This window comes from Stegostoma tigrinum, chromosome 3, assembly GCF_030684315.1.
Source record: "Stegostoma tigrinum isolate sSteTig4 chromosome 3, sSteTig4.hap1, whole genome shotgun sequence".
Taxonomy (NCBI): Eukaryota; Metazoa; Chordata; class Chondrichthyes; order Orectolobiformes; family Stegostomatidae; genus Stegostoma; species Stegostoma tigrinum.
The window spans coordinates 30,468,205-30,756,562 of record NC_081356.1 but is presented as its reverse complement, the minus strand read 5'-3'; the positions used below and the strand labels follow the sequence as shown (position 1 = coordinate 30,756,562).

Sequence of the window (288,358 nt, the reverse complement as noted above, 5' to 3'; positions counted from 1 at the left end):
AATTTGTAAATTCAGTAACTCAAGGTTGGGGCAGCTGGGGTTGCAGAAAATGCAAATGTAGCTATGCACCTGAATGTATAACTGTAAGTTTAGGTTAAAAAAATTGCTGGGAAATGTTGCATATGGCAATGTTTTTGAAACAGTTGATGTTGAAGCTGCATTAAACACCACCCAATCTAAGGAGGCATTGGATGGAGAAGAGGGAGTCAAACATGATATCCTGATGGAGCCAGACATGTCATCTCTGTCGCCTGATAGTCTTTGTAATTATGAGTAACTAGCTAATGTACTTGTTGGTATTGGACAATAAACTATAGCTTGTGTTAATACAAATGCATCTTCTTGTCAAGGCAACAGAAGTTTATTCTCTCCCACTGCTAATTAGAATCCCTACCGTGTGGAAGAAGGTCATTAGGCCCATCGAATCCACACTGACTCTCTGAAGAGCATCCCACTCAGACCAGCCCCCCGACCTAGCCCTGTATTTCCCACTGCTAATCCACTCAGCCTGCACATCCCTGGCACTGTGGGCAATTTAGCATGGCCAATCCATTTAACCTGCACATCTTTAGACTATAGGAGGAACTGGAGCACCCAGAGGAGACCCACACAGGGAGAATGTGAATGTGAATGTGAAGACTTCAGACAGACAGTCGTCCAAAGCCTAGGCTTGCTGGTGCTGTAAGGCAGCAGCGCTAACCATTGAGCCACCATGCCAGTGTAAGTTAGATAGGCCCTAGCTTCAGGAGATTGCCATGGTAGTTCAAAGCTCTCCTCCATACCCCACAGGTATGGGTCCATATCTCATTGCAGTTCAATGTTTCATTAGTTGGCTTTGGGAAGTGCTCAGCTGGGATGCATCATCACCCCGGTAACAATATTTTCATTACATTCTGATAAGCTTCCATTGCAAGTTTCTGACGTCTTGACCTTTTGTTACAACGTTCCACCATGGTCAGTCTACTCTCTTAGAAAGAAAATAGAAATGAGGAGCGGTGGAAACACTCTATCTAAACTACAAGGCCAGGAGTAGTTAGTACTGTAAAACATAATACATCTCAAATTCAAACTACTATTGAAGCTCAACTTAAACACAAGTTAGTGTAAGAAAAAAAGTTCCAATGTCAGTCTTCATGCACTCTGAAGCCATTTCTTTGCATCCTTTGTTATATGTGTTTATATGTATATATATATTCCTTAATTGTAGTTTCCAGTGAATTCTCCTCTTCATCCAGATTCCATCTTCATCATGTAATTTTCAGCTGTCTCATAAAGAAAACTGATACTTTTGGAGTACCATCGACATTTCAATCTATATTACGTAATTTATGTGTATATAAACAAATTTATGTATGTAAACAACGCTGCTCGGCCTGCTGTGTTCATCCAGCCCCATACTTTGTTATCTTGGATTCTCCAGCATCTGCAGTTCCCATTATCTCTTTCCATATCCACACTGATCCTTCTTTATTTGAAGCTGCGATTGTCTTGTGGCTTCAGACTTTATTCTCTTACTCCTCCAGAGCTGTAAGTATGAACACCATGTAAGTGTGTCATCTGTGTTTCCTACATTCTCCCCAGTTTCAGGATTTTAAGATTGAGGTGTCATAATGATAAATGACTATTCAGTGCCAACTGGAAACCTTCGCTATGGTTCTGCAATCAGAAATGTCAAATTGAGGTTAGCAGCACACACGCTTCATAATAATCTTCTGTTCTAATTGGCAGTAAAGCTAAATCAGCAGACGTATTAATGACACTAGTTCCAATAGTTTGTCACAAACTTGGTGCCTGAAGTGCTGGATCTTGCTTGTAGAGTGTAATCTCAGCACCATCTTGTGGCGACATCATAAAATGATACATCAAGCTTTGTTTTTGTGACAGGTTTAGCTGAGAAAGGAGACCCAAATTTGTTATAGGTCTGTCAAACCTCGGAAGTACTTGCAATGGAAACCTGCCAGAAGCATGGGAAATGGAGAGGAACCTTAAGGTCTTGACTCTGGGAGACTTCGGTAGCTTTATAGATCTACTTGCTTCTTCCAAGTTCCATGAAGGAGGTAGTTAGGACACAGAATCTTTGAGAGCTTTCACTAAAATGAGAATATATGAAAGATAGTCATTAAGATAGCAAATAATTAATATCAGGAAACAACTCAAAGATGGGTGAGAAAATGGGACTCACTTCCACAAGGAGTGAAGAAGATCATTACATTTAAGTGGAGGCTTAAATATGAAAAAGGAAGACCTAGAAATCCCCAGGATCTTACTAATCCAGGATTTTAAATGGAACAGACTATCCAACAGGAAGGGGGCAATAATGAGAGAGGGCACTGAGAAGAGGAGCTCCAGCAGTCAAGTGGACCCTTTCTGGGGGAAATAGTATCCGTGTAAAGGATTTCATGATCAGAAAGAGGCCTCATAGAGAGAAGTAGGGACAGATGAAGGACTTCCTCAATCACATTCGAACCAGTGGTTTAATTCCGCACAAAAACTCCATTTTCCTGGTTTAACTTAAATTTCTATTTGGAAATACCTGGATATCAGTGGATAAAGATTCCTTGTTTCATAATCTTCAGGCTGTTTGTATGTTTAAGATTTAGGTTTATTTGTTGGTCAGATGTACTAAGTGTAGGAATACGAAGGTACAACATGAAGTCCACAAAATCACCATTCACTGGAGCCCATGTGGTTACAAAAACCAGAATTAAAAGATTTTAACAGAACCAAAAGGACAGCGAGAGAAAAAGACAAGTCCAAATCTCAGAGTCCCAAGTTCGAACCCTACCATGGTGCAGGCACCGCTCCTGTGGCCAGGACAGGCAGGAGGCTGCTGCCGCTGCCATGTGAAAGGCCCATTCTCACTGTTGTTACCCCCTCACCGGCCCCACTCTCACCGCCAAGTGCCCCCCTCACCGGCCCCACTCTCACCGCCAAGTGCCCCTCTCACCGGCCCCACTCTCACCGCCAAGTGCCCCCCTCACCAGCCCCACTCTCACTGCCAAGTGCCCCCCTCACCGGCCCCACTCTCACCGCCAAGTGCCCCCCTCACCGGCCCCACTATCACCGCCAAGTGCCCCCCCTCACCGGCCCCACTCTCACTGCCAAGTGCCCCTCTCACCAGCCCCACTATCACCGCCAAGTGCCCCCCTCACCGGCCCCACTCTCACTGCCAAGTGCCCCTCTCACCGGCCCCACTCTCACCGCCAAGTGCCCCCCTCACCAGCCCCACTCTCACTGCCAAGTGCCCCCCTCACCGGCCCCACTCTCACCGCCAAGTGCCCCCCTCACTGGCCTCACTCTCACTGCCAAGTGCCCCCCTCACCAGCCTCACTCTCACCACCAAGTGCCCCTCTCACCGGCCCCTCTCTCACCGCCAAGTGCCCCTCTCACCGGCCTCACCCTCACTGCCAAGTGCCCCCCTCACCGGCCCCACTCTCACTGCCAAGTGCCCCCCTCACCGGCCCCACTCTCACTGCCAAGTGCCCCCCTCACCGGCCACACTCTCACTGCCAAGTGCCCCCCTCACCGGAACCACTCTCACCGCCAAGTGCCCCTCTCACCGCCAAGTGCCCCTCTCACCGGCCTCACTCTCACTGCCAAGTGCCCCCCTCACCGGCCACACTCTCACCGCCAAGTGCCCCTTTCACCGCCAAGTGCCCCTCTCACCGGCCCCACTCTCACTGCCATGTGCCCCCCTCACCGGCCTCACTCTCACTGCCAAGTGCCCCCCTCACCGGCCCCACTCTCACTGCCAAGTGCCCCCCTCACCGGCCCCACTCTCACCGCCAAGTGCCCCTCTCACCGCCAAGTGCCCCTCTCACCGGCCCCACTCTCACTGCCATGTGCCCCCCTCACCGGCCCCACTCTCACCGCCAAGTGCCCCCCACACCGGCCCCACTCTCACCGCCAAGTGCCCCTCTCACCGGCCCCACTCTCACCGCCAAGTGCCCCCCTCACCAGCCCCACTCTCACTGCCAAGTGCCCCCCTCACCGGCCCCACTCTCACCGCCAAGTGCCCCCCTCACCAGCCCCACTATCACCGCCAAGTGCCCCCCTCACCGGCCCCACTCTCACTGCCAAGTGCCCATCTCACCGGCCCCACTCTCACCGCCAAGTGCCCCCCTCACCAGCCCCACTCTCACTGCCAAGTGCCCCCCTCACCGGCCCCACTCTCACCGCCAAGTGCCCCCCTCACTGGCCTCACTCTCACTGCCAAGTGCCCCCCTCACCAGCCTCACTCTCACCACCAAGTGCCCCTCTCACCGGCCCCTCTCTCACCGCCAAGTGCCCCTCTCACCGGCCTCACCCTCACTGCCAAGTGCCCCCCTCACCGGCCCCACTCTCACTGCCAAGTGCCCCCCTCACCGGCCCCACTCTCACTGCCAAGTGCCCCCCTCACCGGCCCCACTCTCACTGCCAAGTGCCCCCCTCACCGGAACCACTCTCACCGCCAAGTGCCCCTCTCACCGCCAAGTGCCCCTCTCACCGGCCTCACTCTCACTGCCAAGTGCCCCCCTCACCGGCCACACTCTCACCGCCAAGTGCCCCTCTCACCGCCAAGTGCCCCTCTCACCGGCCCCACTCTCACTGCCATGTGCCCCCCTCACCGGCCTCACTCTCACTGCCAAGTGCCCCCCTCACCGGCCCCACTCTCACTGCCAAGTGCCCCCCTCACCGGCCCCACTCTCACCGCCAAGTGCCCCTCTCACCGCCAAGTGCCCCTCTCACCGGCCCCACTCTCACTGCCATGTGCCCCCCTCACCGGCCTCACTCTCACTGCCAAGTGCCCCCCTCAACGGCCCCACTCTCACCGCCAAGTGCCCCCCTCACCGGCCCCACTCTCACCGTCAAGTGCCCCCCTCACCGGCCCCACTCTCACCGCCAAGTGCCCCTCTCACCGCCAAGTGCCCCCCTCACCGGCCCCACTCTCACCGCCAAGTGCCCCCCTCACCGGCCTCACTCTCACTGCCAAGTGCCCCCCTCACCGGCCCCACTCTCACCGCCAAGTGCCCCTCTCACCGCCAAGTGCCCCCCTCACCGGCCGCACTCTCACCGCCAAGTGCCCCTCTCACCGGCCCCACTCTCACTGCCATGTGTCCCCCTCACCGGCCTCACTCTCACCGCCAAGTGCCCCTCTCACCGGCCCCACTCTCACCGCCAAGTGCCCGCCTCACCGGCCCCACTCTCACCGCCAAGTGCCCCCCTCACCGGCCCCACTCTCACCGCCAAGTGCCCCACTCACCGGCCCCACTCTCACCGCCAAGTGCCCCCCTCACCGGCCCCTCTCTCACTGTCAAGTGCCCCCCTCACTGGCTCCACTCTCACCGCCAAGTGCCCCCCTCACCGATCCCACTCTCACCGCTAAGTGCCCCCCTCATGTGCCCCACTCTCACTGCCAAGTGCCCCCCTCACCGGCCCCACTCTCACCGCCAAGTGCCCCCCTCACCGACCCCACTCTCACCGCTAAGTGCCCCCCTCACGTGCCCCACTCTCACCGCCAAGTGCCCCCCTCACCAGCCCCTCTCTCACCGCCAAGTGCCCCCCTCACCGACCCCACTCTCACCGCCAAGTGCCCCACTCACCGGCCCCACTCTCACCGCCAAGTGTCCCCCTCACGTGCCCCACTCTCACCGCCAAGTGCCCCACTCACCGGCCCCACTCTCACCGCTAAGTGCCCCACTCACCGGCCCCACTCTCACTGCCAAGTGCCCCACTCACCGGCCCCACTCTCACTGCCAAGTGCTCCTCTCGCCGGCCCCACTCTCACCGCCAAGTGCCCCTCTCACCGGCCCCACTCTCACCACCAAGTGCCCCCCTCACCGGCCCCACTCTCACTGCCAAGTGCCCCACTCACCGGCCCCACTCTCACTGCCAAGTGCCCCCTCACCGGCCCCACTCTCACCACTACTGTCCCCTCACTGCCCTGCTCTTGATCAGCGTCTGTAGCTCCGGCCCACGCTCGATCCCACGTCGCTGTAGGACACGGCCTGCACTTTCAGCTCCCACCGCTCGGTTTCCAGCCTGACTCCTTCCCAACTCCTTAGGTAGGTAGTTAAAAGGGCGGGAGTTGGTTGAGTGAGGGTGGGGTGTGACATGGAATTTGTGCAGCAAGAAAAGAGAAGAGGAAGACAAAAAGAAAGGAAAAGGAAAGGCAACTTCCGAGCAGACCGGACGCCATCTTGCTGAAGCCCTTCATTTATGAATTAGTCAGTAGAGTTCCACTGCGCAGGCCTCAGGTCACAGTGAATGAACTTAAAGGGGGCTTGTTGAGGTGGAGGGTTTTGTGGACGAACTGGCACCAATGTCCATGAGGGAAGCTAAAGCAGATCCGGTATCACTGGGTGCTCAGGTATCGGCAGAGGGCGGTCAGGCTTTTAGGCCAATGCCAGGCAGAGGCCCCTGTTGCTTTGGGGGAAGGGAGCAATACCTGTCGTGGGGTATTCTGCTTGGTGCTGGGGAGGAGCTGGACAGATTTGCAGGAAGATCAGAAACACCCAATGATCTGGAGGACTGGATTGAAGATGCAGAGCTGATTATGGCATGGAGTGACCTTAATGCTACTGAACAGGAGGCATTTGTGACAGAATGTCTGTGTGGGAAAGCCCTTCAGGAAATATTGGGAACAGCTCATGACAGTCAATGAAGTCCGCAGCAGATCCTTAAGGTACTGCTGAGCAGCAGAGGCTTTATGAGTGCAAGCAACATGAAGGGGAGAACCTGGTACTTGTATGAAATTGTTCAACTACATCATCCCACTGGTTCCTCCCTTAAAATCAACCAGGGGAAGGTAGTTGGTGATTGCCTCGTGGATGCAAAATAAGTTAAAAAGGCTTAATCACAACAAACATTAGCTATCTTTTGGTGATGCAAAGAATCACATCATCCACATCCTCGGGAAAGATCACCGACTCCTAAGCTGAGGAAAGAAGCTACCAGCGGGAAGGGGAATGTTGGCGCAGAGGGGAATACAGACCTCAGGCTGAAGAAGCAGTTCGAACAGGTTACTGCACAGCAAGTGCAAATCCGGTCCTTGCCGTTACAAATCCACAGTAAGCCTCAGGGATGATTCCACACAAAGGATGACCCAAAGAGGTATTGGAATTGTGACAGGGCTGGAAGTGTCAAACAAAACCGCCCTCAACAACCACAGCCACCATTATCATCAAGTCCAGGCACTCCATCCAGTGCATTCCCTTCACGCCAGACATTAAACTAGTTGGGCCTCCCACTGAGAGTGGTCGGAGTGGGGCAGGGAGGGCTCCTTCAGGAAGAGGTTCAGTCTTACATGCGGTGATAGGAGTTATCCTCCAATGCATGTTAAATTGGTAGAGGCATCATATCGAAATGACATAGGAGTGGGGGTGAGGCTGTTACCCGATTTTCTGAGGGGTGAGCACCTTTGAGTGGTGAGAGGTGATGGATGTCTCTTTCCTCATCCTGATCTCTGTTTTGCAGGGCTCAGACATCATCTGTTGTGGCTATATTGAGCTCTCCCCATCTATTCTCAATCACATTATTCATGTCCTAGGGTTTCTGGGTAGACTGTGACTCAATAGATAGCCCGAAGGAAAGAAAACATTGTGATTAAGCAAAATGCTCAGGTGTAAATTGTTAAGGCACATCTGGGTGTCCTTGGAAAGCATATGTGGTGATTAGTATGAGCATCATATTACAAGACTGGCTACTGGGGCTCAGGAGTCTTTGACTTTGTTCCATGCGCTCAAGATAAATCAGCCAGTAATGAAGTTTTGAACTGTTCCAGCAGGGAATTGCTTGTTCATTTCCCTGCTGCAACAACATGTTCTTGCTGGCTCATGTCATTCCATCTCCAACTAGTCAAGACCAGGCCTTGCTACAGTGACACATTACATGTAGCAGAGCTTCCATTTGGTGTCACTCTGGTAGTCACCTCACACTGTGGGAGAAACAGGGAGGGTACCATGCAGATTATCAATTTCAGCAACAAAGATGTTTCTCTCCAAACCAAGCACATTTATATCTGGTCCGTGAAACTGCCAGTGTTGTCGACAGTGGACTAACTGGAGGAGATCACTCTGACCTGATTTTAAAGATGGGCATTGGTGAGTTGAAGCTTCCGAGATGGGGGAGCTTGTTCTACTCTCAAGAAGTATAGGACAACTTTCAGCCAAGATGACAACAACATTAGGAATTGTGAATTGGTGAGTCTCAGGATTGTCGAGAGAAAGAGAGACAATGGAGAATGGGAGGGACAAAGAAAGGATTACCTCAACTCAGTATACATTGCAGGTTTAACACGTCCAAAGGATCTACTATCCTAGTTTAGCCTTAATATGATCATGTTTATAAAGTCTTCGTGCTAGTGAAACAAACAATCCCTGCTTCATGATTTTAAGGCTGTGTGCTTAAATTTCACAGTTCATATAGAAAAAAGGTGATGAAATAGCAGCTACTTTAACAGTGAATATGAAACACGTTCCTGAACTGCAAAATGTCCACTTGGATTCGAATAGTTTTTCCAGATGTAACTACATGATAAAAAAGGTGAGAAAGATTGAGCTTGAAATTATAATCCTCTTGGCCTAGTGTTTGTTGTGGGGAGTTATTCGAAACTATAACTAAGAACAGAGTGAGTGAACACTTAAAGATATCTGAGTGTGATTGAAAGAATCAATATGGGTTAATAAAGGGTCAGTAATATTTGACAAACAAATTAAATTTTACAGCAAAGGAAGAGTTTTATATTGAAACAAAAACATTCACAAGATGTATCAATGACTCGGCCAGAATTTATTGCACATCACTAATTACTTTTGAGAAGATGCTGGTGAATGGCCTTTTTGAATCATTGCGGTCCATGTGATTTTGGTAAGGGAGCGAGTTCCAGGATTTTAGATACAAATTAGGTTAATCTGTGGCATGGAGGGAAACTTACGGGTTCCCTTGTGTCAGTTTCCCCTACCTTTCATTTAGTAGAGGTTATGGATTTGGAAGCTGCTATTGTAGGAGCCTTGGTGAGTTGTTGCAGTACATCTTGTGGAAAGTACACACTGCTGCTCCTGTGCATTGGTGGAGAATGGAGTGATGTTCATAGTGTAAGATGTGGTGCCAAACCAGTGGGATGAGTTGTGCTGAATGGTGTCAAGGTTTGAGTGTTATTACAGCTGCACTCATCCAGGCGAGTGAAAAGTATTCCATCACACTCCTGGCTTAGGCCTTGTAGGTGGTCGACTGCTTGATGAGTCAGGAGTAAAATTACTTGCCACATAATTCCCAACATGTTCTTGCAGCTGCAATATTTATATGCTGTTCAGTTTTAGGCTAGTGGTAACCTCCTGGGTGTTGATAGTGGGAGATTCAATGATGGGAACACCATTGAATGTCATGGGGCGATAGTTAGAATCTACCTCATTGAAAATGGCTATTTTCTGGAACACGTGTGACATGAATGTTAATTCAGTCCAAGCTTAGATGTTGTCCAGGCCTTGCTGCATTTGGACATGGGCTATTTCAGAATCTGAGCAGTCATCAATGAGATTAGATATTGTGCAATCATCAGTGACATCCCAACTCTGACCTTCTGATGGAGGGAGGGTCACCAGTGAGGTAGCTGATGATAGTTGGGCCCATGACATGACCCAGGGGAACAACCACAGCCATTGTCTTTTCATCGAGATATGACTCCAACCACTAGAGATCTTTGTCTCGAACTCCTATTTAGTTCAGTTTTATTCAGGATCCCAGGAGACATAATCTGCATTGAAGTCGAGGGCAGTCCCTCTAAAATCACCTCTTGTGTTCAATATTTGTGTTCATGTTTGAACTCAAAGCTGTAATGAGGTGAGAAGCTCAGGGGAACTGACAGGACACAAACTGAGTGCTTTCACAATAAAAACAAGGAACTGCAGATGCGGAAATCTGAAACAAAAACAGAAAATGAGAATGAAGCTCAACAGATCTGGTGGTGTCAGAGATAATGGGAACTGCAGACGCTGGAGAATCCAAAATAACAAAATGTGAGGCTGGATGAACACAGCAGGCCCAGCAGCATCTCAGGAGCACAAAAGCTGACGTTTCAGGCCTAGACCCTTCATCAGAGAGGGGCATGGAGAGAGGGTTCTGGAATAAATAGGGAGAGAGGGGGAGGCGGACCGAAGATGGAGCGAAAAGAAGATAGGTGGAGAGAGTGTAGGTGGGGAGGTAGGGAGGGGATAGGTCAGTCCAGGGAAGACGGACAGGTCAAGGAGGTGGGATGAGGTTAGTAGGTAGGAAATGGAGGTGCGGCTTGAGGTGGGAGGAAGGGATGGGTGAGAGGAAGAACAGGTTAGGTCTGGTGGTGTCGGTAGGGAGAAAAGCAAAGTTTACATTTCAAGCGCAGTGCCACTTTGTCAGGACTGAAAACAGTTAGAGGAAAGTGTATTTATGTTGCAGTTGGGGGTGGCTTTGGAGGCTGGGGGAGAGAGAATAAAACACATGGAGATGGTGCCCACAGAGAGAGAGGGAAAGAGAGAGAGACAGAGAAAGAGAGAGAAAGGACAGGCAAATAAAGAGATTGCTGGTAATAAGTCAAGAGAGAGATATTTGCTTGGTACTGCATTAACAAGAATTGTAAAACGTTGAAAATAGATTGTGCGGGAAGGAGCCCATACAAGACAGGACCTCGGGGTGTGTGGGAAGGTAATGAACGACCTCATCACTGCAGGTGACTTCCCACCCCCAGCCTCCAACCTCATCATTCCCCAACCCTGCACCACCCGCTTCTATCTCCTTCCCAAAATCCACAAACCCAGCTGCCCTGGTCGGCCCATTGTGGGGGACAGTTGAAACAACAAGCCCCAAAGGAGTAACATGGCATTCTGGGCCTTAACTTCTGTGGAAAACCTTAATTGTGATGAGTGTTGACTGTAGCCTCTTTATACTCTTGGGGATATATATCTCAAAGTGCTTGAGAGTAATAAGCCGAGGGTCTCGTTCTCTTTTATGGAATACCGTGCCTGATGTTCGTTTTGTTTTTTTGGAGGAAGACCAGGTTGTTCTCTCTATTTCTGGAGGAGAAATCCATCTACCCAGTCACCCATATCCATGGCTATTTCAACGATTTGTGTAAAGTTTAGAGCTGCAAGCATAGGCCGAGATATAATGGCCTCAGCTTTTCAAAATCAATTTGGCCAGTCTCAGTGTATACTACCTTTGACTTTTTACCGTAGTAGGATTGTCAGCAGTGCAGCTGCTGTGCTGAAGTTAAAAGCAATGTCTGGTAGACTCCATATATTGCCAAGAGCTTCTGGGAAATTCTTGCTTTGTTGTGAGAATGGGGAACTGCTTGTACCGTAGCAGACCTGGGAAGTACTCGTCTGTGACCCACCACTGTGCTCTACACTAGGAGGTCAGTTAAATAAGCCTGTCACTAACTGGTTCGTCAGCCTTTCAAAGTACTGGGCCATTTTGGTGCCCAAATGGCATGATTCAACAGTAGCACAGTCTGGGGTTACGAAGGCAGAGCTATCTTTGGTGGTCAGAGAGGGAGCCTGCCATTATCTCTTGGGTAAATGGTAAAGTTGCTGCAGTCTTATAAGATCACAGGGCAGTTCCCTCACCGGAGAGACAACGGTGGTGGTTTAACCTAAGGGTCACCACGCCTCAGGCAAGAGTAGAGGGTGAGAAGGAAACTCCCGCATGGTAACTTCAGTCAGTGTGGGAAGTGAACCCAAGCTGTTGGCCTGAATCTGCGTGGCAAAGCAGGCATTCAATCAACTGAGTTAACCTCTACCCTGGCAACAGAAGCTGCTTTGCTTACGCTACCTTAGCAATCTTCTAGCTGGAGTATTGGGATGGTGTCAAACTTGGCCAGTTTTTCTAGGTCTAGTCAATAGGATGCTGCCTGATGGAACATCCAGGATGGTGCAGCCTGGCTTGCTCCTGGACAAGCCCATGGATGCAGTGAGCAGCCTTGTTCACTCTGTTCGCTGTTTTGCACTAGGTGGGTAGACGAAGAGTAATTCAGTATTGATGAGCTAAGTAGCATGGGGTCTCTTCCACATCACCTTCCAATTCACCCCCACTGCCACCCTCATAGTCTCAGTTGGTAGCAGGGGCAGACCATTACTGTCCCTTCTCACTGGTGGTATTGCTTTCACATGACATAGCCTTTGCTTTTTTGTTCTTGATCTCGATTCTCAATCGGATACCTGATTTCCCCAAGATCCAGTCCACTGAAATGGGTCTTTAAGCATTCATATGGAGGTGATTAGGGCACTTTCAGTCTCCCACCTGAAAAGTTTGGGCCCAGGCGTGTTTGTCTGCCTTTTGTTTCATCACCATCTGGGAGATTTTCAATATTCCCAGACCACTTCACAGGCTCACAAGTCACTCTGGTAACGCTTGTAGTGTAACAGTAGTAACGTCCTCCTTCTGTTCTAAAAAAAACCTGTCCTTGAGCAGGTTCAGAGACCCATACTAGGTATCCATAAACTATCACAAATAGAATAAAGTCAGTAGGACCCATTGGGCCAGTCCCCGATGGTAAACAGATGAAAATCTAACTTCTTATTCCAGTCATGGTAGTAATCATGGCAGAATGCCCTGATCATTATTTTTAAGGTCTGGTGGTACTGTTCTAGTGCCCAGTGTGACTCTGGGTGACACAATAAGGATGTACGCTAGGTCACACCCATAAAATCCAGAGCATGTCTGTGATGGTGAGGATCTATTGGGAACTGCCTTTTCGTTGAGACGGGGTCACAGTCCACTAACATCTCACTGAATGGTTCCCCAAAAGCCGGCACAGGAATCGTAAGTGTGTTTTATTGTGAGTTTTATTGGATACAATCTGGCAGGTGTGGCATGTTCTACAGAACCTCACTATATCCTTGTGGTGCTGCGGCCAGCACAAATATTGACTGTTGGGGGCTTGAGTTTTGTTCAGACCAACACGTCTAGTCGACAAGATGTTGTGAGCTACGTGGAATATTTCCTGACCGTGCCTCAGCCTTTCTGCTGCCAAAGTGGAGAACCTCATATTTATCTCCACTGTACTTTGTTGTGAAGCAATTTCTCACTCACTCAACTTGTCCAAGTCACATCCTCCTTACAGTTTGTCCTCCTGCTTTAACTCTGTGTCATAGAATGCATCGTGAAATTCCTATCTTCTGATGTAGCCATCATGTTTACAGGGCTGGTCCAGTCCATCTTCTGGTCAGTGGTAACCCCCAAGATATTGGTAGGACATAGAATGTCAATGAACGTCGTTTATTTGAAATTCCAAGTGTATTCAGGCTTGCTTGACAAATTGGGAGAATAGTCAACACTGTAGACCAGAGAACAAAATTAACAAAGAAAGATTGATAGATTATGGAAGTGAATAAAACTGCAGTAGATGGATTGACACTAAGATGAGTAAGTGCGAGATAATTGATTTTGAACCAAAAATGGATAGACCCTAGATTTATTGATGTGCTATTAAGTTAGGAGCAGTGAAGATCCTTCCCATGGATCATCATGCATGTTTGGCCGTGGGCTCACACTCACAATGACATATCACTGACCCACCCACAATTTCCAGTCATTTGATCAGACCACAAGATCCTTTGACTGAGAGCCCCTCTTTCCACCGCCCCCCCCCCCACAACCCAAGAAACTCATAAGAAAGCCTGACAGGATTTGCTTTCTGAGATCCCATCCCACTACATCCCTGCTTGCCACTGACAAAATATCAGCAGCATTGGAACCAGGTCTCTCAGTTGGCATTCATTTCCCACTTAATGGCTCCAACTGGGGTTGTTGGGAATGAAGGCCTTCCATAAGCAAACCCCCAATCCCTGGAATTAATTGGGGAGAAGGTAGGAAGGCAGCAAACTAACCAACCCACAACCCCCTCCCCTTCAAGTTCCATCCCAAGGAGAGAAAACAAGAGAAAAACAGGAATAAGATAGGAGATACAGTCAGAGAGATGGGGAGAGCGATAAAGTCAAAGATCAAGAGTGAGCCAGGCATTAAAGATGAGGAAGCGAGAGCAAGAGAGTCACGTTGAAAGTGAGCGCGAGTGAGGATAGAGACGTCAAGATACAGTCAGAGCAGGTGAGAGACAGAATAAGAGGAGGAGAGTAATCACAGAAATTTGGAAATTTGGTGCCACTGTTATGTGTTAAAATATTCCCAGGTTTTTAATATTTGGTTGCGGCAAACAAGCAAGCAATGAGCTCATTATGTTGTTACAGTATTGAACTGGTAATGTAGCACCACTAGATGGGGACATTTCACATAAGAACTTTCGGGGCATGCAGTGTAGGCTAAACTTTCTACGCATCCCGGCTAGAGACACAAATCAGGCGGTTTCAATACCAGCAGTCAGTCCCAAAGAACAGTTTCTTCTCCCGATGGTGATAATATCACCAACGTGCAGTTTGTTTGTTCTAGAACACATGCCTTCACAGTGGCCACATCACTACTCGTACTTTCTAATGTTCAGTGCTTTATTACTTGTTGCTCAATAGGTTGGACTTTTAGATTCCCTACAGTGTGGAAACAGGCCCTTCGGCCCAACAAGTCCACACCGCCCCTTGAAGCATCCCACCCAGACCCATCCCCATTCCCCTATAACCCACACACCCCAAACACTATGGGCAATTTAGCATGGCCAATTCACCTAACCTGCACATCTTTTGGATTGTGGGAGGAAACCGGAGCACCCGGAGGAAACCCACGCAGACACAGGGAGAATGTGCAAACTCCACACAGACAGTCACCCGAGGCTGGAATCGAACCCAGGTCCCTGGCACTGTGAGGCTGCAGTGCTAACCACTGAGCCACCACGTCACCCTAAGGGCATCCTTGGATTCTGAGGGTTATAGGTTCTAGTCCCACTCGAGGCCAGAGTGGAAAGGTTAGGATGACACTCGTGTTGTACTGATCAATGTAAATGCAAAAGATCCTATTTAGAACAATGTGATATTGGTGACATGGTCTGTGATATCGACTGAGGGATAAATTTTGGTCGCGACATTGGAGAGAGAACACCCTGCTCTTCTTCAATCTAATGAGAAGATATTTTGTGCATCTACATGAAGGAGATGTGACTTCAGTTTGAAACCTCACTGGGAAGGCTCTACAAGTTTTTCGTATCAAAAACTATTCCCTGGCTTGTGGAATTCTCAGCAGCAGCTGTGGTAACCACTCAACTCAGATAACTGCTCAACTCAGATGAGCAATAATTCGACAATGCATGAGGACGAGAGTGAAATTGGTGTCAATACTGCAGTTTGCACCCAAACAGGTCAGCCCAAGAATTTGTCTCTGAGTAAAATTGAGCCACGAATGCCCAACTTTGCGAGCCAGCAACTGAAGATACAGTCACCAATGACAGAGCAACGCAAATCAGTGCATTCAAGGAAAAGGAAGGAAAACAAGCATGTGTTTAACAGCTTTCCCAATCTCAGGTTATCCCATAGTGCTGGATGGCCAATGAAATATGTTAGAAGCGTAGTAACTGTTGAAATGTAGCAACTGACTTGTGCACAGTAAGCTCTCACAAACAGCAATGAGATATTATATAACAAAGTGTGGGGCTATAACAAAGTGTGGGGCTAGATGAACACAGCAGGCCAAGCAGCATCTCAGGAGCACAAAAACTGACATTTCGGGCCTAGACCCTTCATCAGAAAGTTTTTCTGATGAAGGGTCTAGGCCCGAAATGTCAGCTTTTGTGCTCCTGAGATGCTGCTTGGCCTGCTGTGTTCATCCAGCCCCACACTTTGTTATCTTGGATTCTCCAGCATCTGCAGTTCCCATTATCTCTGAGATAATATATTATGTAATGTTATGTTGTATTATTAGAGAACTTATATCAATGTTATTCATTTAGAGTTAACTAATTATTAAGATGCCAAGGATAACCGCACTTTTCTTCTTTGAAATAATGCCATGGGATCTATTGAATTCATCTGGTACTGGAGTCTTGGTTTAATCCCTTGAAAACATGGCACCACAACTGGCTTTTGGGGTGTAAGCTTAGATCTTCGTATTCAAGACTCTGGGGTGTGGGGTCCCTGACAGTTGCACGGAAGGAGGAGGAAGGCCCAAGGTTTCGAAGGGATCCATTCCACAAATAAGGTATCAAAAATAACCATTTCTGTATGAGGAGCGCAGGATAAAGAGAATGAAATAAATGGGCATTTGGCAGTTTCTGTGGCAACAGATGTTAAAAGGTTCCATACTTTTGATGTCAAGAAGGTGGGACTCAGAAAACAATGCCCTTGTTAACATATTTCAGAGTGTGGTTAACAATTAGTTCTCAGGAGCAACACTGATTTTGTATAAAAACGAATAAGAATTTCCACATGTAAGGAAAAATGTTTTCACCCAGAGGGTGATGGGAGTTAGGAACTCACTGCCTGTAAGAGTGATAGAGGCAGAAACCATCAGAACATTTAAGAACTAGAATTAGAATTAACTTTATTTCACATGTACTCAGATTAATACACTCAAAAGTTTACAAATCGCCACTTACAGAGCCAGCTCAGGTACAAAGGCAGAGATTCCTCAGAACAGATTCTTAGAGGGAAAAAAATAAGAAAAATAAAGAAATGATAAGTCATGCATTACAGATCATTGGAATAAATTAGAAAAATAAAGAAATAAAAAGTTCAGAATAACAGTCCTTCCAACCCAGTCCAAGCCTGTACCTCGCCTCTAGTCGACGCTGGGCCACCTAGACACAGCCACATTGGGCCAAGAGATTGCCATGTCAGGCCAAGAAATTGTCATGGTGGGCCACTGAGAGATCACCATGTCGGGCCAAGAGATCATCATGCCAGGCTGAGACGACATCATGCCAAGCCAAGAAATCACCATGCTGGGTGAGAAATTGCCACGCTAGGCCATGCTGGGGCCGAGAATCCGAGTCAGCACTGAGGTATTTAGATGTACTCTTGCAATGACAATGCATACAAGGCTATGGGCCAAATGCTGGGAAAAATGACTGAAATGGTTAGGTGGGTGTTTTTGACTGGCATTGATGCGATGGGGCCAAAGGGCCCTTTTCTGAGCTGGAGCTTTCTACGACTCCATGACCCATTGGAGATGTATTATGCTATAAAGAAAGACAAATGCAAAGAAATGTTTTTCAGGGAGTTGATGGGATTGGTTTCTATGTGACGGGTAAATCTTTCGGTGGACTAGAAGTTTCTGCCAATCATAAAGAAACAAGAGCAGGAATAGCTCATTTAGCATTTCAAGCTTTTACTGCCCTGTACGTACTGAATGACTGTGCGTTCACATTTCCATAGGGTAGAGAATTCCAAAATTCACAACTCCGCAAAGAAATTATTCCCCCTCAGCCTGAAATGGCTGCTTCCTTATTCTGAGACTATTTGACTGGGGGGAGGAGACAGGGCCAGCTGCATCGTCTATATTTGGCTGTTTTTGGCTTAGTGATTAAAAGCCCTGAGGTTGACAGTGTAGTGGGAAGTTGACGGTCTCTGACCTGTGACTTTAACTGCAGTGCATTGGGCATTGTGTGACCAAGCCTTCATGGGCAATACTAGCAATTTAAACCCATGAAGCAGTTCATTAAGAGCTGCTTTGACAAGGGGCTGGAGTAAATCACCTGTGGGTCACAGGTTTTCCACGGCATCCTGGGACTGACCGCTGAAAAGCAGACCTGAGGACAGTTGGAAACAAAAGGGTTAAAAAGGTGCCCCCCCTCCCCTGCCAAACATTTTAGAATTACTGAATTATCGCTGCTGATTCCATGCCTAACTCTGTCAAAGATGTTAGCTCAAAGTCCATGTTCTGAGAGTTTAATTCAGTGCTTTACACATTATTTCTATGACTTGGAAAGGCAAGTTCACTATTTAGACAGCTTAATCTCGATTTTACATTCTTGATATATCAGATCAGCACCATTGCTTCTTGGGCTGAGCTGTCCTGTGTAGAGTGTAAGGCAAGGATCTAGATGGTTTAAGATTGCTACATCAATTAGGATGTAGCTAATGTTGAATTCTTTTCTCCCATAAACCGAGAGAAATGTTTCCTTGCACATCTCTATCAAAACACAACCTTAAATCTGGGAAGGTGGGGTATCCTTGATCTGAGAGATTACCTGAAAAAAAATCTATAACTCTTATTCCCAAAGTCTAGAATCCTTTATCTTTGCAATGTCCCTTTAAATAAATCCACATTATACTGACCCTAAATTTGGAAGTTACTAGCAAATGCAGCGGCTAGGTTAAAAACAAAACAGAGGTAGACACTCTGCTGTTATCTCCTAGTTCCCTGTGTCCCAGCTCTCCCAGCCTATCATTAAACAATAACTAACTCCCTCTATGACCCTGACCTCTAGATTCCAAGCCAAGGGTTGGTTGGAGGCAGCTCAATGTCTAAATACTTCACAGCAGTTGATTATCTTATACACCAAACATTGTAGTATTAAACATGATTTTTTTAAAAAAAGCACCTTCTTTAATCCTTTGCCATGCAAATTAACAAACATGAAACCAACATAAACACTCCCAGGTAGTCCTGCATGCTGATTGGCCAGCGTAATTGTCACTGGCCTGAAAATATCTCTTACCAGGGTCAACTTGTGCAGAATGCTGCAACCTATCTATTTACAGAATCCAGTTCACATCTGGTAGGAATTAGGCATTTTCCAAGTGATTCCTTGCCAAAGTTAAAGGTCAGGATACACATCTGGCCGAGAGCTGAGACCTTTTGAAGGATTTTGTTTGAGCAATGATGAACTGATGTTAATACTGTCCTTTAGCAATAGAGAATATTAGGCAAATGAGGTGACCACCCTCCAAAGTGCACGTATATTTGCAATCATGCACATTTGAGCGTACATGCTTAATACGTGGATGATTGCACACACTTGTAGGCACATCCACACATATGCATGCATGTGCACAATCGAACCAGATAAACCTATCACACACAGTAATACTAGACTTGGTAGAGGAGCTCAAAGTTGTGAGGGAGCTTGATACAGCAAGCGAGGATAAACTGTTGCCAATAGTGGAAGGAATGATAACCAGAAGTTTAAAGCTAACTGGCAAAGAACTTGTGCATGGAATATTGTCTCTTACAAGCAAGTTATTCCAATCCAAAGCTCTGCCTGAAAGAGTGGTGGAAGCACAGACAATAATAATTATCCAGAAAATTTGAATAAGTTCATAACCTTCCAATCTTTACCTTTTATGGGTTCTAGTTTTTTACGATGTTTTATGGATAACTTTGAAAGAGCCATAGAGATGCCAAATGGCCTCCTCCAGTGCTTTGTAACTTTATGATGACAATAGATAAGAGAACGCATTGCGGTGCAGTGAGTAATATTCCGAATACTGAGGCCAGGGTTCGGGTTCGTCCCCAGGAGCTGGTGACCACAGCAGTGTGCTCATAATGGGGCCAAAATTTTGTCCGAGCCATTAGTACCTCCTGAAGTAGACGGGCTAAGATGGCAATTTGTGAATGCTTTCAAAAATACACAACGGCAGCTGGCAAAAGTGGGAGAGATTCCTGTTTGGTCACGATCTGGAATGAAAGTTGAAGCCTCGACCGTCATTAACTGTAGCTCTAGGTTACAACAATCATTTTCAAAAATACATTTCGCCCCAGCAGCTCAAACACCCTGAGTGAACACTCTAGCATCACATGGATAAGATCACAGCCACACACAGCACAGACATTCCACATCTGCAAACCCATAAATGCTATCAGATTAGCTAGAAGACCACAAGAAATTTCTGCAAGGACACTGATTCATTTTTCTAACATCCCTTTGTCTTTAGTTAGCAGTGCGAGGGTTAAGATCTGCACTAAAATAGGGGATAGAGGATTGTAAAATGCCTCTTTCATCCACAATGTAAAATGTAAAGGAAGAAATCCCTGTTCTTAACAATGCTAGCCTTGCCTGAGTGGCATAGAGGAACAAAGAGGCTGGATGCACAGAACCATCAATCATGAAAAGTAGCAACATGGGTAAACAAGCTGACAATAGGGAAAACAAATGAAGCATGTCGAGAGGGAGAGAATTAGAAAGCTGTGAAGTGATGTTAAACTTAACTGGAACCTTGGTTAGACCACACTTGCAGTGTTATAAACAATTTGGCTCTCCGTTTTATGGGGAAAGCATGGAAGCACTTGAAGAAAGTGTGAAGGAGATTTACAACAATGATATCAGAGCTGAGAGGTTATAACAACAGGGGAAGGTTGAACAGCCTGGGTCTCTTCTATTTATAATAGAAAAGTCTGAGAGATGACCAGATAAAAATATGAAAGGGTTTGATAGATTGTATATTGTGAAGATGTTTCCATTTGTGGGATAGTCCAAAAATAAAGGCCGTAAATTTAAGATGATCACCAATAAATCCAACAGAGAATTTAAGAGAAAATGTGTAACGCAAATACGAAACTCTCTACCACAGGGACTGGTTGAGGTTAACAGTAGACAGAACTAATGGATTAATATTAATTAATGGATTAATATGGTGATAAATCAGAGACCCAAATTTTTAACTTTTAATTCTGAAATGTGCTTCAAAAAAGAGCACTGCTACAGACAAAGAAAATTGAATGAGGATATAAATTCATTGCTGTCTGGCAAAAGTCCTATGTGGGACCCATGAAATGCCTTGCTTGCAGAAATGCCAAGGAAATTTCGAAGAAAGATGTGACAGAAGAACTGACTGCCTCTCTCTCTCAGCTGAAAGCCACTTACTTGAGAAATGTTCTATTTTGCCCTTCCAGGAATGTATCAAAAAGGGGCAAAAAGCTAAAATCCTGGGGCTGTGTGTCCTATTGAATGAGGGTATGATGGTGTGCTGAGGCACCCATGTGTACTAGTCTGGGTTCAAATGCTAGATTGTTGAGAAGGCCACAGTTGAAGAAGCACTCACGATTCATCCCTGCATTGTGGCAAAATGACTTTCTTGGACTGGGGGTTGCCAACCAACCACTATCAGGAGTAAACAGGACAAAAGAATGTCAACTAAATTGAAAAGCCAATAAAAGTGATCTAGGAATTATTCTGAAAATGTGTGTGTGTGTGTGTGTGTGTGTGTGTGTGTGTGTGTGTGTGTGTCTGTGTGTGTGTGTGTGTGTGTGTGTGTGTGTGTGAGTGTGTGTGAGTGTGTGTGTGTGTCTGTGTGTGTGTGTGTGTGAGTGTGTGTGTGTGAGTGTGTGTGTGTGTGTGTGTGTGTGTGTGTGTCTGTGTCTGTGTGTGTGTGTGTGTGTGTGTGTGTGTGTGTGTGTGTGTCTGTGTGTGTGTGTGTGAGTGTGTGTGTGTGTGTGTGTGAGTGTGTGTGTGTGTGTGTGAGTGTGTGTGTGTGAGTGTGTGAGTGTGTGTGTGTGTGTGTGTGTGTGTGTGTGTGTGTGTGTCTGTGTGTGTCTGTGTGTGTGTGTGTGTGTGTGTGTGTGTGTGTGTGTCTGTGTGTGTGTGTGTGTGTGTCTGTGTGTGTCTGTGTGTGTGTGTGTGTGTGTGTGTGTGTGTGTGTGTGTGTGTGTGTTTCCATGCAGGTCAGTAAGTACACCGGTGATAGGGGATTGAGAAATGATGCAAGTTAAGACTTGAACAGTAGGGTTTTGGATCACCTCAAGACCAGCCAGGAGCATGTTGGAAAACTCACGCCTAGAGTTAATAGCGTCAATGACATTGGTGACAGCAGCTGACGAGCTGAAAGTGGAGGAAGCCAGATAATGTCACAGAACTGGAAATAGGTTGTCGTGGTGATGCCACAAATGTGAGGCAAGTAGACGGAATGTCTCAGATGTAACAACAATTACTGCAGGACCAGTCAGGCTGCTCAGTAGTAATTATGAACTTAGTAGATCTCTAAGTGTTAGCCACAGCTCAGTTGGCACCAAGTGTACGTCTGAATCACAATGTTTCAGTTCAAGTCTCATTCCATGGGCTTGATAGCAAAATCCAAGGCTGTGCAGCACTGAGGAACTGTTGTACTGTCAGAGGTGTCAAAATCCCATCTGCCCATTTGGTGGGATGCAAAACACCCTATGGTAATAATTCAATCATCTTACTTTGCCTAAAAACAAAGCTTTCAATATTGTGGGAGAGGAATCCAGAGAAATAGAAATTCCCCTTCTCCATGCTCCACCCAAAAGTAACCCCCCACCCCCATTCCCTTCTCACTTGTGGTTCAGCTTTTATCTCAATCAATCTCTATCTCAACTGCCATTCTCCTGCTCTTCAGCCCTTGTGCCACAGAGTCAGGAGTGTGCTTTCCTCCAATTCACCTGATAAAGGAGCAGTGCACCATAAGCTTGTGATTTCAAATAAACCTGTTGGACTATAACCTGGCATCATACGACTTCTGACTTTGCACACCCTGGTCCAACATCAGCGGCTCCACATCTTGTGCCACAGAGTTCAACAAAGAAAGACCACTGACCTCCATCACCACTGCACATTGCTGAATGGTACACATCACCTTCAAATGAATGTGAACTGGCACCATCAGTTTGCTGTGCATTGCTGTCTGAATGTCTTAATGTCCAAATCCTTTAAGATAATGAGTATTCACAGCTTGCAAACAAATTACAAGTAAGAAACCCCCTGAGACAGGCTCAGATCCAACCTGCTGCTGCATCTGGCATGCCACTAAGTTTTTCACTTTGTACCCACTGTTATAACCTTGAAATTTCAGGTCCAGCATAATTAGCCCTGTTCCTTCTTCCTGGAATCCTCATTAAATTCCGTCATGCTGTCAGAATTTGGATAGAGTATAAAATGTCCTCCAATCCTCGCGCTCTCTGGGCTTAAATCCTAACTATCAGGGAAGAATTGCTGTTGATGTGCAGTCTTTTCTATCTGAAGTGGTGAAATGATTAAAATAAAGTAACCATTGATGTATGAGCTTTCCACCACCAGACATTGCTTGTTTATGTAACAAACACTAGTCTTTAGACATGCTCAAATTTCATTGTTGTTCCAGGTCTCTCTTTATGCCCAAATACTCTGGATGGATGGTTGTAGGATCACAGGAGATTGCTGAGAAAAGTGAATGCAAGGCCAGAGAGGGATCGACCCAAAGAAACAGAGGGTCAATCCAACTACACATCTAGCTCACTGCAATCCCACTCCCTCGACTGCTCCCTAAAATTAATTTGTTTAATTAGTACCATTTTGTGCGTGAGAATAATCAGGGGTTGCATTTTAGGCCAGATTATGTTTTAGAAAATAATGCAGTCATGAACTGTTTGTATGCAATAACCTTAGTTGGTTTTATCTTTGAATAAGCATATTGGCAACATATTGTTTTAACGGTTGCATATGGCTGCAATCACATAATATACAAATTTGTTTGTTACAGGGCACTTTGTTGAATACATTTATGCAAGCTTGTGCTAAGTGTTAAAATATTAATCATGAGAAAGTCTCAGTCAAATACTCTGTAATGCAACAGAGTCATACTGGAAAACAATAAACCTGGAGGAAGGATGTTAAAGTGCCAAATGAATTTCAATGTCAATATGCTGTGCAGTGTCTATTCTGAATAAGAAAACTACATACTGCATTGGATAATAAGAGCTGAAATGGGCAAAGGAAATGCAGGAACTGAGGATACAGGTAACCAAATCACAACCAATGATAATAAAGGTGACTAAGGCCAGAAGTTAGATAACCCAATCACCGAGGTTCACATTCAGATGGAAAGAACTGAAAAGCAGGGAGGCCATGTTAAGGTACTGAATCTGAATTGTACAACATTTGAAGTATGGCGTCCTCAACATCTGCATTGTCACTGAGTTGTCTATAAGTCTAAACCAGAATACCTATGATTACCAGTATATAATATTAATGTGTAATAAATGGTGTTACTCTGATGTCGAAGCCTGGAGACAATTCTTGACTTTGCCAGTCTGTAAAGAACCCAAGTTTGCATCAAACCGCATGGTAAAATATTCAAGCTTCTCCGTAACCATGACTGTCATATTAAGGTAATTTATATCTAGTCGCTATATTGCAATAAGTCACATCTTCTTTAAGGCAAGAGAGCCTCTTCTCATTAGACTACCAAATGGTTTTCCTCTATCAGACTGGAACAATAAAACCTTGTGTTTGCCTATCAGGAAAGGTGAAGGTGGCAGCAAATCTACCAAAGAGCTCACACAACATGAAGACCAGAGGAACTACCTTGCCATACTTATGTGTGGACCCAGAGCAAAGTAAACAAATACCAGAATAGCTAAGCTACAAGCATTTTGTGATGCATAGATACTTTAAAACGTGTAAATAACCTGTCGTACACTTTGAAACAAATCGCCTCTGTATCACTCTCGGATATATAAAATATACAAAAGCTACGATCTCGAGTCATTATCCAGTTTTTCATATTCAATACTTCCCCGAGTTCAGTATGTCAGACGATATTCAATGACACTAGGACTTAGGGAGTTAAGCTATGAGCACACATTGCACAGACCACATTCATATTCCTTCAGGTGTGGAAAATTAACAGATAACCTGATTGCAAATGTGAAAGTAAGATTAATTTATTCAAGACTTTTCATGACCTATCGATGTCCGAAAGCATCGCCATTTTAAGTCCATTTTGAAGAATAATTACCATTTAATGTGAGAAATGCAGCAGCCAAATTGTGCACAGCAAGCTCTAATAAACAACAATGATTGGGGGAGGAAGATGGTAACATCATAGTAATGTCACTGGACTAGTAATTCAGAGGCCCAGGCTAATTATCTGGGACAAGAGTTGCAACTGGTAGGATTTATATTCAACTCACAACAAAAAAAAAATCAGGAATATAAAACTAACCCCAGCAATGGTGCCATGAAACTATCGTTGATTGTTGCCAAGAGCTAGGGAAGACAATTTGCCATCTTTATTTATTTAGGTCATTGTTTGACCTGTACATGTCTTCACACCTGCAGCAATCTGGCAGAATTTTAATTGCCCCCTGAAAAGGGCCGAACCAGCCACTCAGATCAGGGGCAATTAGAGATTGGCATCAAGTGCTGACCATGTCAACAATGGCAACATCACCCCAATGAATGAAGAAAAGAATAGACACATGACTTGATAATCTGTTTCATCGTGATGTTCAGTGATGGATAATATATTGGTCGGGACACCAGTGATAACTCTCCTGCTGTTCTTCAAAATAGTGTCATGGGATTTTTTACCTCCACCCATGAGGGCAGATGGAGCCTCAGCTTAATGATTCATGCAAAAGATAGCATCTCTTTGTAACACTTCCTCACTACTTACCGCATTGGAGCGTCAGTCTTGATTGTTGTGCTCAAGTTCAAAGGATGGAGCTTTGAAAGTTTAAAAGGAGTTGATAGGATGGATGGATAGAAATTGCTTCCTCTGGTGGAGGGTGTTGATAGCATGTGGGCAGAACCAGAAAATTACAATTAACACAGTTCGGGGATGACGTTTTGTATACTCCTTCACCCAAAATTTTGTACAAATCTGGAACTCTCTTCTGTCAAGCCTGGTGGAGGCTGGTGTGCCAATCAATAATTTCCAAACCGAGATCGATATATTTTTCTTTGGAAATTATTATGGAACCAAAGCAAGCAAATGGGAATGGAAAGATCCACCATGATGACCAGCAGAAGAACATTAAAGGCCTGAATGGCCTCCATTTACTTCAATGTTCCTGTACTCTTTTGTTAAAGTCATCATTGTTGTTGGTTCCATTAGGGCTTTAATGTAGTTATGCATGGCTACAGTGATGTGATAAGGACAGACTGAACATTTGAGGATCATTATGAGAATACATGAAGCTGCATGGTGGCAAACAAGGTAGACATCTTATTGTCTCTCCCACACCATCTTCTGGGAGTGCCTACATCCTTATTTTGTTTATAACTGAGCTCCTTTCTAAATTGTGCCAACTCAACAACAGAGAAACAACAGCTGGAAAATATTCCAGTCAATCAGTCACCATCACTCTCCACAGACTCCAAGTGCTGAAACCAGTCAGCCCACTTATCTTTATTGTGTCTGACAGACAGAGATTACCAAAATGGAAACTAAATATTTTCTAGGCATGCTACAGCTAGCAAATTATTCATCCATGGCCAAAAACAAAAGAAAATTCTTTGTAAGGGGGGGGCGGTTTGGTCAAGAAATAAATAGGCATCAAACTGCAGAGCTCAAGAGCCATACAAGTTCACAGAACAGAGGGAGGCCCAATGTGCCTGTGGCAGCTCCTTACAAGAGCAATCCAAAATTAATCCTACTGACCTGGCCCGCCCCCGCCCCCTACCCCCCCAGACCTGACTTCCTTGCCCCTCTTTAAGTATTTATAAAATCGTCCGTTAAATGCTGCACACTCTACAACCTCACTACTCCCCATGGCAAAGCATTCCACATGGCGATAATTTCTCCTAATCACTCTCCCAACTCTGAATGACATTTTACACTGGTGACCCTCATCGGTGGAAATGCCCGTTACTTATTCACCCCGATGAATCCCTCATAACTTTTAAAACTTTTATAACCTCTGTCAACATTCTCTGGTTCATTGGAAACAGTCCCAACATTTCAAGACTCCCTTGTGACTGCAGTTCCATCCTGTCCTTTGCATCTAAAATGCTGAAAGATTTCCACTTCTTCGACAATAATGGCTTGTAAATTTCATTGTTAACACATAATATTTTACAATCTAATTTTGCAAAGATGAATTGGTCAGGATAAATGAGTTGACAAAGCACTAGGTCCTGCTGAGATGCTTCCAAGGATACGGAGGGAAGTGAGATTGCAAAGTATAGAAGCCTTCTGTGAAAGCACTTGGATAATTGCATATATCATATCCCTGTACTCTTGTTCAAATAAAGTGAAGCAAAGATTAGCCCAGCAGCTACAGGCATACAAGTGTAATGTCAAGGGGAGTTTCTAGAAATGATAATTTAGGATAACATATATTGTGGGTTAATTAAGGAAATCCAGCATGGATCTGTTAAGGGGATATTGGATTTAGTTTACTTACTGGTGTTGTTTTGAAGAGGTGATAAAGAGAGTGATCAAGGTGCTGTTGATCAATATACGTGGACTTCCAAAAGTTAGTACCTTTTTTTATTGTCCTGTATCACATGATAGACTTACGTATCAAATTGTAGCCCATTGAATAAAAGAATAGGATCAATATAGATATGAAATTGACTAAGTGATTGGTAACAGAGAGTAGAGGTTAATGGATAATTTTCAGACTGGAGAAAGTTTTATTGTGTATCATTAGGCCCCTTGTTCTTGCTAATGCATATATATATATATAATAATGATCTAGATCTTAGAGCTGCTGTTACAAATCCTGGTAGCATAGTAAGCTGAGAGGAGGATAGTGGGGAATTTTAAAAGGACATCAAAAGACAGTGACAAGAGATTAGACAAGTGACAGCTGAAATTTACTACAGAGACGTCATGAAGTGATTCATTTTGGTGGGTACAAGGGCAAGCAACAATATAAAATCATCACCACTGTGGGAATAGTGCACTGGAAATCGAAACTCACTATGCCACAAGTCATCATAACGGTGAAATATGCCCAATGTAGAAGATGACAATGGTCATTCCTAGCAAGAGAGAATCGAACCATCAGCCTTCGACATTTAACGGTATTACCATCACTCAATTCCCATACTATCAATATCCCAGGGATTATTATCGATCAGAAACTGAATCAGACAAGCCGGATAAATACAGCGAGTCAGAAGCTAGGAACTCTGTGTTGAGCAACACACTTCCTGTCTTCCATTACCTATCCATCATCGACAAGGCACATGCCAGGAGTGTGACAGACGATTCTCCATTTATCTCAATGAGCACAGCTCCAACAACATTCAAGAAGCTTGACATAATCCAGGCAAAAGCAGCCAAATTGACTGACACCCAGTCTACTACTTTCAGCATTCACTCTCTTCACCACTAACACCCAGTGGCTGTAATGTGTACCATCTTTTAGGTGTACTGCAGCCACACACAAAGGTCCCCTAACAGCACCTTTCAAAACCAGACCTTCACTACCAGGAAGGGGGAGGGAAGCAATCACATGACAGCACCCTACCTGTAAGATCACACCAGGCAAAACATCATCCTGACCATGACCTACATCACCGTCCTCCACTGTTCTGTCAAAATCCTGGAATTTTCTCCCTAACAGCAATGCAGATGTTCCAATTCCCCAAGGACTGAAGCAAATCAAGACAGCGCCTTACCACAACGTTCTCCATTGCAATTCAGGATGGGAATTGTACATTGACTTAGACAGTGACATCCATATCCTATGAATGAGTATTAACTAAATATAAATCACTTGTAGAATCATAGAGTCATACAGCACGGAAACAGAATCTTTGGTTCAACTTGTCCATGCCAACCAGATTTTGAAACTAAACTAGTCTCATTTGCCTGCACTTGGCCTATATCTCTCTAAATCTTTCCTAATCATGTACCAGACCAAACGTCTTTTAAATGTTGCAAACGTACTTGCATCGACCACTTCCTCTGGCAGTTCGTTTCACATACAAACCCTCCATCTGTGTGAAAAAGTTGCCCATCAAGACCCTTTCAAATCTTTCTCCTCTCACCTTAAACTTATGTCCTCCAGTTTTGAACTCCCCTACCCTACAGAAAATATCTTGGATCTTCACCCAATCCATGTCCCTTGTGATTGTATAAACCTCTATAAGGTCACCCCTCCTATGTTCCAAGGAATAAAATGTCCTATCCAGCCGTTCCTTATAACCCAAACCCTGCAGTCCCGTTGCATCCTTGTAAATCATTTCTGCACCCTTTCTAATTTAATAATATCCTTCCAATTGCAGGGTAACCAGAACTGTACACAGTATTCTGTAAGTGGTCTCACCAGTGTCCTGAACAGCCACAACATGACATCTGAACTCCTAAACTCAGTGCTCTGACCAATGAAGGCAAGTGGGCCAAATGCCTTCTTCATCACCCTGTCTACCTGTGACAACACTTTCAAGGGACTATGTACATGAATACTTAGGTCTGTCTGTTCGATAACACTCCCCAAGGACCTTACATTAACTGTGCAAGCCCTGCTCTGGTTTGTCTTACCAACTCGCAACACCTCTCATTCATCTACATTAACCTCCGTCTGCCACACTTCAGCCCGTTGGCCCAGCAGGTTTATAGTTATAGCTGATATTCATATATATAAATACAAACATTTATAACTGCATTTATACATAGGTTTGAGCATTTTTTGTTGGTTGGTGTTGATGAAGATTTGGAACAAATCCCAGTTGCACCTATTGGAAGGAGCATCATTTTTGAGGAATGTGTTGTGTAAGTGGATTAGGACCCCAGAGCAACCTCATGGTGATGTCACAATGTTATACATCACTGAGCATGAGACCGCATTGGGTGGCTCTGAAGTCTGGAAGAATCTCATTGGAAGACTCTGAAGGAAACAGTGATAGCACCTTAATACTCAAAGAAGATAGATTAGTTATTGCCCAATGTAATGAAAGGTATGAGCATGGCACACTATTCCCATGTACGATAAGATTTAAAATGGAAATACAACAAATAGCGTTACTTTAAAGCCAGCCCTTAATTTTGCCTTCTCCTCGGCCAGTCTACTAAGAACTCAAACTCATAATGTGACATCAAGCACATGACAAAGGTTCTCTCAGAGGTTCGATTCACACCTTGTAAAAGAGAATTAAAACTCATTTCTTGGACATTATGGACATCAGGTCACACCAGCTCAGATGGCTATGTCTGAACCACAAAGATACTTTGGTCTCCCTCAGCCTTGGCCTTCCCTCTTCCAACCATCAGACTCCACCCTCCAAAATGGATCCTACAGACCCCTTGTTCCACATGTTCCTTGCCCGGGACAGGGACATTTTCTGTGGGCACCTCATTGTAGAGTGATTGCCCCTGCTAATGTCCAGCCTGGGTTAAACCTGATCAAACAGGCTATTCCAGAGGGAATGCTTCACAGAGAACAGCATGTCTGAGTTCTAATCGGATGTGCTTCTTTGAAATATATCAGACTGAAGAGCCGGAGTTGGCCGTTCGGCATCCAATTAACACCTCAGCATTTGCCCCCACTCCATGTACTGTCAGTCTTGAAATACTCCTCATGAGAAATGCACATTGCTTTCCTTTGCAATCTATATTGTTACAAACAAAATGTCAAAGGCCAAGCAAAACTGAAATGAAGGTATAACTGCCATTCAAGACCATCTGTGACACCTTCCGTGGATTGACTGCCAACAATCCTCCTTGCGGTTTATTAGTTTACATTATTTGTACCAAGTGGGGAAGGTTGGCTACGTAAAATCTTTGGCAGAAGGTAGCCTCCATTTTTGAGAAACAGTAAAATTTTTATTATATTGTATTTAATAGACAGTTACATTACATCTGAAATACACAGCAGTCCCTTATGAGATATCAGGTTCAGTTTAAAAGCAAGTACACATTACTGTTAGCTGCATTAACACTGGCAAGTAGTACGACAAGAAATATACTGGTCAGCTCTGAGAACAATATCCTGATATCTGGAATAAAAACCGAAAGAACTGCTGGTGCCGGAAATCAGAAACAAAAGCAGAAATTGCCGGAACAGATCAGTGGGTCTGGCAGCATCTGTGGAGAGAAATCAGAGTTAACGTCTCAGGTCCAGAAGCGTCATGGGACCCCAAAACGTTAACTCTGATTTCTCTCCACAGATGCTGCCAGATCTGCTGAGCTTTTCCGGCAATTTCTGTTTGTGACCCTGATCTGTAGAGCTTATCTCGTGATGTCATTTAACACTTTGAGTTACCCACCGCTTTAACAAAAAAACCAACATTTAAGTTTTTCCCTGCAAATGCGAATTGACAATCTTGAAAAATGTTACATGCTCCAATCCTTTAATCGAAAATTAGAGTCCATGAAAAGGAGCAAGCCATGCAAGTTTAATTTATTAATTTGCTAGCGTCTAAAAGGAAGACATTTCAAAGTAAACTAGTCACAACACCAGTGAAGTAAAATGAGAAAAGAAAACAGCCAAAGCTGTTATAGATAATAAAATGTGAGGCTGGATGAACAAGCAGGTCCAGCAGCATCTCAGGAGCACAAAAGCTGACGTTTCAGGCCTAGACCCTTCATCAGAGAGGGGGATGAGTTGAGGATTCTGAAATAAATAGGGAGAGAGGGAGAGGCAGACCGAAGATGGAGAGAAAAGAAGATAGGTGGGGAGGAGAGTATAGGTGGGGAGGTAGGGAGGGGATAGGTCAGTCCAGGGAAGACTGACAGGTCAAGGAGGTGGGATGAGGTTAGTAGGTAGGAGATGGACGTGCGGCTTGGGGTGGGAGGAAGGGATGGGTGAGAGGAAGAACAGGTTAGGGAGGCAGAGACAAGTTGGACTGGTTTTGGGATGCAGTGGGTGGAGGGGAAGAGCTGGGCTGGTTGTGTGGTGCAGTGGGGGGAGGGGACAAACTGAGCTGGTTTTGGGATGCGGTGGGGGAAGGGGAGATTTTGAAGCTGGTGAAGTCCACATTGATACCATTGGGCTGCAGGGTTCCCAAGCGGAATATGAGTTGCTGTTCCTGCAACCTTCGGGTGGCATCATTGTGGCACTGCAGGAGGCCCATGATGGACATGTCATCTAGAGAATGGGAGAGGGAGTGGAAATGGTTTGCGACTGGAAGGTGCAGTTGTTTGCTGCGAACCGAGCGGAGGTGTTCTGCAAAGCGGTCCCCAAGCCTCCGCTTGGTTTCCCCAATGTAAAGGAAGCCACACTTTGTTGCGAACTCCCCCTCCCATTCTTTAGATCCACTCCCCCTCCATTCTTTAGAAACCATTTCCACTCCCCCTCCCATTCTTTAGATGACATGTCGATCATGGGCCTCCTGCAGTGCCACAATGATGCCACCCGAAGGTTGCAGGAACAGCAACTCATATACCGCTTAGGAACCCTGCAGCCCAATGGTATCAATGTGGACTTCACCAGCTTCAAAATTTCCCCTTTCCCCACTGCATCCCAAAACCAGCCCAGTTCATCCCCTCCCCCGACTGCACCACACAACCAGCCCAGCTCTTCCCCTCCACTCACTGCATCCCAAACCAGTCCAACCTGTCTCTGCCTCCCTAACCTGTTCTTCCTCTCACCCATCCCTTCCTCCCACCCCAAGCCGCACCTCCATCTCCTACCTACTAACCTCATCCACCTCTCTGACCTGTCAGTCTTCCCTGGACTGACCTATCCCCTCCCTACCTCCCCACCTATACTCTCCTCTCCACCTATCTTCTTTTCTCTCCATCTTTGGTCCGCCTCCCCCGCTCTCCCTATTTATTCCAGAACCCTCACCCCATCCCCCTCTCTGATGAAGGGTCTAGGCCCGAAACGTCAGCTTTTGTGCTCCTGAGATGCTGCTGGACCTGCTGTGTTCATCCAGCCTCACATTTTATTATCTTGGATTCTCCAGCGTCTGCAGTTCCCATTACCAAAGCTGTTATAGAGTCTTACAGTCATGCAGAATGGAAACAGACCCTTCGGTCCGATTCGGCCATGCTGGCCAGACATCCCCATCCGACCTAGTCCCATTTGTCGGCATTTAGCCCATATCTCTCTAAACCCTTCCTATTCATGTACCCATTCAGATTTTAAATGTTGTAAGGCTTTACCTTATAGCCTTTCTTAAACAATTGGCACCACATTAGCCAACCTCCATTCTTCCAACACCTCACCCGTGGATGTTGATGATCCAAATGTCACAGCGAGGTGCCCAAAATTCACTTGCCTGGCTCTCCACAGTGTTCTGGGAAACACCTGACCAGGTCCCCTGGATACGTCTACGTTCATTCCAAAAAAATTTCCAAAAAATTATTTTATTAAAAAAATTTATTGATGTATTCCAAAGATTTTAAATGTAATTTTCTTGGCTAAAAGAATTAAATTCTGCCTATCTCTCTTGCTTTTCTTTGTAAGGCAACAGGCTGTCTACATAAACCAGTTCAGACTTTTTAACTATCAAAATTATTTTAATATCTTCGCATCCAATTCAGTAAGGATTTCAAAAGATTTCTCACTACAAATGTCAAATGGTCAGTTTTTGAACCAGCATTTTAACATGGTTGAATACTGAATGACATTTGAAACTTGCATGCTTGTCAGCCAATATTGATATTTATTTGTAATCTATATTCTCTGCGATCTGTTAGTTTTCCTGTCTGTGAGTAATTGGTTTTCCTTGTCAATAAAGCTGGGCACTTGTTGTGATGATATGTGCAATCAATCAGCCTGAGATGAAACTTTTTAAGCTTGGACTCCAAGGAACTGTCATTCTATTCTGTCTTCCAAGCGACATGCTGCAGGTGACTGGGAATGGAAGTATCTTTAAGTATAAAGGGATTCTGCACATCAGCTAGTTCAGCTTAAGCAGATCTGACATTAAAAAGGTGAATAATATGGAGCTGCCAGCATTCCAGAAATGCTTAGCAGTCTCGTCAAGTGAAAAGTAAAGGGGTGGATTTTCACCTTCCAATGATGGAGTGAATCAGGTCGCAAATGCTGAAATTTCTTTTGCTGGGAGAAAAGAAGTTTCTGTTTTCCTAATCCCACACCATTTCCTGTTGACATTTTGTTGATTAGGAAGATCTTGGGTGCAATACATAATTCAAATCCTTTTGAGGCTGGGTCTGTGTGAAGATTTAATTTCTTTTTGCTATGCTTGGTTGTGTGCTGCTGGAGGTTTGGGAAACCCTATTTTAAAAACAACCCTACCCTTCTTGGAGAGTCTATGATCAGTTGGGGAAGTCTGCTGAGTTGTTGACAATGTCTTAAGAGGAAAGTGTAAAGTGTTTTGGCATGTTCATTAAACATCATTAGATGCTGCATTATAATGTAGATGTGTTTTTAAAGCAGTAAATCATTGTAGGCCTATTTACTACAAAGTGAAGTTGCCCATTCCATTGACCACCTTTGTGTAACACTAAAAACAGCTGTGGATGCTGGAAATCAGAAACAAAAACAAAAATTGATGGAGAAACCCAGCAGGTTAGGCTGTTTCTGCAGAGAGAAGCAAAGTTAACAATTCGAGTACTGTGAGGGATTAGAAAATTACTTTTTATGCTATTGCTAGAGGGGAGAAGGTGTGAGTGAAACAAATTGTTTGGAATCCTCTGAATAAAAGACCATAGGATTGCCAACAGTGGTAAAGGACAGATAGAGGTGTAAAATAGATGTAAATAATGGTATGAAAAAGAGAAAATAAGTCTGCAGTACTGAGAGTTCAGTCAATTAGTTTAGATAAATGTGAGTTGCTGCATTTTGGCAAAGCAAATCAAGCCAGGGTGTATTCACTTAATGGTAAGGGCCTGGGGAATGTTGCTGAACAAAGAGACCTTGGAGTGCAGGTTTGTAGTTCCTTGAATATGGAGTCACAAATAGACAGGATAGTGTAGAAGGCACTTGGTATGTGTGCCCTTATTGGTCAGTGCATTGAGTATACAAGTTGAGGGGAGGGGTGGGGTCATGTTGTGGCTGTACAGGACATTAGCTATGTCACTCTTGGAATTGTGCGTTCAATTATGGTCTCCCAGCTATGGGAAAGATGTTGTGAAACTTGAAAGAATTCAGGAAAGATTTACAAAGATGTTGCTAGGACTGGAGGGTTCGAGCTATAGGGAGAGGCTGAATAGGCTAGGGCTATTTTCCCTGGAGCATCAGAGGCTGAAAATTGATCTTATAGAAGTTTGTAAAGTCATGAGGGGCATAGATTGGGTGAACAGACAAGGTCTTTTCCCTCATGGTAGGGGAGTTCAGAACTAGAGTGCATAAGTTTAAATTGAGAAGGGAAAGATCTAAAAGGACCTGAATGGGTAACTTTTTCACGCAGAGCGTGGTGTGTGTATGGAACAAGCTGCCAGAGGAAGTGGTTGAGGCTGGTACAATTACATCATTTAAAAGGCATCTGAATGGGTACATGAATAGGAGGGGCTTAGAGCGATATGGGCCAAATGCAGGCAAACAGGACTAGATTTATTTGGGATATCTAGTTGGCATGGATGAGTTGGACCAAAGCATCTGCTCCCATGCTGTTCATCTCTTTGACTGTGAAACTATGTCTAACAAAACACAGCTGAGGGACATTGGGTAGAAAAGTAAGAAAAATAAAGAATAGAGACAATGTTCTGAAGCTGTAAAACTCAGTATTGAATCCTAGAGGCTGTGAAGTCATTGTAAATCAATTTCAAAATGAAAGAAAAAGTCCATTGATGGCTATAATTTCAGCCTTTGGAGTCAGGAAGCTTGAGGAGGGAAACAAGCAAAATAGTTAACAAGGAAACAGTGGATGTAATTTTTTTCTATTCATTCATGGGATTAGGGTGCTACTGTTGAGGCCAACATTTACTGCTCATCCCAGAGGGCAGTTAATAGTCAACCACATTGCTGTGGGTCTGGAGTGGCATGTAGTCCAGACCAGACAATAATAGCAGTTTCCTTCCCTAAAGGACATTAGTTAACCAGATGAGTTTTTCTGACAATAGTTTCCTTATCATCATTAGACTCTTAATTCCAGATTTTTATGGAGTTCACATTCCACTATCTGCTGTGGTGAGATTTGAACCCAGATACTCAAAACAATACCTAAATCTCTGGATTAACAGTCCATCAATAATTCTCCTACGACCCAGCATGTTGGACTTCCAGAAGGTACCAGACGTAAGGCTACTGCATAAGAATAGAAACCAGGGTGTTAGTATGTACAAGATAATAAAGTGTGAATCTGGGTGAACACAGCAGGCCAAGCAGCATCTCAGGAGCACGAAATCTGACATTTCCGGCCTAGACGAAGGGTCTAGGCCCAAAATGTCAACTTTTGTGCTCCTCAGATGCTGCTTGGCCTGCTGTGTTCATCCAGATTCACACTTTATTATCTTGGATTCTCCAGCATCTGCAGCTCCCATTATCTCTGTTAGTATGTACATATGATTGGCTAACTAACAGAACAGGGAGAATAGGGATAAGTGCGGCATTTTCAGAAGGACAATCTGTAACTAATGGAGTGCCACAGGGATCAGTGTTGAGGCCACATTATTTACAACATATTGTAATGATTTGCTTGAGGAAAATGAATGTACAATAGCAAAGTGTGTGGATGACAAAAATAAGCGGGAATGCAACTGCTAAGAATAACACAGAGAGCCCGCAGAGGGATATAGTCGAGTGAACAAAAACTTGGCAGATGGCATATAATGGGGGGAAAATGATGTTATGCACTTTGGCAGGAAGAATAGGTGAGCTGAATAAAAGGTGAATGACTGTAGAATGCTGTAATATAGTTGGATTGAAAGTTCTTATGCATAAATCATAGAAAGTTAGCATGTTCAGCAGGTAATAGGAAGGGCAAATTGAATGTTATCCCTTATTCACAAGGGATTACGGTATAAAAGTATGCAAATCTTGCTAAAACTATACAAGGCACTCGTCAGACCACAGCTGGAATACACTGAACAGTTTTGGTCACCCAATCTGGAGATATATTGGCATTGGAGACAGGCCAGAGAAGGTTCACTATTGTTGATCCATTGTATGGAGGGACTGTTTAACACAGAGTTTGAGTAGGTTATGCCTGTGCTCATTGGAGTTTAGAAGAATGAGAGGTGACCTTACTGAAACATATAAGATGCCATGATATGGTAGGTGTAAAAAGATTTTTTTCCCCATATGGGAGAGTCAAAGACGAGATGGCATAATGTTAGAGTAAGGTCGCCACTAGAAGGCATAGGTTTAAGGTGAGAGGGGAAAGATATAAAAGGGACCTGATGGGCACCTTTTTCACACAGAAGGTATTGTGTTTATGGAATGAGCTGCCAGAGGTGATGGAGGTAGGTACAATTACAAAATTTACCAGGCATCTGGATGGGTGCATGAATAGGAAGAGTTTAGAGGGATATGGGCAAATTGCGGGCAAATGGGACTAGATCAGTTTAGGATATCTGGTCAGCATGGATGAATTGGACCAGAGGGTCTGTTCCATGCTGTATAACTCTATGACTGGATATAGGACTACACTCACTGGAATTTAGAAGAACTGGAGTTTCTGTGGAGGGGATTTGGGTTGTAGGATATGGGGCCTGGGTTTTGGTGGTGGAAATGGTGTTCTCATATAAACCTATAATATTCTAACAGGCTTAGACAGGATATGTAGGAGGATGTTTCCAAGGACCAGGGATCACAGTCTAAGGATATGGTAGGTCATTTAGAACTGAAATGAGGAAAAACTTCTTCACCAGAGAATGGTGAACCTGTGATATTCAATGCCACAAAACCTTTTGAAACCAACGCATTGAATGTTTTTAAGAAGGAGATTAGTTCTTAGGGCTAAAGGGATCAGAGGGCATTCGGAGAAAGTAGGAACAGGGTACTGAGTTGAATGATCTGCCCTGATCATATTGAATAGCAGTGTGGGCTTGAAGGCTGAATGGCCTACTGCCGCTCCTATTTTCTATTTTTCTATAACCTGTCTGCAAGAGGCAGCCAGGGTCTCTATTTAATACCTCATCCAGAAGACAGTGCAGTACTTGCACTGTAAAGAGAGTCAGCCCAGGCTTGCATTTAACTATTAATTCACAAGCTTCCGATTCAAAGTGAAATCTGCGACAAACTGAGCCACTATTTAGGAGTTTGGAGGAGTAAACTGGGTACTGGAAACTCATCTGTGAGTTTCTGTCGTAAGACAATTAAGATAAAAAGCCACAGAGATCCAGACTTATATCCAATGTGAGTCTAATGGCCTTTCTCATTCTTCTGTGCCTTAACATTTTTAAAGCTGAGCAAATGGTAGTGGAGGTAGATGTGATGGGGCATTTAGGGGAATTTTGGAAAAGCACATGAATATGGAAGGAATAGAGAGATATCAACCAAGGGCAGTCAGGAGGAATTTGTTTAATTTAGCACCAGGTTCGGCACAACGTCGTGGGCTGAAGGGCCCGCCCCTGTATTGTGTGTTTCTGTGTTCTAAATGGTTTATTTATTTTCAAAGTTTCTGGTATGCAATCCAGAAATTGTTGGTAACAGCCCCACCCCCAAAATCCCTTTTCAGTAAACAAAACTGTGGTTGCTTTAGTGTACAAAACAACTTTCAAGTAATTCGAATAGCCATATTGTAATAAGTATAATTCTACTTTATGCTGTGCTTCATTTTAGCCTGTAATTGCTTCATGGATCATGTAAAAGAACCTGATTGTATGTAACAAAAGCACAAGCAAAGAACAACAAGTATTGTCTAAGTTTAACAAGATGAGGACAGTAATCCAAACAATCACTTGTGCCTGGAAAAGAATTACAGAAATGTCTGTTTAAAATACCATGGACATGCTTCAAGCACAACCCCCTCTTTCATACAGAACCTTCCCTTCAAGAAACAAAGGTGCCAATTAAAACCAGATTGAAAAATGTGCCAGATCTTATGGCTTTTTCCTTATATTGACCCTGCTTTTCAATAGGACTGAATCAGTAGTTTGTGTAGCGTGTCTAGCACTGGCTCTGTTCTATGCACAGTGCCATACAGGAGAATGTGTATTACAACTTCAGTAGCTTTGTGATGTATTTTGGTGCCTGGGTCCTTTTAGTTAAACAAGATAAGGGTCATTTAGAATTTTCCACCCAATTTTCTTTGCCAGTTTGATTCACTTTATCGACATTAAATCATTTTTGTCTCAGGTCTGCTGTCTTTCAGATGAGACATTAAACCATGCCCCCATCTGCTAACTCAAGCAGGCATAATGCTTCAGAATAATAAGATAATAAAATGTGAGGCTGGATGAACACAGCAGGCCAAGCAGCATCTCAGGAGCACAAAAGCTGACGTTTCGGGCCTAGACCCTTCATCAGAGAGGGGGATGGGGAGAGGGAACTGGAATAAATGGGGAGAGAGGGGGAGGCGGACCGAAGATGGAGAGTAAAGAAGATAGGTGGAGAGAGTGTAGGTGGGGAGGTAGGGAGGGGATAGGTCAGTCCAGGGAAGACGGACAGGTCTTCGGTCCGCCTCCCCCTCTCTCCCTATTTATTCCAGTTCCCTCTCCCCATCCCCCTCTCTGATGAAGGGTCTAGGCCCGAAACGCCAGCTTTTGTGCTCCTGAGATGCTGCTTGGCCTGCTGTGTTCATCCAGCCTCACATTTTATTATCTTGGAATTCTCCAGCATCAGCAGTTCCCATTATCTATAATGCTTCAGAATCTGTGATGATCCACAACTGAACTGAACTAGCCATGGAAATACTACAGCGACAAGTGCAGGTCAGAGGTGAGGAATCACGCAGACAGTAGCTGTCCTCCTGGCTCCCCAAAGCCTGTCCACCATCTATAAGGAATAAGCCAGGTGTGGGATGGAATATTTATCCCATTGCCTGGATGGGTGCAGCTCCAATGGCACTTGGTGGAGATCACAGCTGTATCACTGGGCTGCCACTGGGCTGCCACTGGGCTCATGCAGCAGGATTGGCCCCATCTGCACAGCTTCATCATTGTCTTCCCATTGAGGTAGCTTGGTCACATTTCCTTTTTAGTTTTGGTTGCCCTGGAGCCTCTTCCTGATGTCTTCCTATCAGAGGCTGGTGCCTCGTGCATCTCCATCCCAGCACCAAATTAGGCAGCAGCTTCGGAAGATGAGCCAAAACATATTGGTTGACGTCCATTGTCAGAGAGGCGGGGAGCGGTGGGGGAGGGAAACTTATGCTGCCTCCAGCTCGGAGGCAGCAGACGAGGAAGCAACAGTGCCATTGGTGGCAGAAAAGGAGCACATTGCCACGATGTCAGAGGGTAGTGACTGGTGAAGTCTGTGGAGAGGGAAAGATGAACTTTTGAAGCTGTTTCAGTTTCAGTATCGTCAATTTTCTTTTAACTTCTCTATTCTTCCATGAACTGAAACTGAAAAAGCTGTACCTTGGGACTTTTGCACCTAAGGCAATGTCAAAAGTGGCAACTTGCACACCTTTCACTGTATTCATTTGAGTACATGTAACAATGAAGCTAATTCTAGCTATAAAGCGCTTTGTGACTGTCCTGAGAGTGCATGACATGAAGGCAAGGCTTTTAATTTTTAATCATCGAACCAAAGGCACAACAAAATGGTCAAAACCTGCCTTGAAATGTAATACAAAACTGAGACGTCCAGAGCAGCTTATAGCCAATGGAATTCTTTTGGGATGTGGTTATTGTATAATTTTGTGCCCTACCTTGCTGGGAGTGTGAACTAATAATGGTGCAGCACCACTGGGCATCAGGGAGTTTCAGGAAACAGTGAGACCAACAGACCATCTCCTTGTCTACTGAGATTTGGAACGTACAGAGTGGCAGAAAAGGAAATCGGGTAAATCTCAGTCGTCAAGTACAAGTTTAGAAATCGAGGGGCAAAGAAATCAAATTAAGAGAAGGAGAAAAACATGACAGCAACGAAGGTTGACTGGGAAAAAAAATGACCAATTTAAGATTGACCATGAATCATCGAGGCTGCTCAGTTTTAGTTTATCTCTCTCTGGAATGAAATGGTCCTTAAGTTTTGAAATGCCAGGCCTTTGCAGCAAGATTAAATTGTTTAAGGTTTAAATTGCAATAGTTTCTTGACACTCACAGGAGGTTAATGCTGCAATGTCATTCACAAGGCAAACGACAGATTAGAGCAAATCAGCCAGGAATTCACGTTTTGCAACTTGTGACATGTCACTTGGAAAAATTTGCTGATCTGTATGTTGCAAAGTAACAATAGCAGATGCATTAAACTTGCAGTTATTTTTCAGATAAATCCCAGGCCAATGTGTAGCCTCAACTAATTTCAGGTTATACATTATCATAATTTGCAGGAAGGTCCACGTAGAAATAATGTCTCTACCTCTGATCATTTCTGCTTCTACCTGAGCTTGCTGTCAATCCATCTCTTCAACAACCCCTTTGAGACTGACAGTTTAACCCATGACAAACCTTAATGAAAGCAGGTCTAGGCCCAAAACATCAGCTTTCCTGCTCCTAAGATGCTGCTTGGCCTGCTGCGTTCATCCAGCTCCACACCTGGTTATCTTGAAAGCAGGTACTACCTTATCCAATAGCTCATTGATTATAAGGTTGCCATAACTGGTGTTTCCTACAGTGTCTGATGCGTAATAAAAAGTTAAGAAAATAGAACAGTGGCCACATTCAAGGAAAATGACTCTTTTAGGGATTCTATCAAAGACCTGTTCATTTAGAAACCAAACTCTCAGCTCATGTGGAATTCAAATTATTTCCAATCTGTGACAGAGACAGTAGTGAGGGAAAGAATGATGGTGCAGATCCTGATTGGGAGCAAGTGAGCTAGCCTTCCACCTTAAATTCTTTGCAATATATTCTTATTAGGAAATTAAGGGTGCTATTTTTATATTTTTGTGCATTTCAACATGCTCCAATTTAATAGACATTCTCAAATTTAGGATAATTCTATCATGGGGATACAATGGAAAAATCATCATTTTCACTGTTACCTGATTTTACATCCTCACCTCCTTTGACTGCCTACTTCCAGTTCTATAAAGGTCGCACATTTCCAGACTTGCGCCAGCTCATCTGCAGTAACCCTCACCCATGTCTCTTATTTCCATTTCTGACTGTAGATCTCCCACTTTGCAGCAACTTCCACAAACCAAAGCTCACTAACTGTCATATGGCAGAGCTCAAAAGTCTGCTGGCCACCTCCTAAACAGCACCAAATCATATTTGTCCATCTCCTCCCTCCCCACAAGCCCTGTGCTCAATGAGCTACAGTAACTCCTACACTAGCAATACCTTCTTTTTTAATATTCTCACCCAGCCAGAAGCACAGCACAATAAAAATAGACAAATCAATGCAATTTCAACTAAATTTATCAATTTTTTTTTATATCACGGATATTTCTGATTGGTGCTGCAGGAAACTCAACATCTTCATTGACATGGCAATTCATAGAATCATAGAGTTGTACAGCACGGAAACAGACCATTCGGCCTGACTCGTCAATGCTGACTAACTCAGACTGTCCCAGTTCAATAGTTCTTCACTCAGATAGCTTTATCCTCTTAAGTAATTCGAGCATCATAATAGAAACAGAATTAGGCCAATTGACTTCTTGAACTTGCTGTTCCATTCAAATAGGTCATGATTGATCTTTGACATCAACTCCATTTTCCTCCCCTGTTCCTGGATCCCACACTGCCCTTAGTGCCCAAAACGCTGTTTCTATCTATTCCTGTCCTTAATACATTCAATGACTGAGGGGAGATGAGAGTAACTGACATGGACATCAAAGCTGCATTTGACCAAGTGTAGCACAAGGCCGCCCTGGAGAAACTGGAGTCAATGGGCTAATGCTCTGCTTGTTGGTGTCATACACCACACAAGGACTAACTGTCATATGGCAGAGCTCAAAAGTCTGCTGGCCACCTCCTAAACAGCACCAAATCATATTTGTCCATCTCCTCCCTCCCCACAAGCCCTGTGCTCAATGAGCTACAGTAACTCCTACACTAGCAATACCATAGTTGTGCTCCTGAGATGCTGCTTGGCATAGTTAGCTATGGTTGTTGGAGGTGAATCATTTCATATCCAGGACATCACTGCAGGACCTCCTCAGCACAGACTTTTTTAAAATTATACATTTAGAATCATAGTCATATAGCATGGAAAGAGACTGTTCAGTCAATCAGACCATAATCCCAACTTAAACTAGACCCACCTGCCTGTGCTTGGCCCACATCCCTCCAAACATTTCTTATTCATGTGCTTATCCAAATATCTTTTAAACGCTGTGACTGTATCCACATCCATCACTTCCTCTGGAAGTCATACTACACACGAACCATGCTCTGTGTAAAGAAATTGCCCCTCATGTCTTTGTAAAATCTTTCTTAAAAATATGCCCCCTAGTCTTGAAGTCCCTCACCCTAGGAAAAGACACCTGCCATTTACCTTATCTATACCCCTCATGATTTTATAAGCTTCTAAAAAAGGTCACCCCTCAACATCCTACGCTCCAGTGAAAGAAGTCCCAGCCTAACCAAACTTTTCTTATGAACTCAAACGCTGCATTCCCACCAATATCATGGAAAATCTCTTCTGCTTAATAATATCCTTCTTACAATGGGGTGACCAAAACTGGACACAGTATTCCAGAAGAGGCCTCAACAACTCCGACACTCAAACATCTGTGCAATGAAGACATATTGTGATATATCTGTGGCTGATGGGACTTGAATCTGGAACTTCTGGCACACAGGTAGATGCATCACAACTGTGCAGTAAGAGCCTTTCATGATAGTATCCTAGGCCCAATGATCTTTAGCTGCTTCATCAATGACCGTCCGTCCCTCATAAGGTCAAAAGTGAGGCTGTACGTCAATGATTGCATAAATGTTTAACACCATTCACATCTTCTCAAGTTGAGGTAGTCCGTACCCATTTTTAGCAAGATCTAGACCAGAATCAAACTTGGGCTGAAGAGTGGCAGATTTGTGTTACACAAATGCCAAGCATTAGCTATCTCCATCAAGAGAGAATCTAACCATTGCACCTTGGTGATCAATTATCATCATTAAATTCCTAGGAATCAACATCCTAGGGTTACCACTGACTAGAAACTGAACTGGACTTGCCATATAGTGTATATATATGTTATATACAATGTCACCAGAAGAGCAGGTCAGAGGCTAGGAATTCTACAGCAAGTAAGTCACCTCATGTCTCCCCAGTGTCTATCCAACCTTTACAAGGGACTTCAGAGAAGTTGTATCCATTTCATTAAACTATCTTCATGACAACACTTTTATTCCAAGGATCAATCTAATGAAACTTTATTGCATTCTCTGTGATGTGAGGACATCCTTCATTAAATTTGGAAACCAAAATTGTGCACAGCAATCCAATGTGGCCCCACCTAATCCCAGTTAGCTAAGTCAGGTTTGTAAGTAGAGACAAATGTACACCAATCACACATAATGCTTAGATAACAAAGTGTGGAGCTGGATGAACACAGTGGGCCAAGCAGCATCTCAGGAGCACAAAAGCTGATGTTTTGGGCCTAGACCCTTCATCAGAAAAGGGGGATGGGGAGAGGATTCTGAAATAAATAGGGAGAGAGGGGGAGGCGGACCAAAGATGGATAGAGGAGAAAATAGGTGGAGAGGAGAGTATGGGTGGGGAGGTAGGGAGGGGATTGGTCGGTCTGGGGAGGACGGACAGGTCAAAGGGGCGGGATGAGGTTAATAGGTAGGAATAATGCTTATCTTGACTAATTCAATTCCAAAAATGTGGAGGGCTTTTATGGCACTTTGCTAGCGTCCTTACTTCTGAGTAAGGGGACCAGGTTCAAGTCTCACCTGCTCCAGAAGTGTCCTAGACAAGCTGATTGAAAAGGCCATAATGTTTGGGGTGAGGGTTACAAGAGTGGAATCATCCCAAAGTGCACAGAGCTTGGCAAAATGCACAGTTAATTCCAGAACACATGTTTTCAGTATTACAACTGTTGTCATTAACGTTTCTGTATCCAACATGCTTGTCTTTTCCTGGTGTCATGTGCACTTGAATTATCTCAGACTGGTATCTGAGATGATGGGGATGTTAGTGGATGCTAAGATGGATCATCCGTTCAGCGTCACTTTGAAGATGGTTCAAATAGTTTTCGACTTTTACACTGATGTGCTGGACTCTGCCATCGTTGATGATGACAACTTCACCGAGCCTCATCCTCTGGCTAGTTGTTTAATTATCCACCAGCGTTCATGACTGGATGTGGCAGAGCTATAGAGATTCAAGGGGATTTGTTGATTGTGGGATCGTGTGACTCTGAATGATGCATTGCTTTTGTTCTTCAGGCTGACCTTTTGTGGCTTTTATGGTACAGATGGAGTGCTTTGAGAGTAAGAACTTAACTCAAACATTTAAAAAGCAGCTTCATGTAGTGAGAAAATTTCTCTCAACTCTGTTCTTCCACTGAAGCAGTTCAGGGTGGTTGTGACTATAGGAATCAGTGATCTTTTAGGCAATTGTTCTTTGAAGGATTGGGACTACAAAATTCTTCCTGTATAATTATTATAGCAGGATATGAGAATAACTTGATTTACTTAGTGAGCTGTTTCAGTCTGGACTGTGATGCCTGAAAGGATGAAACAGATTCAACAGTAACATTTTTAAAAGGGATATTCAATAAGCATAGAGAAGGAGCCAGGGGGAGCGGGACCAATCAGACTGCTCTTTCGAAGAGCCAGCAGAGGCATAATGGTCAAGTGGACTCTCCCATACTTAATGATTCCATGAGCAGCAGATTTTCAGAAAGATTAGCAGTCAGATATGAATGGTTTAGCTTGTTGTTCTATCTCTGGCTATGGTCCATTCTCCATACAGAATCTAACACAAGGATAGAAATTTGATAAATTAGAGGAGATTATATGGGTGAAGTTCTTAGGTCAAAAGCAGTTATATATCCAATCAAAGACATTTATAGTTAATACTGCATGAGCTGCTAAGCATAGGTCCTTTGTTATCTTGTCCTTGCAGACTCCCTCTGCTGGTACATGTCTATATAGTAGCTCAAGTGAATAAAATGCCCAATGCAATTTTCAATACACTAAAGTAAGGATTTTCCTCCTGGTTTGTTGAAAGGTCTCTCGATGTGTAATTTCTCATCATCACATTTCTTTCTAACTACAATCATATTAGAAAACCCAAGCGAATATCCTAAATAACTGTGTTTTAATTGATTAGGCCCATAATGAAGTTTATTACCTAACTGGTAGGAGGCAAGCGTTTCTGAAACTCTCCCATGACTATCAGGATCAAATGTGAAAATTCTGGAGAAGACTCAACATCTCAAGGCAGAGTCCACCGGGGAAAAAAATGAGAGTTAAATTTCAAGTTGCACGAAAACTAAAGTAAAAGGATGCAGATATGAAATAAAATGGAGCGTGCTGGAATTGCTTACAGGAATGACAGCAGCTGTAAAAGAATAATGGAGTTAATCTTTCAGCATTCTGATGGAAGGTTCACAGACCTGACAAACTCCTCCTGTGCTGTTCTGGCACTGAAGTGAATAGCTTCCAGCAACCACAACCATTTTCTTTTTGTGCCAGTTATGACTTCAACTAGTGGAGAGCTTTCCCCTTGATTCTGATTGACTTGGCTTGTGATTGGAGAATTAATGAAGTGTTCATCATAAATAGTATTTTGATCTTGACATTAAGCAAGAAAGGAACAGTTCAAAACATATCCCATCAAAAACAACACTACTTTTGCAATAGAATTAGAATTTGAATTAATTTCATTGTCTCATGCACTCACATGAGTACAGTGAAAAGCTGACAAAGTTGCTGTGTACAGTGCCATGTTAGGTACAGAGGTATCTTGGTACAGATTCTTAAGAATAAATTAGAAAGATAAAGGAGTTAAAAAGTCCATCATTACAGACCTTTACGCTATCTTAGGTATGAAAGGTACAAAGTCTCAGGAATAAATTAGGTGCATAAATAAATGAAAAGTTCAGAGTTACGGTCCTTCCAGTCAGACATGGAGTGGATGAGTCTGCAACAGGCTTCACCTCGGGTCCATTGCCAGGCCTCTCCCCCAGTCCACACATGGCTTCTCCCCAAGTCAGTGCCAGGCCTCGCCCCCAGTCAGAGCCACGCCCCACGACTCCAGTCCGCACAGGGCCTCACCCCCAGTCAGTGCCGGGCCTCTCCTCCAGTCTGCACAGGGCCTCTCCTCCAGTCAGTGCCAGGCCTCGCCCCCAGTCAGTGCCGGCCCTCTGCCTGAGTCTGCATAGGGCCTCTCCTACAGTTAGCACAGGGCCTCTCCCCAAGTCCGCACAGGGCCTCTCCCCAAGTCCACACGGGGCCTCTCCCCAAGTCAGTGCCAGACCAGGCCCCGAGCCAGAGCCGTGCCTCGCCTCCAGTCAGTGCCGGCCCTCTGCCTGAGTCCACACAGGGCCTCTCCCCAAGTCAGTGCCAGGCGTTGCCTCCAGTCAGAGCCGGGTCTCGCCTGAAGTCCGCACAGGGCCACACCCCAGTCAGTGCCAGGCCTCTCCCTGAGTCCGCACAGGGTCTCTCCCACAGTTAGCGCAGGACCTCTCCCCCAGTCTACACGGGGCCTTACCTCCAGACCATGCTGGGCCTCACCTCCAAATTGCACGGGGTCTGACCTCCAGACCGTGCCAGGCTTCAGCTCAAGTTTCTTCAGGATAGGAGTCCATGCTGGCTTCACCTCAAGGCTCTCAATGGCGAGGGTCAATGCTGAGGCCGTGATTCTACTTTGGCTTCTCTCAAGGACTAGAGTCTGTGCTGGCTTCACCCTGAACATTACTGATGTCGCCTGAGGACAGGAGGTAAGAAGAAAGAAGGGAACAAAACATGGAAAAAAAGGGAAAAATGAAAACAAAATGGATGGAGCAAATGATCTTTGGCTCAGGAGTCCTACTCTGTCACCATTTTGGCTTATTTATGATGTTATACTAATCACCAGCCAAATAAAAAAATGAAGGTCCAAGTATTCATCAGTGTAAGTGATTGAAACTCTTGTGTTTAACTGGAGTTCCAAAGCGTCTCTCTGTTCTCTAACAGCAAAGTTGTCTAACCAGATATACCAGGTTGTCAGTGCAGTATTCAGGAAATGCTGCAGTGCCTGAGATGCAGTAGTTTGGATGAGATTTTAAGATGACATCCTTTCAGGATGGTGTAAAAGATCCCATGCCACTTTTTCATAGAAGAGGAGGAGGCATTCTCCCTGGGAGAATTTATCCCTTAACTATCACCACAGAAACAGATGATCTGGCCATTTGTCACTGTTAATAGGAATTTGCACTGCCTGCTGTTTTTTATACATTACAACACTTCAAAAGTTTAACATTAGACTGCAAAGCATTTTTGGACATCCTGAGACGATGAGTGAAAGGATCTGCAGAAATACACATCTTTGTATTGTCAAACGCACGATTAATTTACAATCTAAGTTGATTTTGAATGATACTGATTGGAATCCCTTTCAAAGCAGTGCTGTGGTCAGAAGTGAGATTTCTGAGTTTTCTCGCCAGATGTGGTGGCTTAGCAGCTGATGTAGTTCTGTTTTTGTCCAACTCATTCCTCATCCAGTCCTTAAAGCTGTCTGCTCGCATGTATAGGGCAAAAGTTATAGTAAGAAGTAAAACATGTTTTGAGAAGGCTTCTTAAAAGTGCCTGTGTTTAATGGAATGTGTCAATCTCTTGCTCTAGTTATCCTCTGGATCGATTGGGAATTGAGTGCATTCATCAAAGTTACATTTGGTTTAATTTAAAAAAAAACCTTCTTGCCTTGCATAGCAGAAGCCATCTGGAAGAGGTACCATTGTCCAAGGTGAAACTGAGCTATTTAACAACTGGAACTGAAAAGTAGCCAAAATGTTTTCAATTAAAATGGCACTCTCGGTTACTGGTTTTGCCAGACATATGGGATCAATCAGGAAGTTTGTGCTGATGTTTTCTTTGGGAATGCTGATAGCTTGACGCATAAGTAACAGCGACAAGGAATCTCAGTTACTCCAGCAGTATTTTTTTTGAAAAACCCGCCCCTCTCCTTTACTGCTTTAGTGTCAGACTCAGAGAGACACTCAAAAGTTTCATCCTATCACAACCTGACTTCTGTACTGGCCTCCAGAGAAAGCGCAGTTATAAGAGAGAATTTTCAGAGAGAGAGAGATTGTTTTGCCTGTGTCCGTTTTTCCAGAAGAAACTGTTGCAGAAAGTCCTGGGAGATTTTGTGAAGATTGAATTATTAATTTAATTCTTTGTTTTTTAATCTGTTTTTACTTTGTTAAATAATGCGGCTAGCTGGGACACTCTTCGTGTTTCTGCATGCTGCTTGCTGCCTTGCTTCTTATCACCCATTTTCTTTTCAAAGGAGCTTCTTAAAGGGAAAGACCTTTGAGTTGAAAGAGCAGCGCAACAACTTGGCCACAGCTACCAGCAGGGTGCTAAAGCTGGGCACAGTTTTCAAACGCAACGTGCGCAAGCTGAGAGAGAAGAGTCTTAACCTGGATTTGGTCTTCCTGGTGGATGAGTCCTCCAGCGTGGGCAGTGCCAATTTCGACAACGAGCTGAAGTTCGTCAAGAAGCTGCTGTCGGATTTCCCGGTGGTGCCTTCTGCCACCCGGGTGGCAATTGTGACCTTTTCCTCCAGGAGCAATGTTGTGCCCAGGGTCGACTACATCTCGGCCCCCCAATACCACCAGCATAAGTGCTCTCTGCTGAACGAGGAGATCCCTGCCATTAACTACAGGGGAGGTGGCACCTACACCAAGGGAGCTTTCCAGCAGGCAGCAGTAAGGCACCCTCCTGTTTACCATTCACTTCTCAAATAGGGTGCAACAGTTAGTTACTTGACCATTTGCTACGAGAGGAATGTGGGGTTGAAAACTAACACGATGCCTTGTTGAAATGTAAACGTTCGCTCACGTTCAGGGATTTGAGGGAACATGTTCCCTTCAGCTCAGCAGCTGAGTAATTTAAAGTGAACACCTTTATTGCTTTTTAATTCGAGGTTAACAAATTCAAAACTGTAGTCCTTGTTTTAGACAGGTTTACTATTGCAGAAAAAAGGCCATCCTGTATTCTACTTTGCCCATTGACCAACATCATCTCCCTCGATTTTGATAGTGTCGCCCTCCCTTTCTCTGAAACCACCTCCACCACCACAAGCCTGCAAAATCCCTGCATTCCTTTAACTCTGACCTTTTGTGGACTGGCATTTCCTCTCCTAACCTCTCCACCTCTCTACCTTCCTCTCCTCTTGTAAGACATTCCTAGCGCTCTGACCAAGCTTTTGCTCACCGTTCTTAGGCAATGCCCCTGTGTGGTTCCATGACCAAGTTTGTTTGATAACTCTCCTATGGACCTTTTATGATGTCAAAGACACTGTTTAGTTTTAGTTGCTATTGTCTCATGTCTGTTTGTGCAGGCTCATGGAGGCAACATACTGGTTTGCAGCCTCTAGTCTGCCCCACATGGATTGTAAAAGTCTACTTTAGGCAGGGCTGACAGTTACAAGTTGAGCACTATCTCACAATCCTTTAAATTGCCTGACTGCGAGGATAAAACATGTTTTTTGTAATTTTTTTTGTGAGATCCAGAGCAGAATGTAATTCACAGACATGGCTAGCACTTGAAGCTGAGGAAGCAAAAAAAGTGTGTTTCTGACTGTCTCAATGAGCTTCAGACAGTCACCAGCTTATGAATTAAAATTGTTTGATGCACTATCAGAGTACAATATGATATTGTTACCAAGAAAGTAGAAAACAAACCAATAGGTGTCCAATGGGTATCAGTTGGTAACGCGATGTTTGTGTGTCAAAATGTTGTGTGTTTTAAGCATCATTTTATGAATCTAACCGTGAACTCTGTATTGGTGTTTCTGTTCTGCACTGACAGAATAGCGTACTGTAAAGGGGACTATCTTTCATATGAGATCGGGTTCACAGGTGCACAAACAGGATCCCTATGGCATTATATCACTCCTTAAGGCAGAGCCCTGGCCAATGTTTATTCCGCAACACCTAAAACAGGAGTCACTTGATGGTGTAGAATTTAAATGTTGCTAAGAAGAGAAGCTTTCTGTCTCAGAATAACATTTTGCTGATGAGTGCAAGATGCTACATTCCAGCAACATCGCCCTAATAATTTTCTTTTATCTAATTGCTGTTTGTAGGAGCTTGCTGCACATACATTGTGAATGCAGCAGCCAAACACTTGAAATGGACATAATTAACTGTAAAGTGTTTGGTAAGAATGTGGTCACAGAATGTGATTCACAAATACACAGCTCTTTTACAAAATAAGAGGTCACAGACATCGAACAATTTCTTGAATATAGGCTCGAGAACCGGGGAGAACTTCTGGCTTTTCTTCAAATTAGGGGCATGGGATTTGTTTGTGCACCTGAGAGGGAAGACAGGGCCTCAGTTTAACTTCTCCAGAGGACACCCAAACCTGGCTTATGTGCTCAGCTAGCCAAAGGAGGCTTGAAGTTTCAACTGTTGGACTGAGAGGCAACAGTGCTACTCAACGTGACATGGCTAACAGTGAGGTTTTTGTTAGTTTCATGATCACGTGTCCTGTTAGGGAGTCAAACAAACCCACTAAAAGAGCAATCGATTTATGTTGCATGGTAAAGCTGGCTGGAATGTTATGAGTCGGACACCCACAAGTTCTTGAGGTAAACTTTCACTATGTCAAGTTAACTACCCATGAACATAAGAACAAGCGGAAGCCATTCTGCACCCCCTGCCACTATTCAGTCAGTTTCATTACTTATCTGAACCCGAACTCCAGCCACATTTGTGCTGATTCTGTAATCTATTCCATAACTTATTCCCAACAAATCAATTTCAATTTTAATTGACCTCCCCACCGGCCTCAACAATTTTTAGTTTATAATGTGGGTGGATAGGAAAAAAATGTACTACTTGGAACTGGGGTGATAAACCAGATTCAATATTAACTTTCAATTGGGAACCAGATGAAGACAGCATTTAGGGCAATGAGGAAAGGGCCAGGAATATGAGACTAAGTGGACAGGCTTTCCGAAAGAGACAGAACGAGCATGATGGACCAAATCATCTCCTTTGTGCTGTGTCAAACCAGATATTTTCCAGACAAATCTGCTCAATGATGTTGTACATACCTCTGGAGCAGGTGGGACTTGAACCTGGGCCTCCTGGCCCCATGCTGTGTCATTCATAGTTGATTGCAAAGCTTTGCAATTGCAGTCCACTGGTTCAGTCCCTATTTCTATGAGTTTTCCAGGAGGAAGGCCCAGCCAACTGTCCTTCCATGGCCTGCTGACCATAAATGCTATTCAATTTGTCCCACACAGCTGTCCTTTCCCAAACATTTACCCTAAGGTGGTTGTCCAATCATCTTTTGAAATTAATGGCAGAGCTGCCTCTACCACTCCTCAAGCAGTGCATTCCAAATCCTAATCCCTGATTGTGTGAAAAAAAAGTTAACACATCAGCATGTTATGAGTATTCTGTGCCTGAAAATGCAGATTCATATGAATAATAATGTGATGTTATCAAATGACAACAATGAGTACTTCTGGGCTTGTTGAATAATGCTATATTACCAACTGGATGGTACAGCAAAACTCAGCAAAGATTATTATTCGAATACTTAATATATTTCTATGAAGGAGCCAATGGTGTAGTGGTAATATCACGAGATTAGTAAAGCAGAGGCCCAGGTGAATGATTGAGGGAACTGGTTCAAATCCTACTATTGCAACTGGCAAAATTTAAACTGAATTAATGAAAAAAAACTTGATAATATACCTAGTCTGAGGAACCGATCATCAATTGTCATGGTAGTTAGGAAATCTGCCATTTTTACCTTGGCTGGCTTACACTTGTCTTCAAGTCCAAGGTTATATAGTTGGTTCTAAGTTACTGTTAGAAGTGATCTAGCAAGCCATTCACTTTAAAGACCATAAGGGGGTGGACAACAAATGCTGACCCTGCCAGTAATGTCCAGGAACTTTATTTGTAATTTCAATAAGCTCAGTCCATTTTTATTTAAAAAAGTGTGAAGTAAATCCTGTTAAAATAGCAACAATATATTGTCTGAATTTTAACATTCAGGTACAGGATGAATAGCTCACAAAGATTGTGACTGAAAGTTTTCTTTTCTTCTATCACCTCACATTTCAAGACTATAGGTTTTTAAATTCCTATTTGTGAGTACCCTCTTTCCTCAATTTCTGTTCATCAGTTTGCCCGTTTGGTGATATGGGCTGCACTGTGTAATCTGTGCTCCACTTTGATGAGAATTGTATTCCCTTGATTTGTTCTGAATGAGGAAGCCCTGATCTCATCCTGCCTGTCACTGGTGTGTAATGAATGAAAAATAATATTTTGTCCATGTTACAATCCCAAATATGATCCCATACTTGTTTGGTCCCAAATTTGTTATGATCCAGCTAGAGACTGTTATTTCCTTCTTTAACCTGGTGAAATTTGAAATCCCCAGTTCGTCACTAAATGAATAAAGCCACATAAGATTCCATGGTTTAAGACAAACAAAATAAATTTTATGATTTACAAGTCAATAAAGCAAACAGTAAATACCCTCAATCTTATACTCTACCATCCAGAATTAACATGAGCTAATTATGAATTAAAGGCAAACTGTAGTGTCAAACCACACTTTGAATGGCAAACATAACCAAGACAGATCCCACAAATTTCTTCACAACTCACCCAGATATCAGCAAGTCAGACCATTTATTTTTTGATTAACTTTCAGCTCTTTAGATGACAGCTTCTTTTTAGCTCTATTAAGCTAATTAGTACTCAGAACTTTCCACAGACCCAACTGCCTTACAGGACAGAGCCATCAAACTTCTTCGCTCCCATAGACTTCAATGAGGCACACCGCCAGCACCCAGGACCTTCAACTGCCTCATCAACAGGACTTTAGTTGCTTGAAATCTCTTCACCCATTATCAGCTAACTCTTCACCAAGTGATGTTCAATGACCCTTGAACTGAACTGTGTGGCCTTTTAGAATATCCCAACGGGTCCTACTTTTAATTCTAGGCGGAGTTGAATATAGCAACAATTAGAATATTTTGTGCCTTGAATGTTACAATTTCCATCAACCAACTGCTAATCTACACTGCTGTTAGTGTACAAGAACACAGGGACAAAGTAGAAAATAAATGTGATCAAATCCATGAGGAGTAGGTAAGGCAGATGAACTTAGAGTTTAGATTAGTACCTGGGAGTATGATGTTATTGCTATATAGAGACTTGGTTGAGGGAAGGGCAAGATTGGCAACTAAATATCCTGGGATATAGATGCTTCAGGTGAGATAAAGAGGAGATAAAAGGGATGGAGGAGTTGCATTACTGGTCAAAGAGGATACCACAGCTGTGCTGAAGGAGGGCACTTTGGAGGACTCGAGCGGTGAGGCAATATGGGCAGAGCTCAGAAATAGGAAGGGTGCAGTAACAATGTTGGGGCTGTACTACAGGCCTCCCAACAGCGAGCGTGAGATAGAGGTACAAATATGTGGACAGATTATAGAAAGTTGTAGGAGCAACAGGTTGGTGATGATGGGGGTTTTTAATTTTCCCAACATTGACTGGGATTCACTTAGTGTTAGGGGTTTAGATGGAGCAGAATTTATAAAGAGCATCCAGGATGATTTTCTAGAGCAGTATGTAAATAGTCCAACTCGGGAAGGGGCCATACTGGACCTGGTGTTGAGGTATGAGCCCAGCCTGGTGGTTGAAGTTTCAGTAGGGGATTACTTTGGGAATAGTGATCACAATTCCGTAAGTTTTAGCATACTCATGGACAAAGACGAGATTGGTCCTAAAGGAAAAGTGCTAAATTGGGGAAAGGCCAACTATAGCAAAATTCTTCAGGAACTGGGGAATGTGGATTGGGAGCAGCTGTTTGAGGGTAAATCCATATTTAATATGTGGGAGGCTTTCAAAGAGAGATTGATTAGAGTGCAGGACAGACAAGTCCCTGTGAAAATGAGGGAAAGAAAGGACAAGATTAGGGAACCATGGATGACAGGTGAAATTGTGAGACTAGCAAAAAGGAAAAAGGAAACATACATAAGGTCTAGGCGACTGAAAACTGATGAAGCTTTGGAAGAATATTGGGAAAGTAGGACCAATCTGAAAGAATTGAGAGGGCTAAAAGGGGTCATGAAATATCTTTAGAAACAGGGTTAAGGAAAATCCCAAAGCCTTTTATTCATAGATAAGGAGCAAGAGGGTAAATAGAGAAAGGGTTCGCCCACTCAAGGACAAAGGAGGGAAGTTATGCGAGGAGTCAGAGAAAATGAGTGAGATTTTTAATGAGTACGTTGCGTCGGTATTCACTGAGGAGACGGGCATGACGGATGTTGAGGTTAGAGATAGATGTTTGATTACTCTAGGTCCAGTTGGCATAAGGAGGGGGGAAGTGTTGGGTATTCTAAAAGGCATTAGGGTGGACAAATCCCCAGGTCCGGATGGGATCTATCCGAGGTTGCTGAGGGAAGCAAGAGAGGAAATAGCTCGGGCCTTAACAGGTATCTTTGCAACATCATTGAGCATGGGTGAGATCCTGGAGAATTGATAATGTTGTGCCCTTGTTTAAGAAGGGTAGCAAGGATAATCCAGGTAATTATAGACTGGTGAGCCTGACGTCAGTGGTGGGGAAGCTGCTGGAGAAGATACTGAGGGATAGGATCTATTTACATTTGGAAGAAAATGGGCTTATTAGTGATAGGCAGCATGGTTTTATGCAAGGAAGGTCATGTCTTACCAACTTGATAGAATTCTTTGAGGAAGAGACAGAGTTGATAGGTGAGGGAAGGGCTGTAGATGTCACATAAATGGACTTCAGTAAGGCATTTGATAAGGTTCCCCATGGTAAGCTGCTGGAGAAAGTGAAGTTGCATGGGGTCCAGGGTGTACCAGCTAGAAGGATAGAGAACTGGCTGGGCAACAGGAGACCAAGGGTTGTAGGGGTAGGGCGTTTCTCCAAATGGAGAACTGTGACCAGTGGTGATCCACAGGGATCCGTGTTGGGACCACAGTTGTTTGTGAAATACATAAATGATCTGGAGGAAGGTATAGGTGGTCTGATTCACTAAGATTGATGGATTAGCAGATAGTGAAGGGGGCTGACGGAGAATGCAGCACAATATGGATAGATTGGAGAATCGGGCGGAGAAATGGCAGTTGGAATTCAATCCAGGCAAATGCAATACGATGCATTTTGGAAGATCCAATTCAAGAGCGAACTATGTGGTAAATGTAAAAGCCCTGGGGAAAATTGATGTACAGGGAGATCTGGCTGTTCAGGTCCCATGTACCCTGAAGGTGGCAATGCAGGTCGGTAGAGTGGTAAGAAGGCATACGGCATGCTTTCATTCATTGGCTGGGGTATTGAGTACAAGAGTTGGCAGGTCGTGTTACAGTTGTATAGGACTTTGGTTCACCACATTTGGAATACTGCATACAGTTCTGGTCGCCACATTACCAAAACGATGTGGATGCTTTGGCGAGGGTGCAGAGGAGGTTTACCAGGATGTTGCCTGATATGGCGGGCACTACCTATGAAGAGAGGTTGATTAGTTTAGGATTATTTACAGAAGGACAGAGCTTGGGGTGACCTGATTCGGGTCTGCAAAATCATAAGAGTTATAGACAGGGTGGATAGCAAGAAGCTTTTTCCTCAAGTGGGGCACTCCATTACTAGGGGTCACGATTTCAAGGTGAGAGGGGAAAAGTTTAAGGGAGATATGTGTGGAAAGTTTTTTATGCAGAGGGTGGTGGGTGCCTGGAACACGTTCCCAGCAGAGGTGGTGGAGGTGGGCACGATAGTGTCATTTTAGATGTATCTAGACAGATACATAAATGGGCATGGAGCAGAAGGATACAGATCCTTAGAAAATAGTCAACAGGTTTAGATAGAGGATCTGGATTGGCACAGTCTTGTAGGGCCGAAGGGCCTGTTCGTGTGCTGTAATTTTCTTTGTTCTTTGTTCTTTGACTGAGAGAAAATTGGTTAACAAGGCATTCAGTAAGCCAACTTACTCCACCTCACTGAGCAAAAGGAGGTTTCCCTTCAATTATGTGTTGTTTCTGTCCTTTCCTCTTCCCCCTCACCTGCTTCATGTCCATCCATGGGAAGTGGAACTTGCTACCACAGGGCGTTGTTGAGGCAAATTGCACAAAATCATTTCAGGGAAATCTAGACGAATATAAGAGGGGGAAAATAATCATAAATCTGTATGGTTTAATATAGTCCTAGATAAGAATAAGACTGGCCCTTGGGTAAATGTGCTAAACTGAGGGAAAACTAATTACAACCATATCAGGCAGGAACTGGAGAAATTAGTCTATGGGTGGCTGCTTGAAGGCAAATCCACATCTGACATGTGGGAGTGTTTAAAGACCAGCTCATCAGACTTCAGAGCAAATACGTTCCTGTGCGGTAAGGATAGCAAGATTCAGGAACCCAGGCTGACGAGATATTGAAATATTAGTCAAAAAGGTAATGGAAGCATATGTAAGGTTTAGGAAATTGAAATCAGACAAGGCCATTGGATATAAAGGAAGCAGGAAAGAACTTAAACAAGAAATTAGGAGAGCTGGAAGGTGCCCTGAAACATCCTTGGCGAATAGGATTAAGGAGACTCTCAAGACATTGCACATGTACACTAGGAGCAAGAGGGTAGCCATGGAAAGGATATGCCCACCAAGGGCAAAAGAGGGAATTTATGTGTGGAACCAGAGGAAGTGGATGAGATCCTTAATGAGTACTTTGCATTGGTATTCAACAGGGTGAAGCACATAGATGATGCTAAGATTGGGAGGGATATGTTGATGTTCTACGGCATGTTGATATTAAGACGACAGAGGTGTTGGGTGTCTTGAAAATCTTTAACATTGATAAGTCTCCAGGGCCTGTTAGAATCTATCCCAGGATACTAAGGGAGGAAGGGAGGAGATTACTTAGGCATTGACAGAGACCTTTGGTATCTCTTTAGCCACAGGTGATGTCCTAGAAAGCTGGAGAATAACCAATGTTGTTGCTTTGTTTAAGAAGGGGAGCAGGGATAATCCAGAAAATTATAGGCTGGTGAGCCTTTAAAATAGCAGATGGGAAATTATTGGAAAAGATCCTTAGCGACAAGATTTACTCGTATTTGGAAATAAATGGACTTATTAGGGATAGTTAACAAGGCATTGTATGGGACATGTCTCACAAATGTGATTGAGTTTTTTGAAGAAGTGATGAAGATGATTGATGGGGGCAGGGTAGCGGATGTTGGACTTTCCTGAAGTATTTGAGAAGGTCCCTCATGGTGGTTGGTCTGTAAGACCATGTCCAGGCAGATAGAATTAATTTAGAATGGCATCATGGTCAGCACAGACATTGTGGGTTGAAGGGCCTGTTCATGGCACTGTGCTATTCGATATTCTATGTTCTAAAGGACTAGGAGGAAACCCAGTTAAGGTGACATTGGGAAGAATGAAAGGAGGTTTGAATGGAGGAATAAAGACTAGTAGGTTGAGCATTATAACCTGCTTCTGTGCTATATTAAAGTAATACAGTGGGACCCATGTTGTGTTAGTAAATTGGAGATAAAATTGGTTCGGTCATAGAAGACAGAGGATAGTTGGGAGAGGTGTTTTTTTTTGACTGAAGGTTTGTTTCCAGTGGTCTCACAGGGATCAGTGATGGAACCTTTGTTATTTGTAGTATATATAAAAGGATTTGGATGAAAATGTGTGTAGTCTGATTAGTAAGTTTGCAGACCGCATGAAATTGATGAAGTTGTGGATAATGAAGAAGGTTGTCAAAGGAAACAGCAAGATATAGATCTTTTGGAAAGTTCGAAGATATGGCAGATGGAGTTTATTTCAGACAATCGTGAAGGGGTGCCCGCTGGGAGGTCAAATGCTAGAAGATAGCATACAGTAAATGGCAGGACCTTTAGGAGCAATGATGTACAAAGGGTTCTTGAGGTGCAAATCCATAGCTCCCTGAAAGTAGCAACACAAGTGAATAAGGCAGTAAAGAAGGTGTAAGGTATGCTTGCCTTCATTGGTTGTGGCATTGAATGTAAAACTTGACAAGTCATGCAGCTGTATAAGATTGTAGTTAGACCACATTTGGAGTATTGTGTGCAGTTCCGGTCATCACACCATAGGAAGAATGTAGAGGCCCTGAAGAAGGTGCAAAATACATTAACCAGGATATTGCCTAGATAGGAGTGTATTTGCTATAAGCAGAGGTTGGACAAACTTGAATTGTTTTTGCTAGAGCATTGAAGGCTGAGGGGGCAACTTGATAGAAGTGTATAAAATTGAAAGAGCCATGTCTGGATGGACAGTCAGAGTCTTTTTACCAGAGCGGGAAATGTCATACACTAGGAGGCACAGGTTTAAGGCAAAAGGTGAAAAGTTTAAAGGAGATGTGCAAGGCAGGTTTTTACACAGGAGAGTGGTAGGTGCCTGGGATATACTGCCTGGGAAGCTGATAGAAGTGGTGTTTAACAGCAACGTTTAAGAGGCCTTTAGAAAGACACATAAACAGACAGGAAATAGAAGGATACAGACCATATCCAGGCAGATAGAATTAATTTAGAATGGCATCATGGTCAGCACAGACATTGTGGGTTGAAGGGCCTGTTCATGGCACTGTGCTATTCGATATTCTATGTTCTAAAGGACTAGGAGGAAACCCAGTTAAGGTGACATTGGGAAGAATGAAAGGAGGTTTGAATGGAGGAATAAAGACTAGTAGGTTGACCATTATAACCTGCTTCTGTGCTATATTAAAGTAATACATGCAATCCTATTTTAAAAACATATCCACCCAATTTCTTTCACAAATTTCTATTGAAACTGATTTAGAACATAGAACATAGAACATAGAACAGTACAGCACAGAACAGGCTCTGCAGCCCACGATGTTGTGCCGACCATCGATCCCCATGCATGCACCCTCAAACCTCCGCGACCATACGAATGTCCAGCAGTCTCTTAAATGTCCCCAATGACCCCGCTTCCACAACCGCCGCTGGCAACGCATTCCACGCTTTCACAACTGTCTGTGTAAAGAACCCGCCTCTGACATCCCCTCTATACTTTCCTCCAACCAGCTTAAAACTATGACCCCTCGTATTAGCCATTTCTGCCCTGGGAAATAGTCTCTGGCCATCAACTCCATCCATGCCTCTCATTATCTTGTACACCCCAACTAGGTCCCCTCTCCTCCTCCTTTTCTCCAATGAAAAAATCTGAACCATTCCTGCCTCTGAGAAACCCATGTCTCTGTAATGGCCACAACATCATAGCACCAGGTACTGATCCATGCTCTAAGTTCATCACTTTTATTCCTGATACTCCTTGCGTTAAAGCAAACACACTTTAACTGATCCCTTGGTTCCTTCCCAGGAAAATCCTTCCCACTAGCTGGTCTACCTCTTACTATTGCCTCACCTGCATCAACTCTCACCTCCGGTATACAGCTCAGGTTCCCAGCCTCTGCCATACTAGTTTAAACCCTCTCGAACAACTCGAGCAAACCTTCCACCCAGGACATTGGTCCCCTTCCAGTTCAGATGCAACCCGTCCTTCTTGTACAGGTCCCACCTTCCCCAGTAGGCATCCCAATTATCTACATATCTGAAGTTATTGCCTAACTTAACCGGAATGCATTTCAGACCATAAGTCACAGTGTAAACTTAAGAAGTTACCTCAAATGCATCTTTTGCCAATCAAGTTTCTTATCACTAGCAGAATAAAATATTAACTGTCCTATCGAGATTCTTCCAAAAGACAGTGTCAAATTTACCAGCAAAAATTCAATGTAATTGAATTACCTCCCATTGGAACATTTAAAAAAAATAAACAAAATACATTTCCAGAAAGTTTAAAGTTATGTGTAATCTCTCCCTGATCCTCTAAGGCATTCTAGTAAAAATGCAAAAATGTTGCTCCAACATTGCATTCCATCTTCTCCGTTTCAAAGATTGACCCAGCACAGGAACCATTGTATTCTATCAGAGCATTTGATAATCCCAAATGTACTTTTCTATAACCTTCAATCATGAGTTTATCCATCACGTCCCTCTATCATGATGAGAATATTTCACTTTTTTTTAATAGAATCCCAACAGTGTGGAAACAGGCCATTCGGTCCAACAAGTCCACACCAACCCTCCAAAGAGCATATCACCCAGACCCATACCCCTACCATATAACCCATGGCTAACACACCTAACTACACCTAGCCTACACATCCCTGAACGCTACAGGCCAGTCCACCTAACCTGTATATCTTTGGACTGTGGGAGGAAACCAGAGTAGTTGGCAGAAACAGAAAGAATATGAAAACTCCAGACAGATAGTCTCCCAAGGGTGGGATCAAACTCAGGTCCTTGACACTGTGAGTCAGCAGTGCTAACCACTGAACCACCGTGCCATATACGATTAAAGTAAATATATTTGGCTTAAAACATTTGATTTAAAGCAATACTCCCCATTCTCCAGATAATCATACATTGTTAACCTGACATCCTCACAGCTGTTTGTTGCAGTGGCTGAATTGGGATTCACTGCCAGTGTTTCACACCATACAGATGTTGACCATTAACATTAATGCTGAAAGCAAATGTCCAATTTCTTTCTGGGGAAATCTTGAGACACTTTAAATAATACATTTTCCTTGTAACATTTTCCAACTCACTTGTAAGAGCTCAAGCCTTTAGGAACAGAAACTGTTGCCATTGCAACCCAGCCAGGATCCAGAGTCTTAGCAATGATCCTGTAAAATCCTTCAAAGATTTTGTATTCTCATTCTTCTAAATGATAGGCAATATACATAATCTGTCCAGAACAATCCTTTCATCCCAAGAATCAGACTAGTAAACCTTCATTCTTTGGAAGGGAAATATATCCTTCCATAAGTAAGAAGATCAAACTGCACACAGTGCTCCAAGTGTGGCCACACTCTAATTTTAACAATATTTTCCTACTCTTCTACACTAATCCTTCATAACTAGTGCTCACAATCCATATGTCTTTCTAATTGTTTTCTGAATGTGTGTATTAACTCTCTGTAATTCGTGAACAAGGAGCTTCTAAATTTCAACACTTCTCAGTATTCTATCATTACGCTGTTCTACAGTTTTCCCCAAAAAAGTATGGAATTTCACATTTCTGCACATTTACTCCCATCTGCCATGTTCCTACTCTCCCTGCAAGAGAAGGTGACAGCTTTGAGGTATTGTCACTGGACTGTTAATTCAGACACCCAGGTAACATTCTGGGGACCTGGGCTTGAATCCTGCCCTGGCAGATGGTAGAATTTGATGTCAATGTAAATCTGGAATTAAGAGTCTAATGATGACCATGAAACCATTGTCGACTGTTGCGGGGGCGATACCCCATCTGGTCCAGGAAAGGAAACTGCTATCGTTATCTGGCCTGGCCGATATGTGAATCCATACCCCCAGCAATGTGATTAACTTTAGACTGCTCTCTGGGATGGTTCTATAAATGCTGGCCTAGCCAGTGATGCACTCTACTGTGAATGAATTTTTAAAACATTAAACTTTACAACTGTTTTCCATTATCCTGAACATTGACTTTCCCAAATACACTGTACCCTCTGGATCCCCCTTGTGCTCATTGCTGGTTATACACGCAAAGTCTGCTGCTACATTCTTAATAATAGATGCGAGGATTTTCTTCACAAAAAGGTAAAGCCAGCATAGTCCAACCAGACTGTGGGCTCATCGGAGAGAGAGGTGGAAGGGGACTGGTGGTAGTTTAACCTAAGGGTCACCATGCCTCAGGGAGAGATTGAGATGGAGTCTTTAATTGTAACCTTAGCTGGTGCTGTTGGTGTCACTGCAATGCAAACCAGCCATCTAACCAACTGAGCTAACTGACCGGGCTAACTAGCCTTAACTTCCCTGTGTTTTTCTCTCCCTGATGGTGGTGTTACCTTTGTTATCTTGTAATTTGTGGAAACTGGTCTGCATCCTAGAAACTCTTGAAGATCAAAGCTATTGCAAGCACAGTCACATTCTTTAAATCAACAGGACACAGCTATGAAATCTAATGGATTTGTCAGTAAATCTTCCAGTACTTTTCTTTACTAAAACTAACTTTCACATTTCCACTAGACCATTGATTTCTCACTATTTCTGGATTTTTTTCTGGTATTGACTTAATGTCTCTGTTATTTCCTTCTTTCCCATTATAATTTCTCCTCTACATTGAATTATTTAAAAAAGACTTGCATTTATTTGGTGCCTCCAAAGTATGCATACATACATATGTTTGCATGTATAAAAATATTTACAGAGAGGATAACACATTATGAGCAGTGAATATAGTAGATAAGTTTCAAGAAAGACACGTCATCTCTGCTTCACCTGGAATGAGGGATGGAGCTTCAGGCAGAGAAGAGAAGCGTGAGAAAGGGTTACATCTCCTTCATTTGCATGCAAAGGTGCTTTGAAAAGTGTATGGGGTTTGGGAGTGATTGAGGAGTGGAACAGGGTATCATAGAGAGAAGGGGAGGAACGTGTTTTCTGGTAACGTCATGCCACAAGTGGCAGGAACAGCCTCCTCCCTATGGTGTAAAATGTTTGGGGGCCCACTTTTGTAGTAGGTTCACAGATGTCACCAAAATCAGTGGTATATAGGACAGTGAGGAAGGTTATCTAATGTTATAAAGAAACCTTGATCAATTGGGTCAATGGGCTGAGGAGTGGCAGATGGAGTTTAATTTGGATAAATGCATTTTGGTAAAACAAACAAAGTCAGGACTTATACAAGTAATGCTAGGGCCCTGGGTGGTGTTGTCGAACAGAGAGACCTATGGTTCAGATACATAATTCTTTGAAAGTTGCGTCACGGGTAGTGTGTTTATGTATTTAACGTATTTGCCTTTATTGGTCAGACCCTTGAGTATAGGAGGTGAAACAGCATATTCAGGTTGTACATGTTGCTGATGAGGCCTCTCCTGAAGTACTGTGTGCATTTCTCGTAGCCCAGTGATAGGAAAGATATTATTAAATGGGAAAGGGTTCAGAGAAGATTTACCAGGATGCTGCCAAGAATGGAGGGTTTGAGACATAAAAATAGACTGAGACTTTTCTCACTGGAGCGTAGTAGGTTGAGGGTGACCTTACTGAAGTTTGTAAAATCATGAGGGGCTTGGATAAGGTGAATGACAAAGGTCTTTTCCCTAGGATGGAGGATGTTAAAACCATGGGGCATACTTTTAAGGTGAGTGGAAAAAGATTTAAAAAGAATATAAGGGGCAACTTTTTTTACAGAAAGTGGTTCATATGTAGAATGAGCTGCTAGAGAAGGCGATGGATGCAGGCACAGTTACAATGATTAAAAGGCATCTGTCTAAGTTCATGAATAGGAAAGGTTTGAAGAGAAATGGGCCCAAGCGCAGGTAAGTGGGACTAGTTTAATTTGGGAACATGGTCAGCGTGGACTGGTTGGACTAAAGGGTCTAGTTCCATGCTGTACGATTGTAAGACTGATCGCGAGCTTCCTGTCATTTCAGTTGCTGTCATACTGACCTGGCTGCCCTTGGATTACACTTCAAAAATACATCATTGGTTGTAAAGAGCTCTGGGATGTGCTAAAATGACAAAAAGCTCTGGAGACTTGTAGGAAATGGATTCTGGCAGAAATTTCCAGAAAATAGGACTCCTGAGGAAGAGAAATTTGAAGTCTCAAAAACACATCCAAGATCTGACCCAACAGACCCTATATTCTGTTTCCAATTTGTCTCATTGTATATTCGTCAGTCTTTTGCCAATTCATTTTCTCCTGATTTGGTGCATTTTTCTCAGTTGGATGCATTGTTATGTAACTCCTCATGGCTTCATAAAAGCCAAAAATATATGCTATTTTGACTTACAAACTCTTTTCCTACGTGTTTTTCAAAGAAGTCATTAGCCTGGTCTCAAACAGTCTGCTTTTAACAGAACCCACACCATTACTAAGCTTGCCTTCCTCTCCAACTTTCTCCCTATTGTGCTGTTGTACTGTGCCATGGATTCAAAAGCTCCCACTTTAAAATCTTCAGTCCAGCTTTCAACCTGTGTATTCTGACTCAGTTATAACATTGATAGTACTTTAATATTTCAGTGGCTGTAAAACATATTGCGATGTATGGCAGTTGTGAAAAATACTGTGTAAATGCAAGTCTTTCTTTCTTAAGGGGAGGGTTTCAGATTCCTGAGGCATTGGTACCAGTTCTGGGGGAGGTGGGACCCCTACAAACTGGACGGGTTACACCTGGGCAGGACTGGGTCTGATGGCCTTGAAGGAGTGTTTGCTAGAGCAGCTGGGGAGGGTTCAAACTAATATGCCAGGGAGAAGGAATACTGAGTAAAGTGTCAGAGAAGAAGGCAGCAAGGACAAAACCAAAAGCTAGGAAAGGAGGCAAGAAAAGTGATAGGCTGAGAAACCAAGGACATGATTCAAACAGAGCTATTGAGAAAAATAAGGGAGGAGGCAAACAGTGTTAAAGGGACAAGCTTAAATGCTTTGTGCCTTAATGCGCGGAACATTTGAAATAAAATAGATGAACTAAGCGCGCAGATAAATGTAAATGGGTACGATATAATTGGGTTTACTGAGAAGTGGCTGCAGGGTAACCAGGGATGGGAACTGAATGTCCCAGGATATTCAGTATTTCAGAAGGACAGGCAAAAAGGAAAAGGTGGTAGAGAGGCATTGCTGGTTAAAGAGGAAATTGACACTATAATGAGAAAGGATATTAGCTCTGATAACGTGGAGTCTGTATGGTTAGAGTTGAGAAATATATATTGGGGCAAAAACATGAGTAGGTATCATATATAGACCCCCAAACTGCAGTAGTGATGTCGAGAATGGCATTAAACAAGAAATTAGAGATGCGTGTGATAAGGGAATATCAGTGATCGTGGGTGATTTTAGATTGGACAAATCATATTAGCCACAATGCCATAGAGGAGGAATTCCTGGAGTGTATATGGGATGGTTTTCTTGACCAATATGTGGAGAAATCAACTAGAGAGCTGGCTGTCTTCTCCTGGGTACTGTGTAATGAGAAGGAAATCATTGCCAATCGAGCTGTGCAAGACCCCTTGGGGAAGAGCAACCATAACATGATAGAATTTTTTATCAAGTTGGAGAGCGAGGCTACTGATTCAGTGACTCGGGTGCTGAACTTTAATAAAGGAAACTACAAGGATATGAGGTGTGAGTTGGCCTTGACAGATTGGGGAGAGTTACTTGAAGGGATGGCAGTGGACAAGCAATGGCAAACTTTCAAGGAACGCTCAGGGGAACTGCAACAGCTGTTTATTCCTGTCTGCCACAAAAGCAAAATGGACCAATCCATGGTTTACAAAGGAAATAAGAGATAGTATCTGATCCAACGAAGAAGCATACAGATTGGCCAAGAAAAATAATAAATCTGAGAATTTGGAGCAGTTAGGAATTCAGCAAAGAAGGACCAATGGATTGATTAGGAAGGAATAATAGAGTACAAACGTAAGCGTGCAAGGAACATAAAGACTGATGCTAAGCCTTTCTATAGGTATGTGAAGAGAAGAAGATCAGTAAAGGCTAAAGTAGGTTGCCTACAGACAGAAATGGGGGAATGTATAATGGGGGCAGTGTAATGGCTGAGGAACTGAATGCATACTTTAGTTCTGTCTTCACAAAGGAGAACACAAATCAAATTCCAGAATTTTTGAAGGATGTAAGATTTAGAAAAACTGAGAGAGATCATTATTAGTAAGGAAATGGTGCTAGGAAAATTATTGGGATTGAAGGCCGATAAGTCTCCAGGGCCTGATAATCTACATCCCAGAGTACTTAAGGAAGTAGCTCTAGGAGTAGTGGATGCATTGGTGGTTATCGTCCTGGATTTTATAGATTCTGGAACAGTCCCTGCAGATTGGCGGGTGGCTATTGTCACTCCAATATTCAAAAGGGGAGGTAGAGGGAATTATAGACCTGTGAGCCTAACATCGGTAGTAGGGAAAATTCTTGAATCTGTGGTGAAGGATTTTATAGCAGAGCATTTAGAAAGTAGTGGCAGGATCAGACAGAGTCAGCATGGATTTATGAAGGGGAAATCATACTTGACAAATCTGTAGGAATTCTATGAAGTTGTAACCAGTAGAGTTGACAAGGGGGAGCCAGTCGATGTAGTATATGTGGACTTTCAGAAAGTGTTTGACAAAGTCCCATATGAGAGATGAAAGCGCAAAATTAAAGTGCATGGTTTTGGAGGAGGTGTATTGAGATGAATAGGAAACTGGTTGGCAGAGAGGAAATCAAGAGTAGGAATTAATGAGTCATTTTCAAATTGGCAGGGAGTAACTAGTGGGGTGCCACAGAGATCAGTGCTGGGACCCCAGCTATTCACAATATATATTAATGATTTGGATGAGGGAACAAAATGTAACATTTCCAAGTTTGCGGATAATACCAAGTTGGGTAGCAGGGTGAACTGTGATGAGGATGCAGAGATCCTTCAGCATGATCTTAACAGGTTGGATGAGTGGGCAAATCAATGGCAGGTGCACTATAATTTGGAGGTTATTCACTTCGGAAGCAGAAACAAGAAAGCAGATTAATACCCGAATGGCTATACGCTGGGAGAGGGGAGCATGCAGTGGGACCTGGGTGTCCTTGTGTACCAGTCACTGAAGATAAATATGCAGATGCAGCAGGCAGTAAGGAAGGCAAATGACATGATTAGATTCCCTACAGTGTGGAAACGGCCCTTCAGCCCAACAAGTCCACACAGCCCCTTGAAGCATCCCACCCAGACCCATCCCCCTATAACCCACACACCCTGAACACTATGGGCAATTTAGCGTGGCCAGCCCACCTAACCTGCACATCTTTGGACTGTGGGAGGAAACCGGGCTTTCGTTGTAAGAGATTTCATGTACAGGAGCAAGGATGTGTTATAGTTATAAAGGGCCTTGGTAGTGCATATAATGTCCTTACTGATTAGAAATCTATCTATCTCAGCCTTGAGCATATGTAATGATCCTGCCTCAACAACCCTCTGCAGTAGAGAATCCTGCAGATTCACCACCCGCTGAGACCCTTTCTGCATCCTGGTTCTGTTACCAATTAGGGTGGCACCGAGGCTCAGTGGTTAGCACTGCAGCCTCACAGCACTAGGGACCAGGGTTCAATTCCAGCCTCGGGTGACTGCCTGTGTGGAGTTTGCACATTGTCCCCGTGTCTGCATGGGTTTCCTCCGGGTGCTCCGGTTTCCTCCCACAGTCCAAAGATGTGTAGGCTAGGTGAATTGGCGATGCTAAATTGCCCGTAGTGTTCAGGGGTGTGTGAGTTATAGGGGGATGGGTCTGGGTGGGATTTTTCAAGGGGAAGTGTGGACTTGTTGGGCCGAAGGGCCTGTTTCCACATTGTAGGGAATCTAATCTTATGTCTGGGACCTTTCGTTACCAATTCTTCTGCCATGGGAAACAATTTCTGGCTGGCATGGAGAGTTGGAGAAACAGTTACTACCTGATTATTTTTGACAACAAGGGATAATGCACATAAACATAGAAGCATTGAAGATAGGAGCAGGAGGAGGCCATTCAGCTTCCAAGCTTGCTTGACCATTCTTCATGATCATGGCTAATCGTGCAACTTGATAGCTTAATCCTGCTTTCTCCCCATAACCTTTGACCCCGTTTGCCCCAAGTGCCCCAATCTTGTGTAACAATAATACATGTGTGGAATTTCGCTTGCCCGGGGTTGTCTGCAATTTAGAATGAATGATTTAAAGTTCCATCATTAAACCTTTCGAATTTATTGCCATCCATTAATCTTCACAGCATACCAAACATTGTACGCCTGCCGTATTTCATTATAAAAACATTTAGAACTCTTGGTTCTGAATCCAGTATTTGGAAAATGTGGTCTTGTTTACAGCAGAGGGTGAACCTTGTCAGTCACAGTGACAGGAGCTTGCAACACTACCAGGACCACACCTGGAATATTATGTGCAATTTTGGTCTCCTTTTCTGAGGAACGATGCTCTTGCTCTCAAGAGAGTGAAGCTAAGGTTTACCAGGCTGATTCCGGGGATGGTGGGTCTGATGTATGAGGTGAGAGTGACTAGTTTGGGACTGTTTTTGCTAGAGTTCGCATGAATGAAGGGGACTCTTATAGAGACTAATAAAATTCTAACAGGACTGGACAGGCTAGATGCAGGGAGGATGTTCCAGATGCTGGGCTTGTCCAAAACCAGGGGTCATAGTATGAGGATTTGGGGTAGATGATTTAGGACGGAGGTGAGGAGATATTTCTTCACCCAAAGAGTAGTTAGCCTGTGGAATTCATTACCACAGGAAGTAGCTGATGTCAAAATATTGAATGTATCCAAGAGGCAACTAGGTACAGCAATTGGGGTGAATGGGATCAAAGGTTATGGGGAGAAAGCAGGATTAAGTTATCAAGTTGGACGATCAGCCATGATCATGAAGAATGGCTGAGCAGGCTTGAAGGCCGAATGGCCTCCTCATGTTCCTATCTTCAATGTTTCTGTGTTTATGTGCATTATCCCTTGTTGTCCCAATGGTCAAAAATAATCAGGTAGTAACTGTTTCTCCAACTCTCCATGCCAGCCAGAAATTGTTTCCATTGGCAGAAGGATTGGTAACAAAAGGTCCCAGACATAAGATCATTGGTAACGGAAGCAGGATGCAGAAAGGGTCTCAGAGGCTGGTGAATCTGCAGGATTCTCTACTGCGGAGGGTTGTTGAGGCAGGATCATTACGTATGCTCAAGGCTGAGATAGATTGATTTCTAATTAGTAAGGACATTAAGAGTTAAGAGGGCAAGGGAAGAGAAGTAGGGTTGAGGATTATCAGATTAGCAAGTTCTCATTGAATGGCAGAGTGGGCTTTGAAAGGTCAAATAGGCCTACTTCTGCTCTTTATGGTCTCATGATCTTATTAGGATAATCAAGGAAACTTTTCAGTTTAAAGGCAGGAAGTTGTGATCTGAAATACACTGCTTGAAACGGCAATGCAAGCCAACTTGGAAGTAACTTCCAAACAGGGGATTGGACAAAAATGTGAAGAAATAAAATTTGCTGTGTAGTGGGGTAAAAGCAAGGGAGTGGGAAGAATTGAGCATCTCTTTCACAGGCACTATGATCCAGGTGGCCGCCTCCTGTGCCCGTGAAGTAAATATATCACAAAGTAAAACTTATCTCTTAAATTCACCATCAACTTAAAATTCTTCCCGCAATCTTGTGTAACAATAATACTTGTGTGGAATTTCGCTTGCCCGGGGTTGACTGCAATTTAGAATGAGTGATTTAAAGCTCCATGATTAAACTTTTAGAATTTATTGTCAGCCATTAATCTTCACAGCATACCAAACATTGTACGCCTGCCGTATTTCATTATAAAAACATTTAGAACTCTTGGTTCTGAATCCAGTATTTGGAAAATGTGGTCTTGTTTACAGCAGAGGGTTAACCTTGTCACTCACAGTGACAGGAACTTACAACACTACCCCTAGAGTCAATGACTGATTAAGAAAGTCAGGAACGAGTGCCATGGGTTTTACAAGCAATGGATAACACTGATGACTTGTAAACAAATGATTGAGTTACAAAAATACTTGTGCAGAGATTCTTCCTCTTCCAAAGTAAAAATGAAGCATAAAGCCAAAGACTCGGAACAAATAAGTTTTATTTTAAACTTCATTCATGGGCTGAGGGCATCACTGGCCAGGCCACCATTTCCTGCCCATCCCTAATTGCCTGGAAGGCAGTTAAGAGATACCCACAGATCTAGAGTTACATGCAGGCCATGCCAGCTAAGGATGGCAGTTTCCTTCCCTAAAGGATGTTTGTGAAATAGATGGTATTTTCCTCAACGATCAATGCTAAATTTGCAGTTGCCATTTGATACTTAATTCCAGATTTTTATTGAATTCAAGTTCCACCATGTGCCGTGACAGGATTAGAACCTGGGTCCCCAGGACATTGCCTCAGCCTCAGGATTAACAGGCAGTGATAATTCTACTAGGCCACCACCTCTTCCAATTGACCATATGAAAGGAAAGTTGGTCATAACGTAGCCCAAAAATAACAGGAATAGTTGAGCACCAATTCTGTTAAGTCAATAATCAAACAACATACCCCCTAGTTGAAAAACATTAAAGTCATTCCTCTCACAATGTCCGTGGGGATTATTCTCATAAATTCAGGAATTTCTGACTGGTATGGATTAGTGTTCAGCAGGGCAGAACTTTGAAAATAAATGGAAAAAGAAAATAAATTCTCCCTCCATTTCCATCTCAAAAGTTCTCCCAATAATTTTTATTTGCCTTTCTAGTTTCAATTGAAACCCCTCTTTGAATTGTCATAACCAAGTGTTAGCTTCACCTTGATGATGATAAACACAAGTTGTCAGTGTCTTTGACTCCACAACTGCAGTTATGCCAGCAGCCTGCTAGTTACTCATAGTCTTATGAATGAACCAAAAGTTTCTCCAACTAAAGACTGTGAAAAAGTGAATTCATTATTGTTTTCACCCCCTGATATGAACCTATTTGCCCGCACCATACTTGCCTACTTCTGCAGTATGACCTCAAATGCAGAGAATCTTAGTGTCCATCCTGTATGATCCAGATCAGAACCTCAAAGCAATTTCTAAACCCTCAGCAAGACAGCAAACTCTGCTTTTGTCATATTATCTGTTTTCCACTAACCTCGTCACTTGCCAACCCATGACTTCATTACCTCCATTTCTGCAATGCCCTGCTTGCCTGCCTCCAACCTGCTCAAGTCCCAACTTCACTTTGACCCATGAATGGCCACCCAGCGCTTTACTCACTCACCCAAATTGGCTGACCCTCAATGCAAAATGAAAAGATACCAGTCCTCATTTACAAATCGTCTTCTTTCACTTCAGCTTTTCTCCACAGCTATCTTGTACCTTACATGTTCGCCAATGCCATCTCTTGCTCTTTTTTTTTCCCTAGATTTTCTGCTTTTCCTTTTGTTTTACTAGTAGTGATGGACCCTTTAGTGGTTCTCAGTGAACCATTCCAATCTTCTCCAGGCCTTCTAAAAACTTTCTCTAAAAGCTGCCAAAAGCAAGTACACAAATTGTTGCCTAATTTAGTAACAGATGGTGAATTCTAAGATTAAATCATGGGACGATAAAATGTTCTCCTATGGAAAATGCCATTCAGCCTATTGGAAATATGCTGGTATTTTTCTTGGGATCACCCAGTCCAATCACGTCTCCCGCACATTAAATATCCTGTTAAAGTTAATGCTGTTCATTCTCTGAAGATCCCATCCAGTCTAACTTAATAGCTCATTGTCACAGTTACACACATACAGATTTTGTAAATAGAAAGGTCTATGTGAAATATTAAGTGTTTTCATTGCAGCTGCCTGTGTTTTAGTGTTGGAGGAGAATGTCAGCTATAGAGAGGAGAAATCACCTTCGAACTGTCATGGATAAATTCCTCAATGTTGCTCCCATTTCTGTCATTGCTCACTTTGCTGGAAGTGTGCTGCACAAACCTGTGGAAAAGGTTCTGCCAGCCCATCTCCAGCCAAGCTACGATGAGCAATCGTAGGAGCAATTCCGAGGAAATTCTGGGACACTTGGCTCCAGTAACGTGCCTCACTCTTCTCTCCACCAGCGAATTCTGCAGCATTCACGGGCCAACTCCACTAAAGTGGTGTTCCTCATCACTGATGGTTACTCAAATGGTGGGGACCCGAGACCTATTGCCGCTTCCCTGCGGAACCTGGGGGTGGAGATCTTTACACTCGGCATATGGCAGGGCAACATTCGAGAGCTGCAGGATATGGCATCACATCCCAAGGAGGAGCACTGTTACATTCTACACAGCTTTGCCGAGTTTGAAGCATTGGCTCGAAGAGCGCTCCATGAAGGTAAGGTTCTGTGCAGTCCGTGATACAACGTCACGTGGAAAAACATCAAGTCTGAAGACAGAAATAGGCCACTTGGTACAACTAATCTGCACCAGTGTTAACACTCTACTTAACTCTCGAGGAGTAGGCCCTTCAGCCTTTTGAGCCTGCAGAACCATTCAATAAGATAATGGCTAATTTTCTGCCTCAACCCAACTGTCCTGCATGGGTCCCATATTCCTTAATTCCCTTGCTGCCCAAAAATCCATCAAACTCAGTCTTGAATACACTCAATTTGTGAGCATCCAGTCCTCTGATGTAGGGAATTCCAATGATTCACCATCCTATGAGTGAATGTCAATTCTGAAAGTCAATCCCTCATTCTGAGACTGCGACTCAATATTTGAGATTCCCTGGTTTAGGGGAAACATTTTCTCAACATCCTAAGAATTTTTAAAATATATTTCAATGTGATCATCGCTCATTCTTTTAAACTCCATTAATTTAGAAACTAGAAGAACTGCGGATGCTGTAATCAGGAAGAAAAACAGAAGTTGCTGGAAAAGCTCAGCAGTTCTGGCAGCACCTGTGAAGAAATAAACTGAGCTAATGCTTCGGGTCCGGTGACCCTTCCTCCGAACCGTTCAGGGAAGGATCACCAGCCCCAAATGTTAACACTGATTTTTTTCTTCACAGATGCTGCCAGACCTGCTGAGTTTTTCCAGCAACTTCTGTTCTTGTTCCATGGAATTTAGGCATGGTACACAAGGTGTACAAAATGATCAGAGGTATAGATAGAGTGGACAGCCAGACATTTTTTCCGAGAGTGGTGGCAGCTATTACGAGGGGGCGTAGTTTTAAAGTGAGTGGAGGTAGATATAAGGGAGACCTCAGAGGTAGGTTCTTTACTCAGAGAGTGGTAGGGGCGTGGAATGCATTGCCGGAGAGGGTAGCGGAGTCAGTCTCATTAGGGGCATTGAAGTGGCTAGTAGGTAAGCATATGGATGATAGCGTAAGGAAGGAGTGGAGGTTAGATAGACCTTAGGTTTCGGGTAAAAGTTCAGCACAATATTGTGGGCTAAAGGGCCTGTACTGTTCTATGATCTACACTCAATCTCTGTTCACAGTGGAGCCTCCTTCTCCTAGCAACTAGTTTGATGAACATAGGAAAAGAAGCTCCATGGTTGATATACTTGCAAAAGCAAAAAAAAATTTGGCATGCAAATCTGCTCTGGCCTGAGAAAAACATGTCATCGGGAGGGGGAGGATTCAGTCGTTGTGATCCAGATAGACACCAGTGACGTAGGCAGATCAAGGAAAGAGGTTCTGCATGGTAGGTTAGCCGTAAGGAGCTAGGCACCAAATTATGAAGCAGAACCTCAAATGTAATAATCTGCCTGAGTCATGAGGAAATTGGTATAGGATAAATAGGGTTCGAGAGAGGAATATATAGCCAAAGGACTGATGGAGAAGTAGATTCCAGTTCATGGGACACTGGCACTTATGCTGGGGCAAGAGAGATCTGTACAATTGGGATGGTCCATGCATGAGCTGCGCTGGGACTGGTATTCTTGTGAACTGCATAACTATGGAAGTATACTGGGTTTTAAAGCAAATAGTGGAGGCAAGGATCCAAATTTTGGAAGTTGTGGTGAATCTAAGAATGGGGTAAAGCAACAGAGGAAGGAATTAATGTGGGAAATGATAACCAGACAATGATAGGAAGGACGGAAAATACAGATCTAAGAGTAAAGCAGTGTTTATGACTAGAGTTTACAAAAATAATGAAAGGACAGCATATCACATTCAAAACAAAACAATGAACTAGCAGTGCAAATTGAGATCATTAAGTGCAAGTTATTGGCCATAAGGGAGACATGGCTGCATAATCATCTAGATTGCAACCTATTAAAAGGGATGTAACATTTAGACAGGATATGAAGCTAGGGAAGGGTGGAGAAATGACTCTGTTAATTAAAGATGACATTAGCACAATAGGGAGTGTTGACCTAAATTCAGGAAATCAAATCATAGAAGCAGTCCATGTAGAGATGAGGAATGTTAAAGAGATCACTTATAGGACTTATGCACAGGCTCTCTAACAGTAAGCACATGATGGGATAGGATATCAAAGAAGAAATAATGGAAGCTTGTCAAAACAGTACGGCAGTTATTGTGGGAGGCTGGAACTTACATATAAGCTGGCAAAGTCCGATGGGAGAAAGTAGCCTCAATGGGGAATTCATTGAATGGGACAATTTATTAGGCCAGCATATTATGTCACAAACCAGGGAGCAGGCTATACTTGACCTAGTTTTGGATAGAAAGGATTAAGTAGTGACTTCAGAGTGAAAGCAGATCAGGAGCAGCAACCATGCTATGATTGAATTTAGCATATAGTTTAAAGCAGAGAAGCGTGGGTCCAAGACTAGTAAAGAATCCCCACAGTATGAAAACAGGCTATTCAGCCCAACAAGTCCACACTGATTTTCTGAGGAGCATCCCATCCAGACCCACTGCCAATCCCCATCCCTGTAACTCCCATGGCGAATCCTCCAAACCTACACATCCTGGTCACTATGGGCAATTTAGTACAGCCAGTCCACCTAACCTGCACATTCTTGCACTGAGGGAGAAAACCTGAGAACATAGAGGAAACCCACACAGACACAGGGAGAACATGCAAACCCCACACAATCACCTGAGGGTAGAATTGAACCTGGCCCAGGGCACTGTGAGGCAGCAGTGCTAACCACTGAGCCACTGTGCCACCCCTATTATTTTGATTTTAAACATGAGCTATTATGAGGGCCTGAAACAGAGCTCACAAAAGTGAACTGGCAATTTATGTTAAAGGATAGATCAATAGAGATATGGTGGCCACCATTTAAGAGGATATTCTAAAAATTGCAGAATAGATACATGCCAACAAATAAGAAAAATTCTAAGTGACAGGCTCACCTTTCCTGGTTAACTAAAAAAGTCAAAGATAGTATCAAATTCAAAGAAAAGAAATACAGTTGTGCAAAGATAGGTAGCAGGTCAGAACACTGGACAGGTTATCGTAGAAAGCAAAAAAATTACAAAATTTGGAGATGCAAATAAAAGCATGAGAGAAACTTAGCCAAAAATGTAAGAACAGATGGGGAAACATTTCTTCAGCTATTTAAAAAAAAGTTAAAGATATATGTGTTTGTCCTGTAGAAAATGAATCAGGGGAATTAATAATGGAGGATAAAGAGTTGGCAGATGAATTGAACAGATATTTTATACAACAGTGACGACAAAGTGTGGAGCTCAATGCTTTGTTGTCTTGGATTCTCCAGCATCTGCAGTTCCCATTATCTTTTATAGAACAGTGCCAGTCTTCACTAGAGAGGATATGAGTGGCATCCCGGAAAAACATGTAAATCAGGAGTGGAAAGGGAAGGAAGAATTCATGAAATGTTCCTGTAGATTGGAAAATAGTTAAGATAACTCTGTTCAAAAAGGGAGGGAAGCAGAAAACAAGAAACTATAGGCCAGTTAACTTAATTTCAGTTATCAGGAACAAATTGGAAGGTATTAGTAAAGATATTCTAACAGGGCACTTTGGTCAAGCTCAAGCTAATCAGGTTTAGCCAATGTGGTTCTGTCAAAGAGAAATTTACAATGTATTGGAGTTCTTTGACAAAGTAACTTGTGCTGCAAAGGGGAACCAGTGGATGTACTATACTTAGATTGCCAGAAGGCATTTGATAAGGCAAAGATTATTTGGAAAATAAAAGCTTATGTTGCTTTGGGCAACATGTTGGCATGGATAGAAGATTGATTGGTTAACAGGAAGCAGAGAGTAGGACTAAATGGGTCTTTTTCAGGCTGGCAGGATATCACAAGTATTATGCTACAGGGGTTGGTGCAGGGGCTTCAACTCTTTACAATTTAAATAAATGAATTAAATGGAGGGACTGAAAGTGCGGTAGCTAAATTTGCTGATGACACAAAGATAGGTCATCAAGTGAGTTGTGAGGAGAACTTAAAGTGCCTACAAAAGGATATGGTTAGGTTCAGAGAGTGGGAAGTGACCCGGCAAATGGAGTACAATATGGGAAGGTGTGAAATTGCCCATGTTGGGAGAAAGAATAAAAAAGCAGCATATTACCTAAGTAGTGAATGGTTGCAGAGCCCTGGGATTCAGAGAGATCTGGCTGTCCTTGTGCATGATTTGCAGAAGTTAGTATAGAAATCCAGCGAGTAATCAGGAAAGCTAATACAATGTTATGCCTTATTGTGAGGGGAATTGAATGCAAGAGTAGGGTGGTTATATTTCAGTCATTTAGAGCATGGGTGAGACTGCACCTGGAGGACTGGATACAGTACTGGTTACCATAGTTGTGGAAGTATGTTAACACATTGGACGCAGCTCAGAGAATGTTTGCTGGTCTCATAACTGGAGTGAGCAGATTGCCTTCTGAGGAAAGTCTGGACAGCAGCGCTCCCTCTAATTTTCTTCCTGGTTGCATGGAACCTTGCAGCATCTGTGCATGCAACCATGCAGCTTAGAGGGAACATTGCCAGACAGATTGGGCATTTATCTTTTGCAGCTTAGCAGAGCAAGAGGCATCTTTATGGAAACACATAAGATCCTAAGGGGACTTCACCAGATGGATGTCAAAAGGACATTTCCTCTTACAGGAGTATCTGGAACTAGGGGTCACTGTTTAAAAATGAGGGGTCGTCCATTTAAAACGCAGATGAGGAATTTATTTTCTCTCAGAGAGTTGTGAGTGTTTGGAATTCCTTTTTTACAAAGGGCAATGGATACTGAATCTTTAAATATTTTTTTAAGGCAGAAGTAGATGGATTGTTGGTTACCAAGTGGGTGAAAGATTAATAGGACATGCAGGAATGTAGGGTTGATGTTAAAATCAAGTCAGCCATGATCTTACTGAATGGCAGAGCAGCCTCGAAGGGCCAAGTGACCTACCATTGTTTATTATTCATTGTTCATGTGTATTTCCTGCAGGAAGAAAGAGACTCAACCAGCAACTGTTAGGAAATGTCAATACAGGTTAAAAGGAATGTTAAGAAGCTTTGAAAAGTAGCTGAAGCTGGGCAAAATAGTGAGCCATTCTTTCAGTGCTTCAGCAGCAAGTAGCCAGCCAGAAAGCAGGCAAAATCCCCAAAGACACGCCAGCGTGACATGGAGAACAAACTCCAGGATAAATTATAAATTTTCCCCAATACTTGTCAGTATAGGGGTTACAGATTGTGCTTCTCAATTTGAAATGGTTGACCTCATAACTTTGGTAGGATTAAAGTGCTTGAGATAAGATCATCCCAGAGTACTGAACGGACATGTGAGATTTGCAAGGACAGCGTTGGTGAACTCTGGGAGGCACAAAATGGCACTCATTTCAATAACCGTACCAAATTCAACATTGCCAAGTACAGAACTAACAGATATAACACAGTGTAGAGCTGGACGAGTGCAGCAGGCCAGGCAGCTTCAGAGGAACAGGAAAGCTGATGTTTCAGGTCTAGACCCTTCTTCAGAAATGGAGGAGTGGTAGTGGGCTCTGAAATAAATAGAGAGAGGAGGGTTGGGGCTTGGGAAGGTAGGTGGGATGGTGATAGTGAGTGCAGGTAGGCAATGGTGGGGGTTGGTCAACGAGATGGGAGGAGCGGATAGGCAGGAGAGAAGATGGGCAAGTCAAGGAGGTGGGGATGAGACGGAGGGTGGGTCATGGGGTGAGGCTGGGGGTGGGGAGACTTTGAAACTAGTAAAGTCCACATTGAGACCATTAGGTTGTAGGCTCCCAAGGTGGAATATGAGGTGCTGCTCCTCCAGTTTCTGGGTGGCATTGTTGTGACTCTGGAGGATCCCAGGATGGACATGTCATCCAGGGAGTGGGAGGGGGAGTTGAAATGGTTCACGACAGGAAGGTGTTGTCGTTTGTCACGAACCGAGCATAGGTGCTCTACAAAGTGGTCTCCAAGCCTCCTAGCTTTACCAGCTTCAAAATCTCTCCACCCCCGACCTCATCCCATGAGCAACCCTCCTTCTTATCCCCACCTCCTTGACCTGTATGTCTTCTCTCCCACCTATCCGCTCCTCCCACCTCACTGACCAACCCCCACCACTGCCTACTTACACTCACCATCACTACCCCACCTACCTTCCCCAGCTCCGTCCCTGCTCTCTATTTATTTCAGAGCTCCCTAACCCTCCCCCCATTTCTGAAGAAGGGTCTGGACCTGAAACTGAAACAATCGAACAGAATTTTATAATGCAAAAGAAATGAAGATAGAATAAACAAAGTTATTTATGCATGACACCATTTGAAAGATTTCAAAACACATGACAGAATCTACCCCAACACCATCACTTTAAAGTACTCAGATGTCAGTGATGGTTCTCATCTGTATACAACAATAGGTTCGACTTAACTGATCCTTTCAATTACTAGTCATTAGAGTTTGATATCCTTTATCGTTTCTTCGTTACACAACTGAGCTTAATCCTTTTTTAAAACTCCAGGTAAACCATTTAGATTTGTAACCAAACACTTCTGTGCTGGAATTTTCAAACTAAAACCATTCGACTGAGGTAATCTATTTCCTAACTATTTTGAACTCCAGGAGAAACTCTTTCTGCATCAAACCTCAGCCAGATCTCCTACAAACCAAAGTCTTTTAATCTATTGGCTTTCCCCTAGAAATTTTTTTTTAAAAATCCTGTTTCTTCAGATCCAGAAGGAATCTAAGTGCTTTTAAATGTTTACTGTCTTCAGTCGCAGCATTATCATAATGCAAACATCTTCCCATTGTCACTCCAGCACCTACTGTTTCTTACATATTGTTTTAAAAATCATGACTCCAAAAAGACTGTCAATTTAATTATTAAGCCTGTCGTACACACAAACCCAAACGCATATGCCACTAGTTAAAAATTCAACCTCTAAAACAAAAGATATTTATATCGTCACATTAGAAATTTACATTATAAAGAAGAGAATTCAGTCCATTATGTTGCTGCAGGCCACTGGTAAGAATGGTTGTGTTTAGTCCCACCCCCTGCTTTTTGTCTAGACCCTGTAATTCTCTTGTCCTCAAGTATCCATCCAACTTACATTTAAAATCCATTACAAATCAAAAGGGAAGATTTGGCCTGACCAACCTCTTGCTTCTTGCTTTTTGAGTGAGTCACAATCACAATTATTTGTGGCAAGTTCCATATCATAGAAACTTGCAGTGTTCAGTGCATAGGGCTTCCATCAAGAGAAAAATAAGGCAGTTCTGATATAAATCATGAATTGTTTGAGAAATGATCACTTTTCAGCCTCATATTGCGCTCAGTTAGTACACCACTGCATATTTCAGAGGAAATAGTTTCTCTTTGTTTATTTTGACAGTTTGTTGTTAATTGGAATTGACAATAAACTACATTGTGACATCCTATACTATATGGCTGCTGGTGCTAATATAAATCTGCATTCAATTTTTGAGAAGTTAAGGATGTGTTTCTCACTTAAATACTCATATATATTGGAGTGTGGTGCTATAGTGGTAAGGTATGGGATTAGTGATCTCAAGCCATGCATTCAAAATTCATAATGATAACTGGAAGATCCTTGAATACATCAAAAACATATGAAATTAAAAGTTTGTATCTATAATGTTGACCATGCAACTTGATCCCCAAATAAATCTGTCTTGTTCACTAATGTCCTTCAGAAAAGTATCCTTATCTGAATGGGGCCCACGTATGACTCTAAGCACAGAGCAATGTGGTTGATACTAACAGTATTCTGAAACAATCTAGCTGCCTCGCTTTAGCATTCATGTTTATTACTCACTGGCACCTTCCAAATTAGGGCACTAATGCTGGCCTTGCCAGTGACACCTCCACTCTCGTTCAGCTTAATGGAATAATGATGTTTAATCCCCTTCTCCATTTCCACCTGCCAGTCACCCATTCCTTATCCAATTCCTCAATTTTCAGTCTTATGCCAACACATCATTCTGACCTTAGTCATTCCCATCCTCATTCTTCCTGGCAGCCTATCTCCATCTCAACACATCTTCTGTTTCTCTTCGCAACATTTACCCAGACCAGTTCAGTATCTTCTCAGCTACATCCTTCAGATTCCATCATTGATGTCCTAATCTGCTGGCTCATAATATCATCCTTTCTCATTACTTCAGACTTCCACCTCAACATCGCCATCTTGTTATTGTGCGGTGGTTGCCCCTTTCCTCTTGGTGTTGCCCAGGTTTTTGCACTATTTAACAAAGTTAGTCTTACAACTGTCCTGTAGATTCTTGCTTACAGTTTAAGTACTACTTTTCCATCACATACTCCATTGTACTCCATTTCATTACTCAAACAGAGCTAGACTCTTGCCTACATCCTGTAATTGATTAATTTTAGAAAGGCTACCTAAATTATTTGTCAACAAGAAATCAATCTCCCAATAAAGCCATTATATTTGCATAAATACAAACATTTTGCAAAGTTTTGCATGCAGCAGCACCATACAAGTGCAACAATTACCATTTGTATCAATTACTGAGTATAATAATACAATGCCAGTATGCCTTGTTCAGTAGGTGGCAGCCACTTCTCTGATTCAAAGAGGACCATGGGTTAAAGATGCACTCCTGAGATTTGAGCGTGTAATCTAGGCTGACACTGCACTGCAGTACTGAGGGAGAGCTGCGCTGCCAAAATACTGTCATTTGGATGAGACATCATTGAGACCCATCTACCCTACAAGGTAGAGGTAGAAGATCCTATGGTTACATTTTTAAGAAGATTGGGGAGTTCTTCCCAGTTGCCTGGGCAACATTTATCCCTTAACTAACATCACTAAATGCAAATGATTTGTCAATAGCTCGTTGCTGTTCGTGGGAGTTTGCTGTGTACAAATTGCCTGCCACCTTTCTAAATTTACCACAGTGTCTACACTTCAAAGGTAATGCATTGGCTGTAAAGCGCCAACAATTGAGGTCCTGAGGTCATGGTTTTGGAGTGCCATGGCAGCACAGTGGTTAGCACTGCTGCCTCACAGCGCCAGGGACCTGGGTTCAATCCCACCTTTGGGCAACTGTCTGTGTGGGGTTTGCACATTCTCCCCGTGTCTGCGTGGGTTTCCTCCGGGTGCTCCGGTTTCCTCCCATAGTCCAAAGATGTGCAGGCTGGGTGGATTGGCCATGCTAACTTGCCCGTCGTGTTCACAGATGTGCCGATTAGGTGAATTTGAAGGGGGCAGGGTCTGGAAGGGATGCTGTAAGGTTCAATGTGAACTTGTTGGGCCAAAGAGCCTGTTTGCACACTGTAGGGATTCTATGATTTTACGGTAGGCACAACAACAGCATGCAATTACATAACTCCTTAAACATATCCAAAAAGTTCAGAGGCAAATCATAGGAGCATTGCAAAGCAGCTTTGACACACATCAACGAAAGGTGATATTTGAAATGGTACTGAAAACCCACGACAAATGCACATCGCTTTAACATCTTAAAAGAGAAAAATAATGGAGAAAGATGGAGAGATGTAGAGAGTGATTTCCTGAGCTCAGAGCCTTAGCAGGTGAAGGCAAGGAGCAACTGAAATGGAATATTCCAAATCAGAAATGTTTCAGAGGCCAGACTGAAAAGAATGTATATCTCTCAGAGGGTTGAATGGTAGGAAATTATAAAAATAGGGAGAGACAAAGCCATAGAAAGATTTGTGAACGAAAATAACAATTTTAAAATCAAGGTATCATTTAACCAGGAGCCAGTGTAGATCAGTGGGCACAGGGGCAATGGAAGATTGGTATTTAATGAGACTCAGGATATGGCCAGCAGAATTTGGACGTTAATGGTGGGTAGGACATGAAAGGCTCGGTAGTTGTAGAAATTCAAACATAGTGTATGCTGAAATAATATGATGGAAAGGATCAGATGAGGTTTATATTGTTCACCAACTTTCTGAGTCCTTCTAATAAATTTTCTAATGTGGCCATAACATCCTAAAATCTGGGAGAACTTTGAATGTCTCTGATTTATTGAAATGAGTGTATTATTGAAATGCTGTAATGGGGATGCTTGCTATTCCTGAATGTACCAGAGGATGGCGCATCTACCTCTAAAAACAAAGAGGGCAAAAATTCTTGACGCTAGGTAGAACTCCTTTTTTATGCTCTTCCAACCTTGACCCTGAGATAGCCGTGAGGGGGAAGCCATTAGGATAGAAGAGGTAGCCCCCCCAGTACATCCATGATACTGTCCAGCTGGTTCTGAGAGAGCTGACTTGCACTTTGGCACTCTGTCAAGAGAGCACATCCACCTTGGTTTGTTCCCCATTGCTGCAGAGGTAAATACCCCTGTTTCACACTAGGGGCTTTTCTGTTGCTCCCAAGAAGGGTACAATGGGAGGATCTCTGCTAAGCATAGGGATTTGGTTCAAACTAGATTCAAACTGGGATTAAGATAAATTTAATTTGGACAATGGTTATTTTGTTTTTATGGAGCAGGTTTGTCATTTGGTTCAGTAAGCTGCAAGCCTCACAAGGTCCAACTGCAAGTAGAAACTCTCCCAGCAAGCACAGAGATAAATTCAAACCCGAGGGACATCATAAACTCAACCCAAGATGAAATAGGCAATCCTTAAACTGACCTTTAAGTTAATTACTGGAAAAGCTCAGCAGGACTGGCAGCGACTATGGACAGAAATGAGAGTTTATGTTTTGGGTCCAGTGATCCTTTCTGAGAACTTTTGTTTCTGATTTCTGGCACCCATAGTTATTTAGTGTTTTTTAAAGTTGATTATCCCTTATTTACAATTTTTTGAGCTGATGAAGTAAATAGATTATGTAGTGATTGGAACGTGGGCAGGTGGATCTCATCGATTATGAGATCCTTAATTGGGGTTGTGAACCAAGGCCAATTAGGGAGCCCTGGATGACAGATATAAACAGGAGGTTCTGAGAGCCTCCTCGCTCTAAGGACTAGCTCTGAGCTAGTTTGCCAGAGCCCATGCACAGTGCACATGTAAATAAAGAGTAACTTGGTGATGGGATACCGGCCTCTATACAGTAATTTCAGATTACAACAGGATCTCACTGTTCACTGAATGCTATTAAATTAATTTAGCTCTAAGTACCAAACAAAGGAATCTCTCCCGATGAATGTAAACATCACATCTGTACGTCTCCAGCTAAATAAGCTCTTTTACAGTTCTTTCCCTCTTCTATTCTGAACTTTTAAACCTTAACTTAAAGTTATATTCCTAAAAGTGAAAGGTATAGTCTAAAACACATGAACTAGAAGCTAATAATTCACAACAACAGTACTTCATCACTGCAAGAGCTGCGCACTCTTTTATTTCCATCAAAAGTGGCATACAGTGCCTCAAATTGTCATCTAACTTGCCCCCTTGACAGAACAGACCTCCCTCAGTTCTGTATTCAGAGTTTCAACTGAGATTTGGTGCTTATGTCTCTAAAGTGGGACTGGAATCCATACAACCCATGATTCAGAGGTGGGAGTGCCAGCTGCTGAGCCAATGTGAGAGTATGGTACATATTGCACTGCACTGCACCCCAGATTAGATAGAATTTTCAAGGTCAGCAATGCTCATGGGCACCGCGGTCGTGAAAAGCACTGCAGAGAGTTCTTTTTGTGGAAAATAAAAATCACTGGAATAAATGAGGCTGCTGCCAAAAAGATGTGTTACTTCTTTATAGATCTTCCCTCCGGTGACTATATCCAGGAAGACCGAGCTCGCTGTTCATTCCTCTGTGAATTGGGCCAGAACTGCTGCGATGAAATGGCAAGCTGCAAGTGTGGCACTAACACTGGCCAATACGAGTGCATCTGCGAGAAAGGCTACTATGGCAAGGGATTGCAGCATGAGTGCACAGGTAGGAGAGTTTGAGTCCTCAAGGCTCCTAATCGTTTCCATTGATTTGGGAAGGGCAGAATGTACACACCGTATGTAAATCCTTTCTAATACAGAGCTAGCATTGGGAATAATCATTTCAGCACATGTATAAGGTGATTACTTCTTGGAAAATCAACTGTGATTTAAATTTACACAGATCTGAAGTGATAAAAACGCAGGTCAATGAAAGGATTCACCAGTACATGCAGCAATTAATACTTGGGTGTTAAAACTGTAGAAGAAAAAATGTAAAATTCTACGCACCACAAAAGCAATAAATCACTGGATTCTATCTTTTTACTATCCTGTTGAATATTGTGAAATTCTAATGGTCACATTGTATTGCACCGGTATCCCGCTATGACCGTTGAATCGAATGAATCTCAACTAATGCTGATTGAGGGGCATGTTATAACATTCTTTGCATTTCTTAGCCAATTATTACGAATATGTTTCTCTGTTCCCAGGAGAATAATTCCAACCTATCTGATTATTCCTCGTAGTAGCAATTTTCCAGTTCTAGCAACATCCTCCCAAATCTCTGTTGTACCCTCTACAGTGCAAGCACATGCTTTCCATAATGAGGTGCCCAGAACTATACTCAATACTGAAGTTGTACCCGAACTAATGATATATACATTTCCAGCAAAACCTGCTGCTCTTGAATTCTGTAAAACAACAATAAAGCAAGGTTTCCATATGTCTATGTAGGTGCCTTATTGGCCTATCCTGCTCCCTTCAGGGACCTGTGTTCATTTATTTCAAGCCCCCTCACTTATTCTACGCCTCTCAATGTTCTCCCATTCATCAGTAAATTCTTTGCCTTAATTGATCTCAAAAAATGCATCATCTCACACTTCTCCAAGTGGCAAGTTGCTTAGTGTTGAATGTAGAAATTATGTTTAAATGGGACTGTATACAAAACTGCAGTCTTTAAAATCTGAATTATTGATGGGGAGCTTTTGTCTGGGCTTGATTGATATTTCTCAGTTTTGAGTCATTATTCTTTTTATTATTCATTTATGGGCTGTGCAAATTGGCAGCATGAATATTTCATTCCCTTTCCTAATTATCAGTGAGAAGGTAATGGTTAGCATCTTCTTCCATATAATAAAGTAGCTTGCTAGACCATTTCAAAGGGCAGTTAGGAGTCAATCACTTTTCTATCCATCTGGAATCACGTCCATGCTAGAATGGATAAGGATGGCAGATTTGCTTCCCACATTAATTCCCTGGCTATTAGTGAGTGACACAATGAATCAGTTTGATAAGCACCTCACTGTAGGCCATGCAGTCAACTTTTGTGATATTTGCAAAGTTCTTGCTCCTAACACTGACTTCCAAATGTTTAACATATACCCCAAAAAATACAGGGAACCAATACTGAACCCTGCAGAACCATACTCAAACCTACCAGTCACAAAAAACGCTAACCAACAATCAACCTTTGTTGAGTGCTAGTGACCCATTTTTGTATCCAACTTGCTACATTCTCCTGGGTCTTATGAGTTTTGCTTTAGCCATGTGGAAACCTGCAAAGCCTTGCTAAAATCCAAATAGACTACATCAACTGCAGTATCCTTATCAGTTCTTTCTTGTTTCTTCAATCAAGTTCATCAGGTACAACCTTCTCTTAACAAATCCATGCTGACTATCCTTGATTGATACACACTTTTGTAAATAACAGTTTATCAAGCCTGTCAGAATTGATTCCAGTATTTTCTCCAGTATTAAACTGGCCTGCAATTAATTGATCTGTGCCTCAATTCCTTTCAAAGATAAAACGTTAATAGTCCTTCAGTCCACCAGCACCATATCTGCATGCAGTGATAATTGAAAATTAATGCTCAGCCCTCCTACTGTTCCTTTGCTGGCTTCTTTTTCATCTAGCCCTGATGATTTATGCACTTTCAATGATGCTAATCCCACCATCACTTCCTCTGTACCTTTTGTATAACACATCCAGTGCATCATATTCCTTTCTCAATTGAAATGCCTGCATTGCCTCTCCCCATGCTATCTTTTGGGAAGACCAAACCATTAAGAACCAAACCAACATTTTCATTCTCTACACATTTCATCTTTTATGGGTCTTATTCTTTCCACAGTTATCCTCTTACTCCTCATGCCTTAATAAAACAATTTTTGGAAAGACCTTACTTTTACTAGCCGATATTCTTTAGTGTTGTCCAGTCACTTTCCAAACCTTCTTTTCGATTTCACACCTTTATGTTTATAGTCCTTTTGGCATTCAATGTGTTGTGTTTTTGACGTCAGACCTGAGTGATCCTTCTCTGCTTTATCCTATCCTGTATGCTCTTTGACCTCCAAGGTTCTCTAGTCTGGCTATCTCATTCTTTATCTTTATGAGAGCATGTTTATTCTAAACCCCTTGAATCTCCCTTTTCTTGCCTCCCACTGCTCCTCTACTGATTTACCTTCAATAGCTGTTTCCAGCCCACTAATACCAAATGGCACCTCAACTTAGTAAAATTGGCTTTGTCCTAATTTTGAGCTTTAAGCCACATTTCTGTATTAGTTCTGAAATCATACTGTCACATTTCCGTTTGTGCCCACGTCTCATCTACTTGACTTGCTACTCACTGAAGCAGATGCCCTTCAGCACTGCCAAGTATTTTCTCCAAGCTTTGTTTTCTTTGCCTACTGGACTCTCCAGTAATTTCTGGCTCCCATTTTAATCTTTGGTTCCGATCGAAACTACTCGTGGGTCCCCACTTCCCTGCCCAACTTACTTAAACTCTCCCGTCCGCACTGCAAAGAACTGTGTTCCAGTTCTGTGCAGATGGAATCCATCCGGCCTATGCAGGCCCCATCTTCTCCAGGGCTGGACCCGATTTACCTAGGAACTAAAGCCCTCCCTTCCGGCACCAATTTTCCAGCCACACGTTTGTCTGTCTTATTTTGCTATTCCTGAACTCACATACATGCGGTGCTGGATGATTACTTTTCGAATCTGCTTGTTACTTTTCTCCTAGCTGCATAGATTTTGACTGCAAGACCACAAACCTCGGTTCGCAATAAACAATTGCACCTCCCAGTCGTGAACCATTTTAACTCCCCTCCCATTCCTCAGACAACATGTCCATCATGGGCCTCCTGCAGTGCCACAATGATGCCACCCGAAGGTTGCAGGAACAGCAACTCATATTCTGCTTGGGAACCCTGCAGCCCAATGGTATCAATGTGGACTTCACCAGCTTCAAAATCTCCCCCTCCCCCACCGCATCCCAAAACCAGCCCAGTTTGTCCCCTCCCCCCACTGCATCACACAACCAGCCCAGCTCTTCCCCTCCCCCTACTGCATCCCAAAACCAGCCCAGCCTGTCTCCGCTTCCCTAACCTGTTCTTCCTCTCACCCATCCCTTCCTCCCACCCCAAGCCGCACCTCCATTTCCTACCTACCACCTCATCCCGCCTCCTTGACCTGTCCGTCTTCCCTGGACTGACCTATCCCCTCCCTACCTCCCCACCTATACTCTCCTCTCCACCTATCTTCTTTTCTCTCCATCTTCGGTCCGCCTCCCCCTCTCTCCCTATTTATTCCAGTTCCCTCTCCCCATCCCCCTCTCTGATGAAGGGTCTAGGCCCGAAACGTCAGCTTTTGTGCTCCTGAGATGCTGCTGGGCCTGCTGTGTTCATCCAGCCTCACATTTTATTATCGTGGATTCTCCAGCATCTGCAGTTCCCATCATCTCTGATACCCATGTTGTTTTTTCCAATGTGGGTAATGATAGCTGGCTGTTCATCCACCCTCCACTACAGCTGCTCAGTTGCATCCTTGACCTGGCAGCAGGGAGGCATTACACTATCCTAGAATCAAGTCTGAGGCCAAATAAACATCTATCTGCTGACCAACTATCAGATCACAAGATTAAGGCTCTTGCAGTCTTTCTGCACAGTTGAGTGTCCCATAGTGCCATGGACTTAGCACCGGTTGCATTCCCCAGCGAAACCATCATCTCATCAGCTTACTGGTTGGAGAAGAGGATGCACATAGATGACTTCTCCATTACCTGACCTTCTATGACTAATTAAAAACTGAAAGAACTGAGGATGCTATATATCAGGAACAAAAACAAAGTTGCTGGAGAAGCTGAGCAGATCTGGCAGCATCTGTGAAGGAAATAATTGAGTTAATGTTTCGGACCTGATGACCCTTTCTCAGAACCCTTCCTGACCTGGTGACCCTCTATAACTGCCTGGTGGCCACCCATTCCCTCCAGCCCCGCAAAAGCCTAAGTTGCAGAGTCACCACATCTGTAAATGGGCTTTCTACGTAACTCTCAGCCTCACGGATACACTGCAGTGACATTAGCTGCTGCTTAAATTCTGAAACCTGGGGCTCCAGCTGTTGTATCTGATGGCTGTTCCTGCACAAGTATTAATTCAAGACACATGAAGCATTTTGGAATTTCCACAATGCATACAACATGCATTCTTGTTGTTGGGGCACCCCTACCATTCCTTTATTTATGAGTTAACCTTGCTACGACTGAAGTAAACAATACTTTTTACTCTTACTGGTACACACTACTAAATACTTAACAATGAAGATAAAGTTGCCGTAATCCCACTGGACCACAACAGCTGCTCATTACAGAGAGATAACTGGTGGTTGTTTAATCTGAGGTACACCTCACCACAGGTGAGGGGAGAGGCTGAGAAAGACAGTCCTTCGTGGTAACCTAGCCAATGTGGGAATTGAACCTATGCTGCTGGCGTCACTCTACATTGTAAATCAGCCATCAGAACAAATTAGTTGATCATTTACGCAGCTAAAGTAATGCAATAGAAGCTTGCATTTACCAAGTTCAGAGTCAAGGACAGACAGATTCCTTGCAGAGACTGATTTTAAAGAAGTTAAATAATGGAGTACCTCTGTATCTCACAAGAATCAGTTTGTAATTCCATACTGTGTCTACATCTGACTTAGGTGTAATCTCCTGACTACGTACTCCTTACTGACTGCTTGGTTTTACAGGGCTATTTAACTCACTTGAAGATTGTTATTTCCACATCAGAGTCTAGTTCTTATCTGTATGTAAGCACGAAAAATACATATTACATCTTGCCACATAAATCAACATCCAAATCCACACTTTGTCTCACTTTTGACTGCAAGCTCCTTACTGACCATATCATTTGAAAGAGAGTTTGGCCAGAACTAATGTATCACCCAGCATCAAAAGAACAAGATCTACAGGCGCCACAGTAGGGCGACTTATAACACTTTTTACTGTGTGTTTCTTGTAAAAATACATATGACAAGAAATTCTAAATTCAAATTCAGTTATCACATTACTATAACAATGACTGCAATTCAAAAACATAACTTCATTGGCTGCAAAGCACTTTGAGACATCCTATGGTTGTGAAAAGTGCGATATAAATGCAGGTCTTTCACTTCTCAGTGACACATATTAAAGAAGGAATGTTTTCTGTAAGAGTGAAGTAGAGACAATAAGTTACTGAGGGATTAAACACGGTTTATTTATTGCATATAGACTTCAGACGGTTATGTAAACATTGTGTCATCTGTTCAGAGAAAATAGATGCTAAGCATGGCCAAATAAATTGAAGTTTTGAAATATTTGTTATAATTCTAAGTCTCCAGATGCAATCAAAATATGAACCACTCACCAGGTAATTCATATTACACTGGTTGCCGCTGTGGATAGGTGATTCATTAAAATTGATGGTTAAACACTATTAATAACACATTTAAGTTATAATTTGAAACTTCAACTTTACACTTCGATTATTAATGAGATAATAATGCTATATGTAAAACTGGGAGCACAGTTTGAATTCCAGGGCATTTCAATTATTTGTGGGGATTAATTGTATAGTGGAGACATCATGATATAAACCAGGCATCTCTCTGTTTGCTTGGTTTGGTCTGGCTCTTTTCAAAATATAAATGTCTCCAATCCCTAAATAGCAAAAAAAACCCCATGAACAAAACAGTCACTATGAAAACATTTTGCTGATTCAGTGACTGGTAAGGTGGAATGTGACTTGTGGCAGATGTTATGTTGGGACTTCAAACAACTGTCATATTGATGGCGAGGCCACCCTGGGCTCTATGGAAATTGGAGGAAACTCAAGAATTCCTAATGAATCTGTTTCAAAACAATTCTCGACCCAGTCCTTCTGAAAATGCCTGTCATACTGTAAAGGTTCATCGCAGTTGGAACAATGCAGTGTTCCATTTCCAGTTCACCCATGAAAGTACATTAATTGCCAATGGGTTTGCTGTCTCTGGCTCCCTTCAATTTGAGATCTTTTTCCCTTGTTTAAAAGGATAGAAACTCCATTCATACCAGGCTTTCTAGTGGATTCCTGACCTCCAGACACGTCTATTGTCCAACCCACTGTCCATACTCTCATTGACCCATGCCCTCACTCCCAGCAGTGACATGGCTCAGACCAGATGAGTCGGTGTTTCACCTCAGCTCTGGCTGTTGCTCTTGTCCTGATCTGATCTGATCTTATGGACCCAGAGCTCCACAATGATCATCTCCAGCATCTAACTCTGTCCCATACCACTCCTAACCTGCAAGCTATTCCAGTTGTATAATCAGGCAGGAGCGTCGAAGATCTATGCCAACTGTGTTGCAGTTACAGAGCTGACACAGTGAGGTCTCGCATCTCATCGATATGCAGGGTTCTGCTTAAGATATGGTTCAAAGTCATATCTCAAATTAGCTCTATTCACTTCAAGCCATTTTGATTCAGAGATGTGAACATCCTCCAGCAGTGAATATCCAATTTAGGATTGCAAAGAATGAAGGAGTGAACATTTTAACAGTTAGTGGATATTTCTGGTGGCTTCAAAATGAGGTGAATTCTCTCTTGGTCAATAACAATTAGCATTGACCATTCCACATCTTTCTATTGGTGTAACTGTCTTTCACTAATCCGCTGCTTGAACTTTCACTGTTACAACTTGTTATCGTAGTATTTAACTGGAACCTAGCACTCAATGTAAGATCTGGCAGAGTCTTTTTTATTTGGGGATAATGCCTGAATATCAGGGATTCCTTTCATTTAACACTTAATAGATTGCGAGGGGCAAGACAAGCTTCCCTGGGTATTTTGGGTTTGATTATTAGAAGGGAACCTCTACTCCCTCCATAACAGATTGGAGCTGGTGTTTCCATTTAATTGTTAGAAGGGTTCAACCTTTAATCTCGCCATCATAACATTATACTCCATTTGTCAACATTTTGCCCACTTATTAAACCTATTTAATAGCTCACTGTTAATTATTTGTATCCCTCTTGCCACCTGCCTTTCAACCTACATTTGGTGTCTTCTGCAATTTTGGTTACAGTATAATGACATCTTTCCTCCAAGTCATTAATATATATTGTAAACAGTTGATCCCTGTGGCTGATTCCTGTTCATGGCTTGCCAACCTGATAAAGAAACTCTTTATTTCCACTCACTGTTTCCTCCCAGGAGCCAATTTTCTTCATATACCAGTACAATACCTCTAATGCTGTGGGCTCTTCTCTTCTGACTTAACCTTTTGAGAAGTACCTTGTCAAGTGCCTTCTGGAAATCCAAATACAATGCATCTCCTGGTTCCCCTCGATCCACTTTGGTTGACACTTCCTCAAAGGGCTCTTATAAACTTCACTTTTATGAAGCCATGCTGATTCTGTGTGATAGATTTTGATTTTCCAAATGCTCTGCTGTAACTTTCTTAAAAATTGATTCCAATACTTGCCCAACAATAGATGTTAAGTTAATCAACCTACGGTTAGTTGCATTTTGACACCTTCCTTTTTTGAAAAGGGTGTTACATTTGTAGATTTCCAATCCTCTCCAGAATCAATGATTTTTGGAAAATTACAACTAACATATCCAATAGCTCTGGAAGAATCTTAGAATGCATGTTATTAGGGCCATAAGACATATCTACCTTAAGCCCCATTAGTTTGTCTAATACTACTTCTTTAGTGATAGTAGTTAATTCCTCCCCCACATTCTTTTTTATTAGTGAGATGTTTGAAGCATCTTACAGAAGATACTTTTTCACCCAAAGATTTGTGGAATAGGGACCTTGATATGCCATGGAATGGTTGAAGTGTATTTTTTTTAGAATTCTTCCAAGACAAGCCAGACGGAAAATATGGAATGGGTGGTTATGAACTGTTCTCAGGATGGGCCACTCAACCTGAAGCATTAACTCTGCTTTCTCTCCACAGATGCTGCCAGACCTGCTGAGCTTTTCCATCAATTTCTGTTTGTGTTTCTGATTTATAGCATCTGCAGTTTTTTTTGCTTATGATGATAGATTTAGAATCAGGAATTTGGGAGGATGGACAAATGCTGCATGGAAAGGATGGAGCTGAGTGGATTGTTTCTGTGGCTTATATCCTCAGTAGTCATACATGCTGTTATTTTCATTTGAAGTAGCCCTCAATTTTAACATTTCATGTAACCTCAACAATCATATGCTTTGCTTAAATCACCATGGACATTTCCTTTCTATGTTTCTGCAGTGTCTTTCTCATTAAGGATTTGAGGGATTTAGGGTAGAGTGGGGTAGCAGAGTTGGAGTAAATAACCAGCCATCATGTTATGAAGGGTGGGGCAGGCTTGAGGGACAAATTGGACTACCCCTGCTCCTATATTTACATTTTGACTCAGGTCATTAGTTTCAGGGACTAATATCATAAGCTATTTCGACAATACCCCCAGTACTTGAATGTCTGTCATGTAACTTGGCAGCTGATTGCAGTAGAAGTGAGGACTGACAAGACCACTATAATGTAAGAGTTCTGCCTCTTCTGTTTTATTTTCTGCGCCACATGAGAGAACTGTCAAAATAGAACTTTGGCTCCACGTTTATGAAGGAGCTTATTTGTAATCTCCTCTCAGAAATAAAGAGCTCTCTGGTTTCATAGAGAAGAAGGGATTCTCTGATTTAAACGGAGACTTACAGAGTCTCCAAGTGCAGATGAATTGCTCAGTGGGGTTATCAATTTCCCGTGCAATTCCTTCATAGTCAGCTATGAAGGGTATTCCCCAGGGTGCCCAGTCACACCTCCCATCTAACGCTGGAATAAGGACTGTTTGGCCAGTGAAAAATCTGTGCCATCGTTGTATATGGTAATGGTTCTGAAAGAGTTTGTGTCGAAGTTGCATTAAGCTCCACCCAATCTGATGATGTCACGTAGACTTTAAGTGGAAGGAGACCATCTAGCTTAAGATTCCAATGGAGACAGATGCATCATTTCTGACTCCTGATAGAATAAATTAATTATGCCTCAGCGATAAATATAACTGGTTCGTGAGATTGTTGCCTCTTGGAAAATCCAGCCCATTGTTTATAAAAAGGTTGTTTAGTAATGCGTTCTTGTGCAGGTTTCTGTTCTCTGTAAACAAAAAGAATATGTTTGAGTCTTCTGCCTTCTTTTTTACCTTGGCACCTCAGCCGTTGGAATCAATTTACCGACAAATCTGCATTTATTCCTGTTCTATAAATTGTTACAATCATTTGAAATTTGGCATTCTTATCTTTATCCCAGCCAGTGCTAGATACAAACGTTCATTAAAATGTTTCTCTTTTCAGCAATATATTATTTAATCACAGCTGAGATGCTATTTTTTCCAGTTCTTACTCACATTATTTTATTTGTTCTCTAAAAATTGTTGAGCTAATCAAAGTGAACATGCTCTCCTCTCTGGAGGATTAATACATGACATGTTTCTCTTTTACGACATTGGTTTGCTGACCCATTTTTGGGCCACATATTTTTAATCCAAGCTGAGGTGTCAGCAGGTCACAGAGGGGAGGCATGTGAGCTTTGTGGAATGTGAGGATATGCTTTTGTTCCTCTAATCTCACAAGCAATGCTTAAAAGTCAAACAACCTTTTCTACACAGGAGCCCTGAGCTCCATTACCCTGCTGAGTTTTCTGAAGACCAGAAAATACAAGCAACCAGCACTGAACCTGAAACCCACAGATCAAAACTGAGGAATGCACCCTTATTATACTATGTAAATAATCAACCTGCATCTTGAGAGAATGGGTTACAGAACTTCTGCTGTGTCGCCATTAACAGTCAAAGTAAGCAGATAAAATTTGAGATTGGGACATCTTTAAAACTTTCTCAGCCTATCTGATTCAAAACCATTCATTTTTGGTGACCAATATTACCTTTATTCTTTTCTTCAAAACAGAACATTGATAGCAAGTTTTGAGAAGATTTGTAGCTCAGGTTGAGATTCTGGATGTGAGTTTGCTCGCTGAGCTGGAAGGTTCGTTTTCAGACGTTTCGTCATCATTCAAGGTAACATCATCAGTGAGCCTCCGACGAAGCGCTGGTGTTATTGAACATTGATAGCTAGGAATTTCTTATCCAGCCAGTTCAGAAAGTAGAATGCCTAAGGTGATGCAGGTTTAGGCAAGTTTTAACTGGCTTCTACAGCAGAGTGATCTACCAATTCATGTCTGCAATTACTGAAGGACTGAGGGTGTAAGCAATCGTTAGACTCTTCCAGGATTACACAGATATTGGCCCACCAATTTTACTGTATTCAAAGGGTCACAGCTGGGCTTTTCAATGTAACACTGCTTGATGTAGTCAAATAGAGGGTCTGCAATAACCATTGCAGGGTATACTGAGCTGCTACTGCTGTTGCACATGCCTATACTATGCAACATCAATGATTTCATTCCATATGAAAGGATTTCGAGATAAACAGTATTGGTGTCTTTTATGACCACAGGATGTCTCTAAGTGTGATACAGACAATGAAGTATTGTTTCTCGCAAGTTAATCTGTCAGTTATATCTGTTCAATCATTTGAGTAAGATAAACAAGTTTCCCAGAGGATGTCCTTCAAGATATTGGTGCACAGCTTAATCATATAGCTCAGCTATGAGGAAATACACAGAATCTGTAATGAAGCTCTACTTTCCTCTTTTGGGGATGTACTTTTCTAAAAAACTTATTTGCATAGAATGTGTCAGAGGGCTTTGGAAGGTGCTACCAAGGGAGCTTTGATGAGTTGCTGCAGTGTATCTTGTAGATAATGCACATTATTGCCATTATGCACTTGTGAAGGAGGAGTGAATGTTTAATATGATGCTGGTGTGTTACAAGTCACATGGGAGTCTAAGTTGCTGTGGCAACATACATTTTCCACAGATGTTGTAGCTTGGACCTATGGATTTCCATCACGTGACATACCAGGAATCGTTCCAGCTCCTACTACCTGCTATTGGTTTGTGTTGAAGCAATTTGCAGGTTGATACTCAGCTCGTAATGACTTCATAATGAAAGTAACTTCCTTGGCCCCCTGGGGTAGGTCTTGAACCTGGAGCTTATGCGTCAAAATCAAGCTTATTAGCCAGTGTGCCCACAAGCCCTCCTATTTAAGGTGGTGAGTACAGCGGTCTGCTTTGTCCAGGATGGTGTTGAGCTTCTAGAGTGTTGCTGGAATTGCACCCATCCATCCAGTCTTCCACTGGACGGTGGATAGCCTTCGGGGACTGAGGAGCCAGGTAGTCACCACATTCTCAACAGGGATGTAGTATTACCAGCCTCTGATCAGCAGAGACATGAACAATACACAAGAGATATCTCAAAGCCCTCGAGAAGTATCATTAGTGATGTTCTGGCAAAATGCTGCAAATCTGCTGGCAGGATAAACATTCCCACATCAGTGTTCTCTCTTGATCTTGTTCTTTGTGCACCTTCTCTGCAGCTGTAGTGTTGTATTCTTCGCTCTGTTCTATTACCCTAATGCACTTTGTATGGTATGTTCTGCTTGTACTGCATGCAAAACAAAATGTTTCACTGAGACAATAATGAATCAAGTCAAATCAAAATCAAAAAATCCCAATCTCAAGTGACTGCTAATCAGCTGCATTGGGCGGTCCACATCATCTGCATGCCTGACACAAGTCTTGCAGAACAGGGTCTCCACTCCAAGCTTCGTTATAGCAAATAGCGAGCAGAAAGGTAGAGGAAATACTTTGAAGCATCCTCAATGCTGGCCCAAAGAAATGCAAACTGGTGGGAACCTCTAGCCAAAGACTGCCCAAACTAGAGAAGAAGCATTTGTGAAGATGCCAACCAATCTGAGCATCTCTGGCAGGACCTGAAGGAGGCCAGATGCAGACAGTGAAAGAAGCATGTGAAAACCCCAGCATGCCAGCCACCCATCCATTCAAACACCATCTTCCCCACCGTTAGCATGGTTTGTGGATCCAATGTTGGATTATTTAATCACCTAGGACTTTCAACAATGGAGTGGAATCCTAAGGGACAGCATGAGAAGGTGCAGAAGACCCAATGCACAATTTCCACCCACAGATTTGCTCACATAGCCACAGTTGCTGGTTAATTTAAATTACTGATGTGCTGATAGTTTTGGGATATATTTTGCACAAGGAATAGGTCACAAGTGATCTTGTAACCATAGTAGTAATACAGAGAGAAACTATTTCCACAGGTGGGTGGAGCTCATAACAAGGGGGCACAAGTTAAATTAAAGCCATTCACACTTATTTACATTGAGAAGACAAAACTGATGTCAATTGATTTTCTTTTGGAATGATGGGACAGTTTTGAGGAGCTGAACAGCCTCCTCTTGTTCTTTTGTTCCTATTTGACCAACTGCTAAATCTACCTCTTTCCCATATTCAGAAGGGATGTGTATTTTATTATATTTGTTGCTGGGTTCCAGAGAAATTCCAGATTGTGATATGTGGCAGTTAGAGCGGGTGAGGAATAATATGTACGATTATTGAACTAATCTTCTTACCGATTTAAAGAATTTTTAAAAGTTCGTAAGCTTAAAGAAATGCTTATTTCGTTCATTAAGGCAAGTCTTTCTTCAGTGGAAATATTTTTATGGTTTCATCACTTTCCTGATATTGATCTCATTTCAGTGGATAAATTGGAAAAGCCAACCAGGCAACCGTGTCCAGCAAATTTCATTATTTTCACCTGCAAGGAATTTGTTTAATGTACAATGCCTACTACTTTTTGGGTCCAGACTTTTAAAACCAAACCATGTGGTGAGTGAAAGTTAGGCCCTATTACCTGGTAAAATAAAATGAATTCCTAGGTTTTTGGCTACCTTACTGTAATACTCCAACATATACATTTCACCAAATAAATCAAAAATAGTTTGCCATGTGCATGGACATCTCCACATCGTTATCACAGCCTCACATCTCTGCAGGTTCCATAAACTGAGAAATGGAATCAGCACAATTACATCCCTGCTCAAACCATGGAAATAGTACAGGTGTTTAGAACTTAAACTGATGAACAACAACAACATGTATTTACATAGGTCTTTCAATATTGTAAGAAAGTCTCAATGCGCATCACTGCGGCATTACCAAGAACAAAATTGAAACTGGGCCACAGAAGATGGTCTTGGTGCAAGCAGTCATGAGCTTGGCTGAAGAGACAGATTTTAGGAAAAGTCTCAAAGGAAAGAAAGGCTGAAAGGCAGAGGGTTTTAGAGAGCGAATACCAGAGCACAGTGCCCAGTCAGGTAAAACTGTAATCGCTAATGGTAAAGTAATGGCAATTGAGTACTTATAAAGGGCCTGAAAGAAAGGACCATAGAGAACTTAGAGGGATGAAAACTATACCAGTTCCCCAATCTAATATTTACCCTTAATAATGTAACAGTTAGACTTATTTTCAGTCATTGGATGTGCACATTGTTACCTGGACCAGCAATTATTGCCACATAGACCCGTTACATTGATGACTATATAGGCGCCGCCTCTTGCGCCCCAGAGGAGCTCGAACAGTTCATCCACTTCACCAACACCTTCCACCCCAACCTTCAGTTCACCTGGGCCATCTCCAGCACATCCCTCACCTTCCTGGACCTCTCAGTCTCCATCTCAGGCAACCAGCTTGTAACTGATGTCCATTTCAAGCCCACCGACTCCCACAGCTACCTAGAATACACCACCTCCCACCCACCCTCCTGTAAAAATTCCATCCCCTATTCCCAATTCCTCCGCCTCCGCCGCATCTGCTCCCAGGATGAAGCATTCCATTCCCGCTCATCCCAGATGTCCCCATTCTTCAAGGACCGCAACTTTCCCCCCGCAGTGGTCGAGAATGCCCTTGACCGCGTCTCCCGCATTTCCCGCAACACATCCCTCACACCCTGCCCTCGCCACAACTGCCCCAAGAGGATCCCCCTCATTCTCACCTACCAGCCCACCAACCTCCGGATACAACGCATCATCATCCAACACTTCTGCCATCTACAATCCGACCCCACCATCCAAGCCGTTTTTCCATCCCCACCCTTGTCTGCCTTCCGGAGAGACCACTCTCTCTGCGACTCCCTTGTCTGCTCCACACTCCTCTCCAACCCCACCACACCCGGCACCTTCCCCTGCAACCACAGGAAGTGCTACACTTGCCCCCACACCTCCTCCCTCACCTCTATCCCAGGTCCCAAGATGACCTTCCATATCAAGCAGATGTTCACCTGCACATCTGCCAATGTGGTATATCGTATCCATTGTACCCGGTGTGGCTTCCTCTACATTGGGGAAACCAAGCAGAGGCTTGGGGACTGCTTTGCAGAACACCGCTGCTCAGTTCGCAACAAACAACTGCACCTCCCAGTCGTGAACCATTTTGACTCCCGCTCCCGTTCCTCAGACGACATGTCCATCATGGGCCTCCTGCAGTGCCACAATGACGCCAGCCGAGGGTTGCAAGAAAAGCAACTCATATTCCGCTTGGGAACCCTGCAGCCCAATGGTATCAATGTGGACTTCACAAGCTTCAAAATCTACCCTTCCCCCACTGCATCCCAAAACCAGCCCAGTTCGTCCCCTCCCCCCACTGCATCACAAAACCAGCCCAGCATGTCTCCACTTCCCTAACCTGTTCTTCCTCTCACCCATCCCTTCCTCCCACCTCAAGCCGCACCTCCATTTCCTACCTACCACCTCATCCCGCCTCCTTGACCTGTCCGTCTTCCCTGGAGTGACCTATCCCCTCCCTACCTCCTCACCTATACTTTCCTCTCTACCTATCTTCTTTTCTCTCCATCTTCGGTCCGCCTCCCCCTCTCTCCCTATTTATTCCAGTTCCCTCTCCCCATCCCCCTCTCTGATGAAGGGTCTAGGCCTGAAACGTCAGCTTTTGTGCTCCTGAGATGCTGCTGGGCCTGCTGTGTTCATCCAGCCTCACATTTTATTATCTTGGATTCTTCAGCATCTGCAGTTCCCATTATCACAGACTCATAGTGCTGTTGGGGAGGGAAGTTCAGGATTTCAATCCAGCAACATTGTAGGGACAGCAACACAGTTCCATGCCAGGCTGATGTGTGACTTGGACGGGCACCTACAATGGATGGTGCTCCTAAGGATCTGCAGCCCTTGTCCTTCTAGGTGGTGGAGATCTGCATTTCAAAGGTACTATTAAAGGAGCATTAAATGAGTTGCTGCAGCGCAACTTTTAAATGATACACTCTGCTACCACTGTGCATTGATGGTGGAAAAAAATAAATATGGAGTAAGGCAGAATAATCTAATGATGGGGTGTAAAAGTAAATGTCAGAAATACCTGAGCTGTGACTGGTAGAATGGAATATCATCACTTGTAGAATGACCTGATGCAAGTTTCCTGACACTACAGATTGCATCTCCCATTTTAGGTATTAAAAGTTGAGCTCCCTCTAGCCTATCTTTGCTTCTGATCCCAGCAAAACATAGCTACAATATCAGCCACATATCGTGGGATGGGAAACATACATCGAATTTATAGTAGAGAAAGGCCTTATTATGCATAACGTGTCTGTAATTTAACGTGACTCTACTCACACCCTACTTCCTCTCACCTTAACAACATACCTTTCTGTTCTTTCTCCCCCCCCCTCATGTACTTGTGTAGTATGCCCCTAATATATGCTGATAACCTCAACTACTCCAAGTGACAGTACTTCTCAGGCTTCCCCCACTCTCCTAAGCCACTGATGAGATCTGCTTGCCTGAAAGGTAATAAATTACTCTTTTACATTCATAGTGGAAGCTTGCATTTCTACCTACTAGACCATGACTGGTAGTCAGCTTTATTCCAGCAATTATGACTGTATAGAAGTATACAAGCAAAATACTAAGAAAACCATGAAGATTGAATTAGCCTGCAAGAATTTAAATATCTTCTTCAAAATACATTCCTGATGCTATTCAAGGGTTTGTAGTGTGACAGTAAGGAAGCCTGACTGCAATTACATGGAACTCTGGTGAGACCTCACCTGGGGTGGTATGTGCAGTTTGTGGAATGATATAGTTCAAGTAGGTGGAAAAGAGAGTGCAGTGATAGATTGGGCCTGAGAGAATGAGCCAAATATGAGGCTTTACTCCTGTCTGGAGTTTAGAAGAATGAGAAGCGTTCTCATTAAAATGTGCAAAATTCTTAAATCATTTGAATGGGCACAAGCTGAGAGGCTGGAGGCTTTAGACCGAAGAATCACTGTCTAAGGATGAGGGGGTGATCAATTAGGACTGTGAAGAGTGAGGAGAATTTTCTTTGCTCAAAGGGTTGTGAGACATTGGAATTCACTAGCTCAGAGATCTGCGGATGATCAGTTGTTGAGTGTATTTAAGACTGCAATTGATAGATTTTTGGGCGTGAAGAGAATCAAGAGACATGGGAATAGGACAGGAAAGTAGAGCTGCAATTTAGAATCAGGTATTACCTTCATGAACAGAGTAGTAGAAACCTTATTGCGTATTCCTGCTCCAATTTCTTATGTTCATGAAATAGTCAGAGTTTTATTGACATCACTTTTAGTTAGGCAGCACTTTGGATGGATAAATTTGATGGAGCAGAGATATTTCAGAAGTAACTGAAAACTGTGTGACTGCAAATGTGCATCATCTCAGTTACAAATGCCTTGTAATCAAGATGTTTGCTGTTCAAATATGTCCTAAAGTGCATAATGTTCCAAGCACTGGGATGGCAGTAAACCCAACAGGAGTTAAGCGTAAGTGTGGAGGTACAGTATTCTGTTTGTGTTAGCGCTTTGAGTTGATCCAGCATTCAAAAGGTTACAAACCATGTTCAACTGTGCTAATATTTTCTATTCCCTAATCACTTCTAGATCGTGTGCTTCTACTTCAGCAAATTTACTGAAAATGTCTGGCTTTTGCCCTTGGCTGCAAAACTATTAAACTGTAGTACAACTTCCGCCAGATGTTCCCAATCCATTCAGATGGCAGGATTGTGTGTTTTGTCTTGGATTCCTGGGATATTGTGAAATGAGGGAGCTAACATTCTGAATATTATTTCAAAATCATGATGGTAGAATGTAATGCAGCTTTATCACCAAGGCAGTCATATTGCAGGATCTAAATATCATTAAATTACATTTATATAGTGCCTTCCCAACAGCGCTGTTAAGAACACTGTTATGGTTCAAGACAGTGGCTCACCATTACCTTCTCTGGGGCACTAATAGAACATAGAACATAGAACATAGAACATAGAACAGTACAGCACAGAACAGGCCCTTCAGCCCACAATGTTGTGCCGACCATTGATCCTCATGTATGCACCCTCAAATTTCTGTGACCATATGCATGTCCAGCAGTCTCTTAAATGATCCCAATGACCTTGCTTCCACAACTGCTGCTGGCAACGCATTCCATGCTCTCACAACTCTCTGTGTAAAGAACCCGCTTCTGACATCCCCTCTATACTTTCCACCAACCAGCTTAAAACTATGACCCCTCGTGCTAGCCATTTCTGCCCTGGGAAATAGTCTCTGGCTATCAACTCTATCTATGCCTCTCATTATCTTGTATACCTCAATTAGGTCCCCTCTCCTCCTCCTTTTCTCCAATGAAAAGAGACCAAGCTCAGTCAACCTCTCTTCATAAGATAAGCCCTCCAGTCCAGGCAGCATCCTGGTAAAATTATTATCTTGGATCCTCCAGCATCTGCAGTTCCCATTATCACTGTTGGATTATAACCTGACATTGTGTGATTTTTGACCTTGTCCACCCCAGTCCAATACCAGCATCGTGACATGATATGCAAAATTAGATAGGAATAATGAACTGATAAATACTTTTTCACATTCCATGGACAAATAAATTAATGTAATAAAGCAAATATCACAGTGTGTCCTGGAAGCATCATAAGACACATTGCCACTTAGAATCAAACATTTGTCAAAGAAGTAAGATTTGACCAAAACCTTAATGGAAGTGACAAAAGAGGAGAAAAATAGCAAGGATTAGGGGGAAAAGGTTAAACATTTCAGCCCAGGAAGTTAAGGCATAACTGCAAATGGAAGTGTGATGGAAGGGACAACCAAACCTGAGAATGTGTAATGAGGCCAGAGTTGGAGGTGCACAAGGATCTGTCACAGCTGTAGGGCTGGAGAAGGCTATGAAGTATGATAGAGAGCAGCATTAAAATCTAATTTATGATTCTGACTACATCAATTGAGCAATACTGTGCAATGAATATTCAAACATGCATGTGAACATACAATTTAGGAGCAGGTTTAAACCACTCTGCCTTCAAACCCTTACTGTTGTTCAATAATTCAATGATTACTCCATATTCCCACCTGCCTATGGTAAACATTCTCCCCACTGCTTATCCATATCTTCCTTAAAAATATTCAAGGTCTCAACTTTCACTACCTTTTGAGGAGGAGAGTTTCAAAGAGTCATGATCATCTGTGAGAAAGTATGCTCCTCATCATTCTCATTAATGCGTAACCTTTTATTTTTAAGCAGTCACCCCCAGTTCTAGATTCTCCCATAGGAGAAAACATCTGTTCTCACCCATTCTGTCAAGAGCCCTCTGGATCTTATGTGTTTCAGTCAAGTCAACTCTTACTCTTCAAAACACCATCAAATACACAACCTTGTCTAACCTTTCTTCATCAGACAACCTTTCCATTCCAGGTATTAACCTTGTGAAGTGACATATGAAATTAAACTATAGTTTGTTATTAAATCTACTTATCATACAAGCCTGTCTATTTGCTACAGAATGTGGATGTTTATATCATCCAATATTTATTCAGTATGCTTCTTCAACCACCCTGCGGCTGCTTTGCATTCAGATTCTTGATCCAAATCAAGGCACCATTGGTTTGGGACCAAAGGGAAACAGTTTGTAAAATTTAGAGAACCTTGAAAGCAGACTATTAAATATTTCTTTGCAGTATGGAGCTAGGAGATGTAAACCTAAGGCTTATAATGGCACTGAAGGAAGGAGGATCCAAATACAGTGTAACAACATGCTAACAACATTGGCAGTCTCCCTAACAAAACTGGCAAAATTGCAAAATTGGGGCATAAAACACAGACACAGGTAATAACTTGTAACCTCTCTAGACTATAAATCTATTGCTAAGAAACACCAGTTGACTGGAAATTTTTTAGCAGACTCAAGGATCATTTTAATAGTGTATTTTAAGAGCAGAAATGTGGACAATACAATTAGGGAAGGAAAACAATTTTTGTTGCTGCTTTGTGATGTTTGATGCTTCAGGCATATATTATCTCATTGACACATTTGTGCTTAGGCATATGAACGTTGTTCCACAAACTGAAAGATCATTCCATAATCAAGAATTATTTATGTCAGATTGGAGAGATAACTGCTATATGCATAGGAACTATGCGTAGAGGTAGTATATTCAATATGAAGACATATTGGGATCAAAAGTTTAGTTAAATAAGATTGAAAGAGGATTTTTAAAGAGGAGCGGGAGAGAGAGCGTTGAAGAGGTTTAACGCGTGAATTCTAGAACTTAGGGCTTTGACACCTGAAGGCATAGTTACCAATGATAGGACATTGAAAATCAGGGATGTGCAAGCAGCCAGAATTACAGGAATGCAGAGATCTTGAAGGATCATACGGTTGTAGGACATTAGAGAAATTGCAAAGGATGAAGCCATGGAGGGATCTGAAAGCCAAAAAAAATGAAGCTTTTGAAATCAGATAGAGGTTTAGATAGCAAGAGGTAGTAGGAACTGCCAATGCTGGAGAATCTGAATAACAAGATGTAGAGCTGGATGAACACAGTAGGCCAACCAGCATCAGAGGAGCAGGAAAGTTGACATTTCGGGTCTGGACCCTGGATTTCTGAAGAAAGGCCCAGGCCCGAAACGTCAGCTTTCCTGCCCCTCTGGTGCTGCTTGGCCTGTTGTGTTCATCCAACTCTACACCTTGTAATCTGAGGTTTAGATAGTGTCATGTGTTGAGTTGTAGAGCTTGGAATTCTTTTAACTCTGCTTTCCAAGCTGTGAATAAAAAAATCAGGCCAAACTTTTCCAGGCAACATAGAATGCCTGAATAATCTGGGGTTGTTTCTCTTTTCCTTAGAACAGAGAAGGTTGAGGAGAGACTCAATAGAGGTGTGCAAAATTATTGTAGAGTATAGAAATCCGAGAAACTTGAAAGAGACCATTTGACCTACTGTGCCTTTGCGGGCTATTTGAGAAAGCAATAATGCCACGTCCTGTGACCTTGTAAGTTCCTCAGCTTCAAGCATCCATTTAACTCCCAGTTAAAATGATTTGGCCGCTTCTGAAGAGTTTTAATTGAGTAGATTGGGACAAACTGTTTCCTGTAGGAGGAGGACCAGCAAGCAAAGGAAACAGATTGAAGAAGTTTGGCTAAAGTGCCAGAGGAGGAGAATTGCCTACAGAGCATGTTGTTATGATCTGGAGTAAACTCTCTCAAAGGGCAATGGAAGCAGATTCAAATTTCAAAAGAGATTTGGGCAAAGCATTGAAGGGGGGCAACGTGCAGGTTACTGAGAATAGGGAGGTAGAGAGGGGAATAACTGGACCACTTTCTCAAAGAGTCAGTAGCGGGTTTGATGGGCAAGATCCTTCACTATGTGTTCAATATGCTTATTACATCTCCCTTATTGTCCTGTCGGTGAGTGTCATCAGAAAGCTGGTTGCTGTCTATTTAAAAGCGTTTCATTTCTGGTGAGCTTAATGATCACATCCCGTATTATCTGTCAGGCAGGAATGACACTCGTGTTCGTCTTCCAAGTAAACATTACTTGACAGTAACAACTTAAAATTCTTGCACTTAAGTATGGAATTGGTCAAAAGTAAACACAAATCAAGAAACATTTACAATAAATCAAGCAGCGCAAACAGGCATAAGTTCCATTTTAGCTGAGTAATGGCTGAACTGAGAAGCTTCAGCGTAACAATGTCAAGTAACACTGTTTATACCCTGGTATGTTAGCGTCTACACATACATTTAGCTATAGTATACTTTGCACTGGATGTTAGCGGTATCTATCAAGGAGAGCCGTTCAGACCTTCTATTTATTTACATGAACGGCCCACAAAAAGACCTAAAGATATCTCAAGTTCAGTGGGGGGATTAAAAGAAAGCAAAATTGCTTGCTGCACAAATGAAAGATTAATTTTAAGATGTTTTGATACATTGGAACATCCGAATAGCAAAGGGGTATTAAGCCCCTCTGATCTGTTGCATGGATAGAGTACCCTTTATTGTCCAGTACTTCCCTGGAGTGGACAGATTATGCCACGTTCTTTGCAGCCATTATTAACATATCATCAATGACTATGAATATCTCATCAAGAACATCCTACATTTCCACTTCTCAACCTCAACAACAACTAAACCTAAAACAGACTACCATTCCCAGTAAACTACCCAGCCTTCAGGACAATATCAACCACAACACCACACAACCCTGCAACAACAACCTCTGCAAGACATGTCAGATCATCGACATGGATACTACCATCATACATGGAAACACCACCCACCACATACACAGCAGATACTCATGTGACTCAGCCAATGTTGTCTACCTCATACGCCGCAGGCAAGGATGCCCAGAGGCATAGTATTTTGGTGAGACCACACAGATGCTAGGACAACAGATAAATGGACACTGCACAATAATTGGCAGACAAGAATGTTCCTTCCCAGTCAGGGAACACCTCAGCAGTAAAGGACATTCAGTCTCTGATCTTTGGGCAAGTGTCCTCCAAGGTGCCGTGGGAGACACACAACATCGCAGAGTCACCGAGCAGGAACCGAAAGCCAAGTTCTGTACACATGAAGACAGCATCAAACGTGATCTTGAGTTAATGTCGCACTACATATGACCCCAACATACTGTTCTGTATCTGTAAAATCTTCCTTACTGCCCTGTTTTGACACCATCACCTTAATAACTCATTATGATCTCTCTACCTTAATTAGCTTGTTCAGTTTTGGATTACTTGTTCCTTTGGTTAGACCCTCAGCATGTGACTCTTATACCTATCGTGTTATTTCCAGCCGGTTTACGGTTTATCTCCATCACCATCTTATTTTTAATTTTTTGTAATTATCTCTCTGCCTCAAATAATTGCTCATAGGTCATCCCTTCACTAGCTACTCAGCTGTTGACACTTTACTCACACCTTCTGACACTTTAGATCATAAGACCATAAGACCATAAGACATAGGAGTGGAAGTAAGGCCATTCAGCCCATCAAGTCCACTCCGCCATTTAATCATGACTGATGGCCATTTCAACACCACTTCCCTGCACCCTCCCCATAGCCCTTGATTCCTTTTGATATCAAGAATTTGTCGATCTCTGCCTTGGAGGCATCCAACGTCCCGGCCTCCACTGTGCTCCGTGACAATGAATTCCACAGGCCCACCACTCTCTGGCTGAAGAAATGTCTCCTCATTTCCGTTTTGAATTTACCCCCTCTAATTCTAAGGCTGTGCCCACGGGTCCTAGTCTCTCCGCCTAACAAAAACAACTTCCCAGCGTCCACTCTTTCTAAGCCATACATTGTCTTATAAGTTTCCATTGGATCTCCCCTCAACCTTCTAAACTCTAATGAATACAATCCCAGGATCCTTAGCCGTTCATCTTATGTTAAACCTACCATTCCAGGGATCATCCGTGTGAATCTCCGCTGGACATGCTCCAGCGCCAGTATGTCCTTCCTGAGGTGAGGGGCCCAAAATTGGACACAGTATTCTAAACGGGGTCTAACTAGAGCTTTATAAAGTATCAGAAGCACATCGCTGCTTTTATATTCCAGCCCTCTTGAGATAAACGACAACATTGCATTCACTTTCTTAATCATGGACTGTACCTGCAAGTTAACCTTTAGAGAATCCCGGACCAACACACCCAGATCCCTTTGTACTTCTGTTTTACAAATTTTCTCACCGTTTAGAAAATAGTCCATGCCTTGTATTCTTTTTGCCAAAGTGCAAAACCTCACATTTGCTCACGTTGAATTTCATCAGCCATTTCCTGGACCACTCTCCTAAACTGTCTAAATCTTCCTGCAGCCTCCCCAACTCGTCAGTACTACCTGCCTGTCCACCTATCTTCGTATCATCGGCAAACTTCGCCAGAATGCCCCCGGTCCCTTCATCCAGATCATTAATATATAAGGTGAACAGCTGCGACCCCAACACTGAACCCTGCGGGACACCACTCATCACAGGTTGCCATTACGATAAAGAGCCTTTTATCCAAACTCTCCGCCTTCTGTCAGACAGCCAATCCTCAATCCAAGCCAGTAGCTCACTTCGAACACCATGGGCCCTCACTTTACTCAGTAACCTCCCGTGAGGCACTTTTTCAAAGGCGTTTTGGAAGTCAAGATAGATAACATCCACTGGGTTTCCCTGGTCTAACCTACTTGTTACCTCTTCAAAGAATTCTAACAGGTTTGTCAGGCACGACCTTCCCTTACTAAATCCATGCTGACTTGTTCTAACCTGACCCTGCACTTCCAAGAATTTGGAAATTTCATCCTTGGCAATGGATTCTAGAATTTTACCAACTACTGAGGTTAGGCTAATCGGCGTATAATTTTCCATCTTTTGTCTTGATCCTTTCATAAACAATGGGGTTACAACAGCAATTTTCCAATCATCTGGGACTTTCCCTGACTCCAGTGACTTTTGAAAGATCACAACCAAAGCCTCCGCTATTTCCTCAGCCGTCTCCCTCAGAACTCTAGAATGTAGCCCATCGGGGCCAGGAGATTTATCAATTTTTAGGCCTTTTGACCTCTGCAGAGACTTGTTATTCAGCCTGTCGACACTCCAGTCACACCATTTGTATGACCATTTGATGTTTGTCTATAAATTCTGTGCTTGTGTGTTTGCCTTCACTGGACCTGACGAAGGAGAAAGCTTGTGATTTCAGATAAACCCGTTGGGCTATAACCTGATGTCATGTGAATGCTGACTTTGTCTGCCCCAGTCCAGCACCAGCACCTCCACGTCGCGGCCATTTAATTAGATGATGGCTGATTTGTTTATTAACTTGATCTGCCTCCTTTGCTTCCATGACTGTTGCTACCACACGACCAACTAAAATCTACAAAACGCACCATGGAAATTTTCAATTGATTTTCCTTCCTCCTTGCCTCAGCAGCTTCTCAGAGAATCAGTTACACATTTCTGCTATCTAAGGTGTGGAAGACTAAGGTCAAGGATGATTCAAGAGTTTGGAAGCCTACATTAGGAGATGCTGAATTTATCTGAAGTTCTTTAGCTGAAGAAAAGAAGTGAAGAGACAATCCAGATCCTGACTGCCAGAGATGCTGTTAATGTAGTTCATTTGACTCGGGTGTTTGAGAGCAGAACCCAAAAATAGAACCTGACAAAAAGCACACAATGTGATGAAGATTAGTGGTAAGCCAGAGGATTGGGAAGCATTTACAAACCACCAAAGCAGAACTTTAAAAAAGCAGTAATGGGGAAGAAGATGAAATATATGGATAAGCTACCTGGTAATAGAGAAGAAAGTAGGAAGAATAATTTTTAGATTATATAAAAGCTAAGGGAGAGGCAAGAATGGATATTAGACCACTAGAAAATGAGGCTGAAGAAGTAGTGCGGCGCAAAGAAATGGCAGAGGAACTGAATAGGTACTTTGCATCAGTCTTCATGGTGGAAGAGACCAGGAAATTACCAGAGCTTCAAGAGAGTCAAGGGGCAGATGTAGTGGCTATCACCAAGGAGGTGTTAAGGTAGCTGAAACATCTAAAGGTGGATAAATTGCCTGGACTGGATGGGCCACATTTCAGGATTCTAAAGGAGATAGTTGAGGAGATTGTAAAGGCATTGGTGGTGATCTTTTGGGAATCACTACAGTCAGGGAAGGTCACACCTGTTTAAGAAGGGAGGCAGAAGACAAGAAATTATGGGCTGGTTAACCTGACCTCAGTCGTTGGTAAAATTTTAGAGTCCATTGTTAAGGATAAGATTGCAAAGTAGTTGGGAGGCATGGTAAAATAGGGCTGAGTCAGTACAGTTTCATCAACCGGAGGCCATGACTTACGAATCCATTAGAATTCTTTGAGGAAGTAATGAGCACGTTAGACAGTGGAGATCCAGTGGACATGATCTATTTGGAATTCCAGAAAGCCTTTGATAAGTGCTACTCAGGTGGCTGCTACATAAGAACCCATGGTATTAGGGACATGGTACTGGCATGGATAGAGGATTGGTTGACTGGCAGAAGGCAGAGAGTGGGGATAAAAGATCTTTTTTCATGAAGGTAGCTGGTGACTGGTGGAGTTCTGCAGGGGTCAGTGATGGGATCATAACTAATCATGTCATACATTAATGATCTGGACAAAGGAACTGAGGGCATTGTTGCTAAATTTGCAGATGACACAAAGATAGGTGGAGGTACAGGTAGTGTTGAGGAGGCAGGGAGGCCACAGAAGGACTTTGACAAACTAGGCAAGTGGGCATAGAAGTGGCAGATGGAACATAATGTGGGAAAGTGGAAGGATAGAGGGGAAGATTATTTTCTAAATGGGAAAGACTTTGGAAATCTGAAGCACAAAGAGTCTTGGGAGTCCTGGTTCAGGATTCTCTTAGGGTTAACATGCAGGTTACAGTTAGGAAGGCAAATGTAATGTTAAAGTTCATTTCAAGAGGTCTAGAATACAACAGCAGTGATGTAATGCTGAGGCTTTATAAGGCTCCAATCAGACCGCATTTGGAATATAGTATGTAGATTTTGGCCCCACATCCAAGGACAGAAGTGCTGGTGTTGGAGGAGATCCAGAGGAGGTTTACAAGAGTGATCCTGGGGATGAAAGCACTTGTCGTATCAGGAGTGGTTGAGAACTTTGGGTCTGTATTCGATGGAGTTTAGAAGGATGACCGGGGAGTCTCATTGAAACTTACAGAATACTGAGAGGCCTGGATGGAGTGGACATGGAGAAGATTTTTCCACTAGTAAGAGAAATGAGAACCGAAAGGCACAGCCTCAGACTGAAGGGTTGTCCCTTTAGAACTGAGATGAGGAGGAGTTTATTGAGTCAGAGAGTGGTGAATCTGCGGAACACATTTCCGCAGAAGGCTGTGAAGGCCAAGCCATTGCATTTGATTAAGACAGAGATAGATATGTTCTTGATTGCTAAGGGAATCGAGTGTTACCGGGTGAAGGCAGGAGAATGGGATTGAGAAACATGACATCCATTATTGAATAGCAGAGCATACTCATAGGCCAAATGGCCTAACTCTGTTCCTAAGTGCACATTTCTGGGATTTACCTCAGTGCAATAGACTTATTACAGCAATATGTTCATACAGCTTTGCTTTCACATCATGCAGACTGGTAGATAAAGTCCAGCGGTCCTCAATGTTCATGAGCCAGTAGCTATAAGTAACCACAGACAAAGTGTGGACACATTTAGGAATGAAGAGCCAATATTTTTACTCACAGGTCCCATGGTTCTCCAGTTTCCAAAGTTACCAATCTAAACAACACAGAAATAGATCTCGTCAGTCATAAATAAACTTCCCTTTTCTTGGAGCCAACTCTCTATAATTTCTTGTGAAAATATTTTGCTCAAAAGCTGCCTGATCCCTGAAGGCCATCAAACTATGCTTCATAATATTCATCTGAGATATATGAGATTCTCTGTGTTTAAGCTTGGTTTGCTGTCTATCTAAATTCAGTCTTCAGTGTGAAAGAAGTATGGAAACCATCTCAATCAGTTTGATAATTCTCTTCCTTGTTTTCAAATTCCTGCATGATCTCATCCCACTCCCTATTTAACCTCCCTCATGATTTATGTGCTCATTCAGTTTAGGCCTCTTGTGCATCCTTGATTTCTGCTGTTCTACTTTTGGTGAAAACAATGTACCATGATGTATGGTCACCTTTTGCAGCCTCAGAACATCCCAAAGCATTTTACAGGCTTTGAAATACAGTCAATGTTGCAGTGGAGAAAAGGTGGCAGGTAATTTTCTTGTAGCAGATATACCTAGGGCAATCTGGAATTAGACAATCTGATGTTAGTTAAGGCAGAACATAGGGCGTACTCATCCGTTTTAAAACATAGAAACTTGAAGGATAGAACATAGAAACAATGCAGTGGGACCTTTTATATTCATCTGACAGGAACAGGCAAGACTTCAACTTAACATTCCAGTCAAAACATGGCAACTACTCTAATATTGCAGTAGAGTGTGTTAGCCTCGATTTTTATGCTTAAGTCTCTGGAATGAGTCCTGAACCCACAACTGTCTGACTTATAGACAAGAACAGTATCCGTGGAGCCATTCCTGACAGGTATCTAGATGCCATGGACTAAGTTGGCCAATGACTGTTTGTCCTTTATTCAGATCGTATTAACAGATATGTGTTGTTTGTGTAGTGTTCAATGGTTTGATTGTTCTCTGTTCGATTATGAGACTGATAACTGATCTATGCTCACTGAACTTGATTAGTTGTGTATAGACTCTTGAGCTAAGTAAACACACCACAGAAATTACCTGAAGCTGAACTATAAGCATGAATGCAGATATTTGTTGATCACTGAGATATTTTAAAGTTCGTGTGAATAGGTTTTTTTGGTAAATAGGTTTAGAAACTAGTACCATCTCTGAACTGCTCTGAGTGATATAAAGTACACAACAATGTGAAGTCACATTTCATTACAACCACAACTAGCAAGTTTGAGCCTGCACTCCCCTGCTGCTGAGTCAGGGATGCAAATTTCACAAGTTCCTGGGCTACTTTACTACCCAACACCATCATAAAACCAGTGGAGACGGGAGACGAAAATCCTTGTCCACATCTGTAGTGCCATTCACTAAGGTAACTAATCATATACCAAGGAATCATTTAGATGGTAATGTAGTCAATAGGCAAACTGCAGTTCAAGAACAGAATCTCAGTAAACATTGGAAACTACACACCAGGTCCAAGGCCACCCATGTTGAATCTCCTGGGACACCTATCAGTGCGTTTCTTTATTTTGGACAGCTTTGTATTTTTTTATGTGTTACTTCATTTCACTCATAATAAATGAACCTGAGGTGCTGATCTAAAATTTAATGAACCAACAACTTTCAAAAACGTTTAATGCTAAGTGCAATCAATCAGTTATGTTTGACGGAGGGAGAGATGGGAATAACAAACAGGAGACATTCAGCATCCACAGCAAATTTGCGTCCTCTGTGGTTGCAAGCATGAACTTGTGTTTATTCCTAGAACTAGGAGGGAGCTGCAGTGTGACAATGTTTTGGAGGTTAATGGCAGCTGGAGCAGAGTTAATTTTGAAGGGATAACATGCCTTTGGCAGAGAAGTATCGAGACAGTAGTTGACCAGTGGCCTTGTGTATACCCTGAGGGACTGTGATGACAGTCTGTGGGAGGAACAATTAATGTGCAGCCAAGGTCCCTATTAGAGAGGTGAAGAAATAAATGGAACCATTTTCCTAAACAGGAGTGTAGCCATTAGTCAGACCTGTATTCTTCTATTCTAGGAGGTCTTCTGGCACAATGGTCAGCATTCTCCCTCTGAGCCAGACACCCTGGGTCCAACTGCTCCCACTCCCAGCACTGCCAAGATCTTGACAGCCAACAATGTGTTTGTAAGGTAGCCAAACAGGTTGAGCATCATTACCGGCAAAACTTTCTTTAACAGCAAATCAGAAGGAATGGGAGAGGTTTCTGGTTAGCCATCCATAATGCAAAGAATTTTGGAATCTCAAGCATCATTGTCTGTAGCTTCAAATGCATGTAAAAGGTGCAAAAAAACCACTGGAACACAGACTTCCTGAATGATCGATAACAGACTACCAAGCTAGGTGTCACATCAGACAGCAACCTATCCTGCCTGATGTTTCTTTTCGACCAGGTTTGTGGACTCGTGCCAATTTCCATCAACTTTGTGTCTTTCTCTGGTTTTTTACCCAAGTAGCCATTGATAATTCCCTCAGCCTTCATCTCTCACAGCCTGTCTTGTCAGTGAATTCCTGATGGTCTGCCCTTGAGACCCATTAATTTCCAAGCGTGTTAGTGAAAGGCAGTGTTTTATCTCTCAGCCTTACAATATTTGCTGCATTGCTTTTGTCACAGTTGAGAGACCATAATACAGCTCTACATCTTGGAATTTATATAAATGTTCACTTTACTCACTGAACAGAGAAACTGGAGTAAATTATTCACCTTCTCAGGTGCTACCTCCAGCAATGAAGATGATTTATTTCCACTACAATATAATTGGTTCTAAAATTGTCCAGATTGTTCTCGTGGAAACTGAGGTTGCAAAAACCAATTCGGAGAATAGAGTTATGAAAAATAATTGCTGAAATTAGTCATCTTTAATGTTTGGGTAAAGTGATATCTGCTTTCTATTGACTTGTCTTTAGTTGTTATCAAGGATTATTTTTTTCTGATCCTAGCCCTGCAACGGACTGAAACACATTGTAAAATATTGTTCAAACATATATGAGCATGCTTTGGTGAAATTTCTTTGTGGGCTATGCTATGACAGCTATTAGATATTATTTGAAACAACACTGCTTATTACACACAACATAATTGCAGCCACATGATGCGAGTATGTATTAATGTTTGTGGAGTGATGTGTAAGTCAAGGGATTTGTATGTGAATGTATGAGCCTGTGGGGTCATGTGTGCATTGGTACATACATGCATGCACTTAAGTATGGATGAATGTGTCTACCAATTTGTACATACAGGCCAGTTCACATACATGTGAATATATGTGTGCGTAAATCAATGTCTTCATGCACATATATCTGTGGATTTGTGTGTACATTTGTGTACATATATGTTTTTGTATACAAGTATTTGCGTGAATGAATAATATGAGTCTGTACAAGTTTGTGTATGTACATCTGTGGACATCCATATATCCATGTAGATACATGCATGCATACTGACATGTGCATGTCCATGTGTGTGCAGGTCTATATGTAAATTTACATGTAATTGCACTTCATGGATGTGTTTATACATGTGTGTACAGGCACGTATGTGTATATGCTCATTCTTGTGTATGTGTATATATGAAAGTGTGTAGTATTTATGTATGTTTATGTGTGTGTGTGTGTGTGTGTGTGTGTGTGTGTGTGTGTGTGTGTGTGTATGCAAGCGCACATCCCGGAGTCTCTGTGACCTGGCCAAAGGAGGCTTCAGCTTTATCTTAAGGACTAAACTCTTAATTTCTCCTCCATGCATGCTTTTACTGGCATTAAATTCCATCTCAGCCCCAGCTCTGGAAAACAAATTGTTCATACTCCAGTGTAATTATTTGAAATGTTTGCACAATGAATCAAGCTGACAGGATTGCAGAGAATTTTGTGTTTTTGTTTTCTAATAACTTTGAAAATCACTCCATGTGGATGTTTTTGGGTCATAAGAGCAATATTGTTTAGCTCCACAGGTTATGATGAAGCTCAATACAATGTTGTATTCTGAAAAACAGCTTGAATTGAAGGCAAATGTTATTGGCATGACTTAATTCTACGATAAGATCAAAATTGTTAGTGCCAAGGATACCCCTATGCTACTAAAATTGTATTTTGTTCTTTTAGGCATGTTCATCTCAGAACACATGTTTCAAATTACAAGTTGCACACTGCATTTTTTTATGGGAAATAAAATGAGCATAATGGTACTGGTTTGATCAATGGAACCATCTTCCTAATTCCAAGCAAATAATAAAGTATGGAAAATTTTCCTATCAGGAAGAATGGGAATACTTGGTAATTCCATCTTGGAAAATAACAGGGGCAAAGTTCCCTTTAATGTAAATTTGCAAACCCCCAACCCCGCCCCCCCCCACCATGCCAAAGTGTGCAATGTTGCCTCATCAACTTTTTTGTGAAAATATGCATGTGGTAATTGACACTTCCCCAAGGGGGTGTTATTGTACAAGGCCATTCGGGAGTTGCACATCACTGAACCTATGTTTGAAGCGGTTTTGGTCAACAGATCATGTAGCTAGCTTGGCCAACTAGCAAGGTCAGTGGTACACTGTAGTGTGTTCAGGGATATGGTGCTATTAGTTCTGCAAAAGGTGCAATTTGCCCCCAGAAAATAAAAACCGAACCTGGAGCAGCAGACAAAACTCTCCCAAAACTCTCTCCATAATGAAGTTAGTTATGTTAAATTCATCGTAGATTTGTTTTCAAAATCATTTTTCTTCTCCCTAAGGCAGTTTTGCCATTTTGGATGCAAGTTCAAAGGAAGCATGGTTCTATGAGTACAAGATAACAATAAATTCAGTACGTGTTTAAGATTGATTCAGTGAGCACAACAAATTGCATACACACATACTTCAGTTTAATAGCTTACTATAAGAAGTCAGATGCGTCAGGTCTGGAATCAATTACACAGCGACCTTTTTCAGCTTGAGGTTTTATTTTAATTGTGGATCACCCACTGTTTAACAAACCGTCAATCGTTATCACTCTGAACTTGGCACTGGGGAAATCTTGTTGTTACATGTTTATGAAACCAACGGTTTGAAAGAAGCACATTAACTTAATGTAATGTGGAGTTTAGCACAGCAGAATATTCTGGATGCTCCAGCCAGAGGGAAAAACCTCTCTGCTCTGGCAAGCTCTCCAAGAATTTTTATACGGTGCAACGAGAGCGTCTTTCATTCTGAAACACCCACGAGGAATTATGTCCATTGCTTTCGATCTCTACTCAAGGGGCAACACTCACATCCCAACAATCAGTCAAGCAAATCTATGCAGCGTTCTGCCTGTGGAATCCGGTATATGCTGGTCTTTGACCTAGAGGGAAGCAGCATTTATCTGTGTCAATCCAACAGCATCTGGTCAGGCTTGGATACCAAAAGCAAGTATCCTTCCTTAGGTAAGAAGACAAGAACTGCACACAGTAAACCAAGGGAGATTTCACCAAATCCCTGTGGCAACATTTCCTTCTTATTGTACTCCAAACACACTTGCAATAAAGACTAATTATTAACATATGCTGCTGATTGGTTATTGTACCTCTCTGTTCCAGAGGAAGTGGTGAACGTGGGTATAGCTGTAATGTTCAAAAGACATTTCGATAAGTACATGAATAGATAAGGTTTGGAAGGAAATAGGCCAGGAGCAGGCAGGTTTCACTAGTTTAGTTTGGGATTACTGCCAGCATGGACTATTTGGACCAAAGTGTCTGGTTTCTATGTTGTGTGACTCTCTGACTGTATGTGCAGGTTGTACCTAATTCTAACATTCCCATTGTGTGTTCCTTTTCACTAGCTTGTCCATCTGGGACATATAAGATGGAAGCAAAGCCTGGTGGAATCAGCACCTGCCTGCCATGCCCAAATGAGAACTATACATCCCTACCAGGGAGCACCTCAATTAAGGACTGTGTTTGTAAGGAGGGATTCAAGCTTGTAGGACACACATGTCAAGGTGAGTCACAAGGAAGGTGAAGAGAGAAAACTCTTTGGGATAACTGCAACCACATTTCCTTGATATCTAGATACAAGGGGGCTGCCAGCTCTGTCCTGGAGTCAATAGAAATGGAAAATTCAATTCTCAGTGTCACTGCAGTGGGTAACACCCAACAGAAAAGTGGTATTCGATTCTAGCAGATGTTATCTTGTACAGGTAAATAGTCAGGTAGTTCTTCATTGTGCTGCTTGATGTAAAATTGGGCATACGGATCATAAGTTGGCCAATGCTGAAATTGTCCCTGTATAATTTCATTGGTTTCATGAAATAATCTCCAGATGAAGAGGCAACACAATCCAGATTACCAGTTTTACGATGGGCATAATTCCAGATACATTACACATTTGCGACTGTTTAAGGGGGTGATGAGTGAATGATTGTTCACTGGAGGTGAATGGGGCGATGTGTTGTATTATTCTTTCTTTCTGTGCACAAATAGTGGTCCAATGCCCCAAGCTACAGCCGCCTGAGAACGGATACTTCATCCAGAATTCATGCAATAACTATTACAATTCCGCCTGTGGAATCCGGTGTAAACTGGGCTTTGACCTAGTGGGAACCAGCATTCGTCTGTGCCAGTCCAACAGCCTCTGGTCAGGCTTGGATGCCAACTGCAAAGGTATTGATTAAAATCCAAGCCTTCTGATTGTGAATTATATTGTCTTTTTTTGTTGTTTATTTTTTTCTGCTTGATGGAGAGTATCACATTGTTGAGTTTGCTGTTCCTTTTATTGTTGAGTGAGAGTGATTATGTGACCAATAGGATATCTCCACAATGACCATGCATCTGTGAAGGAAACCTGAAAACTTTCAAGCTGTAGAACCACAAACCATGGATTAGGTGGTTCCTGGCCCAGGTCCTGGACAGTTGGAGATGGGGAAGTACTGCAACAGATACACATCAGAGTGGGGTTCCTCAGAACTCCTGAAGTGCTTTTCACACTGACTACACAGGGATTATTGAGGAATTTTGCAACATCCAACTGACAATTTCTCTTCGCCCAGGTCCTCCCATAAAGTACTCAACTCTGTAACAGAGCAGGAGACTTCAAAGGGATCCAACTTACTTATCTGAATAATCCTGGGAAATGTTAGAGGGATTTAAACCCGCATTGATTCCAGGATACGTATACTGCTGACATCCCCATCCCCCAAGAACCATTCATTCTGAACTTTCTACAGTAGGCACCCAACACTCTTTCCTGATATCCCTCCCCACCCCGATTTCTAAATTCACCCAACCCAGGCTCCCGACTATTCCTCACCACCCTCACTCCAGGCCCCTTTCTCCACCTGGGCGCTAGGCCATATTTTCAACCCTGATACCCGATTTCCCCCACCCAACACTGCCAAAATGGGCACCCAAGACCCTTCCCATGTGGACACCTCAAACGTATTAATCCTAGCTTTTCCCAACTTCCCCACAAATCTACACCCCGCCTCTTACCCGTTTGGCAGCCAGCTCCATTACTTACCCTATACTCCCCTCACCCACTTGTCACCCCCATCCCCTCATTCACCTGCTACCTTACTCCCTTCCCCACCTGACTCCCCATTCACTCAGTCAGCTTCCATTTCTCCCCCTGGCCATTCTGTCATGCTGCCCTGTCCCAAATCTGCCACCCCACCTCCTTATCCACCGGTCACCCTTCTTCACACTCTCCTACACCTTAAGTACCTTCTTGCTGTAGCTTTTCAAAGTGGCTTTTGAATTTTAAAACGATGGCAGCTATTGCTATAGAACGGGGTCTGGCTCCTGAGAAGATTCACTCCAGTACAGCCAATGAGCATTGGTAGTATGTGACTGTTTCAATAGAATCTGCATAGCAAGTCAGATCTGAGAAATCATCCGAAGGTAAGTTGACAGTTTTATGTCAGACCTAGAATATTAGAGATTCTGGTCCAGAATGAATCCTGGATAGTTATCCAGACAAGTTCTGTGGAACTGTCCCAAACCTCTGACTATAGCTTAGAGTCAGAGACATTTGTACGGTTTCCTGGGAAGCTGGAGAATTGCCCTTTCAAAGTTTAATCTTCCTGGGTAATTCCTTCATAAGTCCATGTGTCCGGAATTGTATAGGACCCAGCATATTTTCGGCAGTACGTCCAACTCCAAAGATCCAGAGAATAGAAAATTTGGCAAGAGTCTTTCAGAGAGCTATTGAAAATAGTCCCACCTGTGTTGTCTCCCTTTGAGATGCAGGGGGTTCCTTTTGGAATGTCACCGTTGAATTTGCTTCCACATTTAGACAATCCAACTCGCATCTCACTCTGCAAATACGTTTCTTCTCTGATTGTTTTCAAGCTGTCTCCTGGTCATTGATCCCCTGCCTACAGACTCTTTCAACCCTTTCAGATTGCATTAAGAGTCCCACAGTTCCCTGAACCAACACATAAATATCTGTTCCTTACATCTTTTGTTGCTCAGACCTCACCATCAATGTGCAATGTGCCAAGCCTCCAACAACAGCATTTTCCAAAAACATGACCTCTACCATCTCAGAGGACACCTGGAACTCTGTTCTTCACAGTACCGTGGGGTGTACAGACCATTAACACCCCCAAACTGACAACAGCTCACTGCCACCTTATCAAAGGCAATTGGGCAATAAAGACTGATCTTAGTCACATGCCACTTTCTTAAAAAATCCCCGTCCACCCAAACTGCACTGTCAGATTTCTGGGCCATTATCTCCAAAATAACCATTAGTGAATAAAGAAAATAATACCATTCATGCTTTGGACCAATCTTGTTTTAATTGACATTAAAAAGGTGAATTGTTTGGTTGACATATTTTTAATTGTAATTTGTAAGTGAAAATCATCATTAATTTTAGACTGTCACGATGAGGGGAGTCCTTAAGGTTCAGCAATAACCTCCCAGAGATTGCTTTCCACTGTTTATTACTAACTACGATGTTCTGCTTTCTGAATTTGAGATGGGTTATGGAAATAGTTCAAAAGAAGGAATGTGATCTTCTAAGATGCTTTCACATTATGGTGATGCCAACAGCCTCCAATATCCATGCCAATGGTGATGCAAATGGTCCAATCTATTTGTTCTTCTGACAGTGGGTGTGCATCTAGAGTCTTTCTATTTGCTTTGACATATTGTCTTCATTGGGTCCGGTCAGCTGACTTTCAAAGACTGATATTTTAACCCAACCAGAAAAGTTACTGCGACAAATATGGGAAGTGCTGGAGAAACTCAGCAGGTGTGGCAGCATCCATGGAGAGAGAAACAGAGTTAATGTTTTGAGTTAGTATGACTCTCCACACATAGATGGCAAGAAGCATTGAGCAGACAGTGGTACACTCCCTGGTCGAGAGCAGCAGATCATTCATCCTCTTGAGGCACTGGAGCCAGGTTCTTTTGAGCTTCCCATGGGCACTGATCTCTGTGGTCACCTTTGACCAAGCCACTTTCGTCAGCCAGGATTGGCTTCTGTTGCCCTCCACAGGACAAAGAGCTTCTGGTTCCTCTTGGCGAGTCTTCAGGGTAACCTCTGGGGAGCCAACACTCGTGTGATGTAGCCTGTGGCCTCAGACCTCACCAGGGGTGGGTCGTGGTGACAAGCCCCAAGTTAGAGTAGTACTCTTGGGTTGCAAAGAGTGATGTGCTGCCTAGGAGCCTTTGAAATGTGTAGCCTGAAGGGTCAATACTTCTTGCCCATAATATTGGGGATTTTTATCCATGTAATTTGTGCGTAATGAGCTGATTAGACTGTAATTATGTCGGAAAGATGCTCCATTCCGAGTGGAGGTCCCTTCCTCCAACCTTTAGATCCACCTTCACACTTAGTCTCAAAGAAAGGAAAATTCAATCGTTTGAGTTTTAAGGAGCCTGCAATTTGTTTTCTGACTATTCCTCCTATTCTGTGTAGTTCGCGCCTGCCCCAGGTTACGGAAGCCTCAGCATGGATCTCTAAACTGCTCTGCTGACGGCACCTCCTACAAGACTGTTTGCCATGTGACCTGCAACAAAGGCTATGTGTTGGAGGGAAGATCAAAACTCACTTGCCTGGTGAACATGCTGTGGGATAGGAAGGTGCCAAAATGCGTTGGTAAGTCCGGGGAATGGCTCGCAGTTTTCAGGACAGCATTCAATTCATTATCTACTGTGTAAATGTTGATCACTGTTCCTGGCCTGACCGAAGCCTAGCAGAATAAAAGGGGATCCAATTGAAATTTGTGTAATTCTAACAGGGTTGGACAGACCAGATGGCAGGAGGATGTGTCCTCTTATGGAGAGCCTAAAACAAAGAGTCACAGTCTCAAGATATGGAGTAGGCCGTACAAGGCTGGGACGCAGAAAGATTTCCTCATTTCAAAGAGCAGTGAACCTGTAGAATTCTGCCGCAGGAGGTTGTGGAGGCCAAATCACTGAATATATTTTTTAAAAATAGATCTATCTCTTAGATATTAAAGGCATCTATGGGTATGAGGAGATAGCGGGAACAGAGTGTTGAAGTACAGAATTAGCCACGAGCACGTTGAATGGCCAAGCAGGTTTGAAGGGCTGAATGGCCTCCTTCTGCTCCAGGTTTCTATGTTTTTATGATTTTGAAGGACTGAGACTGAATATTTGGTTCTCCTCAAAGTCTCTGCAACAATGTCTATACATGAGTATAAACGATGACTCGTTGGAACAGCAATAACCTATATCTTGTTAACTACAAGAAACTCTTCTAGTCAGACCAGGAATTGTTGTCCACTGCCACACCAGGCCATGTCCCTTTCTGCACTTGAACGAGATGGTGGCAACAACATTCACCATGAGCAGCAGCTCTTACAGCATTGTGACCTGGCCAGCCCATTACTAGAGCGCCGACAAGTCTCTGTCATGGGTCTTCTTGTGACTGAACCTTTCTGGCCCAAGGACCTTTGAGCACGTGGAGCACAATGCCCCAAGAGATAATGCGACTCTGAGTGCAAGCTTTGTTTTCTCTCCTTTCCCTCTCACTTGCCATTTCAAACGTTTCTGATGACTATCGTGTCAAAGATGGAGCATTTTATCCCACCTGCATAACAAGTTTTTTTAAAAATCTGCAATTCAGTACTATATTCCTGGGCATTAATGCCCAGCATTTCATATTCCATGAGTTATTTGTATTAGGAAGGATTTAACATGCTGGAGATTATTTCTCTAGAGGAAATGATTAAGTGGCGATCTAATGAAGGTCTTTGAAATTATGAAGGTTTTGAAAGGATAGATGTAAAGAAAATGGTTCCACCTCTGCAGGAGACCAGAATGCTGGTGTCATCAACATGAGTGTCACTAAAAAATCCAATAAGGAATCCAGGACCAACTTTCTTACCCAATTTAATAGATTCCAGGAAGGAGCAGGAGACTGTAGCAATAAATAGCAGAGGCTTTATTATAGAGATGCTTATTCTACAGGCAACAAGGTTAACACAGAAACATAGGAAATATGTGCAGGAGTAGGCCATTCGGCCCATTGAACTGACACAACTATTCATTATGATCATGCTGATCATGCAATTTCAGTATCCCGCTCCTGCTTTCTCACCATACCCCTTACTCTTAAAAGCTGCCACGCTATTCTCAAGTATTCTAACCACCTTCTGGGATGGGTATTTCTATAAGTACAGTGTATTATCGCTGTAAAAGTCCATTCATTTGACGTAATGTTGACCTCCATCGGCCATTTTTGGATGGGAAAAGGCTTATTCTAACCTTCCTGCCTGTAAAATAAATATCTCCTTAATCAAACACCTGCTGTTGCACAAGCCTGATGCGAAAACTATTGGCTTCTCTTCGGCGCTGGGCGATATGTGAGAAATGGCAACTCCCATTCTATACTAGCATCGCAAGCTAGTTGCAGTAGTAACTTTGGGTCAAAATGGGTCAGGTCATTGACGTAAATTAATCCACTTTGGGTTGTGTAAAGACTCGTTCACAGTCATCTTCCCATTTCCAATTCTTGTTTTGGCATAATACGTTGTGTAACAGCTTAACAACAGCTTAGCAAGCCCAAAAATGATTGTAATTAGAAACAGAAAATAGGAGCAGGAATAGCCCATTTTTCCCTTCGAGCCTGCAAAACCATTCAATGCGATCATGGCTGATCATGCAGTTTCAGTATCCCGTTTCCGCCCTCTCCCCATTCCCCTTGATTCCTTTAGCCGCAAGGGCCATGCCCAGCTCCCTCTTGAATATATCTATCGAACTGCCCCAACAGCTTCCTGTGGTAGAGATTTCCACAGGTTAACCACTCTGAATGAAGAAATTCTCCCTCATCTCAGTCCCGAAAAGCTTATTCTTTATTCTTAGACTGAGATGCCTAGTCTGGACTTGGCCAACATAGGTAACATTTTTTCTGCTCTTAGCCTGTCCAGTCCCATCAGGATTTTATTTGTTTCTTGCCATTACCTTCTCAAGGGCAATTAGGAATGGGAAATCAATGCTGCCCAGCCAGTGACACTCACATCTCTCAAGTGAATAATTGTCACAACATACCTGGGAATGGACCACAACATATGGGTATACCATTCAGGACATTTGTCCCAACTGGGGAGGGATCATATCACATTGTGGCCCCACTACCTACATTAAAATGGTCCAGCAGAACCTGTGGAGTGTATTATCAAATCAATATGATTAAGTGTTGAGTAACAAAACAAGATGTTTTTCATTGCTTCAGAAAATGGGAACTGCAGATGCTGGAGAATCCGAGATAACAAAATGTGAGGCTGGATGAACACAGCAGGCCAAGCAGCATCTCAGGAGCACAAAAGCTGACGTTTCGGGCCTAGACCCTTCATCAGAGAGGGGGCATGGGGAGAGGGAACTGAAATAAATAGGGAGAGAGGGGGAGGCGGACTGAAGATGGATAGAGGAGAAGATAGGTGCAGAGGAGGCAAAGGCGGCATTTCGTGCAGCACTAATGGAGAAAGTATTAATGTTCCCAGCGTGCATTATACTTGAAAGGTAAATTTGAACAAACTCGTCCAGCGCACCTATTATCTGACTATTCCGAGACATTCTTCAAAGACAGAGGAGAATAAAAGAATTACACATTCAGTGAGCCACATATTGATTGAGCAGGTAAAATGACCAATACTGTGTGCTAGGCAGTTAAAAAGTACAAATACTTTCTGGAGAGGTTTGAAATGAAAAGAAGTTCTCTCTGTCTGTCTCTCTATCTCAATGAAGTATTAATGAATCCTGATAGTTTCAAATATCAGGGCTTCTATCAGTTTCCAAGCTAAATTTGAAATCTTCCATCGCCGGGCAATTGAAAACAATTAGATTCCATCCACAGGCAATCAAGAAAATGTGAGAAATGGATCCATTCTGTCTTCTGCACTTGAACCCTGGACTTATAAGAGTGTGATCCCTATTTTTTTCCCATCCACGATACCTTTGCACCTCTGTCTTCTTGTCCTGTGTACGAATACACGTGCATTTGTATTGAAGAGGACATAGCTTGATCCTGCAACTTTGTTGATGGTTAGTTTTGGCACTTAGTGTAAGAATACCTGCTGCCTACAATAAACCTGTTATTTTTGAGTTTATAGAAGAAATCTGTTCACGGTAATACGAAGAGGCTCAGAGATAGTAAAAGCTACTGATGCTGGAGTCTCCTCCAGCTCCACACTATATTAATAAGAAGAGGTTAACTGACCATGTTGGTCTGGAGGGACCATGTTGGTGCTTGGATAAGACATTTACACTTTTCATATAGGCTCATGGAATCTTGATTACTAGTTTACTTCTCCCATCAGACTTCCCTTGAAATAACCTTGGATTTATTTAAATGCTGACTCAGTCCCAAAGGCTACAATTCTTTGGAAATAAACAGAGGAGAGTAACGTTGGAATGAAGTGGATAGTGATGCCACACTGAGAGCATGGCCCAGTATGTTTTTGCCTCTAACAGTTTAAGTCACAAAAGTTCACCATCTTAACCCTCCCGGAATAAATTTCTTTTGAATAAGGATGTAGTTATGAGCCAGAAGTGCCTGATGACATCAAACTGCTGGTCACTGCAAACACTGCTTCTTGATTTACATTTACAGTAAACATGGTGCCACCTGCTGGCGTTCTCGGCAATTGCAGCAGAAATTTTAATGCATATTTGGAGACAGCAAGAGTTCTTGTGTTGCTTAGCCTAAACACGGGTAGAATGTGATATATTAGGCTGAATTTTCCCAGGCCACACAATTATGAGTCAGTAGGAAGATATGGCAAGTTCGGAAAAGTTGAGATTCTCAACACTGAGAGAAAAATGTCCTATTCTGCCATCAGGTTTTGAACGGCGATCTGAGAATCTCGCCAGCGAGCAGTGAGAGGGCTAGCTGTGAGCATCTGCATGTTGTCAGTAGTATCTGATCTCACTTCATTGATATGTTGATACCTACTCCCCCATGCAGCACTGAGTAACTAGGTGGTGCCAACTGCCAACATGAAAGCCAGAACAGGTACCTCCAAACGGCCGTGCGGGTCTCCAAAGTCCATACTCAGCAACAATCTCTTGAATCAGAAATCAATGCTGAAATCAGCGTGCCCACATTAATTGCTGTGCATGGATCTTTGGGGCAGCTGTGCAGGCACACAGCTTAGAAGGAATGTTGCCTCCAGCTCACTGAGAATAGAGCTCACCACTTCAATCCAGCACCTTTCATTATAACCCTGCTGCCAGGATACATTGTGTGTAAGGGCAGGCACCAACTCATGGATTGGACCAGGGTGCACGTCAGGACTTCTCACTTGCCACTCTCTATGTGTCTACTGTGATACCCATAGAATTTCTACCTTACCTCACTTTGACTTTTTGCCGTTTGTCCCCTTAGACAGTGCCTACATGCTCACACTGCTTCCATCTTGCCTTGTTGTTTAGCACAAACACACAGAGGTGAGTCAATTAGACATGTTTTTCTGCAATGTTCAGTCTAGGAGGTGGACATATTGCTGTTCATCACCATGATACATCAATCTGACACCTACACCAAGGCCCAGTAGCACAAATGGCCAACCCACTGCATTTGCACCAACCAAATGGCCATGTTTTCAAACCCTGTATGGAGTAGTCCTTCAGACTCACCAGCCTTCAGTCAGGGGGTTACAGCATGTTTGGGGCCAGTTAGCTCAGTTGGCTGGATGGCTGATTTTCAATGCAGAGTGACTCCAATAGCATGAGTTCAATTCCTTCACCCGTTGAAGTCGGTATCATAGGTCCACATTCTCAACCTAGCCTGGGTGTGGTGACCCTCAGGTTAAACTTGCTACCAGTTCTCTCTCTCTGTCTGTCTCTCTAAAGTGAGAGCAATCTGTGGTCCTCTGGGGCTATTGTGACCCGACCTTCAATTTACCAGCACATTAGGTCAAGGGCATCAGTAGAGGTGCTTGGAGATGATCACTCAGCCACTTGAGGCATCCAGGATCTGGGGTGTGGGGGGGTGCTTTTTATCTCTACAGCCCAGGGTGTTGGCCATGGGCAAACGTGAAAATCCAGTTCAACCAATCCACGGCTTCACCATACATCAGCCAGAGGCGTGATCTGTCATCAGTTGATGATATCTCTCCAAGACTGTTGGTGGAGGTGGGGTACAGTCAGTCCACAGGATCTCCATAGTCTTCCAGCGCCAGTGACATGAGGTGTTTCTTCCTCCACCAGTTGTGGAGATGTGGTAGTGATGTGCTCACCAAACTGGGCTCCCAACTGTGCTCCAGCTAACGTACCCAAAGAGCTGACAGCATCTGAGCAGGTGGAGGATGGAGGAGACTGTCATGCCAATGTTTCCCCTGAGGAACGTGTGTCGTCTTGCTCAGAGGACAAGAGGTGTCTTCAGTGACCAGTCTGTTTGTGGCACAGACTGTGCACATGCTGTGCAGGAGAGGGAGCAAAATCAGGTTGGAGGTTTGCATGTGTGAAGAGTACATTCACGGTGGCGATATTAGGAGAGCAGGACACCAACAGACAACGATTCCTACGTAGTTAGCAGAACGTGGAAATTTTGGCAACACCACAAGCGGTCACAGTCCTCGCCCACAAAGGCAAGTTCTCTCCTTTGTAACAATGAGGAGACATGTGTCAGGCACCCCACCATCCATTTTGGCTCTCTCCACTCTATTGTAGGATGCTTTCTCCAGGAGTAAGACAATGGGAGGGATTGAATGACTGGCCCAGTTTTACTGGTAGTTAAGGTAGGCTAAAAGAGTACTGAGTGAGTGAGTGGGAAATACAGAGGGCACTGCAGGGAATCCATGGAGGCTTTTACAATAGGGAGTACCTCCATCACTCCCAAGGGCACGATAATGTAAGAGGAGCAGCATTGATACTGAGGTAGGTAGCATAGAATTACATGAGATAACTGGCTCGAAATCACATAGAGCAACCAACCACCCGTGAAACTCCTTGAAATTGACTCTGAGCCAATTTCTGGTCACATTCAGGTGCTATAATTATTAACATTGCAGCCATTCCAAAGTGTTTGTACAACCCTAACCCATTAATGCAGAGAACTCCTAAGACAATGTACGAGAATTGGTAAACTTGCAGAATGAGCATAAAATTAGCAAATGAGCTTGAAATATTGATAAACGCCAGATAATACATTTCGATAGAATGGAAAAAGTGGACCACATTCTGCCTGGAAGATATTTATCCAAGTGGTGTTGGAGAGCAGAAGTATCTGGGAGTAGACATAAATACAGCAAAGAATGACAGGATTACAGCAGTAGACCATTTAGCCCATCGTATCTGCGTCATCTCTCCAAATGAGCATCATAACTTATTACGATTCTCCTGCCTTTTCCCCAAAACCTTGCACAATGTTCTAGTCACATAATCATCTAATGGCCTCATGAATGCATCGATTGAACCTGTCTCCAACGCACTTACAGAGTGCATTTTGAACCCAAAACACTCAGTGTGTGAAAAATCTCTCGCACGATCAATTTATAACATTAATATGTCCATTAAAATAATTGAAGACCAGTATTCTATTATTAAAGTGATAATCAAGTGCAGCCACCTTAAGCTGGTGTAAAATCTTGCCTGGATCACACTTTGAATGCTGTGTACAGTTCTGATTTACATATCATGAGGGATGTGGATCGGGTGAATAGCCGAGCTTTTCTTTCCAGTGGTAGGAGAGTCTAAATCTAGAGGCCATAAGCTTTAGGTGTGAGAAGAAAGATTTAAAAGGAGCCTAAGGGGCAACATTTTCATGCAGAGGGTGGTGCAGGTATGGAATGAGCTGCCAGAGGAAGTGGTGGAGGCTGGTACAGTTACAACATTTAAAGGACATCTGGATGGGTACATGAATAGGAAGGGTTTGGAGGGAGATAGGCCAAATGCTGGCAAATGGGACTAGATTAATTTAGGATATTTGGTCGGCATGGATGAGTTGGACTGAAGGGTCTGTTTCCACTCTGTACATCTCTATGACTCATCTCTATGAAAAAGCTAGAGGCATATTAACGTTGGAAAAGGATGATACCAGAACGAAGAGATTATATTTACAAGGAAATATTAAACTGGCTGGAGATCTTTTTTCTGAGAAAAGAGAAGACTGAAGGCCAAGTTGATTGAAGTCCTTAAGACTCTGAAAGGGTGTGATAGGGTAGACACATTGAAGACATGATCAATAACACAATCATTATCAACTGTGCTGCCTTTTCCTCTCTGTGTTCTCCCTATCCTGCAATACAATACAAAAATGTTAGATTTCCTGCAGCAACGTTTGAATATTTCAAAACCAGTAATGCAGAAAGCATATTTATCATTTTAGTCAACATCCAAATCAAAGGTTTTATCTGGAAAACTAACACCTGAGACAAATGCTGAAATTCAGTCATGCATATGCAACCTGCATGGTTCCTGAATAAATGTTTTCACTCAACTTACATCTATTTTGTTGAATTTATTATTACTGTTATCTATGAAAGTTTTTTTTTGCATTTCAACAGAAATCCGTTGCCCAGCCATCCAAAAGCCGAATGGAGTGCTGGTTTCCCCCAGTGTTTGCAGGAAAGCTGCAATGAAACCGGCAAGCGTGTGCAAATTGAGCTGTCGTCACGGTTACAGGCTGTCTGGAGTCATGGAAGAAGTACACTGTATGAGCAATGGCAAATGGAGTCAGGTGCTACACAAAGCCTTTTGCCGAGGTACTGTTGAAATAACCCTTGAGTTTATAGCCTTCTGAAACATCCATGTTTGTGACCAAATATAAGAACTTAAGAAATAAAAGTACACCGCACTTGGCCCCTTGAGCCTGCTCTACCGTTTAATAAGTTCTTTGCTGATCTTTGACATCAAATCTACTTACCTGCCCAGTCCCTGTATTCCTTGACTTGCTTCGTGTGCAAAACTTATCATGAAAAATGTAAGAACAGAAGAAGTTTGCATTGGCTCTGTACAAAAACAAAGTTGCTGGAAAAGCTCAGCAAGTCTGGCAGCACCTGTAGAGGAGAAAACAGAGTTAACCTTTCGGATCTGGTGACCCTTCCTCAGAACTGATGGCGGCTGGGAAAACATCAGTTTAAATGCAGAAAATAGGGAGGCGGGTGGGGTAGGGAGTAAATGATAGGATAGAGCCCAAAGAGAGAGAGACAGTTGGACAGACAAAGGAGTTGCTAACGATCAGGCTGGGTGGGTGAGAAGTTGTTAATGGGGACTGTTAGTGACTAACAAAAGGGAGTGTGTAATGGCAGGCTGTGGTAACAAGGCCTGGTGTTTGGGTGGGGGGTTGGGACGTGATTGGAGTTTAGGCCCTAAAATTATTGAACTCAATTTTAAGTCCGGAGGGTTATAGGGTCCCCAAGCGGAAAATGAGATGTTGTTCCTCCAGCTTGCGCTCGGCTTCACTGGAATGCTGTAGCAAGCCGGAGACAGAGATGTTGGCCAGGGAGCAAGGTGGTGCATTGAAGTGACAGGCAACAGGTGGTTCAGGGTCTTTTTTGTGAGCAGAACGTAGATGTTCTGCGAAGCACTCGCCAAGTCTACGCTTCATTTCCCCAGTGTAGAGGAGACCACATTGTGAGCAGCAAATGCAGTAGACTAGATTCTGGGAAGTGCAGGTGAAGTGTTGCTTCACCTGGAAGGTATGTTTGGGCTCTTGGATTCTGGGAAGGGACGAAGTAAATGGGCAGGTGTTGCACTTTCGCCGGTGTGGGGAGGTGTTGGGGTGAAGGATGTGTGGACCAGGGTGTCCCGAAAGGAACAGTCCCGGCAGAAGGCGGACAAGGGAGGGGAGGGGAATATGTGTCCGGTCGCGGCATCTTGCTGGAGGTGGCAGAAATGATGTCTGATGATCTTCTGGATGTGGATGCTGGTAGGGTGGTAGGTGAGGACAAGGGGGAGCCTATTGCTGCTGCAGGAGGGAAGAGAAGGAGTGAGGGCAGAAGTGCGGGAGATGGGTTGGACCCGATTGATGGCCCTGTTGACAACGGAGCTGGGGAAACCTCGGTTGAGGAAGAATGTGGACATTTCGGAGGCTGCCTTTTCAAAGTTGATCTCATCTGAACATATGTGACAGAGAAGGAGGAACTGAGAGAATGGGATGGAGTCTTTACAGGAAGTGGGTGCGAGGGTGTATAGTCCAGGTAGCTGTGGGAGTCAGTGGGTTTGTAATGGATGTAAGTGACCAGTCTATCCCTGAAATAGAAACAGAAATGTCAAGGAAGTGAAGGGAGGAGCCAGAGATAGACCAGGTGAAAGTGAGGGCAGGGTGGAAATTGGAGGCGAAATTGATGATGTTTTCAAATTCTTGATGAGAGAGGGAAGCAGCACCAATGATATCATCGATGCATCGGGAAAGAGTTGAGTGGAGGCCGGAATAGGATTGGAACAAGGAAGGTTCCACATACCCCATGAAGAGACTGGCATAACCAAGGCCCATGTGGGTACTCATGGCAACCCTGCTTACCTGAACAAAATGAGAGGAGTTGAAAGAGCAGTTGTTGAGGGTGAGGACAAGCTCGGCCAAGCGGAGGAGGGTGGTGGTGGGTGCTCAAAATTTGTTAAGGTTGGTTTGCAGAGGGATAAAGCTGAGGCCTTCGCTGAGTACAGAGCGTTCAGCATTGGAGAGCGGAAGGTTAGGAGGGATGATGAATACCCGACAGGAGGTCGGGGGGCATTGGTGGAGGAGATAGAGCCAGAGGGAAGGGAAGAAGAGGTAGGTTCCAGAGGGGTGTGGGTATTTTTGAGTTGGTGCATCTTGTGGGCCCTGATGCCCGAAAGGAAAAGAAAAGGTTTCTTGTGAGCATGACGAATGAGCCGGAGGATGAAGTGGAACTGCAGAGTGGTGCAGCCCTGAGCCAGCACGCTGCGATGCTGATGGAGAGAAAGGTTGAGAGTGTGCATGTGGTGCCGCATGGCGCTGCATTGGCTCTGCATTGATTCATTCATTTGGACCCTTCCATTGCTGTGATTTAAAATCCCACCTTCTGTCTTAAAAACATTTAACAGGTTGCAGAGTCTTTGGGATTTTCTAGAGCCATGAGAGGCTATATAGTTGCAAATCTTTCTTTTCTTAGTCCCTTGATATCAATCAGGTTGCTTGGATTGTCAGAGTTAACTGTAATTGGTAAAGGTGCGTCTTAATGGAGGAGAGAAAGCTGGAGAGATTTAGGGAATGAATTCCAGAGTTCAGGGCCTAAACAGCCAACAGCACAGCCATCAATGATTTTATCACAAGGCACTCAAACCTAATTGGATTATCTGCCCAGGTCCAGCATCTACATAATTAATAACCCTATTGTCAATCCCTGATTCTAACCAGCCAGAGTGATATCTGCCTTGTTTAAAAAGACCAAGCGAGCGCATTCAATTCCCAAGCACTCAGTATATCTGAACAATAACAAAGCAAAAACAAAAGCTAGTTTCAACCAATCTTCACAATTAATCCCACATTATTTGGCTTTAAATAAAGGATCAAGCCTGGTTTGTGTTTTTCTTGTTGGCTTAATGGGTTGCACTCTTGCCTCTATGTTCAAGATCTACTTTAGAGACTTTAACAAAAATAGCTAGGTTGGCACTCCAGTAAAGTGATGACCGCTACTTTGGATGAGATTTGAAACCAAGGGCCTGTCTGACCTGTCTGGTAGATATAAGATATCACGTGACATTACTTTGAAGTAGTACTTACCAATTGTCCCTGAGGCCCTAGATCAATCAACTCACATCACTAAGGGTCCAGACCCGAAACGTTATCTTTCCTGCTCCTCTGATGCTGCTTGGCCTGCTGTGTTCATCCAGCTCCACACCTCGTTATCTCACTAAATAATCTTATTGTTTTTCACTCTGCTGTTGGTGGGATGGCGCTACAGTCTTTCCCACATTACAGCGTCGGCAATGAAATTAATTTGAAGGCCATGCCAGTGGAAACCCCATTATGGCCATTTCAAGGACCTTCAATTGAAATAAATGCCAACTGGGTCAATATTTGCCAGTCATTAGCGTTCCTGTGTCATTAAAAGCACAGATCCTACCTTTTCAGTCACTGAAGAACCATGCCGGCCATGACTGGGACTACAACTGACTCTGGAGCATCAACACTGAGGCCACAGAAGATAAGATGAAAGAAGATCATCATAGCTTGTCAGGCAGGGCTTCAATGTGGAGGGAAAGAGGGTCTGTCTCTAGGGTGAGGATGCGACCCTTGCTACGATGGGGGTTGGAGCCTCTTTGTGGGCCGCAAGGTCCTAGATCAGCAGAGGCCTCCCATCCAACAGGGAGCCAGCCCAAGTCTCTGCCCAATATGGTGCATGCACCCCATCCCACCACCCCCCAGCAGGATACCAGGGCACCATAATCAGAAGCTGAATTGGTCTTGAGTTAGCTAACCTAGGGCCTCAAATAGCCTCCAGTGGGAAGGCCTCTGACAATCAGAGGGCTGACACAGCAAGAGTTTTAGAATGTCACCTGCACCACCCCTCGCCACACAGCACACGCCCCAGTATGAGCAGGTGATAGAGACATTCAAAATCTAACACTCCGTCTTAAAAATACTTCTTCAGCTGTAAAGCCATTGGGATTTTCTGAGGCAGTGAGAGGCTATATAGACACAAATCTTTTTTCATTGGTCTCTTGATATCAAGCAGGTTGCTTGGATTTGTCAGAGCTTAGTGTTATTCATTTCTTTCACATATTGACGTCTATTTCAATGAAGCAAAGGGAAAGCTGCATGCAATGTAAAGGAAGTTATCATGACTGTGTCACTCATCATGCAGCCCTATGTGTCCTCAGCAAGACTCACTTACAATCTGTCCTTTAAGAGTCTGAGCACACTACTGGATCTGATGTTTCATACATTCCTATCTGGTGTAGATGTTTTTAAAGGTTCCAATATTGCCATTTGATTACCATTTGGTTTCCCATCGGATAAATGGTATTGCAATAAAAACGATTATTTTCCATGGTGTTGTTTAAATTTAATTGGTGAGCATATTGACTTTTCCCATATGGTTGAATCAATTAGACATCGAGGCTCCTCAAATCTACTGTCCGGAGGAAGTCAAGGTGGCAACTTCAGAACATCAAAAAACAGCAAATGTTACCTGGCAGCCACCAAAAACAAATGACAACTCAGCTGATGAGGTGAGTGCTGGAGTTTCTGGTTAAAGTTTGATCCAAAAACTGCATTCAATATCTGGTATCGGCTGAGTCTTAGTGGATAGAATTCGTATCACCTGAGTTAGAGCATTGATGGTTTATTTCTCACTCCGGAGACTTGAGCACAAGCTCTAAGCTGACAGTACTAGGGGAGTGCTGCACTGTCAGAGGTGTAATAGCTCACACACAATTTTAGACCAAGGCTTCGTCTGCCCCTTTTCTCAGTTGGATACAAAAGTTTTTACAGCTATTCTTTTTTGGAAGAATGGGAAGGTTGTTCTCTCATTGTTAACCCATGGTTGAATTTACAAACTTTATCACTCGCAGCAATCTCTCCTCTATATCATAAGGTGGCTTTACAAGTGACTCCTGCAGTGGTCCCACCTCATCTCTTCCCAATTGGAGAAATCACCATCACCTACACAGCAACAGACAAGAGTGGAAACAAAGCAAATTGCTCCTTTACTATAAAAGTTATCGGTGAGTGAACACTTGATTAGCAAGAGTAAACTACTGGTAAATACTTACACCTGAGATATCATCACCTTAACCAAGAATCCTCTAGTTTCTGCAATTTAGGTAACGTCCCAATTCCTAGTAATTTTCTGTTTAGGAAAGTGAGCAACAGAAGAAGAGGTAGAATTATAGTACCAAAGTGATCTTGAATGGCTACGTATCTTGAAATTATGTCTTCTTTCTCCTCCATGACCTTGCAGATAACATTATTGTCATCTGTCACAGATTTCTCAGGGCCCTGCACTAGTTTAGACATGTATATTTTTGAAGGAGAAATCAGGGCAGTTGATTAATATCTTGGTCAAAAAGCAAGGCTTTAAGAGGTATTGTAATGGGAGGAAATGAATCATAGAAATATAGAGAATTTGGGAGGCAATTCAAAAGCTTTGGGCCCAGAAAATCTAGAAGCACAGCCACCACTGATGGAGTGATTAAAATCGGGAATATGCAAGGGACAAGAAGTGGAGGTGAACATATCGGAGCTTAACAGCGATATGAAGGATTTTGGAAACAACAATGGGAAATTTAGTGGAGAGGTGTTGCTTCACCAGGAGCCAAAGGAGGTCAGCACCCACATGGGTTAAAGGTGAAAGGACTCAGTGTGAATAACGATTCAGGAAGAATACTGGATGACCTGAAGTTTGATGAAGTTATAATGTGAGAGAGCAGTTAGGATTGTGTTTGTATAGTCAGGTCTAGAGGTAGAAAACACTGATGCTTTCATGAAGAAGATGAGCTGGGACAAGGGTGGAATTGGGCAGTGCTACACTGTAGGACATAGGGCAATCTTAGTGATAGCATGGTTATGTGATCAATGGCTCATCTTGGGATCAAACACAACACTAAGATTATGAGTAGTCTAATTGTTTGGCCAGTCCAGTAATACCATAACTCCCTTCCTAATCCTGTGAATTTCAAATTCTTCTTAAAGCATACTGTTAATTTTTTTTTCTGAGCTAATCTAGCAATGGGAAGAATTGTGCACTTTTCTTGGGTTAAAGCATTTCAAATTTTGATGAATTAACCAACCTTGGACGCATTGTTTAAATTTCACTTGCAAGAATAAATACAAATACATACTGTTTACACAACAGGGACTTCAAACTCTGGTGGAAAGTATTTTCCCTGCACAGTAAACATCAAACCAAGAGTTAGAAGTTGTGGGAATTGACTGTAATGGGGAGAAATGAGACATTTCAGGGCTTGTGTGACACAAGAACATTTTTGGTTTTTTCAGACATCCTTAAGTGACAATATCTCTCAGAATTTCCTGCGGTCTCACTCTGCTGGGGGGAGCAAGGGCAGGCAAAGTTTCTATCCATCCGTATGACCCTGACCCCAACTGCTTCCTGGGATAGGCTTATAGACTTCCCCAACCTCTAGGTACATGAGGCAGACTACTATGTTTGTTTCTGTTGCTTGATTATTCCTGGAAGTGGGTCACTAACCTTAACCAAGTAATTTCAGGGGAACCACTCCACTACAGGCATAACTGGCAGGAAACTCTTCTGAAACTCTCTGTTCTCACAGTCATATATTTAAAGGATTTACAGGTTTATGGCCTCAATGTGAAAGCACTTTCCATCACCATCAAGTCATGGAGTTGGACTTGAAACGGAGGCTTGTGTCCCAGACCTCGCTCCTGAGATAAGTGCAACATGAAGAGTGGTATGGTGGCTCAGTGCTGCCTCAAGAACCAGGGTCCTCAGTTCAATTCCACCCTCAGACAACTGTCTGCGTGGAGTTTGCACATTCTCCCTGTGTCTGTGTGGGTTTCCTCTGGGTGCTCCAATTTCTTCCCACAGTTCGAAGATGTGCAGTTTAGATGGGTTGGCCATGCTAAATTGCCCATAGTCCCCAGGGGTGGGTTGGACATGGGAGGATGGGTCTGGGTGGGATGCTCTTTAGAGGGACAGTGTGGTCTTGCTGGGCCGAATGGCCTGTTCCCACACTGTAGGGATTCTTTGAATATTTTTGGGCCCAGGACATTTATGGTGCCCATAGACAGCCGCTTCAGGTCGAGAGTGAACTGCTGTTGGGCAAGTGGACCCAGATAGTAGTGGAATTGGCAGTTTAAGATGTTTAAATATCCACAAAATACTTCTAATATGCTTTTTTTATTTTATATTTTCCTTTATAATTTTATACTTCTAATATGAGATGAATTTGACCAGATAGGGGACAACGTTAGACCACCCTGTCAGGTGATGGGAAAGCATGTCTGAAATGGGAGCTTTCAGAATATTGCCTGCTATTCCATCAAAGATAAGGAGTCTTTTACCGAGTGAATTATTCTGATTTGGAATGCACTTGTCGAAAGGACAGTGGGAGCTGAGTAACAGAATAGTTCTGTCTTTGTGCTGTGTAGCCTGAATAATTCCAATGAACCATTACTTATGTTTGATTAATAACTCAGGGCAGAGTTTACTTAGGGAATGCTTTGTTTACATCCTTTTAGATACTGAGCCCCCTGTGATTGACAGGTGTCGTTCACCATCTCCCATCCTGACACATGACGAGACGTATCAGGCTACATGGGAGGAGCCACAGTTTTCAGATAATTCAGGTATTATTATCAACAACGTGGACAGCTTTCAGATTGTGAAACACATTGAATGTGTATAAATCTCTAAATGCAAGATTATTTAATTGCCAGTTGTTTAATTGTGGATTTGATATCTGTCTCTGGCTGTGATACAAGGAACACGTGACAAACCACTGGTCTTGCTCCTCTCCACCTATCTTCCCCTCTATCCATCTTCTATCCACCTCCCCCTCACTCCCTATTTATTTCAGAACCCCCTTCCCCTCCCCTATTTCTGAAGAAGGGTCTAGGCCCGAAACGTAAGCCTTCCTTCTCCTCTGATGCTGCTTGGCCATCTCTACACCTTGTTATCCCATTATCATTGTAACTGCCACTGTCCTTCCGAGGAGGGAACTTCCAGTCAGCTTGTCATGAACCCAAGCAGGCTCTGTGTTTCTTGAGCTCCACATAGGGTAGGCAATCCACTTTTCCAGTTTAACACCCAGGGAGAGGAGACAAATATCAATCCCAGAGATAGATAAATGAATCCAGCCATTGCCAATGTACTGTCTTGCCACAAGCAGTAAGACATATTGCTCTACTTCTGAAATCCCTCCATGTCCTTGTTTATAGGTGCTCCAGTGAAGATTAAGAAGACCCATTCGCTTGGAGACTTTTTCCCACGTGGAGAGACAGTTGTTCGTTACACTGCAACAGATCCTTCTGGCAATAACAGGATCTGTGATATTCGAATCATCATCAGAGGTACAAGACAATGCTTGCGCTCACCACATCAAAACACTTGCATTTTAATTTTGTAAATTTTTTATTTGCATCAGTTAACTAACCTGAAGACACCAATTTAAGGGAATTGACGAAAGAGACAAGGAAAGGAGATTGCTTTTTCCATTTTGCACAGTGAATTATTGTGATCAGGAACGCATTGCCCGAAAGGTGGTGGAAGCAGATTCCATAATCTAAAGAAAATTGGATAGTTTCATAAAAAAAGAGAAGTTTGCAGATCTGTGAAAAAAAGAGCAAGGATTGGTCTATCAAAGAGGGACCATAGACTCAAATGGGTTGAATGGCCTCACTGTAAGATTCAGTGGTTCATTAGTGAGCCTAAACGTACTAATCCTTATCAATAGTTTCAAGCACTAAAGGGGTTGGGTTTGATCTTGACAGTGGTGTTGGGCTGTGCAATAAGGAATAACAGATTCAAAGAACTAAGAAGACAAAACTCTGAAGAAAAAGACTACTAGAGAAGCTGACAAACCCGCAGGTCTTCATAGGCGCATTGTTTAAATGAAATGGCTGCCAAAATTTTGATTTGATCTGTTGTCATTTCCTCAATCCTGGAGTGGTCCCTTTGAATTGGAAAACAGTGAATGTAGCCTAGCTATTCAAGAAAGGAGGGGCCAAGAAAACAGGGAACCATAGGTCAGCACTAAGGAAATTAAGCATCAGGGGATTGAATGAGAAAGTGGAATTAAGGTAGAAGATCAGCTGTGATCATGTTGAATAAAGGAGCAAGTTTGAGGGACAAAATTCTGTTCTTATTTTCAATTTTCCGATGCTTATTATAAATCAATGAAAAGGAAACCAAACAGGTAGGACCCTGAATGCAACCCTCTGCCCTTGCCATTAACCCTTGGCACCACTTTCTGTGTGGTTTTTCACTGAGAGGGGAAACATGTTCGTCATCACGTGCTCCACTTTGAAACAAAACATGAAAATATTTGGCCAATGAAGTTCAAATGCAAGGAGATTATAATGAAGAGTTAGTAGGAACTGCAGATGCTAGAGAATCTGAAATAACAAGGTGTAGAGCTGGATGAACACAGCAGGCCAAGCAGTGTCAGAGGAGCAAGAAAACTGACGTTTCGGGCCTAGACCCATTTCTGAAGATGGATCTAGGCCCAAAACATCAGCTTTCCTGCTCCTCTGATGCTGCTTGGCCTGCTGTGTTCATCCAGCTCTGCACCTTGTTATCTCAGATTGTAATAAATCTTTGTAAAACACTGATGCAGCCTCAACTGGAGTATAGTGCTAAATTTTCAGCACCATACTTTAGAAAGCCTGGCAAAACTTTAGGAAAGGTGCAGAAAAGATTGATGAGAATTGTTCCAGTGATGAGGGACTTCTGGAGTGTGCATAGTTTGGAGAATCTCAGGCTGTCCTTCTTGGAAAGGAAAATGTTGAGACAACACTGAGCTGCAGACAAATATGGGTCTCTTAGTACATGAACCACGTAATGTTAGCATGGAGGTACAACAATTGATTGGGAAGGCAAGTAGAATGTCATCATTTATTGCTTGGACAACGAAATAAAGAAGTGGGAAAATTTTGCTGTAATATATTGATATAGCGAATTGGTGAGGCTACATCTGGAATACTGTGTACTGTTTTGATCTCCTTATTTAAGAAAGGACATAAATATGTTCGAAACAGATAAGAGAAGGTTCACTTGACTTATACCAGGAAGGGGGCAAAGTGGGGAAAATCTTACAACGAAAGATCGGACAGGCTGAAGCTATATCACTGGAGTTTACAAAAATGAAGGGTGACCTTACTGAGATATATAAAACCTGAAAGAACTTGACAAAGTGGATCCTGAAAGGGCAATTCCCCTTCAAGAAGAAAGGTGGTTTAATGGTTAGCACTGCTGCCTGACAGTGCTAGGGCCCACGCTTTGATTCCACCCTAGGGTGACAGTCTGTATGAAGTTTGCACATTCTCCCCATGTAAGTGTAGGTTTCCTCCCACACTGTAAAGGTGTGCAGGCTAGATGGATTAACCATGGGCAGTGCAAGGTTATAGGGAATGGCATGGGCCTGAGGGGATGCACTTCTGAGGATTGGTGTGGACTTGAGGGGCTGAATGGCCTACTTTCACACCGTTCTGACTCAAGACACTTAAACTAGTGGACATGGTTTAAAAAGATGAGGAAAAAAATAGTTTCTCTGAGAGAATTGTGATTTTGTGGATTCTCTTGTTCAAACAGCAGTGGAGGCAGAGGTAAATGGATTCTTGATGAACAAAGGGGTTGAAGGTTATTGGGATGGGAGAGAATCTGAGATTAAAGCCACAATCAGATCAGCCGTGATTCAACTGTGACTTTCAAAAGCTGAATGGATAAGCACCTGAGGAAAATGAAGACATTTCAGCACTTTTGGAAAACTGTAAAAGGAATATGACATTTGCAGAGAGCTAGCACGGACATGAAGCGTTAATTTGTTTCCTTCTGTGTTGTAACTTTTATAGACATTCACTCCAACCCACTTGACTTTTTCATATTTGCTTTGACTAGGTGTTCCTGTATATCTGGGAAAAGCCTTACCTGGGGCTGTGGCATTGTGATTTAAGCTCAAAGTCGAAGCCCAAATCTAATGTATATTGAAGAACAAGACTCTTTTCTTTATTCATTCATGGGATGTGAGCATCACTGGCTGAGCCAGCATTTATAGCCCGTCCCAAATAGCCCTTGAGAAGATGGTAGTGAGCTGCCCTCTTGAACTGCTGTAGTCCTCTGGCAGTGTATGCATCTTGCTTCCCCTCAGAATCATTTTGTGTCTTAATGTCTGATATAAACTCAATAAAGTTAACCAAGTAGAACACTTGATTTGATTTGATTTATTCTGGTCATGTACCTAGGTACAGTGAAAAGTTTTGTTTTGCATGCAGTACAGGCAGATCATACCATACAAAGTGCATTAGGGTAATAGAACAGAGTGAGGAATATGATGTTACAGCTGCAGAGAAGGTGCACAGAGTGTGAGGTCAACATTTAATTTGAAATTTGAGAGGTCTACTTAGAAGTCTAGTAATAGCGAGGAAGAAGCTGTTCATGAATTTGTTGAAGCTTTGTCATGAAGCTTTGTAAGCTTTTATTTTTTCTGCCTAGTGGAAGAGGTTGGAAGAGCTTTTCACCGGGGTGGGAAGGGTCTTTGATTACCTTGACTGCCTTTCCAAGGTAGCGAGAAGTATATGTGGAGATCGTGATGCACTGGGCTATGCTCACAACTCTGTAGTTTCTTAGGGTCCTGGGCAGAGCAGTTGCCATACCAAGCTGTGATGCATCTGGATAGAATGCTTTCTATGGTGCATCTGTAAACATTGGTAAGAGTTTCTACAGACATGCTGAATTTCCTCAGCCTCCTGAGGAAGTAAAGGCGTTGTTGCGTTTTCTTGAACATTGCATCAGTGTGGGTGTTCCAGGGCAGAATGTTGGTTATCATCACTCCTAGGAACTCAACAGTCTTAGCCATCTCCACCTCTGCTTCATTGACCTAGATAGGGGTATGCCCTCCCCTTTGCTCCCTGAAGACAGTGACCAGCCCTTTCACTTTGCTGATGTTGAGGGAGAGATTGTTATCTTTACACCACTCCACCAAGCGCTCTATCTCTTTCCTGTACTCTGTCTCATCATGGTGTGAGATCCGGCCTACAATGGTGGTGTCATCAGCAAACTTGTAAATTGATTTTGGACAAAGTTTGGTCACACATTCTGAGTGTATAGGGAGTGTAATGGGGGTGGAGTAAGTAGCCTTGCGGGGCGTCGGTGTTGAGGATTGTCATGGAGTAGGTGTTGTTGCCTGTTCTCACTGATGCTGTCTTTTCACCCAAAAAATCCCTTTAATTGACATTTCAGGGGCCACCTCAGTTTAGTTAACTTCTCAGGGTGTGAGCGATGTTTTGGTGCACTCACATCAATTGCCGGCTCATTAGTTCCTCTGAGACACAGTGGAATAACCTTCCCCTTGAACCTTCTCTGCTTGAGGACCCCATAGCAGTGGTGGATAGGGAATTGCAGGGTACAGACCCAGTGATGGCACAAGGCCAATTTCCAAGTCAGGATGGCATGTGACTTGGGGGATAACTTGGAGATGGTTGTGCTCCCATGACTTTGTTGCTTTTGTCCCTGTCAGTGGTAGAGAGGAAGGTGCATCAGGGTATTCACTGTGAGTTGCAGCAGTGTAAATCCTGCATACTGCAGGTGCAATACAATTGACTAGGTGGAGAGTAAGACCAAGACCAAGAGCTAAGATCATATTTTTGAGCTTCTAGATTGTCACTGCAGCTGCACCCATCCAGTGAGTAGTGAGAATATACTCTTGGAGCTCTGAAAGGTCAATCCTGGTACTCACACCTATTTTCTTCACCAGACACAGTTTGTGGAGTGCCTTTCACTCCTCTGAACGGAGGCTTCACTTGCATTGCTGATGATCTGCGTGTGAATTGCACTCTGTACTGCTTTGATGGATATGGACTTGCTGTTGAATCTGTTGAAAATTATTATTGCGCCCATGATGGCTTGTGGATTCCAGCTGCCTCATCTGTGAGGCCTGACTGTTCCGGTAAGTGACACTCACCAGACACAGCTTTCTATTCATCAAATATTCCTTTCACAATGAGTGCAAAATAGTCGGTCAGATGGTTTGACCAGCAGCATTGATAGTGAACAATTGTAATCCCAAAAGAATGAGTGAACATCTCAAATCCCAAACTCAAAATTCATCTCAATTCCTATCATCTCCTATTGGATAAGTATCGATAGTGGGCTAGATCTCACAGGGTCAAGAATATGGAACAGAGAGTGAGTGGTCCTGCTCCCATTGTCTGAGCTCAGCGAATCTAACATTTCTACCATTGTGCCACTTTGTCAAGGCGGAATGAGACTGAAAGCTTTGCGGGATATCTCTTCTCTGTCCATCAGAATGACTCTGACTTCCAGTGGCTTAAAATTGAGACACACCATGTTAATCTCACACTAACATTTCTGCCTTAGGCCTACCACAGTGCTGCAGCAAAACCCAACATAATCTAGAGGAATAGCACCTCATTTTCTACTGAGGCTCTTTACAGCCTTAAGGACTCAACACTGAGTTCAACACCTTCAGGCCATGACCATTGTCCTCCAGTTGAATATGCCCTCGTCCCTCTTTCCCTAAGTGTCTTGTTTGCATGTGTTTGCTGTTAGCAGAGCTGACCTATTGTCTGAAGAAGGTCCAGGCCCAAAACATCAGCTTTCCTGCTCCTCTGATGCTGCCTGGCCTACTGTGTTCATCCAACTCTACACCTTGTTATCTCAGACTCCAGCATCAGCAGTTCCTACGATCTCTGACCTATTTTATTCTGTTCACATTTACCGTTAACACCTATTCTTCATCTATATCTCCCCTCTACTACTGTTAGCACTTCCTTTGTCTTTTTCTCTGGGCATAATCACTATCTATGTCACTTGCTCCTCCTCCTTCTTTGCCAACAGCATATAATGCATCATTTTCCAGCTCCATTCAGCTCTGAAGAAGAGTTATACGAGGCTCAAAATGTTAACTCTGTTGTTCTGTCCTCAGACGTTGCAAGAGCTGCTGAGTTTCTCCAGTACTTTGGCTTTTATTTCAGATGTCTGCCAGTACTTTGCTTTAATGTGCGTGATTTTGTGCAGATCGGCTAACTGCTGCTGATACTGTATTTGCACTGGATTTTCACATAAAGCCCCAGGATGAATTAATGATTGGTGATCAGGAGCAAGACTCCTACCTTAAGCACAAGGAGCAATGCCAACCCAGTACAGCTGTGCCATCTGACTGTAAATTAGATCTCTAACTGGTAGCCTTTCTGCCTCCATTTTCTGCCACTGTTGGCTGAACAAGGACATTAGCTAGAATGCCACTGGCACAATGGAGTTGGGTTTGGATATGGCAGGTCAAGGAAATTCTGAGAAGTGGCAAAAACATGTCAAAGTAGCACCTCTGCCGACCGCCCCCTCCCCCCCCCCCCCACCCCACCTCCCAGACATTTACCAGGAGTAACACTGCAGAGCCAATGGCCACCTACCTGACACTGGATGCAAAGCCAATTAAGGAAAATGATGAGGCCATCGGGCTCCATTCATCTGCATCTTTTCTGGTGGCTGTGGGGCCCACCATTGTGTATATGACTGGCCAGCTCACTGAAGGCAATATTTAACTGTTTAATTATGTGAGTATGCTGCTCACTCATCTCAGCTCACTGTGCTTCATAAGTTAGGCCTGGGCGTTGACTCAGAGAAAGGCCACCAGAAGCTGAGCTGGAAGGCATTTCAAAGCACTGTATTTGCTGCACACTTAGAAACTAGTACTATCTCAGCATTGCTGTGAGGGAAATGTGTGTGAGAAAAATAAATTGCATTGCACATGACAGGAGGACACAGCAGATTTACATGGGATCAGAGAATAGTCAGAAAGCCAGCTTGGCCTATCATTGCAGTGGTCACCATTCAAGCACTCAGAGTGTGCAGGTTAAGTGAATCATTCTGGTTCCCTTCCTCCTTCCCTCTGATGATTGTTTTGCCTGTTGTCCCCCTCAGATCACTGCAGTTTTACTCAAACTGCAGCCAGAGAGCAGGGGTGCTCGCCTCCCTCACATCCTAATTGGTCCTACCTAATAGAGGTCAGCAAATGCCTTCACTGTCTACTGATCGACTGGTTCCAGTTAAACTGAGCCAAAGGACACCATCAAAATGCATGTGGTCAGGATCTGGGTATGGTCCTGATGTCAGGTTCCTGACTCTCAGGGCAAAGCTTTTATGTTGACTTGAGCCCTTGAACGGAGCACCCTCTCTCTTTTTGACCCATTGCAGTGGAACGCTTTGGGAATAACGGCCAGAAGAAGTTTGAGGTACAGTACAACGTAAATCGATGTGATGACTTCGTCCTGTTGGATAACTTCGAGAGGACTTTCGGCAATGCCTTATCTGAAACGGTAAAAAAAAACCCATATTGGAACAGCAAAGTTGTGTGGTGTGGGAAAATTATCTATAACAACTTACCTGTATATTGTGCTTTGAATAGATTCAAATATCTCACATAGCGGAATTCAGAGATGAACAAGATAGATTCTAAGGAGCATCTTATAGGAGAAGGGAGAGGTAGAGAAACAAGGATGTTTAACGAGGGAGTCCCTGAGCTTAAGGTCTAGGCAAACACACACATGGTGAAGCAATAAAAACTGGTAATGGGCAAGAGGCGAGAAGTGGAAGGGCAGAGTTATCAGAGAGTTGTGGACCTAGTGGAAGTTGTTACTAAATTGTGCCCAAACTGTAAAGACTATGTTTATTGAAGGGGTTCAGCCAAGTTTTAAGTTCATGTGTACTACTCTGTGACATTAATTCCATTGCTTGTAGATTTCTTGACACTCCTCATTGGTCAGAGATGCTGAAATGACTTAGCCTTTTCTTTTTAAAATATCTTTAGGTTCCTTCCCTGTGCAGCGATGATAACGATGTTGAATGTAATGTGGAAGACTCACCCAAAGCACAGTGCCTGGAGTACAATTATAACTATGACAATGGTTTTGCCATTATCGGTATGACTTTGCTCCTTTATAATGCTACAGCCTGTGTTGCACAGTGTCCCAATGTGAGTTGATGGAGAGAGAGGTGGAAAATGGAGAATGGGGGTGAAGTATTATTTGGGGCTTGGTTTCATATTGGTTGACAAGGAAGCAGGAACATAACAAACAGGAGTGGGTCATTCAGCTCTTCCAACCTGCTCTGCCATCTCTCTGTGCTCTTGGTAACTGGTTTCCAGAGAGTAACTGGGGAGAGGACCTGAAGGCTGCCAATCCACTTGTCCCACTTAGAAACTGATCTATCCTTTAAGAAGATATGTAGAAATCGAAACAAATTAAATATCTTATAGTCTCACTATCTGAAATGTGTTAAATACTAAGTGGGAGATTCCTACAGCTATTGAGAGCACTGGTTAGAGCCCATTAGGAATACTGTCTTCAGTACTGAGCGCAACGTCTCAGGAAAGATCTATTAGCCAGTGAGGAGGCTGGTGCAGATTCACCAGAATGGTACTGGAGCTAAAAGGATAAAATTATAAGGACAGTTTGCTATACCGGCTTGTATTCCTTTGTGTATCGAAAATCGAAGGGTGACCTAATGAAGGTTCTTAAGATGATTTGATAGGTGGAAGGAGTCCAGAACACAGGACTTAAATTTGGCGCTGGATTGTTCACAAAGGATAGTGGTATATGGAACTGCATTCCGCATGCAGATGGCCTCAAGGCCCTCCGCTTCTTCCTGTCCTGCAGGCCCGACCAGTTCTCCTCCACCGACTCTATCACCTTCCCAAAATCCACAAACCTGCCAGCCCTGGTCGACCCATCGTCTCAGCCTGCTCCTGCCCCACCGAACTCATCTCCACCTATCTGGACTCCATTTTCTCCCCTTTGGTCCAGGAACTCCCCGCCTACGTCCGTGACACCACCCACGCCCTCCACCTCCTCCAGGACTTCCAATTCCCTGGCCCCCAACACCTCATATTCACCATGGACGTGCAGTCCCTATACACCTGCATTCCGCATGCAGATGGCCTCAAGGCCCTCCGCTTCTTCCTGTCCCGCAGGCCCGACCAGTCCCCCTCCACCGACACTCTCATCCGCCTAGCTGAACTCGTCCTCACCCTCAACAACTTCTCTTTTGACTCCTCCCACTTCCTACAGACTAAGGGGGTGGCCATGGGAACCCGCATGGGCCCCAGCCATGCCTGCCTCTTTGTAGGTTACGTGGAACAGTCCCTCTTCCGCACCTACACAGGCCCCAAACCCCACCTCTTCCTCCAGTACATTGATGACTGTATCGCCGCCGCCTCTTGCTCCCCAGAGGAGCTCGAACAGTTCATCCACTTCACCAACACCTTCCACCCCAACCTTCAGTTCACCTGGGCCATCTCCAGCACATCCCTCACCTTCCTGGACCTCTCAGTCTCCATCTCAGGCAACCAGCTTGTAACTGATGTCCATTTCAAGCCCACCGACTCCCACAGCTACATAGAATACACCTCCTCCCACCCACCCTCCTGCAAAAATTCCATCCCCTATTCCCAATTCCTCCGCCTCCGCCGCATCTGCTCCCACGATAAGACATTCCACTCCCGCACATCCCAGATGTCCAAGTTCTTTAAGGACCGCAACTTTCCCCCCACAGTGATCGAGAACGCCCTTGACCGCGTCTCCCGTATTTCCCGCAACACATCCCTCACACCCCGCCCCCGCCACAACCGCCCTAAGAGGATCCCCCTCGTTCTCACACACCACCCTACCAACCTCCGGATACAACGCATCATCCTCCGACACTTTCGCCATTTACAATCCGACCCCACCACCCAAGACATTTTTCCATCCCCACCCCTGTCTGCTTTCCGGAGAGACCACTCTCTCCGTGACTCCCTTGTTCGCTCCACACTGCCCTCCAACCCCACCACACCCGGCACCTTCCCCTGCAACCGCAGGAAATGCTACACTTGCCCCCACACCTCCTCCCTCACCCCTATCCCAGGCCCCAAGATGACATTCCACATTAAGCAGAGGTTCACCTGCACATCTGCCAATGTGGTATACTGCATCCATTGTACTCGGTGCGGCTACCTCTACATTGGGGAAACCAAGCGGAGGCTTGGAGACCGCTTTGCAGAACACCTCCGCTCAGTTCGCAACAAACAACTGCACCTTCCAGTCGCAAACCATTTCCACTCCCCCTCCCATTCTCTAGATGACATGTCCATCATTGGCCTCCTGCAGTGCCACAATGATGCCACCCGAAGGCTGCAGGAACAGCAACTCATATTCCGCCTGGGAACCCTGCAGCCTAATGGTATCAATGTGGACTTCATCAGTTTCAAAATCTCCCCTTCCCCTACTGCATCCCTAAACCAGCCCAGTTCATCCCCTCCCCCCACTGCACCACACAACCAGCCCAGCTCTTCCCCCCCACCCACTGCATCCCAAAACCAGTCCAACCTGTCTCTGCCTCCCTAACCAGTTCTTCCTCTCACCCATCCCTTCCTCCAACTCCAAGCCGCACCCCCATCTACCTACTAACCTCATCCCACCTCCTTGACCTGTCCGTCTTCCCTGGACTGACCTATCCCCTCCCTACCTCCCCACCTATACTCTCCTCTCCACCTATCTTCTTTTCTCTCCATCTTCGGTCCGCCTCCCCCTCTCTCCCTATTTATTCCAGTTCCCTCTCCCCATCCCCCTCTCTGATGAAGGGTCTAGGCCCGAAACGTCAGCTTTTGTGCTCCTGAGATGCTGCTTGGCCTGCTGTGTTCATCCAGCCTCACATTTTATTATCTTGGAATTCTCCAGCATCTGCAGTTCCCATTATCTCTGGTATATGGAACTTCCTGCCAGCTCTAGAAGCTATTGAGATCGGTGGTTGATTGAAAATTTCAAAACTGATATTTTTGGAGCTAGCTATATTAAAAGCTCCCAAATCAAGGTTCAGTAAGAGCAGCCATGATCTAGTTGAATGTGTTACAGGCTGAATGGTTTGAATGGCCACATCCTGTTGCTAAATTATCCAGGTTTTGTTAACATGAGCTGCGGCTGCTTTCTCTTCTGACAACATTTCTGCAACAGGTCCTATTGGATTTTCTTTGTACGTCAGGCATGTTATTTAATAGCTCTATTGCAGCTTTCATCTCAAAATTAATGTTTTCTTAACTCCAGCATTAAGCAGTGATCATCACTAACTAGGAAAATATTCTGTTGCTGTTAGGGCCAGAAATATGGGGAGATAATTATGAACCACTGAGCGAAATGGAATACTCTTATGAACCGGTGAAAACCTCCAGATTACAGAAACGATCAAACAGACAGAAGTCTGTAACTACAGCTCCTGATCTGCTACCTCTGAAGACAAAAAGTAAACATAAGCGGAGAGTCAACTTCAACATTGCAGAGACAGACCAGAAAATCCACCTTGTTTTTAATATCAGTGGTAAGTATGCAACAGGAGATGGTTTGCTGACCAACCAGAATTGTCCTGAAGTCTCAGATAAGAAAAGGTTATTCACTGCTGCCAATAAGCTGTAGAGAAAAATCAATGAGCTTATTACAAAGTGATGTAATCATTGCTTAATTTCTTTGAACGGCTTTGTTTACTGGTTATAATCGTATCAGATTTGGGGGAAGTAACAGTTTGACTGAAGCTGAAGAATTGTCCAATGGATAATGAAGCCTTGTTTTTCGATTAATGTGGGAAGGTGGAGCATCACAATGATTGACATGTTGATGATTTGTGGAGGATAGTCCATGCCCCTGTAAGAGTTTCTGAGCTAAAACCACACACCTGCCTTTCCATCAACACCCTGAAAATTCTTTTCTTGTAATTCTTCCTGATCCTTGCTTCACTCTCGATTGAAGCTGCCTTTGCCAAATTCCTCAGCAGTGTATTCCGAATCTTAATCCCTCCCTGCAGCAGAAGGTTCGACCTCATGTCCCAACTGGCTCCTTTGCTGGTGTCTTCAAATCAGTGTCCTTTGGTTCTTTACTATTCCCCTAGTGGAAGCAGTTCCTTTCTGTTTACTCTCCAGATGCCTCATGATTTTGAACACCTCTATCAAATCTTCTCTCAACTTATTAATGGGACATTTTCTCCACTCTATCCATGTCACTGAAGTACTTCACCCTGGAATTATTTTCATTAATCTTTTCTACTCCATCTCCAATGTCTTCACATCCTTCCTAAATTGTGGTGCCAGGAATTGGGTTAGATGCTCTGGTTGAGGTCTAACAGGTGTCTTACAGAGATTCAGGGTGTTTCTGTAGGCAAAAATATGTATGAGCAAATGAATTCAGACAGTGACTTTTTTTTAATCTTTCCAATTTGCAGCCAGTGTAGCGTTGCCTGATAACAAAAATGCTACAGCAGAATCAGATAATCAAAGGCGACTCTTTCACACATTGGACCATGTTGCCAGACGGCTGAAGAGGGCATTGGACAGTGACCCACTTTACCAATTCTCTTTTGCCTCTGAGGTGGTTCAGTCAGACAGCAAGTCACTGGAGAGCAGTAAAGCAGCTTTATTCTGCAGACCAGGCTCTGTGTTAAAGGAACGTATGTGTGGTAAGTATTCAGAGTTTGAATGCTGTAATTAAATTTAAATACTGTTGATAGAAAGGAGCACCTACTGCTTTTAGTCAATTTGACCTAAAGTCTTCATGTTTATCATTCCCTATTTCTTTCTCTCTTTTGACCCTTTTTACTTTTCTATCATTTTAAATTAACCCCATTAATTCCCCCACTTTTATGTGCCATTGTCCTGCACCATATACCATTATGGATCATCTATGTTCAGTGTTTCCACAGTCAGGCTGGGATCATGATTATGCAAAACATGTCTCCCTAAAGCCGGTCCGCCATTTACAACGTACAAGTCAAGAATGTGCTAGAATACTCTCTACCTGGGTCTGGATGAGTGCAGCCAACAACACATAAAATGCTAGATATCATCCAAGGCAAAGCAGCCTGATTAATTAGTACCATGTCCATCACCTTACCTGTTCATTCTCTCCCCATGTGCTTAGTGGCAATAGTGTTCACCATCCAAAGATGTGCCACAGCAAATTGACAAGCCTCTTTCCACAGCACCATCCAAACCTCTGCTATCTCGAAGGACAAGGGCAGCAGAGTGCAGCATGGCAACTCCACTGCCTTCAAGTTGGTGTTACACACCATCCTTACTTGAAGCTATACTGCCATTCCGTAACAGTCACTGAGTCCAATACCTTGAGCTGGTGATGATGACCTTCCAGTAATAAAAGAGCTGCCTATTGGAAAGAGGTTTGTTTATGGAATGCTGCATTAATAGATTTAGATAAGACATCAAAACAAGGCCTTGTCTGCCCACTTGGGTGGACGAAAAAGAGCCCCCAGTAGAATTTTGAAGATGAGCAATGGAGCAATCCCTGGTGTCCTGGGAAATGTTTATCTCTCACACAGCATCTCAAAAACCAATGATCTGGTCATTAGCGCATTGTGAGGGCTTGCTTATTATCAATTGTGCGCCACATTTCCTAGATTACAAAAATGGCAACACTTCAAAGTGTACCTCATTTGCCATAAGGTGTCCTGTGCTCATGAAATATACGCAAGTATTTTAAAGAATTTTCTTCGGACACAATTCAAATCAATGGAAAACTTGATTTACAATTTTTCATTTTGCTTTCCTCCTTCTCTGTTCAAAAAAAAACATTTTGCAGTGAATTGCCCTGTGGGGACATATTACTCATTGGAACACAATGCTTGTGAAAGCTGCTGGATTGGGGCCTACCAGGATGAAGAGGGACAGCTGGAATGCAAGATGTGTCCCCCTGGCACTTCGACTGAATATCTACATGGTAGGAGCATTGATGAATGCAAAGGTAAGAAATGACATTTTACAGATGTTTCCCTGTGTAAAGCTTTAACCACGGGTACAAATTTAACAACGAGCAATGCAAACGTTCCGCTCTGGTCTGGAGATTTCATCACATTTGACATTCTCTTTCTAACAGCCCCACTTTTATCCCATTGGTTGCTAACCTGTCCAATTAAAAATGGAGCAAACTCTTCATTGCCCACTTGATTGTCAATTGAGCAGGTTTTCTTTATAAACTTCCAACACTTAGATTTCTAATCAACTAAAGTGAAAAAGTTCTGTTTCTCATGTCTATTAGGACTTTTATCTCCTAGGTTTGTCCTGGAAATCAGTTTTCAATTCCAACTGACTACAGGGCAATGCTTGAGGGTTTGCAACCCAAGAGCAATTCTGATTACACATGCACGAACTCACATGCTGCTCCAATCTTCACAGTCTCCAGGCAGATGAGGTTGATGATAACATTTGGTTCTTACAGGTCATGGACACAAGATTGCACACATTTATCACAGAACAGAAGAAGGCCTTTCAGCCCATTTTGCCTTGTGCCGGCTCCTTGAAAACTCTCTTTGAATTGACTACAAGCTGTCCATCAGCTGCTGCAAAGTTGACGCAGTCCAAAGTTTTCAAGATCCATTTCCATTCTGTGGGGTTCAGTGATCTGGCAATGGTGCACCATGGCATTTAGCCTCAAAATATTAGTAAATCTTGATGCCTACAAACCTGTTCCACAGTGCATCCTGTAAAATATGCTACATGCATATCATATACAAAATACAGGTTGACAGTACACAGTGCACACCAGTTATTATGTGTTAACCAGCTAACTCAACTAATTTTAGTTAACCTTTTCTCCCCATCTGACTACGTTTCCAGATCTCACTGAATACATCCATTTGTTTCCTGAGTTAACAGTAAGTTGTAGGGTTTAGGCTTCAGCCAGGCTGTCATATCCGCATATTGTCAGTTGAACTGGATATTGTCTAGCTGATTGTAGTGTTCTCTTGCTCATTGAATAAGTAAATTCGTAATTTACTACATTGCAAGGAGGCGGAAAGTAGTTTGAACCTTTCAATAAATCCCACCCTATTTGGTCTTACTCCTTTAATATTGGGTGTGAACTTCCTCTGAACACGGGCAGAAAGTGGAGGGAGTTTCATGTTACTCAGTTTTGATTGCACTGTTACCTAACCCAGGAGTGCTTGGGCCATAGATCAGTGCATCAGATGGGAAAATGTTTAAATCCTAAACACTTCAACCCTTCCAATAGGAAGTGAAATACGTTGGCAAGGATGTGTCACTAACGCTGTGTCGGAAGAAAGGTGAATGGGCGTGAGCACTGAGGGCAAGAGAACTGTTTCAGTTCTGTTAAAATCTGTTAAACAGAGTTAAACTGTCTACTGTTAAACCTCAGCTCCATGTTGCATCAGTCCTTGCGCAGTCTCCCATCTTTGCACTCATTCCCAAGTGACCTATCCCAGCAGCCAGGAAACCCAGCCACTCCAGAATGAAAATCCCCATTTCTGACCACTTGCTGTGCGTCAAGTTTCCAAACTGAGGAATGGTCTTAACTCCACTGTCCTGACCGAGGAATGAAAATTCAGTCCCCTGGAGTCAAACATCTGGGATCCAGGTTAATTGAAGCACACAGTTCAAGGTAGTCTTAATGTTCTCAACACAGAGTTACACAGTCATACAACATGGAAACAGACCCTGTTAGCTGTGCCTTTTTATTTCTTTCTAAATTCCTTTGAAAATAACCCTCAAAGTTGAATACCTCCTTCAATTTCCAACTATGCTATTCATAACAATAATGAGGTAACTGTGGGGGTCTTAACATTGTCAGGGATGGCCAATTCTTTGGTATTGTGATCATCTGAAGCATGTGAGATCTTGCTGTGCACAAGTTGATGTTGCACTTCTCAACATTGCAACAGTGATCACATTTTAACAGCTGTTATGTCATGTTGAGGTCATGAACAGGACAACGTAAGTCGCAAGTAATTTAAAAATTTCAGGTACCCATTTTACAAGCCATGTTGCCTGACTTTCTTTCTCTCTCTGTGCTAGGTCAATGCAAACCAGGAACGTATTCTTCAAACGGTCTGGAGATGTGTGAATCTTGTCCACTAGGAACTTTTCAGCCAGCATACAGTGCAAAGAGGTGCATTTCATGTCCAGATGGTTTGACCACAGTGAAAAGAGGAGCCATTGAAGTTTCTGAGTGCGGAGGTACATCTCAAAACAGTCCTCGAACATTTATACAACACACCCTTCACATCCTCCCCAATGTTTTAAATAAGGCCAGTCACTTGTGAAATGATTGTTTGTATATTTATTGGTTGAAGATGCTTGTTTCATTTGTTGTACTTATTCAAGTGATAATATTGGCAGAATATCTATTGAAATAAGGCAATCCACATCATTCTCATTAAAAGGAATTCTGATTGGCAGTCTACCCATTCAAAAACCTCAATATACCTTTGCTACTGCTGCACTTGTGATTTTTATGCATCTGTTTAAAATAAGTGGGTGCATACTTGTATTAACAGCATAGAGAGAAAGTTGGTGGAAAATCATTATAATTCTGAGCAGTGCTATTCAGAAAACATATCTCAAAATTGAATCCCTACAGTTTGGAAGCAGGCCATTCAGCCCATCCCACCCACTCCACCATCCCTATCCTATAACTGCATGTCTCCTGACTAATGCCTCTAGCCTGTACATCCCTTGATACTGTGGGTAATTTAGCATGGCCAATCCATCTAATCTGCACATCTTTGGACTGTGGAAGGAAATCAGAGCACTCAGAGGAAACCCACACAGACACAGGAATAATGTGCAATCCACACAGATAGACACCTGAAGCTGGAATTGAATCCCAGTCCCTAGCACTATAAGGCAGCCCTGGCCACTGAACCACCATGCCACCCTTGCCTGCAAACGCATTCCAGGTACAATGAACATTGGACAGTTGGATTCCACAGGTTAGAAAATAATCTCAACCCAGGCAAATGCACAGCCAATGCATAGGTCTTTGCCTGAATTGGATGTAATTTTAATTTCTACTCATGGTCGTCACAATCTTACTCTGTGTACCAACCCTCCCTCCAGTGATTATGAAATGAGAGACGTTTCTCTTCTTCCTTTGTCCTTCGAGTAATTTTATTTCCCTCCTTATGATCTTGCCCGTTCAACATTGAAAAACTAAATGTGAATCTCAATTGCACCCACAGTTTGATCACCTTGATTGGAGCTTCAGTGGTCTAAGTTTAAACTGGGCAGAATGCCATTCATTCAATACTGCAGATGTTACACAGATTCCTAAAATCCCAAAATAACCCAAGCAGCTCCACTTACAGCTCTGCCCCAATCAAAAGCTAGCAGTGCCTCACTTATGAAGGTCCTACCTCCTCTGACAGTGTTGTTGTCATGCTCATGAGGGCTAAGGCAGGCCAATATCAAAAGGCTCCCTGAACATCACTACACTGATGGTGGTAGTTGATTCGGCAGCAGAGGGTGCTGTCATTACAAAGGTGGGGAATTCTAAACCTAACCCGCCCCTCCGACTTACCAGACAACCTGCATATTTGTCTATATTTAAAAGAGGTAAAGTCACTACAGTCTTACCACACCATCAGGCTGCTGTCTCACTAGAGAGAGAAAATGAGAAAGAGACAACAGGTGTTGGTTTAACCTGAAAGTCGCCATGCCTCAGGCAAGGGGAGAGGTTGAGAGGGAGATTTTTCATTGTAACCGCAGCTAATGCAGGAAAAGAGTTGACTTCAATTCTTGAAACTTAAAAACTTGAATTTTCCCAGGCACTATTATGACTATTTTTGCGAATCAGGAATTGAGCCTTTCGTATCCATCTTGTTTATCCATTCTTGCAACATTGTGTTTCAGTATCAATACAAATCTAGAATGATGCTTAAACTGCACACTATTTAGTGAAGAATGCTCTGACAGATCCATGATAGTTCCTCACTTGAAGTGAAATTTTGAAAAGTAAAGGCACTTAAAAAAGGAAATGCAACATGATGCCAAGAGCAAGTTGCTTGTGGTTAAATGTGACAAAATGAGAACAATAAATTTTGAATTGCTACCTTTTCTTCCCTATGCGCAGTGCCATGTTCTGCAGGACACGTTTCACGCTCTGGTATAATGCCATGCTACCCTTGTCCCAGAGATTACTATCAGCCTGATTCAGGCAAGTCATTCTGTCTCGCTTGTCCATTCTATGGGACAACCACCATCACTGGAGCCACCTCCCGAAGTGACTGTTCTGGTAAGGAGAAACATCACAATGTTATTTTCCCATCCAACTGCCCTGTTGAAAATGCTCAGCATGACAGACAAAGCTAGAAAGTAAAAGTGAAGTAAACAATTTGTTTTTTTTCCCAAGGTTTCAACTCTGGGTATATAGTGGAGTCAGCAAGTCAACTCATACCAACACCTCTGGAGAAGAAATCGATGCTTGTAGCAAATCAGGTATGAATTAACTGGACCACTCTTAAGGTTGCACATTGTGAAAAAAAACAATATAAGAAAAGGGAACGGGAATATACCATCAAACCAGTCTCACCCACCTGTCAACCAGTCCCTCAACCACGTGCCATCTCATTCCCTCACCCACCTGCCATTCAACTCCCTCACCCAGTTGCCTGCCACCTTATCCCCTCACCCACTCACCTTACGCACTGGCCTTCTTTCTTTAGCCTATCATAGAGGCTTTGGAACCTGAACACCATCTTTTCCTCAACAAAATGCTGCACTTAATGCTTTAGTTCAGCATTGTAAGAAGTTAAGGATGTAACTTTTGACAGACCTAGACATTGGGATTCTGACCCTGATCGGAAAACTTGAGCAAATATTTTGTGTATTGTAAGATTAAGTTCAGACATGGTGAAAAGATATTTTGAAGGCATGCTCATGGTTAATGGATTTTGGTGATCCAGCCCTCAATAAGATATTGTCCTCGTTTATTACCCTTTAAGAATGTGTCCAAAGGCTGCCTTTATGTCATGCTACCTAACTACATGTAGTAACCAGACCTGACTTTTAAATACATGTATATCGTTTTGAGGTACGGAGAGGTTAGTATTGATCTATCCAGAGAAACTTTAACCAAAGTACTCAAGGTAAGAGTCTTCCTGCATGCTTTGACATTGTAATTGACCTGACAGTCCCGAAATACACTTTGCAGCCTTTATCCCATATGCCTCAAGTCCCTTACTGATTAACAATCTGTCTCAGCCTTGAATATACTTCATGACCCAGCCTCAATAGGCCTCAAGTAAAGAACCTGTAGATTCACTACCATCTGAGAGAAGAAATTCCTCCTCATCTGTTTTAGGTGCTTTTAGATTATACCCTCTAGTTGTAGATCCTTCCACGTGGGGAAACAGTCTGTCCACATTTAACCTGTCAGCCCCCTAGGAATGTTTTACGTTTCAGTAAGTCTGCCTCTCATTCCTGTAAACTCCGTAAGTACAAGCCCAGCCTGCTCAAACTCTTCTCATAAGAAGATCTCTATACACATGGAATCAACAGAGTGAACCTTCTCCGGACTGCCTTAAATACTAATATATCTTTTTACAGTTAAGGGGACAAAAATTGCTCACGGTATTACAGTGTAATCTGTCTAGTGCCTTGTATCATCTTGGCAAGACTTACGCATTTTTTAATGCTCCTTTCCCTTTAACATAAAGGCAGACATTCTGTTTGCCTTCCCCTGTTACCTGCTGAACTTAGATGTTAGATTTTTATAAATAATGCTCGAGGATCGCAAATCCTTCTGTGCTTCATCTTCTCACATTGTCTTCTATTTAAATATGAAAATTATTCAATTAATCATTGGACTAATTGACTTTCTGAACATTTTCACATCAATCATATTATGATTAACAATTAACCATCTAACCACAGACCAGGAGAAGATTGAAGGCCTTGTTTAGTTCAACTGACAATAAGTATTTTATTTTTCCCTCCCTTTTGAATGAAGGAGTTTAATGAATGCTTCTTGCAACCATGCCAACACAATGGAAGCTGTGAAAGTGTTGGGTCAGGTCACATTTGTGTGTGTCAGCCTGGATTTACAGGTGGGTGAATTCTTATAGTTGGGTTTTCCTGGAATGTCGGCACGGGTACCAGCAGCATCTCAGTTCTACACTGTGTCTGTGTTTCAGGCTCTAACTGTGAAACAAATGTCAATGAATGCGCATCAGATCCCTGCCAAAACAATGCTGCTTGTCAGGATGGAGTTGGAAGATTTGTGTGCTTGTGCCAGCCCGGTTTTGTGGGTAAGTTTCCTCTCAGGAAGCTCCTGAGAAATAGAAGAAGACACAGGCTTGAATATATGCACCAACAGGTTCAAAAACAGCCTCTTCCCTGCCATTGTTAGACCGTTGAATGGAATCTCTAACTTCAAATCATATCGATCTTGCTAATGTTGATCTTGGCTAATGTTGATCTTGCTTTGCACATCTCCTGGGCAGATGTAACCTGTATGCCTCACTCTGTCTAAGCACCCTACGATTTATATGTCCTTGTTTTGCTTTGATTTGTCTGTACAAAACAAAGCTTTTCACTGTACCTAGGGACATGTGACTACAATAAATAAAACATATTCAAATTCACCCACAGATTCAGTTTTCCAACACATGTACCACTTTTAACAGCCCGTGTTTATCTCTCCCTGTATTTAATGGCATTGTAATTCTTCTGGTGACTTACAGCTGGGTGGAACTTAAAGTCATTTAAGGAATCTGGAACTGAAAGCCGAGAGCTATTATGAAGACTCCACCTGGTTCACTAGGGGACGGAAATCTACTGTCCTTAACATGTGACTCCAGACTTGTACCAGCATCGTTGACTCATGATTGCCCTCCAAAATGAAAAGCTCCAGCCATGTTGAAGCACCACAGCCTGTAATTAAGGTGGCTCAGTAGCAACTTTTCACAGTTAGGAATGGGCAACTATTGCTGGCCTTGCCAGAGGCTGTGGGAGAGTTCACAGACTCATAGAAAGGCCATGACTCAAAAAGAGCCTATTCAGGCTATCTTGTCTCTGTTGACTCTGCAAATGAGCAGCATTAACTACTGCCAGTTTCTTGCTTTCTTCCCATACCCCTTCACATTGTTTCTATCTGAATAATCTTCCACACCCCGTTTAAGGCCTCAGTAACCAGCCTCTATCACATGGTGCATTGCATACCCTAACTGCTCACTGTGGATCACATCCTTTTGCAAATCTGTTCAAATCTATACCCTCGTTCTTGATCCTTTTACAGGTGGGAACAGTTTCTCCTTATCAACTATATCAGGTCTGCTCATGATTTTGAAAACCTCTATCGATTTCCTCTTATCATTTTTCTTTATACAGAGAACAGTCCCAATTTCTTCAGACTATCCTCATAACTTAAATTTCTCATCTCTGGAAACATTTTTGTAAATCCCTTCTGCACCCTGTCTAATACATTCCCACCTTTCCTATCATGAGGTGACCACAATTGTACACTACTCCAGCTGAGGTCTAACAAGTGTTTTAGAAAAGTTTGACATCACCTGCTTGCTCTTATACTCTGATCCCCTATCCATAAAGTCAAAAAAACCTGCTTGCTCTTATACTCTGATCCCCTACCCATAAAGTCAAAAATACTGTATGGTTTTTAAAATCTGTTTCAACCTGCTCTGCCAACTTGAGGCATCTGTGCACATTTATACCTAGGTCCCTCTGCTCCTGCACCCTCTTTATAATTGTGCCCCCTATTGTATATTGTCTTTCCATGTTCTTTCTATTCAAATGCATCACCTTACATCTGTATTGTATTGAACCTGATCTATCATCTATCTGCCCAATCCATCAACTTCTTCATGGCCTTTTGCAATTTCACACTGTCCTCCTCACTGTTTACAGTTTGTCCAAGTTTCATGTAATCTGCAGATTTTGAAGTTGTGCCCTGCACACCAAGATGCAGATCATTAATATAGATCAGGAAAAGCTAGTGTTCCAATACGGGTCCCTGTGGAATAGCCTTCCTCTAGCTGAAGAGTATCCATTGACCATTACTCCATTTTCCTATCACTCTGCCAATTTTGTACCTTTGTTGCTGCTGACCGTTTTATAAATTTCCTCCCAATCTGTTGTGTAGCACTGTGTCAAATTCCTTCTGGAAGTCAATGTTCACTACATCAACATTGTTACGCTCATCGAGCCTCTCTGTTATATCACCTTGGACATGTCCAGGAAAATTAAATCCTGAGGGAAGCCTATCAGAGACAAGTCACCTCATAAGGAGAACAAACAGAATTTACTGCTACATTATAGATTATAAAAAGTGCTGTTTCACTCCAAGCCTACAAACAGTTAAGAAACAGCCTGAGCAGGGTAAATCCAAAAGAAAATAAGTGAACAAGCCACGAGAGGGTTCCGATAAGTTGTTGGGGCTGGGGAAGGGGTCATTCTGCCAAGCTAGAGGTTGCCTTTTGCTGGCTATACGAGACCAGGAAAGAAATTTTTCAAGAGTTTCAAATGTTGGAAGGATGCGACAGGCTGTGTCTGGTGGGGTTGTGGTGTCAATATGACGTGAAATTTAGCAAACCATGTGATTTCTGTTGATATTTTCCAGGTATTCTATGTGAGCAAGAGGTAAACGAGTGTATCTCTCAACCATGTCTTCATGATGGAAGATGCATTGATGGGATTAATACATACTACTGCAAGTGTATGGATGGGTTTAAAGGTAAAAATATATTCAAGGGGCTTTTTCGTGTTTAGTTTTTTCATGGGCAAATTATGATAAGGCATTTGCTTAATTTTATTATGTAAATCAATTATTTCTCTGATTTGTGGAATTGTGACATGAATAATTGAGGCCATGTCCAAAGCTGTTAATGTACAGGAATTTTTGTAGCAATTATTAGAATTTAATTACAACATACAGATTGTAGCATTAAATGCATAGAATTTACAGCATAGAAACAGGCCATTTGGCCCACCCGGTCTCAATCATATTTATGCATCACATGAGCCTCTTCCTCTCTTACTTTATCTGACTCTGCAAGTGTAACCATTGATTCCTTCCCCTCTCATGTTGTTTGTTTTAAATCTAGCTTCTCATTAAATGCATCAATGCTACAGAAGATGATATATGATTACATCCTCGGATCACAGATTATCCAAAGAAAGAATTGTTTATTAAAAAGTAACTGCAAAAAAATGATGCAGAAACTACACAGACAAAAAAAAATGAAGGCGACGTAACAGTAATATAACTGGACTTGCGATTCCAAATAAAGCTCTGGGGATATGGATTCAAATCCCACCATAGAGACAGCACCTTTCAAATTCTATCACCTAGAAGGGTAGCAGGTACACGGGATCATGAAAACTCCAAGCACACAATATCTGACTCAGAAATATAAGACCATAAGACATAAGAGCAGAAATTAGGCCATTTGGCCCATCGAATCTGCTCGGCCATTCAGTCATGGTTGATAAGTTCCTCAACCCCATTCTCCCACTTTGTCCCCATAACCCTTGATAATCAAGAAGCTGTCTATCTCAGTCTTAAATGTACTCAATGACCTGGCCTCCACAGCCTTCTGTGGCAAGGAATTCCATAGATTCACCACTCTCTGGCTGAAGAAGTTTCTCCTTATCTCCATTTTAATAGGTCTTCCCATTACTCTCAGGCTGTGCCTCGGGTCCTAGTCTGTCCTACCAATGGAAGCATCTTCCCAACATCCACTTTGTGTGGACCATTCAGTATTCTGTAAGTTTCAGTTAGAACCACCATCATCCTTCTAAACTCCATGAGTATAGTCCCAGAGTCCTCAAACGTTCCTCATATGTAAAGTTTATGTACCACCATTCCATTTGAGTTGCTGGGTTAAAAGTCTGAAACTCTAACAACATTGCAATACTACTTCTAGCAAATGAACCAAAGCAGTTCAAGAAAGTAGATCACCACTATCTGCTGCAGGACAATTAAAGATGATGAAAAATGCTGGTCTAATCAGGACATTTCACAGCGCACAAATTAATTTAAAAATCTAGAGTTGAAAGCTAATTTCAATTATGGTAACCTTCACAACCCACTAATGCTCCTCATTGAGTGAAGTTTGCTGTCTTTCCCTATTCTGACCTACATGTGACTCCAGAAGCCACAGCAATGTGGTTGATTTTCACCCACTCCCTGAAATGGCCCAGCAAGCCGCCCAGCTTAACTGCATTTTGGGATGAACAATATATGTTAGCTTTAACCTTTATCCCCACATCCCATTAAAGAATAATAGCTAATTCTCTATATTCATTATTTATTTTTAAAATTGCATGTTATTAAACAACAAGTTATTACAAAATATTCACCTCAAACACTCCCCACGTTCCACATTCTCACCACCCTCTGGGTAAGTGGTTTCTGGATTCACTATTGCATTATTAGTAGCTATCGTTTTGATAGCTGCAAAAGTGGAATCATCTTGCCTATATCTTACTGAGCAAACTCTTTAGGAACTTTTAATACCTCTATTTTGTCACCCATCACCCTTCTCTTTATTGGAAAGGAAAGCCCCAGAGTACCTGACAGATATAAGCTTTCAGCTCTGCCATCACCCTCATAAATCTTCCTTTGTGCCACACACAGGTTAGCCATTATTAATTTTCACAATCACTCTGTCAGTGATCTACAAGATGTACAGCAGCCCCATTTATGTGTTCATTTCTCTGAGGTAAAGTTTCTCTTTGACCACACAGATTTCTCTAGCTCATTTACTCTTCTGGTTGCCATGAATCCATCACAAACCAGATAGTAAGTGAAACAAAATCCTTTTGGAGATATATATCAATAGGCAATAGTTTTATGTGAAACAGAAGCAGGACTTGACCGTTCAGCCCTTGAGTCTGCTGCCACATTCAATTCTATCTTGACGCAACCTTCTCTCACTAACTCCATTTCACAGGATTCCTTATCCCTAAAATCCTATCAGTCTCAGTCTCAAATATAGTCACCAGTTGAGCACCCAGAACCCTTTTCTTGATTGTAGTTTGCTGTGTTGATCTCAATAAACATTCGGATATCAGGGCTATCTGGTGGGAATTTTAATGCTGCAACAGTGAGGCTGACCTCGATTTCTAACCTTTTATATAACATTGCCTGGGTAGTTTTTTTAAAAACAATTAATGTGCTGCGCTTGTTTCTTCCAAGGTGTCCACTGTGAGCTTGATATTAATGAGTGCCTTTCAACACCATGCCACAACAATGGGACGTGTCACAACCTGATTGGTAGATTTCAATGTACGTGTCTGGCTGGTTTTTTGGGAGAGACGTGTGAGGTTAATATTAATGAATGCGCCAGTTTGCCCTGTTTGAATGGAGGGTCATGCATTGACGACATCAGCACCTTCAGGTAAGGATATTTGTGTTATGGATGCAAATTTTATGAGAAGGTTCTGATTTGAGATTGTCTCTTCAGTTTAGGGAAAGTAGAGGCATTAAAGAGATCACGCGACCTGTTTGGAATTCTGCATAACAATAAATTGAGATGGCTTGGTGGCTCCAGTGAGGCCAGGAATCGGAGACTTTTCTGTCATCTTGAGATTGATTTGTTGACAAAACGTGTTCTTGTAGATTCTTGTTAGCTTCCTATAGGGAAACTCTTGAAATCTTATGTAATTCTTCCAGTGGGAATTGAAATATCGTTTTTAAAATTATTTTCTCTACGGGAATCATGACAATTCCGTCATAGATTTATTCAGGGTCATTTGTGATCAAGACATTTCTTTCTATTTGTTGCTGGGAAAGAAAGGTAATTTTTTTTCACCCAAAGGCTATTAAGTCTATGCAACAAGTTACCAGGGGTGTGGAAATTTAGCAATCGCAGTAGACAAATTGCAGAGGAGGATTCCGTGAACAGGAATGAGGATCAGAGAATCTGCATCAATGATTTTATTTAGGGAATAGATATTGGCCAGATGATGAGGATAACTGCCCCACTCTTCTTTGAAAAAGTGCTATGAGATCTTCTCAAGCATCTGCACAGATAGGTGAGGCCTTGGTATAGTTTATCCGACAATGCCTCCCTCTGTGTCTACCTTGATATTCCTATTTATGTCTGACAATGGCCCCTGAACGCAGAGGCAAGTGTGCCACCCATTGAGTTACCATGCACATTAACGTGTGTGCAGCTGCACCAAGGCTGCCTTGTTTGCAATCATCTATTTGCGAGCAGTAGAATTATTATGATTAATTACTCCTTCTCTTCTTCAGATGTCAGTGCCTGCCAGGCTACACTGGTTTGGTCTGTGGATTAGATGTGAATGAGTGTGAGTCAAATCCATGTCTGAACCATGGGGTTTGTGTGGACGATCTAGCCTCATATATCTGCAACTGTCCACCAAGCTTCACTGGAACTCGATGTGAAACAGGTAAAGGTGTCAAAATTCCCAGTTTCTGCCTCAATATGTTGCAGAATCAGGGCTAAATTCAACTGATATGGGTGCCACCGCATAATCCAACATTTATTTCGCATCCCTAATTTCCATTAAGATGGTAACAATGATTCATCCTCTTGAACCAGTACAATCTGTGTGATGTGGTGTATACACACTGCTGTATTGGTGTTGAAGAGAATGAGCATTTAACATGGTGAACAGCTTGCCTGTCATATATCATGGTTGGTGTTGAGTTTCTTGATTATTGTCGGCACTGCAGTCATCCTGGCAAGTGGGTGTATTCCATCCCACTTCTGACTTTTGCGTTGTATATGATGAATAAGAGTTGGGAAGACCGGAGGTAAGTTGCTCACTGTGGATTTCCCAACCTCGGACTACCTATTACTCCCTTCCTAGCAGCACTGTGGGTGTATATATGCCACAAAGATTGTAGTGGTTCAAGAAGAAGGTTCATCGTCACTATCTTACTGGCAATTAGGAATGAGCAGTAAATGTTGAATTATACAATGACACTCTTATACCATGAACAAGTACAAAAGAAACGTAACAGTTGCTCTTTAAACCTGTTGCAACTTTATCTGTCTGTAGTAAAGGGTGTTTCAAAAGCTGTGCTTAGTTCTATTGTAGTCATGGTTGCATTGCTGTTCCATTTAAGTTTTTGATCAATGTTGACTCCCAAGTATTGATAGTTTGTGATTTGATGATTGCAATGCCATTAACTGTTGAGGGAGATGATACGAAAGAAACCTACCTTCAAGCAAGTTAATTTTATTCATGTTTAAATTCAAATTGGATTTAGTAGGACTAGTTTTACACTTGAAATATTAACCTAATGACAATCTTATTTTCTCATCACATGTGCTAGATGGTGTGCCTGTATTTAATCCTTTTTTTGTTTAAGAGTTATCCTCCAATTTTAACCTGGATTTTGAGGTTTCGGGGATCTACGGCTATGTTTTATTGGACAATGTACTACCAACGCTTAGTGCTCTTACCTGCGCTTTCTGGATGAAATCATCTGACACCACAAACTACGGGACTCCCATTTCGTATGCCCTGGGCAATGGATGTGACAATGCATTCCTACTGACGGACTACAATGGGTAAATTCTGCTCTTGCAAGATTAGTTGCAGTTCTTTTCATCTTTTAACCGTTGGGAAGCACATTCTAAAAGCTTGGTGTTCTAAACTTTTTTGCCCCATGTTATAATCACGGGGATCTATTGCACAGTAAAAGGCCCTTTGGCCCATTCCATCCACACCGGCCAAAACCATTGTAACCCCATTTTCTGGCATTTGTATGCCTTGCTATCACAAGTGCACATTAAATACTTCTGAAATGCTGGAGGGTTTCTGCTTGTACCATTCACACATGCGGGTAGTTCCAGGTTCCTATCACCCCTCTGGATGAAAAGATTTTTCCTCACATTCTCTCTAAACCTTCCACCCTTCGCCTTAAATCTATGCCCCCAGATCATCTCTTTCTATCAAGGGGAACAGTGTCTTTGTTTCTATCCTATCTATATCCCACATAGTTTTATACATCTCGAATCAAGCCCCCTGTCAATCTCTGTTGCTCAAAGGAAAACAACCCCAGTAACCCTCCAGCCCAGGTAACACCCTGGTAAACCTCTTCTGCATCCTCACCAATTTTATCCGCCTATCCTGATAGCTTGAAGGACTGGACTACAGACTCAGCAAGATCCCTCTGATCCTTGGTACTTTCCAGAGTTCCACTGTCTATCATGCAGTCCCTTGCTTTCGTTGTCCTGCCCAAGTACATCACCTCATATTTATTTGGATTGAATTCTATTTGTCACTGATCAGCCCATCTGACCGGCCTGTCTATATCCTCGTATAATCTAAAGCTATCCTCCTCACTATTTACCATCCCACTAATTTTTGCATAATCTGCAAACTTACTGATCAACCTTCCTACATTCATGTCTGAATCATTAAATCACTAACAGCAAGGGTCCCAAGACTGGCCCCATCAGACACAGACTTCCGCCTCGTAAAGAAAATCCCTCAACATCACCCTCTGCTTCCTGCTACTCAGTTAAATATGCATCCAATTTCCTCAGATCCCCTGGACTCTTAGCTTAGCTGTCAGTATCCTATGCAGGACTTTATGAAAAGTCTTGCTGAAGCCCAAATAAACTACATCAAAAGCATTGCCCTCATCGACATACCTGGTCACCACTTTCAAAAACTCAGTCAAGTTAGTCAGACGTGACCTGCTCTTAACAAAAGCATGCTGACTGCCCTTGATTCATCCCTTCCTGTCCAAATGCAGATTATAGACAGACCCTGGGCTGTGATTGGGTTCCATTCTAGAGTCTGTTCCCAAGTTGATTAGTACGCATGTTGGAATATAATACGGGACAATATAAGGGATCCATTTGTAAGTACAGGAAGTGTTTTTATGTCAGGTCTTTAAAATTACACCCCTGTATGAGGTTGCACTCATAAGTACAAACATTTGAAAATCAGGGATCCCCTGTAACTCTGTCCCTCAGAATTGCTTCCAATCATTGCCCATCGCTGAAATTAGACTGAATGGCCTATAGTTTCCTGATTTATCCATTGCTCCCTTGTAAATTAGTGATACCGCAATGACTGGGCATCAAATCTCCATCACCTCCTCTGCGGCCAGAGAGGAATTGAAGATTTCTGCAAACACTCTTGCTGTTTCCTCCTTTGCCTCACTCAAAAGCCTGGTACATATTTCATCTGTACTCAGAGATTTATCTACATTTAAGTCTGCCGCGCTTCCTGGAACTTCCTGTCTATGTTCTTTTGTCTAAATGTATCACGGACTTTCTCCTTTATTCATGTACACATGTTGTCCTTCTCACTAGTGAATACCAGCACAAAGTATTCATTCAGATCCCTACATATGTTTTCTGACTCCATGCACAAATTACCACTGTAGTCCTTAATGCACCCTACACTTGCCCTCATTATCCTTTTCCCCTCAATGTACCTGTAAAACAGCTTAGGATTTTCCTTTTCTTAGTTGCCAGTATCATTTCATGTCCTCTCCTAATCTCCTTTTAAGTTCATTTGTGCACAATCTATACTCTTCTAGGGCTTCTGCTGTCTTGGATCCTCAGTATCTCCCTCAATATCTTTTACTCTTAATTCAATTTCCAGGGTTCACTGTATTTGATGGTCCCATCTTTTTTCTTTATTGAAATATATTGGCCCTGTACTCTGTATGTTTCCTTCTTGAATGCAACGCACTGTTTTGATTTATCTGAAATTATCTGTTCCCAGTCCACTCTAGCCAAATCACATCTAGCCCTTATTAAAATTAGCTTTCCCCAGTTAAGAACTTTGATTTCAGGCACATCCTTGTCCTTTTCCATAATCTTGAATCTAATGCAGATATGATCACTGTGTGTAAAATGCTCCCCCACTTGTTCAGCCTCGTTACCTACAAACATTAGATTCCCAGAATAAGCCCAAGTGTTTTTTGAAGTGAAGCTTGCTCCTGTAGACAAAGTGTATCTGAGATAGTGAGCAGTGGCTTACCCATTACTCTAAATTTGTGATATTGGTCAATGGAAATCACATGACCTATCGGCTAACCACTTTTTACATCTTTCACAAAATGGAAGGCCTCCTCTATTAAGCCATTAATTACAGACAGGCTAAAATTATGAGCTACGTTTATCCACAGGTACACAAATACTCAGAAGCAGTCTTACACCGCAATCAAAATGAAAAAGAAAAAGAACTTTAATTATATAGCATTTTTCAAAACAGCCATATTGAATCACTTTAGAGCTCATTGATTGCTTTTGAAGTGTAGTTGCTGTTGTAAGACAGGAAATCTGGCAGCCAATTTTGCACGCAACAAGATCCTGCTAACAGCAATATGATAATGAAATCATTTGTTTTTGTGAAGTTGATTGAGAGATAAATATTGGCCAGGCCACTAGGGATAACACTCCTTCCCCACTTCAAAATAGTGTCCTAGGATCTTAAACATCTTACTGTGAGGGCAGCTGGGAACTTGATTTAACATTTCATCTGAAGGCTGACACCTTCAACGCTGCAGCGCACCCTCAGAAATATACTGCAGTGTTAGCTTTGATTTTTGTGCTCGAATCGCGGAGTGGGGCTTGAACCCAGAAGACGAGGATTGTAATTCCACAAGAATTATTTTTCCCACAATTTAGTGCATTACAGTTTGATGAATGGAATTCATAATCCACCATAGTTGAAATGTTCAAAGTTTTTTATGGCTTTATACAGACAAAAATAAATGTTATGCATGCAGCTCACATTGATTTGTGGTACCAATTTAAATTACTGGTTTCAATTTTCATGGAAGACCAGCTAAGAGATGAATTGATCACGTGGCTGCAAAGATATTTTAAAGCTGTAATAAATACCCGATTTACTTCATAGGTGTAAACATGAACAAAGCTGAAAATATTACTGACCATCAATAATGTCACAATAATTTCTGGATGTGAAAAAAACTTTATAGACAAATAAATAGATTTCGTATTTGGGTTCCAGAATATCTAAAAATTCAAAAATTAAAAATAACAAAGCCTTCTATCAATGAAAATGATTACAGACCCCGTCACCATCCCCATATTCCAAATCACCAACTCAGGTTTCAGAAAACATTACAATAACATGGAACCTGAACAAGATAAAGAAGAAGCCATTCATCCATCGAACAAAACTCTATGAAGTGTAATCTTAAGGCTACCTTCAGATAACCTGTATCAATTAATGGGTTATAAAGGCCAAAACTGTGGAGGAAATTGGGGAAGAGAAAGTGAAAAGCATGTCCTTATTTGGATATTGAAGATCAGTGTCCACTGATTGGCTGATGGTAGAGTCAAGTCATGGAGTCGTCAGATCATAGAACATGGAAGCAGACCCTTTGGTCCAACCTATCCATGCCAAGCATGTTTCCCAAACTAAACCTGTCCCATTTGCCTGTATTTTGCCCATATCCCTCTAAACCCCTGAAATTCATGAAGCTGTCCAAATGTCTTTTAAATATGTACCCGCAGTTCATTCCATACAAGCATCACCCTCTATGCGAAAATGTTGCCCCTGAGGTCCCTTTTAAAACTTTTCTCTCTCACCTTAGTCCTATGAGAAAAACCACCTTAAAAGGGAGGACAAAGCAAGTGAATTCAGAATAATAAACCAGACAATTTAAACACATGGTCACCATGTCACCAACAGATTGGATTATCTTTTGTATTTACTGCCTTGTTAATGTGTGTAGTTGATTGTATATAATGGCTATAGGTGCTGAGGACTATTGTATCACAGAATCACAAACACTTAAAATGCAGGAGAGCACTCAACTTAACCTGTATTTTCTGGCACTTTGAAAGAACTATCCACTAGTCTCACACATTCCTACTGTTTCACACATAGCACTGAAACCACCCCACCCTGCCACTTTGAGAATATATTCAATTTCCTTTTGAAGGTTAACATTATCTCTGTCTCCAGCAAAGCCCTTCTGGCTTTTAAGAAACATTAAATTTTTGCTTAACCATTGCTGATCTAAGGAGAACATAGCTTTCGGTACTGCTTATCTTACTGAAATGATTTATAAAATTCATTCACTGCATTTCTGGAAAGTAGTGTAGTGAACCAGATATATGTATATCTCAGTGGTGTACAACACAGGAGAAATGCTTAAGCCTTATTGTGCAGAGCTGATGATTCTTTCCCTATCTTCCATTCAGTTGGGTATTATATGTCAATGGCAAGGAGAAAGTCACTGATTGTCCATCAGTAAATGACGGGAAGTGGCACCATATCTCCATCACATGGAATAGTGCCAATGGAGCATGGAGAATTTATATAGATGGGAAATTCTCTGACGGAGGAGAAGGCCTTTCTCCTGGAGCCAGTATCCCAGGTGATACGTTTACTATCTCCAATGCAAAACTTTGATTAAACATTTCAACAAAGACAACACTTCCCCAATTCCTATCCAATTTGGAGTTTTTAATGGAAAGAAAATTGTTTTTCAGGAAAACACCTAACTGAAGTTGACAGCAGTAGCATTTCACATTCTGAGATCTAGTGGAATCATTGGGCTCAAAGGTTATAGCTGTAAATTGTAAATGTTTCTCAAATGTAATGAATGAAATCCTTAGGCTTAATGGTAATATTGTTTGATCAGCCTACTTGGAAGTGGCCAAATAATTGCAGCACGATGGCTCAGTGGTTAGCACTGCTGCCTCACAATGGCAGAGACCTGGGTCTGATTCCACTCTCGGGCAACCTGATTGTCTGTGTGGAGTTTGCATATTCTCCCCGTATCTTCATGGGTTTCCTCCCACAGGCTAAAGATGTGCAAGTTAGATGGATTGGCCGTGCTAAATTGCCCATTGTATCAAGGGATATACAGACTAGGTAGATTAGCCATGAGAAATGCAGGGTTGGAGGAGGAGGAAGTCCAGATGGGATGCTCTTTAGATGTGTTCTTATGGGCTGAATAGCCTGCTTCCACACCGTAGGGATAATATGATTCTATGAAAGGAAGGGCAAACTTGAGGGAAAAAAAAAGTCAGGGATCTTTTCATTCTGATAGCACAACTGAATTTGCGTTCAAACCAGCCATTTCATAATTTTAGTTTGTTTTACATTAAATGCTGTAACTTAAGCAAAAGTCAGAATTTCAGTATTATGTTTGAGACTGAATTGTCAGACCCTGTGAAGTTTGGACAGGAACAGCAGTTGGGGCCCCAGATTTGGGAGTCCTACCTTTGAGCCAATCTCCTCAGCCTGTTCCGTGCACCAGGCATTCCCTGGGGAGGTGATTTCAGGTCCTCAGTAAAGCTTGTCATACCCATGAGCTGGTCAAGTAGGCAAGCTCCTTAAGATCCTTGTTAGGCAGAAATTCTTTGTTTTCAGTCAGCCTTCAGTTTTCTGATTGAGAGTTGGGTGGTGGTCAGTTTAATTGAGTGGAGGCTGGCACCTCCTGGCAGGCCTGCCAACTTTGTTTCCTCACCCCTCTGCCATGTAGGGACTCCCCACACATCCCGACTTCGTGAAGCCTCTGTGTTGGAAATTCAATGCCAGCATCTAACGATAAGGCATTGGAAAAGAAACTGAACGTGTTTAGTACAGCATTGAAGACTCTTGCTGTTACCTAATCCTTTTCATTGATACTTCCAGGGTTCCAATGCACTGTTGTGTCACTGAAATCAATGACATGTCTTGAAATTTCTCCAAGAACCTTTATCACAAATTGACAGGAAGAACTTGGTTCTGTAGCTAAATGATTGCCCGATGAACAGAGTCACCATATTTTTATGTGCCTGATATTACAAATTCAGGATTTAATAATTGTCACTTTATTCTGGTATAAGTCACCAAAAGCAGTGCGCTGCCTGCTGCAGTCTCTGTTGTCCCATGGGACTTTAGTTTATTGGTAAACTGATGTAACTGAATGGTTTGCTTGGGCAAGTTCTGAAGACAACTAAGAGTTTATGGTTTTGCTGTAGATGAGGCCAGAATGAGTAGGGATAGCATCAAACAGAAAAAAATTGTGAATGATACAAACTGGTTTAACTCATCTTGCGTATTTCAAAATGGAGCTCCAGTACAACCATCATATTCATTTCCAAGTATTACTGGGGGCTTTCTTTAACTGGTTATGCCCACTGGGACAGATTTCCTAACTTGAAGGACGTTTAGGGAACCAGGTGCATTATTATAATAAGCTGATGGTTTCATGATCCTTGAAATTGAGATTTGCACCTTATTCCAGATAATTCATTATTGAGAATATTTCTCACATGAATTTCCTATTAGCAAATATGTGAATTAAGGCATTTACTTTCATCTTTCCAGTCTTGCTTTCTATTGTGTTGGTGGCCATATTAAGTGTTGGTGTCCGCGTTGAATGTTGGTGTCCATGCTGAGTGTTGGTGTCCGTGTTGAGCATTGGTGGCCATGTTGAGTATTGGTATCCGTGTTGAGCGTTGGTGTCCATGTTGAGCGTTGGTGGCCGTGTTGAGTGTTGGTATCCGTGTTGAGTTTTGGTGGCCGTGTTGAGCGTTGGTGTCCGTGTTGAATGTTGGTGTCCGTGTTGACCGTTGGTGGACATGTTGAGCATTGGTGGCCGAGTTGAGCGTTGGTGTCTGTGTTGAGCGTTGGTGTCTGTGTTGAGCGTTGGTGTCTGTGTTGAGCGTTGGTGGCCGTGTTGAGCGTTGGTGTCCCTGTTGAGCGTTGGTGTCCCTGTTGAGCGTTGATGTCTGTGTTGAATGTTGTCGTCTTTGTTGAGTGTTGGTGGCCGCGTTGAGTGTTGCTGTCCGTGTTGTGTGTTGTTGTCCGTGTTGAGCGTCAGTGGCCGTGTTGAGTGTCGGTGGCCGTGTTGAGTGTTGGTGTCTGTGTTGAATGTTGTCGTCTGTGTTGAGTGTCGGTGTCCGTGTTGTGTGTTGTTGTCCGTGTTGAGTGTCAGTGGCCGTGTTGAGCGTCGGTGTCCGTGTTGAGCGTTGGTGGCTGTGTACAGAGTTGGTGTCCATGTTGAGCGTTGGTGTCCGTGTTGAGCGTTGGTGGCTGTGTTGAGCGTGGGTGGCCGTGTTGAGTGTTAGTGGCCGTGTTAAGCGTCGGTGTATGTGTTGAATGTTGTCGTCCGTGTTGAGCGTTGGTGGCCGATTTGAGCGTTGGTGGACATGTTGAGCGTTGGTGTCCATGTTGAGCGTTGGTGTCCATGTTGAGCGTTGGTGTCCGTGTTGAGTGTTGATGTCCGTGTTGAATGTTGTCGTCTGTGTTGAGCGTTGGTGGCCGTGTTGAGTGTTGGTGTCCGTGTTGAGCGTTGGTGTCCCTGTTGAGCGTTGATGGCCGTGTTGAGTGTTGATGTCCGTGTTGAATGTTGTCGTCTGTGTTGAGCGTTGGTGGCCATGTTGAGCGTTGGTGTCCCTGTTGAGCGTTGGTGTCCATGTTGAGCGTTGATGTCTGTGCTGAATGTTGTCGTCTGTGTTGAGTGTTGGTGGCCGCGTTGAGTGTTGTTGTCCATGTTGAGTGTTGGTGTCCCTGTTGAGCGTTGGTGTCCGTGTTGAGCGTTGATGTCTGTGTTGAATGTTGTCGTCTGTGTTGAGTGTTGGTGGCCGCGTTGAGTGTTAGTGTCTGTGTTGAGTGTCGGTGGCCGCGTTAAGTGTTGCTGTTCATGTTGTGTGTTGTTGTCCGTGTTGAGTGTCAGTGGCCGTGTTGAGTGTCGGTGTCCGTTTTGAGCGTTGGTGGCCGTGTTGAGCGTTGGTGTCCATGTTAAGCATTGGTGTCCATGTTGAGCGTTGGTGGCCGTGTTGAGCGTTGGTGGCAGTGTGCAGAGTTGGTGTCCATGTTGAGTGTTGGTGGCCATGTTGCGCGTGTGTGTCCGTTTTGAGCATTGTTGGCCGTGTTGAGCGTTGTTGGCCGTGTTGAGCGTTGGTGGCCGTGTTGAGCGTTGGTGCCCGTGTTGAGCGTTGTTGGCCGTGTTGAGCGTTGGTGTCCATGTTGAGCGTTGGTGGCCGAGTTGAGCGTTGGGTCCGTGTTGAACGTTGGTGGCCGTGTTGAGCGTTGGTGTCCATGTTGAGCGTTGGTGTCCATGTTGAGCGTTGGTGGCCGTGTTGAGCGTTGGTGTCCGTGTTGAGCGTTGGTGGCTGTGTTGTGCGTTTGTGTCTGTGTTGAATGTTGGTGTCTGTGTTGAGCATTGGTGTCCGTGTTGAGTGTTGGTGTCCGTGTTGAGCGTTGGTGGCTGTGTGCAGAGTTGGTGTCCATGTTGAGCGTTGGTGGCTGTGTGCAGAGTTGGTGTCCATGTTGAGCGATGATGTCCATGTTGAGCATTGGTGGCCGTGTTGTGCGTTTGTGTCTGTGTTGAGTGCTGGTGTCCGTGTTGAGTGTTGGTGTCCGTGTTGAGCGTTGGTGACTGTGTGCAGAGTTGGTGTCCATGTTGAGCGTTGGTGGCTGTGTGCAGAGTTGGTGTCCATGTTGAGTGTTGGTGGCCGTGTTGAGCGTTGGTGGCTGTGTGCAGAGTTGGTGTCCATGTTGAGCGTTGGTGGCTGTGTTGAGCGTTGGTGGCTGTGTGCAGAGTTGGTGTCCATGTTGAGTGTTGGTGTCCGTGTTGAGCGTTGGTGGTTGTGTGCAGAGTTGGTGTCCGTGTTGAGCGTTGGTGTCCGTGTTGAGCGTTGGTGGCCGTGTTGAGCGTGGGTGGCCGTCTTGAGCGTTGGTGTCCGTGTTGAGCGTTGTTGGCCGTGTTGAGCGTTGGTGCCCGTGTTGAGCGTTGGTGGCCGTGTTGAGCGTTGGTGTCCATGTTGAGCGTTGGTGGCCGAGTTGAGCGTTGGGTCCGTGTTGAGCGTTGGTGGCTGTGTACAGAGTTGGTGACCGTGTTGAGCGTTGGTGTCCGTGTTGAGCATTGGTGGCCATGTTGAGCGTTGGTGTCCGTGTTGAGTGTTGGTGGCCATGTTGAGTGTTGGTGTCCGTGTTGAGCGTTGGTGGCCATGTTGAGCGTTGGTGTCCGTGTTGAGCGTTGGTGTCCGTGTTGAGTGTTCGTGTCCATGTTGAGTTTTGGTGGCTGTGTTGACCGTTGGTGTCCGTGTTGAGCGTTGGTGGCCGCGTTGAGTGTTGGTGCCTGTGTTGAGTGTCGGTGGCCGCGTTGAGTGTTGCTGTTCGTGTTGTGTGTTGTTGTCCGTGTTGAGCCTTGGTGGCTGTGTGCAGAGTTGGTGTCCGTGTTGAGCGTTGGTGTCCATGTTGAGCGTTGGTGGCCGTGTTGAGTGTTGGTGTCCCTGTTGAGCATTGGTGCCCGTGTTGAGTGTTGGTGTCTGTGTTGAGCGTTGGTGTCCGTGTTGAGCGTTGGTGTCCATGTTGAGCGTTGGTGGCCGTGTTGAGTGTTGGTGTCCCTGTTGAGCGTTGGTGTCCGTGTTGAGCGTTGATGTCTGTGTTGAATGTTGTCGTCTGTGTTGAGTGTTGTCGTCTGTGTTGAGTGTTGGTGGCCGCGTTGAGTATTGCTGTCCGTGTTGTGTGTTGTTGTCCGTGTTAAGTGTCAGTGGCCGTGTTGAGCGTCGGTGGCCCTGTTCAGCGTCGGTGGCTGTGCTAAATGTTGGTGGCCGTGTTGAGTGTCTGTGGCCATGTTGAGCGTTGGTGCCCGTGTTGAGCGTTGGTGGCCGTGTTGAGCGTTGGTGTCCGTGTTGAGCGTTGGTGGCTGTGTACAGAGTTGGTGTCCATGTTGAGCTTTGGTGTCCGTGTTGAGCGTGGGTGGCCGTGTTGAGTGTTAGTGGCCGTGTTAAGCGTCGGTGTCTGTGTTGAATGTTGTCGTCCGTGTTGAGCGTTGGTGTCCATGTTGAGCGTTGATGTCTGTGCTGAATGTTGTCGTCTGTGTTGAGTGTTGGTGGCCGCGTTGAGTGTTGTTGTCCATGTTGAGCGTTGGTGTCCGTGTTGAGCGTTGATGTCTGTGTTGAATGTTGTCGTCTGTGTTGAGTGTTGGTGGCCGCGTTGAGTGTTGCTGTCCGTGTTGTGTGTTGTTGTCCGTGTTGAGCGTCGGTGGCCCTGTTCAGCGTCGGTGGCCGTGTTGAGCGTTGGTGCCCGTGTTGAGCGTTGGTGCCCGTGTTGAGCGTTGGTGTCCATGTTGAGCGTTGGTGTCCGTGTTGAGCGTTGGTGGCTGTGTACAGAGTTGGTGTCCATGTTGAGCGTTGGTGTCCGTGTTGAGCGTTGGTGGCTCTGTTGAGCGTGGGTGGCCATGTTGAGTGTTAGTGGCCGTGTTAAGCGTCGGTGTCTGTGTTGAATGTTGTCGTCCGTGTTGAGCGTTGGTGGCCGTTTTGAGCGTTGGTGTCCCTGTTGAGCGTTGGTGTCCGTGTTGAGTGTTGGTGTCCCTGTTGAGTGTTGGTGTCCATGTAGAGCGTTGGTGTCCGTGTTGAGTGTTGGTGTCCATGTTGAGCATTGGTGTCCCTGTTGAGCGTTGGTGTCCATGTTGAGCGTTGATGTCTGTGTTGAATGTTGTCGTCTGTGTTGAGCGTTGGTGGCCGCGTTGAGTGTTGTTGTCCATGTTGAGCGTTGGTGTCCGTGTTGAGCGTTGATGTCTGTGCTGAATGTTGTCGTCTGTGTTGAGTGTTGGTGGCCGCATTGAGTGTTGGTGTCCGTGTTGAGTGTCGGTGGCCGCGTTGAGTGTTGCTGTTCGTGTTGTGTGTTGTTGTCCGTGTTGAGTGTCAGTGGCCGTGTTGAGCGTCGGTGGCCCTGTTGAGCGTCGGCGGCTGTGTTAAGTGTTGTTGTCCGTGTTGAGTGTCGGTGGCCGTGTTGAGCGTTGGTGGCCGTGTTGAGCGTTGGTGGCCGTGTTGAGTGTTGGAGGCTGTGTGCAGAGTTGGTGTCCGTTTTGAGCATTGTTGGCCGTGTTGAGCGTTGGTGGCCGTGTTGAGCGTTGTTGGCCGTGTTGAGCGTTGGTGCCCGTGTTGAGCGTTGGTGGCCGTGTTGAGCGTTGGTGTCCATGTTGAGCGTTGGTGGCCGAGTTGAGCGTTGGGTCCGTGTTGAGCGTTGGTGGCTGTGTACTGAGTTGGTGTCCGTTTTGAGCATTGTTGGCCGTGTTGAGCGTTGGTGGCCGTGTTGAGCGTTGGTGCCCGTGTTGAGCGTTGGTGGCCGTGTTGAGCGTTGGAGGCTGTGTGCAGAGTTGGTGTCCGTTTTGAGCATTGTTGGCCGTGTTGAGCATTGGTGGCCGTGTTGAGCGTTGGTGCCCGTTTGAGCGTTGGTGGCCGTGTTGAGCGTTGGTGTCCATGTTGAGCGTTGGTGGCCGAGTTGAGCGTTGGTGCCCGTGTTGAGCGTTGGTGGCCGTGTTGAGCGTCGGTGTCCATGTTGAGCGTTGTTGGCCGTGTTGAGCGTTGGTGCCCGTGTTGAGCGTTGTTGGCCGTGTTGAGCGTTGGTGGCCGTGTTGAGCGTTGGTGTCCATGTTGAGCGATAATGTCCGTGTTGAGCATTGGTGGCCGTGTTGTGCGTTTGTGTCTGTGTTGAGTGCTGGTGTCCATGTTGAGTGTTGGTGTCCGTGTTGAGCGTTGGTGTCCGTGTTGAGCGTTGGTGGCTGTGTGCAGAGTTGGTGTCCGTGTTGAGCGTTGGTGGCCGTGTTGAGTGTTGGTGTCCGTTTTGAACGTTGTTGGCCGTGTTGAGCGTTGGTGTCCGTGTTGAGCGTTGTTGGCCGAGTTGAGCGTTGGGTCCGTGTTGAGCGTTGGTGGCTGTCTACAGAGTTGGTGGCCGAGTTGAGCGTTGGGTCCGTGTTGAGCGTTGGTGGCTGTGTACTGAGTTGGTGTCCGTTTTGAGCATTGTTGGCCGTGTTGAGCGTTGGTGGCCGTGTTGAGCGTTGGTGCCCGTGTTGAGCGTTGGTGGCCGTGTTGAGCGTTGGAGGCTGTGTGCAGAGTTGGTGTCCGTTTTGAGCATTGTTGGCCGTGTTGAGCGTTGGTGGCCGTGTTGAGCGTTGGTGCCCGTTTGAGCGTTGGTGGCCGTGTTGAGCGTTGGTGTCCATGTTGAGCGTTGGTGGCCGAGTTGAGCGTTGGTGCCCGTGTTGAGCGTTGGTGGCCGTGTTGAGCGTCGGTGTCCATGTTGAGCGTTGTTGGCCGTGTTGAGCGTTGGTGCCCGTGTTGAGCGTTGTTGGCCGTGTTGAGCGTTGGTGGCCGTGTTGAGCGTTGGTGTCCATGTTGAGCGATAATGTCCGTGTTGAGCATTGGTGGCCGTGTTGTGCGTTTGTGTCTGTGTTGAGTGCTGGTGTCCATGTTGAGTGTTGGTGTCCGTGTTGAGCGTTGGTGGCTGTGTGCAGAGTTGGTGTCCGTGTTGAGTGTTGGTGTCCGTGTTGAGCGTTGGTGGCTGTGTGCAGAGTTGGTGTCCGTGTTGAGCGTTGGTGGCCGTGTTGAGTGTTGGTGTCCGTTTTGAGCGTTGTTGGCCGTGTTGAGCGTTGGTGTCCGTGTTGAGCGTTGTTGGCCGAGTTGAGCGTTGGGTCCGTGTTGAGCGTTGGTGGCTGTGTACAGAGTTGGTGGCCGTGTTGAGCGTTGGTGGCCGTGTTGAGCGTTGGTGGCCGTGTTGAGCGTGGGTGGCCGTCTTCAGCGTTGGTGTCCATGATGAGTTTAGGTGTCCGTGTTGAGCGTTGATGGCCGTGTTGAGTGTTGGTGTCCGTTTTGAGTGTTGTTGGCCATGTTGAGCGTTGGTGTCCGTGTTGAGCGTTGTTGGCCGTGTTGAGCGTTGGTGCCCGTGTTGAGCGTTGGTGCCCGTGTTGAGCGTTGGTGTCCGTGTTGAGCGTTGGTGGCTGTGTGCAGAGTTGGTGTCCATGTTGAGTGTTGGTGGCCGTGTTGAGCGTTGGTGCCCGTGTTGAGCGTTGGTGTCCATGTTGAGTGTTGGTGTCCGTGTTGAGCGTTGGTGGCTGTGTGCAGAGTTGGTGTCCATGTTGAGTGTTGGTGGCCGTGTTGAGCGTTGGTGGCTGTGTACTGAGTTGGTGTCCATGCTGAGCGTTGGTGTCCGTGTTGAGCGTTGGTGGCCGTGTTGAGCGTGAGTGGCCGTCTTGAGCGTTGGTGTCCATGTTGAGTTTAGGTGTCCGTGTTGAGCGTTGGTGGCCGTGTTGAGTGTTGGTGTCCGTTTTGAGCGTTGTTGGCCGTGTTGAGCGTTGGTGTCCGTGTTGAGCGTTGTTGGCCGTGTTGAGCGTTGGTGGCCATGTTGAGTGTTGGTGCCCGTGTTGAGCGTTGGTGGCCATGTTGAGCGTTGGTGTCCATGTTGAGCGTTGGTGTCCGTGTTGAGCGTTGGTGGCCGTGTTGAGTGTTGGTGTCCGTTTTGAGCGTTGTTGGCCGTGTTGAGCGTTGGTGTCCGTGTTGAGCGTTGTTGGCCGAGTTGAGCGTTGGGTCCGTGTTGAGCGTTGGTGGCTGTGTACAGAGTTGGTGTCCGTGTTGAGCGTTGGTGGCCGTGTTGAGCGTGGGTGGCCGTCTTGAGCGTTGGTGTCCATGATGAGTTTAGGTGTCCGTGTTGAGCGTTGATGGCCGTGTTGAGTGTTGGTGTCCGTTTTGAGTGTTGTTGGCCATGTTGAGCATTGGTGTCCGTGTTGAGCGTTGTTGGCCGTGTTGAGCGTTGGTGCCCGTGTTGAGCGTTGGTGCCCGTGTTGAGCGTTGGTGTCCGTGTTGAGCGTTGGTGGCTGTGTGCAGAGTTGGTGTCCATGTTGAGTGTTGGTGGCCGTGTTGAGCGTTGGTGGCTGTGTACTGAGTTGGTGTCCATGCTGAGCGTTGGTGTCCGTGTTGAGCGTTGGTGGCCGTGTTGAGCGTGAGTGGCCGTCTTGAGCGTTGGTGTCCATGTTGAGTTTAGGTGTCCGTGTTGAGCGTTGGTGGCCGTGTTGAGTGTTGGTGTCCGTTTTGAGCGTTGTTGGCCGTGTTGAGCGTTGGTGTCCGTGTTGAGCGTTGTTGGCCGTGTTGAGCGTTGGTGGCCGTGTTGAGCGTTGTTGGCCGTGTTGAGCGTTGGTGTCCGTGTTGAGCGTTGGTGGCCATGTTGAGCGTTGGTGTCCGTGTTGAGTGTTGATGTCCATGTTGAGCGTTGGTGGCCATGTTGAGCGTTGGTGTCCATGTTGAGCGTTGGTGTCCGTGTTGAGCGTTGGTGGCCATGTTGAGCGTTGGTGTCCGTGTTGAGCATTGGTGGCCGTGTTGAGTGTTGGTGTCCGTGTTGAGTGTTGGTGGCCATGTTGAGCGTTGGTGTCCGTGTTGAGCGTTGGTGGCCGTGTTGAGCGTTGGTGTCTGTGTTGAATGTTGTCGTCCGTGTTGAGTGTTGGTGGCTGTTTTGAGCGTTGGTGTCCGTGTTGAATATTGGTGTCCGCATTGAGTGTTGGTGGCTATGATGAGTGTTGGTGTCCGTGTTGAGCGTTGGTGGCCGTGTTGAGCGTTGGTGTCCGTGTTGAATATTGGTGTCCGCGTTGAGTGTTGGTGGCTATGATGAGCGTTGGTGGCCGTGTTGAGCGTTGGTATCCGTGTTGATCGTTGGTGTCCGTTTTGAGCGTTGGTGGCCGTGTTGAGCATTTGTGGCTGAGCGTTGGTGGCCGTGTTGAGCATTTGTGGCTGCGTTGAGTGTTGGTGTCCGTGTTGAGTGTTGGTGTCCATGTTGAGTTTTGGTGGCCGTGTTGAGCATTGGTGGCCGTGTTGAGTGTTGGAGGCCGTGTTGAGCGTTGGTGCCTGTGTTGAGCATTGGTGTCCGTGTTGAGTGTTGGCGTCCGTTTTGAGCGTTGGTGTCCGTGTTGAGTGTTGGTGGCTGTGTTGAGCGTTGGTGTCCCTGCTGAGTATTGGTGGCCGTGTTTAGCGTTGGTGGCTGTGTTGAGCGTGGGTGGCCATGTTGAGTGTTAGTGGCCATATTAAGTGTTGGTGTCTGTCTTGAGTGTTGGTGGCCGTGTTGAGCGTTGGTAGCCATGTTGAGCGTTCGTCGCCGTGTTGAGCGTTGGTGTCTGTGTTGAGTGTTCGTGGGTGTCCATGTTGAGCGTTGGTCGCCGGGTTGAGCGTTGGTGTCCGTGTTGAATGCTCGTGTCCATTTTGAGTGTTGGTGTCTGTGTTGAGCGTTGGTGGCCATGTTGAGTGTTGGTGTCCGTGTTAACTGTCGGTGTCCGTGTTGAGTGTTGGTGGCTGTGTTGAGTGTTGGTGTCCATGTTGAGCATCGGTGGCCGTGTTGAGCTTGGGTGGCCATGTTGAGTGTTAGTGGCCATATTAAGTGTTGGTGTCTGTCTTGAGTGTTGGTGTCCGTGTTGAGCGTTGGTAGCCATGTTGACTGTTGGTCTCCGTGTTGAGTGTTGGTGGCTGTGTTGAATGTTGGTGTCCATTTTGAGTGTTGGTGTCTGTGTTGAGCGTTGGTGGCCGAGTTGAGCGTAGGTGGCCGTCTTGAGCGTTGGTGTCCATGTTGAGTATTGGTGTCCGTGTTGAGCGTTGGTGTCCGTGTTGAGTGTTGGCGTCCATTTTGAGCGTTGGTGTCCGTGTTGAGCGTTGGTGGCCGAGTTGAGCGTAGGTGGCCGTCTTGAGCGTTGGTGTCCATGTTGAGTATTGGTGTCCGTGTTGAGTGTTGGTGTCCATGTTGAGCGTTGGTGTCAGTGTTAAATGTTGTCATCCGTGTTGAGTGTTGGTGGCTATGATGAGTGTCGGTGTCCGTGTTGTGCGTGGGTGTCCGTGTTGAGTGTCGGTGGCCGTGTTGAGCGTGGGTGGCCGTGTTGAGCGTTGGTGGCCGTGTTGAGCGTTGGTGCCCGTGTTGAGTGTTGGTGGCCGTGTTGAGCGTTGGTGTCCATGTTGAGCGTTGGTGGCCGAGTTGAGCGTTGGGTCCGTGTTGAACGTTGGTGGCCGTGTTGAGCGTTGGTGTCCATGTTGAGCGTTGTTGGCCGTGTTGAGCGTTGGTGTCCATGTTGAGCGTTGGTGGCCGAGTTGAGCGTTGGGTCCGTGTTGAGTGTTGGTGGCCGTGTTGAGCGTTGGTGTCCGTGTTGAGCGTTGGTGGCCGTGTTGAGCGTTGGTGTCCGTGTTGAGCATTGGTGGCTGTGTTGTGCGTTTGTGTCTGTGTTGAATGTTGGTGTCCGTGTTGAGTCTTGGTGTCCGTGTTGAGCGTTGGTGGCTGTGTGCAGAGTTGGTGTCCATGTTGAGCGTTGGTGGCTGTGTTGAGCGTTGGTGGCTGTGTGCAGAGTTGGTGTCCATGTTGAGCGATGATGTCCATGTTGAGCATTGGTGGCCGTGTTGTGCGTTTGTGTCTGTGTTGAATGTTGGTGTCTGTGTTGAGCATTGGTGTCCGTGTTGAGTGTTGGTGTCCGTGTTGAGCGTTGGTGTCCGTGTTGAGCGTTGGTGGCTGTGTGCAGAGTTGGTGTCCATGTTGAGCGTTGGTGGCCGTGTTGAGCGTTGGTGGCTGTGTGCAGAGTTGGTGTCCATGTTGAGTGTTGGTGGCCGTGTTGAGCGTTGGTGGCTGTGTGCAGAGTTGGTGTCCATGTTGAGCGTTGGTGGCTGTGTTGAGCGTTGGTGGCTGTGTGCAGAGTTGGTGTCCATGTTGAGTGTTGGTGTCCGTGTTGAGCGTTGGTGGCTGTGTGCAGAGTTGGTGTCCGTGTTGAGCGTTGGTGTCCGTGTTGAGCGTTGGTGGCCGTGTTGAGCGTGGGTGGCCGTCTTGAGCGTTGGTGTCCGTGTTGAGCGTTGTTGGCCGTGTTGAGCGTTGGTGCCCGTGTTGAGCGTTGGTGGCCGTGTTGAGCGTTGGTGTCCATGTTGAGCGTTGGTGGCTGAGTTGAGCGTTGGGTCCGTGTTGAGCGTTGGTGGCTGTGTGCAGAGTTGGTGACCGTGTTGAGCGTTGGTGTCCGTGTTGAGCATTGGTGGCCATGTTGAGCGTTGGTGTCCGTGTTGAGTGTTGGTGGCCATGTTGAGTGTTGGTGTCCGTGTTGAGCGTTGGTGGCCATGTTGAGCGTTGGTGTCCGTGTTGAGCGTTGGTGTCCGTGTTGAGTGTTGGTGTCCATGTTGAGTTTTGGTGGCTGTGTTGAGCGTTAGTGTCCGTGTTGAGCGTTGGTGGCCGCGTTGAGTGTTGGTGCCTGTGTTGAGTGTCGGTGGCCGCGTTGAGTGTTGCTGTTCGTGTTGTGTGTTGTTGTCCGTGTTGAGCCTTGGTGGCTGTGTGCAGAGTTGGTGTCCGTGTTGAGCGTTGGTGTCCATGTTGAGCGTTGGTGGCCGTGTTGAGTGTTGGTGTCCCTGTTGAGCATTGGTGCCCGTGTTGAGTGTTGGGGTCTGTGTTGAGCGTTGGTGTCCGTGTTGAGCGTTGGTGTCCATGTTGAGCGTTGGTGGCCGTGTTGAGTGTTGGTGTCCCTGTTGAGCGTTGGTGTCCGTGTTGAGCGTTGATGTCTGTGTTGAATGTTGTCGTCTGTGTTGAGTGTTGTCGTCTGTGTTGAGTGTTGGTGGCCGCGTTGAGTATTGCTGTCCGTGTTGTGTGTTGTTGTCCGTGTTAAGTGTCAGTGGCCGTGTTGAGCGTCGGTGGCCCTGTTCAGCGTCGGTGGCTGTGCTAAATGTTGGTGGCCGTGTTGAGTGTCTGTGGCCATGTTGAGCGTTGGTGCCCGTGTTGAGCGTTGGTGGCCGTGTTGAGCGTTGGTGTCCGTGTTGAGCGTTGGTGGCTGTGTACAGAGTTGGTGTCCATGTTGAGCTTTGGTGTCCGTGTTGAGCGTGGGTGGCCGTGTTGAGTGTTAGTGGCCGTGTTAAGCGTCGGTGTCTGTGTTGAATGTTGTCGTCCGTGTTGAGCATTGGTGTCCATGTTGAGCGTTGATGTCTGTGCTGAATGTTGTCGTCTGTGTTGAGTGTTGGTGGCCGCGTTGAGTGTTGTTGTCCATGTTGAGCGTTGGTGTCCGTGTTGAGCGTTGATGTCTGTGTTGAATGTTGTCGTCTGTGTTGAGTGTTGGTGGCCGCGTTGAGTGTTGCTGTCCGTGTTGTGTGTTGTTGTCCATGTTGAGCGTCGGTGGCCCTGTTCAGCGTCGGTGGCTGTGCTAAGTGTTGGTGGCCGTGTTGAGTGTTGGTGTCCGTGTTGAGTGTCGGTGGCCGTGTTGAGTGTCGGTGGCCGTGTTGAGCGTTGGTGCCCGTGTTGAGCGTTGGTGTCCATGTTGAGCGTTGGTGTCCGTGTTGAGCGTTGGTGGCTGTGTACAGAGTTGGTGTCCATGTTGAGCGTTGGTGTCCGTGTTGAGCGTTGGTGGCTCTGTTGAGCGTGGGTGGCCATGTTGAGTGTTAGTGGCCGTATTAAGCGTCAGTGTCTGTGTTGAATGTTGTCGTCCGTGTTGAGCGTTGGTGGCCGTTTTGAGCGTTGGTGGCCATGTTGAGCGTTGGTGTCCGTGTTGAGTGTTGGTGTCCCTGTTGAGTGTTGGTGTCCATGTAGAGCGTTGGTGTCCGTGTTGAGTGTTGGTGTCCATGTTGAGCGTTGGTGTCCCTGTTGAGCGTTGGTGTCCATGTTGAGCGTTGGTGTCCATGTTGAGCGTTGTTGTCTGTGCTGAATGTTGTCGTCTGTGTTGAGTGTTGGTGGCCGCATTGAGTGTTGGTGTCCGTTTTGAGTGTCGGTGGCCGCGTTGAGTGTTGCTGTTCGTGTTGTGTGTTGTTGTCCGTGTTGAGTGTCAGTGGCCGTGTTGAGCGTCGGTGGCCCTGTTGAGCGTCGGCGGCTGTGTTAAGTGTTGTTGTCCGTGTTGAGTGTCGGTGGCCGTGTTGAGCGTCGGTGGCCCTGTTGAGCGTCGGCGGCTGTGTTAAGTGTTGTTGTCCGTGTTGAGTGTCGGTGGCCGTGTTGAGCGTTGGTGGCCGTGTTGAGCGTTGGTGGCCGTGTTGAGTGTTGGAGGCTGTGTGCAGAGTTGGTGTCCGTTTTGAGCATTGTTGGCCGTGTTGAGCGTTGGTGGCCGTGTTGAGCGTTGTTGGCCGTGTTGAGCGTTGGTGCCCGTGTTGAGCGTTGGTGGCCGTGTTGAGCGTTGGTGTCCATGTTGTGCGTTGGTGGCCGAGTTGAGCGTTGGGTCCATGTTGAGCGTTGGTGGCTGTGTACTGAGTTGGTGTCCGTTTTGAGCATTGTTGGCCGTGTTGAGCGTTGGTGGCCGTGTTGAGCGTTGGTGCCCGTGCTGAGCGTTGGTGGCCGTGTTGAGCGTTGGAGGCTGTGTGCAGAGTTGGTGTCCGTTTTGAGCATTGTTGGCCGTGTTGAGCGTTGGTGGCCGTGTTGAGCGTTGGTGCCCGTGTTGAGCGTTGGTGGCCGTGTTGAGCGTTGGTGTCCATGTTGAGCGTTGGTGGCCGAGTTGAGCGTTGGGTCCGTGTTGAACGTTGGTGGCCGTGTTGAGCGTTGGTGTCCATGTTGAGCGTTGGTGGCCGTGTTGAGCGTTGGTGTCCATGTTGAGCGTTGGTGGCCGAGTTGAGCGTTGGGCCCGTGTTGAGTGTTGGTGGCCGTGTTGAGCGTTGGTGTCCGTGTTGAGCGTTGGTGGCCGTGTTGAGCGTTGGTGTCCGTGTTGAGCGTTGGTGGCTGTGTTGTGCGTTTGTGTCTGTGTTGAATGTTGGTGTCCGTGTTGAGTCTTGGTGTCCGTGTTGAGCGTTGGTGGCTGTGTGCAGAGTTGGTGTCCATGTTGAGCGTTGGTGGCTGTGTTGAGCGTTGGTGGCTGTGTGCAGAGTTGGTGTCCATGTTGAGCGATGATGTCCATGTTGAGCATTGGTGGCCGTGTTGTGCGTTTGTGTCTGTGTTGAATGTTGGTGTCTGTGTTGAGCATTGGTGTCCGTGTTGAGTGTTGGTGTCCGTGTTGAGCGTTGGTGTCCGTGTTGAGCGTTGGTGGCTGTGTGCAGAGTTGGTGTCCATGTTGAGCGTTGGTGGCTGTGTTGAGCGTTGGTGGCTGTGTGCAGAGTTGGTGTCCATGTTGAGTGTTGGTGGCCGTGTTGAGCGTTGGTGGCTGTGTGCAGAGTTGGTGTCCATGTTGAGCGTTGGTGGCTGTGTTGAGCGTTGGTGGCTGTGTGCAGAGTTGGTGTCCATGTTGAGTGTTGGTGTCCGTGTTGAGCGTTGGTGGCTGTGTGCAGAGTTGGTGTCCGTGTTGAGCGTTGGTGTCCGTGTTGAGCGTTGGTGGCCGTGTTGAGCGTGGGTGGCCGTCTTGAGCGTTGGTGTCCGTGTTGAGCGTTGTTGGCCGTGTTGAGCGTTGGTGCCCGTGTTGAGCGTTGGTGGCCGTGTTGAGCGTTGGTGTCCATGTTGAGCGTTGGTGGCCGAGTTGAGCGTTGGGTCCGTGTTGAGCGTTGGTGGCTGTGTACAGAGTTGGTGACCGTGTTGAGCGTTGGTGTCCATGTTGAGTTTTGGTGGCCATGTTGAGCGTTGGTGTCCGTGTTGAGTGTTGGTGGCCATGTTGAGTGTTGGTGTCCGTGTTGAGCGTTGGCGGCCATGTTGAGCGTTGGTGTCCGTGTTGAGCGTTGGTGTCCGTGTTGAGTGTTGGTGTCCATGTTGAGTTTTGGTGGCTGTGTTGAGCGTTGGTGTCCGTGTTGAGCGTTGGTGGCCGCGTTGAGTGTTGGTGCCTGTGTTGAGTGTCGGTGGCCGCGTTGAGTGTTGCTGTTCGTGTTGTGTGTTGTTGTCCGTGTTGAGCGTTGGTGGCTGTGTGCAGAGTTGGTGTCCGTGTTGAGCGTTGGTGTCCATGTTGAGCGTTGGTGGCCGTGTTGAGTGTTGGTGTCCCTGTTGAGCATTGGTGACCGTGTTGAGTGTTGGTGTCTGTGTTGAGCGTTGGTGTCCATGTTGAGCGTTGGTGGCCGTGTTGAGTGTTGGTGTCCCTGTTGAGCGTTGGTGTCCGTGTTGAGCGTTGATGTCTGTGTTGAATGTTGTCGTCTGTGTTGAGTGTTGTCGTCTGTGTTGAGTGTTGGTGGCCGCGTTGAGTATTGCTGTCCGTGTTGTGTGTTGTTGTCCGTGTTAAGTGTCAGTGGCCGTGTTGAGCGTCGGTGGCCCTGTTCAGCGTCGGTGGCTGTGCTAAATGTTGGTGGCCGTGTTGAGTGTCTGTGGCCATGTTGAGCGTTGGTGCCCGTGTTGAGCGTTGGTGGCCGTGTTGAGCGTTGGTGTCCGTGTTGAGCGTTGGTGGCTGTGTACAGAGTTGGTGTCCATGTTGAGCTTTGGTGTCCGTGTTGAGCGTGGGTGGCCGTGTTGAGTGTTAGTGGCCGTGTTAAGCGTCGGTGTCTGTGTTGAATGTTGTCGTCCGTGTTGAGCATTGGTGTCCATGTTGAGCGTTGATGTCTGTGCTGAATGTTGTCGTCTGTGTTGAGTGTTGGTGGCCGCGTTGAGTGTTGTTGTCCATGTTGAGCGTTGGTGTCCGTGTTGAGCGTTGATGTCTGTGTTGAATGTTGTCGTCTGTGTTGAGTGTTGGTGGCCGCGTTGAGTGTTGCTGTCCGTGTTGTGTGTTGTTGTCCATGTTAAGCGTCGGTGGCCCTGTTCAGCGTCGGTGGCTGTGCTAAGTGTTGGTGGCCGTGTTGAGTGTTGGTGTCCGTGTTGAGTGTCGGTGGCCGTGTTGAGTGTCGGTGGCCGTGTTGAGCGTTGGTGCCCGTGTTGAGCGTTGGTGTCCATGTTGAGCGTTGGTGTCCGTGTTGAGCGTTGGTGGCTGTGTACAGAGTTGGTGTCCATGTTGAGCGTTGGTGTCCGTGTTGAGCGTTGGTGGCTCTGTTGAGCGTGGGTGGCCATGTTGAGTGTTAGTGGCCGTGTTAAGCGTCAGTGTCTGTGTTGAATGTTGTCGTCCGTGTTGAGCGTTGGTGGCCGTTTTGAGCGTTGGTGGCCATGTTGAGCGTTGGTGTCCGTGTTGAGTGTTGGTGTCCCTGTTGAGTGTTGGTGTCCATGTAGAGCGTTGGTGTCCGTGTTGAGTGTTGGTGTCCATGTTGAGCGTTGGTGTCCCTGTTGAGCGTTGGTGTCCATGTTGAGCGTTGTTGTCTGTGCTGAATGTTGTCGTCTGTGTTGAGTATTTGTGGCCGCGTTGAGTGTTGTTGTCCATGTTGAGCGTTGGTGTCCATGTTGAGCGTTGATGTCTGTGCTGAATGTTGTCGTCTGTGTTGAGTGTTGGTGCCCATTTGAGCGTTGGTGGCCGTGTTGAGCGTTGGTGTCCATGTTGAGCGTTGGTGGCCGAGTTGAGCGTTGGTGCCCGTGTTGAGCGTTGGTGGCCGTGTTGAGCGTTGGTGGCCATGTTGAGCGTTGGTGTCCGTGTTGAGTGTTGGTGTCCCTGTTGAGTGTTGGTGTCCATGTAGAGCGTTGGTGTCCGTGTTGAGTGTTGGTGTCCATGTTGAGCGTTGGTGGCCGAGTTGAGCGTTGGTGCCCGTGTTGAGCGTTGGTGGCCGAGTTGAGCGTTGGTGCCCGTGTTGAGCGTTGGTGGCCGTGTTGAGCGTTGGTGTCCGTGTTGAGTGTTGGTGTCCATGTTGAGCGTTGGTGTCCCTGTTGAGCGTTGGTGTCCATGTTGAGCGTTGATGTCTGTGCTGAATGTTGTCGTCTGTGTTGAGTGTTGGTGGCCGCGTTGAGTGTTGTTGTCCATGTTGAGCGTTGGTGTCCGTGTTGAGCGTTGATGTCTGTGCTGAATGTTGTCGTCTGTGTTGAGTGTTGGTGGCCGCATTGAGTGTTGGTGTCCGTGTTGAGTGTCGGTGGCCGCGTTGAGTGTTGCTGTTCGTGTTGTGTGTTGTTGTCCGTGTTGAGTGTCAGTGGCCGTGTTGAGCGTCGGTGGCCCTGTTGAGCGTCGGCGGCTGTGTTAAGTGTTGTTGTCCGTGTTGAGTGTCGGTGGCCGTGTTGAGCGTTGGTGGCCGTGTTGAGCGTTGGTGGCCGTGTTGAGTGTTGGAGGCTGTGTGCAGAGTTGGTGTCCGTTTTGAGCATTGTTGGCCGTGTTGAGCGTTGGTGGCCGTGTTGAGCGTTGTTGGCCGTGTTGAGCGTTGGTGCCCGTGTTGAGCGTTGGTGGCCGTGTTGAGCGTTGGTGTCCATGTTGTGCGTTGGTGGCCGAGTTGAGCGTTGGGTCCATGTTGAGCGTTGGTGGCTGTGTACTGAGTTGGTGTCCGTTTTGAGCATTGTTGGCCGTGTTGAGCGTTGGTGGCCGTGTTGAGCGTTGGTGCCCGTGCTGAGCGTTGGTGGCCGTGTTGAGCGTTGGAGGCTGTGTGCAGAGTTGGTGTCCGTTTTGAGCATTGTTGGCCGTGTTGAGCGTTGGTGGCCGTGTTGAGCGTTGGTGCCCATTTGAGCGTTGGTGGCCGTGTTGAGCGTTGGTGTCCATGTTGAGCGTTGGTGGCCGAGTTGAGCGTTGGTGCCCGTGTTGAGCGTTGGTGGCCGTGTTGAGCGTTGGTGGCCATGTTGAGCGTTGGTGTCCGTGTTGAGTGTTGGTGTCCCTGTTGAGTGTTGGTGTCCATGTAGAGCGTTGGTGTCCGTGTTGAGTGTTGGTGTCCATGTTGAGCGTTGGTGTCCCTGTTGAGCGTTGGTGTCCATGTTGAGCGTTGATGTCTGTGCTGAATGTTGTCGTCTGTGTTGAGTGTTGGTGGCCGCGTTGAGTGTTGTTGTCCATGTTGAGCGTTGGTGTCCGTGTTGAGCGTTGATGTCTGTGCTGAATGTTGTCGTCTGTGTTGAGTGTTGGTGGCCGCATTGAGTGTTGGTGTCCGTGTTGAGTGTCGGTGGCCGCGTTGAGTGTTGCTGTTCGTGTTGTGTGTTGTTGTCCGTGTTGAGTGTCAGTGGCCGTGTTGAGCGTCGGTGGCCCTGTTGAGCGTCGGCGGCTGTGTTAAGTGTTGTTGTCCGTGTTGAGTGTCGGTGGCCGTGTTGAGCGTTGGTGGCCGTGTTGAGCGTTGGTGGCCGTGTTGAGTGTTGGAGGCTGTGTGCAGAGTTGGTGTCCGTTTTGAGCATTGTTGGCCGTGTTGAGCGTTGGTGGCCGTGTTGAGCATTGTTGGCCGTGTTGAGCGTTGGTGCCCGTGTTGAGCGTTGGTGGCCGTGTTGAGCGTTGGTGTCCATGTTGTGCGTTGGTGGCCGAGTTGAGCGTTGGGTCCGTGTTGAGCGTTGGTGGCTGTGTACTGAGTTGGTGTCCGTTTTGAGCATTGTTGGCCGTGTTGAGCGTTGGTGGCCGTGTTGAGCGTTGGTGCCCGTGTTGAGCGTTGGTGGCCGTGTTGAGCGTTGGAGGCTGTGTGCAGAGTTGGTGTCCGTTTTGAGCATTGTTGGCCGTGTTGAGCGTTGGTGGCCGTGTTGAGCGTTGGTGCCCGTGTTGAGCGTTGGTGGCCGTGTTGAGCGTCGGTGTCCATGTTGAGCGTTGTTGGCCGTGTTGAGCGTTGGTGCCCATGTTGAGCGTTGTTGGCCGTGTTGAGTGTTGGTGGCCGTGTTGAATGCTCGTGTCCATTTTGAGTGTTGGTGTCTGTGTTGAGCGTTGGTGGCCATGTTGAGTGTTGGTGTCCGTGTTAACTGTCGGTGTCCGTGTTGAGTGTTGGTGGCTGTGTTGAATGTTGGTGTCCATTTTGAGTGTTGGTGTCTGTGTTGAGCGTTGGTGGCCGAGTTGAGCGTAGGTGGCCGTCTTGAGCGTTGGTGTCCAGGTTGAGTATTGGTGTCCGTGTTGAGCGTTGGTGTCCGTGTTGAGTGTTGGCGTCCATTTTGAGCGTTGGTGTCCGTGTTGAGCGTTGGTGGCCGAGTTGAGCGTAGGTGGCCGTCTTGAGCGTTGGTGTCCATGTTGAGTATTGGTGTCCGTGTTGAGTGTTGGTGTCCATGTTGAGCGTTGGTGTCAGTGTTAAATGTTGTCATCCGTGTTGAGTGTTGGTGGCTATGATGAGTGTCGGTGGCCGTGTTGAGCGTGGGTGTCCGTGTTGAGTGTTAGTGGCCGTGTTAAGCGTCGGTGTCTGTTATGAATGTTGTTGTCCGTGTTGAGTGTTGGTGGCTGTTTTGAGCGTTGGTGTCCATGTTGATCGTTGGTAGCCATGTTGAGCGTTGGTGTCCGTGTTGAGTGTTGGTGGCCATGTTGAGCGTTGTGGCCGTGTTGAATATTGGTGCCCGTGTTGAGCGTTGGTGTTCCTGTTGAGCGTTGGTGTCCGTGTTGAGCGTTGGTGGCCGTGTTGAGCGTTGGTGGCCGTGTTGAGCGTTCGTGTCCGTGTTGAGTGTCGGTGGCCGTGTTGAGCGTGGGTGGCCGTCTTGAGCGTTGGTGTCCATGTTGAGTATTGGTGTCCGTGTTGAATGTTGGTGTCCATGTTGAGTGTTGTTGGCTGTGTTGAGTGTTGGTGTCCGTGTTGGGCATTGGTGGCCATATTGAGAGCTGGTGGCCATATTGAGTGTTGGTGTCCATGTTAAGTGTCGGTGTCCCTGCTGAGCGTTGGTGTCTGTGTTAAATGTTGTCGTCCGTGTTGAGTGTTGGTGGCTATGTTGAGCATTGGTGGCTGTGTTGAGCGTTGGTGTCCGTGTTGAGCGTTGGTGGCCGCGTTGAGTGTTGGTGCCTGTGTTGAGTGTCGGTGGCCGCGTTGAGTGTTGCTGTTCGTGTTGTGTGTTGTTGTCCGTGTTGAGCGTTGGTGGCTGTGTGCAGAGTTGGTGTCCGTGTTGAGCGTTGGTGTCCATGTTGAGCGTTGGTGGCCGTGTTGAGTGTTGGTGTCCCTGTTGAGCATTGGTGACCGTGTTGAGTGTTGGTGTCTGTGTTGAGCGTTGGTGTCCGTGTTGAGCGTTGGTGTCCATGTTGAGCGTTGGTGGCCGTGTTGAGTGTTGGTGTCCCTGTTGAGCGTTGGTGTCCGTGTTGAGCGTTGATGTCTGTGTTGAATGTTGTCGTCTGTGTTGAGTGTTGTCGTCTGTGTTGAGTGTTGGTGGCCGCGTTGAGTATTGCTGTCCGTGTTGTGTGTTGTTGTCCGTGTTAAGTGTCAGTGGCCGTGTTGAGCGTCGGTGGCCCTGTTCAGCGTCGGTGGCTGTGCTAAATGTTGGTGGCCGTGTTGAGTGTCTGTGGCCATGTTGAGCGTTGGTGCCCGTGTTGAGCGTTGGTGGCCGTGTTGAGCGTTGGTGGCCGTGTTGAGCGTTGGTGGCTGTGTACAGAGTTGGTGTCCATGTTGAGCTTTGGTGTCCGTGTTGAGCGTGGGTGGCCGTGTTGAGTGTTAGTGGCCGTGTTAAGCGTCGGTGTCTGTGTTGAATGTTGTCGTCCGTGTTGAGCATTGGTGTCCATGTTGAGCGTTGATGTCTGTGCTGAATGTTGTCGTCAGTGTTGAGTGTTGGTGGCCGCGTTGAGTGTTGTTGTCCATGTTGAGCGTTGGTGTCCGTGTTGAGCGTTGATGTCTGTGTTGAATGTTGTCGTCTGTGTTGAGTGTTGGTGGCCGCGTTGAGTGTTGCTGTCCGTGTTGTGTGTTGTTGTCCATGTTGAGCGTCGGTGGCCCTGTTCAGCGTCGGTGGCTGTGCTAAGTGTTGGTGGCCGTGTTGAGTGTTGGTGTCCGTGTTGAGTGTCGGTGGCCGTGTTGAGCGTCGGTGGCCGTGTTGAGCGTTGGTGCCCGTGTTGAGCGTTGGTGTCCATGTTGAGCGTTGGTGTCCGTGTTGAGCGTTGGTGGCTGTGTACAGAGTTGGTGTCCATGTTGAGCGTTGGTGTCCGTGTTGAGCGTTGGTGGCTCTGTTGAGCGTGGGTGGCCATGTTGAGTGTTAGTGGCCGTGTTAAGCGTCAGTGTCTGTGTTGAATGTTGTCGTCCGTGTTGAGCGTTGGTGGCCGTTTTGAGCGTTGGTGGCCATGTTGAGCGTTGGTGTCCGTGTTGAGTGTTGGTGTCCCTGTTGAGTGTTGGTGTCCATGTAGAGCGTTGGTGTCCGTGTTGAGTGTTGGTGTCCATGTTGAGCGTTGGTGTCCCTGTTGAGCGTTGGTGTCCATGTTGAGCGTTGTTGTCTGTGCTGAATGTTGTCGTCTGTGTTGAGTATTTGTGGCCGCGTTGAGTGTTGTTGTCCATGTTGAGCGTTGGTGTCCGTGTTGAGCGTTGATGTCTGTGCTGAATGTTGTCGTCTGTGTTGAGTGTTGGTGCCCATTTGAGCGTTGGTGGCCGTGTTGAGCGTTGGTGTCCATGTTGAGCGTTGGTGGCCGAGTTGAGCGTTGGTGCCCGTGTTGAGCGTTGGTGGCCGTGTTGAGCGTTGGTGGCCATGTTGAGCGTTGGTGTCCGTGTTGAGTGTTGGTGTCCCTGTTGAGTGTTGGTGTCCATGTAGAGCGTTGGTGTCCGTGTTGAGTGTTGGTGTCCATGTTGAGCGTTGGTGGCCGAGTTGAGCGTTGGTGCCCGTGTTGAGCGTTGGTGGCCGAGTTGAGCGTTGGTGCCCGTGTTGAGCGTTGGTGGCCGTGTTGAGCGTTGGTGTCCGTGTTGAGTGTTGGTGTCCATGTTGAGCGTTGGTGTCCCTGTTGAGCGTTGGTGTCCATGTTGAGCGTTGATGTCTGTGCTGAATGTTGTCGTCTGTGTTGAGTGTTGGTGGCCGCGTTGAGTGTTGTTGTCCATGTTGAGCGTTGGTGTCCGTGTTGAGCGTTGATGTCTGTGCTGAATGTTGTCGTCTGTGTTGAGTGTCGGTGGCCGCGTTGAGTGTTGCTGTTCGTGTTGTGTGTTGTTGTCCGTGTTGAGTGTCAGTGGCCGTGTTGAGCGTCGGTGGCCCTGTTGAGCGTCGGCGGCTGTGTTAAGTGTTGTTGTCCGTGTTGAGTGTCGGAGGCCGTGTTGAGCGTTGGTGGCCGTGTTGAGCGTTGGTGGCCGTGTTGAGCGTTGGTGGCCGTGTTGAGTGTTGGAGGCTGTGTGCAGAGTTGGTGTCCGTTTTGAGCATTGTTGGCCGTGTTGAGCGTTGGTGGCCGTGTTGAGCGTTGTTGGCCGTGTTGAGCGTTGGTGCCCGTGTTGAGCGTTGGTGGCCGTGTTGAGCGTTGGTGTCCATGTTGTGCGTTGGTGGCCGAGTTGAGCGTTGGGTCCATGTTGAGCGTTGGTGGCTGTGTACTGAGTTGGTGTCCGTTTTGAGCATTGTTGGCCGTGTTGAGCGTTGGTGGCTGTGTTGAGCGTTGGTGCCCGTGCTGAGCGTTGGGGGCCGTGTTGAGCGTTGGAGGCTGTGTGCAGAGTTGGTGTCCGTTTTGAGCATTGTTGGCCGTGTTGAGCGTTGGTGGCCGTGTTGAGCGTTGGTGCCCATTTGAGCGTTGGTGGCCGTGTTGAGCGTTGGTGTCCATGTTGAGCGTTGGTGGCCGAGTTGAGCGTTGGTGCCCGTGTTGAGCGTTGGTGGCCGTGTTGAGCGTTGGTGGCCATGTTGAGCGTTGGTGTCCGTGTTGAGTGTTGGTGTCCCTGTTGAGTGTTGGTGTCCATGTAGAGCGTTGGTGTCCGTGTTGAGTGTTGGTGTCCATGTTGAGCGTTGGTGTCCCTGTTGAGCGTTGGTGTCCATGTTGAGCGTTGATGTCTGTGCTGAATGTTGTCGTCTGTGTTGAGTGTTGGTGGCCGCGTTGAGTGTTGTTGTCCATGTTGAGCGTTGGTGTCCGTGTTGAGCGTTGATGTCTGTGCTGAATGTTGTCGTCTGTGTTGAGTGTTGGTGGCCGCATTGAGTGTTGGTGGCCGCATTGAGTGTTGGTGTCCGTGTTGAGTGTCGGTGGCCGCGTTGAGTGTTGCTGTTCGTGTTGTGTGTTGTTGTCCGTGTTGAGTGTCAGTGGCCGTGTTGAGCGTCGGTGGCCCTGTTGAGCGTCGGCGGCTGTGTTAAGTGTTGTTGTCCGTGTTGAGTGTCGGTGGCCGTGTTGAGCGTTGGTGGCCGTGTTGAGCGTTGGTGGCCGTGTTGAGTGTTGGAGGCTGTGTGCAGAGTTGGTGTCCGTTTTGAGCATTGTTGGCCGTGTTGAGCGTTGGTGGCCGTGTTGAGCATTGTTGGCCGTGTTGAGCGTTGGTGCCCGTGTTGAGCGTTGGTGGCCGTGTTGAGCGTTGGTGTCCATGTTGTGCGTTGGTGGCCGAGTTGAGCGTTGGGTCCGTGTTGAGCGTTGGTGGCTGTGTACTGAGTTGGTGTCCGTTTTGAGCATTGTTGGCCGTGTTGAGCGTTGGTGTCCATGTTGTGCGTTGGTGGCCGAGTTGAGCGTTGGGTCCATGTTGAGCGTTGGTGGCTGTGTACTGAGTTGGTGTCCGTTTTGAGCATTGTTGGCCGTGTTGAGCGTTGGTGGCCGTGTTGAGCGTTGGTGCCCGTGCTGAGCGTTGGGGGCCGTGTTGAGCGTTGGAGGCTGTGTGCAGAGTTGGTGTCCGTTTTGAGCATTGTTGGCCGTGTTGAGCGTTGGTGGCCGTGTTGAGCGTTGGTGCCCATTTGAGCGTTGGTGGCCGTGTTGAGCGTTGGTGTCCATGTTGAGCGTTGGTGGCCGAGTTGAGCGTTGGTGCCCGTGTTGAGCGTTGGTGGCCGTGTTGAGCGTTGGTGGCCATGTTGAGCGTTGGTGTCCGTGTTGAGTGTTGGTGTCCCTGTTGAGTGTTGGTGTCCATGTTGAGCGTTGGTGTCCCTGTTGAGCGTTGGTGTCCATGTTGAGCGTTGATGTCTGTGCTGAATGTTGTCGTCTGTGTTGAGTGTTGGTGGCCGCGTTGAGTGTTGTTGTCCATGTTGAGCGTTGGTGTCCGTGTTGAGCGTTGATGTCTGTGCTGAATGTTGTCGTCTGTGTTGAGTGTTGGTGGCCGCATTGAGTGTTGGTGGCCGCATTGAGTGTTGGTGTCCGTGTTGAGTGTCGGTGGCCGCGTTGAGTGTTGCTGTTCGTGTTGTGTGTTGTTGTCCGTGTTGAGTGTCAGTGGCCGTGTTGAGCGTCGGTGGCCCTGTTGAGCGTCGGCGGCTGTGTTAAGTGTTGTTGTCCGTGTTGAGTGTCGGTGGCCGTGTTGAGCGTTGGTGGCCGTGTTGAGCGTTGGTGGCCGTGTTGAGTGTTGGAGGCTGTGTGCAGAGTTGGTGTCCGTTTTGAGCATTGTTGGCCGTGTTGAGCGTTGGTGGCCGTGTTGAGCATTGTTGGCCGTGTTGAGCGTTGGTGCCCGTGTTGAGCGTTGGTGGCCGTGTTGAGCGTTGGTGTCCATGTTGTGCGTTGGTGGCCGAGTTGAGCGTTGGGTCCGTGTTGAGCGTTGGTGGCTGTGTACTGAGTTGGTGTCCGTTTTGAGCATTGTTGGCCGTGTTGAGCGTTGGTGGCCGTGTTGAGCGTTGGTGCCCGTGTTGAGCGTTGGTGGCCGTGTTGAGCGTTGGAGGCTGTGTGCAGAGTTGGTGTCCGTTTTGAGCATTGTTGGCCGTGTTGAGTGTTGGTGGCCGTGTTGAGCGTTGGTGCCCGTGTTGAGCGTTGGTGGCCGTGTTGAGCGTCGGTGTCCATGTTGAGCGTTGTTGGCCGTGTTGAGCGTTGGTGCCCATGTTGAGCGTTGTTGGCCGTGTTGAGTGTTGGTGGCCGTGTTGAATGCTCGTGTCCATTTTGAGTGTTGGTGTCTGTGTTGAGCGTTGGTGGCCATGTTGAGTGTTGGTGTCCGTGTTAACTGTCGGTGTCCGTGTTGAGTGTTGGTGGCTGTGTTGAATGTTGGTGTCCATTTTGAGTGTTGGTGTCTGTGTTGAGCGTTGGTGGCCGAGTTGAGCGTAGGTGGCCGTCTTGAGCGTTGGTGTCCATGTTGAGTATTGGTGTCCGTGTTGAGCGTTGGTGTCCGTGTTGAGTGTTGGCGTCCATTTTGAGCGTTGGTGTCCGTGTTGAGCGTTGGTGGCCGAGTTGAGCGTAGGTGGCCGTCTTGAGCGTTGGTGTCCATGTTGAGTATTGGTGTCCGTGTTGAGTGTTGGTGTCCATGTTGAGCGTTGGTGTCAGTGTTAAATGTTGTCATCCGTGTTGAGTGTTGGTGGCTATGATGAGTGTCGGTGGCCGTGTTGAGCGTGGGTGTCCGTGTTGAGTGTTAGTGGCCGTGTTAAGCGTCGGTGTCTGTTATGAATGTTGTTGTCCGTGTTGAGTGTTGGTGGCTGTTTTGAGCGTTGGTGTCCATGTTGATCGTTGGTAGCCATGTTGAGCGTTGGTGTCCGTGTTGAGTGTTGGTGGCCATGTTGAGCGTTGTGGCCGTGTTGAATATTGGTGCCCGTGTTGAGCGTTGGTGTTCCTGTTGAGCGTTGGTGTCCGTGTTGAGCGTTGGTGGCCGTGTTGAGCGTTGGTGGCCGTGTTGAGCGTTCGTGTCCGTGTTGAGTGTCGGTGGCCGTGTTGAGCGTGGGTGGCCGTCTTGAGCGTTGGTGTCCATGTTGAGTATTGGTGTCCGTGTTGAATGTTGGTGTCCATGTTGAGTGTTGTTGGCTGTGTTGAGTGTTGGTGTCCGTGTTGGGCATTGGTGGCCATATTGAGAGCTGGTGGCCATATTGAGTGTTGGTGTCCGTGTTAAGTGTCGGTGTCCCTGCTGAGCGTTGGTGTCTGTGTTAAATGTTGTCGTCCGTGTTGAGTGTTGGTGGCTATGTTGAGCATTGGTGTCCGTGTTGAGTGTCGTTGTTGTGTTGAGTGTCGGTGGCCCTGTTGAGCGTCAGTGGCCCTGTTGAGCGTCGGTGGCCATATTGAGTGTCGGTGGCCGTGTTGCGCGTCGGTGGCTGTGCTAAGTGTTGGTGTCCGTGTTGAGTGTCAGTGGCCGTGTTGAGTGTCGGTGGCCGTATTCACCGTCGGTGGCCCTGTTGAGTGTCGGTGGCCATATTGAGTGTCGGTGGCCGTGTTGCGCGTCAGTGGCCGTGTTGCTGGCCGTGTTGAGCGTGCGTGGCTCTGTTGAATGTTGGTGTCCGTTTTGAGTGTTGGTGGCCGTGTTGATTGTCAGTGGCCATGTTGAGTATTGGTGGCTGTGTTGGGCGTGGGTGGCCGTGTTGAGTGTTGCTGTCCGTGTTGAGTGTTGGTGTCCGTGTTGAGCGTTGGTGGCCGTGTTGAGCGTTGGAGGCCGTGTTGAGCGTTGGTGTCCGTGTTGAGCGTTGGTGGCCGTGTTGAGCGTTGGAGGCCGTGTTGAGCGTTGGTGTCCATGTTGAGTGTTGGTGTCCGTGTTGAGTGTTGGTGGCCGTGTTGAGCGTTGGTGGCCGTGTTGAGCGTTGGTGGCTGTGTTGAGCGTTGGTGTCCGTGTTGAGCGTTGGTGGTCGTGTTGAGCGTTGGTGTCCGTGTTGAGTGTTGGTGTCCGTGTTGAGCGTTGGTGGCCGTGTTGAGCGTTGGTGGCCATGTTGAGCGTTGGTGCCCGTGTTGAGCGTTGGTGGCCGTGTTGAGCGTTGGTGGCCATGTTGAGCGTTGGTGTCCGTGTTGAGCGTTGGTGTCCGTGTTGAGTGTTGGTGGCCGTGTTGAGCGTTGGAGGCCATGTTGAGCGTTGGTGTCCGTGTTGAGCGTTGGTGGCCGTGTTGAGCGTTGGAGGCCGTGTTGAGCGTTGGTGTCCGTGTTGAGCGTTGGAATCTGTGTTGAGCGTTGGTGTCCGTGTTGAGCGTTGGTGTCCGTGTTGAGCGTTGGTGGTCGCGTTGAGCGTTGGTGGCCGTGTTGAGCGTTGGTGGCTGTGTTGAGCGTTGGTGTCCGTGTTGAGCGTTGGTGGCCGTGTTGAGTGTCGGTGGCCGTGTTGAGTGTCGGTGTCCGTTTTGAGCGTTGGTGGCCGCGTTGAGCGTTGGTGGCCGTGTTGAGTGTCGGTGGCCGTTTTGAGCGTTGGTGGCCGCGTTGAGCGTTGGTGGCCGTGTTGAGTGTTGGTGGCCGTTTTGAGCGTTAGTGTCTGTGTTGAGCGTTGGTGGCCGTGTTGAGCGTTTGTGGCTGTGTTGAGTGTTGGTGTCCCTGTTGAGCGTTGGTGGCCGTGTTGAGCGTTGGTGTCTGTGCTGAGTGTCGGTGGCTCTGTTGGCAGTTGATTATCTGATTGCGAGCCCTCCAGAATAGCCCTGGATTCTGCAGGCACTGTAGGAGTCACTGCAAGTACACAGAACCAGCCATAAGCCCGTTGCATTTTTATTAACCGATTTGTAAATTTAAAGCAAATTAGATGTGGGAAGGAAAAGGTTGTTAGACTGGCTGGTGTGGGAGGGCATATGATTAAAATTCCGAGAATGTGCCCAAATGGAATTGGCAACTATCAGCTGCTGTCCAGATATCTGATGTGCTCTCTTTGCATCTCTGAAGGTGGTGGCGTGCTGGTGCTTGGCCAGGAGCAGGATCAGAGAGGCGAAGGGTTTAATCCTGCAGAGTCTTTTGTGGGTTCCTTGAGCCAGTTAAACATATGGGATTATGTCCTTACACTAGAGCAGGTAAGAACAATCTTGTATGCTTGGCATTGCTCTCTAACATACCCTAACTCATCACCACATTTGAAAGAAAGACTTGCATTTATATTGCACCCTTCACACCCTCCTTAAATTGCAAATAAATGCTTTACAACCAGCAATGCACATTTGAAATGTAATCACTGCTGTCTGTTAGGAAAGGCAGCAGCTGATTTGTACACAGCATACATCCATTAGCAATACAAAAATGACAAGGCAATCTATTTTGGTGATATTGTTTGAGGGATAAATATTGGGTTGGACACTGAGGAGAACACCATAAACTTGATAACCGTAGGAGGAACATAGGAATATGCTGAGAAGGTGACACAAAAAGGGGATAGGAAGAGGCGCATGAAGACTGATATAGATTATGAAATGAAAGGTCACAGAGAAGGCCGTATGTAACCCGGATGATAATATTGCCTCTGTTACAGGGTAATATAGGGTACAATTTGGCATAGATCACAGGCTGACATTATCTTTTTTTTCCCTTGAATATATAGCAAAGTATACATGATACTGTAAAGGAATTGATCAAATTATGGCATAAATTAAGGTTGTAACTATATAAATCAAAATTGTTTTCAATAAAATGCACTAAATATAGCATTTAAATTGGTGTCAATAAGTACCGAACTTTGAGGGGCCTTCAAAGGCTGACAAAGACCTGTGTCAAGCCCAATAGGTGGATTAGTTCAACCATACAAATTCATGAAGGAATCATAATAAGCAAAGTGGATAAGACTTGTTTTTGTGGAGATATAGTGATCAAAACAGTCTGTCTCTTACGACCATGGACACAAATTATAAGGCAACATCCATGCATAAAGGAGACACAAGACAGAGCTGCAGCACTTTAGGGTACAACAGGGTTGACTTAACCACTAAAACTTCCCATAAAGATTCAGACAAGACAATGTAAAGGAAGTATATTGGATTGTGAATATTTTTTCTTTAAGTCGATTTGACTGAATCTCCAAGATTTTTTAAGTTGGATTTAAACATTGTGTACGGATGTGAAGGAGAATGGTTGTCATAATCATCTTTGATATTCTGCAAGTACAGTATTCATTATTATAATGTGATTGAGAATTCTTACAGTAAATATTTATAAGTAAATCAAGGCAGTCCCTGGGTTGCAAATGGGTTCCATTCTTGAGTCCGCTTGCAAGTCAATTAGCACACAAGTCAGAACACAATGCAAAATAGGTGTTCGCAAGTACAGGAAACATTTATACATTGGATCTTTATAATCACATCCCTCTGTGGGTTTGTGTTCATAAGCACAATCTTTTGTAAATCAGGGACCCTCTTTCAAAGAGTTGTCCTCTCATACTTAGACCCTCAAGAGACCACATCTAGATAAGAATGTGCTGAAATTCTTAAGGTAGGATTCAAAGTGTTGTTACTGGTGGACTTAAACTTTTAAACAAAGCTTTATCCGCTATAAATAAGAGATAACACAGTGTGGAGTTGGAGGAACGCAACAGGCCAAGCTGTATCAGAGGAGCGGGAAAGGTGACATTTCAGGTCAGGACCCTGCCTTCAGAAATGGTGGAGGGGGAAGGGAGCACTGAAATACAGAGAGGAGGGGTAGGGCTGGGGAAGGTAGGTGACTCAGAGATAGGTGAGTGTATGTAGGCAGTGGTGAGGATTGGTCAGTGCGGTGGGAGGAGCAGATAGTTGGGAGGGAAGATGGGCACGTTGTGTCAGGTCAAGGAAGCGGGGATGAAAGGGAGGGTTGGTCATGGGATGAGGCTGGGGCTGGGAAGATTTTGAAACTAGTAAAGTCCACATCGAGACCATTGGGTTGTCGGCTCCCAAGGCAGAATATGAGGTGCTGCTCTTCCAGTTTTTGGGTGGCGTCGTTGTGACACTGAAGGAGGCAACTAAACAGGAAGTCAGCTAACCAGGTGAAAGTAACCGAATAAAACCAAATAAAATGAAGGAGAGTTTTATTCCTTCTCAGTAGCAATTAGGATTGGGCAACAAATGCTGGCCTATAGCCAACGATGCCACATCCTGTGAAGAATTTAAAGTAAACTGTTCTCTCATTTTCAGATTAAGTTCCTGGCCACAGCCTGTCCTGATGACCTTCAAAAAGGGAATGTGTTGGCTTGGCCTGATTTTCTGTCAGGAATTGTTGGAAGAGTGAAGAAAAATTCCAGGAGTATTTTCTGTGCTGGTAATTATTTTCTTACTAATATAATTACACGGACGACCACAATTACTAAAAAATCACTAATTGGTCCACTCCACCTCATTTCTAGCTTCTTCCAACTGATAAGTTCATCGATAACTAACTAACCCCGATATATAACATTTCCATCGCCTTGCAGATAAGACAAGTAGCAAAGGATTTATTGCATTGACTTGTGTTTTATTTAAATTCAGATTGTCCCAAGTTGGATGGATCCCAGCCCAGTCTCGTAGTGTCCAGCTCTGACAGGAAGCCGGGATCAAGAGTTGAACTGTCTTGTGAGTTAGGTTACCACCTTGTTGGAGACAGTGTGCAACATTGTCAAAACCTTGGAGCTTGGAGCTATCCAATCCCCTACTGTGAAAGTAAGTTATCGTGTGATGATAACAGGAACAGCATTGACTCACATGGGAAATACAGTACCTGTATGTGTAGAATTCAGACAGAATAAGATCGAAAGTTGACGTTTCTAGTCAGGACCCTTCTTCGTTCCTACTCCTCTGATGATGCCTGGCCTGCTGTGTTCCTCCAGCTCCACCCTGTGCTGTCTCTAACTCCAGCATCTGCAGTTCTTGCTATCTCCTCTCACTTGAATTTCTATAGTGCCTTTCACAATCTGAGGAGGCCACAAGGTATTTTGCGGTCAATGAAACATTCTTTGAAGCGTGGTCACTGTTGTAATGTAGGAAAGTTGGCATTCAGATTGCGCACAGCGACTCCCACAAGGGGAAATACGATAGTGATCATATGATCTATTTTCTGTGATGCTTGTTTTGGAATGAATATTGGGTGAGAAAATCCCCTGATCTTCAAAATAGCGCTGTCTTCTACATCTGCCTAAAGGCTTTTGGGGCGGTGAGTAAGCACCTCATTCAAAAGCTGGCACTTCCAACAGTTCAGTCACCCTACAGGAATTCGAAAGGGAATGTCAGTTTTAATTGTACTCATAAGTATCAGAGAAAATTGATAATAAGCACCTTATTCTCAGCCTAGAAGACTCAGGGCAGTCTCTAAAGGGGAACTTGCACGCACAATCTACTGACTTGAAAACAGGATTTGATATACTCTTAACAACCAAGCAAAGGAAAGATCTGGAGCCAAGTTGTTCCAACTTTGTAAACTTTGTTTGCAAAGATACACGTTACAGGCATTCACCTCCAAACCCAACCATCCAGACCACTCATTGAGGGTCTTGCTAAGGAGGTTGGAATTAACCTCTGCTATCTGGATTTCTGCCCATTGGCCCCTGCTGGAAAGTGGTCATTGTCTAAAATCACTACTAAGACCGAGACAAAAAGAAATAGTTTATAATATAGTCAAGGCTGACACATAAAGAATGGTAACATTGACCAGGCACTAGAGGGAGACTGCAATCTGTGAAACAACATTGTCATCATGAGTCAGCATCTTTGGAAAATGACAGTGGTACAAGCAATATCATGAAATTCAAGTATATAACATTGCCTGGAAATTATTGTACAATGGTTTATTAATTATTGAAATATCAAATCTCATTTTGTGGCGTTTGGCCTCTGTTTACTTTTCTTTGGTCATCACGGCTGTGAAAATAGCAGCCAATTTGCCGATAACAGACAGCAATGTAACAATTCCCAGGTAATCTGCTTTTTTGAGATATTGATAGGGAGTAAATATTGACAAGGACACTCAGAAGAATCGCTTCCCTCCCCCACTTCTTCAAATCAAGGACGTTTAATGCGTGGTGGATATTATCTGAACTGAAATATAAACATTTCTTCCCAGCCTTCATGCCTTTAGACTCCTGGAAGTTTCTGATTTGTGTTTAGTCTTTGATTTTGGATTACAGTTTCTGTAGAAGAGACACAGCAAATTCCTGTTCCTACAATTTTGTGTGTGATTTTCAGGAATCAACTGTGGCATGCCTCCTTTCCTGGACAATGGGAGCTTTGTTGCTGAAGACTACCTCTTTGGCACTGCTACCTCCTACCTGTGTAACAACGGTTATTACCTGCTGGGGGATTACAAACTCTTTTGTGCCGATGATGGACATTGGACTGGTGTTGTGCCTGTCTGCCTTGGTGAGTTGATGAAGAAAACATACCTCAAAAGATTTAACAGTTGACACCAAGGACCTGAGCTAAATTTAACATGTTTTATTTGAAAGAGAGATTTGTATTTCGAGATTATCTTTCAAAACTGCAGGGTGTCCCAAAGCACTTTACACTTCTGAAGTGTGATGAAGTAAATGCAGCAGCTAATTTATGTACAGCAAGATCCTACAGACTGCAACATGATGGTTACTGGAACATCTGTTTTAGTGATGTTTGACTGTAGGATAAATTTTGGCGCAGAACACAATGAGAGAACTCCATCTGGGTCAGCAAATGAGGCCTCAGTTTAGCATCTCATCTGCAAGGCCCCTTGAAAAATGCAGCACTGCCTCATTGCTGCATTGGGAGTGGCTGTGTTATAATCAGTTCATTCACTCCCTGATTTGGAACTATGAAGTCATTAACTTCTGAGTCAAAGGTGAAAACGCAACTTGCTGAGTCATAATGCAGTAAGATTATGGGGATACATTAATGTTTGTGCTGCAGTTTACGCTGGCCTTTATTTGCCTACAGTAAATTCTTCTTAAAATTGCAGCACCATTAATCCTATTGAACAGGGAATAAATTTCACCCAATCAGCAAAGATATTAGGGTCGATAAATTCATGAGGGACTTTTTAAAAATGGATTGCTAGTGGCTGCCTGAGTTGAGTGCAGGTCTTAGATTAATATTGAAATAAGGCCCATGATGTACAATTTTAGACACTGACTCCTAAATATAATGCAGCAGCTTTGAAGGGGACATCTAGATTAAAATGATACATGTACATTGGAATTTTCTTTTGAACAATTCCAAGCCTCTTTTTGAGATTTCCACATTACAGGTTATTTTTCATGTCACGGTATTTATACTTTTATTGTTTCCTGCGTTATCATGCCCAATGCATATCGTACTAATAATACACTCGCTCTCATTCATTAAAAGTCATTGTTATCTGTTGTTTCAGATCTTGATGAATGCGCATTAGGGTCAGATTGTGACACGAGGTCTGAATGCATCAATACTGTTGGGTCCTACACTTGCACCTGCAGGCCACCGTATACTGGAGATGGAAAAAACTGCACCGGTACAATTGCTGCGATCGTGTTTGATGATAATGGTCTAATAATTGATCTCTCAAGGAATCGATTAACTCTGTGAATTAGATTATTTAAAACAATAGACCACCTTATGACAGTGTGTGCAGTTTGCAAACTCACAGCAGTCTAACCTGCAGGCAGACTTTCAACATTGTACGCGCTCAGCACATGGAGTCCTTAAAGACGAACTGGCTTAAAGGCAGTGTGCACATACAATAGGCTAGCAAGCCACATTTATTGCCCATCCCAAATCAATTTGAAGATACTACAAGTTAGTTGTATTAGTGGGATTGGAGTCACATGTAATCCAATCTAGATAAGGTAGGGGATAACGAAATGTGAGGCTGGATGAACACAGCAGGCCAAGCAGCATCTCAGGAGCACAAAAGCTGACGTTTCGGGCCTAGACCCTTCATCAGAGAGGGGGATGGGGTGAGGGTTCTGGAATAAATAGGGAGAGAGGGGGAGGTGGACCGAAGATGGAGAGAAAAGAAGATAGGTGGAGAGGAGAGTATAGGTGGGGAGGTAGGGAGGGGATAGGTCAGTCCAGGGAAGACGGCAGGTCAAGGAGGTGGGATGAGGTTAGTAGGTAGGAGATGGAGGTGCGGCTTGGAGTGGGAGGAAGGGATGGGTGAGAGGAAGAACAGGTTAGGGAGGCAGAGACAGGTTGGACTGGTTTTGGGATGCAGTGGGTGGGGGGGGAAGAGCTGGGCTGGTTGTGTGGTGCAGTGGTGGGAGGGGACGAACTGGACTGGTTTTGGGATGCGGTGGGGGAAGGGGAGATTTTGAAGCTGGTGAAGTCCACATTGATACCATTGGGCTGCAGGGTTCCCAAGCGGAATATGAGTTGCTGTTCCTACAACCTTCGGGTGGCATCATTGTGGCACTGCAGGAGGCCCATGATGGACATGCCCATTATCACTAGATAAGGTAGGGGAGAATGGTGGGTTCTCTTCCCTGAAAGAAACTACTGAACTAGTTAGGTTTTTTTTGGCAATACGGCAACATCTTTGCTTACTTTATCAAAATCCAATTTTACCTGATGGCGATTTAATTCCCAATCTCTGTGTTATACATTATTAGAATGCAAATTACATTATTAGAAACAGCTTACTATTTCTGATTTGACCAATAGTCATGAAGTGAAGATCATTTTATTTTCTTAAAAGGATTCTCCTTACAATCAACAGCCAGGAAAACTGAGTAAACTATTTATTGCTGTACAACTTTTGTTAGTTATTGAAATAGGAATTTGGCCTGCGTGGAGAAATGGAATAATTATGAAGAATTTGTACACTTGCTGAAATGCTGTAATAGAATTAATGATTTTTTTTCAAAAGGGCCAAACAATAAGCTGAAAAGTTATTTATTATTCAATTTGCATTGATTTCCTGAATCTGTATGAAAATTTAATACCATATAGAAACCTCTTCATTCAGCATGCAGTGCAAACACAATATACCACAGAACTGAATGAGGTGAATAGCAATGATACATTTAAGGGAAGCTAAGTAAGTACAGAATGAAAAAGGAATAGAAGGAAATGTTGTTTGAGTGCAAGGAAGTGGGTAGTGGACTGAGGTAATACAATGTGAGGCTGGATGAACACAGCAGGCCAAGCAGCATCTCAGGAGCACAAAAGCTGACGTTTCGGGCCTAGACCCTTCATCTGAGGGTTGTGTGGTGCATGCATACCAGCAGGAATCATTTAGGCTGAATAGCATATTTCTGTACTGTAAATTGAATGTGATTCAGTGTATAAATGCCTTAATTTCTTTCTTTCACACTTCCTCAGATCCAATTAGTTGTAAAGATCCTGGGAGACCTGCTCATGGATTGGCTCAGGGTGATGTGCACTTTGTTGGAAGTCAGGTGACCTTTTCTTGTGAGGAAGGATACCAACTGAATGGCACTAAGACTATCACATGTCTAGAGGATGGTGTGTGGAGTGATACAGTGCCTCATTGCCAAGGTGTGTAACCAGAGTCACGACCTGTTGACGTGAAAGACATTGGAAAAGAGGGCAAAAGAAGTGATTTACAAGATTAATGCCAGAACTGAGAGCCTGGCAGGTGGCGATCTGATTGAAATATTTAAAATTATGAAGGGGTTTGACATAATAGGAGTTCTTCCCTTGAGGGGACTGCCCAGCTCTCATGGTTGCCAGTGTGAAATCATCTTTAATAAATCCATTAAGAAATTTAGGAGAAACTTTTTACTGAGACAGTGAATAGAATATCGAACTTCATGCCATAGGGAATGTCTAAGGTGAACAATATAGATTCATTTAAAGGAAATTGGATAAATACACAAGGGAGAAATGAGTACAGTGATTTGTAGAGATGAACTAGGAAGGGTGGAACCTAACATCAGTTAGTTGGACCAAATTACCTTTATTTCTGAGCTGTAAGTTGTATGCAATTCAGTGAATGGTGAGAGTACTTTATTCTGAGCAAGGAAAACCCAACATTGAAAGGGTTGAAATTCCTGTCGGTTAACTTTGGTGTTGACTGGTAGTAAGTGCTGGAATTTATATGGAAAGTACTTGGTGATTACTTGCCCATTTTCTCCCCCACGATTGTGCCTCTCAAGTCCATTTATGAGGAAGTTGAACAGCACATCGCGGTCACATAGTCAAGTCAATGTTTGCTTTCAAGGCAGACTCTGGGTTACTGAAGCTGTTATTCCTTATTTTATGCAAATTCTCTCTAAAACAGGTTTGTCCAAACTTTCTGCTTGGGCTGGGGGCATCCACATTTCAATTTCTCCCTTGTTTAGGCAGGTTGTGGGGGGAGGCGTTGGGCTAGTAAGCAACTTTCAGAAAGATGAAGTTTAAACATGAGTTTTGGTAAAGTTAATTCCAATGCAATAAATTGATCATTTTAATGGGTAATTAATGAAAATGGTTATTAAAATGTGCCAAACAACAGACACTCAGTTCACCTGAAAATGACTTAATGTTAGTTTCATGCCATTTGTAACAAACCCAGTAGGCCCAATCTAAAGAAAGGTGGTGGGAGTAGAATTTTTCAAAGATTCTGTGCAATGGGCTGAATGGCCTACTTCTGTGCTGTAAGATGCCATATGTTGCAATTTGCTTGCCTCCAGGGAGATACTGTAATGAGTTGTACAATTTACAAACTGAGTCATAAGGTGTGTACACACAAAGCAAGATGAATGCATATTGTGTAAGCAAATAGAGTAGTCCAGTCAGTCCCACTCTCCCAATGCATCTGCATGTCCTGCAAGTACTTTTCCCACAATTGCTCATCTAATTTCATTTTGCAACCATGGATGTCTCCACTTCTACCATCTTCATACTATAGAGCTCCATGTTACGACCATTCGCTGCATTAAACAAGGATCTTTCTCACATTCCCTCTCCATATCTTGCCCAAAATCTCAAATCTATGTAAATGTGCAGGTGTTTACATTTCAGAAGAATAGAAATCTTCCAAAAGTTCATGATCAGATATAAAACAGAGTAATAAACTCAACAACACCAACAGCAGCATGAATTGATAAACATTTAAAGAAAAGTTTCCTAAAGACCAAGTTCCAAGAGAGGACAAGGAGTAAGTTAAAAAATGTATAAGTAAATAGAATCTGGGAACTTTACCAGCATCAATTGAGGAACAGCAAATGAAGTGACGGTGGGAAACACACTCTTGTGATGCGTTAGAATCATAGAGTTATTCATCATGGAAAGAGACCTTTCGGTTCAACTCGTCCCCGCTGACCAGATCTCCTAAATTGATCTAGTCCCATTTGTTACCATTTGGCCCATATCCCTCTAAATGCTTCCCATTCATGTACCCATCCAGATGCAATGTACTGTCAGCTCTGACTATGTGGGGGACGTTCTTGCTCTGCAGATTTTGGCTTCAAATCCCCTCCAGAGGACAAAATCTCATCTGAAACTCTCACTAGCACTGAAGGAGCATTCTCATCGCTCTTCCTTAAACCATGTTCTGTTGATGTATTTAAACTTTTGAAAGTAGAAACTGAATTGACTTCCAAACGCTCTTCAAGAAACAGATTCCAGATCATGTACGAATTTGATTATTGCATAACACTTTATTTTGAGCTTAAGTGGAGCCTATTTGCAGGGCTCCATCAATACCCGGTTTCAAAGTTTACAGGAATTTTATTTGGGCACCTTTAACACATTTCTGGTTTTAATTTGCTTGTTTAGAGTGAATGGACTTTGGTCCCAGTAAACTCCAAACATTTGGGGAAAGCGATCCATTAATGCAGTTTAACAGCATCTGTGTAGAGTTTAGCCCTGGGCAGTTTCAGCTAGGCTCCATGCATAGGGTATAAAAATAGAAAAAGTTGAAAAAGCTGAGCAGGTTAGGCCATACTGTGGAGAGTGCAATAGATTTCAGGTTTCAGTCAATGAGCCTGCATCAGAAAAGGAAGATAGCTGTTGAGGATTGATTTTTTAGCTGTTGGAAACTGAAACTGTTGTGTGGAGCAAGGAAGAGCAAAAGGTGGGCTGATAGAGTTGTAAAGTTTGCTGAGTTGCTTTAATGGAGTAAGTATAGAGTAAATTTTACAATTTACAAGTAGGTCAGTAAGTAGGTATCATTGATTTAAAATCACTGGACTTGAATGGGGAGATTAGCAATGTTTCACCGACAAAACAGTCAGGATCCAGGCTATTACTTATCTGAAATGGTAGTGCAAGTTGATTTCATGAGTACTTTTACAAGGGAGTTGAACAAGATTTTGAGAATAAAGGCCGTACCGGTTGATGATTTAAAAGTAAGGATATGCGAGCCAGCACAGGCACGATGGAACAAATGGCTTCCATCCATACCATGGGTTTTACGATTTTAAGTAAATTTAGAGCCAGAGATAAAAGAGCAAGAGCCAAAGGAAGAACTCTGTGACCTGATAGAACATAATGGTGTAAGGCAAAAAAAAGGTAAGTCAATTGAGAAATGTGGAAACAGGAGATGGTTCTGGAACCGAATATCCAAGAAAACATTGAATATATTGACTATGATGTAAAATCAAAGTTAAACACTTTGGGTGTAGAAACAGACTGAACTCATTTAGCTGTTTAAATATACCGCTGTCATTCAATGAGATCGTGCTTAAAATTTAACACTGTTGCATATGCAGTACCTTAGGGTTCACATTGATGAATGAATAGCATTAACTGCCATTTTTGAAGGACGGTTAAAATAAGCCCAGGCAGAAAGTCTGGCAGTATTTGGTTTGATTCTAAGTCTCCATAGTGATTGGAGCTTTTATTGCAGCATCTATGGCTGCTTGACTATGCAAACGTGGTAACAAAATACTAATTGAAATCAAGAAAAGAAAATTTTGGAAATACTGCCAAAATCTCACTCTGGATTAAATACAGTGATGTCTGGAGAGGAACCCTAGAATATTGTACTTCAAGGTGTTGAGAAAGCTTCAATGGGAGAAATATACTACCACCTAGACTGTACATCGCCAAATCTTTCAAACTCTGAGCATGAGGGAAAAAGAGACAGCAATGTGGGCAAGAGATATGTTTAATCTCTGTGGTATTATGGTGCCCCACTATGTCTGTGTCAGCAATCTAATAAGCATTATGATTTAGTTCTATTCTGTTCCATTAATTATTATTATATGATAACATTTTGATTTTTTTCGCACATCTCATGGATCTTGGAGTGAGGTATCCACAAGAGAGGATTTGTTTTTAAATCAAGCCTGTTTTGACCAACGGAGGGGATGGATGAATATAAAAGGCAAGCCAGATCATTCCTCCTCACCTGGGAGCTTGACAATTTGGAGTATCCTGTCTGAAACTGAAATAAATTGGGGCTTCTTACCTGGGGGCCTGCTCATAACAAAGGACAGAGTTAATCAATTCTTCATGTCAATGATCTTTCATAATAACCGTACTGTTTAAAGATAACTTACCTCAAATATGATCTTGCTTTCTGTCTGCAGTGATGTTGCCTGCCTGTCTGAATATTTCCAACATTTTCTGTTTTGAATAAACTCTGATTAAACTCAATGGTGACTCGAGAAGGCTATTAACTGCTGAGTGACATACTGAGGTTTGTTCTTTGAGCTTATATTGAACATCGTTGGAGTTGCATAGGAGGCCAAGAATAGAGAGGTCAGAGTTGGTACAGAGAACTAAAGTAGCAAGTGAGTGGAAGCTCAATATTATGCTTGTGGACTGAACTAATGCTGTTCATCAGTCTGTACCAAGAATCTCACATCTTTTGAGCTGATACCACAGCTTTTGCCCTCAGTGTAGTATCAGTATTAATGCCACAAGAAAGAATATCAAAATCATGAGTTGTGTAATGAAAAATAATTCCTGAACCAAACATATTCTGGAAAATCATAACAAATTAACTCAGTATGTTTGCTTGGTGGGGCCTGTTTTGAGTTTGGACTAAAGATGGATGCTTCCTGAATAAATTGTATGGCGAGGGCTTTGAGGGAATTTGATTTTCATTGAAATTATAGAAAAGACAATAGCGAATTGAGATGAGTTTTATTCCCTGCATGATTAACTTTCCATTGAAGTCCGCAGGAAAGAGTTGTAAGGGGAGCTGCCAACTTACAGTCCCTCATTTCACATCCTCAGTGAAGACCATCAATCATCCCTGTTTGTTTTTCTGCTGTGAGCACAGTTGTATCCATATCACACACTCGAGTTTTAGCTTTATCATTTTATATCGTCATTTATTTATGGTAATGTGACTTTTCTCTTCCTAGCACGCTCCTGTGGGGTACCTGGTATTCCAACAAATGGTACAACTGAAGGGACTGACTTCACCTTTGGTGGAAAGGTGGTGTACAGGTACTAAAAGATCTTTTAAAAAGGGTTTCCTTTTTCTTCCATACCTCCTTGACACTTTCCTCACAACCTCATAAAGTTGAAGTCAATGGGAATTGGTGGAAGGAGGTGTCAGAGAACTCTCCACTAATTGCAGTCATGCCAAACATAAAGGAAAATGGTTGTGGTTGTTGGAAGTCAATCATCACAATCCTAGGATCATTGCAGGAGTTCCACTGCGTAGAGTCCCCCATTCAATCATTTTTGATTGCATCACCTTCCTTCCATTGGGTCAGAAGCAACACAAAATGCCAGCGATGGTGCTATCACTGATATATTAGCATTAAATCTGAGGTCAGTGTCAGATTGGAGCCTCCTATAAAGAGAAGAGTAAATTTTAAAAATCCAGCTTTAACAGATCATGCAGTTCTCATTCTAAATGTCCCTGGCTGAATATATAACCGTTTATGTCCCAGGAGTTTCATATCGGAAGCTTGCCTGCCCTGCTGGATCGTGGGAATAGGGCCAATAGATCCCAATCTCCTTACATTGAGGTATAGGCTCAGCCCGAGATCCACTCCAAAACTGCACAAGAACCTGAGTCAGAATGTCCCTTTCCCACATCTAGTTTAAGTCATAACATGGCAATGCGGTGCTCTTTTTAGTTTGTTTCCCACTAATTTTCTCATTGTACTGAGTTCAAGTTGATAGCCCCTTGTTGGGGCCAGAACTAGAAAACAACGCTCATGCAAGAGGCCATTATTCACTTATGGACTTGAGTGTCAAATAGATCAGTAGGTCATTCCTTTCTGGTATCACCACATTCAAGCTCAACCAAACTTGCCACCCCTTGCCCAAATTTGTACAGTTGTGGCCCAGATCAGCATTTACTGGTAACGTGAGCCAAAATGCACTCCGATCAACAGAAGCAAATGGCTGCACATAGAGTCATGGAGTCCCTGCAGTGTGGAAGCAGGCCATTTGGCCTATTGAGTTTACACTGAAACCTCTGAAGACCAAGCTTATGATCCTGCATTTCTCATGGCAAATCCATCTACCCTGCGCATCCCTGGACGCTACGAGTGATTTAGCATGGCCAATCCACCTAACCTGCACATCTTTGATTTGTAGGAGGGATCTGGAGCGCCCGGCAGAAACGCACACAGACATGGAGAGAATGTGCAAACTCCACACACACAGTTGCCCAAAGAATCGAACCCATGCCCCTGTCAGTCACCGTGCTGCTCCCATATCTGGCGTTGCCTGAGCTCGCTGTGAGCAAACTCGGCAGAAGGGGGTGATGGCAGTGGGGACTATGTTCTCCATAAGTCCAAGCCTCAGTAACTCTTTGTTATATCTCCCTGGAGTCTCTGCATTTCGATGCTGGATTCCATTTGACTGCACGTGTCTGGGCCAATGCAGAATCTTCACAGCATCTAACATCAGAATTATCATAAATTAAATATTCTTTTCTTCTGAGGTCTCACACAATCAATTTGTCTGATTATCAATTCCCTCCCTCAGTGGTGTGGTTTATATTTTTTCTGACATTTATTATTTGCATTGTTGATTCTCACATATTAATGTGATTACGGAAAGGTGACATCAGCCAAGTAACCTGTGTTGAAGCTTTTCAGACATTGATAGATCACACTGTAATAGTTAAAATGTTCTCTTATTTGAGCTTATTTGCTCAACAGAAGAAATATCACAAGGAATTGTTGAGGTGCGTAGCATTGATGTATTTAAGGGGAAGTTTGATAAACAGATAAAGGGAAACAGAAGGATATGCCAATAGGCTGAGTTGAGGAGAGACTGGAAGAGAGTAATATGGATTTTAAACATTGAAATAGATCCATTGGTTCAAATGGCCTGTTTCTATGCTTTAAAATTCAATGTAATTCCATTGAAAGTTTGCCAAAAATTCTTTTTATTTATCTATCCTTTCTTACACAAAGAATAAATGCGACTTTTCTTCCTTTTTATAGTTGCAATAAGGGATATGTGTTGTCTGGAGCAGCAGAAATCTCTTGTTTAGCAAATGGTAGTTGGAGTCATGAAACACCTACTTGTGAACCTCTGATGTGCCCTACCCCACAGGATACTGACAGTGGTAGATACGATTTGAACGGGATTACGTACCTTTCTACAGTTACATACACCTGTGACAGTGGCTATCAGTAAGTTAACCCTTAGAGTGAGTAGTAAACTTATTTCTTTCCATGGTTTTGATGCAGTATTGTGATCTCCCAGATATCTGTACTACTCCAATTTTGGCATCTTGAATATTCCAGATTTTAAATACCTCAACATCTCAGTCCTGCTATCTCTCTCCTCCTTTAATCTCTTAAGCAAGCTTTTGATTATCTTTTGAATGCTCCTTAATGGTGCATGGTGTCAAATATTGTTTTATTACTCTCCTATTAAACACATTGGTGTGTTTCATAATGCTAAGGCACTGTATAAATCTAAGTTATCATACGAATCTGACAATCTGATAAGGTGCACTTGCAGCTCCTTTTAACCTCTTTTTGACTCACTGAAGATTGCAGGGACCATCGATACTAACCTGTAACAGCACCGGCCAATGGAATGGCACCGCACCGGTGTGTGAGATCATTTCCTGTGGGGTTCCACCAACACTTCCCAATGCTTTCATTATCGGAAATAACTTCACCTTTGGAAGCTCAATTTCCTATGGCTGCAAGGAAGGGTAAGATCTTTTCTTAAATCATTTTTAAAAATGACCTTGTTCCAAATTGGAAATTTAGCAGCTGGGAACAGGATGCATTTGTTCTACTCTGTGAGCTTGTTTCACTACTAATTTCGGTTGTGGTTGCTCTGTAACCTCAACTTAATCCAGTTGCCTCTGAGGCATACCTTTTGACATTCCAAGACAGATAAATCTGAGGAAAGGATTGACAGGCCAGGTTCCTTTTCTCTTGAGAGAAGTGGACTTGAAGGATGGCTTAAAGGTTTTTGACATTACAAAAGTTTTGATACAATGGAAACAAAGAGAATCTTCCCTGTTGTGGAGAAGGCCAGAACTAGATACTATCAATAGATGGTCATCAAGATATCCAATAGGAAAATTAGAAGAAATTGCTTTCCACAAAGAGCAGAGAGAATGTGCATCTTGCGAGCACGAGAGTGGTTGTGCTGAATAGCACAGTTTAAAGGGAGCCTGACAAGTGTATAGGGAAAAGGATATGGAGGGGGAAGGAGTTACATTGGTAGACTTAAATTGGTAGACTTTAACGTATGATGAACGGCTAAGGACCCTGGGATTGTACTCATTAGAGTTTAGAAGGTTGAGGGGAGATCTAATAGAAACTTACAAGTTAATGTATGGTTTAGAAGGGGTGGGTACTAGGAAGTTGTTTCCGTTAGGCGGGGAGACTAGGACCTGTGGGCACAGCCTTAAAATTGGAGGGGGTAAATTTAAAACTGAAATGAGACAACAGTTCTTCAGCCAGAGAGTGGTGGGCTTGTGAAATTCATTGCCGCAGAGTGCACTGGAGGCCGGGACGTTGGATGCCTTCAAGGCAGAGATTGACAAATTCTTGATCTCAAAAGGAATCAAGGGCTATGGGGAGAGTGCAGGGAAGTGGTGTTGAAATGCCCACAAGCCATGATTTAAATGGTGGAGTGGATTTGATGGGCCGAATGGCCTTACTTCCACTCCTATGTCTTATGGTCTTATAGAACATGGCTTGCGTGTGGATTTTAGATCACAGCATCGACTAGGAGCTGAATGGTCTGCTTCTGAGTCATATATCTGATGTAAAACTTCCCATTATAAAATCTGTTGATCTTCAAAGCTCCCAGTCAGCCATAGCATTGTTCTTAGAGGAGAGAAGTTTTCCAGTATCCTTTCTGCGAAGATGTGCTTCCTGACTCCCCTCTGAAATGACCTGTTTCTAAGGTTCTGCCCCATTGCTCTAGATTTCATTAACGTCAGAAATCATTTCTCAGTACTTACCCTGGTGAATATTTTAAAATTTTATACATCTCAATCTGATCAACCACTCATCCTCCTATAGTCCGGCAAACCTAAACCATGAGTACACAATTTGTACTCATTTAAATCACTAAGACCCCCCAAAACATGGACTAATCCAGGAATTTTAGCGAAGAAATGATTCCCATTTTCTTTGTTTTAACTGATAAAACATATTTCAATCATTGTTATTCTTTGGCTTCAGTGGTTACTGTGCAAGTAATTGGGCCATATATAAAGTTTGGATAATTGTCTCAATATATTGTACATATATGGTAGGAATATTGCTAATCTGTGAAATTCTTTACCTCAAGAGGGGTATATAGAGATTGGGTCATTGAGACTTCTTCAAGGCTGAGACAGATTTTTGATCGGTAAGGGAGCCAAGAAAATGGGGAAAAGGCAGGAAAGTAAACTGGAAGATTATCAGATTAAGCATAACCTCACTGGATGGCAGAGCAGACTCGGAAGACTGAATGGCCTAGTTACATCCGATATTCTGAAAGCGTAATTATATCAGAACAAAGGTTTCTGTGGTCTTCTCATAAGGCATAAATTTATAAAGAATCATAGACAAAGGTTGGCTTTGAAATAAACACAGTTAGCAACTCAGCTGATCATGCTCCAGCTATGGAGATGAACAGAGTTCAGGCATTAGATGCAGTGCTGACAAATGCATTCAGCTGGATTTTCCACAACCTGTGGAAATAAGGTTGGAGGTGAGGGGACCCGGGACATGGGGGAGCCGCACACACTTTCTCAGGTTCGGGCTCATGACTGGATGGCTTCTATTGCACAGAGGCAGCCAATTAGAGTGCCTCCCAAATGAGGAATGGTTTTGCAGCAGATCCTGCCAGTGGAGTGGCACCCGCTGCCTGTGGAGACCAATAGAAAAAGACTTTGGGGACTTCTTTAACTCACCAGCAATTAAGACAGTGAAAGGGTCAACCAGTAGCCACTTATTGACTTCTGCCTACCACATTTCCAATCACCTGACTCACCCATTGGGCAAGAGAGTGGTGGTTAGTTCTGATGGGAAACTGAGTGACCTGTACGCTGGGTTAGGGAAGGGGGCTCCAGTTATCCCAATCTGGGTGCAATTAGAGGCATAGGCGAGAGGCAAAGCAGCGGCCTCTAGCTGACAGGGAGAGAGAGCCTGTGAATGTTAATGTGCTTCATGGTGATCACATCAGCTGTAAGTGTTGGCCACTGGAGGAGAGCAAATGAGCTGAAGTGTCAGCTGTAAACACTGCAGCGCATCAGGGAGACGGAGAGATACCTGGACGACGTGTTTCAGGGGATAGTAATTAACATCATAGAATTCCTAAATTGCAGGTATAGGCCGTTCAGCCCATCAAGTCTGCATTGGTCTTCCACATTGTATCCCACCCAGACCCACGCCACCACCCCCCCCAACCTCAAGCTATTCCTGTCAGCTCAGGTTTACCATGGCTAAAACCTCCTAGTTTGCACATCACTGAACACTAAGGGCAACTTAGCATGGCCAATCCATATAGCCTGCACGTCTTTGGACTGTGGGAGGAAACCGGAGCCCCCGGTGGAAACCCATGCAGACACAGGGAGAACGTGCAAACTCCACACAGACAGTCGTCTGATGTTCGAAACATATAGTACTGTAATGCATTCTTTTCATTAATTATAATAATTTTAATCTGTGGTCAGGGGAGGTGGTGTGACTGTAACTAAGGTAGGTATTACGATCCAGAATTTAGCACTGGAAGAACCTCAACCAGTGCCCTCATCCAATAGGTTCCTAGTGTGAACACAGGCACAGATTAGAGGGAGGATGAGGCCCCACACAAAAGGTTAGCAGATAAAGTTAAAGCGCATTCAACTGGGGGTGCTGTACTGAAATGGGTAAAGAACTGGCTGGCAGACAGGAAACTAAGAGGAGGAAGAAACAGGTCATTTTCTGAGTGACAGGCAATGACTGGTGGCATACCACAGGGATCAGTGATTAGGCTGTAGCTATTCACAAATATATTCATGATTTAATTGAGGGAACTAAATGTAATATCTTCTAGTTTGCAAACAACGCAAAGTTAGGTGGGTGGATGAACTGTAAAGAGGATGCAGAGAAACTTCATGTGATTTGAGTGGGCAACTGCTTGGCAGATGAAGTATAATGTGGAAAAATATGAGGTTAACCACTTTGTCAGCAAAAAAAAGATAGAATATCATCTGAACATTGATAGCTTGAGAAAGAAGGATCAAGACCTGGTTGTCCTTATACACTGGTCACCTAAAGTAACCATGTAAGTGCAGCAGGTGGTAAAGAAGGCAAATGGTACATTGGCTTTTGTAGTGAAATTGTTCGAGTACAAGAGCAGGGATGTGTGGCTGTAGTTGTACAGAGCTTTGGTGATATCACACCTGGAGTATTGTGAGCATTTTTGGCGTTCTTATCTGAGGAAGGATGTCCTGGCTATGGATGGAATGCAAAAAATGTTAACCAGACTGATTCCTGGGATGACAGGACTGATGTATGAAGAGAGACTGGGTTTGTTAAGGCTATATACACTGGAATGTGGAAGAATAGAAACCTGTAAAATTCTAGCAGGACTAGATAGGGTAAACAAACGGAAGATGTTCATGGTGAGTGGGGTTCACAGTAAACAGGGTTCACAGTCTAAGGATATGGAGTGGGCCATTTAGGACCGAGGTGAGGAGAAATTTCTTCACCCAGAGAGTGTGATCCACAGAAAGCAGTTGAAGCCACAACATTGAATGTTTCCAAAAAGGAGTTAAACAAAGGTCCCAGGGCTAACAGGATCAAAGGGTATGGAAAAAAAACAGAAACAGTTGATTTGATAACACTCCTGTGACGTACCTCAAGATGTTTTACTTGGAATATTAATGGCGCTATGTGAATGCAAATTGGTCTTATACTTGTAGTGATACCATATTGATTCCAGCATCCAGTATAACCTATTTTATGATCTCCCTTCTCTCCCTCCAGGTATACATTGATAGGTTCAGAGAGTAAGGAGTGCCTGGCCAGTGGAGAGTGGAGCTTGAGTACCACACAGTGTGTTCCTGTGTCATGTGGACCAGCTCCAAACATTGATCATGCCCTCCCCGAAACAGGCCACCAGCTGTATGGGGACATTGCCATCTATTATTGCATGGACGGGTACAGCATCTCGGGCAACTCACATTTGGTCTGCAATTCCCAAGGAGCCTGGGTGCCCCCTGAAGGACAGGCTGCACCTTACTGCGTGGCAGACTTCTGCAAGAAGCCACCGTTTGCACCCTACGCCATCCTGGAGACCATCGGCAAGGAGAAATTCACAGCCGGCTCTCAGGTCACTTATAAATGTGCAGAAGGCTTTGTGCTGAACACCTCGGCCTCCATTGAGTGTATCCGGGGGGGTGAATGGAATCCATCACCATTCAGCATACAGTGCATCCCCGTGCGCTGCGGAGAGCCTCAGATCATTGAGCGGGGTCATGTCAGAGGGCACAACTATAGCTTCGGGGCCATTGTGGCCTACACTTGTAACACCGGCTTCTATGTTAAAGGCGATAAGAAAAGGATGTGCCAGGCCGATGGAGAATGGAGCGGGCAGCTGCCCAGTTGCCAGCCTGTGTCATGTGGAGCTCCCCCTCGTGTTGCAAATGGCAACATCGAGGTAAGTAATCAGTAAGCTCATTCCTTTGGTAGAGGAACGCAGAAACATAGAAAATAGCGGCAGAAGCAGGCCATTCAGCCCTCTGAGCCTGCACCACCAGTCTATATGACCATGGCTGATCCTGCAGTTTCAGTATCCCACTCCCACCTTCTCTCCTTACCCCTTGATCCCTTTAGCCGCGAGGGCCATGTCCAGCTCCCTCTTGAATATATCTATCAGACTGACCCCAACAAGCCTTCATCAGTAGAGAATTCCACAGGTTCACAACTCTCTGAGTGAAGAAGTTCTCCCTCATCTCAGCCCAAAGTGGCTTACCTCTTATTCTTAGACTGTGAGCCCTGGTTCTGGAATTCTCTAACATTGGGAACATTGTTCTTGCATCTAACCTATCCAGTCTCATTTTATATGTTTCTATGAAATTCCACTCCCACACCCTCAGCCCTCACCCCCAACCATTCTTCTAAATTCCAGTGAGTAGAAGCCCAGTCGATCCAATCTTTCTTCATATGTTATTCCTGCCATCCCAGGAATCAGCCTTGTGAACCTTCACAGGACGTAGCAACAGCGTCCTTGCTCAGACTAGAAGACTAAACTGAACACAATACTCAAGGGGCTGAATGCAGGAGTAAAGAATTCTTTCTACAGTTGTTCAGGGCTTTAATGAGACTACAGCTGGACTACTGTATGCAGCTTTGGTTTCCCTACTGAAAGAGGGGCATAATTGCCCTAGAGAGACCACAACAAAGCTTCACTGCACTGATTCCTGGAATGAAGGGATTACTCTATGAGAACAGATTGAGTAGGTAGGCCTGTATTTCTGGGAGTTCAGAAAAATGAGGGGTTATCTAATGGAAACGTATTCATTACATCATGGGCTTGATAGTACAAATGCTAAAGAATTTTTCCCTTAGCTGGTCACTCTAGAACACAGGACCACAGCCTCAGAATAAGCGGCCAGCCATTTTGGACCAAGAGGAGAACGTTCTCCAATCAAATGTTTGGAATTTTCTCCCACCCTAATCCAACCCTAACTCAGAGACCTGTCAATGCTCAGCCATTGAATATATTCAAAACAGAGCCTGATAAATATACTCAAGATATATGGCACAGCAGAAATGATTTGACCCAGCAAGTCCATGCCAGTGTTTGTGACCCACTTGAGCCAGCTCCCATTTCCACTCTAACTGGACCATCATCGTCGTCTTCCCCTTTCTACCACAATACTTAAGGGACATGGAGGATAGTGCAGAAAGATAAAATTGAGCTAGAACATCGATGGCGATATTGATAAATAGTGGAGCAGACCCTGAGGGGCTGAAAGGCCTACTCCTATTCCTATTTCTTCAGTCCCTTTTATACGTAACTCTGACTGTCTCACTAGGAGAAACCATATAAGGCAACAATTCACAAACTAGACTTGCATCCCTTACCAGTGAGAGTTAAGGGATGAATTGTTTTGTTTTAGGATTATAAAAGCAGTTTTACCGGTTAGTTAAAAAGAGTCTTTTGACACATGATGGCAGATTTCATAGGACGAGGAGAATAAGGAATGGATGACAAACACTGACCTTGCAGCACCACACACATCCTGTAGAAAGAATAAATAAGAAAAGAAAAATCACATGCAGGCACTAGGAGTAAGGTTGAAATATGCTTCTACAAGCAAATTTTAGCCACTCTCTCCCACAAATTATAGAAAGGCGCTCGCTCAATTAATAATTATAATCAACTTATCAAATTCTGCTAAACATAAAAGATAAAAAGATATGAAGCCAAAACTGATGGATAATGTTCAGAAATAGATGAGTCACAATCTCATTCAATTGTGGCCACCTCTTTGACACCTACACCCCTTCATCCTTTACCCTAAGGAAATAAAGACTTGCATTTATACAGTATCTTTGACTATCTCAGGATAATCAAAAGTGTTTAATGAGCTGTATGCACAATTGTCATGTGGAAGCCACAGCAGTCCAACTATGCATAGAAAGCTCCCATATACAGTGAATCATGTTGATAATCTCAGCAATAATTTTGAATCTTATAGAACTAAAGCTTCATTAAAAATTCCAGTTACAGTGCTCATGGTTGAACATTAAATAACGCATTATGACAAAAAGGTTAAGTTTTTCATAGTCCCTGATGAATTGAAAAGAGATTGACAGATTTAATCATTTTTGGCAAAATTTTGTAAATAGATTTGGTAATGTATTCATCAAGGGTTCATTTTACTTGTGTATTTCTGTACATTTCACCCATGATATATCTTCAACATTCAAATACTTCAATATTTATTGTAGAATCTCTACAATTCAAGTCGAGGCTATTTGGTTTGCACTGATTCTCCAAAGAGCATCCCACTACCCCAATCCTATCCCCGTAACCTTGCATTTACCATGGCTAATCCATCGAACCTGCACACTATAGGGCAGAGATAACAAGTTGTAGAATTGGATGAACACAGCAGGCCAAGCAGCATCAGAGGAGCAGGAAAGCTGACATTTTGGGCCTCGACCCTTCTTCAGAAAAACTATAGGGCAGTTTAGCATAGCCAATCCACCCAGCCTGCATATCTTTGGACTGTGGGAGAAAACCAGAGCATCCAGTGGAAACACATGCAGACATGGGGAGAATGTCCAAACTCCACACTGACAGTCACCTAAGGCTGGGATTGAACCGAGGCCCCTACATTGAGGCAGCAGTGCTAACCACTGAGCTACTGCATGGATCACTTTTACATGTTTGGAGAGGGGGACATTTTAAGCATTAGCTTTTGCTCCTAAGAACAATGAAATTGACTGTTGGAGATACAGAACAATAGATAATGAATTTCTTGTTCCTTTTCTTGGACTGCAGATAAAAAATGGCACCCTGTTTCAGAGTAAAGTCAGATACTATTGTAATCATGGCTACCAGATGGTGGGCAGTCCCATTCGTACCTGCCAGGGAAATCGGCACTGGTACAGTGAGTCATCACCTTCCTGTGTGCTTGTAAACTGCGGACATCCTCCGAGCATTGAACACGGGCTTTTCAAGGGGTCAGATTCCCATCTGGACTCACAAGTCGAACTCTACTGCGAAGACGGTTATGCTGTCTCTGGAGATCCAGTGTTGACCTGCCGGGGTGACGGCAAATGGGGTGGAAACCGGATGCCAGAGTGTCGTCGGCTAAGGTGCCCGGAGCCATTGGCCCCAGGGCGGGAGAGTCACCTGATTGTCCATGAGACAGAAAAGACTGGGATCATTCGGCTAGAATGCATTGAGGGGTACACCTTAGAGGGGCCAACGATTTTGAAGTGCCTGTACTCTCAGCAGTGGAATAACTCCTTTCCAGTTTGCACACCCGTTATTTGTGGGAGGCCCCCAGAGATCCAATACGGCGAAGTTTTAGTTTCTGACCTTCACTTTGGCAGCGTTGCCAACTACACCTGCGCTGATGGATTTGTAGTAAAGGCAAGGCCATTCCTAATTTGCCAAGCCAATGGAAAGTGGGGCTCCCCTGTGCCAGAATGTGTGGCAGTGGAATGCCCACAGCCAGAGCTGATTGGTAATGGAATTGTGGACATCCAGGGACTGACTTACCTTGGCAAAGCTGTATACACATGTAAGCCAGGGTTTCAGCTGATGGGAAATACCACTGTGATTTGTGGTGAAGATGGTAAATGGCAAGGGAGAAGGCCAATGTGCAAACCCATTGAATGCCCTGTTCCCCAAGAAATAGCAAGTGGTAGAGCTGAGTTTGAGAAAGTGTACTATCGAGATACTGTCACATACTTGTGCAACACGGGCTTTAGACTTGAAGGCCAGGAAAAACTGACATGTTTGGAGACAGGTCAATGGAATGCGAAGGCCCCTGTCTGCAAGCCCATCAAATGTGATCCACCTCAGCTTATAGAAAATGGTTTTGTTGAAGGCTCTGATTACAGCTTTGGAGCTCTTATTTTTTACAGCTGCTTTCCTGGCTTTCACTTAATTGGGATCTCCATGCACATCTGTAAGGAATCATCCTGGTCCAGTGCTCTTCCTTACTGTGCACCCATTGACTGTGGCCTCCCACCTCATATCGATTTTGGGGGCTACGTGGTCATCCCAAGTCAGGACAAACAAGGCAATGAAGGACTTGAAAGCTACATACAGCCCAGTAGTCAGGAACATGACTCTCATACCATGAGCAACCTCCTCACATCAGACCTTGGAACAAACAATGGTATTCCAACTTCTGCTTCACAGCAAATGAGTTCCAGTAATGGCAAGCAAATATGGAATACTCCATCAAACTTAGACCTTCTGCAGACTTCTGAGTTCTTTAGTGGTACTGTTATTCATTATTACTGTTACAGTGGCTACAAGCTGCTAGGGTCTAACGTGCTGGAGTGCCAAGAAGATGCCTCATGGAATGGCAGTGCCCCATCCTGTCTACTGATAGAGTGTGAGCTCCCAATTAAGCCAGAACATGGACACATTACTTTTTCAAGCAACCTGGTTGGGAGTGTGATACAATATGTGTGTGACCCTGGATATGAGCTTGTTGGTTCAGCTACTGGAAATTGTACATCGAGTAGTGAATGGAGTACTGCAACCCCAGCATGTCAACTTATATCGTGTGGAGTCCCCAGCCAAGTTGCAAATGGCTTTGTGAAGGGCAATAACTACACTTACACCAGTGTGATTGTATACGAGTGCAACTCTGGATTTTCACTTGTTGGGATCAAGAGGAGAACCTGTCAGGCCAATAAAGAATGGGATGGTATGGAGCCGCAGTGTGTCCCAATCTCCTGTGGGTCACCTCCCATTCCCAGCAACGGCAACATGACTGCAGGAGATCACACGTTCCAGAGCATGGCCAATTATAGTTGCAATTTTGGTTTCCTGATTCAGGGGGATCAAACCCGCACCTGTCTCGCTAATGGGAGTTGGAGTGGGGAGATGCCAGAATGCCGGTCTGTAGCATGTCCACCACTTGCAGATATACAGAATGGGAAAGCCTTAGGATTTGAATTCACGCTTGGGAAGGAAATAGAATTCCAGTGCGAGGATGGTTACCTATTGCATGGCGCGCCCAGTATTGCATGCCAGGAAAATGGAAAGTGGAGTGATGAGGCACCACAGTGTGTGCCCATCAGCTGCGGACCTCCAGAAGATATCTCCTATGGATTCATAAATGGGTCTAGGTTCAGATTTGGTGACTCTGTAAAGTACATCTGCTTTCTCGGATACAAACTCACTGGGACCTTAGTTAGACATTGTCTACAAAATGGCTCTTGGAGTGGCAGTGTCCCAGAATGTGAACCGTGCAAGTGCCCACAGCCAGTTGTCCACAATGGATTTGCTACAAGCCGCAATATTGCCTGTGGCAGCATAATATCCTTCCAATGCAAGGAAGGTTTCAAGTTGCTGGGCCCCTCACAGGTTCTGTGTGAAGATGGAGGCTCTTGGAATTCGAGCTTTCCATACTGCGGCCAGATTTCTTGTGGCACACCTCCATTGATTCACAACGCGTTCTTTAATGGAAGCAGCTCCGTGCATGAAAATGCCATAGCCTACAACTGTTTGCCTGGCTACACCATGAAGGGGAAGCCAGTGGTTTTCTGCACAGAAAGAGGGAGATGGAGTCGACCATACCCAACATGTGTGCCCCTGCTCTGTGGTCCTCCTCCACCCGTGCAGAACGCTGCTGTAACAGGAGACCTGCACACCTTCGGGAGTAAAGTTGTTTATAGGTAAGGACTACATTGCCTAAGTTCCATGGATCTTTTAATGTTATTCTCTTAAATCAATTGTATGATGTCCATTATTCTACCTGATATTGGTGCAAGGCTAATTCATTCTGTGTTGTTTGGGTCTAATATGTTCCCTTTTTAACTACCTTCATCTCGCAGTTGGATTTACAGGTCAATGTCAGGTGAGGGAGATGAAAGGGGAGGTGCACAGCTTAATCACTCCTGGTCCTACCACTACATTACATTAAATCAAGCGGTGGGCAGACAATGGGAATCCAACCAATTAGTGTAGGCGAGGGGGCACCACATCAATTCATCTGTCTAATGTGGGATGTCCAGCAGGAATGTGGTTCAGCAATGAACTGGATGTCAGTTGCAGTCGCAAATTTAGAGACTTCTTGTTCCCTCATTCTCTCCTTCTTTCGGAACTTCACAACAGGAGAATAAATCAAGTCCACTAACAGCCAAATGTTGCCACCTTCAGTAGGAAACTCTGCTGCTTCATGCACCCGTGGATCGACTTGTAGGCCTTTTTGGACACCCTTGTGCTCACCCCAGTGTAACTCACTCCAAATGTTTCTCCGTCTGCCTCCCGTAAAATGGAGTGCACCAGGAGACATTGCAGTTTATTCACTTTTCCATGAAGTGTGGGGATCTGGCTTCTAATCTCATTATTCACTTCCCTTTCTTCGCATTACCAGGAGTTGGTAGGTGACACTAGATTGCTGATCAAGCGATATTGCAGTGTATGCAAACACAGCTCCCCCACAATGTGAGTTAGAGTTGGGGGGAAGAGCAGTTACTCAGTTTGCCTCTGGAAAGCCATACCATAACCTTTGTGCCAATTTTCTCATTTTGTTTTAATCCAAATTCACTTGCAAACCAGAAACCTGTTTCCTTTACAATCCTTACTGCCACATTTGTCATTTATTTTATTCCCCCCTGTCTGTCCTAATTTTCTTCAGGTTGAGAACAAGTTCAAATTATGCAAAGTCAGATGTTTTTTGTTAGTTCATTCACAGGATAAGGGCATCGCTGGCAAGGCCAGCATTTATTGCCCATCCCCTATTGCCCAGAGGGCAGTTCAGAGTCAACCACATTGCCATTTGCTCTGAACTATACCACAATAACTTGACATGACAGAATGTCTTGGAGGTAGCAAAGACTGAAGATGCTGGAAGTCAGAGTTGATAAAATGTGGAGCTGGAGGAGTACAGCACGTCGGACAGCATCCAAGGAGCAGGAAAGCCGATGTTTTAGGTCAGGACCCTTCATCAGGACTGGGGAAGGGGAAGAGAGCTCAGAAATAAATAGAGACGGGTGGGGCTGTGGGAAGGTAGGTGGGTTGGTAATAGGTGGCTGCAGGTAAGGGTTGTGGAGATTGGTCAATGGGAAGGGTGGGGTGGATAGCTGAGAAGGAAGATGGACAGGTTATATCAGGTCAAGGAGGCAGGGACAAAAGGGAGGGCTGGGCATGGGATGAGGCCGAGGCTAGGGAGATTTTGAACCTCATGATTTCTACATTGAGGCAATTGTGCTATAAGCTGTCGAAGCAGAATATAAGGTGTTGTTCCTCCAGTTTATGTGTGGCCTCATTGTGACAGTGAAGGATAGACATGTTGCCAAGGGCGTAGGAGGGAGAGTTAAAATGGCTGGCAACCAGAAAGTGGTGTTGATTGGAGTGTACAGAACGCAGATGCTCCACAAAATGGTCACCGAAGTCTGCGCTTGGTCTCTCCGATGTAGAGCAGGCCACATCAGGAGCAATGGATACAGTAGACCAGGTTAGAAGACATACAGGTGAATCCCTTTCGGATTGGGAATGATTGTTTGGGGCATGAATGGAGGTGAGGAGCATGTGTAGGGGAAGGTGTAGCACTTCCTGTGGTCACAGGGTAAGGTGTCGGGTATGGTGGAAGACTTGGCGGGGCGGGTGGAGCAAATGAGGGAGTTGTGGAGTGAGCGGTCCTTATGGAACGCAGATAGGGATCAGGAGGGGAGTATCTCTTTGGTGGTGGGTTCTGATTGCAGATGGCGAAAATGGCAGAGGATGGTATATTGGATTTGGAGATTCGTGGGGTCGTATGTGATAGGTAAGAGTTGTCGCAGTTTGGTCCAAAGACAGAGTGCCTTAGTGTGATTTGTCTTGAAGCAACAACAATTTGCATTTGTGTAGTCTTTAGCTATAAATAAAGCATGAAGGCCCCAAGGTGCTTAAAAGAAGCATCATGAGGCAAAATTTGACACTGAGCCACAAGGAGATTTAGACCAAGAGACCAGAAGATGAATCAAAAAGTAGACTTGAAAGAACACCTTAAAGGGGGAGGAGAGAGGTGGAGAGGTTTTGGGAGACAATTCCAAAGTTCAGAACAGGGGCTGCTATAGGAACAGCCAGTAATTGTGGAACAACAGATGAGAAGAATGTGTTAGAGGGCAGACTGGAAGAGTGCAGACGTCTTGGAGGTTGCAGTACTTGAGGACATTAGAGAACTGGTGATTGCTGATGGTCATTGAGCAATCCAACATAAAGATGATCATTTCTTTCCCTTATCAGCCTAGCCTCTAGCCTGGGAAAGGTCCCAGTCCAAGGATGGAACCAACAGGTTGCCCTTTAAAGAATCTGTACCTACAGAGCATTGGTAGAAAAACTGACCGTAGCAGTTCCAATCTTATACAGTACTATACAGGACAAACATCACAGAAATGAGATACAACTGGTTCCTGTGCATGGGTCCCCAATTCATTTTGATCCCAGGTGAGGGATTAACTGGCTCGTTTTCTTTATTTTGCTACTCCCTCGGTTGTAACAAGGCTAGCATAGAAGGATCCCTTCCCTCATGGATACCTTTTAAAACAAGGGAATTTAACCAATTTCACTCATTCATGAAAGATTAAGTTTATCAAGTATCAAAGTACGAGAAAAGATAATAAAATGTGACACATGTTCACACAGGTTAGAAATGAAAAATAGGTCCAAAAGGACAAAGCTTAAAAAGAAATTTAACAGAGACCAAAGTCTCATCTGTGATGAATTCCTCATGAAATATAGTGGTAGCATTGACTCTGCCAATTGAGCAGTTGCTTGGAGATTCTTGGTTCTGCAGCTACCTTCAAGAATGGCCGCACTGCCTTGCTTTCAGCAAGCAGAGAGAGATTTTGTTTATTTTCACCTCCACATGCAGGATTTCTAGTGGATTTCTCAACTTTGCCTCTTCACAGCACATTTTAATACAGTAGAACTTCAACTACAAGCCAGCCCACTAGCGCACCAGCTCTCTAGGCTACTTGCGCACATACAGATGAGTGATTGCAGTCAGTTTTTAACCCCCTTTCTTGTGCATTTCTGGAATGTTAAAACACAAACATATTCATTTCACCCAGAACTGCCTTTTGATTTTCAACTTATTTGTTATGTCTGTAGTGTCGGGCAAACCCATTTGAGACTTACAGTTCGGTATTTGAAGGGCATCTATCCTTTTGAAGTGTTGTTCATTCACTAGTCTTTCATAGGACATTGTCTCAAAAATCTTAAAAATTATGCATACTGCGTTACCATAGGCAGTGATTAAAGAAAAGATTATAGATACATTTAAAGGGAAGCTGACAACCATATGAGGGAGAAGGAACATAAAGACTAGCAACGGAACATATCATGAAAATGTACTGAAGCCTAAATCACTTCTGGATATTTTGAACCTTTAGGTACAACATATTCTTTTAAAAAGAAGATGTACAAGCTGAAGGATAGCGTGTAAATGCGTTGGCATTCTAAAATTCTTGCATGGACTACACCTAGGTCTAAGTGATTTCATAGAATGCTCCACCTAAAGAGTGTCAGATTTTGTACTCCTTTTGCTAAGTTTTCTGCATATTTCCTCCTCCACTTCTCTTGCATTATTACATGGTATATGAACATAGCTGTTAGAGTGATTAGTCCCTGAATATACTTTATCTCTATTTGTGCCAGTAAAAATTGAGATGTTTTTCAGCAAATGACACTTGTGATGAATTTTAACTTAGCTCCCAGATTAACCTGATCTATTGTTACCTGTGTTACTCCCATCTAAAAGTGTTCAGCTACATTCCTTTTGAGTGTATTTAGGTGGTTATTGTCAAGTTGTCACTTTTGAATTCAATTAATCAAGTAAAATTATTGTTAGTCTGGTCATAATTATGGAATCACTAATCATATATGAAGTTGCATTTTGTGGAATATTTGAGAATTGAAACATAAACATTTGATCTTCAGGCAGCAAATGGACCAACTTGTCTTTTTGCAGATGTTTAGAGGGCTATGTAATGGAAGCTGAGAAAGATACAAGAACGTGCTTAGAAGATGGTTCTTGGTCCAATCACAGCATTCTGTGCAAACTACAGACTTGTCCTCTGCCAATGAGCAAAATGGCAAATGTTGTTGTTTCAGGAACACAATTTACACTTAATGAAAGTATTATCATCTCCTGTGAAGAAGGATACAGACTGTCAGGAGCAAACCTGTCTGTCTGTCAGGTGAGTACTCCTAGTAAAGGTGTGTTAAATGCACGTACATGTGTTCTATAGGTGTGTATGAAATTCACCAGGGGACGTTCAATTTCATATTTGCAAAGATATAGAATATTGTTTATAAAATACAGCATATTTGCAGGAATAAGAAGTTTTTAGGATTGAAGGGAGTGAAGCAAAATGGGAGGTGGTTCATGCACAGCATAAATTCAAGCTGTGATCAGTTGGGCTGAATAGCTGTAAATTCTCTCTAATTTGTTGTAATACTGATGTGATGCTGTGTGGTTCTAGGGTTTAATTTTGTAAGGCATTATTTTTCTTATGATATGGAAAGGATTTACATTTATGTAGCACCTCTTCCCAACCTCAGGATATCCCAAGGGCTTTACAACCAATGAAATACTTTTTGAAGTGTAGCATTCTTGCAATGTAGGAAATACAGCAATCATATTGTGTACTGCTTCCAGTTAGATGGATAGTTCATCACTTACGAACAAATATTAATAATTCATGGCATGTATTGTGAAACCATTGTAATAAAGTACTGTATAAATAAGTTAGTGCATTGCATAGGCCTTCACAGGCATCCCACATGCTAAATCAAGGCTTATGTATATTTAATGAACCTTATAGACATACCCATCTTAATTAATGCAAGTAAAAGCATCAAGAGAGTAACAAGATTCAGAGCCATCTATTTCCAGAATTTATAAAATAACAACTGATTTATACACATGCTTATGTTCTACAATGAGCTTCCAACTTTTTTTAAGTTTCATTTTGCCCTATTCGCCTTTCCTTCTGTTCCTTGCACCCTCCTATGTCTCCCTAACTTCCTATTTAATGATTGCTCATATTCACCACAATGTGATTGTGTGCTTCACATTTTGGTCAACATGTCTAAATTTGTTAAATGCAGTGCAGATAAGTAATTACACCAAATATAATTGCAATCATTTATATGATAAAGACTCATTTTTAATGCAATTGTCTTTCATGTTGGCTTTCCATGTATGATTGTTTTAATCTACTTTCGAATGTTTCGACAGAATGGTTTCTGGAATCCACCAATTTCAGATATTGAGTGTCACCCCATATTATGTGAGGAGCTCCTCCCACCATTACATGGCTCATTTAAGGGAACCAGCTTTGTATATCAAGAAATTATAACTTATCAATGTGATAACGGCTATAGTTTACAGGTACCTTTTCTTGTTTCCATGCCTTTCTTTTGAAATTGCTTCTATATTTTAAAAATCAAATTGCATTCATCTGACATTTCTTAAAATTTAACTCCTTCCTGGCATTTTTTAAAAACACTATGGGCATCACAGGCACAGCCAGTGTTTGTCATTTTAAGAGTAGATTGGCTGGGTCCCATTGGCTCAATAGCTAGAGGGCACAGGTTTAAGAAAAGTGGTAACAAGGTGTAGACCTGGTCTAGGCCCGAAACGTCAGCCTTACTGCTCCTCTGCCACTGCTTGGCCTGCTGTGTTTGCCCAGCCCTACACCTTGTTATCTCAGATTGTCCAGCATCTGCAGTTCCTACTGTCTCTTCAGAAAAGTGGTGACATCTTTTTTAAATGAAGCTATTATTTTGATCCAGAATGCACTGCCTGTAAGCACTGGGGAAATCAGATTCAGTACTAACTTTCAAAATAACTTCTCTTGAGCTTTGGGAAATAGCAAAAGCGGTTGTGCAGATGAAGGCACATTAGGCTAATTCTTTCCTGTGCTGTAGAATTCTATCCTTTAGTGGCCTTTCCTAGTCGAGCTTGTACAACTCGAGAACACAGAAGAGAAGTAGAGGAAGCCATTTGGCCCTTGAGGCTGCCTGCCTTTTGATTAGGTCCTGGTTGATCAGAGTGCAGAGACAGCTCCCTTTTCCTGTCCACTACCATAACATTTGATTCTCCTATCCATCAAAAAGCTATCTAACTCAGTCTTAATGATACTCAGTGTTTCTCTGTCCATTGATGCTGCCTGACCTGCTGAGTTTCTCCAACATTCTCTGTCTTAGTCCCTGATCTTTGGTTCGCTGGCAGACGATACAGGGTTTTTCTACTTAAGCATTTAACAGGGAGAAGAAGCCTGTCAGTTGGCACTTATGTGCTGGAGCCTTTCTCACCAGTGAGAGGAGGGTTTAATCACCATTAAAGTTACCTGCCCTTAACATTTAGATCAAAAAGCAATAAATCCTGACCAATGCTGAGCAAAAGCTTGAAATGCTCAGCAGCATCTGTGAAGAGAAATCAAGTTAACATTTCAGGTCAAGTGACCCTTCCTCAGAGCTGATGGTAGCTAAGAAAATGTCGGTTCATATGCAGAGAAGAGGGTGGGGACGGGGGCGAGGAATAAACAGTACATAGAACATTGAAATGTACAGCACAGTACATGCCCTTCGGCCCACCATGTTGTGCCGTGGAATAATCCTAATCCAAAAATAAAATAACCTAACCTACATTCCCCTCAATTCACTGCTGTCCATGTGCATGTCCAGCAGTTGCTTAAATGTCACTAATGACTCCGCCTCCACGACTACCACTGGTAAACTATTCCATGCGCTCGCAACTCTCTGGGTGAAGAACCTCCCTCTGACATCTCCTGTATACCTTCCTCCTAACACCTTAAAACTATGACCCCTCGTGGCAGTCAATCCTGCCCTGGGGAAAAGTCTCTGGCTATCGACTCTATCCATGCCTCTCATTACCTTGTACACCTCGATCAGGTCACCTCTCTTCCTCCTTCACTCCAGAGAGAAAAGTCCGAGCTCAGTCAAGCTCTCCTCGTAAGACAAGCCCTCCAGTCCAGGCAGCATCCTGGTAAACCTCCTTTGCACCCTCTCCAAAGCCTCCACATCTTTCCTTTAATAGGGCAACCAGAACTGGACACAATATTCCATGTGTGGTCTCACCAGGGTTTTGTAGAGCTGCAGCATAACCTCGCGGCTCTTAAACTCGATCCCGCTGTTAATGAAAGCCAAAACACCATATGCTTTGTCAACAACCTTATCCACCTGGGTGGCAACTTTGAGGGAGCTATGCACTTGAACACCAAGATCCTGCTGTTCCTCCACATTGCCGAGAATCCTGCCTTTAATCCTATATTCAGCATTTAAGTTCGACCTTCCAAAATGCATCACTTCGCATTTATCCAGGTTGAACTCCATCTGCCACTTCTCAGCCCAGCTCTGCATTCTGTCAATGTCTCGCTGAAGCCTGCAATAGCCCTCGATACTATCAACGGCACCTCCAGCCTTTGTGTCATCAGCAAACATACTAACCCAACCCTCAACCTCCTCATCCAAGTCATTTATAAAAACTACAAAGAGCAGAGGCCCAAGAACAGAGCCCTGTGGGACACCACTCAGCACTGACCTCCAGGCAGAATACTTACCATCTACAACCACTCTCTGCCTCCTGTCAGCCAACCAATTCTAAATCCAGACAGCCAAATCACCCTGTATCCCATACCTCCTGACTTTATGAATGAGCCTGCTGTGGGGAACCTTATCAAATGCCTTGCTGAAGCCCATGTACACTACATCCACCGCTCGACCCTCGTCAACCTGTCTCGTGACTTCCTCAAAGAACTCAATAAGATGTGTAAGGCATGACTTGCCCCTCACAAAGCCATACTGACTCCCTTTAATCACGCTATGAGTTTCCAAATAGTCATAAATCCTATCCCTCAGAATTCTTTCCAAAACCTTGCAGACCACAGACGTAAGTGACTGGTCTGTAATTTCGAGGGATTTCCCTATTCCCTTTCTTGAAAAGAGGAATAACATTTGCTTCCCTCCAATCTTCCGGTATGACTCCTGTGGAGAGTGAGGAAGCAAAGATCTTCGCCAGATCTATCTCAGAACAGATCTATCTGTTCCTTAAATCAGCTCCACATTTCGATTGTCCCCATCCCCTGCATTTTGCTACACCATCCTATGCCTCCTAAGTCTTGCCTAATCGCATTATAATTGCCTTCCCCCATCTATAGCTCTTGCCCTGTGGCATGTTCCTATCCCTTTCCATCGCTAAACTAAACGTTACCGAATTATGGTCACTCTCTCCAAAGTGCTCACCTACCACTAAATCAAACACCTGGCCTGGTTCATTACCAAGTACCAGATCCAGTGTGGCCTCCCCTCTTATCGGCCCTTCGACATACTGTGGCAGGAAACCGTCCTGCACACATTGGGCAAAAACCAATCCATCTGACGTACTAGAGTTATAGCAATTCCAGTCAATGTTCGGGAAGGTAAAGTCTCCCATAATGACAACCCTGTTCCAGTAGGTGGGGATAAAACTCAAAGAGAATGAAGAGCATTTGGACAGACAAAGTAGTGGATAACGATCTGGCGAGAAGGGTGAATTGCTATTAATAGGGGATTGTTGGCGACTAACAATGAGCTTCCAGTTGCCTGCCACTTCAACATACCACCTTGTTCCCTGGCCAATGTCTCCGTCTCAGGCTTGGTGCAGTGCACCAAGGAAGCTCAGTGCAAGCTGGAATAACAGCATCTCATTTTCCACTTGGGGACCCTGCAGCCTTCTGAACTCAATATCGAGTTCAATAATCTTAGGGCATGAGCTCCTCCATTGCCTTACCCCAACTCACACACACCAGGCCTTGTTATCTGCTGTTACTACCAACCCAACGTTAGCTAGCAAGATTTGAGAAGATTTGTAGCTCAGGTTCTCCTCTGAGAAAAAGAACAGGAAATGACATCACCAACGCAGGAAATGGCATCACCAACCCAAGGAAACCTAAACAGATAAATAGAAAGCGGAACATAACACCAGCGCTTCAGCGGAGCTTCACTGATGATGTTACCTAGAATGGTGACGAAACGTCTAAAAACGAACCTTCCGGCCCAACATTAGCCACCAGCAGACCCCATTCATAGCTTTTCACCCTCCCAGGCAGATCATTATCCCCTCCTTTGTCCAACTGTTCTTCTTTTGGGCTCTATCACCACCTACCATTTATTCCCTACCAGCTCCATCCATCCTGTCTTCTGCAAACAAAGCTGACAGTTTCTTAGTTACCAGCAGTTCTGAAGAAGGATCACTCGACCCAAAACATTAACTCTGATTTCTCTCCGCAGATACTTTCAGACCTGCTGAGCACTTCTCGTAATTTCTGTTTTTGTTTCTGATTTACAGCATCTGCAGTTCTTTTGATTTTTACTGTGCAAAAGCTCAGTAGGTTTTAAGAAGCAGCTTTAAAGGTGGAGAGAGGGATTGTGCAGCAGGGAGATTTACACATTTAAAAAATGGTTTGGAAAATTCCTTTCTCCCTCCCAGCTCCCCCACCAGCAGTGCAAAAGTCAAAAGCAGTTTGGGATTACATGCACCAATGTATTGCGAGGAATAATTCGAGTCAAACAGAGAACTGGGATTTTGCCGATATTCATGGAGTCATACAGCACAGAAGAATCACTTTAGCCTAACTCTGCATCATCTTATCTTCATGAATCCCATTTAGCAAAGTGCAGGATGCCACTTTCAGGACACTGTATTCTCTAGTTATTGTTATTTATTGCTGTTACAGGGCAGTGTGGAGAGATTCTGCCAAGCAGATGGGACATGGAATGGAACAGAGGCTTCCTGTCAGAGTAAGTACTTTCAGGAATGAGGTAATTAATTCAGAATGTGTTTTCAGGAAACAGTGAGACTGGAACTGCTGAAAATCAAATTCAAGATCCCGCATTTACCAGGCAAAGACCTTTAAGCCACTGAGCCATGGCGTCAAGTGCTGGATTCAGAATATCAGCTGTCTAACCATTGCTGAGCTGGAATTACTGGAGTTAATCATTTTAATTTGTTGATTATGATTTAGAGGAAGGTATCATTGACATTTTGATGGAGGGAGGCTGTTTCTCTGACTGCAGAATCTCAAACCAGAGGCTACTACAATTAATAGACATGTATTGTGGTTCAGACTTTTCAGCCTGATCTGAGGAGAAATTTCTTTTATCTGAGGCTTGTAAATTATGCAATTTTCTACCTTAGAGAGCTGACGATATTGAATTGGTGAGTACATTTCCATACAGAATTTGTTTGTTTTTGGACAATATGGGAATCAAGGGGTATGAGCATAGTGCAACAAAATGCTGTTTGGGTAAAAGTGCGCCATGATTTGACGAAACAGTAGAGCAGGTTTGAAGGCCAGAAGGTCCAACTTGCTCTACTGTTTCTTAGTTTTAACTATGACTACCGCAAGAAATACCTGTTTACGTATATGAACAGGGCTTTTGTCTTGTTTGCTTTAAAGTCACAATATCATAATGTGAGCCAAGTCACAGAATTTATGATGTGGAGGTGCCAGCGTTGGACAAGATTGAACAAGGTCAAAAATCACATGACACCGCATTATAGTCCAACAGGTTTGTTTGAAAACACAAGCTTTCGCAGTCTTACTCCTTTTGCAGGTGATAGAAGGAGCAAGGCATCGAAAGCTTGCATTTTCAAATAAACCCTGTTTGACTATAACCTGGTGCCATGTGATTTTTGACAGAATTTATGGACCTATTTCTGCAGATTTAATTATCAACTGCATGCAATTCACTGCAGTGTTCAGCTGACAAAGTAGCTGATGCTAGTTATTCAATATTTCCAGTCCATGAAAAGAACTCAATCAATGTGTTGTATCAGTTTATTTCAATGTTCATTGATGGACTGGCCTTTGCATTGGGACCTGGTTAGCTCATTTGGCCACATGGTTGGCATATGATTCAGAATCATGTCAACAGTGTAGGTTCAATTCCAATTCTAGCAAAAACAGACTGGGGACATATCTATGTGGAAAAGCAAACCACTGTTGACAGTAAAACAGCCTGAAGCATAAGCAGATAGTGGGCCAAGGAGCAGATTTCAGACAGACCACACAATCATCCCTTTTATTATAAACAGTACCTCATTTGCAATAGGGATTGTTTCATGATAACTTTTTTTTTAAACAAATTGTTGACATTCTCAAAAAAATGTAAATTTCCATGTTAGAAATCCTGTCAAAATTTATTTAGCGCTCAAACAAAAGCAAAGTACTTCAGATGCTTGAAATGAGAAGCGAACAGAAATAACGCTGGACAAGACAAACTTAGCAGGTCTGGCAGCATTTGTGGAGAGAGAAGCGGTCAACATTTTGGGTCCTGTATGAATCTTCTTCAGACTCCCCTTCTTCTGAATGGGACCCATTCAAAGAAATCAGGATATCAGATCCATTTAGGAGCTTAGAGCAGAATAGCAAACTCCTCATAGATGAAGTTTTTCATCTGGAAGTGCAGTTTGTCTCTAATCTACTCATTTCATTTAATATTCTTCACCGTCTTCCTCATAATGACTAGCATTATCTCTAGGATGATCAATTCTCTGGGAGTGTCCCGGAATTGCTCGGACGTAAAGACCAGTAAATAAAGGCAGCGTGAAAAATCGTAGGTTATTAAAAAAACAAGAAGAGCAGAAACAAAGTCAGAAGGTCTTGCAGCATTCGAGCAGGGAGTATTGTATCCAGATTTTGAGTCATCGTCCACTTGTAGTATCAGTTTCTCTCTCTCACACAGATGCTGCTTGGTCTGTTGAGATTTTCCAGCACTTTCTTTTTTATGTCAGATTTTCAGCATCTGCAATATTTTGCTTTGGTTATACAGAGCGTTTATAAATAATGTCAGATTTTTTAAAAATTTCTTTGGCCACTTGATGAGCCATAAGTCAAATGATGAGGTGATCGCTGGCTAGGCAGTGAAGAGTCAACCACATTGCTGTGGTCTGGAGTCACATGTAGGTCAGACCAGGTAAGGGTAGCAGTTTCCTTCCCTAAAGGACATTAGTGAACCAGATGATCCTTTCCTAACCGTCAATAATAGATGATTTGTGGTTATCATTAGACTGTTAAATCCAGGTTTTTATTGAATTCATATTCCACCATCTGCTATGGTGGGATTCAAACTCTGGAACATTACCTGGGCCTCTGAATTAACAGCGATTTTACCACTAGGCCATTGCTTTCCCTGAGCTGATTTTCATACATTAATATATTTCAGTTTCAAAGAAGTGAAACATTTCAGCCTGGTGTATAATATTGAGGTGAGCGGCTACGTACTCAATATTTCAATCCAGTGGGGACTCATGGCAAATTTCTGTTTTCCTTCGGTGATGAAAGCTGATTGAAAAAAATGACCTTTCATTCGCTGTTCACAGCCAACCATTTCCAGGCAAAATTGAGACTTATAACACCAATCTTTTCATGATCAGCATTTAACCAGATCTTTCTGATATGACCATTAAAATGCTTGCTCCCTCCCCATCAAAATTCTTGTCCCTTTATCACGATCTCCTCTCCGACCTCTTGCTGGTTCCAGGGCCATGGCTTTTCGGAAGCATCCCCCAAGATGTCTGAATAATTCTCCATCATACCAATGTCAATACTCTGCACCAATGCACTGAATTCCAGTGACAGGTTATGATTCTGGGGACTATCCTCTGCTTGCAGAACCCCAATCCCTGCTCCACACCCTGTTCACAGAGTCAGGTCAAAGATCATCAGTTTTCTTCATATACTTGACCTGCTAATAGCAGGATTTTGTCTTTCGTTAAAGGAATCAGCTGTGAACCGCACTCAGGAGTGGATAATGCAGTGAGTATTGGAACTGGAGATTCGTACATGAGTAACATCACCTTTGTTTGTAATGTTGGTTACCACCTTGTTGGGCCTCAGAACATCACCTGCCTCGCTAATGGAACCTGGAGCCAACCTCTTCCTCACTGCGAGGGTAATTAATACATTCTTTTTTATTTGCCATTGAGCTGGAATGCCCAACATGGAACACACTGACGGTCTATTCTATGTATGGTGGTTTGTCAGAGTTGCCATATTCACATAATAAGAACATACATTTCATTCAAAAAGACGCTTGAGAGCCTACAGTTTCCAGTTAAGTGTGCCCCACCTCGCTAGAGGCCGTCAATCAGTTGAACATGATCAGATGCTTGGCAAAGAATCACTACATATTGGGTTATTAACGCGGGTAAAGATTCAGGAAAAAGATTCAGTTCACAATAGTCGCAGCATCAATGACTAGTTGAAGGGAGCAATGGCAGTGTTGTGTCATATCGCCGGTTATTTTAGAGGACCAGACTGTTGCTCTGGGGTATGTGTTCAAGCTCCATCACAGCAACTGGTGGAATTTAAATTTAGTGAATAGGAAGTAATCTGGAACTGAAAGCTAGCCTTAGCAATGGCGCCATAAAATTATTGCTGATTGTCATAATAACTCAAGTAATTCACTTTAAGGAAGGGCATCGGCTGTCCTTACCAGGTCTGGCCTACATGTGACTCCAGACCCATAGCAATGCGGTTGACACTTAACGGTTGTCTGAAATGGAACCCAGGCAACCAAGGGCAGTTCAGAGTGGGCAATAATTGCTGGCCTTGCCCATGTCGCCCACATCTCATGAAAAACAAAACAATGCCGTTTTATTCTTTTGAGTACCCTTATGAACTCGCACCCACACTAACAGCACAAAATTATTTATCTGAAATGGACCCATTTTGTGCATCTCACAATCCGCTCGAGGTAAGGAAACTGTATACAGAAAGCAGACACTTTACATAAACTGAATTCTTTTAACTTATTTTACCAAATGGGTAATCCTGTACAGTGGTCCCAGGTTTCTGGTGTGCATGATATGCATTCATTAATGTTGGGGTTAAAATTATCCATTCCCACAATTTCCAGGTATCTGATACTGGCACTAGAAAATCAATAGAACTTAATTTTAAAGTCATAAAAATATTAAGAAATGTGTCTTTCAACCTATTCCAAGAATTCTTTTCTCACTGTTCTCACTCAGTTTAGGATCTGTGTTTCTTTGTGCCAATTTGTTTCCTCACGTTTGCTGTAGTCCTTTTACTGCCACCAAAGGGTTTTGCTGTGGGAATTGCCCTATTTGTGACATTGAGTACAGAATATAGTCAGCACAGAGATGCTCAAAAAGGGCATCTGGACTCATTCACTGGTCTCCCTACATACCCACTTATAGAGCAGACCAAAGGTGGAGGCACATGTTCCCAAGGAAAGCTGAGATTCCAAGTACAATCACACCATTAAGGATTCCTAACTGTGAAGCTAAATGTTACAAAGGAAGTAATCCAACATTTCTATTGGACTTCATATTGCAAAATGTAAGCCAAGAGATGGAAGAGAATCACTCAGCAAATCTTTACAAATCAAATTGCAAATTCATGTACGCTCAGTTTCCCCTAGATTGTCTTCCTTCCTTTTTTTGGTTACCTCATATGTTGTGGTTTGTTCCTTCCCCTGTGCAACTTCTTAACTGTGCTGGAGAATGATTTTTGACCCGTTTTCTGTTAAATTTGAAGTCACTGTTGCTGATGGTAATTGAAAATGGTAAAGGAATATTAAGTGACACTACATTAAGTTTAGAAATGTAAAAACTTTAAACTTTTAAATGAGGTACAAGAACAACAAAAGAATCCCTTCCAAAACATTGACCGGAAATGCTGCGCTGATGTCTTGCAATAGTTATGAATTGCCTCGCTCTATTTCCAAATCTGCAATACGTAACTATCTCAAAAGTCAACAGTATCACTGTAGCCTCACTATCCCTACTGTGTAGAAGGATCTAGGCTGGGAACTGACCTATTTGAAATTGTGTCTGCCATTTTTAAAACTGGAAGGATGAAATAACAGCATGACTAAAAAATAGTTATAATGATATTTGATTCCTAAAAATACCTTGGTCACTTTCATTCTTGAGTAAATATAGTGTACTGAGCCATGTCAAGTAAATTAGCTATGATTTACTGGAGATTGTGGTTCCATATCCTTATCATTAGGGATAAAATTCATTAAACTAGAAAGCACAGGCTAATTAGTATTGAAAGCAAGAGCTAAACAATTATTTACATAGCTATTGAGTCAGAAAGACTGTCAAGCATTCATACAGCGTGTTTGTATTTGAACTGATTGGCTTTACCTCCCACTTCGATAGAATTGCAACTGGCCAAATGAACTTAACTAAATTAGGAAATAGTGTGGGCAGAGTAAATTTGTGGGAGATCCTTCTGATGCGCTAAAACATTGATTGAGGTTTTTGCATAGGGAAACTCCATTTAAGTGTACAAATGGAATTTCTGCCAAATATGGCCCAAAGGTACAGTAAAGGAACAAGGAAAACACCAAAGAAATTTATTCCCAACATTTCCAGGAGGCAAGTTAATTGTTTTTAACTTAGACTGGTAGTTACGCAGCCAGGAAACAGACTCTTCCTTCCAACTCATCCATACCAACCAACTTTCCCAAACAAAATTAGTCCCACTTGCCTGCATTTGGCCTCTATCCTTCTAACCTATTTCATATCTGATCAAGGTCCCATTGTACTCTGAGATAACCTTCTTCAGTGTCCACTATGCCACCAATTTTGATGTCATCTGAAAACTTACTAACCATTTCATATTCATGTACCTATCCAAACGTCTTTTTACATGTATACCTGCGTCTAGCACTTCCTCTGGCAATTTGTTTCACATACAAACCATCCTCTGTGTGTCGTAGGGTAACTTCCTTCAGAGTTTCAACCTTACCAAGAAGACAGTGCCTGATTTGTGCCTTCTGCACCAAACATGATTTAAGGACAGTATCAGCCAGATTGTGCCAGTAGGTGTGAGCTCAGGATTGAACTTTGACTCCATGAGATGTTTGTAACCAACATTAACAAACAAGAGCATCATCAGCCACATACACCGCATGAAGCTGAACTGTGTACTAAAGCAAGAGGTTAAATTATTTCCATTCCATGGAAAAGTAGCAACCAAATTAGAACTCACATCGAAATTCTTCAACATCACATGATTTCTTCAAACTCCACAGCGTTATTGATGAAACATACAGAACACTCTAAGCCTCCGTGGGTCCACATCAAAACATTACTTGTTGCTCCTGTCCATCCATTAATGCATTTATTGAATGGTGCCTCCTCCCATTCGGACAGTCATCAGTGACATGACAAGGCTGGAAAGTCTAGGGGAGCTGGCTAAAGCTTGAGATATGTTGGGAATCTTGCCTAAAAATATTTCTTAACTCTTTTTCTCCATCTCGCTATGTAAAGAAACCTGTCTGACATTATGTCTTGGACCCCACGTGCACCCTGTACTCACCCTGTGCCAATTGGTGTCAACATATCAAACTGCACTGATCATTGTACTTGTCTGCATCAAAGCCTGAGGATGTGGGAACCCCTAAAACTTAATGTGCGATCTTGACCTACCATCTTTTGCAACTTTGGCCACATTTGAGGCAAGCAGAATATGTCATAGTTCATATCTCAAGTGAAGGTCTCATCTCTGACGGTTCTGGCATACTCAAGGAGCAATAAAAGAAGGTCCACCTCTGTTTGCAGGTCAGAATGTCTTGGAAGGAAGTATCATTATCATCAAAAATCTGAGGTATATAATGTTCTTAAAGCACACTTCATCAGTTGTTGTTATATTTGGAGAATTTTAAGAAGAACAGAATAGATAGGGATAAATGGATCCCATCTGTGGAAACAGACAACATCAATTTAAGGGTGAGTGGAGAAAGCGTTTAAGATTTGGAATCACTGCCTGAGACGTGGTGGAGACAAACTCAGTTGTGGCAAGAAAAAGAGAATTGAATCATTACCTGAATAGAAAGTTTTGCAAGGCTGGAAACAAAACACTGGGGAGTGGGACTTGGTGAGTTGCCCTTGCAGAGATCTGGTACAGACATGCAGGGCCGAATGGCAATCCTTTGGCATTATAATCTATCTCAGATTCTATATTATGCACATGAAACAACTGTCTTCTTCAGTTTCTTTTTGCTATTGGCACACTGGCCATGGGTATTGAATAGTATTGTTTCATAGTGTGTCAATATTTTAGTTTCCTCCTCCAACATGTTGCATTAGAACATGGCATGAAAAATTGTAAACAACCATTAGCTTTCAAACAGCTGGTATCTCTGAGGCACTCCCTGGCCGAGAAAATTATATTTTCATTTTGCAACCTCACGTTATGGTGATGAAACTTTAAAAACAACTTACATAAAAAGGAACGAATAAAATGAATGATTTTTTTTCATGAAACCTCAACCAGAAATTTGATATGAATCAGAAATCAAATTCACTCAGCAGTGAGTTTTTTCTTAATTCACTCATGGGACGTGGACCCAACCCAAGTTGCCCTCGAGAAGGTGTGTTACCCTGTTATATTTTATTCCCAAAATTTCAATGTCTTATGTGCCAATCTCAAATGATCCTTCCCGTTACAAATGGATGGTAACATTTACTAAATTGAAATAGGATGAACAGTCTGGGGCTCTTCAAAATGGAGAAGAGAGGTGACCTGATAGAAATCTTTAAAATTATGAATGGAATTCATGACTTAGGTGTGAAAATAATATTTCTGCTGTGAATGACATCAGAATTGAGGGCCATAAATGAAAGGTACTGTCACTGATTAATTCAATCAGGCATTTATGAGAAACTTCTTAAACCAGAGATTGGTTAGAATGTGGGATGTTAAGTTAACTAACATAGATGCATTTAATGAGGAAGCTAGGTACGTTGCTAGAAAAAAAAGTTTGCATTTATACAATGTTTTTCAGAACTACTGGATGTCTCAAACTGCTTTCCAGTCAACAACGGACTTCTTTGAAGTTTGATTACATTACTTGTAGAAAATGCTACACTGAATTGTACTCCAAACCTCTCAATAAAGAGTAATGCAATAATCTGTTTTCAGATAATGTTTTTTTTATGGTGATTGAATGACTAAATAAGACCCCAGAAATATTTCTGTTACTGTTCTTCACAACCTGTAATGTGACAATTCCTCACTAGTTGATATTCAACGATTGAGGTGCAGTTGTTGAAATATGACAACAGAGTTCACGGATCACTTCAACAGACCTGCAGAGGATGCCCCAGATAATGAGAGGCAAGGACTAAACATCAAATTGCAAAAGAAAGAGAATGTCAGTGACTAAAACAGTTGGAGGGACACAACACGACTGTCAGTATCTGGCTACTTCGGAGCACAGTGCTTCTCAACAGACTGAAAACAGAAATAGGCTGCCGAAGGAATAGGCAGGATTCCAGCAGGATGGAAGGTCATGCTGTGAGCTTTTATATGAGATTTGATAAGTTCAAGAACATCAGTTGCAAAGCCGAGACTATAAAGGAGCCATGTGTTATCAACTTCATTGATTTCAAGAAGATTTTGATCCCATTGATTGCAGTCACTCTGGCACATTGTAAAACAGTGCAAATTTACTCTAGCTGCTGCATCAACGCTAACACATGCACTACAGACTCCTTTAGCATCAACACTGGATATGGCAAGGTTGCATACTCTTTTTTCCTCTTGGTTATCAAAGGACAATGTAGGTGCAGACTGCGGCATTCCCTGGCAACATTCCTAGTTTTCACAGATGGCATTACCTACAAAGGACTGGTCAGAGACCCTGATGGGACATCATGACAGAAAAGGACAACTGACATTGCCAGGACACATTCTTCACCTCCTGAACACATGCCCTTTCCAGAACGGCAGCAGAGTGGACATGGCCAGGCAGTAGTCAAAACCTGGGCTGGCCAAAGTTGTAATACACTTAAGGGAGACCTTAAAGAGCTGGACACCACCTGAGCTGGACCGTAAAAGTTTGCAATGGACCAGAGGCAGTGCAGAGTCTAGGTGCCTAAATGTTCTGCATTGGATTGGAGGAATTAAGCCTAAATAAGGCTATGTAGGTTTGCTTTAAAATAATAACATGGGATCTTTTACGTGCAACTGGCAGTGTTTAAACATCTCATCCAAAAGGAAGAACCTTCAACAATGTCACAGATTATTACACTACAGTGATACCTTTGATTTTTGTTCTTAAGTCCTGAATTGGGGCTTGAACCTACACCCATATGCCTTGGAGATATGAATACTATCTACAGAGCATGCCTGAGGAAGAAATAGAAAGTGAAGTAACAAGGGAAGAGGTTTGTATGAAGCACTGGGCAAAGTGGCCTGTCTCTGTGTTTTACATTCGATGTGATTCTATGTAAAATCCCTCTTGCATCTTTTTCTCAGTAATGCTGTGCAATGCACAACCTTCACCCATTAATGGGCAAGTTCATTATAATGCCCTTAATGTTGGCCAAACAGTCACATTCTATGGTGATAAAGGTTACAATGTTGATGGGACTTCCTCTGCTGATGTATGGCCAATGGGAGCTGGGGTCAGCCTGTGCCTGTTTGTAAAGGTGAGTGTAGTACTATATCCTACCTGTCTTTGATTTTCATTTGACACTTGACAAAAAATGACAACTCACTGACAATATCATAAGAAGCTACTAAGCTGAACTCAAGTTGCCTGGCAGTGATCACAGGAAAAGGCCATTCAAACCATCTTGCCAGTGCTGGTTCTCTCCAGTTAGTCCCAACTCACTGCTGTTCTCCTAGAACCATGCAATATTTTTTCCCTTTACAAATATAAATATTTATTAAGAGAGGTGTTGCCTAGTGGTATTATCAATGGACTATTAATCTATAGACTCAGATAATGTCTTGGTGACCAAGGATCGAATCTCACCACAATGGTGAATTCACGAATAATAAAGTCTAGAATTGAGAGTCCAGTAATAACCGTGAAAGTATTGTTGGTAAAAATTTTCATCTAGTTCACTAATGTTCTGAGGGGAAAAGTAACTGCCATCCTTATCCAGCCTGGCCTATCTGTCACTCCAAACCCACAACAATGTGGTTGACTCCCAACTGCCCTCTGGGAAATTAGGGATGGGCAATAAATGCTGTCCTAGCCGGTGGCAAACATAGCCCACAAATGAATGTCTTAGAAAATTTACAAAGTTCCAATAGGGGAGGTGATGGCCCAATTGGTATTATTGCTGGACTGTTAATCCAAAGACCCAGATAATGGATGATAGTTTGCTTGCTGAGTTGGAAGGTTAGTTTTCAGACATTTCGTCACCATTCTAGGTAACATCATCAGTGAGCCTCCGGTGAAGCGCTGGTGTTATGTCCCGCTTTCTAATTATCGGTTTAGGTTTCCTTGGGTTGGTGATGTCATTTCCTGTTCTTTTTCTCAGACGATGGTAGATGGGCTCCAAATCAATGTGTTTGTTGATGGAGTTCCGGTTGGAATGCCATGCTTCTAGGAATTCTCGTGCATCTCTTTGTTTGGCTTGCCCTAGGGTGGATGTGTTGTCCCAATCAAAGTGGTGTCCTTCCTCATCTGTGCGTAAGGATACTAGTGATACTGAGTCATGTCTTTTTGTGGCTAGTTGATGTTCATGTATCCTGGTGGCTAGCTTTCTGCCAGTTTGTCCAATGTAGTGTTTGTCACAGTTCTTGCAAGGTATTTTGTAGATGACGTTCATTTTGCTTGTTGTCTGTATATCACAGCCTTACTCAAAAAACTTCAAAAATCTGGAGAATTAAACTGGAGAGACTTCCAAAAAATGAAACCAGTTGGATCCAACACACCATGCTTCTATGGACTACCAAAAATTCACAAACCAGGAGCCCCCCTCAGACCCACAGTCTCATTACCTGGAACACCAACCTACAGATTAGCCAAGGAACTACCCCAAAGACTAAAACACCTAGTAGAAGACTCCCGCCACTCCATTCACTCCACCCAAGAATTCCTGAACACCATCAAAGACACAAGAAAGAAGAGGATGAAATAATGGTGTCCTTTGACATAACAGCCCTGTTCACATCCATCAACATCAACCTGGCCAAAGAAACACTGACTACACTATTAGAAGAACCAAAGACACATACACCAGACACCACCAACCTCATCAGCAAGGACAACATCATCAAGCGAGTGGACCTATGCCTTACCACCCACTTCACTTTCAATAACAAAACCTACAGACAAACCAACGGTACACCCATGGGATCTCCGATATCAGGGTTCTTAGCAGAGGCAGTAATGCAGAGACTCGAACAAACAGCTCTGCCAATCATCCAACCCAAACTTTGGGTCCGCTACGTGGATGACACCTTTGTCATCACTAAACAAAACAAATTAGAGGAAACCTTCAAGACCATCAATAATACCCTTTACTGGCATAACATTCACAAAAGAGGAGGAAAACAACAGCAAACTGCCATTCCTAGATGTCACAGTAAAACGAACAGCCAATGGGGAACTTCAAACCAGCGTCTACAGGAAAACAACACATACGGACCAAATACTGAACTACAGGAGCAACCATCCCAACACCCACAAACGAAGCTGCATTAGAACATTATTCCAACGAGCCACCACACACTGCAGCACAGAGGAACTATGAAGAGTGGAGGAAAATCACCTATACAGCGTATTCAAAAAGGATGGTTACCCTATGAACACAGTCCGCCGATTCCTCAGCAATAAACCCAAACAAACAGACAAAACGGGCCCAGAAACCATAAACACTCTCCCCTGCATCAAAGACATTTCGGAAATGACTGCCAGACAACTTGGACCTCTTGGCATCAGGGTCGCCCACAAACCCACCAACACACTAAAACAGCAGCTAATGAACTTAAAAGACCCTATACAGACAACAAGCAAAATGAACGTCATTTACAAAATACCTTGCAAGAACTGTGACAAACACTACATTGGACAAACAGGCAGAAAGCTAGCCACCAGGATACATGAACATCAACTAGCCACAAAACGACATGACCCACTATCACTCGTATCCTTACGTACAGATGAGGAAGGACACCACTTTGATTGGGACAACACATCCATCCTAGGACAAGCCAAACAGAGACACACACGAGAATTCCTAGAAGCATGGCATTCCAACCGGAACTCCATCAACAAACACATTGATTTGGAGCCAATCTACCATCCTCTGAGAAAAAGAACAGGAAATGACATCACCAATGCAGGAAATGACATCACCAACCCAAGGAAACCTAAACAGATAAATAGAAAGTGGGACATAACACCAGCGCTTCACTGGGGGCTCACTGATGATGTTACCTAGAATGGTGACGAAACGTCTGAAAACTAACCTTGCAGCTCAGCGAGCAAACTCACATCCAGAACCTCAACCTGAGCTACAAATCTTCTCAAAACTCGCTCAACCCAGATAATGTTGCAGGAACGTGGGTTCGAATCCCACCATAGCAAATGGTGGAATTTGAATTCAATAAATATCTGGAATTAAGAATCTAATGATGGCCATGAATCCATTATTGATTGTTGGGAAAATACCACCTGGTTTACTAATGTCCTTTAGGGAAGGAAACTGCCATCCTTACCTGGACTGTACCTACACGTGACTCCAGACCCACAGCAATGCGGTTGACTCTTCACTGCCTCTGGGCAATTGGGGATGGGCAAAAAATACTGCCTAGCAACAACGCCCTCATCCCATGAAAGAATAAAGGGAAAAAAAATTGTATTTGCTTCCAATGTCCTTTCAGGCAGGGAATCCAGAATTCTGTATTAATGTAGAAAGATCTGGCAGATTCCATTCAATCCAATGGAGTTCCCATCCAGTCCATTGAGTTTAAACTGCCCCTGCTTTGGGTCAATGACCTTTCATAGGAAATGACCAGCTGCTGAAAATCTGTTCAGTCTCTGACATCTTCCATCTTAGCAGCATTGACGCAAAATGTTAATTTTGTTTCCTCTTCTGTGAAAATTTCAGGTATTTTTCTGCTTTTTTTGTTTACATTTCCAGCATCCATGGTATTTTTACCTTGAGGCAAAAGGGAAGTTGTTTGTAGCACACAATGAGATTTGTCAATAATAAAGAAGTAAGACTGTATTCTTTGGCATCGGATGAAAAGACTTACTGTGAAAAGGGATACATTACTATTGTGCATGTTGATCGTGGCCTGATCAAAGAGTTATCCATAGTGGAACATGGATATCAAAGAAGTGAATAACAATTTGAAGCACATTGCTATTTAACAATACAAAATTCCTTTGTCGACTTCCATCAAGCATCAAATCAATATTAATCTCATTTGATTTCATTTATGTAATTGTTGTAAAGGAATTGACTTTGAATAGTGACCATCTCCATTTTGACTATAAATAATTGCACAAAAAGCATTTGTCTGAACTTATCCGTAACAATGTACATGCTCCACATAAGCCTCTTCCCACCCTCTCGTCATCTCATCCTCCAAAATGTCCCTCCTTTCTTCATCAACATATCCAACTCGCCCTTAACTGCATTTGCATCATTCATCACAACCATTCCCTGTGGTAGAAGTCCATATTCTCACCACTAGCTATGTAAAGAAATTTGTCCTGAATTCCTTATCGGCTTTGTTAGTAAATGTCTTACATTGGTCCCTAGGTTTAGAGTTTATAGAAGACCATAGGAAGTAGGCCATTTGATCCCTTGAGCCTGCTCTACCATTCAACTGGATTATGACTGATGTTGTACCTCAGTATCATTTCCCACACTCTCTTTATATCTATCAGTCTCTGTCTTGAATATATTCAACGTCAGAACCTCCACAGCCCTCTGGAGTAGAGAGTCTCAAAACTTCATCACCCTCTAAGTGAAGAATTCCTCCTCATATGTGTCCTAAATCACCAATTCCTCATTCTGAGATTGAATCCTCTGGTTGTAGACCAAGAAAGACATCCCTTCAGCATCTAGTGAGCCCTGTAAGACTTTTGCATGTTGCAATGAGGTCATCAAACATTTTTCTAAACAGTTGGCTGTAAATCATAGAATTGCAAACTTTGCTTTTGTGCTTATTAATTTAATCAAGGAAGGAATGTATCCCTTATGCGAAGGACTTCAGTGTGTTCTGTTTAAACAGCAAAACATTGTATTGTTCCTCCCAACTTGCCCCAGGGTGTTGTTCTTACAGACACAGTTATCTGTGTGTACCAAAGGTGACCATTAAGCCCAGAAAGGTTATCAGCTACACAGACTATCAGTCATTACTTGTCATAATAAACAGATATGGAGTCCAATTTCTGTCAATTGTGGTAGTAAATAAAGAGATATGATGTTATTCCTTACCACTAATGTAGAATGGGGAAATGTGTGTCTGTTAAATTTTAGAGAGGTAGGCATAGATTTAAATCATCCAATCATACAGAAAGAATCCATGCAGCCCATCATGCCTGACTCTTCCATGCAGCTATTTAATTGGTCCCACTTCTACCACCCTTCCACACTTTCCCATAACGCTGAAATTATTATTCTTTTACAAATATTTATCCAGTTCCCTTTTGAAAGTTTCTGGTAAAGCTGCTTCCACCTCTAGTGCATTCCAGATTTGTGTGAGAAGTTTCATGTTGCCTCTAGTTCTTTCTCCACCAGCCTTATGTCTGTCTTGAGATATCTACATTTCTCTACTTCTGACTGCTGCTCAATCCTGATTTTTATCAGTCAACCATCTGTGACCAATTCTTCAGTGGTTTAGGCTCCAAGCTTTGTAATTCTCTCCTCAACTCTTTAAGCCTTCTTTAAAATTTGCCTCCCTACCAAGCTTTCGCTTATTTATCTTAGAAAGTGCCAGTACAGTTAGGGCTTTTATTTGTTCCTGGGATGTGGGTGTTGCTGACTAGGCCAATATTTATTGCTCATCTATAACTGCCCTGGAGAAGGTGGTGGTGAGCTGCCCTGGAGAAGGTGGTGGTGAGCTACTGTCTTGATCAGCATGAACTGCACACAGGGTAGATACAGCCACAGTGCTGTTAGGGAGGGAGATCCCAGATTTTGATTAGATTCTGACAGAAGGCTATCAACTTGCATTTTCTGTTCTTATTCTTGAATATTCTAGCATTTTTGCCTGATAACCTTTCTGCATTGAGGAAACTGGATAAATATTCCCTCAAGGATTAAAACAGCTGAGAGAGAATCTATGATGAGGGTAATGTGTGTCAGATCTACAGGTGGGGATTTAATGAGCTGCCTCAGTCCAGCCATTCCTAAATTCGCTGATTAAACTAAGTCTGCGACCAAGAATCTTCAAGAACCCGTCAACAGAAAACATTCATAATAATATGTCAACCATTACACATTGCAGAACTGTCTCACCATTGGAAAATCTGGCGAGACAGTCATTATACCAGTGTAAGTGAGAGTTGTGTGTGGAGACCGTATGGAATTTTTCTGCTGGGCAATTCCTTTTTCATCCAGAACCTTCTGAAAGTCTCCTCTTAAATCATGAAATTAAGTAAAATAGATACTCTGTAAAAGTTAGACTACTAAATATGTCATCTAAATCCCCGTTAACTACTAAATTGATTGTTTGGTTGCCACAAATACTTCTAACTACACTTGTACAGACCCTGACCCTGACCTAACACCTCCTGCGGACCCCAAAATTCCAGGGGCCTGACATTCACCAAGACTTCAAACATGTAGACTGGATCTGACCCCTGACTATCACCCCCAACCTTGCTGCTAGACACCCACCCGACCTGACACCCGCCAAACCCAACCTCTTGACACCACTGCCTTTCCCCCAATGGCCCCTGGATCCAATCCCTGACCAGCTAGACCAGCACCAGACCCAACAATTCTGCTGCTGCCACCATTACCCAATCTTCAACCCCACCATTGCCAGCAGACTGGACTCACCAGTGCTAGTGCTGGACACAATCACCAACCCTGCCCTAGTCCCACTGCCTGCAGACCTGATACCTACCTTCCTTGATGCCCATTAGACATGAATTCTCCCACCGACCCCGATCTCTTTAAACACTGCATCACTTACTTTGCTCCCTACGTCACCTTGTACCCTACTCACTTGGCACCTTAAACCCTTCCCAATTGGCATCCTATCCAGCTGACACCCTACCCACTCTACACCTTATATACCTGGCACCTGCTCCTCATGAGCTGGTATCCTATATCCCACCCAATTGGCACTTTCCCTTCTCGGTATCCTAATTTCACACTTACTTTATTTACTTACTGTTTGAGAGTGGCTGCCAAAGTGGCATCAGGACCTTTCGAGTTCAGAATATGGCAGCTGACTGCTGTGAAAAGAGGGTGTGATTTTCCTTCCCCTGACAGTACTACAGTACAAGATACTGCGAGAATGGAAGTACAGCTCTACATTTCTGAGGGACCCCTGACTGGAATCTCCTCTCAGAAATACAATCTTTTATAAAGTAAAAGGGACAAAGTGACAATCTACATGAGACTGCCACACCCCAGAAAAATCGGCCTGTTGTTTCTGTGGTGTGGAGTTTGAGCTCTAGTGACTTTAATATCATGTATTTGCAGTTATTGTGTTTCCATTGCAGAATGACAGATTAGGGGTTGTATTTGATTGCTTAGGAGGCGGGATTGGAAAAAAATTTAACTCTCAATCGTGGTCTCAATTTGAAAGTTTATATAAAATGTACTGGACTAAAGTAGCAACTTATAATGACATAACTTAGTTCATATGTGAATGTGTACAGGACAGACATTTTAACCAGTCATTCTTTACCTCAATGAGCACCAAAATAAAATGTGTGAAAGATAGTCCCAAACAATAGGCATTCACCATTTTATTTCATTCAAAAAACAGGCTAAAGAACTGCAGATGCTGCAAATCAGAAACAAAAACAGAAATTGCTGGGAGCATCTGTGGAAAGAGAAACAGAGTTAACCTTTCAGGTTCAGTGACCCTTCTCCAGTTCTGAATATTTGTGGTGCTTCTGATCTCTTTGTGTTTTGGTGATCTCTCAACAAGGGTCCTTTCCCTTGAGATGTATTCCACGAGTATTTCATAAATTGTAATTTCTGTTTTTTTTCTCTTTGATAAAGAAATAACATGCGGACCACCAGTTCAAGTTAAAAATGCCTTTGTACGAGGATTGCTTCACCATGTGGGAGATATAGCAACATACTCCTGCTATGGTGGATACATGCTGGAAGGGTCTCGAGCAAGTAGTTGCCTAGAGAATGGAACCTGGAGCAAACCCCCCATTTGCAGAGGTATTGAAAAATCACAAACTTGGCCAAACTGCAGAGTACAAGTTAATTGCCACTAACCATCACACTTTTTCTTTTCTCTGTCTGCCCCTACTTTTCTGAAGGCACTACCTCATCTGCAGTAATATTTGAGAGTGTCAGTGGCCTTGCTAAGTGGTTTAATCTCAATTGTCTGCAGCTTTTCCCACAACTGAAGACTTCAGAACAAATCGACTCTTGCCTTAGCTCATATTAACTCATGTTTAAAATGCCATATATCACAACAGCTAAGTTTCCTTGGCTTATCAGATAGGCCTTTTTGTTCTGGGCTCCAAAAAAGACATAGTTCTGCTCATTCTCAACATATAAACTGAACTACATTTACAGCTAAAACAGGCTATGGTCACATTCATTCTCAACTTTAACTTTTCATTCCACAAATGCGTGTTATATAGTCCAGTGTGTTATAGCTGGGTGCAGAGATCAAGCAGGAGATATGTTCTATATGGTGCAGTTGCAGGGAGTTTAAGACACACTCACTCTTTGTATCAGATACCAGTGATATTTCAGAATGGTGCGATCATCCATGCTGGTGATTCACTTTTCTACTTGGTGTATAAGTCACCTTTGGAGGAACCTTTTAAAGCTTTTAAAGTTTGCAATAAAGGTTTCTGTATCTTCCGTCCTCTCGGGCAGTGAGTTCCAAATCCAACTACAGTTTGACAGGTCAACTTACACACCAGCATCTACAAATCAATAATTACTGTTGTGAGATGGGCCAGCTCACTCACTTAGAAGCGCTCAATCATTATTACACAGTGATTATCAGCCTGGATTATATGCTCAGGTTTCCTCTTAAAACATTCCTTGGAAACAATTTTCTTAATTAAGCTTTCTGTTAATTGACCAAATATCTCCTTATACATTATTTAATCTCGTCATTGTCTGGTTGAGACCTCTTGTGAAACACTTTATCATGTTTTATCGTTTTCAGATGATTTATGAATGCAAGTTATTGATGTCACTCTGGAAGCTTTGTTGTTTAGGGACTACAATGAAAATTGAAACTAAGATTACGCAAGACTGGCAAATAGTGGCATGGTACAAAACCATAGGCACAATACACCCAAATTACCGCAACAAATTAAAAAAAAACCTCAGTCAAAACAAGAAATTTACTTCGCCTTATTGGTTTTCTTCAGGAACTGTGCTTTGGAAACAGTGGGAGTGTGATCTCACATTATTACAGAACCTAGAATTTTCTGAGGGTTTCTCATCTTGCTGAGACTACAGGGAAGAAAACTCTTTGTTAGGCCTGAACCCTTTAAACTTTATCCAAAGTCAGATTGCATAACTGAGAAAAGGGCTAGTAAAGCAATAGAAATAACTTGCATTTCATTACACCCTAAAGCTTATATGGTACTTTTGAAGTGTAGTCATTGTTGCAATGTTGGAAATAATGCATCCAATTTGTACACAGCAAGCTCCCATAAACTTCATGATAATGACCACTGAATCTGTTTTATGATGTTGATATAGGGATAAATACTGGGCAGCACCTTGGGAATCTGTTTCTCCTTAAAGTAATGCTGGGGAACCTTTACTCCCACCTAAAAGCAACAATGGGACCTTGGTATAAGGCTTCATGCAGGAGGAAGCTTTTCCAACAGTATAGTATTCCCTCAGAATTGGTAGGTTCAGCCTGTGTTATAAAGTTCAAATTCAACTGAATCTCGAACCTCAGGACTAACTCAGAGACAAGAACATTATCCACTGAGCTACAACCAACATAATTCAATAAGTGTCTGTCCTAGGGGAAGACTTACTGCATCTCTTGGAACCTGACTTTAATTTATCATCATGTGAAAGATAGACCATTTTAAACATTAGAGCCACATTCTTAATCATTGAATAATAATCCACTGAATCTGGTACTGTACAGACATTACATCAGAATATAGAGAGATTGAAGTCATTCCTTTCCTGAATAAAAGCAAAATACTGTGTATGCTGGAAATCTAAAATAAAACAGACAATGTTGGATTAACTCTGCAAGTCTGGCAATGTCTGTGGAGAGAAAAACCAAGTTAGTATTTCAAGTCTGATATGACGTTTCTTCAGAACTTTTTGAATTTTTTTGCCTACCAAAGAGTTAACCCACTTTGCAGTACTTGCTGTGTGCTTGGAGCTTTGTAGCATTTCACATGCTTATCCAAGCCTTTTTCAAATGTTTTGAGGGTTTCTGTGTCTACTGCCCTCTTAGGCAATGAGTTCCAAACCCCAACCACATTTTTCAAAGAGAGTGTTACACCTTCATTGATTCTCCAGTTACATTCTCACTGACCTCCTGTTGCATCCTCATGAAAACAATTACACATCAGTTCCCCTCCACTCCTTCCAAATATCGCTTTAAACCTAAACTCCATGTTTAGTAATTGGACTGCTAACAGAAATGTTCTATTTGGTCTCTTCATGTTTCATGTATGTTAATCAAATCTCCTGTCAACTTCCACTATCAAAAGAAAACAATGCCAGTCTAGCCAATCTTTCCTCAAAGCTAAAATTCTCAACTTCTGGCATAATCCTCTCAAATCTCCATTTCACACTCTCTCTAGTGTGATCATATCTTTTCTGTAATTTGTGATGACTATATGCAGGACTCTCACTGCGGTCTATCTAGTGTTTTATAGAAGTCCAACATAACCACCCTAAATGCCGTCCATCACACTTTCCCAGACAGAATTCCATTCCCCGACTTTTTTGTCCACCTGACCAGAGGATTGGTATCTTCTGTCAATCTACACCATCCTTCATCACTGTGAACTACATGGCCAATTCTTGTATCTTAATCATGTCCACTAACATGAGGTTGACATAATCTTTATATAGCATGAAAAGCAAGGAACCCAGTACTGAGCCCTGCAGAATCCCAATGGAAACAATCATCCAATCAGCAAAACACTTATCATTCATTTCTTTCCTGCTACTGAACCAACGTTGGATCTAACTTGTCACTTCTTGAATCTCATTCTTCTAACCTGTCTATCTTGTGAGATCTTGCAAAATGGTCTTACTAAAATCTTTGGCAACTACATCAAATATGTTTTCCTTATTGACCCTCCCATTACATCCTCACTGACTCCCCCATTACATCCTCATTGATCGTCCTATTACATAATCATTCATTTTCATTGACCCTCCCATTACATATTTATTGATGTTATATTCTCATTCACCCTCCTGTTACATACATATTGATTCTCCTGTTGCATCTTCATTGAACCTTTTGTTTCATCCTCACTGACTTCCTGTTGCATCTTCTTTGACTCTCCTTTTACATTTTCATTTAATTCCTATTGCATTTTTAATGACCTTCCTATGTACATCCTCAGAAAACTTTAGTTAGACAAATCAAGTTAGATATGATCTTCCTTTAAAAAAATCCATGTTAACTGCCTTCATCAATCATGCCTTTCTCAATGTCAATTTGCTCTATCTCTTGGTTTTTTTTCAACATTTTGCCCACTAGCAAAGATAAACAGACTGGACTGTAATAATGGGGTATATTCATCTTTAAGCAGTAGTGCAAAATCAGCTTTCCAACACCAAATATACAGCCTGATGGGAGTGAGAAATAACAATCCAAATCTCTGCTTTCTGCTTTTCTCCTCTGAGTAACTTGAGGTGCATTTAACTTAGTCCTTTCTTTCAAAGGTACTAATCCCTTCAATATTTCTCCACCAATATTGTTTACTCCATCCAATATTTCATTCATTTCAATCAACTATTTCCACTTGTTTAAGAATCAGGGAGATGATATTGTAGTAGTAACACCACTGGGCTAGTAACACATGAATTTTAAGCTAATCCTCTAAATGCATACATTCAAATTTCACCCACCAACCAGTACAGTTTAAATCCAATGAATAAAATCTGGAATGTAAAGCTTGTCTCTGTAACAGAGATCATGAAATTATTGTCAATTCTTGTAAAAACCCCATTTGGCTCACGAGTGTCCCTCAGAGAAGGGAATCTCCCATCCTTACCTGGTCTGGCCTATATGTGACTCCAGACTCACAGCAATGTGGTTGGCTCTTAAATGCCCTCTCAAATAGCCCAGGAAATCACTCAAGGGAAATTTGGGATGGGTAAAAAAATGCTGACTTTGCCAATAATGCCCACATCCCATGAAAAAATAAGGAAATAAAAGTACTGGTGCAGACTAGTAGATCAGGATGTATCTGGACTTAGTCTACTTACTCTTTGATTGAATAGTCATGCTTCACACTAACGGTTTACTACTTGTTTCCATTCAATTAGCTGTCTGCAGGTTTCCCTGTCAGAATGGTGGAGCCTGCGAAAGACCAAACACATGCACTTGTCCCGAAGGATGGATGGGGCGTCTCTGTGAAACCCGTGAGTATTACAAGACTGCATCATTCTGCCATCTGCAGTATTACTGTACCACGGAGTACCACATGACCAACTTCATTAAAATTAGAGTCTGCTTAATACTCCTTTAAAGCTGATTGGCTCCTGGTCAAATTAACAAGAGGGTTTAAGGGAAGGCATTTGTGGCCTATCCTCCAGTATGATAGCCCATTGTTATCTGCATTGGGTGAAAAGTGATATTAGTCAACTAGATACAGCCGAGATAAAAAAAAAGCTAATATATTGGAAATAGGTGAAGGCAAGATTTGAAGTTGGTATCATAAAATTATGTTGTTGGGCAATCCTCCGAAAGCCTGGATGAATAACTTTGGAGACACAAATGCAAATCCCACAATGAATGCTGGTGAAGTTAAACTCAACTTCTGGAATAAAAAAACAAGCACTAATAATGGAAAACAGGAAACCTCTTGACTGCAGTTAAAACAAATGAATAAAAAACAAGAGATAATGGGAACTGCAGATGCTGGAGATTCCAAGATAATAAAATGTGAGGCTGGATGAACACAGCAGGCCAAGCAGCATCTCAGGAGCACAAAAGCTGACGTTTCGGGCCTAGACCCTTAGGGTCTAGGCCCGAAACGTCAGCTTTTGTGCTCCTGAGATGCTGCTTGGCCTGCTGTGTTCATCCAGCCTCACATTGAATAAAAAACAATCCTGTTTACCAGTACTCTCTTCGGGATTAGAATCTGCTGTTCTTACCTGAAAGACAGCTAGCTACCTTCTCCTCGAGGACAATTAAAGGTGGGCAATTTATACCGGCTTTGCCAGCAAGGCTCTCATCCTGTGAATTAATTTTAAGATGCTAACATCTGTGGTGAAAGAAACATGGTAAGGAAGTCATTGGAACAGCATAGATTGAATTTGCACGTCAGAACCTTGAAGAATCCCTGAAGCAGTTGGCTCCATGGGAATTGCCCTGGAAATTGAATTTTTGATGGGCAATTTCCCACACCTGGAACATGCTGAAAGAATCTATTCCTGACAGAGAATTTGGAGGGTTTCAAATCACTTAAATGTAATAGTTACCCAGGAAATGTTACAGAATTTTTTTAAAAAAAACTACTCTAACTCCTGGGTAACTATTAAACTGAAGCCCTCTCAAGGTGCAATTTCACAAGTTGCATGCAAGAACAGTGCATGCCGCTTGCCATATTAGACATTAATAAGTACTTAGGTTGGTCTGATAAATGGGCAACAAACCTTGATGGGACCTGAATTGGAAATCATTTTCTTTCTTTGTTAGTATACCTGAGCTCTACCTGGAAGGAGTTTCAGCTTTGTCCTTATTTAGGACTTCATCCTTAAGTGTTTCTACTTTGACCTATTTGCACCTGGTGTTCCATCTGACCCTGAAGCACTCAATCCTGACCATCAGCGCCAAAACAATAAACAGTTCCCATTTAGCAATATTTACATTATCTTAATCCCAATTTTGTTCAATTTAAAAGCAAGTATGCAAAATGAAGGAAGTAAATGTATTTTAAACAAGCTGTCATTTTCATATTACTTAGTATTAATCATAGAATACTGAATTAAATTTAGTATTTAGCATGGGCTGATTAATATGGAAAATTAAACATAAGACGTGACGCATTGCTAAGAAAACAGCGAGAGAAACATGTTGATCGTTTGCCAGTTTTCACTAAACACAGCTGATCCCAGCAGTGAAGTAGTTAATTCTGATTTCAGGAAGCCTGTACGGAGTTTGAGAGACCTCAGAAATATGTGTAACAATGAGAAATACATCTTTAATTCATTTGAAGCTTACATTTTCTGGAATGTGTAAGTTGATGCACAGCATTACAACAGATGCTAAGCTCCAACAGGCTGAGTTCAGTTTTGTCCTGGAATTTGTGGGATTGTCGATCGAATTCCGGACACTCGCTGAGAGCAAAACGCCTGCGATAAGGATCATAAGAGGCCATTAAGAAAATTTACAATTTATTTCAATGGTATATTGTTTCAGTTGTAAAAAACATTTGACAGTAAAGAAAAGATGCTGTGTAAACTGGGTGAGGCACTTACAGGCACATACGATAAGATATGATCTCCAGGAACACGCCCAGCCAGAACTGGCAGCCAGCCACAAGAGCTGTACAAAACTCCCTTGTTGCAACATAAACAAATATTCTTGGAGGCATGCTCAAGAGCCCAATACATGGTTCCTCTTCCTCTTTTTGTTCACTAGGATATTGTTCCTTTAAGTGCCAGGCATGGGGCTTCAGTTCTGCTTACCTTTATTACATGGAAAGCTCTTGATTCTGACTATATGGAACCCACTCAAAAATAAGTTTTGACATCACCTATTCAACCTACATATTTTCCCTGAAGTGTTTCCCAAGATCCAACCTGTGGTTCACCAAAATGAGCAACACTCATTGGGTATTCCTTACCTAACCTTTAATTCCTTTACTGTTCAAAAATCTATCTACCTTTGCCTTAAAAACATTCAATACAGTAGCCTCAACTGCATCATTGGGCAGGGAATTCCACAGAATCACCACCCTTTGGGTGAAGAAGTTCCTCCTCAAATCAGTCCTAAATCTGCTCCCCTTTATTTGGAGGCTAACAGTGTTGTCTGGGACATTGTCATCCTCATGGACTCATACCCATCAGACAATGTCAGGCTGATGCTTGACCAATCCATGAGATAACCCCCAGATGTTAGTAAGGAGGACTTTACAAGGTTGATAGAACTATTTGTATCATTGTCATTTCAGATGCCCTGGACAATGCTAGGTGGTCCGAGATAATGGGAACTGCAGATGCTGGAGAATCCAAGATAACAAAGTGTGTAGCTGGATGAACACAGCAGACCAAGCAGCATCTCAGGAGGTCTAGGCCCGAAACATCAGCTTTTGTGCTCCTGAGATGCTGCTTGGCCTGCAATGCTAGGTGGTCCATCTGGTTTCCTTTCCTTGTTGAGACTTCATAGAGATTGATACAACTCAGTGACTTGCTTGTTAGATTCAGAGGGCAGATGAGAGTCAACCACATTGCTGTGGGCCTGGAGTCACATCTGGTCCAGACTAGGTGAGGATAGCAAGGTGTCTTCCCCTCCATTAGTGAACCAGAAGTGTTTTTCCTGACAATCGACAATGGCCATCATTAAATTCTTACTTCCAGATATTTATTGGATTTAAATTCCACCATTTGCTATGGCAGGACATATTAGCTGAGCTTCTGGATTAAAAGTCTTGCAATAATATCACCAATACCATTGCTAACAACTGGCCTTTTTTGATTTTGCAATCTATACTCTCAATACTTTCTATTCCTATTTCAGATTGCAATGCCTTGCAGTTGATGTATTGTTTAAATTGACCAGTTAGACTGATTGGGAACATGTGACTGCACATTAAGACACATAGTGCATCTGATAGGGGTGATTGCAGGGGTTCCCTAAAATAATGTCCTTCGGGAAAAGGAAGCTTCCCTGGTATAATAATAACCTCTTTGCAACATTCAAAAAGAATAATTTAGATTTGGATACACCCTTTTTCAGACTTCAGGTCTCCGAAGCTGTGTTTGCTTGCTGCTGTAATGCAGGGAACATGGCAACCTGTGTTTGCATAGCAAGTTTCCATAACACAAACATGATCTTTCAGCAGCTATTGACTGAGTGATTACTGTTGAGCTGGGACACCAGGGTAAACTCTCCTTTTCTATTATTCCTTTTCTTTCACGTCCATGTGAAAGGGACAGTCCAGGTATCTGAATGGTGGCAGAGGTGTAATGTAATGTTAGTCGATTTGTAATCCAGAGGCCCACATGAACACTGAGGACATTAGTTTAAATCAAATTGGATTCATATTGGTTTAAATAATAAATCTGGAATTAGCGAGTCTCAGTATTGGTAACTGTGAAATCCATTGTGATTGACATTCAACTGCCCTTTGAAATGCTCTATCATGCCACTTCTTCAAGAGAAAGTGGAGATAGGTGGCTATAGTGATTTGGAACAAGGTCAACCAGGTGGATCTCATAGAATAAGGGTCCCCTGACTGAGGTTGTTAGCCTGGTCCAAACAGGGAGTTCTGGCTGACAGATATAAACAGGAGTGTCAGGGGTTCTGTTCAATCTAGGAGCTGGCTCTGAGCTAGTTGGGTCAGTGCCATGTACTATGCATGTGTAAATAAAGGGTGATTTGATGATGGTATACCAGGCTTTGTGGAGTTATTTCAGTGGGTAGGAGAGTGGGATTACACCCGTTGGAAAATAAAGTGAGGGTGATCGAAGGTGCCCCAGCTCCCACATTTGTACTGGAACTTACGTCTTTCCTTGGTTGGTAAATTATTGTGAAAAATTTATCCATTACCTGGCCTCCAACCTGGTATCCATATATCTGCTATTGAAAAAAGGTCAGCCTTGGAAATGGTCTTGTAGCCAAGCCGTAGCCTTTAGGGAAATGAAGAAGCAGCTATCATCGTTTAAGGCATTGGCATGCTACAATCCGGTGTGAAATGGGGCTGATGTGATGCATTTCCATAGGATATTGAGGTAATGCTGGCTCACCGGTGGCCCAGCAGAGACAAATGCCCGATAGTGTATGCTTCCCAGACTTTGGCTGACGCTGAAAGAAATACACCCAGAGAGAGAAGAAAGGTTTGGTGGTCATCTTCAGTGTGAGAGAGTTCCACCATTACCCTCATGGACATAAATTCGTAATAATAATGGACCACAAACCCCAGCTAGGGCTACTTAAGGAGGACAGCGCCGTGCCACCCACAGCTTAAAGTCAAATTCAGTGGTGGGCTCTTATTTTGAGAGCATACAAGTACAAGTCACAACACCATTTGGGATGCCACCACTAGAAGAGTCGGTTCTGGTTTTAAACTTTCTGGATACCCTTCCGGTCACCACTGACAATAAAAGATCCCATCCTTGCAAAACTAAAATGACTGGGGGATGTATCTGGGTTGGATGCTCTGGGGGTCAGTATGACCTCGTTGGGCCGAAGGGCCTGTTTCCACACTAGAGATTCTATGAACTGATGGTGATGGGGGAAACAAAAGGGCCATGACAACCAGAATTGAAACCTTTCTGCACCCAGCGAGTCCAAATCACTGGAGAGGACGGCATGTTATTATGGGGAGCAGGTGTGATTGTCCCAAACATAGGTCACTGCCAGATACTGGCTGAACTCCTTCAGGATCATCCAGAGGATCCAAAACAAAGGTGTTGGCACGAAGTTACATCTGCTTGCCAGGATTGAATTCCAACATAGATCTGGCCCAGACTGCCAACAAGACACAAGTACCACACTGATAATGGCCAGGTAAACACCTGGACTTGGTTATATGTTGACTGTGCAGGTCCTTTCATGGGTTCTATGTTCTTAGTTATTGTGGACGCCCATTCAGAGTGGTTGGACATGCACAGGGTTCATTCATCAAATGCAGGGACAACAAATCTGTGAGCATCTTTTGCAATACAAAGAGTCCTGGAGGTGATGGTCACAGACAACAGGTGATCATTTACCCACAGGGAATTCGAGTATTTCCTGAAGGATGACTTGGTGATAAGATACCAGCCTTCGTAGAGTTATTTCAACAGCAAGTGCTGGCATCCTACCATTCATGGTAAAGGAGGAAGTGTCAGATGCATCATTTGCCAGATGGCTAAATTCCTAAATCAGCAGTCTGCACCCACTGACCCTTGAAAGGAAGAGAAAGAGCTTGCATTTATGTAGCAACCTTTACAATCAGAGGATGTCCCAAAGCACTTCATAATCACTTTTTCAGTCTCGAAACTGCCCTGTGTGATAGCCAATTTGCACACTGCAAGGTCCTACAAAGATGTACATGATAATTGTGGCTTTTGTTTCACTGATATTATCAAGGGATAAATGTTGCGCATGATCCAAGGGAGATCTCTTTGATAATTTTCAAAATTGTATCATGACATTGTTCCATCTATTGGGGAGCCTCAATTAAACATCTCATTTGAGCATGCGCACTTTCTTCAGCAATTGTACTGGAAGTATCGGCCTGAAGCAAGACACGAACCTATAACTTCCTGATTCAGAGACAAGACTGCTACCCACCAAATATAGAGACATGTGTCTTTAGATAATTGCTTGTAGCTAGAAGACTCCCTTTAAAAAGAGGCTAGAGATCTAAGTTGAACTGCAAAAAAATTTTGTTCAGATCCAAACTGGCAAGATGTGAGCATAAGGCTTCCCACTTTTTAATTGCTATAATTAGCTCTCAGAGATTAGATTGAGTGAAATTTAGCTCCCCCAAGTTATTCTCCTCTGTTCCTGTTACACTGTACCAACAAACTCAGTAAACACCAGAATAAGTTATTGTGTAACTTATGCTAATGTCCCCAAGAATTAGTTTCTATCATTGGTTATGCTCTCTTTTGCTACCTGCAAATAGAAACGTGGCTTAAATCTCACATTTCTGTGGCTGAAGAGTTGTGGTAGTGACTGAGTGGGAGGTGAAAATGTAAAGGAAAAGCTGGGGGAGGGGATGTGAAATGTGTTGCTAGAACATAGCTAAAAATGAGTCAAGGCAGAACAAGGGAGAATAAAAAAGAGAAAAATAGACAACTAAGGAAGAGAGAGTTAATGGGATGACTGAAAAACAGAAGCCGCAAGTTATGAAGACTAAACAAGAAATACGTTTTGGACATAATAAAAAGCTTGAGCTTCCAGTCAGCATCAAACTGATGATGTCATTCGATCACTAATTTAGACTCCAGGTTAAAAACCAAAAGAAATGAGGATGCTGTAAATCAGAAACAAAAACAGAAATTGCTGGAAAAGCTCAACAAGTCTGGAAGCATCTGTAAAGGGAAATCAGAGTTAATGTTTTGAGTCCAATGACTCTTCCTCAAAACTCCAGGTTATTGTTCTGTGGGTAAGGCATAGCAAATGGTAAAATTTGAATTCAATTTCTAAAAAAATCTGGAATTAAAAGCTAAACTAATGGCGACCATGTAATTACCGTCAATTGGCTTGAAAACCCATCTAGTCCAATTATGTCCTTTAGAGGTGGAAATCTGCCATCTTTACCTGGCTTGGTCACATGATGCTTGACTATAAGCAATGTTCTGGATGTGAGTTTGCTCGCTGAGCTGGAAGGTTCGTTTTCAGACATTTTGTCACCATTCTGGGTAACATCATCAGTGAGTCTCCGGTGAAGCGCTGTGTTATGTCCCGCTTTCTATTTATCTGTTTAGGTTTCCTTGGGTTGGTGATGTCTACTCCTGTGATGATGTCATTTCCTGTGTCAGTGATGTCATTTCCTGTTCTTTTTCTCAGAGGGTGGTAGATGGGCTCCAAATCAATGTGTTTGTTGATGGAGTTCCGGTTGGAATGCCATGCTTCTAGGAATTCTCGTGCATGTCTCTGCTTGGCTTGTCCTAGGATGGATGTGTTGTCCCAATCAAATAAGCAATGTGGTTGACTTTTAATTTGCCTTCATCCCATGAATGAATTAGAAAAAAGATACAATCTGAGTCAAAATGCCTTACTGATGAGGCCGTGTAGCAGCAGAGAAGGAAATGAAGCAAATCCTGCCTGCATTCTGGAATCACTAAATCCCCCTTTTTCTAAAGATCTGAGAGTCAAGAATAGGGCTGTATGGTCCATTGAAAATCCACAGCACAAATATGGGATCCAGAGTAGATGACATCCTCAAATTGAAGGACAGCTGACAACAATCATTACTTCTGCAGTGTAGCTAATGTTGAAATATAGGAAATACAGCAACCAGTTTGCACACACCAAAGTCCCTCAAATAATAAATGTGATAGTCAAGTATTCTGTCATTTAATCATGTTGATTGAGGGATCAGTTTTGCGCCAGAAAACCAGGGAGAACTTCCCTGCTTTTTATTTTAAATAAAGCTCTGGCAGTTTTTTCATTCATCTAAGAAAGCAGTATGGACTCTGTTTAATTCATCCAGAAGAAATACAACTGACAATGCAGCTATCCCTTAATAATGCAGTGAAATGTTCATGAGACTGGGTGCTCAAATTTCTTAACTTAAATCCACAATTATTTCACTCAGAGTGTCGAAGTGCTACCAAAAGAACCATAGATAATATAAAACTGGCCAAAGATCTGGAGCAGCAACATCTGAGTATTCTTTTAAAAATCAACTTTTGAGGTAAACTCCAATTTAGTAGTAATAAATAACTTTTGTCTACATTAAAATAGTGACCAATACATTTTCTAATAAAACATAATATCTAATATTTTCCTGAGTCCTGTCCTCACTAAAGTTCTGCAACAGCCATATTCTGCAATTTATTCACTGACTATTGGGAAAAATTGGGATCCACGTACAAGAACAATATACATTTATGTAGTGTCTTTAATTTAGCAAACCATTCAGGAAGCTCAATGGGAATATTCAGAGACTAAAACATAGACTAGGGTACATAGCCAATATGTGGTCAAAGAAATCATTTTAGGGAGCATCTTAAAGATTCTTTGACCGGCTTAGCAAGCCATTCAGTTCAAGAATTCATAGAACCCCTACTGTGTGGAAACAGACCATTCGGCCCAACAGGTCCACACTGACTCTTGAAAGAGCATTCTATCCAGACCCATCCCCCTACCCAATAACCATGCATTTCCCATGGCTAATCCACCTAATCTATACATCCATGAACACTATGGCAAGTTAGCATGGCCAATCTACCTACCCTGCACATCTTTGGACTATGGAAGGAAACCCACACAGACACAGAAAGAATATGCAAACAGTCACCTGAGGCTGGAATTGAACCCAGGGCTCTGATGTTATAAGGCAGCAGTGCCAACCTAAGAATAATTAGTTATGTGTTACAAATGTTAGGGACAGAAGAGATGTAAGTACTCAGCCGTGATTACTCTCATTGTTATGAGCATATGGAGCAGGCCTGAGCAGCCAGTCATCTGGATACAATCTATCAATTTTGTAACTTAGTATGTGCATGGTTCTTTCTTAAGTCAGTGTATTCAAATATTCCAAACAAGCTACAGAAAATAGCATCAAAGAACCATACTTCAATTGCAAGATTTAAGGGGAAATTGTGATCTAGGCAGCTGAGTGCACATCACACAGCCACGAAATGGCAGTGCAATGTCAACTGGGGATGCTCAGGAGTCCAGAATTAGGGAAATGCAGAGATCTCAAAGAATTGTAGGAATAGCGACAGTTACAGAAAATTGGGAGGGATGAGATCATATTTGAATTTGAAAAAGAATTGAAGTTTAAATTCAATGCATGACCAACCCTCCCCTGTTTTTTCCCCAGGGCTAGGACACTGCTGTTGTCAAAGCAAGTAACAACTTGAACACCAGGAACATTTTTTTGCTGTCAAAAACCCATAATTACTTACACATCTTTACAGCAAGCCTTAGTAACTGCAGCTAATGAAGCTGAAGTTATAGCTGTAACAATAACTTTGCAAAAGGTTTCTTTTGTTTGTCCTTCAGGCAAGATTACTGTGATTCATGATTATTTAATTTGTTATATTAAATATGTTGAAATAGCTTTAACATATAGTGGGCAATCCATTTTTAATAAGTTGTTGACATGGAAGAGAGTAAAAGCTGTGTTTTTGCATTATGATGAGAATGACAAAGATAATGGCCAAAGCTAATACTCTTAGGAATTAGGTTAAATTGTAATACACATGGCGGAATTTAAATTCAATTAAAAAATTTGGAAAGCTCCTTTCAGTAATGATGACCACAAATCATTAATTTGTGTTTTTTTTTAAATAATCTGGCAATGAAATTCCGGTCTTTACCAGTACTGACCTATACGTGACTTCAGGTCCACAGCAATTTAGTTGACTCTTAACTCTTGAGCCATTCTGTTCAAGAATAATTAATTATGGGCAACAAATGCTAGGCACAGAAGAGGTGCAGATACTCAGCCATGATCACTCTACTTGTGATGAGTGTGTGGAACAGGCCTGAGGAGCCTGTCAGTTGGATCCATCCTATCAATTTTATAGCATAATATCTGCACAGTTCTTTCTTAAGTCACTGCACCCTGTTCATTTCAAACAAGCCACAGAAAACAGCATTAAAGAACCGTGCTTCAACGTAAGATTACTTTTCTGTCCAAACTAAACCCGCATTTCCTGGGAAAGGCAGCATCCGTGTAAATTTTGTTTAGCATTGAATTCTCGAAGCTGTGCTGTAAATCTGAAAATATTCCATTTGCACTATCCATGAACTCTCTTGCATAACCACTCACTGCCAGGCTGGCAACAAATACCTAAAATAATGAAATTCCCAAGTTTTATGGCAAATGCTCACTGTATTGTGATATTTTATGTATTTTAATGTAAAATGTATCTTTACTCTTTTACTCCAGCGATCTGCATTCTACCCTGCTTGAATGGGGGCCTCTGTTTAGCACCGTACAAATGTGATTGCCCAACAGGGTGGACAGGCTCACGATGCCAAATTGGTAAGGTTGCTTCTATCTTGTTCTATTGAATGTGTGGCATTGCATGGGTATCAGACATGAATCTAACAGCACAAAAGCAGGCCATTCAATCTATTGTCCCATGTTAGTACTTCAATGGACTTATCCATTTCATTCCTAACTCCGGCTTTTTCCCCTTACCACTATACATTTGTCTCTTTTCAGTTGCTGTTTAAAAGTCACTTTGGTTCTGATTCACAACCAGTTTGGAACAGAGAATTCAGAACATCACAGCACTATTTCTCCTAATCTTCTCTTTGGCTTTTTTGTCAATTACTTTAAGTCTGGCCCATCTCCCAGTGAAAATAGTTTCCCGTGACTGACATTCCAATCCCTTTGTAGCTTTGAAGCCCTCCCTTAAATACAGATGTCTTCTGGCACAATGGGTAATCTATTGTGTCTTGAACTAGAAGCTCCAGGTTCAAATCCCACTCCAGGCCACCAGACGGTGGCAAGAGAGCTGTGTCCTCTACCATGTCTATCCATAACTTCAAAGTAAAAGAGGTATGTAAAGGTGCATGTTGCCAAAGCAACTCAGGGTCTGAGTGAAGTGAAACCAACCACTTATTTAATCTCTTCTTGAGAGTGAAAAGTTGCTTTGTTTTGTTTATGGACCAGGCAGTTTTTAGAAAACTCATTGTTTAACACATGCACTTTATTTGATGAAGATTTCTTCTGGTCATGTCAGAAAAATTATTCATTCACATATGTTGCTAGTAAACTACAACAGATTAGACAGTATAAATTGAGCCAGAAGACCCAGGTTCAAGTCCCACCAGCTCCAGATTCATATAATAACAACTGTGAACAGGTTGATTATAAAATATCTAGGCAGTATAAATTGCTTGTTTATTTGGGATGTCTTAATGGGTTGTATAATGAACCTTAAACACAGAGCTAGCATGTGAGCTGTCCAATGATTTGTTGGTCATAACGGGTATCATTTCTGACTCTTAATTAGCTGTGTGTCAGTCTCCATGTTTGAATGGTGGCAAATGCATTCGACCTAACCGGTGTCACTGCCTGCCTAGCTGGAGTGGCAATGACTGCACCAGGTGAGTCCATTTCTTTCTTTATAACCATTCACACCATATTTAAAAGGTAACTTTTGAAATTTGGCTCAGGAATGAGATTATAACTGTACCATGTCAAACGCCTACAAATAAGTCAAGTTGTCTTTACTTCTTTTCAACTCTTTCTATTGACCTGTGTCCTATTACAATCATGAATGAGGGGCCAGGTAGGTTGTCTTCCAGTTTGAAATATAAGAACATGAGCAGGTCATCAGCCCATCAACCCGCCTGGATATTCTAGTTCATGGTTTATCATCTCCTCAACTTTCCTGCACTATCTCTATATCTTATTATCCTCTATATCATTGAAGGCTAACTTACAATTGCAGCAGGCTATTAGGGAGGTTATTGAAACATTAGACTTTATTGCCGAAGAATTGAGTACCGGAGTGGTGAAATCTTGCATCAATTGTATAGGAGATAGTAGGAACTGCCAATGATGGAGAATCTGAGATAACAAGATGTAGAGCTGGATGAACACAACGGGCCAAGCAGCTTCAGAGGAGCAGGAAGGCTGACGTTTTGGGCCTAGATTGCTGAAGAAGGGTCTAGGCCTGAAATGTCAACCTTCCTGCTCCTCTGGTGCTGTTTGGCCTGCTGTGTTCATCCAGCTTGACACCTTATAATCTCGATTGTATAGGAGCTTGGTTAAAATGCAACTGAAGTAGTGGGTGCCATTTTATCCCCTTACCTCAGGAAAGAAGTTAGTGCTACAGAGGGGTACAAGATTGTTCCTAGGATAGGGGGAGTGTCCTATGAAGAGAGATTGGGCAAGATGTGCCTGTCTTCTCTAGAATTTTGAAAATGAAAAGTGATCTCATTGAAACTGAAAAAAATACTTAAAGGGATACATAGTGTTTCCTGATTAGGAAGTGTAATTTAGAACAGGGGGAGTTACCACTTAGTTCTGAAGTGAGACTTTTTTTTGGATCAGAGAGTTGTGAACTCTTGGAACTCTCTGTGGAAGCTCTGTCTTTGAGTATGTTTGTGGTAGAGATTGATAGCTTTCTGGTTAGTAATGGAGTATAGGGATTAATCTGGTGAACTTCCATTGCACTTGCTTTATGGCAAGAATATGATTGCTTAGATAAGGAGATCAAACTGTACACAATATCAAAAGTGAGACCTTGTTAATCTCTACGCAACTTCAGCAAGATTCCTTTACATTTGTGCTCATATTCCTTTGAAATTAATGTCTTTCTAACTGCTTGTTGCATCTGGATGCTCACGTTTAGTGACTCACAGATGAGGAAATCTATGTCCCTTTAGACACCTGCACTTCCCAACCTCTCACTGCTTAACAAATATTTGCCTTTCTGTCTTTTCTACTAAAATGAGAAATTTCATACTTATTTACAACATATTCTCATCCACCCACTTAGCCTGTCCCAGTCCTCTTGAAGACTCCTTGCACCCTTTTCCCAACTTGGGATCTCAATCAGTTTGGTGTCATTGGCAAATTTGGAAATATTATATTTGATCCCCAAATCCGAATAATTTATAGAGTTCATGAACAGATATGGGCCTGGTACTGAACCTTGTGGTACCCACTAGTAAAAGGCTGCCGTGCTGACAATGATTCATTTATTCCTGCTGTCTGCTTTCTGTCAATTCTTAATCCATATAAATGTATGTACCCCAATCTCATTTGCTCTAAATTATATTTACTAACCTCTTGTTTGCAAACTTATTGAAGCCTTTTTAAAATCTGAATACACCATGTCCATTGGTACTCCTTTGTCTATGCTACAAGTAACGTAATCAAGTAAAGAAGTTGATCTAATGAAGTAGATCATAGAACAGCATCATCAAATCCCTACAGCGTGGAAGCAGACCATTCGGCCTATCGAGTCCATACCAACCCTCTGAAGAGCACCCTACCAAACCCACCCACCTACACCTCTTTTAACTTATTTCATTAACCATTGATGATTTTCCTCCGGAAGTTTGTGCCTTCAAGAAATGTCATATTTCTTTAAATACCAGACATTGCCTGTATACCATCAAAAGTTTTGGTTTATTTTCCTAGCAAACTTGTTCCTTGTACTTTCATAAGTTTCTTTGTTCAGATTTAAGACCCTAATTTCAAAATGAATTATGTCACATTCAAATTTCATGTAAAATTTCATCGTATGGTTGCTATTTCCCAAAAACTCTAATACAGAATGATTATTAATGAGCCTTTTCTCATTACATAATACCAGATCTAAAATAGTCAGATGCTCAGTTGGCTCTTCAACATACTTTTCCAGAAACCTATCTTATATACACTCCAAGGTTCATCCTCCGTCCCATTAGTGCTAATGTTGTTCACCTAGTCTATATGCAAATTGAATTTGTCCATTATTGCTGTAATACCCATGTTAATGCATCTCTAATTTCCTGATTGCTAAAATGGTCCAACATTAGTACTATGATTTGATATCTTATAAAGAATTCCCACCAGTGTTGCTTCCCTTGCCGTTTATTAGCTCCACCCAAACTGATTCTACATCCTGATCCTTTGATCCTCTCTTACTAATGTACTGACATCACCCTTTGTTGGGTATTCAACCCTGTCTCTATTTTCCTTTTGTCTATCCATCCTAAATGTAGAATATTGTTTGATATTTGGTTCCAAAACTCGATCACCTTGTAGCTATGTCTCTATTTAATGGCAATTAAATCATCCATTGATTTACCATTTACTTCCATATGTGCATTCAAGTCATTTAAAAAATTTCTTTGTGAGTACTATATGGTTGCTGGTAGAATGCTTTACTTTCAGCCTTATTAACATTATTCTCAATTTTGATTCCATTTAATACTTGCTTGCTTTGGCTGCCTTCTATTCCTACATGCTACAATTCTAATTGCTTTTACTCGCCTTGCTTCCCTCAAGTCCAAGTTCACTCTTAAGTTCCTATTCTCCTGCAAATCTGATCTAAACTCTGCTTCACAGCATTAGCAAACCTCCCTTTTGGGGATATTAGTCCCTGTCTGCCAAGATGCTGCGGTCCATCTTATAAAGGTCCCACCTTCCCCAGAACCAGGGCCTCAGTCGCAATGCCTCAGAGATCTAATGTCCACCCTCCTACACCGGTTTTCCAGGCCCATGTTCAATCTCTGAATTTTCCTCAGCGGAATTTTCTTTCCTCAGTGCTCTAGCAAATTTTTATCCCTCAATTAAAACCACAAAACATATATTGTCATATTACTATTTGTAGGCGTTTGCTGTGCACATGTTGGTTATTAGATTTCTGATTTGCAACAAATATATTGCAAACAAATACTCTCTTGACTGTGAAGTGTTTTCAACATGGTGAAGCTGTGAAAGATGCTATGGAAATGCTGGTCATTCATTGCTTCCCATGTCTCTCATCAGACAGTTCTTCTTCTGACCTTCCCCACCCATTAAGGGAAGGTAAGAACATCATGAGTTAACTTTGAATCTGCTCCATTATTTAGGTTTCATGGCTGATCTCTTATCTCAATGCCACCTTCCTTTCCCATCCCAAAATTCCCTGATTCTTCTACTGTTCAAACACATGTTGATCTGATCTTTGAGTATACTCAATACCCATACATAAACATGTCTCTGGGGCGCAGTGCTGAAGATCCACAATGAGGAAAATCTCCTCCTCACAGTCCAAAATTAAGCTGCATATGTAGTAAGTCCTCATTTTTCATCCAGCCCAGTCCTGCTGTCCTGGCCCCTAAAACTCTCAATAACGGATATTCTTATCCCAAGCTTTCAGGGTCATCCCACACTCTCCCCTCCTGCAGTACAGAGACCAAACATCTTCCCAGAAGTTGAAGATGAGGCTGGAATCCTCAACTGAGCCTAATTAGTAGGAACTGCAGATGCTAGAGATTCTGAGATAACGAGGTGTGGAGCTGGATGAACACAGCAGGCCAAGCAGCATCAGAGGAGCAGGAAAGCTAACTTTTCGGCCCCAATTGCTGAAGAAGGGTCCAGGCCCAAAATGTCAGCTTTTGTGCTCCTAAGATGCTGCTTGGCCTCCTGTGTTCATCCAGCTCCACACTCTAGTTATCTGAGCCTAATTAGGCTTTCTTAAGCTCAAATGCTTAAGAATATGTTGCTTATCGATATTGACCATCAATTGTTGATAAATATTGCCAACTGCTTTCATTGCAACAATTAAAGGAATATGACCCCTTTAAGGCTTCCAAGTGCAGTAGTCTTATAGCCCATGACTGTGTCTCTATTGCTGCCATGTAATGTGAATATTTCATGCTTGAATAAACGTACTGAGTCTTTTGTTTTTCTCCCATTCTGTTCTGCGGCAAGCATCCTGCTTTCCAAATGCTGATTTTTTTTGCTTTATTCTAGATGTTATGGTAAGGTATTTTTTCTATAGCACCCTTCTACCAGCTGAAACAGCTTCTTGCAGCTACCCCACTTGCTATTTCAAAAGCAAGGTTTTTTAAAATTTAAACTAGATGCATCTGGATGCTATTCTTATTAATTTGCAATGAAAAGGTAGTAAGGAATATTTTAAATAGAATATAATCCCACAACAATTCTTTATTTGTTTATTCATTGCGTGTGTTTTTTTTAAGCTTCTGCCTGTTTCTTTCACAACAAGCTTCTCCAGTTTCAGGGTGATGGGAGCGGTGTGGATGTTGTGTTTTGTTGAGCAACAGATACCAGGGAGAAAATGTGAAACGCAACAGTGACACACACAGCTGCAGAATGCTCTATGCTCCCAGTATGATGAAATGCCATTATGAACAAATGTACTCCTGACAGTACTAGGTGAATCCTTGGAAAAGGGAGACATGGCGGCTCAGTGGTTAGCACTGCTGCCTCACGTCGCCAGGGTCCTGGACTCAATCCCACCCTTGGGCGACTGTCTGTGTGGAGTTTGCACAGTCTCCCTGTGTCTGCGTGGGTTTCTGTCAGGTGCTCTGGATTCCTCCCATAGTCCAAAAAGTGCAGGTTAAGTGGATCGGCCTTGCTAAATTGTCTGTAGTGTTCTGGGTGTGTAAATTAGGTGGATTAGACATGGGAAATGCTGGGTTACAGGGAATGGGTAGGGGGATGGGGATGAGTCTGGGTGGGAAGCTCTTGGAAGGGGCGGTGTGGATTTGTTGGGCCAAATGGCCTGTTTCCGTGCTGTAGGGATTCTATGATTAGCAGAGTACTCATGGTATAGTTGACCATACTCTTAACTGAACAGGTAGGTATCACAAGTAAAAGGCTAGGAATTATGTAATGAGTAACTCACATCCTGAAGTCAAGACTGTGATGCAGCATTCTATACTTGCCTGCCTGAGTGCAGCTTCAACACAAACAACAAGAATCCATGCCTTACAAGACAATAGCAACCTGTTTGATTGACATCCCAACCACCATCTTCAACATTCAATCCCTCCACCACTGGAGCACAGTGGCATCAGTGTAACATCTACAAGATGCACTGCAATAATGCACCAAGCCTCCTTCAACAGCACTTTCTAAGTTGTGTCCTTTACCAAGGACAATGACAGCAGAGACATGGGGCCATCATCATCTGTAATTTTCTAAACTAGCTACATTTCTGCATCCAGCCTGGAAGCAATATTGCTGCTCCTTCTCTATCAGTGCATCAAAATCCTGGGCCTTCCTTCCAAACAGCATAGAGACCAGTGATGCACTACAGGAGTTCAAGAAGGTAGCTTAGCACCATATTCTTAAGGGAATTAAAGAGGGACAATAAGCACTGGCCTTGCCAGTGACACCCGCAAACTATGAATTGATAAACAAAAGCTCTGAAAAATTATGCAAAATAATTCAACTTAGACCAATTTGCATATAAAACATAATCACCAGTTGGTTTACGTTCAGCATACTATTTATGAAATGTTGAAAACAACAAATTCTGGAGATCACCGCGAGTCAGACAGCATCCATGGAGAGACAGCAAGCTAATGTTTCAAGTCTACGCTAGTCATCTTGATTTGAAACACTAGCTTGCTGTCTCTCCATGGACACTGTCTGCCTCGTGATCTTCAGCATTTGTTATTTTCAGTACAGATTCCAGCTCTGCAGTAATTTGCTCCTATTTTTGAAGTGTTACAATTTAGGAAATGTAGAATTCATTTTACACACAGGAAAATCCCAAACAGCAATGTGATAATAACTGATTGATCTTTTGTTCCATTGGCTGAGAAACCGGGGAAATCTGCCTGACTCTCCTTTGAAATAGTAACAATGGGATACTTTACGCCTATCTGACAGATCAGGCAATAAATTGGATTAACATCTCATTCAAAAGACAGAACCTTGAACAGTGTGGCATTCCCTGAGTACTGCATTGGGACCTAGGTTCTGTGTTTAAGTCTCCAAAATGGGTGTTGAACCCAGATCTTTCTGACTTGGAGAACAAGAACACGAAAGCATTGAGAGACAGCTGACCATCAGAATGCACTGTGCCAAATGCCTAAACCCACTCTTCACTGTTTTTCTTTCAGGAGGAGAAAGTCTACCTATTTCTCCCTCTCATAAACAATATCACTACCTGCAAAGCTTGTCAAATATCTGCATTAACCAAACTCCTGGGAAAGGTGACACTACAATGGCATTTAACTACACCAGAACTTCATTGTATGTTTGAAATCCTGATGTATTTTGATACAATTTTGTAAAGCAAAGCTGTATCTATTCATATACATAGTTGTTTTTTTTAAGATGCTGTATGGTGATGTTAGGGTGCCTCTTAATGTTGCATTTTAATACATTCACCGGCATTAGTTGGGCTACACATCACGTGGATAAACGTTTAGGAAGTAAAGTTGTAAAATTTTAGTTCGTGATTTGCAATTTTTTTAAGAAGGCAGATTTTAATCCATCTGACTTTACAAATAGCACTCATGTATGGTCAATAAAGTTTCCACATCTCAAGCTGTTTGAATGATATGCGATCCAAGATCATTTAAAATACACCACAAAATACTTTGGTCTGCATCAATTTGACTTGATACTAATGAACTCCAGTCTACGGTGATAACTTTGCAAATAGCCAATTTTGATTTTAACAAAATGTGTATATATTGATTAAGTGTGTGACAGAAATCCTGCAAGAGTATCTTCTTCCATCCACCATATGATTATACAAATAAAATCACGAAAAGGGAAATGCTGTGGCTATGGTTTTCTAAATTATTTCATCTGGTAATACAACTTTACGTAGCAACTGCTTTTTATAAAACATCTTTAGTACCTAAATTATGTCTCAAAGCACTTCACTGTATGTTTTCATATTAAAATTTGTCACTGAGCCTCAGAAAGAGGTATTAAGACCAAAAGTTTGGTCATGTAGATATAGCTTAAGGAGCGCCTAAGAAGGAGAGACAAGTGGAGAGGCTTAGGGAGGAAATCCCAGATCCTGGGGTCTGGGTGACTGAAGAGATCCAAAACAATGATAGGGAGATTAAAATCAGGAGTGGGCAAGGGAGAAGGTTTGGAGGAGCAAATATCTTGGAGAGCTCTGGCTTAGGAGAAAATTTCAGAGATTGAGAATGGTGAGACCATGGAAAAATTTGAAATAAATGTTGAGAATTTTTTATTTGTAGAGCTGCTGGTTTGGTGTTGGCCAGAAAACGCAGAGGTGATGAGAAAAAGGGACATGTTGTGACTTAGAACAGAAGTGAAAAGAATTTTGAGAGTATTCAAAGCTATATGGATGTGAAGAAGGAAGGCAGCCAAGAAAGCATCAGCCTAATTGAATCTGGAATTAACAAAACACGAGTAATGGTTTCAGCAGTGGGTAAACTGGACCCGGGGTGGAGATAAGCAATCGGTCATGATAAACTGACAATGCAGTCAAAATGCACCGTAACGCACACTGTGAATGAATGTGGAAAATCTGATATGGATACTCCATGGTCAGCAATAGTTTTCTCAGCAAAGTGACCAGTCACAGTGCTTTTCTTTAATGATAGTTTGGCTAACTTCCAAGAGTTCCTTTGGTGACCTCAGCAAAGCTGTTATTCCCAAGGTGCATGCGGTTCAGAGGATTCAAGATGCAACGCATCAAGGTAGTCTGGTCTGGCTGACAGCAGGCAGGAGAAAGTGGAGGGGTTGCCAAAGGTGTAATACAGACTAACAAGTGATGGCCCTCCCTTCCTCCGACATACACCTTGTCACAGCCAAAGCTGCTCCTGCGGCCTCTGGCCTCGAAAGTGTAAGAGACAACTCTTTAAAGTTAAAATGTTAATGAATATTACAGAAACAGCTCACTCTCTCAGGACAGGTTTGAATCTAAATGCACAGAGCACAGTCAGCTTGTAAAGAGATAGGTTGGATTGAGTGAAGGAGGGCAGAGAAATTGAGGCGCGCACAGTCACGTTGACAGTTCTTAATGAACAGATCGACTGCAGGTAAAAGGCTGAGGGAGAGGTCCAGATGAAAGCAGAGAGTTGGAGCTGGGTGAAGGGGTCTGTGGGGTGGGGCAAGGACTCTTGTCCAAAGAAATGGGCACAAAGACGAAGACAGTGGAAGAGGAGCTTGACGTCATGATGTGCCTGAAATTCGTTAAGGTGGGGACACAGAGGAATAAAGCTGAGACCTTTACTAAGTGCAGAACATTCAGTATCAGACGGCAGAAGATTGGGAATGATGGTGAATACCCAACATGATGTGGCAATGGAGTACTGAAATAGTACTTGGATACTGAGGAGGGAAGAGGTAAATGGGCAGGTGTTGCACCTTTGTCAGTTGCAGGGGAAGGTGCTATGGGGCTGTGGAGGGCATGTTGGGAGTGAAGGAAGAGTGGACCAGGGTGTCCTGGAGGGAACGGTCCTTGCAGAATGCAGACAAGGAAGGGGAGGGGAATATGTGTCTGGAGGCAGCATCTTGCTGGAGGTGGCGGAAATGGCATCTGATGATCTTCTGGATGTGGATGCTGGTAAGATGGTAGGTCAGGACAAGGGGAACCCTATCGCTGTTGTGGGAGGGAAGAGAGGGGTTAAGGGTGGAAGTGCGGGAGATAGGTTGGACCTGGTTGAGGGGCCTGTCAACAACGGTGTTGGGGAATCCTTGGTTGAGGTAGAAGGTGAATATGTCAGAGGCTCCCTTGTTGAAGTTGGCCTCATTGGAACATATGCGATAGGGATGGAGGAACTGGGAGAATGGAATGGAGTGTTTACAGGAAACAGGATGCAGGATGTATAGTCCAGGTAGCTTTGGGAGTCAGTAGGTTTATAGTGGATATTAATGGCTAGACTGTGCCCAGAAACAGAAATGAGGAGGAAAGGAAGGGAGAGGTCAGAGGTAGACGAGGTGAAATTGAGGGCAGGGTGGAAACTGGATGTGAAATTGATGAACTTTTCCAACTCCAGATGAGAGAGAGAAGCAGCACCAATGAGGTGTAGAGCTGGATGAGCACAGCAGGCCAAGCAGCATCAGAGGAGCTGAAAGCTGACTTTTGTTATCTCAGATTCTCTAGCATCGGCAGTTCCCACTATCACCGATGACATCTTTTCCTTTCAGGCATCAAGTCACACAAGCTGCAGCAATTCAGGGATACTTATGGCCCTCTGGAACCTTCCTCCCCTCCCCTTCTACCTGACTCCATCCCCTCCCCCAACCCGACATCATGTTGGCTATTCATCATCCTTCCCAACCTTCTGCTCTCCAATACTGAATGTTCTGTACTCAGCAAAGGTCTTGGCTTTATCCCTCTGAGTCCCCACTTTAACGAATTTCAGGCACAACATAACCTCGAGCTCTTCTAGAACTGTCTTCGCCTCCGGGCCCATTTCTTTGGACAAGGTCCTTCACCTGCACTTCCCTTCAGAACCTAGTCTAATGCATTCACTGGTCACAATGTAGTCTCCTCTACACTGGGGAAACAAAACTTAGCCTGGGTGACCACTTCACAGAACATCTACGTTCTGCCCACTTTACCACTTTAACACACCGCCCTGTTCCCCAGCCAACATCTCTGTCTCAGGCCTGCTGAAGTGTTCCAGCAAAGCTTGGTGCAAGCTGGAAGAACAACACCTTCAGCCTTCCACACTCAGAGTACTGAGTTCAATAATTTTTAGGCCCTGATCTCTCCCATGTCCTACCCCCCCACCCCACGCAACAGGCCTTGTGATTTTTGAAGAAGGGTCCAGACCTAAAACGTCAGCTTTCCTGCTCCTCTGATGCTGCTTGGCCTGCTGTGTCATCTAGCTCTACACCTTGTTATCTCAGATTCTCCAGCATCTGCAGTTTGTACTATCTCTGAGGCCTTGTTATTACATTACACACTACCTATTGTTAGCCACTCATAGTCCCCATGAACAGCTATTCACCCTCCTCGCCAGATTATTATCAATTCTTTTGTCTGTCCAACTGTTCTTCTCTCTCTTTGGCTCTATCCCCACTTATCATATAGTCCTTCCACCTCCCCCCACCCTATCTTCTGCATATAGGTGACATTTTTCTAGCTATCATCAGTTCTGAGGAAGGGTCATCAGACCTGAAACGTTAACTCTGATTTCACTCCATAGATGCTGCCAGACCTGCTGAGCTTATCCAGCAACTTGTGTTTTTGTTTCTAAGTTGCACCGACTCTGTTTCAGCTTGCTAGCAGGAATCAACAATGACACAATAACTTGCCTGTACAGTACTCAGCCGGCCCAACCAGTTCCTCCTCTTGCACTGTATAAATTGCAGGGTTCTAGGCTGTCGGTGCTAGTTAACAGACCAACTACCTACCACAATGATCTGCACTCTTAACAACAAGGTAATTGTGATATTTTTCTTTCGATGTGTTCTTTTATGTATTGAGTTTTCACTTCGTGAAGTTAATATGCAATTTCTGGGATTGAGTCGCGTAGATGCAGCCGAGTAATAAAAGTGTAAGGTCCCCAAAGTCTGCAACTGTTTTAATATGGCTCTTTAAAATGTAACCGGAGTATTTATTGCATTGGGAACGGGTGTGTGTGTGCGTCTCCTTCATCAGCAACAAGGATTCTCTATTAGAATCGAACTTCAGAAGCACAAATCACCTACCGTAAGCTAGTCATTCCGCTGGTCAGGAAGTGTGAACTGAACTGTAACTAACTAATCGCCGATGTTTTTAGCAACCTTTTCCCTCACTAACCTTCAGAAGATTTTATCCGAGGCCGAGAGTGTCAGATTCACGGAACTGTTACGGCCCAGAAACAGGCCATTTTTCATTAAATGCCTGCACACTATTTGTATTCAAATTGTCATTGAATGCTCTCCTAGCTATGTAAACAAAAAGTTTTATTGAAAAAAACTCTTATTTGTCAGTTTTTACATTCCTCGCTCGTTTGCCTCCGTCGTTCATTTTCTCTGTTTTCTTTGCTAGATTCTGAATTAATCCCTGTTTTCAGGACTATCATTGACTTCGGCCTTCTCATTACTCAACTTGATGAATATCCCCTCCTTAGAATTTTTTTCCCCTTACTGGGATATATTTTTGCAGAGAGCCATGAATTACCTCCTTAAATTTCAACTCTTACTTTCTTATCGTTATTCCTGCTCATCTCTCCGCCCAGTTCACACTCCAGAGTCATAGGGCACACATAACCTTAGGCCCAGCTTGTCGGGCACCAGCCAGATATCCAAATCTTACTTAGTCCTATTTGTAAGCATTTGGTCCATGTCCCTCTAATCATATACCCACCCACATGCCTTTTAAATGTTGTAATTGTACCCATCTCGACCATTTCCTTTTGCACTTTGTTCCCTGCAGCAGTACCCTCTGCTTGAAAAAGTTACTCCTCAGTTCCTTTTTAAATCTTTCCCATTAAACCTATGTCCTCTAGTTTTGGACTTGCCCATATAGGGGGAAAAAATGAGTGTTTACCCTATCCATGCTGCTCATGATTTATTAACCTCTAAAAGGTCATCCTCGCAGTCTCGGATGCTCCAGGGGAAAACAAAAACACCTCAGCCTATTCAGCCTCTTCCTATAACACAAATCCTCCAGTCCCAACAAGGTCCTTCTAAATTTTTTCTGCACCCTGTCAAGTTTAACAACATCCTTCCAATAGAAGGGAGACCGGAATTGTGCAGTATTCTAAAAGTAGCCTCATCAATGTTCCTCCAGCTGTAACATGATGACCCAAGAAAGCAAGCATGGCAAATGCCTTCTTCACTATCCTATCTACCTGCAACACCATTTTCAAGAAATTTTGAATCTGCACTCCAAAGTCTCTTTGTTCTGCAACACTCCCCAGGGCCCTACTATTAACTGAAAAAGTCCCACCTTGATTTGCTTTACCAAAATGCAACACATCATATTTATTCAAATGAAATTCCATCTGCCACTCCTTGCTGCATTGGCCCATCTGATCAAGGTCTCATAGTACTTTGAGATAATCTCTTCATCGTCCACTGCACCACCTATTTTGATGTCACCTACAAACCGATTAACCACACTTCCTATATTCATATCCAAATCATTTATATATATATGACGAAAAGCAGTGGATCCAGCACTGATCCTTGTCGCACACTGCTTGTCTCGGGCTTCCAGTATGAAAACAGACCTCTGCCACCAGCTTCTGTCTCATAACTTCAAGCCAATTTTGTATCCAATTGACTAGCTCCCCCAAATCAAATGTGATCTAACCTTACTAACCAATTAACCATGCAGAATCTTGCCTTGCTGAAGTCACATCAACAATATTTACTATTCTGCCTTCATCAATCTTCCATGTCACTTCAAAAAAGTCAATCAAGTTAGTTAGACATGACTTCCCACGCACAATGCCCATGTTAACAATCCCTAATCAGTCCTTGCCTTTCCAAGTGCATGCAAATCCTGTCCTTCAGAATCCCCTCCAACAGCTTGCCCACTATTGACATAAGGCTCACTTTCCTGGCTTTACTTTAAAACCTTTCTTAAATAATGGCACCATGTTAGCCAATCTCCAATCTTCTGGCACCTCACCCATGACTATTGATGATACAAATATCTCAGCAAGGGGTTCAGCAATCTCTTCCTTAGCTTCCCACAGAGTTCTGGGAAACACCTGATTGGGTCCCGGGGATTTATCTACCATTACATTTTAAGATCTCCAGCACCTCCTCTTCCGAAGTATGAATTCTTTTCAAGATATCACTATTTATTTCCCCAAGGTCCTTAAGGCCCATGCCCTTCTCCACAGCCAATACTGATGCAACATATTTGTTTAGTATCTCACCTTACTCCTGTGGTCCCACATATAAACGGCCGTGTTGATCTGTATGTGACCTTATTCTCTCCCTAGATACTCTTTTGCCTTAGTGTACTCACAGAATCTCTTTGGATTCTCCTTGACGCTGTTTGTCAACACTTTGTCCCTTTTTTTGCCCTCCTGAGTTCCCTTTTAAGCATATTCCTACTGCCCTTATACTCCTCGAGGGATTCACTCAATCCCAGCCTGATATATGCCTTCTTTCCCTTGACCAGGGCTTTAATTTTTCCAGTCATCCAGCATTCCCTACACCTGCCAGCCTTGCTCTTTACACTAAGAGGAACATACTGTCTTTGGACTTGCAAAATTTCATTCCTAAAGGCCTCCCACTTCCCTTTACCTGCAAATAGCTTCCCCCAATCAACTTTTGAAAGTTGCTATCTAATACTATCAAAATTGGCCTTACTCCAATTTAGAATTTTAACTTTTTGGTCATAACTTTTCCATGACTATTTTGAAACTAATAGCATTACACCACTTGCCCCAACGAGCTACCTACCGCTGACACCTTAGTCACTTGCCCTGCCTTATTTCTCAACAGAATGTCAAGTATTGCTCCTTCGCTCACAGGTATATCCACATATTGAATGAGAAAGTTTTCTTGCACACACTTAACAAATTCCTCCACGTCCAAGCCTTTATCACTGATAGTCCCAGACTTTGTTTGGAAAGTTAAATCCCCTACCGTTACAACCATTTTATTCTCCCACATATCTGAGATCTCCTTACAAATTCGATTCTCAACTTTCCACTGACTGTTAGGGGGCCTATAATAGAATCCCAACAAGATGATCATCCCTAGATAGTAGGAACTGCAGATACTGGAGAATCTGAGATAACAAGGCGTAGAGCTGGTGAACACAGCAGGCCAAGCAGCATCAGAGGAGCAGGAAGGCTGACATTTCGGGCCTAGACCCTTCTTCAGAAAAAATGAAGACTGAGAATGCAGCACGTCCGGTCTTCAGTAGGTAGTGGATTTCCTGGTTCGTCCAAGATTCACAGTTGGGGAACACTTGGATTGATTTCTTTGGTACACTGGCCTCCACACATTTGCTAAAAAAGTCGGTGACATTGGTACATACTCATCGAGGTTATCCGCTGAACACTTGAACACGGTCCAGTCCACTGAGTCCAAGCAGTCCCAGAGACAGTGTTCTGCTGCCTCGGACCAGAACTGTACTTCGCTTCGTGAAGGATTCTCCTGTTACAGCTTCTGCTTGTAAGCTAGGAGGAGGAACACAGCGCTGTGGTCAGATTTTCCAAAGTGTGGATGGGGAATTGAGCAGTAGGCAGCTTTGATGGCTGTGTAGCAGCGGTAGAGAACACTCGGTCCCCTGGTGGGGTAGGAGATATGCTGGTAGTATTTTGGCATCACCTGCTTGAGGTTGGTTGGGTTGAAGTCACCAGCCCCAATGAATAGGGCCTCGGGGAAGTTTGTCTCCAGAGTGTTTATGGTGGTGTAAGTTTCATCTAGGGTATTCTTCACATCTGCATGGGGTGGCATGTAGACTGCTATCAGGATGGTGGAGGTGAACTCTTGCAGTAGGTAGTAGGGACAGCATTTTACTGTAAGATATTCTAAGTCCGGGGAGCAGTGGTTTGCCAGGGTCACTAGGTCTGAGGACTAGGAAGTGTTGATCAGGAAGCATGCCCCACTGCCCTTAGCCCTGCACAACCTGGCTACCTCTCCTACTGGTCAACCATCTACCTGACTGTGTCTGCAGTGTCTCCATCCTCATTGTCTCTGGCTGATCCATGTGATCCAATAGGATTCGCAGCCAAACACACTTCCCGCTGACATAATCTCTGGGAATATTTAAGTTCTCCCTGATCTCCCATAATCTGGCAGGGAGAGTCATTTCACAGAATCACAGAAACCCTCTAGTGTGGAACCAGGCTATTCGGCCCAACAAGTCCACACTGCTCCTCCGAAGAGCATCCCACCCAGACCCATCATTCTACCCCTGCATTTCCCATCTCTAACCCACCTAATCGAAACATCTCTGGACACTATGGGCAATTTCGCATGCCCAATTCACCCATCCTGAACATCTTTGGCCTGTGGGCAGGAACCGGGGCACTCAGAAGAAACCCAGAAGAGGACATGGGGAGAACGTACAAACTCCACAGTGACAGTTGCCTGACGTTGGAATTGAACCTGGGAAACTGGAGCTGTGAAGCAGCAGTGCTGACCACTGACCCACCGTGCCCCTTTAACAATCTACTGTCTGAAAATTGGGCCAGAGCTTAACAAAATGGTTGAACACCTGAGTCTGAAAATGCTGGTTTGAAAACTTGCCTTTCTTAGCAGATTTGCTTGTATGTGATTTTTTTTGAGAAAATGTATTGTGTTACCCATTCCTCCTTCAGTGAGAGACATATCAACTGAACCACAGGCAGTAGCTCCTTTAGGCAAACAATCTACAGGCCCAGAAATTACCTAAAAGCAAACCTGATACACTTCACTCAAAATGCAACATCAAAACAGTCTTACAGCTCAAAAACACTGCCCTGGGATAAATTAATACCAATCCTTAATATTAAAAGTCCAACAAGAGACAGATCACACTATAAACATTGGGGAAGAAAAAACCCTTCGCCTTACTCTCTATTGTCAGTTTATGAAAAGAAACAGATTAAGATTTAGAAATTTTATGAGTCTTAAAATCAAACACTTACCTGATCAGGCTACAAAAGGTTATCCTCTTCTATAGTTTTAGGCAGTGATTTCTTCTGCTAAATCACTGATACATCTGTACCTGCCAGGAAGCTGTATAACAGATCTCCCACATCAGCTATGAAACTGCACCGCTGTGTTCTAAATTCATTGTAATTCCCTTTAGTTAGGTTAGACATAGTTGTTTCTAGCTCAAGTTTCTCACTCTAGAATTGGATATTAAATTCTATTATGTTATGATCACTACTTCCGAGGGATCATTTACTCTGAAGTCATTATTAAACCTGCCTCATTATCCATTACCAGATGCAAGGCACACTGCTCCCTGGTTGACTCCACGAGATATTGTTCTAGGAAATTACCTACAATTCACTCTTTGAATTCATTGTGACAGAAAACCTTTCAATTTTATTAATACAATCAACAAGAAGATTAAAGTAACCCATAATTGTTGCACTATTCTTTTTGCATCCTCCGAATAATTGTTGATTTCTTACCTTTCCCACAGAGTGGTTTCTGTTTTGGGGATCTATAAATTACTCATGTCAATATCGCCTTTCTGTCACGGTTTTTTACCTCCAACCAAATGGACTGTACATCATCCTAGCCTAGACCATCTTTCATAACTGTCCTCATTTTATTTCTTATTAACAGTGCTACCCCACCACCTTTTCCATCCCTCCTCTCTCTCTCTGAAAGATCTAATATCTTTGAAAGGTAAGTTCCCAGTTTTGATCCTGTAACCATATTTCTGTAACGGCTACACAGACTTTTACACATTTACACAGACTAATCAAGCAAAAGCCTGATTTGGTTATATTCATGGATTCTTACCTCACACACAATGTCCCAGATGCCATCATCATAATCCCAGGGTATATTTTTTCTCACTGGCAGGACAGACAGACCGGAGATGGCAGCACAGTGGTGTACAATCAATAAAGATATGGCCTGGGAATCCTCAACTTTGACTCTGAACTCCATGAAATCTCGATATGGCAAAAAAACCTACTGTTTGTTCCTTACAACACACTGAGATGCTCTCCCCAACCCACCCCCACCACTCCCCTCAGTTGATTAATCAATTGTCCTCCATTTTGAGCACCAGTTCAAAGAAACACAGAGGTGTGAAAGGGCAGGGAATCTGGATCTAAGATGTCAATGCCCATCACTAGGGGTGACTTGGTAACAATACTGCTTTTCTAGCTGGCCAAGTCCGAAACAATATAGCTGCTAGACCGGGTCTATGGCAGTGATAATGGGAACTGCAGATGTTGGAGAATCCAAGATAATAAAGTGTGAAGCTGGATGAACACAGCAGGCCCAGCAGCATCTCAGGAGCACAAAAGCTGACATTTTGGGCCTAGACCGATGATGAAGGGTCTAGGCCCGAAACGTCAGCTTTTGTGCTCCTGAAATGCTGCTTGGCCTGCTGTGTTCATCCAGCCTCACACTTTGTTATCTTGGGGTCTATGGCAGGTTGTGAAGGAATCAAAAGGCAGAAACAGATTGACTTCACCCTCACCGATTCTAGCTGCAGCAGGTGCACCAGTTCTTAACAGCATTGGTAAGAGAGATCACCTCACAGTCCTAAAGGAACCAATATCTCCTCTTCCCAGAGAGGATAACATCCATGATGACATGAGGTACTACTACTGTGCTAAACGGAATTCATTTAGATCTAGTCACGAAAACTGTCCATCTATGAGTGTTGTAGGTTCTCCACAGCAGAATTGAATTCAATCACATGGCATGGCCTATATCCACTCTACCATTACCAATAAGCCAAGGGATCAACTACAGCTCAGTGAACAGATGTTAACAGCACGCAAGGAGCAGCTAATTGCATACCAAGCAACAGATGTAGTGTGCTATAAATGGAACCAAGCAATCCTGCAGCCAACAGATCAGATCTAAGTTCTGCAGTCCTGTCATAACCAGCCTCAGGTTTGGGGAGACTTTGAAACTGGGAAAATCCACATCTAGGCCATTGGGCTGTAGGCTCCCAAGGTGGAACTTGCGGTGCTGCTCCTCCAGTTTGCGGGTGATGTCGTTGTGACACTGGAGGAGGCCCAGGTTGACATGTTACCCAAGGAGTGGGAGGGAGTGTTGAAGAAGGTTCCCAACCCGAAATGTCAATTTTCCTGCTCCTCTGATGTTGCCTGGCCTTCTGTGCTCCTCCAGCTCCACATTGTGTTATCTCTGACGTGTGGAGCACATGCCTTCAGTACTATTGCTGGAATGTTGTCAGGCCCATAGCCTTTGCAGTATCCAGTGACTCCAACTGTTTCTCGATACCATGTGGAGTGTCTCCAGTTCGCTGAATATTGGTGTCCGTAATACTGGGGAGGACTAGAGCAGGCCAAGTTGCATCATTCACTTGACACTTGTGGCTGAAGATTGCTGCAAAAGCTTCAGCCTTTTCTTTTGCACTGATTGGGTATTTCCATCAGTGAGGATGGGGATATTTGTGGAGCATCCTCCTCCAGTGAATTATTTAAATGACCGCTACCATTCACAACTAGATGTGGCAGGTCTGCAGAGCTTAGATCTGATCCAATCGTTGTGGGATCGCTTAGTTCTCTCTGTCACTTGCTGCTTATGCTGTTTGGCATGCGTAGTCTTGTTTAGTAGCCTCACCCAGTTGGTACCCTAATTTCAGGTACGCCCAGTGCTGCTCCTGGCATGCTCTCCTGCACTGTCCATTTGAACCAGCATTGATCAGCTGTGATCCCCTGGTTTTATGGTAGTGGTTGAGTGGAATATATGCCAAGCTATGTGGTTGCAGATTGAGTTGGAGTATATTTGTGTTGCTGTTAACGGCTTACATAGGTGGTCAATCTTGAGTTGCTAGATCTGTTTAAAGTCTGCCCCATTTAATACTGTGGTAGTGCCACACAACATGATGGAAGTTATTCTCCATGTGAAGACTGTGTGTAGTGGTCACCCTTACTGATATTATCATGGACAGCTGCATTTGCAGCCAGCAAACTGGTAAGGATGAGGTCAAGTATGTTTCTCCCTCCTGTTGGTTCCCACACCACCTGCCGCAGACCCAATCCAGCAGCTATGTCATTTGGGACCCAACCAGCTTGCAGTAGCGCTGCTGCTGAGCCACTCTTGGTGGTGGACATTGAAACCCAGTGTACATTTTGCACCTGGCCATCCTCAGTGCTTCCTCCATGTGTTATTCGACATGATATGCAGTAATTGGTAAGAGGTTTCCTTGCCCATGCATAGCCTGAAGCCATGAGACTTCATGCGATCCAGAGCCAATGTTGTGCACTCCCAGAGCAACGCCTTCCTGAGTGTATGCCTCTGTGCCACAGCCTCTGCTGGGTCTGTCCTGCTGGTGGGGCAGGACATATCTAGGGATGGTAATGATGGTGTCTGGGCCTTTGTCTGTCAGCCTTGCTTCCATGAGTATGACTGCGTAAAGCTGTTGCTTGACTAGTCTGCAAGACAGCTTTCACAATTTTGGCACTTCCCCCAAATGTTCATAAGGAGGACTTTGCCGTGTTGACAGGGCTGTGTCTGTCATTGTCTTTTCTCGTGTCTAGTTCAATGTCAGGTGGTCCGTCCGGTTTCATTTCTATGTTGGGGTTTCACAGCAGTTGATACTGCTTGCTAGGTCTTTTCAGAAGGCAGTTAAGCGTCAACCATATTTGCTATACATCTGGAGTCACATGTAGGCCAGACCAGGATAAGGTTGACATATTTCCTAGTATGAAGAACATAGTGAGCCTGATGGGTTTTTCCAACAATCAGAAGATTCTTAATTCAAGATTTTTTTTTATTGAATTCAAATTCCACTATTTCCCATGGCAGCTTTCAAACCCTGGTCCCCAGAACATTAGCTGAGTCTCTGGATTAATAGTCTAGCTATAATACCACATTGCCTCCCTGTTTTCTTAACAATAACCTGCTCACTGTTGCTCAGTTTTGGCTCCATGCAGGCCACTCAGCTCCTGAGCACATCACAGCTTTTGTCCAAATGTAGACAATAGAATGGAGATTACAGACAAGATGAGAATGACTGCCCTAAATAACAAAAAGGCAGTATCCAACCACAGGTGGCATCAAGGAGCTCCAGCAAAACTAAACTGAATAGGAATGGAAATTGGTGTCATACCTAGTAAAAAGAAGATGGTTGTGGTTGTAGGAGGTCCATCATTTCTATCCCAGGAAGTCCTCAGGATGGTTATCTTCTAATCAACCTGTTCGGGGATGTTGTTAATTCCGAGCTTCCTGATCCAGGGGTAGAGACGACCAATGCATCACAAGTGCCCACTTCCTCAAGGCAGTGTCCTAGGCCCGACCACCTTCAGCTATTTCATTGATGATGCTCCTTTTTTCATAAGGTCAGAAGTGGGGATGCTTTCCGATGACTGTACAATTATCAGCACCATTTGTGGATCCTCAGGTACTGATGGAGTCCATATCCCACAAGGCTTGGACAGAATGCAAGCTCAGGTTGATGTGTGCTATGAATGTTGCTTGCAATCCCAAGGCATGTAACAATGATGATCTCAAACAGAAAAGAATCTAACCATTTCCATTTGATATTCATTAGCATGACGTCAGCGTGTGACTTGCAAGACTTTTGACAAAAAATCTTCAAAGTCTATAGTGAACAGTTATGAGAGATTAGTTATAGGTTTAAAGCTGCAGCCATTTTACACACCACATTTTTCTTTAGCGGAGGTGGGAGAGGTGGGCACGATAGTATCATTTAAGGTGTATCTCGACAGATTCATGAATGGGCATGGAGCAGAGGGATACAGATCCTTGGAAAATAGGCAACAGGGTTAGATAGAGGATCTGGATTGACGCAGCCTTGGAGGGCTGAAGGGCCTGTTCCTGTGCTGTAATTTTCTTTGTTCTCTGTGTTCTATTAGAGATCCATCTAACTTATTTTATACAATTTTTTTTAAGAATGTGTGTCCAAAGTTAAAAAATTAATTTTATTTTTAACCCCGTAGAGGCTGGATTCCCAATTCTGGGAAGGTGAGATAAGAAGAGTTCAATATATATACAGAGGAGGCTTACTCGTTTTTCTCCCCCATACATTAGCTCCATGCAGTGACTCCTGACCCAGTTCCCTGCTTAAGAAGAAAAACTGTATTCTTTTAAAGCAAATGAGTGACATAATTTTCTTTAAATATCTTTTATTTTCCAGGATGAATTTGATGCCAAATTGAAGGAGGCTGGAAGCCAATTAGTTGTGATTGACTTCTATGCAGAATGGTGTATGCCTTGCACCAACCTTTCAAAATGGTACAATGTAAGAATCTGACGTTATATTGTGTTCATTTACTTTACTGTGAGTGCTATGCATTCAATTACAAATGCTTTATTTCAATCTTTACTATTTTCATAACCTCCAGCCATTATCACCTAGGACTGTCCTCAATTTGCTTGCTCTGACTCATCCTTCCATGCGATAATAGTTCCCTTAGCACCATCTTTGTTGCCTTTTGTGCTTTGTTAAATTTTTCACATCTTCTCAAAATGTATTTCTTATCCCCTACAATTATTTTACCACCCTAATTATACAAT

General features: G+C 43.7%; 2 protein-coding genes and 1 long non-coding RNA gene across 4 annotated transcripts in view; 2 read left to right on the top strand and 1 right to left on the bottom strand.

The window, feature by feature from the left end:
• Window positions 1-48,706: 48,706 nt before the first annotated feature.
• Window positions 48,707-273,823, top strand: svep1 (sushi, von Willebrand factor type A, EGF and pentraxin domain containing 1). 2 transcript variants are annotated; one of them, XM_048527618.2, is made up of 47 exons: window positions 48,707-49,267; window positions 72,197-72,452; window positions 84,149-84,325; window positions 116,941-117,099; window positions 117,581-117,760; window positions 121,026-121,205; window positions 129,079-129,276; window positions 133,590-133,708; window positions 134,074-134,203; window positions 136,698-136,805; window positions 137,397-137,528; window positions 141,929-142,120; window positions 144,388-144,509; window positions 145,001-145,112; window positions 148,318-148,539; window positions 149,434-149,667; window positions 150,804-150,965; window positions 153,032-153,193; window positions 155,088-155,249; window positions 155,367-155,452; window positions 156,966-157,062; window positions 157,150-157,263; window positions 159,591-159,704; window positions 162,171-162,372; window positions 163,233-163,390; window positions 164,319-164,520; window positions 169,153-169,328; window positions 197,838-197,962; window positions 200,042-200,165; window positions 200,375-200,545; window positions 202,064-202,237; window positions 203,217-203,336; window positions 205,145-205,321; window positions 210,085-210,169; window positions 212,134-212,325; window positions 212,691-212,858; window positions 217,126-217,798; window positions 220,655-223,518; window positions 227,799-228,027; window positions 229,071-229,223; window positions 233,572-233,635; window positions 236,618-236,791; window positions 250,824-250,994; window positions 255,291-255,386; window positions 265,751-265,846; window positions 266,826-266,919; window positions 273,394-273,823. In XM_048527618.2, exons 1-47 carry the CDS (start codon window positions 48,767-48,769, stop codon window positions 273,425-273,427), a joined length of 10,641 nt encoding a protein of 3,546 aa, XP_048383575.1. In that variant the 5' UTR covers window positions 48,707-48,766; the 3' UTR covers window positions 273,428-273,823. The 2 variants fall into 2 exon arrangements, with proteins under 2 accessions (XP_048383575.1, XP_048383576.1); XM_048527619.2 differs by lacking the exon at window positions 236,618-236,791.
• LOC125451011 (uncharacterized) lies at window positions 209,977-257,525 on the bottom strand. Its single transcript, XR_007247194.2, has 4 exons — window positions 257,448-257,525; window positions 257,191-257,321; window positions 219,284-219,386; window positions 209,977-210,521 (listed from the first exon to the last, which is right to left on the bottom strand). It is a non-coding gene; the product is annotated as an uncharacterized LOC125451011 (long non-coding RNA).
• A 3,677-nt stretch (window positions 273,824-277,500) lies between the features above and the next one.
• LOC125451010 (thioredoxin-like) overlaps window positions 277,501-288,358 on the top strand; it is a 22,861-nt gene continuing 12,003 nt past the window's right edge. Inside the window, exons 1-2 of the mRNA XM_048527620.2 lie at window positions 277,501-277,655; window positions 287,979-288,083. Coding sequence (XP_048383577.1) covers window positions 277,632-277,655; window positions 287,979-288,083 — 129 coding nt within the window. The 5' untranslated portion in view covers window positions 277,501-277,631. The remainder of the gene's footprint in view (window positions 277,656-287,978; window positions 288,084-288,358) is intronic.

What these genes read in the sequence shown, in the direction of transcription:
- svep1 (XM_048527618.2), top strand. Translation starts at nt 48,767, where the DNA reads ATGCGGCTAGCTGGGACACTCTTCGTGTTTCTGCATGCTGCTTGCTGC. An exon ending in CTTGGATGCCAACTGCAAAG is followed by an intron (nt 117,761 to 121,025) that starts GTATTGATTAAA and finishes TATTCTGTGTAG; the next exon opens with TTCGCGCCTGCCCCAGGTTA. An exon ending in TACAGTGCCTCATTGCCAAG is followed by an intron (nt 205,322 to 210,084) that starts GTGTGTAACCAG and finishes TTCTCTTCCTAG; the next exon opens with CACGCTCCTGTGGGGTACCT.